The sequence below is a fragment of the Toxorhynchites rutilus genome, chromosome 2 (assembly GCF_029784135.1).
Source record: "Toxorhynchites rutilus septentrionalis strain SRP chromosome 2, ASM2978413v1, whole genome shotgun sequence".
NCBI classification, from domain to species: Eukaryota; Metazoa; Arthropoda; class Insecta; order Diptera; family Culicidae; genus Toxorhynchites; species Toxorhynchites rutilus.
The window spans coordinates 131,476,074-131,756,539 of NC_073745.1; the positions used below are offsets into that span (position 1 = coordinate 131,476,074).

The following is a 280,466-nucleotide window of genomic DNA, read 5'->3' on the forward strand; positions in this document are numbered from 1 at the left end:
TCTATATACTATAGCTCTGTTGCTCTTTTTTTGGCTTTTCGGTAGAAGAAGCCGTTTGGGGGCGACCTGTAGGGAGTGGAAGAGGAGAAAGAATAGTTATTTGACGAGAAATTATTGAAGGAAACTCTTTTTCCGTCAGTTCCGGAACCTTCTTTCGGTTCTGATGAGTTTTATCCTTAGCTTGCTTCCGGATGCGTTTGAAATCCGTACGTTTTGTATAGCTACGGCTGGTGGCTTGGTAATTTTCGCCACAGTTACCGCACTTGCGAGATTCTTCCTCTGAAAAGCTACAAGCGCTTGTTGGATGGTCAGCAGCACACTTACCACAACAAGTTTTCATGTGGCAATTTTTTGTTCCGTGACCGAAACCAAGACAATTCGTACATTGAGTGACATCCCGATTTTGGGGTTTGTATCGGTCCCATTGTACCGGATGTTAAAAATGGTCTTGATTTCCCTCAGACGTGTGATGTTGGTCGATCCTTTTTCAATGTGGATCAGATACAAAACATTGGAAAAGCCATTGTCTTGGGATTTGTGTCTTGTCATCCGATGTACAGCCAGCGGTTGTAGACTATGGGATTGCCCGAGTTCCTTTTTGATGTCTTCCGTTTCAATGGCAAGAATACCTCGTAGTTCAACCTTAAATGGTTTTTCAGAAGGTATATCATGAGTGTAAAACTCATGATTGTTCTTTTCTAGGTATGTTCCAATGACCTTGTATTGTTCCAAACTGGGACAGGTAATCTTACCATAATGCATAGGCGTCTGAGTGCGATCGTCCTCATCTCACATCGCCGCATCTACTGAATGGATTTCCAGAGCGTATGCGAGTTTATATACGGTTTCAATAACCTGTTTTCTAAGCAATATTAAAGCTATTGAAACAAGTTTTCGGGTCAACATTTAACAATCATATAACTCGTGGTCATTTTGTCTTTCGAATGAAATGATAATCATACCACTCCGTTCAGCCGGAAAATAGATATTAACGTTCAAAACCTTGCAGTCCAGCGTCACTCTCTCGTTTTCGAAACATCTCACTTACACCTCGGTACAGAAATTAACAACGTAGTCCTACGTCAAAAAAGTAAGTTATAAACCATACATAGGTGTCCGTCTTTCCTGACTTTCCCTTAAATGTTTGAATTGGTTTGTTCGTGAGTTGCACACATTTTGGAATAAAAATTATGTACCATCTAATCAAATCTCATTTCATACCGAGAGAGAAAAACAACTCTTATCTTCCCACCTGCGGAACAAAAGGTAGAAACTAGTTTCCACATCCGCCGAAGTCGAACACAAAGTGTGGCAGAAACGTGTTATTACTCAAACGCTCGCGAAATTCAAATGATCGACCGACTTTTTTTTCTCATACTCGTTAGAGAACCTCTCGCGTGTAGCTCAGTCTCTCGCAACATTCGTCGACCAATGACAGGCGGATAGCGCGCAGCTTCCAACGCGCCGCGTCGATTCGGTTTGCCGTGCGAACATTATCTAATCAAATTCGTTAGTTTTTTTTTTGTATGTGGCCTCTCATCAATCAAATCAAACGTGCTTCTCTCTGTATTTCTCTCTTTTTTAACATTTCAGCTGGGCCACAAACTCGCGAGTATTTCGTTTTTCTGCTATTATTCTTGTCTACTTTTCATTTCGCTACATTCCAAGACGGGTGCGTTTCGAAGAAATTGGTATCAGAGTGTAATCAATCAACCGAAGAGGACCGGTGAATCGCGAGAACCGTAGAAATTGTGCCAGAAACCTAATTGGCTACCCAATTCCGACAAAACGACCCACGGACATGTCACGAGGATGACCTTTGCGGCCCCCAAAACAACTCAGGCGAATGCTGAGAACTTTCGCGTCCAAAATGTTTACTGAATGAACGGGTCGCGAAGGTCAGTGTTTTGTTTCTTCAGTGTGTTGTGATATGCGCAGCTTCTCCGCGAGTGTGTGATGTAGGTATATAAGCACAAATGGATTATCGTCACCGCCGTGTTGCTGTTGCAGCAATGTGATAATGAGGCATAGGACTGGACAACCGCCAAAGTTTGTTCGCTGCTGGGTACACTTCAGCACACTTTAATGCGGAAATTCGCACGATTTGAATATTGATAAACAGGAATATGAACAGCACACAGAAGTTAGCATTTCTCTTGGTTACAATCTCGGAATCTCATAGAGTGTAGCGTATAGTAACTGCAATCCCATCCCGGTCAACGACAAGATTAATTAGGCCAACGTTGTTCTGCACCGCAATGGTTGCCCTTTGAGGTGGGGCGCAACAACAGAACTGCAATAATCGTAAAATGCCGTGCTCTTGCTGTTCCTACGGTGGCAGTCGTACGACAAGTGGCGAGAGTAGTTCCCGCTATCCGTATGACCAAGACGACGGAAATGTAACAGGTTGGTAATTAGAAATGTTCTCTAAACCGCGTTATGGCTCATTTTGTCACAAGCGTGTTTATTGCTTCGAGTGCATATCTTACGCTATACACCGATACATTGATGTACAATAATAGGGTAAGGGGGGGGGGTTATTTTGACCTGCTAATCCTAAAATTTCCAAGCCAATGATTTGATTTTGTCATGTATTTGTTTCATAAAAAAACAGGAAGTGGGTTATATCTGTGGCATAACCGCAAGGGTGACGTAGGACTATCGTTGATTTAGTGATCATTTGTATTTAAAAACTTCGACTTCGAAAACGAGTGCGTTACGTTGAAGGCACAATATTCAGCAAAAGAAGTAATCACACAAAAGTTGTAAAATACATAATACCATTCCATTTCTAATAGACAAAATATGGGTTGTTCCATCAAATCAGTCTACATTATGTTTGCGTTCGCTCATCCTTTCTCACAATACCTATACAATACCTATACCTAATACCTGAGAAATTGTTAAGTAAACATCGTTTCCAGTGCGCGTAGAGCGGGAATTCCTTCTTAAAATTCATTGCACCTCTACTAAATTGCCGAAAGACGTGGTATTACGTTTATCGCACTTGATTGAAAAATCACAAAACCAAATGTATTTGGTCGCAGTATTATATTTATGATTCACTCGATCCCTCGCCGTCCAGCTCGTCCAGCAACGATGTTGTCCAGTCGGTGTCCTCACGAAAAATGAATGCGTTTCACCACCAGAATATCGCTTAAGTATGCTTTTTATCCGTGATTGATTCGAGAGAAGGTGTGGTTTACGATGGCAATTTGGAAATCAAACTAGAGGCGAATGAACTCTCTGAGTTTGAAACTTTCAGCGACTGAGCAATAATCGATCGAAAATTATATGATTTTCGCGATGCGAAACATTTTCCGTTGGGCGCGCATCCCGTATTGGATACGAAAATATCCTACTGATGAGGAAGAATATCTCGAATTCGTTCAGTTGTTTAGGAGCTATTAACGCTCAAAATCTCGGTCTCCGGCGCAACGCTTTCGTTTTCGAAACATCAAAAAAGTGCGACACACGGGTCGCGTGCAGTTGTAAAATATAGGTTCTAGCTGGCTCAAATGAAATACGCTTGAGGAATTATTTACACTCAAATTTAGTAGTAAACTCTGAATATAAATGATTCAACGACAAACAGCCCCGTGAATCTCATATGCTACTGAACCAAATATACAGCTTTCAGCCTACGTTCAGGGGATAGAAGAGAATTGCTAGATTCTCTTCGAAATATTCTCATGACTTTTTAACGTTATGAGTACAAGTTCTTCAGCACAAATGCATGGCGACTTGCTTTTATTCCTCGCGTGGTATCATCAGCGCGAACAGCAGAGTCTTGGTACGTTAGCGTGAGAGCTTCAGAGCAACTGAACTGTTTTACGGTTGGTTCATCCAAGTTTGAATGAATGGTGAAAGCACTGATAACAACTTTGTCGAAGACAGTTTTTGTGTAGACTCTAGAGAATAACTGTCGAGCTCTATATGCTAATTTCCACTTAAATACACTTCCTGGACCATGTGCGCTGATACTACACTGCGTTTCACAACTATAGAAACACTCATTTTTCATGAGTTTCCTGAGATATGTAAGAAATCAGTTGAATCGAAGTATATACTGTAGTATATAATAACTAGCTTCATTTAAAAGACTGACCATTTGAACATTATTGTTGTATTCAGGCGCGAAACAATAAAAAAACTGAAATTCCAGTATTTCATAACTATATAACCAGATGGAAAAATCTCACTCCTTTACTAAATTAACGTCAATTTCACATGAATTACAATAAGCTTCTAAATAATTCTTAGGTCATCTTTAGTTCTCAATCAGTTCAAATAACCCATTCGGTGTGGTGCGCCATATTGTAGTGTGTATCTCGATCTACGCAGAGGATACTGACCGTTCAAGTTCTTCAAATCATTCATACTGCTTGTAAGCTGCTCTTACTATTCGTACGACACTCCTGAACAAGGTGAACAAGCTGACCAGTCCAGAATCTGAAGCCCTTATTCATCAAACCATGCCATAACTTTCCGGATTTTATGAATTGATGCCAAATTACCCAATTATCACATTGTTTTTGATGTAAAAACGGCAGTAAATAATTCTGAAGTACTTTGTTGCACTTCTGACTGTTCTTTTGTGTTGATGGTAAAGGGTGTGTCACATCAAATTGCATCACGGAAAAAACTCTGTAGAAATTTAATTTTTAGGAATTATATCTTCAGCTGTCGCTTATAATCAGATAAGAGTGTATAGATCACGTTGGCCATGCTTCACTGTCAATTTTTCATAAATTTGGAAAAATGTCGTCGAACGAAAAAGAGCGTCGTTAACTAATCCTGTGCACTCATTTCGAGAATCCGGAGTTGTCACATCGGGACATCGGTAAGATGCTGGGAATCGTCCAATCCACGGTCAGCAGAGTACTAAAACAATACTTCGAGAACCTAATCATCGACCGGAAGGTGAAGAACGGCAAAAATGGATGCTCCGTCAGTGAAAAAGATCACAAGCGCGTAGTTAAGCAGTTTAGACGTGATCCGAGAAGTTCGGTCCGGGATGTCGTCAATAAGCTGAATTTGTCAAGTTCATTCGTCCAGCGGACCAAGCAGCGGGAGGGCCTGCGTACATACAAGGTTCAGAAGGTTCCTAACCGCGACGAAAGGCAAAACATGGTGGGGAAGACGCGAGCCCGGAAGCTGTACACCGAAATGCTGACGAAGCCGCATTGCCTGGTAATGGACGACGAAACCTACGTCAAAGCGGACTTTCGTCAGCTGCCGGGCCTGTTGTTCTTCTCCACAGAGGACAAATTCAGCGTTCCGGAGGAGATTCGCAAGCAGAAACTATCCAAGTTTGCCAAAAAGTACATGGTGTGGCAAGCGATCTGCTCTTGCGGAAAGCGGAGCGCCCCCTTCGTGATGACCGGCACGGTAAGCGGGCAGGTTTACCTTAAGGAGTGCCTACAGTAGCGCTTACTACCACTATTGAAGCAGCACGAGGGCCCGACCATCTTCTGGCCGGATCTCGCTTCGTACCACTATTCAAAGGACGTGTTGGAGTGGTACGAAGCCAACGGGGTCACCTTCGTGCCAAAGGAAATGAACTCGCCCAACGCGCCGGAGCTTCGCCCAATAGATAAATATTGGGCGATTATGAAGCAGGCCCTCCGGAAGAACCCAAAAGTTGTCAAATCGGAGGCGGACTTCAAGAGAAAATGGATTTCTGTTCAAAAAAAACTACAACCTTCAACGTTGTACAGAACCTTATGGACGGGGTAAAGAGGAAGGTGCGAGCATACGGGCTTAGACTCGAAGTATGAATAAAAAGAAAATGCCAAAAGTTGTTTAATAGTTTTTATTTTACTGTCTAAAATTTTCAAAAGGATCGGTCTACTGGGCGAATTTCTACAGCGTTTTTTCCGTGATGCAATTTGATGTGACACACCCTTTAGGCTACCTAAACCAGGCCTTTTTGAGGAAATTCTCCTCAAACCATAAAAATGCCATCTCCAAAGATGTGAGTCCTAAATCTAATGTGGAAGCTAATCCCATTGGGTTCTCTATTTCAGGAGAGCTTCTCTGATAAAAAGAAATTGAACTTGAATAGAATTCCTTCATACTGTATAGACTCTCAAATGAACGGCTCTTGATTGAACCACGGTTCATTTGAGACCCACGGTTCTTTTATGAGCTGTGGCTCTTTTTTGAACCGCGGTTCATTTAAGAACCGTTCATTTGAGAACCTTTGTTCAAAAAAGAACTGCGGTTCGTGAAATAACCATGTTTCTTTTAATAGCCGGTTTATTGGTAAAGAACCGTGGATCTATGCTCGTTCTGACGAACTGTAGCCTGTGGCGATGCGGAAGAAACATATGTTTCCCATGCTGCTTTTTAAGCGGTTTTATTTAGCTGTTTGTGTGATTGTAAATTTTGGCGGCTGATATATTTTCTCGAAACCCCATGAATATGGGTATCTAATGAAAGGGCTTGACTAGTAGAACACAGTTATTTATGAAAAATGCAAATCCGAAATGGCGAAAACTGCTATACTTTCCCGACTGATAATTCGACATGATCAACATTATATGGATCAAGAGAAATCAGTTCTAGTAATGATAAAAAAAACTCTGTAATGAATTGATATTGGAGCTGGTAAAGTGATTGTAACCGTTGGTTCCAAGCATTAATTTGGGCTCTACCCAAATTCCAACATATATTTATTCATAGCGGATATGTTTTAATAAAAAAATCACCATAAATACCCACCGCCTGTTGCTTGTGGACAGTTGGCCCATTAGTGAACGGTGTGAGCCCTGGGTAAAGATGCCCACCGCGAAATACGCTTCATGGGACCATCTGTCATTCAACAGAGCTGCCAACTAGGCAGAACATAAATGAACTTACACAAAAGAAAAAAGAAAGGAAAAGCTCGGTAAAGAGTAGTGCCGGCTAACGACTTTCCACTATCAAGGAAGTAGGAAGTGCGCGCCGGAACAAGTAAATTTTAATAATCATAGAGTGCATCGAAAGCAAATAGAGAAGATAGAAAAAGATTGTTATACGAAATAAAAGGTTAGTGGGAAATTGAAAAGGAAAGAATTATTAGTAATTTAATATTTAATTTATAGAAATTATAAGAGAAAAGATAAGAGAGCTAAAAAGAAGAAGAGAACCGGAAGAGGAAAAAAGGTAAAGTAGTGTATTGGCGAGAATCAAGACTAAGAAACAATGCACTGGACAGGTCCTTTCGGCGGGCCTTTTTTTTATATTTCATCTTTTTCTCCGCCGAGACTTGTGGTACCCGCCATTGAGAAACGGGACGTTCGACTGCGATTTCCACCATTGATAGTCGACGTCGAGTGAGGATACCGGAACCAGAAGAGCCATATCCACGCTTGGAGGTTACAGCGGGTATTTTATCCCGTTAAACGACGGAGAAAGAAGAGAAAGAATACACGAAAAGTACTGCAAATATAAAAGCATAAAATTTTGTGACGTCACAATTAGGACAGAGGAAAAAGTGACAGGGAAAATAGGATAGGGTCAGAAGTAAATTAAAGAGTAGATTTAAAAGGAAGAAATAAAAGAAGAAAATTGTAAGAACATTACATTTGTCTCCTCTATTGCGGTTTTGGAAATTCCCGTTTTTCAGACTCCAAAGAAGTCGCCAGCCCTCGTCCTCGATTGGTCGGCGAAGTTGGCTGGGCAATGCTCAACCTTTGACAGTTGATTGTGGGAGTAGTTGGTGGCTTTAGAGGAATGCGTAGGTCTTGTGGAGAAGGATAAAACCTACACTGCTCCTTTTTGCTGGAGGAACAGCTGTTTACGAGTGACCGGTAGCAGGTTAAACGACCCAGAGGAAAGGAAATCCTAATTAGAGAGTTTCATGATTTACAAATCTTTAGTCAGACGAATTAGTAGCCTAACCAATACTGCTAGATCCTCGCTTCAATCAGAAAGGTTTTAGGCGTGTATCGTCATAACATTTATTGTCATAATAAACTATTTCGTTTTCATCAAGTTAACTTTTTTTTCGCCGGAGATTTTTTATATGGATAATTCTATTGGTCAAAGATATTGTGTGAAACGTTGTGTTGCAAAAAAATTCTTGTGCCGAACCGTTGTTTCAGAATACAGTTGGTGACTCAACTATGTCGAAAACAGGTGTATGAATTGTATAAGGCAGTCAAAAACGGCCGAGAAGAATTGAACGATTTGTCACGTCAAGGACAATCATCCATCTCTTCAACTGATGAAAACTTCGACAAAATAAAAGGTATGGTGCTCGGAAGTTGTCATTTAAGCTTAAGTTTGCTTTTGTTCAAAAATTACACCGCCCCCGTGTGACTTTTTCCTACTTTCAAAACTCAAATAACGGCTTCGTGGGACATGTTTTGACAGCATTGAAGACATAATCCTGATTACCTTGATTATTTCCTTTACACATAAAAACGCAAACCGCTATGTATCGAACAGTTCAACGCTTGATTTAAAAATAACTAATGACCCACTTTTTCCAACATCAATTAGGGATAATTGATCGCGAAATGAGCAATGTTCGTTCATGCTGGTTCAATTTCCGCCGCTTTTCTATCCGTCGAGATATTCTTCTGTAGCATCCAGGCTGAAATATACATGCACGAGATAATGTAATGCGAATCTGATTGATAGGAAGACGAACCTTTCGATTTACAAAATTGAACTCGCTTATGTACATACACCCCACCGGTCCCCTCCCTCCTTCCCCTGCCAGTTCATCACTTTCTTGTCTCTACATCAGCATAATCACGTGGGACGGAACGTTATGTCCCGGGCAAGAGCGGAATCAGCATCATTTTATTACAGCACAATCTGCTTCACTACTATCCAGCAACCTTTCGTTGCTTCTAAGTCTAACTATGGCCACCCCTTAGCTTACGTAGTGATGTACCGTGTGGCTCGGGTTCTTTCTTCGTCATCAACTTGACTCGTTGCTGAGTTGGCGACTTCCGGGTTTCGATATTCCGTCGGTCACTTGGGGGAAAACTTCTTGAATTATATTCAGCTGAGACGAATATGTGTTTCTAGAGCAATTTTATGAATACTTTAATATTCAAACAAAAAATAGCAAATTCACAGGATCATTAAATATCAGTGCATATTATGAGTATGTGACGAACAGAATTGAACGAACTATCTATACGTTCTTATGTACACAATTTCTATGATATTATTTCTCTGATCCGATGGAGTGTAATCGGAGCAGATTATTAGTTTTGGTGTGTATGGGATGCCCTGTCATGGAATTAATGTACAGTTGTCACAAGATTAAACAGGCACGTGAAACTAATGCGTAAAAAGATTAGTCTGTTTGCAAGAGAAAATAAAATTATGAAGATACATTTTTCGCTACAACCCTGTGATGGGTGGAAATGCAGAGAAGTGTCAAGGAAACAAGCGGCCTTGCTGGGCTCCTTCCGATGACTTCTCCTCACACCGTTGTGTTTACATATGTGCCTCTCATTTATTTTCCACTCAACGAGAGATTACAGCATCTGCACGAACCAACGTAATAAAATAGATCAATTGATTAGCATAAAGTTGTGCGCTAAGGCGAATCAAATATCAGAGTCTATTAAAATGGAATGTTAGGAACTGGAGAGATTTAACGAGCACTGCTGCATGCATAGAGTTACTAACGAGGAATGAGTAACAGCATCATTTTTCTCAACGGCAATTTTCATTGGTTTATCATATGTGAAACATTAAACACGTATCGATTTTCAATCAACTTATTGTTTTGTGACAAATGTATTTGGTATATAATATGATTTTTATCACATACGAGGTGTGTTAAAAAAATAAGGTGGTCTTTTAATTTTGTTTCGTCTAGTTAGTAGATGTGTACCGAGCATATGTTCACTATTTTACCAAAATATTAGGTTGGGGAAAAAGTGATCCATTATTTTTGTTTATTTGTTTATTTGTTTATTTGTTCACATAATATAAGATTTTACAACTTTTAAATTGCTACAAAGTATAGGGAGTGCATGGTACTACTAGTCATTTACGTACTATTTAACTTCAAAAATGTTCATTATATAAATTAATTCATTAAATTAAAGTACTCTTTGCATTGCTTCTTAAATGTTAAAAATGATTTTGATTTCTTAAATTGCTTGGTAAAGAATTCCAGAGACAAACACCTCTCACAAATATAGTTTTGGCATAAAAGGCTGTAGAATGCACCGGTAAAACATATTTCTCTAGTCTATTACTTCTAAAAGGTATCAGCTCTTCATGTAGATATGCGGGGCATTTCGTTGTAATTATTTTATGAAGTATTAAGCAAGAGCGAGCTTTTATAAAGTTATGGAAAGAGTAACCTAAAAGTTTACTCTGTAAATGCGAAACACTGTCCAGACGACCAAGATTGAATACAAACCGAACACACGCATTAAGTGCGATTCTTAACCTACCTAAAGTCTGTATGCTCACTGAAAGCAGTAGAAAGTCACACGTCACGAAGTATGGTAGAATGAAGCTTTTGAATATCTTCAGCTTAGTTTCCTGGTTCAAGAAAGATCCTTTCAATTGGAAACATCGTAGAGTTCCGTATATATTGCCACATTGGCCCAATATGAATTTATCCCACTGGAAGTTATGCTGGATAATGAAACCAAGACTAGTAGCACTTTCTACAAACTGAATTGTGTCATTTCCGATAGTCAAATTCAAATGGTTAACATTATTACCCCGTGTAATAAGAAGAGCTTTTGTGCATTGAGCTTCAAACTATTTGCCTCTGCCCATGTTTTTATAGAATTTAAATCATCGTCTACAAATAGTCAAAGCGTTCACATTATTGTAGTTTGCGTAAAGCTGCACATCATCCGCAAAAATATGCACAGAACAATGTTTTACAATTCCTGGTAGATCGTTGATGTAAAGAGTGAACAAAATTGAGCCTAGTACCGATCCTTGGGGCACTCCCGATGTGACTGGAAGAAAATCTGAAAGCACGTCATTTATATAAACTGCTTGTTTACGATCACTTAAATAAGAATCGATGAGGTTTACCGCAGAAGCACTAAAATTAAACTTCGAGTTCAGTTTTCCACATAGCTGAGCATGGGAAATAGTATCGAATGCTTTCGAGAAATCCATCAAGATTACTTTGTCACCACTATCGATAGCATATCCGACATCATCATACACTTTCATCATTGCTGTTTTGGTACTTTGACCTGCACGATAACCAGACTGGAATGCTGTTACCAAATGATTTTCTTGTAAAAAAGAGCACATTTGATCTTTAAGTATTCGTTCGAAGCTTTTAGATAGAGCGCATGGGTCGTAAATTATCCAAAGTGTCTAGATTGTTCTTCTTTCTGAGTGGTATTACCTTAGAACATTTCCAAGCAAGAGGATATTTACCAGATACAATAATGCAATTGAACATGTAGGTAATTGGATCGAATAGAATTGCTAAAATGAGTTTTAAAAATTTCATGGGAAGTTCGTCAAGACCCACAGCATTAGATGTGACCATATGAATGGAATTGAATACATCGTAATCTTGAATACATCGAAAACGGAAATGGTGCTCTGAATCGGAATTAGATATATGATGAATGTGATGAGAAGTTCCAGAGGAAATTTTTTTATGAAAGCTACTATTTATTTCATTAGCATCGAAATTAATCTCGTTCTGCGCAGGTCGCTTTGAAAACCCTAACTCTCGAAATTTTGTCTAAAACTCATTGGGAGACGTACTAGAAGATAAGTGAGTATTGTAATAATCTCTTTTCGCTTGGTTTACTAAACGATTAGTCAAATTTCTCAACTGTTTGAAAAGTCATTTGAATCATGTGTACTTTTCCATCTTTTGTACGCAAGATCACGTTCAATCATAGCTTTCTGAATTTGTTCATTAAACCACGGGTTGTGCCGATTCTTATTTCTAAATTTCCTAATAGGGACACAACTATCATACAAAGTTTTGACAAAATAATTGAATAAGTCAACTAATGTATCAGGATCATCAGATGAGAAGAAAACGTTCCAGTCGAGTCTGTTGAATTGTGATAAAATCATATCAGAATCTCCATGTTTGTAGTCACGGTAATAGACTTCCTTTTTGCCCAAATCTTAAGATGTTGCTTGGCTCGTTGGTTATGATCAAATCAAGCTGCGAGGATCCATAGGAATGGAAAAAAGTCGGTTCTTTGCCAACTATGCTCAATGACAGTGAACTAAGAACATCAATGAAACGCTCAGATTTAGAATTCGTACGAAAAACATTTGTATTGAAATCACCAAGAAGCAAAACATTATTATACCACGTTCCATGCTCCGTAACTTTCTCGAAAATAAGCTCTGAACAATCAAGCGATGGGTGATTATAGATTAGTCCAACTAATATCTTTTCAGAATTTACCATAATTTCAACGAAGATAAACTCAATTGGGTGATTGTATTGTACGATGTGTTGTACAGCATCCAGCATCCATTCAGCATTTATACGAGATATTGGGCCTGATCACGAACATCACTGTCACAAACGCTTTCACTTCACTTACTCTACACTTAGGGCCTGATTCTCGAATACACTACGAATACACTTCACGGTGGAAACGGAATGAAATGTATTCGCGATGACAACGGTACGGTGTCGACATCTGGATACGAGATTAGTTTCCCACTAAACTTATCATTATAATATCAAATTATCTTCATATGAAATTTTTGTATGATATTATTATATCACATGAAGAAAACAAACTAACATTGAATACAGTTTGATAGTTAGTTAAGTTAAGAAGTTTCTGCCTGAAAACTCAATATTATCTTCGACACTACACTAACTCGTAAAACGTAGTTCAATAGCGTGCCGTTTATTTCGTTTCCACCGTGAAGTGTATTCGAGAATCAGGCCCATAATCTTTTTGTGTCTATCATCATTGTTACATTCCATCAAACGTTTCATCTGAGGCCGAGCAGTCTCTTATAGAAAACATGTTTGCCACTGGCTTCCAACAAATCTGCAATTTCGTGAACACAAATAGTAGGCTGCTAGATTTAGTGTTTGTTAACCGACCAGATGAATTAGATCTCTTAGCACCATCCACTCCATTTTTACCTGTGGACAATCACCATCACCCTTTTATTATATTGCTCGAAGAAAACGTGAACGACTCAGGCACACCTGAAGACTGCAATGAAAATGTGTCGTAAAATTTTCAAGCCTGTGATTTCGATCGATGGAACGACACACACCAACATTGACTGGGACGGTATAATGAGCGACGGAACTGCGGATGAATTACTTTCGACTTTCTACGACAAGTTGAATCAAGTATTAACTGAACACGTACCTCGGAAAAGACGAGCCTCCGTTATTGGCATACCATGCTGGACTCCTGAGCTGCGACATCTACGCAACACCCTCAGGAAAGCACGCAGAAGATTCTTCCGAACAAAATCTGAGAGAGCGCAACAATCTTCGAGAAGTGGAAACAAGTTATAGAGAACTTCTTCTGTTATCATACGAAAACTATATTTCTATGGTCAATCTAATATGAAACTTAATCCTTAACTCTTCTGGGACTTTGTGAGAACACGGAGATCATCTACCCGCGTTCCATTCAATGTGAAATACGGGGAATCTGATGCAAGCTCGAATGTAGAAGCAGCGGAACTTTTCGCTACATTTTTTGAGAGTGTGTTCAGCAAAGTGTCGCCCGTTTGTCGTCGCAATTGCTTTGCTCACATACCATCATATGACATCACATTTCCAGTTCTTCAGTTCTCCTCTGAAGATGTGAAAAAAGAATTTAAGGAAGTTGACACCAAGAAAGCATCGAGTGCAGATGGAATAACTCCCTTGCTTCTCAAGAACTGCTCTTCCACCTTGGCGGGGCCCATCGCTCTCATATTCAACAGCTCTCTGCGCGACCGATCATTCCCGGCTGCATGGAAACGTGGAATATCAATACTGAGTGGTTTGAGCAAGGTCTTCGAAAAGTTAGTACACAAGGTGTTGTGCAACGTGTCATCTTTGATCATCTCCGATAGCCAGCGATAGGCTTCATGAAACATCGGAGTACCACGACTAACCTCATGTGTTACGTCACCGCTCTATCTCGTGAAATAGAGCTCTGGCGACAAGTAGATTTGGTGTACATGGATTTCTCGAAGGCATTCGACACTGTTCCGCATATTACTGTTATCAACAAAATGAAGCACATGGGCTTTCCCGATTGGTTTATGGAGTGGTTATGGTCGTACTTGACGGATCGTTCCGCGTACGTAATGGTTAATTATACGAAATCTAGACCATTCAGTATCACGTCTGGCGTACCTCAGGGTAGCGTTCTTGGCCCTCTGACCTCTTTGTCAATGACCTGTCTTCACTGCTCTCTTCTTCTAAGCTTTCTTTTGCCGACGATCTGAAATTTTATCGGTGCATCACCTCGCCCCTGGATCATGTCGCCTTGCAAGAAGATATAAACACAGTGCTGACATGGTGTGGCGATAACGGCATGTAGGTCAATAGTAAGAAGTGCAAGATCATATTCTTCGATCGCCGTTATAACGTTGCTTATCACGAATATTTTATGCACGCGAACTCACTTGACCGGGTCAAATCTATCTGTGATTTAGGAGTGACCATTGACGCCCAACTCAGGTTCAACGAACACGTAGGAATCAAGACCGCTAAAGCTTTTGCTACTCTTGGATTTATCCGCCGGCACGCCTCCGATTTCACCGATATACACGCTTTGAAGTCGATCTACTGTTCTTTGGTGCGCAGTATACTGGAGTATGCTGCTATTGTCTGGTGCCCATACTACACATCGCACATAATCAGTATTGAACGCATACAGAGGAAGTTCATACGATTTGCACTACGTCAACTTCCATGGAATGATCCTATCGATCTTCCTCCATATTCCGACCGTTGCCAACTGATCGACTTGGAGACCTTATCCAGCAGGAGGGTCAATACGCAGCGCTTATTCGTCTTCGACTTGCTACGAGACAATATTGACTGTTCTGAACTTCTGGAACAAATCTCGTTCTATGTTCCACCTCGACGTTTCCGGAGTTCGTCTCTGTTGGCACTTCCCCGTCATAGAACCAACTACGGCTACAACAATCCGTTCGGCTCGTGTCTTCGTGCGTTTTAAAAAATCAGTGACGAATTTGATCTGAATATTTCCAAAAACACATTGAAAATTAAGATAAAGAATATTGTATAGATTACTAACCATTATTCAGTCTGTACGTCTAGGACGAAGACGGTGATAAATAAATAAATAAATAAATAAATAAATAAATAAAGATTGTCACGGACAGTTGCGTGTAAAAATGAACTCCGTGAAGTGAAAGTGTTCATTCCCGTTTATAAGAGACATGATGGTTGCATAATGTCGGGTGTTTGAACGTTGTGTCGGTTGCATAATTTTGGACGTTTGGACGTTATGTAGGTAAAATTAATACAGCATTTGAGATAATATTCCATTTAATATACGATTATATTTTAGAACGACAAATTTGCGATTATATCTCGATGATTAGTTTGCTGAATCAAATGCTGGCTCAAAGATGAGGAGGAATACTTGGTTGCTCGGGAATAATGTAGTTGTTGAACATATGGGAATGTAATTTTACGCTAGAGATAAAACATGACTATTATGTATTATGTTATTGTACTCAGCTCTGTCTTACTCGTTTGAATAGTGAGAAATTCTTAGAATCATTTTTTATGAATGATTTTTTATGAATTTTTTATGAATAACACCGAGCTCATCAAAGTTGTCACGACGGATGAACTCTTCTAGATTCTACACACACAGTGACAGCCGTAATAAGGTTGTATACAATTCACTTCGTTTTCACCGTGAAGTGACGTGACGTTCGTGATCAGGCCCATTGATCACTAAAGCCAGCTACCGAGAAAATAACGGATTATTTTTTCCACAACCTAATATGATACTAGAGGCTGGTTATATCTGTGATTTAACCGCAAGGTGGACGTAGGACTTCATTCATGGGACCTCAAGTCCCATCTGAATCAATTCACAATGATTGAATGGATATTTCCAAAATTTGCTGAGTGCTCTTCTAGTAAGTGTGTGAGTGGATGAGTATAAGTGTAGAATTACAATTAATATATGGAAGAACATCAAATTCTACTCTTTTGGACAACCATCGAGGCTAGAACCAACTGAATATGGTCGATACATAATTATTTCTTGTTCTCGTGAAATAATGCACGAGATGTGCGATTCAGTACACAAACTCTCTGCACCTAATGGTACAAAAACCAACGATCTATGAAACCTATGTAAGCTTCCGCACCAATCTACTCAAAGTTTTCGTGAATATTAAACATTGGCATTGTTGATTTTATCAAACAATGCGGTCTCTTTGGTATTCCATTCCATTTTTTGTTTTAAAGAGGCTTTAAACTTTTCAGTTCATTTGGCTCTAACTCTTTGGTATTGTGGAATATTCTCTCTATTAAACATTTCGTATTCTCCGCTATCGATTCCATAGCCATGGCATCATTCGTATGCAATTTATATCGATTTTTCATCGATAGTTCGTTTTTTACTAGAGACTCCGATCCGATCGGCAGTAGAAGAGAAACGAGAAATAGTGCTTTGGTTAGCGAGCGGGAACATTCTAAGAGAGCTTCACAAGTTTAATCAAATGGATTTCCAGTTTTTTTACAGGCGCTCATTCGTCCCTGAAATAGATTTCTGAGCGAGCACCCGCTCATATACAAATTTGTGTGTTTTCAATAGTTTGTTTCTAAAACTATTTTCATGCTATTGATACAAGTTTATCGGAGCAATAAGTTTTTATCTTGCGAATAAAAAGATTATCGTAATGCTTTTGAATTCTGGCGGCTTTTGAATTCGCACACTTTTTCATTATATTCAATATCATACCAAAACCATAACATCTTTTGCATGGTGAATTAATATGATTGATAGTTTCTATTGTATCAATTTGGTGCAATACCAAGCAAAGTATCCAACTGCTGACCAAAAAATTTCCAAAATCAAAACAAATATTTGTATTTCACAAACCCATGTCCGGAGTAAACATCATATTCAAAAGGTGATTATAAATCCGGACGAATGAATAGTTAACGATAATTTGTTTTATTGAAGGAGTTTCATAAGAGTATGTTACAAACCCTACAAAGTATGAAGCATAGATTTTCGATTTGGAAAACCACGAAAATCTTCGTTATACTAAAAAGTACACTGGAAAATCAGATAAAGGAACGCTACTCATTCAAAAGATGCAGCAGTACTCTTTTCAACGAAGAAGAAAAAATTATCGTGGAATGGAAAAGTTGGGAAAAGACGTCGAAAATCTCAGAAAGTTGAATACCCTCAAAACCCATCGTCTCAGCTGAATGGATCAGTCAATTTATGAAAAGACACCTAAAGGGTGTGTCACATCAAATTGCATCACGGAAAAAACGCTGTAGAAATTCGCCCAGTAGACCGATCCTTTTGAAAATTTTAGACAGTAAAATAAAAGCTATTGAACAACTTTTGGCATTTTCTTTTTATTCATACTTCGAGCCCAAGCCCGTATGCTCGCACCTTCCTCTTTACCCCGTCCATAAGGTTCTGTACAACGTCAGGTTGTAGTTTTTTTTTGAACAGAAATCCATTTTCTCGCCTCCGATTTGACAACTTTTGGGTTCTTCCGGAAGGCCTGCTTCATAATCTCCCAATATTTCTCTATTGGGCGAAGCTCCGGCGCGTTGGGCGGGTTCATTTCCTGTGGCACGAAGGTGACCCCGTTGGCTTCGTACCACTCCAACACGTCCTTTGAATAGTGGCACGAAGCGAGATCCAGCCAGAAGATGGTCGGGCCCTCGTGCTGCTTCAATAGTGGTAGTAAGCGCTTCTGTAAGCACTCCTTACGGTAAACCTGCCCATTTACCGTGCCGGTCATCACGAAGGGGGCGCTCCGCTTTCCGCAAGAGCAGATCGTTTGCCACACCATGTACTTTTTGGCAAACTTGGATAGTTTCTGCCTTCGAATCTCCTCCGGAACGCTGAATTTGTCCTATGCGGAGAGGAACAACAGGCCCGGCAGCTGACGAAAGTCCGCTTTGACGTAGGTTTCGTCGTCCATTACCAGGCAATGCGGCTTCGTCAGCATTTCGGTGCTCACGTCTTCCCCACCATGTTTTGCCTTTCGTCGCGGTTAGGAGCCTTCTGAACCTTGTATGTACGCAGGTCCTCCTACTGCTTGGTCCGCTGGACGAATGAACTTGACAAATTCAGCTTATTGACGACATCCCGGACCGAACTTCTCGGATCATGTCTAAACTGCTTAACTACGCGCTTGTGATCTTTTTCACTGACGGAGCATCCATTTTTGCCGTTCTTCACCTTCCGGTCGATGGTTAGGTTCTCGAAGTATCGTTTTAGTACTCTGCTGACCGTGGATTGGACGATTCCCAGCATCTTACCGATGTCCCGATGTGACAACTCCGAATTCTCGACTCAGCACAGGATTAATTCACGACGCTCTTTTTCGTTCGACGACATTTTTCCAAATTTACGAAAAATTGACAGTGAAGCATGGCCAACGTGATCTATACACTCTTATCTGATTTTGAGCGAAAGCTGAAGATATAATTCCTAAAAATTAAATTTCTACAGCGTTTTTTCCGTGATGCAATTTGATGTGACACACCCTTTAGAACTTTCCAAGAGCGTTGCTAATAACATGGTCTAGCGGCTAGTTGTATAAGAAGACGATAGTCACCCATGGTTTTCTCGACTATTTATAAATCATTAAAACAATTTCATAACTGTTGTTCATTAATGAGGTCCAGTTTAAGATTATAAGAGAATAACAATGGAATAATAAGCTCTACAAAAATCAATAACTAATTTCTCTTAAAGAAATGGAGCTGACAAAATGTGACTGGAATTGTTAGAAGAAGTGTCCGGAATTCAAATCATGAATAAAAAAGTAGGCCTAGGGACACGGACGGGAGCTTGACGTAGGACTGTGATTGTTTGTAGTAATTGCATTTGAATTGAGTTTTATCCATTGTTGGAAAATCTGGACACGAGAAACTCGACACTATTTGATTTTTTTTATACCGATGTTCAAAAATGTGCACGAAATGCCATTAAAGCCAATTACCATCCGTTTTCTCTGTTTATTTAATTACGAAGAAGAGAACAAGGAGTCATCATTTATCAATGCATTTTTTTACACAAGTCTAAATAGGTTAAATCTACATAGACATAAATCTAGATATAATAAATCTATGATTACAGAAATAGAGCATGGATAAAAATAGCATTTTCTCCTACGTTGCCACGTTGTCCTGAATATTGTAGAGGGTAGAGGGTTGTAATAACTTTATAGCATTATGTATATTAAGTGAGACTCGATGTTGTACGTGAAGGGTTCAGCAAAACAAATGCTGGATAAATTTCCTGTCTCTTTAGACGAGTTTTTCAATAAGAGCGCTACAAAAGTTTTTTTTTTAAATAAAACAAAAAATATCAATGAAATTCTTTATTAATGTCGATTTCTTTTGCAATGCTTGCAGAAGTCCAGACGCTGAAACCAATTTTCGACGGATTTGAAACAAAAATCGCCCAATACCGAATTTCACGCTCGATATTCGTAAGAAGTCCATCAATCGTCGCTGGCTTGTTGGCATAGACCATAGACTTGACATAGCCACATGGGAAATAGTCTAACGGCGTCAAATCACACGACCAAGGCGGCCAATTGACTAGGCCATTTCGTGAGATAACACGCTCACTAAACTTGGTTTTCAATAAATCGATTGTAAAAAAAAATTAATTTAAAATTTTGCTGCCTGGCCAATAACGCATATTTTGCTTATTGACGAAGCCATTGAGCCAGAAATGATCCCCATCGCTGAAGATGATTTTTTGATGAAAATCCGGATAATTTTTAAGTTGTTGCTCAGCCCAATTCACGAACATACGACGTTTCTGGTGGTCAAGTGGCTTCAGTTCTCGCGTCAATTTGATCTTGTAAGGATGTAGACCAATATCTTTTCGCAAAACTCGCCACAACGACGTCTCAGAGATGCCCAACGTTTGAGAACGACTTGTGTGAGACTGATTTGGGTCTTCCTCAATTGATGCACTAACGGCAGCAATATTCTCGACACTACGGGCACTTCTTTGTCTCACTGGCACCGGAACATTTTGTACTGTGCCTGTGGATTCAAATCCACTAGACTGTGCCTGTGGAATTTCCACTAGACGCTCAATTGTTGATCTGACAGGACGATTATGACGACCATAAATTGGACGTAGCGCTCTTAAAGTTGAGGCCATTGACTCCAAATTTTGGTAGTAAATTTTAATAATCTCGACTCGTTGTTGGATCGTATATCTTTCCATTATGAAATGGTAAACCTTACTGAAGAGAAATGTCAAGAGAGCGAGGAATAAATATGGCGTCGTTTGCTGTCCCTATCGGTCTACTTTTGTAGCGTCCCTATTGAAACAACCGTTACATAACATATATCGTAATAACCATTTGCGTAATACACGTTTAAAATCCCTTTATGATTCGATACATTTTTTAATATCGTAGAGTGACCCTCCTATATAGAAATCAAAGACGTAGTCCTACGTCGGAAAGTGTCCAGATTTAAAATCACGACACAATGAAGAAATTAACAAATATAACATAATTTTGTGGAATTCCAAGAATGCCAAGAATGCCTTCCAATTCTATAGGAACGGTAATTTTTCATGCTATGATATGTCAATATTTTTTAGTGGTTGAAGTTATCATCGTAAGCGCGTAAATGTCCGGATTCGGATTTCGATGCATTACGATATCATACCACTTCGTTGAGATGGGAAATAATTATGACCGCTCAAAGTAGGAATCGATTCCGAAATTTTGTTCAATCAAATTACTTTTTGTAGTTTTTTTTTCATCGCCATCCGAAAATATTCCATTTTTTAATGCATACGATAACACTAAAATTGATAAAAAATGGATTGGAATTTTCGAGAAAATTGTAGAATTTTAATCTTGCTTGCTAGGCTTAAATGCTCAGTCTGAGCGAGTGATTTCCAGGCGTAAACGAAATCTAAACCACCAAAAAATCACAACCGAGTGACGATACTTAGAAAGAAATAATATAAATCAGGTTTCATTGCAAGGACACATGTTAAGAGTTTCATGAATAAATGAGACTTGCTAAACTATGGTTTATTTCCACATAACATATCTATATATATATATATATATATATATATATATATATATATATATATATATATATATATATATATATATATATATATATATATATATATATATATATATATATAAATCTCGTGTCACGGTGTTTGTTACCGAACTCCTCCGAAACGGCTCGACCGATTTTGATGAAATTATACTCAAAATACTTGGTAGGTATGAGAATAGGTTGTAAACTATATATGATACCGGCAAGATACCGATAACCATACATTTAATACCCAATTGGGTGGCTCTATGCAGAAAAAAAGATCTGGATATTTTTTTTCAAAAATTTGACTTCATACCATACATATAACCTTAAATTTTGACCCCAATTCCCTATTTTTAATTGCAATTTTATTATTTTTGTGTCAAAAATATTCTAATAATTTAACCGTTGTTCGTTTTTTCAACAGAACGGATTTATTTAAGTTGTTCAATGACTGATGGCGTAACGCCCGCTTCATTGAACATCCATCTACAAATACACAAGTAACATCAATTCATCTAAAGCAGGGAGCATCTCTGACGAGCTGGAAGCCTTTTTGAATGAGCACAATGATTTATCGAAATTCTTCAAATCACATTTGCTCGGATTACAAAATGACAATCACGCTATTGCCATCAACCCTGATAAAACATCAGCTGGAGAGCACGTGTGTAGATCCAAAGCACAAGCGCTGCTGGAATCATGATAGCACGGTGACACGATAAATTTAATGCGAAGAAAAAACAATAATCTGGAATTCATCGTTGACACACACCGTTCATACGACCCTCGCTACGTTCTTCTTCAATGGCACCAACGTTCCCAAGGTTTGCCTTCTCAACGTAGTACTACTTGCGTCATTTTTATTAGTAAATAGTTGACATTTGTATGACGAACAATACGCCTTGAATGTATTCTGGAGTGGCAAGCTCTAGAATACGCGTGACTACAGTGCAAGTCAGAAGGGTTTCCTTTACGAAAAATCTCTTGCATATACATTAGACCAACGAGACCCCGTCACAGATACTTAATTCATTATGAACATCATTTCTCATTTTGATTTAATATTTATGAACATGCGACGAAACAAACAGAGGGCGCGCTCGGAGGATTTTTATGTTTATCATATGGTGATTTGACATGGTCAAGAAACGCCAATTCAAGATATCGTAAGCTGTGCCAACAATTTATGGTCGACATATACGTGAAGGTAGAGATTGAACGACTGCAATTCTTACTACACAATCAACAAAAGTGGTGCGAGGAATAATACATTTACTTGCGAGACACTATCATGAGCAACGCCGACACACAAAATGAAGTTCGATCGTATTCGTCCCCACATATTGTTGGTTGTATTCTGTTGAATGGAAAAAGCGCAATTTTGCATTCTGTTCAAGCTCAAGTCCAATCGAGTTGAGCAAATGTGACAACCTTGCCACGCAATTCCACGTAAACAACATTGGTCTCCATGTTCCATTTCTATGAAACAAAAATAGTAATGGGTTTTCGGGTGGAATAAACACGCAAAATTTAGCATTCAAACACATTCAAAACAAATTTAGCATCCAAACGAAGTCGAATAATAGTTTTCATTCAAATTTCAACAATTTAGAATTATTTCCGGAATTATGCCGATCAGATAGAGAGTAAATTGTACCACAAATACGGATGACTTATTTTGACCATTGTTTCACGACAAGGCGAACGAATTTAAGAGTGTAAAAGTCGATTTCGATCGAATTGTAAAATCCGATCACTTATATGCATATATGAATATTGAGTTCTGCAAATCGGTGAAAAGTAATAAAAACATCCATGAATAAAGGAAGCAATATGGCTGTGTTTCAAACTTAGATTACCGATGTGAATACTCCTCGATTGAATGACAACGATAAAATAACGCGATTCCAAACAGGCCGATTAATCAGCTCCATTGAAGTTAGCTGGCGTATCGCTGTTTTCCAATTCATGAACGAGACCAAGCTGTTATAAACTAAGCCATGTTGAAAATCACATGCACGTATTTTCTAACAAGGAGACAGCAATAAATATTGATTTTCTATATTTCATTTTTTCTACTTTACGACAAACTTATATTACTTGTTTCAGTTGACGTTTAACTTTTAAGAGATCAAACATGTCAGTTACATTAATGAAAAACACCAAGAAACATCATATAACCTTTCGTTCAAATAATTTAATTCGTTTTTTTATCGGTCACATTCGATTTATTTTAAAGATCGTTAAAATATTCAAACACACTTACAATACATTAGTGTGTTTTATTCAACACCCAAAATATTCACTAGAAATAATTAATTTGGCAGAACAACGTTTGCCTGATCAGCTAATATATATATATATATATATATATATATATAACGTTTTGTTTTTTGTGTCCCGCGTTAGACCTCCGTTTCAACGTTTCAACCATTGTCACAAAATGTCGAAAGAAGTCCACTCGATTAAGCTTCCGAAACGCCAAACCGGATTTTGAATGATCATCGCGATCGACGGTCAGCAAACGCGGCACTCATCGCGCGGATAGCTTTTTTATGGTGGAGGCGATCTGGCGTAGTGGTAACATCCATACCTCTCACTCAGAGATCACGAGTTCAATCCTCACTCCCGACATTCTTCCAAAAATGGAAGTAAAAGTGACGAACCAGCCGAAATGTGTTGAAAGTCACTATAATAAAGAAAAAAAAATAGCCTTTTTATGTCCAAAATGTCGCGCAAAATGTATCCAACTCGTTCTTTTGAAATGCTTACGGCCTAGACTAACTCGCGTAACTTCACTTTGCGTTCGTTCAAAACGAGTCGATGCACTTGTTTTACGTTTTCTGGTTTCGCAGCCTCTATTAGCCTTTCAGAGCGAGGTGCATCTGCGGTGCTTGTGTAAATTCACTAAACCACCGATACACTGTTGTTCTCGAAGGTTCAGAAGTGGAATAACATTTCGTCAACCACTGCATTGACTGTTCAGGAGTTTTTCTCAACGAAAAACAATGTCAAATGAATCTCCGCCATCTTTTGAAAAATCCCGGGACTTTTCAGCCCATGGGTTTTCCATTTCGGGCTTCCGAAAGTATACAGCCCTGCGCTGACAACCGTTTGACATAGCTGTCAACCAAAGCGTCATATCGTTAGTTGAATGTCTGCCATTTTACAATATGGATCGTTTTAGCATCGCACAACGTGTTAATTTTGTTAAATTATACTATAACAATGATGAAAAACCGGCAAATGTTTTTCGAGCATTACGGACGGATTTTGGTCGTCATGGACGGCCTACAGCACACACAATCGCTAATGTAGTGCGTAAATTCGAACAAACTGGATCCGTAGCGGATATTGTGAAACCTGTGCATCATCGTAATGTGCGTTCGGCCGAAAATATTGCTGCTGTTGCTGCCAGTGTGGAGGATGACCCGAATGTTTCGATTCCACGGCGTGCTCAGCAATTGGGCTTGTCAAACACATCATTGTGGCGAATTTTGCATTTGGACTTGCAGCTACATCCATATAAAGTCCAACTGGTACAAAAATTAGAGCGTGGTGACCATGGAATGCGTCGGGCATACGTCGTTTGGGTGAACGAACAACAGCAGCAAAATGCTGAATTTTCGCATCAAATTTTCTTCAGCGATGAGGCACATTTCGAGCTCGGTGGCTATATGAACACCCAAAATTTCCGTATATGGGGCTCAGAAAATCCACACGAGATTGTTGAGAGGCCATTGCATCCGCCAAAAGTCACTGCTTGGTACGCATTATGGTCTGGTGGAGTCATCGGGCCGTATTTCTTTGAAAATGAGGACGGCGAGACGGTAACTATGAATGGTGAGCGCTATGGTCGCATGTTAAACGATTTTTTTTTGCCACAAATTGAAGATATGGATACGGATGACATGTGGTTTCAGCAGGACGGCGCTACGTGCCACACAACACGACCGAACATGGCCATATTGCGAACAAAATTTGAGGGACGCATAATTTCGCGTTTTGGTGATGCCAATTGGCCGTCCAGATCATGCGATTTGAACCCGCTAAACTTTTTTTTGTGAGGTTATGCGAAAGACCGTGTCTATGCCAACTCTCCGCAAACTCTTGAACATTTGAAAGACAACATTCGTGAAGTTATGACCGAGATACCGCCCCATATGTGCCGAAAAGTCATCGAAAATTACCTGTTCCGGATCAAGGTGTGCGAGGAAGCCCTAGGTGGACATTTGAATGATGTTGTATTTCACACATAATGGCATAAACCAAACTTTAATTTGAAATAAAAGTTTCATCGAAATTCGAATTCTAAGTGTGTTTTATTTCAATTTACTTTCGGAATTTAAAGTTGGAAAACCCTGTATAATCTGTATAAAATTATTATCGTCTCAATTGTTTCTTCTTCTATGTTTTAAACCGTATGTACATAACGTAAAAAACCCTGGTAAAAATTGACAGGTGGAGGGAAACGGAGGCATAAATATAGCATGCTTACTCATCCGTTCAATCTCAAAACTCGCTCAGCCGTAAGAGATTGGTTTGGCGGATTCATGAAACGCCTAAGATGTCACATTCAACAAACATTGTCACCGAATATCTAGGGTAGGCCTAATGTTGGATTTCGGAGCAATTTTAGAGCTATTGAAACAAATTTCCGGGTCAACAATTAACAATCATTTAACTCTTGGACTTTCTGTCTTTCGAATGAAGTGATTATCATACCCCTCCATTCAGCCGGCAAAGAAGTATTGTCGTTCAAAACCTTGCACTCGAGGTGTAACTCTCTCGTTTTCGATACTTTGAATTCACACCCGGTGAAGAAATGAAAGACGTAGTAGACGTACGTCAATATTTAGTTTAATTTGATTAATGTACATTTATCTTATTTACCCTTATTATTATTTTACAGAGAAACATTACGGCTGCTACAAGTTGGGCATTCTATTCTCCTTTATTATAATCCTGCTGCTCTTGATAGGCTGCCTGTCGGTTTTCTTCCTTACCCATGACAACAATCTGATGCTCTTGATTCTACTTATAATACTGATACTGATCGGTGTTATAACGTACGCCTACATCCAGTGGCAGCATCGTCGAGCCATGCAGATGCGGCGAAACTACCAGGAACAGAAAATGAATCTCACACGGAGTGTTCAACGGCCGATGCCAGTGGTACCAAAAGAGGTCAGTAGAACATTCAATTCCAGGGCTTTCGAGGAGATTCTTCGTATTTCTGAAACAGTACTTCAAATGTGAAAACAGTAATCAAAATCACTTTGGTTTTTCATAGAACCTAAAATTTAATCTAGTTTTTCCCGAAAGGAGAAACAATGACAACTTCACATTCATATCGAAACGAACAATTTGTAACAATCTATATATCAATCAACAAAACGAAAGCCGAACACAAATCGCAAACCGAGATTAATAATCAAATTAATTACCGAATTTCTCTGTCCACGGTGCAGGTACGAGGTGGCATGCCAAAAACCGGAACGAACAACGAAAAGAGCATACCAGCAAATCAACCACGATACTCGTTCATTTAGTCCGGTCGGACGGCTGGTGGAGAGTGGAGCATCGTTCTGCGGTTTACAATAAATAATACCTCCGCTCGCCCGTACCTACATAGTATCTCGTATCCATAAAGCACCGGAAGAACCCCGGACACAATAATTCAAAACAATGCTCTACTGGTGCTACGTATCGCTGCCGATCGCAACCGTGGCATCAGAACTTTGGACAAACAGAGAGACGACAGCAAACATTGCTTGCACAGGCCGAAACATTCACGATTCTAGGTCTCCTTCGGAAACCCACATTTTAATTGGGGATTTATCGCTCTGTAATCACGGTGCGTAGCCGGCGGAAGTCGCCGGAAGAAGAATGAATGGACGCTGCGCGACTAACAGATGATCAAAAACATGCATTGATTGTTGGTGTGACTGTAGCGGATATCGTATATATACCAAAAGACTTCAATCAGTTGAATATAACTGTATGTGAAAAAACCAGATCTAAGTGCAATTCAAACAACCAGTACGATTTACTCGGAGTGTAAATTAAGAATTCCGCACATGTTCAATAATTGTCTAGCAAAATTGGATTAATAAAATTATAGATAGCTTCCGGCATCAAAATAGTTATTCTTAAGCGATAGCAGAATTGCGGAACACTGTTTTTATAAGCTCTTATTTTAAAAAATAAAATAATTGTGTAACAAATCAAATTGCGGGTGAATTATTATATACGACGCAGTCTTTGTGCCTTTTTCTCTTAACCCATTACTGCCAGGTGTACAAGAACTTGATCCAAATGACATGAAACTTTCTAGTCCATCTAGGTTTGTCCTGAAACGGGGGGAAACGCAATATTTTGGTTTGGAGTTCTTTGGAAGTTGGGATGCCGATACAGTATCAAAAATGGAAATCATTTGAATATCGAACAAAACGGTTTTATTTCATGAAATTCAACTTCAACAACCATTTTCATGATTTTATTAGCACTTTCGTGTACTGCAGTTCTACGCATAATTGTCCCACTGTTCATAGGTATTGCATAGAACATAGTACAGTATGCGTAGAACGGCAGTGTATCGGATTTAGTATCACTGAGTATGGTACCGGAAAAAGCACTCCGAAGGGTGCAAACCCACATCACACTTCAAGCAAATAAACGTCGTACATCGGTTGCAATACGCACACCTTCGTTGGGTACCAGTTGGATTCGTATTATGGAATGATTTATTCAGTCAAACCTAAATTCCGATGACTTGGAGTGTTTAGGCTTGATCTGCATGAACTCGATCCTTGCTGGATTTATGTCACTCATCCGAATTTAAGGTCATTTTTCCCAATGTCTGGCTCTCCGATTCTTGCTGCTGCCCGAGGAGCATTCTTGTGATTGGCCTCGTTTAATGTTGCTCTCGACATTCACTTGTTTGCCAAAACCGGAAGGGCCGTCCTCCGAGTCACTATCTCCAGCATCCACATCGCTGTCTCCACCGCTTGGGGGCACGATGACAAAGTCAATATCATTTGTTGACACTAGATTTTCGAAAGCGTCTTCATCCAAATCAATCAGATAATTGTACAGCTCCTCCGGATTATCGGGAAGCTGATATATCCTATTGAGAAAAAATGAAATGTTATTCGTTATGATAGATGCGTAGATATATTTCCTATCAATTGATGCAAAAACCTTTGCGATCTATTGAGAAATGCTCGAGTTATAAGCGTTCCAAATCTTGCATTTTTTCCTACTTGTTCAGTGCCTAGATTTCCATTTCACCCCCTATATCTTCCGGTTAGACGTAGTCCTACGTCAAAAATATACCGTAGTTGCACAGCGTACGAAATTTCATACACTCAAAAGTAAACATAGATTTTTTGCGGTTTCATAATTTTCATCGGATTTTTTGCTAGATATGATTTTTTACACTCGTCTAGTAGTGTTGTGTCACAGATTTGAGCAATTTAGAATCCTGAGGTAAAAGTTTGATAAATTTATGTTTACTTTTGCGACCCCATTAAACTCGAACTTTGCAAGCTTCAATACACAAAAAAATAACAAAAATGATACTGACACAAAAAAACACTCTTAAATTGTCATGTGGTATCATTTAAAATGCACTTAACACTTTAGTTTCAGCGAAAACAGTTTTTCAAAAACGGGCATTTTTGCGTATTAATTTCATACGCTGGGCACTAATGGGTTAAACTGCCTTCCTTCCTAAACTGTGGTTCTTTCCCCCTGTTAGTGTGAAACATTGCGTCCATTGTTTTGAACTATTGTGGTACTGTGCTGCATCATATTTCGGACACTTAGTTCTAACATCTAGAAATGCTTAATGCACTGAAGATAAAATTAAAAAACTATAAAACTATAAACTATAAAATTAACTATAAAATTAATATCACAATTGCTTCTTTAAAGTTATCCCTTGTTTTCACTATCACTTCATTTGAGAATTACATTTGATTTATCACATAGTAGGAAAGAATCCATACAGAATCCAAAATCCACTCATTATTGTTTGTGTGACGTTTGCTTAGTGTGAGCACGTTAAATTTACCCCTTCATCAATATTTAAATTTCTCTCGTGTTTCATCAGTTCTCATCATCGTTATCAGGTTACTGTAATTGCTTGGTAAGTGTTTCGCAGTTGACTATGAAATGAGGGGCTCTGAATGCAAGGGGTGTAAGTGACTTGATCGATTTCTCTTCATCAACTTTTTATTTAGTTAATAACTCAACTGCAAAAACTTTCCAATTTAAGTTTGCTATAGAATCCGATAGTCGAGGTTCCGACCTATTTTCCACATTGGTAAATACAGCTGGGAATGTATTTGCAGCTAAGCTATGACCCAAAGAGAGAGTCGATGTAGAGAAATCGATCAAATCACTTACACCCCTTTCATTCTAAGCCCCTCAAATATAATCAAGTGTAATGTAATTTTCGTTCAAAAAATCACAAAATCAAGTGTCCGGAATTTGATTTTTTATAAATGGTTTCCGAAGTTTAATTCTTATTCGCTTCATTTGAAAAGCATTTTATTCGATGATTTTTTTTTATGTTTTCAATCTAATAGGTACCAAAGTAGAAAGCTTGAAAGCATATTGAACTAATTTATTAGAAATATCAACCAAATAATTCCTGTGCATAAAGTTGAGATCTGTTCTCTGCATCATATGCCTTAAGCGTCCGAAATATGATTCAGAACGGTATGTTATTGCACTTCAAGCTCACGTAGTGCTCATTGAGGAGGAGTAGACTGAACGATTGTGCGCTCGCTAGGTTCATTTGAGAGAGTCGGAATCCCATCATTTTACTTTTTTGAAACTAGCGGTAACCGCAGTGTTGGTACCGATTGTCCCAGGTTGCGAAACTTCGTGGATTTCGGGGGTTCACCACGAGGAATTTTAGTTTAACGAGAAACCCTAATGACGTCTTTTTGAAATTTGTGTGGAGCTACAAGTGTGGCGCCACTAATCTCAGAAAACTTCAGATCACCAGAATTTTTGGGGTTTTGAGATACTTTTCCTTTGGAATGTTTTTGAGTTGAGATTTGGCGTTGCGTTGCATTTGTTTTCCTTAGCATAGTTTCGTCAAATCGGAAATTATTAACGAAGTTCCTGCAAGCGAGTTGGGACATGTTACGGACCCAATTTAGATAGCAAGGCCGGCCAATAAACAAAATAATGTTATTGAAGCGCAAACGAGCGCATAGAAAATTTATAGCCCAATGAATCACCAGATACGGCCATGTGATTCATCCCTTTTTTATTCTTTTCCTTTTGTATAGCTTCAGACAAGCGGTGCATGACGCACCAGAAAGTAGGGACAAATAAATAAACAAATTTGTGACCCGCACGATCCTCTGAATAGATCGTATTACTCATAGTGTAGCGCAGGCATACAAGATAGGAAATCACGTGTTCATTTGGGACCGTGAGCAGGCAGCATAGACAGATAAGGCGCCTGGAATACACAAAGACAACAAGGCACCAGGCGAAAGATGATTATTGCTGGTAATAAGCCTGGCCTCGCCCATTATCCAATATACGAAGGGCTATAAACAAAAATAACATTTTAGGCCGACGATGAGTAATAAACTTTCTAAATTGTACCCCTCTAGCGAGAGCGACAGAGGTCCGCAGAGATAAGCGGGTAGAAATTACATGTAGGGAAATAGCAGGCAGACAATCGATATGGGCTCGGTTGTCTGAGAAGGAAAGAGAGATCTTTTCTCTCGTTTATAGTTTTAACGCCTAGGAATGAATTCTTGGGTATATATATACTCGGGATTCTGGCCTAGGAAGTCAGTTCAATTCCCGTTCAAGTTCAAGTTCAGTGCAGTTTAGATCAAGTCAAGATTCAATTTAAGTTCAGTTCAAAGTTCAAGCATCAGTTCAAATAAAAACGGAAAGTTCAATCAAGTAAAATAGTTCAAGTTAAAAATATCCGAATCCGAAAACCCACTAAGCGTTGACAACCAGGCGTCACGCATCAGAATCCGGATACCCCCAAATTGGCAACCAGGCGCCACGCACCAGGCCAGAGCTCCTAACAAGGAAGGAGCTCGAGTAAAGGTATAACACACACATACACACACACCCAAAATTTCCCCCACCGAAAAGTAGTTGCGAGTTTCACTCGGACGGACCAATCTGGAGCCGTCTGATACTGAAACGTATTCGCGATTACGGGAATTTTGGAAGGGGCATAGCCCGTAAGAGACCAAAACAAGTCCAGGAAAATAGGCTCCCTGGCTTCGTTGCCTTTAATTAAATCCGTGATTCTTAGGCCTCAATTGCCGACATCTAGGGAAATAAGTTCCCTAGATTAATCACGAAGCGCTCGAGAGAGGACGAGCGAAAAGTCTTGCTTTAATTGCAAGCATCTAGGGAGTTCACATTCCCTAGATTTACAGGACATGGTCGACGACGTTAGCGCTCAGTCCGCGTGAATATAATTTGGATTGGATCGCTTGAGAATTCGCCATTTATCTGTGGATAGGTTCTCGTTTTGACTTTCTATGCGTCTTCATCTTTCAATGACGCTTTGTGACAAAAAAAGGCATAAAGAACTTCTGAATGAGGTATATTTTTTTGTGTCTAGAGCATTTCATCGCCTCTGCCTCTGGGAACCAATTTCTTCATTTGTTTCGAAGATTGCTGGAACCAGGTAACCTGACTTGTACGAGCAGTTGAAGAATTTTTGTTTGATCAGCTCGCTTCGTTGTTGCTCTACTGCAACTGTTTTGAATTTCACCCCAAAATAATGGATTACTTTTTCCCCAACCTGATACTATACTTTTTATTAATTTATAGTACGGGCATATTAATTGACATTGGCATGTATTATCGTTGTCAATTCGTCTTCAAATAAAAAAAAATACTGCTAGATCAACTCCGCCTGCGAATAACGAGTATCTATAGTAGCATGTCCGATAAAGAACCTGAAACTGTTGAGAACCAGAGCAGAGGGTCCAAAGCCCCTGAAGAGGATGGTTGTAATTGCTGTTATCCAAGGTTATCATGCAAAGAAAACAATGGATAAACTCTTAATCACATCACCCACCGCAGTGAATACTGATTCTTACCTCCCAACTATCCCTTCCTGGATAAACGCTAGGAAACCACGCTATAGAGGCGACCCTTCTGGCCTTCGAGCGCCGAATACCATACTAATATTCCTTCCCTTCCTCTGGTGACTGTAAGAGCGTGGCCGGCATCGCTATTTAAAGTTCGATTCACCGAAACTTGCAAAATGAGAATGATTTGCTACTCCCAAACGTCATCAGTGTGTCCTTCGTGCAATTTCGCTGGTTCAGGTCAATCACGGAGAGCAACTACGAAGTGTAAAGTCTACCCAAGCTCAAACTCAATTAAAAACACTGCTAGGTTATGTTCGATCTTCATTTAACATATTGAACCCCAAATTATTCTTGCTGCGCTTTCCATTCAGGTCTCGTCAAGAGCGTTTACAGAATATCAGTGTCAATCCCAGCTCCTAAAGATACTTACTTGGATGGCACTTACGTTCCCAGTGAAACTTTTGCCTTTTCAACGTAGGTATTTCTATCGGGTTTTTCAATAAGAGCGCTACGTTTTTTTTCTTAAATAAAACAAAAACGGTTTTGGATATCAATGAAATTATTTATTCATGTGAAAGTAAATTTGATGCCTTCGCGTATACAACTCGATTTCTTGTGCATGGCCATCACGGGTTCGTTTGCAGAAGTCCAGACGCTTAACCTAATTTTCGACTGTTCAAGCATAAATCGGCCGATACTGCTGCAATTTCACGTTCGATATTCGTACGAAGTTTATCAATCGTCGCTGGCTGTTGGCATAGACCATAGACTTGACGTAGCCCCACAGGAAATAGTCTAACGGCGTCAAATCGCACGACCGAGACGGCCAATTGCCTGGGTCATTTCGTGAGATAACACGCTCACCAAACTTGGTTCTCAATAAATCGATTATTAAATTCGCTGTGTGGCTTGAGGCGCCGTCCTGTTGAAACCACATATTGCCCAAATCCATATCACGACGTGTGAGAGACTGATTTGGATCTTCCTCAATTGATGCGCTAGCGGCAGCAATATTCTCGACACTACGGGCACTTTTTTGTCTCACTGGCACAGGAACATTTTGTACTGTGCCTGTGGATTCAAATTTTTTCACTAGACGCTCAACTGTTGATCTGACAGGACGATTCTGACGATCATAAATTGGACGTAGCGCTCTTAAAGTTGATGCCATTGACTCCGAATTCGGTAGAAAATTTTCATAATCTCGACTCGTTGTTGGATCGTATATCTTTCCATTATGAAATGGCAAACCTCACTGAAGAGAAATGTCAAGAGAGCGGGGAAAAAATATGGCGTAGTTTGCTGTCCCTATCGGTCTAATTTTGAAGCATCCCTATTGAAATCAGGTACACTGGGGCAAGTTGAAACGATTTTTAATTAATTTTGAAGTCCGTGTTAGGGAAACACAGCTCAGTGGGGAAAAATACCCCTGACTTGCATGTATATTTGCAGAGCGGATTTCCACAGGTACATCGATTTTGAAGTCTGTGTTGGGGAATCGGTAAATCGGACCAATCAAAACTTGGCAGTTAGGGCGTTTAGATAACGCTTGACATGTTACATTCGATTGGTATGCAATTCATTAGAATTCGTTCACAGTGAAAATAGTTATTAACGTTAACTTTATTTCATAAAATGGGTGGGTTAAATCTATGATATAACCGCAAGGTTGACGTGGGACTTTAGCTTAGCAATTATTTGTTTGTATTGATTGAATTCTTGTTTGAATAAAACAATTTCCGAATTCAATTGAATTCAATATATTTGCTTTGTGAGTAAAAACGATTGAACAAATGCCACGTAAGGGCAATTCATCTATCACAGATTATGATCTTCGTTACAAGTAAATTTAATGATATTTCTTTTACGTTTGGTATGATGCCTAGGACAAAATTTGTGAACGGAAGGATTGTCGAACGATTATTGACGTAGGTAGGCGCGGATTGCGTAAAGCATTCCAATATTCTGGTAATAGCTGTCATAAGGCGGGTTGAAAGATAATGTTTACTATATGTATTCTTATCACGTCAAGTTGGGCAAGTTGGGCCCCGCAAGAAACTCAGAAGCATCGCGTTGGATGACGAACGTGTTAAACAGTATCCCATTACTCAAAATGGTACTTTTTCGCGAAATTAATGTGGTTTTTGGACATAAGAGTCTTTTATTTCATTTGTCCGCCATAAAATTTTATACAAATACATATTCATGGTGAAAAACTAAAAATATGTTTGATTAAATTTGTCTCAAATTCCGAGCAGCAAAAATGCAATTTAAAAAAAGCATAACTTTTGAGCTACTAGACCGATTCAGATGATCGATATGTCAAATTAAAGCCAGTTAGTTATCTTTTTTAGAAAAATACTATACCCTCAAAAATCTGGTTTTCTTGATTCAAATTCCGAAATTGCTAACGCAAACATTTTATCGCTGGTTTGATAGTCAATTTTTTGCAAATGTTTAGTATTATAAGTTATATGCAGTATCGATATCTGTAGATGTTGTGAGAATGAAGCCTACACCACAAATAATGCCAGGATCTTTAATATTCAATTATTTATAATATTAAAGTTCAGTAAATTTACATTTAAAAATGAAGTATTCGGAATTTGAGATTGTTTGGATTTTGAGATAGAACGGTATAATATTTTATCGTCTCCTATATTCTCAACTATTTTTCCCTGTGGGTGAAAACAGATGTTTTTCGTCTGAAATCGGTGAGCATTTCGATCTCTGGTTTAGAGCGATGAAAAATTTGTATCGAGCAAAATTCTTATCGTCTCGATTTCTATAATTGAGCTCAGTGTGATATACAGAAATATTTTTTTTCTAGGCTGTGATATTATTCATTCTTGCATCGCTCTTTGTTCTTCTTCGTGGTATGTTACACGTATGGGCGAATTTTAATATATGCGTCATTTTTTTTATAATATTCAATTAGATGCGACCCCGAAGCTTCCAGAATAAGGCGAAAGCCCGATCGGAAAACATTACCGACCTTCCCTTGAGTCTAGATAGGTATTCTCACCGAATGAACGTCAGCACATAAAACAATATCAAATATCTTTTGGGAAAACACTAAATCCTTGATGTACTCGTTCCTCCTGAATGCAACACCAAGAGTAGATGTTGCCTTGAGTGAAGTCCATTGAGTTGCCCTCTCAGCCCTTTTAACAACAATTAAATAAGTGACACTTTCTTTCACCAATAAATTTGCACCGTTTTGCTTCGAATGATACAAAACATCAATAGCTAAACCAATTCATTTGCTTCCAATTTCCATACATCTAGGTTAATCTAGCATACTAGAAAAGGTCTATTCTAACTAACCATACTCGCAAAAATAAGAAAACAATATGTTCCTCGTCCACGAGGGAAAAAAAGTCTAATCGTCCCTTCTCCGAACAACAAAAATAAATTTTCATTAGCAATCTTACATACTAACGGTACTAAAATCAAAACTTGTTCTATTTTGTTCCTTTCAAACTTCTGCCTCGCTCACATTCACGAAGGTACAACGGATATACGTATATCAAGATTTTCACTAGACGACTCGTGTGGGTTTCACTCCAAATGAAAAAGTTCCTTTAGTGCAGCTAGCTTTTGCTGCTGGGCGGCGCGATACCGGTTACACTGGGAAGATTCTTATAGAACTGCAGCAACTGTTCCGGACTTAGTGCCTGGAGGTACAGACTAGGATTGGCATAGATCGCCGATAGATAGAGCGGATCGAAGGGAAATCCGCTGGCGAGTGATGCTGTGGCCGAGGAGGAGGAGGAGGAGGAGGACGTTTGATTCGGTGTCACTGGTGCCCGAGTGTTAGCTGTGATTGCGGGGGAAGATTGAGCAGCGACAGCAGCAGCAGCCGCAGCTGCCGCCGATTGCGCTTTTTGCTGTGCCTGCAACTGCGCGAGCATCTGCGCCTGTTTTTGCTTCTGCTCTTGGATGCGCTTTTGCTCCTGGGCAGCCTTCTGTTGCTGCTCGAGAACTGCTTTCTGCTGCTGTTCGATCAGAAGTTTCTGCTGCTGCTGCATTTGGACCTGCTGAAGGAGCTTGATCTGCTGGCTGAGCGAATGGGGCGAGGGAGAATCCGACGGGGGTGGATGCTGCGGGGATGGGGATGATTTTTGTGGGGGTTGGAACATTGGCATTTGAAGTTGAGGTTGAGGGATCTGCTGCTGGTGCTGCTGATGCATGGGAGATGGTTGACGATTGTGTTGAGGTGCGGCTTGAAACTGAGAGTTTGATCTCCGTCGCGGAGCTTTCTTAGGCGGGGTGGGAGATTGTTCCGTCAATGTGCCCAATAGCTGAGTTAACCCAGGGATGGATGCTTTCGACAGACCCGAAGAAGATAGTATACTAGCAACCAGTAGTGGATTTGCTTTTTGGAGGTTTGCAAGCAAAAGACCCGTTTCGAGAAGAGAATTGGGATTCGATCCCGTCCCATTGGAACTCGATGCGGATGAGCTGGATGACGATGGTCCGAGAGAAATCTTCGGACTTGGTTCTTTTGGGTTCGCAAGAGGTGAGGTACGTGCACCGGTTGGTGCTGGCACAATTTCGAATGGTTTATTCTTCGCGCTCGAGTGGCTTTGTTGCTGCTGCTGGGTGACAGGCAGGCTTGGTTGAGACATCTGCGTTGGAGCTTGGTTGGGGGCTTGCACCAACGTTATTTGTAAACTTGGTGCCGTTCGTGGTGCTCGTTTGGGGGTTTGATTGGACGATGCTCGTTGACGCGATGTTGATGCTGTGAAGTCCAGTCCGGCTGGAGGCTTATTGGAGAGGTTTTCCACACCCGATGACGTTCGGCAACTCGTGAGGTCGAGTAAATCTGTTGCTCCTGGGACAGGATTTGGTCTCGTTGGAATGGTGGGAATCGTAGGTACATCCTTTGGATTGCCGAAAATTTGCCCCGTCTTCGCGTACATGCCAACGGTCTGACAATCGATGGGCGTGGGAATGCACTTTCTTTCACGTGGACGGGAATCATCAATCGCTCTACTGCTCACTTCCGCAATTATATTGATACGCATTGGGTTGGAGACCGCTTTTGGGCTGTTTTGTGTAATGGCAGAGAAAATACTTGCTCCGTTGGAAATCGGTGTGACCTCGAGTCCTCCTTCGCGGAGGATATCCAACTTGCGCTTCTTCATCGGTGGCAGAAGTGATGGAATGGGACGAATCGAATGTTCCGCCTGTTTGACAGTGTTGTTGAAGCTCTTCGTGGGAGTTGGAGAGTCACTATCGTTATCGCTGTCCAACAAATCAATGACTTCCGTAGGTGATGGCAGATCCGGTTTGGATGTGCCGGTTTCACTGGAAGTACTCATCCCAGCGGGATTCCCACTAAACCCAGACGCTAATCCAGCGATAGCTGTTGCTCCTGCAACGCTGCTAAGCAAATTCGTTGCAATGGGGGTAATTGTGGTGAGATTTTGTCCGCTGAAAAGACTGCTACCTCCACTGACCAGAGAAATATTTTCCTTTTCGAACGACTTCCCGACTGTTGCAGCAGCAGCAACAGGAGAGTTCGGTGCATTTCCTGGTGGTTTACGGTCAGCCTTCATTCGCACGTGTCGCAGTGATGAAGTCTTCGACTGCGTATTGGATCCTACCGGAGGATTAGTTGTAGAGGTGCTGATAGAAACGGTGCCACTTGTGGGACACACCGACACCTCTTTGATTGTTAGATCGGGGTCTGTGTTCATGGGGCGGTTCAACGGGAACAGCGTTGCGCTAATGTTATTCTCATAATTAGCTCCCTTCGCATTATCCGCAGTTGGTGATTCGATGTTGATTTCCTGACCAGATTTGTCCTGCTTGAAGCTATACTTAAATTGTGGACTATCTTTCGAACCCCCGTTAGCGCTGTTGTCGCTGGATTGCACAGTTATTTGTTGGATCTGGATCTGATTTGTGATTTGAATTTGATTCGTTATATGCTGCGGACTTTGTCCACTTATCTGTTGACTATTTGGCTGTTGACCGCCCTGGGGATGGATTGTCGTCTGATGAACCGTGATTGTTGTGTGAGGTTGGTTTATTTGGATCTGTGACGATTGTTGATCTTTTTCATCGATGTTCGGACGCACGATAACGGTCAACGGAACCGAAACGGGGGACATTCCCAGATGAACTCCATTGGGACTCCCCGTAACTGTGCTGCTGTTGCTGTTAGTGTTTTCCAACAAAGGCGACATTGCCTTCGCTCTAAGTTTACTTTGTACTTCGCTCGGTTCATCCTTTACCAATTCTGGTGCGCACTTTTCCTCTGGATCCTTCTTCACTGGAACCTCTTCTATTGCCTGTAGAACTATTTCCTGATTCTCTTTGTTTTCTTTGGATTCAGATTTTATGCTAATATCATTCTCTGCGACGATTTCTTGTTTCTCCACTTTCAGCTCCACGAAGCCTTCCTTGCTATCATGGTCGTAAGGTGTCGGTGAGATTTGACTTTCGTGAGAAGCTTCATTCTGCTCGTCGATTTCTTTTTTCACAGCCTCGGCGATTTCTCGCTGATATTTCTCGTAAGGTAGCAAAATCTTCTCATATTTACGTCTGGTCATAACACCGTTCTCTCCACCTGTCCCCTCCAGGATCTGGTTCCATATTTCTTTACTGGTAATCTCATTGTAACCGCCTATCTTAAGCACGCGGGTGTAGATCAGGTAGAGTTTGACTGAAAAATATGAAAGAAAAAATACAATTATTGTTTACCTCTGAAGTATTTTTTTAACTGAACAAGAAATTAAATTGTAGAAAATAGCAAGTCATGTCATGAAAAATGTTACTGTCCCCAAAAACATCCAAATCGGTTATATAATAAATCAAACGTTCGAGATGAACGGACGTGAAAAAGTTTTATCCGGAAAAGAAGGGAATTTTCACAACTTAGGTTTGGACGAAAATCAGGTCATAACTCAATCAACGAACGATTGTAAAATTAACAATCTGAATTAAAAAGTTGATGGTATTGTTGCATGAAAGAATATCTGGATTTACAGAACATGCGAAAAAAATGTATTCGGAATTTTACGCAGAGGTAAACGGAACGGGATTTATACAATGTGAGGATGAATGGACCAAACGGCGCATACTAACGGGTGTTAAATAAAAAGTGAGATTTTTTTCAATACCTTTCAGTAACTCAAATAAAGAGCGTAAAATTTTCTTTCTTCAAGAAAATTGCTCTTTGGGCTCCCTAGAAACAGTAGGCGTGTTTGGTTTTGCTAGTTTGAATTTAGCCAAAGCAAAGATGGCGTCGAAACAGCACGTGCTCCGCGAACGCATTGTACGGTTCTAAGAAACGCATTTCCAGCAAGGAAAAAAGTTCACGGTGGCACATTTTAAGGAAGAAAATGTACCTGTCAGTACAGTATATCGTATCCTGGGTTTCCTGAACGTAGAGCGGAAGGTCGGAAGTGGTCGTCCGGTGACGATAATGACGAAGCAGAGCAAGACATCGTTAAAGAAGCTGTTTGACAATAAGGACGCAACCAGCCTGCGTGACGCCGGTCGGAAATATGGCTGCTCCCACGTATTGATCCATCGGACCCTCAAGATAGAAGGAATCGTCTGCAGGAAGAAGACGAGGTCGCCGGAGTACACGAAGGAGCAGATTGAGACGGTTAAATCACAGTGTCGGTGGATGGCCAAAAATACCGCGGGACGTCTTCCGTTCTGGACGACGAAAGCTATTTTCCGCTGTCCAAAACGCATATTCCAGGAAATGATAATGACTACTCCAGCGACAAGTCATCCACACCGCCTGAAGTGAAATACAAGTACAAGTTTGAAAAAAATGTTATGTTGTACATCGCCATTTCCGACCGGGGCATTTCAAAGTCTTGGTTTAAGCCGAGCGGTCTGGCAATCAACCAACAAATCTATCGGGAAGAGTGCCTTGATAAAATCCTGCTGCCGTTCCTGAACGAGCATCACGCGGATGGGAAGTAAGTCTTCTGGCCGGACAAGGCGTCTTCCCATTACGCCAAGAAGACGCTGGCGTATCTTGAGGAGAAAAAGATACCGTTCGTGCCGAAAGATCGTAACCCAACAAGCTTGCCCCAGTGCCGCCCAATAGTGGATTTCTTTGGCTCACTCAGTGCCCTAGTGTATAAAAACAATTGGAGGGCCAAGGACACGAAGCAACTGACTACAAGAATCCGGAATTGTATCGGGAAAATGGACGTAAGTGCCGTACAACGTTCTTGTGAGAGCATCGCGACAGAGTTGCGTCGAACAGCAGACCACGGCCCTTACTCAAACATTCATTGACATTTTTTTGAAGAAAATACATTATGTTATTAATAAAAAATACTGAAATCGATTTAAAAAACAATGTTTTTATATGTGATTGAAAAAATTATCATTTTTTATTTAACACCCGTTATCTAGGGTAAAGAGAGGCACTTTCTTTCATTCGAGTCGAGATTTACGGTTATCTCAATTTTTTTTATGCAGAACTACGTCTTCCATTAAGGGTGTCAAATCAGAGAACTAGTTACGATTTTATGAAATAAAGTTAAATCCCCTGGTGTGTAAACGGTTTGAATTGATGAAAACTAGAAACATTTCTAGATTTTCCCATACATTTGTTCTGCTCATTTGTGAGCTTCCCTACCCATGCCGTCAATAACGAACAATCTAACAGCGAGTAACGAATGATATAAAGTCTCCGTTAACAAAGAAAAGCAGAAAAAGTAAACGAAGGGGATTATTTGCCTTGGATCTCGCTAAGGCAAACCGTTCTAGATACGAAGCAATGAACATCGCTAACCTAAACGCGCATCTCTATCGCATTGGGCTCGCAGCAAACAATCTTTGTGATTGTGGCGATGGCTACAACGACATCGAGCATATTGTCTGGTCGTGTATCCGGTTCCATGCTGCTCGCTCTCAGCTCTCTAGAGCACTGAGAGCAAAAGGCAGACAATCGGATATCCCCGTCCGGGATATCTTAGGTAGCCGTGATCCTGATCTTCTGCTTCATCTATACCTGTTCCTCAGAAACGCCGATGTCAACGTTTAATGATGTTTCCTTCGTTGTGTCCCCGTTTCATATCCCTCCTATCCGATCGATAAACTTTTACTTAGTCGCGGCAATACATACACACACTCTTTACAGATGCACGGGCCGAAGGTTGTGCAGTCCACTGATGATTCAACAAAAGCCAAAGGTTGTACCGCTCATGACAACTCACACGAGCTGATGATTGCGCCGGCTAGTGACCATTCTATCCTGGATTCCTCGAGAAGACGCACCACGCTAGATATGGGGTACAGACTAGGGGGGCGTTGCTGATTAATAGTCAGCTGCATCCCAATAGGAAGTATCCCGTGTCGGGCACAGGTACAGATCATTGAAGACAGCAACATCACAATTACGAAAACACTTGTAATACTAACCTCGAGCCAACCGCGAGTAATCGGTTACATATTACTAACATAGTTATAAGGCAAACATTGTCGAAATATTGAACTCCCGGCCCCGTCAGGTTGACGCCATATGAGCCTTAATAAAAATATATATTTTGGATAAAACAAAAAATCGCTTGTTCTTCCTTGTTTTGCGTCATCATACGCCCCGTCATCTTCGTTTCGGATTGAGCTGTGGACGTGACCAAATTACATACTCGCTGATGTCTCTGGCATTGCAATCATTACATCAAACTAGGCTATCATCGGCTCACCAAGTAAATCATTGTTCAGGAATTTTTTGTGTAATTTGGTTTCGCATGACAGTAGCAGAACTATCTCCATCAAGGATGACAGCTAGGCTAATCGAGATTGGAAATATTATAGCGAATTCGTTTTTGTTCAGTTCAAGACTGTACAATTCGTGGTTGCTCTCCGTGATTGACCTGGACCGATCAAATTGTACAAAGAACACACAGAATGACGCTTGGGACTAGCAAATCATTCTCGTTGTGCAATTTTCGGTGATTCGAGCTTTAAATGGTCAATAACGTCGCCGGCCACTTCCTTACAGTCACCAGGGGAAGGGAAGGAGTGTTAGTATGATAATCGTCGCCCGAAGGCCAGAATGGTCCCCTCTATAGCGTGGTTCCCTCACGATTATCATGGAAAGAATAATTGTTAGTAGGAGAGGGTAAGTATAAGGATTCACTGTGGTAAGTGATGTAATTTTTTAAACGCGGATTCCAGCGGGAAGGAAAGTTTTTCGAATTCTAAGTGTGTTTTATTTTATTTTATTTTATTTTTTTTTCTTATCAATAGCACTTTATTTAAGATAGATTACAACAAATTATACGCTTCCAGTGAGAACAAATCTCTTTAAAGGAAGCACACTATCCTATTTTATAGTTAATTAAAAAACTAATTCATAACACAAATTGTGTTTGGTGTTGCCAACAATTTCATTTTAACTTATTTGAATCTACAGGCATCCTAAGAAGGATATCGGGAAAACACTTTATGATATAATGTATCGTCGCTGAATTGCGTGGGTTATCATGTCGCGAACTACTTCATTCTCAACATATTTGAACACCCGGCGGCGGAGGATATGCGTAGGCATCCTGAGAAGGATACCGGAAATATAAATGCTCATCGATATACTTTGGGGTTTATCGAGAACTATTTCATATTTGACCCCGGTGGTTATTTATAGGCATCCTGAGAAGGATACAGGAAAAAATTCTTAAAGCAGTATTCTAGTCTAGAAATTCGAAAAAAAAATCAAAAAAGTTTCCTTCATATTTCTGTAGTTTAGATATTCAAGAATATACCTTAGATAGGACTAATCGAGAATTCTATTATTTACAGAGATAGAGCTATTTTAGTGATGCGGTATCTAACCTGGTACGACCATAACAATGAACTCCAAACGCGTTTTTCTCGAAACTAGTTTTTTTCAAACTGGCGTACACGATATCTCAAGTTCTACTGAACCGGTTCAAGTCGAATTTATATGGACATAATCTGCAAGCATCTCTCTATCGCATGAACCTCTAAAGAATGATATTTTCTGAAATTTACTATTTTTTTAAAAATGGGAAAACGTAAGAAAAAAGTTTTAAACGGCATTTTGTTTTTCAAACGTTCGTCATTTTGTCAACAAACATGTTTTTGACTTGGCCGAGGTTCTTGCTATAGCGGCATCTTTACTGATTCAGAATCTGTTCGATTTTTTCGTCAACTGATTTTACAATAAAAAAAACCATTTTCAGGGCGACCAAACCAGCTCGTACAAATATCAGCCGCTTTAAACTAGATACATCGTAGACCACTACAATGGCCTCTAGCGAGAATAATCGAAGTACATTCTGGCGCTGACGGTGTAATTCGACTAGAATTATGTTATAAATTGTGTTGAAACTAGTTTCAAGGGGGGCGGTTATATTTGCCCCTGAAGTATTTAAAAAAAATGAAATAGTAGAAATTAGCAAACCGTGAAAAATGTTACTGTCCCGAAAATCATCAAAGTAGGCTATATAATAAATCGAACCTTCGAGACGAACGGACTTGAAAAAATGTCTCCGGAACAAAAGGAAATTTCCACAACGTAGATTTGAAAGAAAATAAAGTCAAAACACAATCAACGAACCAACCCCCAAAAAACCAACAATTTTGCTTAATTTCGTATTTGATGGCGCCTTACCATTTCTTAAGGTCGTTGCTTGATTATCAGCGTAAGCCAAAGCTTTGGCATCCAGATACTGTTGCAGTCGTTGCAGAAAGTCTTTTTCATCCGGTATCATCCCGTCATGAATTCGGAACAAATTATTTTCCTTCTCTTCCTCCTCTTCGTCCACTTCAGCGTCTCCCAAATGTGTAGCTTCCGCAGCTTGAACCTCGTCTTTCATGGAGCTATCGATCTCCTCAAGCTCCTCTTCTGCCTCGCTCTGGTCGGTCTTTGTGATAATCTTGCAGGACTTCGGTTTGCGGCCTGCCTTTGATTTGCGATTTTTCGATTTTGGCGGTTTTGATTTGCTTCGCGGTTGTGATTTAATCGGTGGACTTGGTACGGGTGCGGCTGGAACAGCAATGGGATCCGTCACCTTACCTTGTGATGCCCGCGTTGGTCTAGGGTTATACCGGGGCGTTGAATGAAGAGCAACTTTCTTCGACGGAGACACCTAGAAAAAAAAAGAATCAACGGTTGGGACCATCCCTTTGCAATGATCGTCACACAGAGCTTACCTTGCTATACGAATAATCGGACACATCGGAATCATTCGATTCACTTTCCTCTGAGATTCCCTCTTTCTTGACCAGCTGCGACGAAGAGTCGGAAACCGTCTTCTTCCGCTTGCCACGGGGCCTGCCCTTGAGTTTGGGCGCCAAATGATTGCACAGCAGCTCGTGCGTTTCGAGCTCGGGATAGTCAAAAGTATCCTTGCAGAACATGATTCGCATGTTTGGCGTTGTCGCTACAAAACCGCTGAGTGTCTCAATCAGGGTGTTCCGCAGCCATTTGTCACTGACGCCCTCCAAACGTTTGAGTACTGACCGGTAGCGGCAATACCGCGAAAAACTCAACACCGCCACTTTGGAAGCAATGTTTTCGACTGTAAACCATAGAAGAATGTTCAAGTATAATATTATTAATGATGTAGGGTTAAAAAAACAAAACAAATTTGACCATTAAAAATTGTGTTCTGTGTCTGACATGCATAAATCATTCTACTCGCCGTTGTGATACGATTTGTGCTGATGTCTCTAAGTTTTTTTTTCTTGGATCTAACGTTTCTATCTGTTGTTGTGACAAATGAACCGGGTACAGTGACACCCAGCTTAGAACGGTACGAGCGAAACGATCTGAAAAGTAATTATCGTAGAGAACTGCTAGCGCACATACAGCAGTGCATATCGAAGTCGTTCTGTAAGCGCCATAAAGCTCATGTGTAGAGAATAGCTATTCGTCCATTCGAAGTTCTTCCTCCACCCGCGTAAGCCGCAATTATGTTGCTGCCCGACCGATTGATCGTTTGCCTATGCGTTAGCTGTATTCTAGTGACCACAACTCGAGCTTCAATCTTCGATTCAAGTCGTACAGTTTCAAAATCGCGTTATCGATCGTATTACGATTCTGTTGGGGAGTACGGATTAGCGCACGATCGATATGAGGTGGATGTAATAGTGCAGGAAGATATTCTCATGAAGAAGCAATGTGAGTGCATTCCTCGGTATCGTTGCCGACCGCCACGGAATATAATTCTCCTGAAAACGTGAGTATATCCAAAATCACGGCGTCGCGTTGTTATTTTTAGTGATGATCAAAATTTCTAACCCAAAAAAAACCTTTTTCTCTCATTTCCTACAGCAAAGACTGCCACCATCGTGAGAAAGTATGCTGCGAAACATGATATGGAAGCGACATTAACCCAATTAAGACAGCAGCACGCGATCAGAATCGATTCGCGATGAAGAGACGCCTCCACATGTTATTAACATTTCAAGTGATGGAAATAATAATTATTGAAACGTACTAATGTTCTATCTGTGTGTGCTGTATGTGTACTGCTAAACGAAATGAAGAACTAACCAGAATGCTTCTCTTTGTCCACATCGGCAAAGTCCAGCGACAAGTTTTTGCTGAGGAAACGAGTCACCGTCATCGAGTCTTTCGCGCTGTGTTCGTTGAATGTGGTTCGTAGCCCCCAGTTCCACTCCACATCACTAGTTATCCAGTTGAGCAAATCGTCCGCCCGCAAGATCACCTTGTCCGAGATAGCCAGCACTTCGTCCTGGAAAACAAATTAAAGGTTGGAGGAAGAGATATTAACACAATAGTGACAGTAGGGAGAAACGTCTCATTTTTATGCTAGACATCGGTGTTTCACCATAAAATGAACCTCATAACAGCGGAAACACAACTTGTGTTAATTCTTCGGATGATACATTTCCGCCGTATAAAGTGTGCATAAAGGGATACTGCTAATGTTTTGTGGCTCAGCTTGGAGAATTTTATGTGTTTCTAGCTGACTCGGCAAAATTCGTCCCGCCCAAAATTTGTTTTTTGTTATCAATACCTTCAAACATTCACGTTTTCTTGCTATGAGCAAGTTCATCGGTCCAATCGCAGAACTGTTCATTGATTGATCCTTTAATCGACCCCATTGAATTTACCCTTTACTATAAAATTCCTAGTATTTCTAACAAAACTCATCATCATAAACAGATTATTTTCAGACACAATTCTCGTTCAAGATTTTTCAACCACTTGCAAATAACATGTTTCTCCGTCACGTGGAACAAATGTTTTTGACAGAAAATATAATATAATAAAGACAGTCCTAAATCGGACAATTCCTTCCTCGAGTTCTACTCTTATCAACACATCCGGCGATCCTTTTTTTGGTATCGATAGAAGAAGGTATAGGAGTGCGTTTCATCACATTAAAATCCATTTCCAGTTTCGAACAAAGATCAATTTTGCTCACGCAAACATCAAATGGACTAACAGCACTTGTCACTATGTAATTGTAGAACATATGGGAATTTATGGGGGGAGGTGTGTATTCACCATAGAAACGTTTTGTGCCCCGTAAAACCTTCACATGCCAAATGTGGCTTCATTTACTTGATTAGTTTTCGAGTTATGCAGACACCAGATAATTATATCAAGATTTTTCTGTGTTGTGGCGGATCTCATCGCAGATTCAGGTTGACACGTTTATACCCCAGGTTGAATGTAGGGCCTGAAGTATCGGCTGGAATTAGGCTTAGGTTTGCTCAGCTGTCTGGTCTCGAAAACGATTAACAGACCGTTGTCGGGTATCCAGTGAAGCGGGAATTCGTTTGTAAATGTTAGGCTAATGCTGACATAGGTATTGGGTTCAATTTCTGATCGGTCAAGGATTTTTTCGGGTTGGAAATTTTCTTGACATGCCTTGGGATATGTGAAGTGATGGGCCTGAAGTGTCGGCTAGAATAAGGCTTGGGTTTGCTCAGCTACTAGAACTCGGAAACGATCGCAATTGCAGGCCGTGGCCGGGGATCTGATAAAGCGGGATTTCCCTTGAAAATTCATGGCTAATACTGACATAGGCATTGGGTTCAATTCCCGATCGGTCTAGGGTCTTCCCGGGTTGGAAATTCTCTCGACATGCCATGGAATGAATACTTTAGACAAAGGCTTAAATTGTTCTATCGATTAGTAATCTATGTCTGCGGGATAACCAGTCCGTTTTCTTTTCAATTTAATGTGCTTACTGGTTAGTATGATGTAATAAACTCAGTAACTCAATTATTATCAATAAGATAACTCGTCCCGCTCAAGCCTTTGTAGGGGAAAGAGGTGGGACCATCATCATCATTTAAAAAAAAAAAAGACACGTAATCAAGCACAATTTGGGAAAGGAAAAAGTGAAAATTCGGAAAATAAATTCCCATATGTTATACAACTACATAGTGACAAGTGCTGTTAGTCCATTTGATGTTTGCGCTAGCGAAATTGATCTTTATCCGAAACTGGAAATAGATTTCAATGTGATGGAACGCACTGATATACGTTCTTCTATCTATAACAAAAAAAAGGATCGCTGGATGTGTTGATAAGAGTAGAACTCGAGAAAGGAATTGTTCGATTTAGGACTGTCTTTATTATATCATATTTTCTGTATCAAACATTTATTTCATGTAACGAAGAAACATGTCATTTGCAAGTGGTTGAAAAATCTTGAACGAGAATTGTGTCTCAAAATAATCTGATATTATAATGATGAAATACTAGGAATTTTATTGTAAAAGGTAAATTCAACGGGGACGATTAAAAGATCAATCAATGAACAGTTCTGCGATTGGACCCATGAACTTGCTCATAGTAAGAAAACGTGAATGTTTGAAGGAATTTATAAAAAAATAATTTTGGGCGGGACGAAGTTTGCCGGGTCAGCTAGTAAATTATATTTTTGACGTAGAACTACGTCTTTCAGGAAGGGTGCCAAATCAGAAAACAGGTCACGTTTTTGTGAAATAAAGTTAATGTTAATAACTATTTTCACAGCGAACAAATTCTGATGATTTGCACACCAATGGAATCGGAAATTCTCTAAGATTAATTTGATATACTATACAGTACAATCCACTAATGACTAAATAGTTTAAATTAATGAAAACTGGAAGCATTCTCATTTTCCCATACATCTGTTCTGCCGATTTGTGTGCATTCCCGAACAGAGCTGTCAATAACGAGCAACTGATACATTAGTTTCTGTCCGTTTTCAACATATTTGGTTTAAATAAGCCATTCGTGATTTGAAGCCATCATTTTTTGTGTGGACACCGACTGGATAACATCGTTGCTGGTCGAGCTGAACAACGAGGGATCGAGTGCCTTTCTCATCATCATCATTTGAAGTCACACCACTTCTCGTGTGGTGATCATCGAAGCAACATGGTAGTCGCAGAGCGTCGAGCGGGGGAGGATTGTTTTCTTGACAGGTGAAGGAGGAGTATGGAATAGAGTTTCTTTCCACAAGAACCCTTCTCAGGGCTAGAGGCGGAAACCAAAAATAGAATAGAATGAAAACACAGATGCGAGTGAGCTAGCATAACGCAACGAGCGGATATCATTCATGCCTAATGCTGATTTCACACACATACATACACAGCTCGATACAAGGAGAGGAAGCCCACTGTATCGAGGTGTGCTACGACAAAGAAGAACAGCATACGAGAATTTTTTGTGATAGTGCGAATATGGGAGAGTATCCAGAATTTTGGAATATAGACATACACTGCATTTATTTAGATAAACGTATATTTCATGAAAGTATGCTTTCAAATTCCAGCATTGTAACCTCACTGTTGCATGTTGTGGGGCTCGATCACATCTCAAGCGAAATATAGGAGCAAAAGGGTTCATAGTTTGTGATTGATATCTAAGTGGGAAGGAGAAAGTCTGATGCGAGTTGAACCAAATAAACGAGAAGTGCTGATAGTTTTTCTACTCTACTCGACTCTTTCGAGTCTACTGAAGTAATAAAAAATTAAATAGCCAAAGAGGTATTTCAAAAAGTTCGATGCATTCTAAAATAATATCCAAAGTGATAAACAAGTGAATTGAATAATATAATTCCGTCCTAGATACAACCCATTACAATTTTTTTACGAAATATTGTTCTGTAGTTTTAGCTTACTAAACTTAAGTTAATAATTATGTAGTTATAATATATTTGAATAGTGTTTGAATAGTTGAATATATTTGAAAAATGTACTGCTAGATGATGGCTCTTCATCCACTTGAGCCTAATTAAGTAAATAAAGGAAAAAAATCATCATCATCATCATCAATAAGTCCGGTTCCAACCAGAACGTGGAATTTGGAGCATTCAGATAATTCTTGACATTTTAAAATTATGCAATAGTTCGTGTTCCGTCTGCTAGGAACTGTGGGGTTGACTGTATAGTTTGAATGTTGTTCCACTCATGGAGACAACGGGTGCGTGGAAGAACCCCTCGTGTTTCTCACGCTTTATTCGACGGGTGGGAGCCCTTGTGACTCCGCTCCGTGCTGTGAAAGGCCTAACCTTTTGGGATGTGCTTCGGAAAGGGTTTGAGCAGTGCAGAATGAACACATGGTGTTTGAGTACTATTTACACCTTATTAATTTTAATCATAATCACTGAATGCTAATATATACACATTATTTACACTTATGCGATTAATACGCATGCGAATGCGCCGTTATTCTCTTGCTGGTAGAATTGCACTCCTGTAGAAAATCTGCTGCTGCTACTTTTGAAATAAGTTGCTACTATTGCTATTTGCTCTGGATTTGCACTTTGCACTTGCTACTTGCTCGACGGTTGAATAACGACTCGTGATCGGTCGGGGGCTATATTCGTATGAAGTGTTGCACCCGAACAGGAAAAAGGGTGGGGACCTTCGATTCAAGTTCTTCCTCTCTCTCTCTTTCTCTCTTCAGTGCGATGGCAAAAAATTAACCCGGTGTTCATTCTAGAAGGCGACAAAGTAAACACGGAGGTCTACATCAGGATTTTAAGTAAGTATGTTCTTCTGTGGATCAAAGAGAAGTACGGCCTGAAGCCAAATGTTGTATTTAAATAAGATGAGGCTCCGTGCAACACCACGAACCGCACTCAGAATTGGTTGCTGGAATATCTGCTGTTATGAATAAAGGATACGTGGGTGCCATCCAGCCTCGATCTTAATCCGCAGAATTACTCAGTATGGCGCGTCATGAACGCCAAAGTCTGTTCTGAACGCCACCCGAGTACACCGAGCCACAGACAAACGTCGACAAACATGGAGAGGAATGGATCCAAGCTACATTATTAGGACTTGCCAATCGTTCCGGAAGCATGTGGAAGCCATAATTGCAGCAAGTGGAAACTCGATCGATGATTAAAATAGTATAAGACTCTCAGAAACATCCCTCTTCGAAAAAATTAAAAAAAAACGAAACCGATTTGAGATTTTTTTTTCAATTTTTACATTAATTGTGATTTTAAGTAGCTGCCACCATATGTACAATGTTTGAAAAAATCGAAGAGTGTCGCGTCAAAATCGGCTTTTTTTCCGGCTGATTTGGCGTGGAGTTTCTCATAGGGCAAACATGAGGGTGCAGAGAATTAATTTTGCACGAATATATTGGCTGAGTAATTTGTCTACAAGTTGTATTACGACGTTGAGTGCAAAGCAAACGACAAACTTTACTGTTGCTGTAACCGATCACACGCATTGGCCGCTGAACAATCATGAATTAAAAAAGTTAGTTTCATTCATAATTTTTATTTTAAAAATGTGTTGATTCCTTCTGAAAATCTATTATCATTTACGCTCCACAAATCGAACATCCGTAGCTCAATGTCGTCAACGCGAATTGAAACAGCTAGATGTTATGAAGACAACAGCGACATCAGGTGGTAAAGGACTCCACTCACAAAATTATCCATGACACGAACCACTCACGGTTCTGATTACACAGCACCAGAAAGATTGACTCTCGATAGATTTTTCGATATTTACAGCGAAACTCGTCCAAAAGCGTCTCGTTCATATCAACAAGCCTAGCAGCACAAAAGTGAACCACTCCCGGCAGGTTTCACTGTTAATCGCAACAGAAAATCATGCCCATCACCGCTCATAATTCGTAGATCAACAATGTCTACATAATCCAACTATATTTCCGAGGCCATCGAACACACTTATGGAAGCGCTGTTATTTCTGTCGCTTATTAGTGTGATGGGATGCGGAAATTCGAACATGGTGCGATACATTTTTTGCTGCTGTTCTGTTTTATTTGAGAAACAAAACACTTGCTATCGCGTTTCGATATGGATATTCCGATATCTGCATGGAATAATAATATTCTACTATGCAGTCGGTCAAGCTATAGAGCAAGAGTAATTTATTATTTTACCTAATAAATTCATAACAGATGGTGAATTCTCTTATCAGTCTATCATTACGAGCGTGAATTTCTCGAACGTGTTTTCGCCGATATGCAAGAAAATCGACTTTTCTCATACTGAGCAAGGGACAAATACAGTTGTCGCGTCGAGGATACAAGTGCACAAGTTCAGATTGAGGTGTATTATAAGCGCCCAGCGAGTAATATTCTGTTTTGGAATTGTACGTGTTTTATGGCGACCATATGTCAGAAGCAGCAGCTAGCCTCACTTGTGGTGGTTCAGACCTTGGGATTAACATTGTAATTGCTTTCGATTTGCGTTTTTTTTTTCTCTGCGGTAGTGTTACAATGAATCTGTTTCTTGATGAATATATAATCGTTGCTTTTTTCTATCGAATCTCTTGTTACACGATAGTTTGAAGTACACAATTTATGTTGATATTTTGTCAAAAAAATTAATAAATGGTATTGAGTTATATTTTTATAACATATTCTTATGAACATATCACCAAAACTATCATGTTAGAAGCATTGAAGGTTTTTCGTTTGAAACATATGACTTCCCATTAAATATGAGCGACTGATATTGTAGTCCGAATGCTCATCCTTCGGACTACAACATAACAGAGAAAGACGAGAGACAAATGAATATACAGGTCTGACTTGATCACATTCTGGCTAATAATTGGTGTGCAAAAATAGATTCATTATTTTTGCGTAAAATTCAAAACTTAATTGAGGATGCTTCGGATTGTCTGGTTTGGGTCAAATGCGCACCATTTTGTTGAATAATTTGTTGTCATTTTAAAGGAAGCTTCCCAAGGCCTCTCTCATAGAAGTCTTGGTTCTTATTGACTTACTCAACACTTTGACGGCCATTTTGTTTTGGCCAAAAAGTTCGTAAAAACCTGGAGGGCCCAATGGTCGATTCTTATACTAGATGGTGCCAGGAACCCATCTGGCATAAAATTTCATCCCCATCTGCCATATAAGGGTAAAAACTACCTGTGTGCAGTACTGCACAAGCGGCCCCAACTCAAAGTAAACGAGTAAAATATCGATAAAAATCATTATAAACCAATCTATTTTTTCGAAATTACATTTTCAAAGCATTATTTCAAACTCGTAAAATGTCTTCTATTAAAACAATCCAGACATAAAAACTTTTCGGAGCATTTCGGGAAGTGATAAATTGTAATTGGTAGAATAGGGTAAATGATCTTGGTTTGTCCAATTTGGGGTGTTTTTACTAGTAAATGCAAATCGATTTTTCTTCATGAAAATCACACATAATCGATACGAGTTTGGGTTTGTTGAGAAGCCCCAAGTCTCTAGTTGCTAATACTACCATAAGGTGTTGAAATTATTCAAATTTTTATGTTTTTTAACGATTTTCCTTAAAGAAGAATTATTATCATGGTTTGACCACCTCTGATCATGGTTTGCCCAAAAAAATGATCATGGTTTGTCCGGTTTTAGAAATCTCCATTTTTGAATGAAAACATTCGAATTCACAATTAGATGTTGCATTTATCATTGCTTGAGTTTACTGTCATCATATTGATTCATTCATAATTTAGGCTTTCTTCAGAATATTGCCTTTTCTTGGACATTTTAGAAGTGTTCACCTCAACACAATCAACACAGAAAAACCATACTTCTGCTATGCGCGAAGCACACCATAAACAAACATAAACAAACTGCAGCGCGCCAAGCGGTTGCCATAGAAATCATGTGGACAAAACAACATTATTGAATTGGACAACTCATGATCAGAATTGAGTTCATCAAAATGCGTTAATTTAATGGTTTAGCTATGTAAATCCGATACAAATGGTGAGCAAGCATGATGTTTACAATATTTATAAGTGTTGTAATCCAGAAAAGGTCTGAATACGTGCCAAATAATCATCTGGTGATCGATTAAAAGTTAGCTCGAATGAGGGGCGCATTGACACAAATAGAAGGTGTATTTTATAATCCTTTAAAACATGTGATTTCGTAAAAATATACTATCAAACTACTATAAATCATGTAAAAGGCAATTTCATTTATATGTTTCGAAACATCCGAAGGCCTTATTTGACACAAGAGCGCTGAATTAGAGCATTCAAAAAAGTGGGCAAACCATGATCATATTTTCGACTGGACAAACCAAGATCATTTACCCTAATACAAGCAGTGATGCCAAGCTACGAGATCGGAGTGTCCTACTATGTATTGAGGTCAGTAGAAAAAGAAAAACATATTAGTTTTAAAGTAAAACGTGTGCTGTAGCGCACACATTTAAAACTTTGTTCCCAGCGGAATAATGTTTGAATCCAGTACGGCAATCGATTTTCACAATCTTCGCTTGATCCCAATTTGTTATCACTCAGGAAGTTTTGCAATGCGAGAGAAAGATGTTAATCGGTTCAGTTCTCGATGCGAATTCGTTGTTATGTCTCCAATGCTGTCAAAACGGGTCGCACGAAGTGGTCAAGTCAGGAGAGTACGGTGCTTGTTCAATAACGTTCGTGCCATTTTTGGACAGAAAATCGTTCACTATGATCGATGATGAGCTAGTGTATTATCGTGATGCAGAATTCAAGTGTTATCCTTCCACAAATCTGGCCGTTTGCGACGAATTTTCTCTCTCGAACACCTCATAACGGAATGAATTCCAAATGGACAACACCATAAATATCGAAGAAAACAGTCACATGCACTTTGCTTTTGCTCGATTTCGACGTGGTTTTTTCAGTTTCGACTCGTTTGCAGATGTACTGATGATTATTCACTCGAACGGTCTCGTGAGAGATATGCAATTCGCGGGATAGTTCTCTCACAATTGAATTACAATTTTCGAGCACCATTTCTTTTATTTTGTCGGTGTTTTCATCAGACTCACTCTCATCAGTTTTATCAGAATAGTCGTCCTTGACGTGGCAAATCGTTCAACCCTTCTCGGCCGTCGTTTCACAAATTTCTCATAATATCTTTGAGCAAAAAAAAACAAACTAAACAAACGCGCTCAAAATTGACATTATAACCACTAACCGTAGCACCAACTTAAAAAAATTTGAAAAATGTTCAGCGGGATGAAATAAAATTACAAATTTCCGGTATCTATTTAATAGAATGTATATTGGACAGCACCTTTTATTTTGTAACAAATATAATCGGTGGAAAGATAAATAAATACAGTCAGATACTTGCACACTTCAACACTTCAAATCAGTCACTATGTATTATTGTTTCCTGTATAGAATGGAAAATTCCACTAAGGTTGCCAATTGTGTAAGCTGGCGACCCTAAGCGCATTGTATGAACCGTATAACGTGGGTTTGAAGTGCGAATGAAACGGACATACAACTCTAACCAGTTCAAATCTCGTTTTACCCGGGGCCGTGTGATAAGCGAAAAACAGAACTTCTCATGTCGTAAAGAACAACGGAAAAATATTTAGATAACATGATGTGCTCTTCCCGTGGCTGTTGACCGGATTTTTGACGTAGGACTACGTCTGTACTCGGGTGTAAGCTCAAAGTTTCGAAAGCAAGAGCATTACGTTGGATGTGCTAGGTTTAGAGCATTAATATATTTTTGCCGACTAAACTAAGTGGTATGATAATCACTTTATTCGAAAGATAAAATGTGTATGAGCTATATGTGTGTTACTATTGTTTCAATAGCCCAAAGTTGCTTCAAAAACAGGTTATCACACAAATCTGTAGATAAACGAGTGCTCGCTCGGATAACCACTTATGATTGTGAAGTGACTGGAGAACGTTCTCGCTCGCTCGCCAAAGCACAATGCTTTCCCTCTCTCAATCATTGCTTGATGGAAGCAGGAGTACGAATGTTCACGAACGCCACAATCGATCGTTGATTCCAATTAGCGTTGAATTCGGAAATACGAATTGTTTGATAAGGGGGAGACAACATTATCACCATAAGCAGTAGTGCTAATATCGAATGTTCACGAATGCCGAAATCGATCGATGATTCCAATTGGTAGAGAGCAATGTGTTATTTGCGCTGGGTATTTCCGAGGAGGAAACGGTTCTTCCTATGAGCATCAATACTTCTTTTTCGGCTCAACGAAGTGGGGGGGGGGGGGTAATATTTTTTCGAATGATAAAACGTCAAAGAGTTATATGCTCGTTACATATTGACCCGAGAACTTGTTTCAATGGCTTAAAACTGCTCTGAAAATAGGCTATGGAAATCACACAAATCTGTATATAAAGGGGTGCCTTCTTGGTAATCGACTCTCAGGGACGAATTACATTCGGGTTAAAGTCCCTTAAAAAGAACAAAACAAAAAAGAGGACATTTGGGTACATTCGGGTGAAAGTCTCTTAAAAAGAACAGAACAAAAAAGAGACAGAAGTTATGATTGTGCAGTGGTTGGAGTACTTCATGAGCTGAAAAGTCCCGGGATTTTTCAACAGATGGCGCCACTAAAAATGAACAAGATTCATTTCGAAAGATTCATCTGTCATTAGCTTATGTGTGAAGTTTCATGACATTTCGTTTATTTATTCACAAATTACAGTTGTTTAAGTGGTTTAAGGTGTCACTACCTGAGCAATCGTATAGAAATTGGAAAAAAAAGGAATACCGTTCTTTGATCAAACATTGTTTTTTGATGGGAAAAAACTCCTGAACAATCAATTTCCCCATACATTTATTCTGTCCATTTGTGTGCTTTCCCGTACAGAGCTGTCAATAACGGACAACTTATGCAGCCGCTAGAATAGAAACAATGAAGGAGGATAACGGAAAGAGAATATTTGCGAAGTAAACTCCACCCTTGCATAGTAAGTAAGCTGTCGCTAGCGTAAAAGTATTGCATCTCCTCTGAGGAAAATGCTCAGAATCTTTCTGTGCCCGAAACAACAAAGGTCGCTTATTCTGCTCGTTTCGTGTTTTATGTTTTCCCTCGAGTTGTGAACGTTAGCGAATATTTCACTTGAATGCATCTGGTATTGCAATTAACACAACCATCCGAGCCACGACAAATCAGGTGAATAGTTTCAATAATTTTAGTTGCCATTTGTATTTGCTCTCGTGTGCATCGGCTCTTTTCTGATGTAACAAGCTCCTAACTTTGTAGACGGTTTTAACCGAGAGCCGTTAAACGATTTTTAACGATTTTTCGGATCATCCGCTCGCGGGAAATCGGGGTTCTACTGTATTTGTTGCTTTACAGCTACGTTCGCTAACGCTCGGACCTAACTAAAGGATCTTCTCCTGCGTTTCAATCTTACCGGGTAATCGCTGGAACACAGGTTTGCTTGGGAGACGTCGCCGCTTCCGACGACGGATCGGCGGTCGACTCGTATTAAGTCATCTCGGTAGCTTAGATTTACATTTCATTAAATTTGATCTCAGAATAATTTTCATGGCGAAAAATATATTCATAATAAAAACTGCACTACGGTGACATTAATACGTAAGCACCATTTTGTTTCGTATCAATTTTTCTCATATTTTCATGGCATTCATGCTTTATATTTTTGTCTTAAATTTACCTGCTTCATCTGCGAAAAAAAATATTCCAAAGCTCGTATTCATTTCCAAATAATCTTTAAAAGACTAATTGTACCTACACTAATTTCTAAAAATTAATCAACGAAGTCTCCCGCATCATTTTGAAATTCACTCATTATGATTTTTCATTTTACTGCGTATTTTAGTTGCTCTCTCATGGTGTGTTGATTTAATCTTATTTATTATCGAGAGATTCGACAAAACTCATAAACTGATTTCTCGGATTTTTTTCTTCCTTCATTCGAGTATTTGTTACACAACCTAATGTGTATCAATTTAAAACAGAAAGTTCTAAATTAGAATAATATTTCACACAATTTAAAATTCTCATTTCTGTTAGCTAGTAACGCTATCCCTCTTATATGTTCGAAAACCAGTTGATGAAAATAAGTAAATTGTTTGTTTTTTTATGTTTTAGAAGACAGCAACAGGCGATTCTGTTGTTTTGTACGAAACCTCTTGTGCACATAGGAAACTCCGAAACCTAATGTTATTCCTCCGCAAATATTTATAAATGGTGCGAAAAAAAATGGTTCAGTTCACAAACCAATAATTTCGATCCGTCATCAAAATGCAATTCTTCCTTATTTATATCGTCGTAAAATCCTTCACCCAATTCCTACGACAATCAGCAGAATGACGGAAATCGATGGAAAATGGCAAAAAAAGCTGTATCACACACGTAAGTGAACTATTTATAGAAATTGTTCGTGGATGCGGTCGTATCTCGGCCTTCCTTCTTGTCTAACACAGAGTGTCGTTATGGGAGCGAGTGCTAGTGGTAACTGAAACTGCTTAACTTTTAATGTATGGCTTTGCTTTGCTTGTTGTTATGTAGCTTTCCATTTGTTGCCTCTATTTTGCACCTAACCCACGTGGGATGAACCGAAAGAAATGGTGGAAGTTAAAGTACCTCAAAACTGGCCAGATTCGCCCCAGCACAATTATGTGGATAAATAATGATGCCATAACATTGTTTTCAGGGAAACAAAGCTTCAACCACACAAAGATGAAGTCAGAGTCTGGTTTACAAGGTTTTACCCACATGCGCTACTGCACGAAAGTAAGAGTTGGTATTCTCACGATGCACCTGGGCTCATCACCGCGTTCGGTATTTAACATAAAAATAACCAGAGTCCAGCACGTGACCATTGAAGGCCACTTGTGTAAAAAGCAGGCGGTAGGCTAATAATCGTAAATTCGAATTATAAATACTGCTGCTCGTGTTCTGTGCTTCGGCGTAAACATAAAAACAACAGGCGCGCATTCAGCTGCAAAACACCATTCTAATAGTTGGAGTTCTCGGATTTGCTAACAATAATACTAATCTCACTCTTTACCATCGCTTCATTTGTTGGAAAAGGAGGTTAGAAAATTAATTCGAAAGTAATTTCCAAAACAAGTCACGCTACACAACTATACGAACCTAATATCTTCTCAAAGCGCAATAAAATGGTTTCCCGCTGCTCTACACATGCCCTCCAAATCCGCTTCTTTCCTCTCCTCTCCCCCGAATAATCTACAACAATATAGGTATGTGTGTGCGCACACGAGGCCAAGTAGAGTAGAGTTGAGTTTGCCATATATTTACTATGCCTTTGCTTTGTGGTACGAAGTGACATAAACAAAAAAATAAAAACATCAACATTTGTGCGAATAACGTGCTGCACGTTACTTTATCGTATTTGCGCTTCTGCAGCTCGAGCCCAACAATTTGTGTCGAAAATTACATTGACATTGACCGACGCGTAGAGTGTGAATAAAGGATTACGGATAGACTACGGATATAGTCTGAACGCGAGGCATGGCTGGTTGAAGCACCAAGGATGAATTAAGTGCGCTACACATACAAGATCCCGTCACCGTAAAGTCAACTTAAACGAATGAAATATTATATTTCCCATGGAAATCATATGGTCGCGTTCAACCAGCAACGGCAACTTTGGCGTCGGCTAAATGAATCCAAGAGAATAGTTGATGGAACGGTGACGGAAAGTTGTATGTGTAGCGCACTTTAGTGATTTAACATTGTGGCTTGTATGAATAATAAAAGTTACTATGTTTACCATATTCAAGTCGAGCCCGCAGCTCGTGGAGTAACGAAAATAGTATAGTGTGGGTGGCAATAAACATCGAGAGTCTCACCAGGTTTATGCACATGAAACCGGCATTTTCTCATAAAAAAAATACACGTGTAATGTTCCTGAACGGCTTAAAAATGATTTTTTGGTCAAACCAGCCATTGAGACATTTTTGTGAGAATAGTAGTACTGCTCAGAATGTTTCCATAAGAATGTATTTTGCTATATACCATAAGGAAAGTTCTTCAATGTATAGGTTATCTTCACTGACAAAAAAAAAGTTTCATTTTGATGGTCCTGATGGTTTCAACGGGTACTGGCGTGATTTACGGAAGGAGGAAAAGTATTTTTAAACCAGGAATTTTGGTGGAGGCTCGTGCTTGGTTTTGGCGGGATTCTGTGCAACCGGAAAGTTCAAGATAGCTTTAACACCATTCAAGGATTACATACATGTTCTCTCTCCTACCGTTTTTGCGTGGATATCGTCACGAAAAATTCACATCATAGCAAAATAATGCTACTATTCATATCAGCAAGGAAACTTAGCAATGGATTAAGGACCAAAAACTCAATGTTTTGGACTGGCCGGCTCGCTCTCCAGACTTGAATCCTGTTGAAAATCTTAGGGGTCCTTGTATGCAGAATCTACACTTAGGGAAAACGGTACACCACGATTGAAGACCTCAAGGTCGCAATTTCGGAAACATGGAAAAGTATCGAAAAATCCGTTCAGCAAAATTGCAAGGTTGCCAATTATGAACATGTAAATCACCCTATCGTTTTGAATTTTTCATTGATAATACTTATGAATTTTGAAATGGTCTTATAGGAACTGGACAGCTGAAATTATCATATTTAAGCACAATAAATAGGAAAACAACTCTTTTGAACGAAATGGACGTTAAATATACTTTATTCTAGGCATTCTACAATTTATGAATGTATCTTGTTGAAATTCTAACTGTTTGTGTTGCAACTAAAATAGAATCAGGGTGGTCTTATAGAAGTTGGACAGAGTATATTATGCTTGTATATACTTTTGCAAAACTTACGGTGCGTTTAGACTAGTGATGTATTCATGTGAAAAATATGATAAAATTTATAAGAATTGCATCAACCGTTCACAAAAGCGCGAATGTATATAATTAATATATTCATGAATTTCTTCTTGCAATTTGAAGTTTTGATAAATGTACGACCAGTATACATATAAAGGGCTCAGAAGAAAAGAGGTGTAAGTGACTTGATCGATTATCGCTTCATCAACTTTTTCTTATGTTAATAACTCTACTGCCGATTTAAGTTTACTATAGAAACCGATGAATGAGGTTCTTACCTATCATTCGAATTGTCAAATATAGCAAGTAGTGTGTTCGCAGCTAAGTTATGACTAAAAAAAGAGTCGATGAAAATAAAATCAAACAGGTCACTTACACCCCTTTCCTTTCGAGCCCCTCATATACACATACAGTGGAATCCGTTTATAATGACATCGAAGAGAGGTCATAATAAGCGGAAGTCATACAAAGCGTTTTGTGAAATAAACTCGTTTTTTATGTAAATATGTACTTATGCATGTGAAGAAGTAATTATATCCGATTTTTTTTCGGATATAATTACTTCTTGAAATATGAAATATTTATATGAAAACCAAACTTTGTTGTGTAATTGCTTAATAATAGGCGGTTGGTTAATATAAGCGGAGTCATAACAAAAGGATTCTACTGTATTTATATTGAATTGTGAATCATTGTGCCACTTGACTAAACAGTAAATTGATTTCCACTCTCAGCAATTATTTCTGCTCACTCTTATAGGTCATGGTAACAAATTGACCATTGATGTCAGAAGCAAATTAATAGAAACATTTTGTATTTAAAAATGATCGATATTTACAGCTGTTGACAGCAAACACCTTCAAATGCCTATGAGTATGAATGAGTGCTTCACTCTTTTTTGGTGGATTTATTCACCAAAAGTAGAACTGTGGCAAAATTTTGTGATTTCTCACCAATGAGAAATTTACCAGCGTTTACATATGCTGAATTTATTGTATTCATAGTAGTTATATATACCTCGAATAAGTATATTGATATATAAGGGTGTCGACTCAAAACCCCAAAAAAATTCCCTGATTCTCCAGCAATTTAAAAAAAATTCCAGATGTAGATAAGTAATCAAATTTTTACCCAGTTCTGTAGTTGTAGTTATTAAAACATTTGATTAGGTAAAACAATGACATCTATGAACGTTTGTCAATATCGTTAAACAATTATTAAGAAGTACTTTAAAAAGAGACTGGATTTATTGATACAATTAAAGGTTAGCTTGGAGGATCCTTAAACAGTAACACAAAACGAGTCATTTGCATTCTGATTTGGATCAATTTTACGGAACTGTTACAATTGTCCAGCTTCCTCCTGTGCATTTTCCAAAAACAAGTCGTTTCATCTCGAGAAATTTTGTTTCTGTTATTCGTAGTTGTTTCATTCACTTTGATTCATTTGACGCAAAACCTTCTTTCTTCCGGCTTCCTTGGATGAGTATCAAATAGTTTTCCAAAAAAAATTGAAATCAATGACGGATCAAGAGAGGTTAGGGCCTTCGTCTCAGGATACATAAAAGCTTCCGAGGCTTTAAAACCAGTGCTATTAACATTATTTCGCGCCCAACACGAAATTGCATAATTTGTTCGTCGTGAAATGTTGGCCAGTTTTTTGAACACATCCATTACTAGATGCACCGTGAAATTTTTTGCAGCTCGCGTGAAATAGCCAATTCTCGTCAGTGCCGTCTTCCGATAAGAGAAGAAGTTCTTTGAAAGCTGAAGGTTGGTCTGATACTTGAAAAGTCCTAAGAACATTGACTTCATGTAACCAGTTATCACCTCCTTCTCTTTTTCATCCCACAATCTGACAATCAGATTTATCTCCAGCCTCTTCGTAGTCTTGTTCAAAGACTCGTCGAAACCAACGACAACGCATAACTATCAAAGAAGTCGAAGAAGGAAAAAGGAAGTGAATTGGTTGAAGTGGTTGAAATTGAACTGCAGGTACTGATTGCATAAGTAAGTTATCAACATAACCTGGAGGTGGCCGGTTCAAGCTCTTGTTGTAAATACGGAACAGTACGCGTATCCGGGTAGAGTCGATTTGCTTCAACCACGATTAAAACTCCGGATATTGCAGCCAAATACCATGGAGAGTGGTTCTGCCTGCCATTTCATACTAAGTACTGGGTACTTTCGTATTAGCGTCACCGGAGCCGAAATACAATAGATAGCAATTACTTAACCGGGTAAACGCAAACGTCTCCTATGTTTCAAACTAACCGGGCAATCGATGGAACACAGATTCGTTTGCGAAAGGCCGCCGCTTCCGACGGCGGGTCGGCGGCCGACTCGGAGATACTGCATATATCTCACATATATAAGAACGCACAGGCGCAAATTAACGAAATACCCTCAGTTTCTATATGTTTGCATGACTCCACCCATAAATACAAATAGAATAATCATTTTTCTTCAACTTAGTGTATGAACTAATTTAAATAGTACGCATTTATTTCAATAAAAAATAAATTTGTTATCTCTCAACTTCCGGGGCAAAAGGAGCCATTATTACCGGGGTAAAAATGCCATAGTTGTAACCACGAATTCGATCTGTCAAACGCAAATAGTGTAATCGTGGTTGTGTTTGTTGTGGTCATGGTTTGTAAATATGAACGGATTTCGTTCCGAAACCAGTGGCAGATGGATACTATAGTTTTTACCGTACATTCTGTAAATCATGGAGACGAGCTGCGGAGGAATATAGTTAGTAGAACATTGGTCAAATATGTGTAGAAGTTAGGCCGTTTTAAAACTGTGTTTTCTAAACAGGAAGAGTAACTCGTGAGTTACATCCTTAATATGCAGAAGTTATTTTATGGGCTGACACCACACGACATCCCGAATCTAGGGTATAAAATCGCAGAGTGAAATGATTTAGATCACTCTTTCGACAAAACAACCAAATTAGCCGGATAAGATTGGCTTGCCGGTTTTCGTGAACACCACCAGAACTTGAGTTTGAGCTTTTTTAAGGATTTTTTTTAGCTTTTTTCATCAAAAATTATATTTTTATAAGATCGGCACTCTTGCCCCGTACTGGAAAAATGGAAAAAAGCCAAAAACATCATTTTTGTAAATTAAACATTTTCATAGTGAACATAACTTTTGAACAATTTGATACATAGCTACACCTAAAAAGGAGTATAAATGAACAAACCAGCAAAACAATTGGAAAAAAATATAACAAAAGAGCATTCAAAAACGCGTATTAGCTTAGGGTGGCACTCTTGCCCCGGCTTCCCCTATCTACCAAATACCAGCAAAAACAGCGCGATTATGAAGACGCCGTCCACTTGGCGCTGCGGACTAACCCCACCTACATGCAAAAGCAAACAACATACTGAAAAACCTACAGAGAGTCAAGCTAGTAAAGTGCTATTTTTTTGTATCATTGAATTTCTAATCACTGCAATAATTGAAATTCTAAACGACGGAATTGAGTTTTTCCAGATTGGTGGTAAATTCACTGATATTCCCTGATTTTCCCTGACATTGTTTGAAATCCCTGATATTCCCTGATTTTCATGGTTTTTTACAGGTAGTCGACACCCTGTATATTCTCACCTGTCAACATCTATTTTCACATCCCTAATGTAAACGTCTCATTAGACTGGATTAGTCGAACCACACTCGTGGCGATTAGACTGTGCCAGAACGTACAACATCGAACCTCACTCGTCGTCTATCTATGTGAAATGGATACATGCTTCAGGCTCATCACACGCCTGCTACGATCGTAAGTAATCATTCATAGATCATTCAGCAGAGTATCGAAACGACTCACTGTGCTCGTGTTTGGGCTTTGTTGTTGGAAATTAAATCGTACGGGTTGAATGTTTCGAGCTGTCCAAGCTGTTTCATGGAATATTTAGATCGCAAGATTGCATTCATCGCGATGCGATTTTGTTTACAACTTCAAATTCAATGTGGAATTCGACGAATCATATATCATGCGTCGGTTTTAATGCCGCCTGATGGAGAACACTTGTGCATCACAAGCCAACATTGTTGTTTGTTTTTATGCATTGCCAAATGTAGATTCAAATGGTTAGTATCAAAAGCGGTAATAACCATTTGCGGACGCGCGTCGGCATAAAGCCGCTCAATTCTCGCGCTTCTTTTATCCTAAACGACAAGATATGCATGGGTATACTAAGAAATCAAGGATAATGATTCAACTATCCTCAGCTGCTCCTGAAAAAAACACGCAAACAAATCAGTCTTTCCACTAAAGAGCTATTTGTAAAATTTCAATGCATTCTAGAATAATATCCAAAGAAATAAAAAGCGAATTGATTTTTATAATATTTTTTTCGGGAGAGAGCTTGAGTGAATTTAGGAGCGAGCTCGGACTTATTGGTGACTTTTGTCACCTGTAAAAAAGCAGAACTTAATACCGTTTGAGATTAAGTTACGTCCAAAGCTTTTTACGGGTCTTTTCAGGGCCATCATTTGGAACAATCTATAGATTCAAAATCAAAAACATATGTTCCAATAATTACAGTCCTACGTAAAGCTTCAGCACAGGCCCTCCTACTCTTTCCTTCCCTCCTGCTCTCTACTATAAAAACGTGTCCAACATTAAGAACATTTTTTTTGAAAAGCAAATAACTGAAAAAACGTGTTTGATCCGCAAAATTGTTAAAACATTAATGAGCTACATAAAAAACGAAGCTTATTACAGTGTGCAATTGCAATTAGGGGGAATGGGGGTAAGACAGAAATGTTAAGAAGAACATCAATTGTATCTTTAGAAACTCATGTTTACCAAAACATGAATGCCGTTTCTTAAATTTCAATATGCTGTTTTTCGAAATAATCGGTCAAATATTTTGCAAAAAAGTTGTTTTCAATTGAAAATTAAATCAATGTTTCGAAATAGAAAGCGTTACGCTAGAGACCGAGATTTTGAGCGTAAATAGCTCCCAAACAACTGAACGAAATGGTATGATAAACACTTCATTCGAAAGATAAAATGTCTACGCGTTATAAACTTGTTACTTTTCGATCCTAAAAAAATGTTTCAATAGTCTTAAAATTGCTTTCAAAACAGGATATTAAAATCACCAATCGGTATATAAGCGAGCGCCGCTCGGAAATCCACTCAGTTATAATTGAACAGCGATTGGAGCATGTTGTCGCTGTTGTGGTGAAGCTAACTTCGTTCATCATGAAAGCGCTGATGAATAGTGTCACCAATAACCTGTTTGTGCACCTTAGGCCAGAAGGGAATCCATCAGGATGAGAGTGATGCCACTGAAAAGGCGACCAAGAAAGTACCAGCATCGAATATTGGTTCCACTTGAGGCATCGGAGCAGCCGCCACACACACATATACACGCGCGCAACTCTTTTCGTTTGGTGGTTATCGAGCATCGAGAAGAATCCGGAAAAATGTCATCGTTGCTGAAAATAATCTGCCAGTTCCCCTTGGAATTGAAAAATACATTCAAGCGAATGAGAGCATTTGGTTTTGTGATTTTACAATCAAGTGCAATTAACAGGTGGTTATCGAGTTAGCATTAACCACTGGTGGACTTCGAGAAGAATCGAGAAGAATCCGGAAAGATGTCATCGTTGCTGAAAAATAATCTGCCAATTCCACTTGAAATTGAAAATTACATTCAAGCGAAACAGTTTATTTTAATGTTTTCTATTCATATAATACTGCGATCAAATGCATTTCGTTTGTGATTTTTCAATCATGTGCAATTAACAGGAAAACTTCTGAAGATTATTATTCCCCATCAGTAGAATATTTTCGTATCCAATATTGGATGCATAAAACCTTGTGCCTCCAACGTAACATTCTCGTTTTCGAAGTCCCCCAAATATTCATTTATTCATCCATTCAGAATGGATTCAGATTCAATTTCAAACAAATGATCACTAAATCAACGATAGTCCTACGTCAACTTTGCGGTTATACCACAGATATAACCCACTTCATGTTTTTTGTTTTTCAATTTTCTAGTCATTGTAGTATTTACCGTGCTGGAAAACAAACCTATAAAAAAAACAAAATTAGACTCAATTTCTTCAAAACAGCTGTATCCATTGTTAATTTTCAGTAGGTTACGCTTCAGCAGGAGTCGGTTTTTTTTCGCTCAATGAACACCGCCTCGAGACGGGTTATGGTTTTTACCGAAAAACTGTAATTTTTTGTTACTAAAACAACAAAACTTGATGTCGAACGTAAAATACTAATCAAAATAAACCGAACAATTTTTCCACCAATGAAATGTTCAAAAAGAGTGTTTGTTTTTCGTGCGCGACCGAAATCGAAATTTTGTTTTTCCTCTTTTATGTGTTTGAATGATAGATGCAAGTTTGTTGTAGGCGAGCTAATGTGGGTGAACATTGAAAATACTGTCTGAATATTTAAAAAAAATCCGTGAAGCCCGTCTAAAGGCGGGGTTAGGTTGTAGAGGGTTAAGCTTATATTTTGCTTTGGGTATATAATCTTGCAAACCAACATTACGCAGCAAGTTCCGAATGGAAATCGGAGAAACTATTTTTATTGGCATCCATAAGTTTTGCCTCCATTCCGAATAAAACCTAGAGTGCCAATTTTTGACAACAAAATTCGAGATGACAGTAGATCTCAACGTTTCAGGCAATTTTAAGACATTTGGCATCAACTTTTTTTTTTAAATTTCCGATTTCCTTTACTCCTCTATATCACTATCACTATCTATCTATTTTTTTCGATTTTCAAAAAACTCAAGCTTTGACCGCTTTGCGCCACCTTCCCTTAAGTCCGATTAAGTGGAATTTTGCATAGGGTCTTTTTTCGATGTGGTGAACATTTTGTATGGGATAACTTTTTGAAATTTCGATTTCTTCCTATTGGCACCCTACTGTACAAACACTGAAGGAATTAATATATTCTACAACCAGTCTTTTTCATTCCTTCTTTGAATGAATTGTGCACAACATGCGAACTGCCGCTACCTACATTCGTGAGCTCGTAGTTTTGGCTGCCTAGGATTTTACTTTCCAATTATCATGGGGTCTGTCCATGATGAGTTGACCCGCTTTCTTCAATAAATTTGGTTCAAAACATTTCTTCAATCCGTCGATCAAGTCCTGTGCTAGCGTTGAGCTAAGAAAAGCTGAGCCAATGTACCTGGATTCCACCGTGCCCTTTGTTTCATTCCAGTAACGGACGCTAACATCCATCTGTTGCTTTTGAGAAAACTTATTTAACGTTTCGTCGAATCCGATAACAATATCCTTGCAATTTTCGAATAAACGATGGGTGCCAATCAAAAAGTATGGCGCAATATCGTATGTGATCAGATAGCTCATTTCAGTTCTGCTGAGTTGCATCTTTGGTGCTATTTCACTGTCCGGAAACATATGCGGAAAGAGCTTAGCACTAGAGCTTCCGATATGGGTAGAAGTGTGTGATGACACAGTTTCCAGTACCCATATTAGCTATGCCTATGAAAAAACAAACATGCGTCGACTAGAGACTCCGACTCTAGCGGAACTCAAGCGTTGACGATAGATCAGTTGATTCTCTGATTGATGATCAATGTTTATAAAACATAGAGGTGCATTACATTTAAATAATAATTAAAAGTATCAAGTCATCTGATTGTTCCTGGTTTTGAATGAAAATTCCAGGTTATTTCCTGGTGAAAAAAAGTGAAAAAAAAATCCTGGCTATTTCCTGGTTTTCCTCGTTGAGTTGCCACCCTGGAATCAACTTTATTGAGAGAAAACAAATGTAGCTCTGTGTACAGTGTGTCTTTTTTTATTGAGATCGTGTTGGTTTGAAAATATTAGGTGATTTGCTTGGGGTCCAAATTGCCTCCACTTACCCTATATGCCATTATTAAGTAAATTAGGCCGGGGCGTATCAGTTGTGGTATAGATTAAACTATCGTTTCATCGTCCAATGCACGTTTGCTCCGCGTCGACCATCGATTTCCACTCGATGGGAAAAAATTGCACTCGATTTCATTCATTAGAGGAACAACAGTGCACTTAAATTACATGCACAAAGTGCACGTTCCCTTTTCTCTCGATAAATCTGTTTATATAAATTATTCTATTCAACTATATGATTGGGATAACCATCGTATTCTTGTGAGCTGTTCATTTGTACTATCAGTGTCAATTAAGCATTCCTCTGCTTCTTTCTTGGCGTTGTTTTCCTTCCTTACCGTTGCTTGCCTGCCATATATTTGTTGAACACGTCATTAATACAGCATAGCTCTCTGTTGATCATTCACTTGATTATGCTGCTTAGGGGCGAGCGGCGGACACAAGCGAGAAGCAAGTAAGCAAAGCGAATGGTGTACAAAAAAAACCATCGACTTGTCACACAGTCACCGTCTGGATTTTAGCCTGTATGTATGTGTGCCTGGAGCAACCGAAGGCAGCACTTTACGGCGTTCTCTGGCGGTGGAATCAGCGTGAACACAGCGAGAAACAGAAATAAACATACTCTATGGTTATTTACTATGCTACAAAGCTTCCATGGAAATGAACCAACGGCTGTGGGAGTAGTACCCTACACCAACACGAGCGCACAGCGCTGGAAACTTGTCTCGGTATTTCTATCTCGAGCTCGAGGATGATAACTGGAGAGTCAAAACATTATGGAATATGATTATATCGATGCCATCAACAACACGTACGTAAATATCGTGCAGTGAAATTGCACCGGCTGGATCGTGGTTTGTAATGAATCGACTGAGTATGTGTTTTTGCTTTCATTTCATAGCGCGATCATCAATCATGACAGCGGAAATACGAATGCAGTTCTTTTTGCATACGTTGATTAGAGAAAACATAATAAATATTTTAATAAAATAAATCTAAGATTTTTTACATGAGGTATCAAAATCTCGGGAACCGTTATTTACAGGGACAATATAATTTTCAGAATCAGCATGAAACTCTCACAAACGAAGAATAAGAGTGTTCCAGAGATGCTGATATTCTATGTAGAAAAATCTCTTTCTAAAAAAAAAAATATAGAAAAAGTAGGATCTCTTGGTTCTTGGAACCACAAAAAATGTAATTTCAAACAATCGTCATTTGCTTTCCTGCACATGCCATGAAATATTCTTTTCTGCAAATTCCATTGAACATTCTAAACCTTTTGTCTGCACATAAAAGAAATCGTACTAGATGAATTTTAAAAGCGTGAATCTACTAAAGTTGCAATGGTGCAAAAGTTACAAATCCCCAAAATGGGCTTGCTTGCAAAACAGGCAACTTTTCAGAGCACCCTAATTGAGAATGACGCGTCATTGAGAATACAAAAATGAACAAAATCGAAGGAAATTGAATTGCGAAACTACGAATATTGAAAATGCCCAAATATTTTTACGTAAGTACAATAATGAGAAATTCAAAATGTATCTCTTAAAAAAAGTGCATTTTACATGTTGTGAAATTAAACTGCCATATACGGAAGTAAATCATAGCTCAGAAACGGTTGGTCCGATTTATTTGGTGTCTTCCGCAATGTTTTAGGTTATTATTGGGTTTATATGTGATCATCCGGGGAAAAAGGGGGCTTAGGGTAAAAACCAAGTCTCCGAGAAAAACGCGCTAAAAGTTTACACTACGAAAACATTTGTTTTCAATGCTTCGTTTTGGATGAAATCTCTTCTGTGGTATGTTGTCACACTATTGAACTAATTTGAGCTCAAAATACGTTTCAATCTTGCTTGTTTTTGTTACTTTGGGTGAATGTATCGACATTTCCATGGTATATTATTCGGTTGTTCGAAAACGAAACATTTCTTATCACTTTGCGGTTTTCGTGTTACTCGTGTTTTTGATTTTGACATCGCAAATACGTCGTAATTTTGTTCCAAATAATTGTTAACGATGTGCAAAGTGATGGATTCCTATGCGTCATTGAAAGAATTGCAAAGTAAATTCGACGAGTATGAAGCAATGTATTTTGCTTCGTATGAGAAAAAACTTGACGATTATATTTCTCCACCCGGTGATAATTGTTTACTTTTGCAGGAGGACTTCGATAACTATCTATCAAACCAACGTTATGTTTTGTTACTTTTTTTAAGGTGAAGGTGGAAGCTAGCCACAAATGGCTGCCACAATGGCGCTCATTTCTTTCATCTCCCTTCAATACCCCTCACCCGAAAATCAATAATTTTACGAAAGAAATCAATAATTTTGTGTGAAGAAAATGATCGTTTGCACACACTTCCTACCAAGTAATGTTAACCAAAATCTGGTCGATTACTCACCAAATATTTAGTTTTCATCTGCCGTCGCAATGTATAGTGGTAAACGTCGTAAATCTCGAGCTAGTGCTCTGAAAGTAAACTTTTCATTTTTAAATTTTCCGCAATGGTTTTGTTTGTATTGGTGGAAACATCTTTATTTTTTCGACACTTATGCCAGACAACATCATTGAAACAGATATAAAAACCACTCAATAAAATGTTATTCCTGAGTCATGGCGTTTCATGTCATGAAAATCAATAAAATGAAATTGTGTTGATATTAATACAATTATTATTTTTACGTTTATTGTGATTAAAATTAAAAATTAAAATTCATTTTTCTCAAAAACGTATTTTTTTTGAATTCCTAAATATATATGTATATATGAATAACCCTTACAATTTCCAACAAGTCGTCCATACATCGGAAGATGGGCACTTTTACAGGGAAAAAGTTTCTCGAACAACAACTTTTTCATGTTTTCTTTCAAAAAAAAAAGTACAACTTATTCTAATTTTGTTTAAAGTCAAGATAGCGATATAGTGTATTCGACAAAGTTTTAAAATATAAACTTTTGACATCAACAAGACAAGACAATAAGACATCAACTTTCTATCTTTTATAGTTTTTGGAATATAAATCATTTTTGTATGAAGACTCCTGAAAAAAAAATGTTTTGCTCATATTATTTTTGTGTGTAAATTCTCACGTTTGACATGTTCTTGACATGTTTCTAAATAAAGAAAAAGTTGTTGTTCGAAAAACTATTTCCATGTAAATGTACCCATCGTCCGATGTATGAAAATATTGGAAATTTTAAGGGCTATTTATAACTATTTCTTTCAGAATTATGAAAGCATATGTTTTCGAGAAAAATGAATTTTGATTTTCAAAATATTTTTTTTCAATGAATTTTGTTGATAATTTTTAATGAAACCAAAATGAATTCCTACATTCTATTCTTTGACTAAAATTTTGTAGGTCTGATTTTTTTTTAAATTTAGAGTTTTTTCAACTTTTTTTTCGAAAAATCTTAAATTAAAAACTACAGGTAAACTTCGATATAACGTACATTTCACTTTCAAAATTGTACGTTGTATCGAATTGTACGTTATATCGAAGCATAATAAAGTACTCACAAACGTAGTCTATATTACATTATTGTGTTGCTGTTTTAGTAAAGTTAATAAATAACTTCAATCAGAAGACAAAGCCAGCCTTTCTCATGAAGTTTCCCTTCGTACTGTTGATTAAAGCTAGATTCATTTAGAATCCGGAATCACAAAACCAGCTGTATTTCGGAATTGATTGAAGGTACAAAACTTGTTTTAGCATCACAATAAAGATAATTCATTGTTCTATCAGAAAAAAATATTGAAAAAAAATTTCCTTTCCACTTTGGAAATGTGTAAGTTATATCGAGGTAAAATGTACGTTATATCGAGTGATTTTATATCGAGGGTACGTTATAACGAGGGTACGTTATATCGAAGTTTCCCTGTATAACATCTACAAAAAGATGGTCGGAGAATGAAATGTAGAAAATTACTTAGGTTTTCATTAAACATTATCAACGAATTTTTTGGAAAAAAATTTCATTGAAAAAAATATTTGAAAATTAAAACTCATTTTTCTCGAAAACATATGCTTTTAAAATTCTGAAAAAATAGATAAAAAAAAGCCCTTAGAATTTCCAACAAGTTTTCCATACATCGGACGATGATGCCATTTATATGAAAAAAAATTTTCGAACAAGTTTTTAATTTTTTTCTTTGAAAAAATACTATTAATGTTTAATCCGTAACATTTTTATGTATAAATTATCGCAATTTACATGCTCTGCTAACTTTTCTCTATTTGTAAACATGTCAAGAACATGTCAAACGTGAGAATTTACACACAAAAATGATACGAGCAAAACATTATTTTTTTCAGGAGTCTTAATACAAAAATGATATATATTCCAAGATATAAAGTTGACGTCTTTGACAAAAGTTCACATTTTAATTTTAATAATTTTTTAAAACTTTGTCGAATACACTATATGGCTATCTTGACAAAATTAGGATTAGTTGTATTTTTTCCAAGAAAATATAAAAAAAGTTTTTGTAAAAAAGCTTTTGCCCTGTAAAAGTGTCCATCTTCCGATGTATGGACGACTTGTTAGAAATTGTAGCGGCTATCCAAATATATATTTTTGGGAATTTCAAAAAAATACGTTTTTGAGAAAAATGAATTTTAATTTTCAAAATAACTTTTCCGTCAGCGAAATTTTTTTGGTAATTTTTTGTGAAAATTTAAAAAATTCCTACATTTCATCCTTCGACAAGAATTTTGTAGGTATCATAGTTTTTAAGGTATATTTTTTTTGTTAAAAAATTAAGAAAAAAATGGGTTTGTTCCAAAAAGTAGTCTAATTGTTTTTCGAATATTTAAAGTATGCAAAGTTGCTTAAATGACCCATGTCTTTACACCCACAACGTTTCAGTAGTATCTGAGATGGTGCTGCCAACGGTCAGTCGAATTGGCATGAAATTCGTCATTTGTATCTCATATTTCGTATACATGTGTTTAACCACCAGACGAAAGTAGGCGACAAATGAGCAAACTGAATGACTGAAAAATCAGTCTGAATAAGCTGGCAGTATACGACTTCAAAATGAGGGGTGACGCCTTTACAAAAACTGGCTCATCAAACCAATTAAGGTGAAAGAATGTGTGCACTTAGCGATACCTAGCATTCTTCGCAAAGCAGAAATGTCTGATGGTTGTCTGCCTTGCAATATAGCTTGAGAGCGTAATGCAGCGGATTTTATCCTCCATGTCCGAAAAGAGCGTGACACTCACAAGAACTGGTTTGAAACTGGAAAATAACTGCGCGATGGTCGAACATATCTTCGAGTAACAAATAAAACTAACAGAGAATCGATATCCGACCACACAGAGACTAATAAAGCATACACAACAGTCGAGCAAAATTGACAGGAATAGAAGAATGGAAATGGGAGTAAATCGTTATTTATCATTTCGTGTTTAGATTGCTCTATGTAATATGTTTGAAACATTCTAATTATATGATATTGGCCTCGCTGATATTTTCGTTCAATTCAGCAGACAGTTCATTCTCATTAGACAGACATTTTAACGGCATCAACATGGATGGCGCCATGGAAATTTTTAACTAATAATTGACGAAAAAAGGGAACAGAATGAGTTAAAGTGAGCACATTATGATTGCATTTCCGAAGATAGCCCCTTCTCCTTTCCGTCACATATACTACATAACCCAACATATTCAGAATTGGTTATTCACAAAGCTCTCCCTATATATTTTCTTCTTGAATGCGTCTTCTTGCCCTGCGCATTGCTTTCGTGTTATTTTCGCTATTCCTGCTAACCCGATATGCATCGGATGGTAACGAGGGGCGGTGATGATAGGTTGGAAGGGAAACGGGAGCATGAACATAAGATAGAATGAAAGTTAAAGCTGCACAAAGGCCAGAGGAAGCAACGGTGACGGAGAGATCTGTCATGGCCAAACAGAAAAGCTAGAGGAATGGTTGTATCGAAAGCAGTAATTCAATGTGGGTACTCAATAATTTTTACTTTGTATAGTGTCGAGTTACACTTAACACGCGTACAACTCGCTGATTCTTCATTCGTTTCAAACTTTCTAAACGATAAAAAAATGATGAACGGCGTATTTAATTATATCATGCACTAATCATTGTGCTGTATTATTGAACGCTTAATATCAAATCCATGATGCAAACAAAGTAATGGTACCAATTTTGATGATCGAAAGTTTTGATTTAGAGAGTTGGAGAAAATAAATAAAAACCAGGTTACATCCAACACTCCAGAATAACCTAATATTCCTGAACCGTACATGTTTGAACAAAAATGTACGACTAGAGGTGTGACCTGAGATTTTGCGATTCAGAATCAGGTGGATATAAAAGTTTCACATAAAAAGTCCATTAAATATAGAACAAACATCCGACAGCCCTATAGAAGTTTGTACTTACCTCGCCATGACAATTTCGTCCCAACGGGGTGTTCTCAGGCAGGAAGTATAATCGCAGTGCGATCAACAGACACTGCTCGTTGCGGTCTTTCCAAACCATTCGCAGTTCAGCGAGGCACGCAATTGGTGAGTCGGACCAGGGCCGCACCGGGAAGCAGTCTCCTAAGGCCAGCACCATCGGCCGGAGGTTCCTGTAAATGGATTAATAGGAATCAGTTTTTCTTTCAAAACCCAAGTTCTTGGAAGCTAAACTAAGCTTATGATAGTTTTAGAATTTTAGCAGAATTTTACTCAGGGTTTCGGCCGTATCATATTATCTATTTTCAGAAGACTTGTGGATTTAGTGAAGCAACTCATTGTAACATGAAATAATGTGATAGATATTCAATTATAATAGAATTCCTCTCCAGTACTTTGTAATTCTTTCGGTAGGCTGATGCAGGAATGCAGGAATCGGTTTTTAAAAAACTCAAATCCTCGGAATCCGTTGGATCGGATGGAATTCTAGCATTGATTCTTGGAAAGTGATATGAGATTGTTGTCTTCAAAACGATATTCATTAGGATTTTCCTTGTCGAGGGTACCTTTTCCTCATTTTGGAAGAGAGTAAATATTTCCCTGGTTCACAAAACAAGACGACAAAAGAAACGTTAATTGCTATCAAGGATTCTCTGTCCTGAACGCTGTTTCCAAACTTTTTCAAACTCGTGCTTGTAGGATCGATATTCTCCCACTGCAAGCATTACATTTCAATCGATCAACAGGGATTATTCCAAAAGGTACTACCAAAACGAATCTTCACTCTTTTAGGACGTCAAATTGTTACGCCGATTTAGATGATTGATTTATCATTTTGAAGCTAATGAGTTGGTCTGCTTTGAATAAATATCACACTTGCGTAAAATTTGGACTCTAAAGGGTGTGTCACATCAAATTGCATCACGGAAAAAACGCTGTAGAAATTTAATTTTTAGGAATTATATCTTCAGCTTTCGCTTATAATCAGATAAGAGTGTATAGATCACGTTGGCCATGCTTCACTGTCAATTTTTCGTAAATTTGGAAAAATGTCGAACGAAAAAGAGCGTCGTGAATTAATCCTGTGCACTCATTTCGAAAATCCGGAGTTGTCACATCGGGACATCGGTAAATGCTGGGAATCGTCCAATCCACGGTCAGCAGAGTACTAAAACGATACTTCGAGAACCTAACCATCGACCGGAAGGTGAAGAACGGCAAAAATGGATGCTCCGTCAGTGAAAAAGATCACAAGCGCGTAGTTAAGCAGTTTAGACGTGATCCGAGAAGTTCGGTCCGGGATGTCGCCAATAAGCTGAATTTGTCAAGTTCATTCGTCCAGCGGATCAAGCAGCGGGAGGGCCTGCGTACATACAAGGTTCAGAAGGCTCCTAACCGCGACGAAAGGCAAAACATGGTGGGGAAGACGCGAGCCCGGAAGCTGTACACCGAAATGCTGACGAAGCCGCATTGCCTGGTAATGGACGACGAAACCTACGTCAAAGCGGATTTTCGTCAGCTGCCGAGCCTGTTGTTCTTCTCCGCAGAGGACAAATTCAGCGTTCCGGAGGAAATTCTCAAGCAGAAACTATCCAAGTTTGCCAAAAAGTACATGATGTGGCAAGCGATCTGCTCTTGCGGAAAGCGAAGCGCCCCCTTCGTGATGACCGGCACGGTAAGCGGGCAGGTTTACCTTAAGGAGTGCCTACAGTAGCGCTTACTACCACTATTGAAGCAGCACGAGGGCCCGACCATCTTCTGGCCGGATCTCGCTTCGTACCACTATTCAAAGGACGTGTTGGAGTGGTACGAAGCCAACGGGGTCACCTTCGTGCCAAAGGAAATGAACCCGCCCAACGCGCTGGAGCTTCGCTCAATAGAGAAATATTGGGCGATTATGAAGCAGGCCCTCCGGAAGAACCCAAAAGTTGTCAAATCGGAGGCGGACTTCAAGAGAAAATGGATTTCTGTTAAAAAAAAACTACAACCTGACGTTATACAGAACCTTATGGACGGGGTAAAGAGGAAGGTGCGAGCATACGGGCTTGGGCTCGAAGTATGAATAAAAAGAAAATGCCAAAAGTTGTTTAATAGTTTTTATTTTACTGTCTTTTTTGAAAAGGATCGGTCTACTGGGCGAATTTCTACAGCGTTTTTTCCGTGATGCAATTTGATGTGACACACCCTTTAGATGTCTTAAGGCAAACCTCACAAACTTTCGCTGAACGGCCTCCACACGTAAAATGCCATTCTGATAGTACGGTGTTCAAACAACAGATGCATATTCGAGAATCGAGCGGACTAGAGCACAATATATAGCTTTCAAGCAATATATATCCATAAAGCATTTTGTTGAATGTTGTTGACGTTATTGAAGCGTAATCGAGTGGACTTTTTTCGACGAATTGTGACAATGGATGAAACGTGAATCCATTACCACACTCCTGAGTCCAATAGGTAGTCTGCAGAGTGACTGACAAGAATCTTTCGAAGACTTAGATGACTACAGAAAAGGACTCGAAATGTTAGAAACTCGCTATACCAATATATTGCCCTCGAAGGAAACTATGTTGAGGAATAAATACAGTTTTGTCCAAAAAACGACTGTTTTCATTAAAAATCTCGGGTTTTTCAGTCCATGTAGTGAAGCCGAGTGACGAGCCAGCCAATAAAACTGAAAGTCATTATAATAAAGATTGTAAAATTCTGGGCGATTATGAAGGGCAAGCTCCGGAAAACAGGGTAGGTCTTCAAAAAGGACCAGGACTTGAGGAAAGAGAGGATGAAAGTGTGTAAGAAAGGTGGCGCAAGTGTTGCACAGGATTTGATGAGTAGGAGAGGAAGTTGAATAAACCAACTTTGCTAAAACATCGCTAATATGTGCTTATTTAATCCCTGGAAGTTTCAAAAATATGAATTTTTGGTGATCATTTTTGTCAGTCGTATTTTTTTCCGAGTCAGTTTTTATATACACTCGACAAAAAAAAAGAGGAACAGAGTGCGAAGTCGGAAATTTTTAATGATTTATGAGATTTTGTAACTAAAATCAACGCATATCGAAGGGATGTACATCATTTTGAAGCTATGTAGGTTAGGGAGCCAATGAATGTATTGGAGAAAATCCACCCTAGAATTTCAAAAAGTTACCCTATACAAAATGTTCACCACCTCGAAAAAACACCCTATGCCGAATTTCAGCTCAATCGGACTTAAGGGAGAGTGGTGCAAAGCGGTCAAAGTTTGAAAAATCACCCAAGGGGGGAGTAAAGGAAATCGGGGTTTTCGAAAAAAAATTTGATGCCAAATGAGATCTAGTGCCATCTCGAAAATTTTCTTTTGTCAAAAATCGGCACTTTGGGACTGGGTGTTTTTTTTCGGAGTACGAAACGAAAAGTATGGGTTTGTGTGCCAATAAAAATAGTTATCTTGATTTTTAATTCGGAACTTGCTACGAAATGATTTCATTTACTGGTGTCGCAGACGTTAAAATTTGAGTTTTTTGAAAACCGAAAAATCACCGGAAATCGGGGTTCCCAGAGTCCCAGAGTGCCGAATTTTGTAAATGAAAAATCGATTTTTCTCTTTTTTTTTTAAAAGATTTTTTGGACTAACACAATTTTTTGCTAAATTTAAAAATCACACGAAACAGAGTAGCGGTTATGCAGTAACGTCGAGTAGAGATTTTGCATCTGGTGACGCACCCTCCATCTTCGGAATTTTCTTTACGTTGTGGTTGACAAAAAACCTCAAAGGTTAGTAAAGCTCAATTTAATTCAAAACATTACAAAGTTATCAAAAATGTTATGTACAATTAAAAATTTAAATTATATTAAAGCGGACCTTACACGGTCAGTATTATTGTCAATATGATGACGTATGAGACAGCCCCGTTCTAGGCGGCCATGTTTTTGGTGCCAACATCTCGAGAACAAAACAGCTGAGATTTATGCGGGTTTGAACCCGTTTTGTATTCTGCTGACAGCTCTGTCAGCTCAAGTACACACACTTCTAATGTTTTGAAACCTGAGATGTTGGCACCATCCGAGTACATAGGGAAATATAGGCGGTAGCAGGACCCTTAATTGAGAGCATAATAACAGCTGAACACTCGTACCTACAAACGCATGAAAACGAAAGCTACGAATCGTTCGTTCTGAGAATCGCGTAGAATTTTGTACTTCTGGTATGAAATGCTCCTCTAATTTACTCCAAACTTTGAAAAATCGGCTGAACGTATCGATATGAAACGTTCCTAGATGTTTAGGGAATACACTATCCTAAAAGTTTGCCTGCAAACATCAGAACTTACCGCGATATTTGCAGGATTACAGTGGATGTGGTAAAGCATTATAAAAATCCTGTTTTTGGCACTTTTTCGAAATCGATGCAACAAAATTATTTTTTTTGTCAAAGTAACAAATTATCCTTGTGCAGAATTTATTGGAGTATTCAAAACTGCCTTTCGATTTGCGGTGCGATGGTTTTTTACTGAATAATTCATCATCAAATACGAAGGGTTAATTTTTCATTCAAACTAAAATCTCTGAATGGAAAGGTCCTACAGGAACTTTCTAGGAACCAAAAAAAAGCTGGTTGATAAGGTTAATTGGATTTGCTGTTGAGTTGGTTAGCAAAAAATTGTGTTTTGTCCAGAAAATCTTTGAAAAAACAGAGAAAAATCGATTTCACATTTCTTCCCGATATTGTTGCCCACTACACCTTCACACACCAAGATGAAAATGTGTACGTAAAATATTCTAATACCTGAGAGTTGTAGCTTCAAAATGATATACATCCCATCGATATGCGTTTTTTTTTATTCATTCGTTTATTTTTACAGGCTCAGTAACTTAAGTTTAAAGGAGCCGAATTCTTAAATTTAATTTTAAAACTATATATATAAACAATTTTCTTACATCTATGGTTAGTAAGGTGGAAAACCGATTACTCGCGGTGTACTCGAGTTCAGAAGGGTGACATATTTTTAGGGGAAGGATGGGGTATAAGGAAACTGTAACAATGTTGATGAACACTCAATTCTTAAATCTGTTCGTATATCTATAGTGTTTTTACATTTCAACTTATTCTACTATTTATAGCAAGGGGACGAATTACCCGCAAAGGAAGGAAAGGAGGGTATAAGGACATAGGGACAATCACACACGAAGATCGATAGCTTTAAGGAAAACATATATATGGGACATGTAATCAAGGTCTAACCGAGCCAACACATCTCTCACCGGTACATTGGGCTGTCTTCCTCGGGCCCGAAGGGAGTTTTCTAAATTCGATCTGGCGACCAGATACACCTCGCACGACCAAACAACGTGCTCGATGTCGCGATAACCTTGGCCACAAACACAGAGATTGCTGCTGGCAAGATTGAAACGGAAGAGTAGTGCATCTAAAGAACAGTGATTGGACATGAGTCGGGAGAAGGTGCGAATAAAGTCCCGACTCAATTCCAGACTTTTGAACCACGGATTGAGGCTAACCTTAGGGATAATCGAGTGAAACCAACGGCCCAATTCATCTTCATTCCACTTGCGTTGCCAGCTAGCGATGGTATTTTTGCGGACTAAAGAATAAAATTCATTGAAGGCGATTTGACGCTGATAAATATCGCCTTCAATTGCACCTACCTTTGCTAATGAGTCAGCCCTCTCATTACCCGGAATTGAGCAATGAGAAGGGACCCAGACAAAGGTAATGACATAACAGCGTCTGGATAAAGCACTCAAATTTTTTCGTATTCTCTCAAGGAAGTACGGCGAGTGCTTTTCCGGCCTCACTGAACGGATAGCTTCGACAGAGCTAAGACTATCCGTTACAATGTAATAGTGTTCAACAGGTCGTGAGGCGACGCTATCCAGCGCCCAATGAATTGCTGCCAATTCAGCAATATACACTGAGCAAGGATTCTGAAGACTGTGTGAGGTGCTAAAAAATTCGTTGAACACTCCAAATCCTGTGGACTCATTTATAGTGGACCCATCAGTAAAGTACATATTATCACAATTGATACCCCTATATTTTTCATCGAAGATCGTTGGAGCGATCCTCGATCGTTGGTAATCTGAATATCCATGGATATCTTGCTTCATGGACAGATCAAAATGCACAGAGGAATTGATGTAGTCAGGGAAACAAACACGGTTGGGAATATACGAAGAAGGATCAACCTGCATGGAGATGAATTCATGATATGAACTCATGAATCCGGAGTGAAAATTTAGCTCGATCAGCTGCTCAAAATTTCCGATCACCAATGAGTTCATAACCTTACACCGGATGAAGAACCGAAGAGATAATAAATTGAAGCGATCTTTTAGTGGGAGTAGGCCTGCCAAAACCTGAGTCTCGAGGTTTGCGAGGTTTGCGTATGCGTTGAGGGCATACATCCCAACGCAATACGGAGACAAAGATACTGAATTCGCTCGAGTTTAATGAGGTGTGTTTTGGCAGCTGATTGAAAACAGAAACTGCCATACTCCATCACTGAGAAAATAGTTGTTCGACACAACATTATAAGATCTTCGGGATGGGCTCCCCACCAGGTGCCGGTAATTGTACGGAGAAAGTTTATTCTTTGTTGGCATTTTTTACTCAGATACCTAATATGGGCCCCCCAAGTACATTTGGAGTCGAACCAGACCCCAAGATACTTGAATGACATAGCATGAGTGATCGGTTTACCCAAAAGTTGAAGCTTTGGTTTTGCTGGTCTATGCTTCCTAGAAAAAATCACCATCTCTGTTTTCTCCGTGGAGAATTCGATCCCTAGCCCAATGGCCCAGGTTGAAAAATTGTTCAAAGTATCTTGTAAGGGTCCTTGCAGGTCGGATTCGTTAGATCCTAAGACAGACACCACTCCATCATCTGCAAGTTGTCTTAGGCTGCAATTTTGTGTAAGGCAATAGTCGATGTCGCTTACATAGAAGTTGTACAAAAGGGGGCTTAAACATGAGCCCTGGGGGAGGCCCATGTAAGAGAACCGACTTACTGCCGAATCTCCGTGAGAAAAGTTCAAATGTTTCTCACAAAGCAAGTTATATAACATATTATTCAATAGAGGCGGCAGACCCCGAGAGTGTAATTTGTCTGACAAAACCTCTATTGAAACAGAATCAAAGGCCCCCTTTATGTCCAAGAATACTGAAGCCATTTGTTTTTTTCCGGCGTAAGCCATTTGAATTTCTGAAGAAAGCAACGCAAGACAATCATTCGTCCCCTTGCCTCTGCGGAACCCATATTGTGTATCTGAGAGTAGGCCATTCGTTTCAACCCATCGATCAAGGCGAAACAAGATCATTTTCTCCAACAATTTCCGTATACAAGACAGCATTGCTATTGGGCGGTACGAATTGAAGTCAGACGCGGGTTTTCCGGGTTTTCGAATAGCTATAACTCGTACTTGTCTCCAATCATCTGGAACAATATTATGCTCCAGAAACTGATTGAATAAATTCAACAAACGATGTTTCGCCACATCAGGGAGGTTTTTCAGCAAGTTGAACTTAATTCTATCCGATCCCGGAGCAGAATTGTTACATGAAAGGAGAGCAAGAGAGAATTCTACCATCGAAAACTCGGAGTCAAGATCGCACCTATCTTGTGGTATACCTCGATTACTCCTGAAATGGAAACAGGCTATCGAAACGAAAAAAATAGTATTGGCTGTATTTATTGACTTGAAGAGGGCTTTTGAAACAGTAGATCGAATGAAATTACTTGATTTGCTTTCCAATTATAATGTAACTGGACCTGTATTGAACTGGTTTGAAAGTTACCTGAACGGGCGAACACAAATCACTATTTACAGGGACAGTGAATCATCGGCGGGACCAGTGAATCTGGGTGTACCTCAAGGAAGTGTTCTGGGGCCGCTGCTTTTCTTGCTTTATATTAATGACATTAAACAGGTGTTAAATGACAGTGACGTAAACTTGTTTGCTGACGACACAGTGATATTCATTGTTGTTGAGACATTGCAAGATTGCTTCGTCAAGATGAACCGTGAACTGCAAAACTTAGACGAATGGTTGAGATGGAAAAAACTTAAGTTAAACATTAGCAAAACAAAGTATATGGTAGTATCGACACGCAATCTTGACAGTGATAGTCTTAGTATAACTATCGATGGGCAAACTGTGGAAAGAACAACTTCAATCAAATATCTTGGCGTTATTCTTGACGAAACGCTGCGCTTCGACGAACATATAAACTATACTATAAAGAAGGCAGCTCAAAAATATGGAGTGCTTTGTAGAATTAATCGATTCTTGACCTTTGAAAGTAAAATTACCATCTACAAAGCATTGATCGCTCCACATTTCGATTATTGTGCATCTGTGCTATTTCTCGCAAATAAGAGGCAAATGAATAGAATGCAAATTGTTCAAAACAAGGCCATGCGCTTGATATTGAGATGCGATCGACTTACTCCACGAAGATTTATGCTTGAATGCCTACAATGGATGTCAGTGGGACAGCGTATCAAATATTGCACTCTTACGTTCATATATAAGATGGTTAGCGGCATGACACCGAACTATTTACAAAACACGATAACGTATGGAAGAGATATGCACCGATATAACACAAGGCAAGCAAGTGACCTCAGAACCATGAACTTTCGAATGTCATGTACCCAAAACTCACTTTTTTATAAAGGATATCGCCTGTATAACACATTACCAAATGAAGCAAAGACAGCAACAAGCCTTCGAATATTCCGTAGTATTTGTAAAGAGTTTTTGAAGCATGATTTAGATTTTTGACCCTGCATATAATTAATGTTAGTGTGTAAGATGACGAAGTTTAACGGATATTTGTATTTTCTTATCTTTAGACTATAATGATGATGGTTAACTTAAACAATATTTGTGAAATCTTCAATAGCTTGAGCCCGCGCGCGTTAGCACACATAGACAACTTGAGATAGAACATATGCAAAAACAATTCTTTTTAATGAAAGCATTCAAATGGGTTTAATGTGGAAACCAGAGGTAAGCTAGGGATAGCTCAATCGGAATACTTGTAAATTCATCTTCTCAATAGATAATTATAACAAGATTTTTCTGTGTTGTGGCAGATCTTATTGCAGATTCAGGTTGACACGTTTATACCCCAGATTGAATGTAGGGCCTGAAGTATCGGCTGGAATTAGGCTTAGGTTTGCTCAGCTGTCTGGTTTCGAAAACGATTAACAGACCGTTGTCGGGTATCCAGTGAAGCGGGAATTCCTTTGTAAATGTTAGGCTAATGCTGACATAGGTATTGGGTTCAATTTCTGATCGGTCAAGGATTTTTTCGCGTTGGAAATTTTCTTGACATGCCTTGGGATATGTAAAGTAATGGGCCTGAAGTATTGGCTAGAATTAGGCTTGGGTTTGCTCAGCTACCAGAACTCGGAAACGATCGCAAATGCAGGCCGTGACCGGGGATCTGATAAAGTGGGATTTCCCTTGTAAGTTCATGGCTAATATTGACATAGGCATGGGGTTCAATTCCCGATCGGTCCAGGGTCTTCCCGGGTTGGAAATTCTCTCGACATGCCATGGGTTAAATACGTTAAGTTGATAACATAAATTGTTCTTCAATTAGGAATCTATGTTTGTAATATAACCAGTCCGTTTGTTTTGTTTTTTACTTCAATGTGCTTACTGGTTATTTTAATAATTGTTACATAAAGATCAACAAGAGAACTCGTACAGCTCAAACTTTTTGAGGTGATCATCATCATTATTTCATTATTTCATAAAACGAGGAAATTATTGTCTTTTGAGTGTATGTGTGTCCGTGTATTTTTCTTGTCAAGACTATGGTGATGATGGTATTTTTTTTTTGCTTTTATATATATCTTAGTTATTCAATTAAATTTAAAAAATAATTGTGAAGTCTGCAATAGTTTGAGCCCGCGCGCGTTGGCAAACATAGAGAAACGTGAGATTGAACAAAAGCAAAAGAATTTTTGATCGAATAAAACAAAGTCATTCCAAGGGGTTTAATGTGGAAACCTGAGGTAAGCTAGGGATAGCTCAATCGGAATACTTGTAAATTCATCTTCTCAACAGATAATCATATCAAGATTTTTCTGTGTTGTGGCGGATCTCATTGCAGATTCAGGTTGACACGTTTATACCCCAGGTTGAATGTAGGGCCTGAAGTATCGGCTGGAATTAGGCTTAGGTTTGCTCAGCTGTCTGGTCTCGAAAACGATTAACAGACCGTTGTCGGGTATCCAGTGAAGCGGGAATTCCTTTGTAAATTCTAGGCTAATGCTGACATAGGTATTGGGTTCAATTCCTGATCGGTCAAGAATTTTTTCGGGTTGGAAATTTTCTTGACATGCCTTGGGATATGTGAAGTGATGGGCCTGAAGTGTCGGCTAGAATAAGGCTTGGGTTTTCTCAGCTACTAGAACTCGGAAACGATCGCAATTGCAGGCCGTGGCCGGGGATCTGATAAAGCGGGATTTCCCTTGAAAATTCATGGCTAATACTGACATAGGCATTGGGTTCAATTCCCGATCGGTCTAGGGTCTTCCCGGGTTGGAAATTCTCTCGACATGCCATGGAATGAATACTTTAGACAAAGGCTTAAATTGTTCTATCGATTAGTAATCTATGTCTGCGGGATAACCAGTCCGTTTTCTTTTCAATTTAATGTGCTCACTGGTTAGTATGATGTAATAAACTCAGTAACTCAATTATTATCAATAAGATAACTCGTCCCGCTCAAGCCTTTGTAGGGGAAAGAGGTGGGACCATCATCATCATTTCTATCAACTTTTTGCACAGGTGCGGAATCAGGACAAACCTTCCGTGCAAAATTAAAAATCCATCGATGTGAATATTCCTCGCTTTCATTCGATGGAGAGCGATTTCTCATGTTTCGAGCCACTTTCCATAATTTTTTCATTGACGTTTCTCGTGATAAACCTCCCACGAAATTTCGCCAATAAGCACGTTTTTTCCCTTTGATCAAATTTTTGAACTGATTCTCAAGGGCTAAATACGTTTGAAAATTTTCAGGGGTTCCACGTTTCCGAAAAGCTTTAAATGTATTCGATTTATCCTGATAAAGCTTGGAACATTGGCTATCCCACCATGGATTGGGAGGCCTTCGACGAATAGTGGAGCCTGGGATGGGTTTCGTTTGAGCGCGAACCGCGATCGATATGCGTTGATTCTTCACAAAATAATACAAATTGGAAATAAATCGATAATTCTAGAAGAAATGTAATTTCGAAAATCGCGTTTCAAATGATTCTTCTGCTATTTTTTTTTTCATACCGATTAAAAATATTTAAAAAAAAATCACTTTTAATCATTGTAACTATAGCATCCTACAACAAAAAGGGGGCATCGTCTGGATCTAAGCAACAGCATAATCAAAGCTCGTGGCCTAACGTTCTCCAAAGAACATATTATGAGCAGTTAATACAGGTCGGGCTCGATTATATACTGACTCTGTTCTATAGGATTCGAACATATATAATATTGGACTCGGTTATATACAGTTTGAAAAACAATTTTTTTAATTTAAAATATCGAAATATAATGTAATAATTCAACGTTGAGATTACATTTGATTAGCTATAAGTGAAGTAAAAACCGTGATTTTTGAAAATTTGGATTGATCTTTCACTAGGAATAGATTATAACGATATTGCAGCGAAATTAAAAAGCATATAAGTTGGGTGTTAAAGAACAAATTGTAGAGCGGCTAGAGAGCTTTAATTTGGTTGATAGTAACAATCAAGTTTATTACGATTTTTTGGGATAAAATTAATGATAACACTTACAAAACCACTATCTTTTGAGTTATTCTTTCCCGAAATGTTATTTGAATCCTGTACTAAATTTTCTCATCTTTCAACCGGAAGCAACTGAATCATCTTACATAGCGTACTTTTTAATGTACAGAGCCCGAAACAACAAAAAAATGAAACACAAATTTCTGAATTACTGGAACATTAATCAACCAAACGAAATAAAATTTGGCATGTGAAGGTTTTAGGGTGCAATAAATGATTCTATGGTGGTTACATACTCCTCCCCCTCTCTTAGAGGTGGCTGCCATACAAGTGAAAAACAAATTTCTGCATTACTCGAGAATTAATCAAGCAAACAAAACCAAATTTGGAATGTGGAGGTTTTAAGGCGCAATAAATGATTCTATGGTGGTTAGATACTCATGCTCTCTATCTTAGGGGGAGCTGCCATACAAATGAAAGACAAATTTCTGCATAACTCGAAAACTAATCAAGAAAATGCCAAATTTGGCATGTGAAGGTTTCAGGGGACACAAACGTTTCTATGGTGAATAGACACCTCGCCCGTCTCTCTGAGGGGGGAGGGGGCTGCCATACAAATGAAACACAAATTTCTGCATAACTCGAGAACTAATCAAGCATGTGGAGGTTTTCGGATGCAATAAATGTTTGTATGGTGGTTCGACACTCCTCCCCCCTCTCTTAGAGTGGGCTGTCATACAAACGAAAAACAAATTTCTGCATAACTCGAAAACTAATCGAGCAAATGGAGCCAAACGTGGCATGTGAAAATTTTAGGGAACAAGAAACGTTTCTGTGGTGAATAGACTCTCCTCCCCCCTCTCTAAGGGGAGAAGAGGAGGAGGGGTCTGTCTTCATTCTATCATATTTCGAGTCGATTAAAAGATCAATCAATGAACAGTTCTGCTATTGGACTCATGAACTTGCGCTTTGTAAGAAAACGTGAATGTTTGAAGGTATTGATAACAAAAACAAACAATTTTGGGCGGGACGAAGTTTGCCGGGTCAGCTAGATAAAAATAAATCTCGACTCGATTATATACAGTTAGAGAAAATTGGAGACAGTATATAATCGAGTCCACCCTGTATTAGAATTTATTAACAGGTGGTGCAATAAACAAACTTAATATGAAATATTTGAGGAAGGATGTTATAAATTTCTTCATTGATGAGAAAAAATTGAAAATTTGAAATTATCGCTTAAACTGCCAATACTTTCATATAACTTTTTCATGTGAAACTTCAATCACAAATGGGCGTAGGTTATGTAAAAAAAAACATTCGAATTAATTAAATCAAACATTATAGAGATTACTTCCCTACGTGAACTTTGTGTGGAATTTATATGGCGCGGATTAAATTTGTAAACATCTCCGGCTTGAACAACAGTCAAAACATTCCGTAGATATGGGAAACGATCCAAACCTATCAAACGATTCAACCACATCGTCCCCTCAACCCTCTCTGTCCCACTGTGAGAAGTATGCTTGTTGTATATTCACCCATATTATATATACGTACTCTTTTTCTGCTGCCGTAGCATTACATAAATTATTCACGCCGGTGCTGTTATTTTCACTGACACATTTTCGTGGCGTCTGTTTTGGCTTCGTGTTGGCGGTGCTGGCTTGCGCTTTGTTGGTGGAAATAATGCCACTGCTCGCGCTGGCGGAGTTCTGTTTTTGGCCGACCGATCCCACCACCGATTGAACGGTTCCCGTCGCGGATGACGACGGTGCTGCTGCTGCTGCCGGCAACGACGACGATAACGAGGATGTCGATGAACAGGACACGCCTGTCACGGCCGTCGAATTCGATTCCGTGCTGCAGAATGAGATTTTAACGCCCTTGTAGAATGTGTACGGTCCATGATAGCCACATGCTCCACCGACGATCTGTGGTTAAATAGAAAGATAACTAGGTTTATTGGTTGCAATACACAAAAAAGAGGAACAGAAACGAATGTCAACATAAATTCAATTTGCGTAAATCAGTGAAAATGGAAAACCTGAAGCACAAATGAAAAATATTGTTTGGCAAATTAATCAATTATAATCAAATCAATTAAAAACAATGATACATTTGGCCAATTTCAGTGATGGGAAAGAGTTAGAGTCTCGAACCATTTCACTTCAACTCATTTCGAACAGGATGAAAAAAAACCGCTGCTGCGAGAACTATTCCTTCATCACGAATGAATGAAACTCTGCTTCCCTATTCAAACGAACAAGCGGAATAGTTACTGGTGAGGATAAAATTTATATTCCGTTTCGGTAGCATTTCCAAGAAGGCAATACCGATGCTTTTAGGGTTGATCTGCGAAACATAAACCAAACGCAACATCGTGCAACCCTAACACGATATCGTCCACCAGAAACGAACGAGTAAACGGAGCGCGGTCCCCCCATTAGCCATATCCCAGGTTTAGTAATGTTTGCAGGATCCCCCTGGATCCAAGACTTCGTTTTTGCTGTTAGCGCTGGATGGTCGTTGGAAGTGAAGGAAAATAACGCAAATGTGAGTTTCCTGATGGTCTAGTCCCAGATGTACCAGAAACATAGGCGAACGTTCTCTCCTCTTATCGTGTCTTCTCACCCACTCGGAAATTTGCCATGAATGATAGGGAGTGCCTCATTTAATAATGATGTAAACAATAAATTCGTTATTTTTAATAGTCGCAACATACATCACACAAAGTATGAACAGAACTAACTCAATGTTTTCGAATTAAAAAATACTGCGATGATATTTTTAGCAAATGAGGAACCCTGAAAAAAAAGTTTCCATCGGAATTAGCCGATAGGTGAAGTGAGCGACACGGTGGAACGACAGGGCGGGAGGGGGTGAAATATGAAATACACGATTTTGACTCTCGATTTTCTCGTTTTCCGCTTCTTCTCTGCTCCACGCAACGAGCAGATTGAGCATTGAATGTAAATGTATGAGTCGATGCCAAGCGAATTTTCCACGAGAACATTACTTTCGCTTTGTCGCTGAGAAGAAATTGCTGCACGCGTAAGAAGAAGTTTCAAAACCAAATTTTACGTCGGAAAAATTAGGTTCAAATAGCGATTCATTTATCAGTAGTCAGTCATTTATGTCATTCAGGAAACGTGTTGAATAAAATGAAGAACGAACAGTTGATTGTAATTGGAATTAAAAAATGTGTTCCGAATATCGGTTCATGAAACAAAAATGATATTATATTTGTAAAGATAATGCTGTTATGTAATACTGTCAAATGACTTGCTGGCATTGTCTGTAACAATTCATTATCAACAATTCATTTTAAGGCGGGATTCTATCGAGACAGAGTTTTTTTCCCGTAATTTTATTTTACGAAACTACGCGTTTTTTACGCGATTTGATCGAAACTATGCGATATTTTTTTGCGCGCACGCATCAGTCGCGTAAAAAAAGAATTCAGTGTATTTTGTCGAATAGTAAACTTTCAAAAAAATGTGTGAATGAAAATTTCAGAATCCTGGACAATTACGATAAGATTTGTTTCAAAGCTAATTTATACGGTGCTTTTCATAATGATACGATCATTATGTAATCATTATGAAAAGCACTGTATAATTTAAGCTTCGAAACAAATAACACAAAAAAATTATAAAATATTGATGTATAAACGCGAAAAAATACTCTGAGAAAAAATAGTAATTTTGTATTTTATTTAAAAAAAAACCCTTTAATTTGCAATATCTAAAATATGTAATTTTATTTTTTTTTTCATTTTTTTCATATAAAATAGAAATCATGCAGAAAATTTAAAAAAAACTGTTCATGATGATAAAGCTGGTTTTGACAACTTTTGTGGAACATCGAATTTTTATGGATATTTGAAACTCCGAATTTTTGTATGTAAACAATCATTTTTAGTCACAAATTATGAATCCTGATGTGATTTAATTTCCGTTTTCGAATCCATAAAAATCAGACAGACAGACAGAAATCCATCTATATTCTGTCTGTCTGTCTGTTTGATTCTCATGGACTCGGAAACTACTGAACCGATCGACATAAAAATTGGTATGTAGGGGTTTTTGGGGTCGGGGAAGGTTCTTTTGATAGTTCTAGACCCCTCTCCCCTCTCTAAGGGGAGGCTGCCATACAAATGAAACACAAATTTCGGTATAATTCGAGAACTAATCAAGCAAACGAAACCAAATTTGGCATCTGTAGGTTTTAGGGTACAATAAATGTTTCTATGGTTGTTAGACACTCCTCCCCCCTCTCTAAGGTGGGCCTACCATCCAAATGAAACATAAATTTCTGCATAACTCGAAAACTAATCAAGCAAATGGAGCCAAATTTGGCATATAAACGTTTTGGGGGCAATAAACTATTCTAAGGTGGTTTGATATTCCTCTTCCTCTCAACAGGGGAGGAGGGTCTGAGTAACTCGAGAACTAATCATGCAAATGGAATGAATGGATCAACGTTTCTATGGTGGTTCGTCACTCCTCCCCCATTTTCTAAGGGGAGGCTGCCTTACAAATGAAGCATGAAATTTTGCATTATTGAAAAACTAATCAAGCAAACAAAAACAAATTAGACATATGTTTTGTTTGTTTTAGGGCGCAATAAATGTTTCTATGATGGTATGACACCCCTCCCTCCTTTGGAATGGAGAGGGGGTTCCATAAAAATAATACACATATTTCAACCAAACATGAGAATTAAAAAAACGCTCTCCTATATCATCTTCTATTTATATGAATCAAAATGGATCGCCGAATGTGTTGATAAGAACAAAACTCGAGAAAGAAATTGTCCGATTTAGAGCTGTCTTTTTTCTATCATATTTTCTGTATCAATTATTTATTCCATGTAACGGATAAACATGTTATTTGCAAGTAGATGAAAAATCTTGAAAGAGAATCGAGTCGGAAAATAATCTGATATTATAGGGACGAGTTTTGGTAGAAGTACTAGGAATTTTATAGTAAAAGATTTGAAGGGTTTGATTAGAAGATCGATCAATGAACAGTTCTGCGATTGGACCTATGGATGTGGTAACGAAAAATAAATTTTGAGCGGGACGAAGTTTGCCGGGTCAGCTATTTAAAATAAAAAGGGAAAATTCAAACAAAAGGAATACGAAGAGGTATGATCAATTTTACAGATCTGAACGATAGCATACAAGCTTTCGTGAAATATATTCGTTATTTTCACCAACCAAAATATTCTCTAGAAATATATATTATATGGCTGAACAACGTTTACCGGGTCAGCTAGTTTTTATATGTATAGATAGTTCCTTTTAATATGTTTGTCGCGTTATACCGTCATTTCTTATTTCACTCTATAAGAAAGATTGTTTTATCGAAGAACGATGTTTGAATTTGAGTAACTTTATATACATATACAGATGTACCTGAAAGATACTTAACTTCAGGTTCAATCTAGGCATAACGTAAACAACGTAATTATTTTTGTACCCATAACGTCCGGTTGAATCAATGAGGTGTATTTGTGTTGTTGGGATTTCAATTCTACTTTAAAAACTGCTCATATTTTTATTGTGCAACACGAATAATATGTTAAAAGTACGTATTGAGATGAAAAAAAAATCTAATATCGCTACGTTTTGTATTAACCCACATGTCTTCAAATGTTTCTCAACGTAACTCCTCAACATATATTTTTACCATAATGATGTATTTGGAAAAGTTGTTGGAAATTATAAGAAAATTGAAAAAAAATCATAAACATGACAAACATATTAAAAGGGCCTATTAACTATGAAAAAGACAATAAATTAGAAATATTTTTTTTAAATATATCAAGAATGGCTGTATCTAGAAAGGGATTGATAATTAGCTTTTTTTGTTTTAAATCACATCAGGATTCATAATGTGTGGCTAAAATGATTGTTAACCCTTACACGTACAACATCGAGTCTCACTCGATGTGAAATGATTGTGCCACAAGTATAACATCGAGTCTCTCTCGTGGTGCGCTTGCATATCACAAGGCACAGAGACGCTCAGCAGAGAAGTGAAATTACTCGATGCGTGATCCATCAAAGCGTTTGCATTTGGTTCACACTTTTGAAAATCAAATCGTACGGGAAGGGGTTAACATACAAAAATTCTATGTTTCGAAAATTCATAAAAGATCGATGTTCCACAAAGTTCGTCAAAAATTGACTGATTTTTTAAATTTTCTACATGACTTCTATTTTATATGAAAAAATATAAAAAAATAAAAAATACATATTTTAGATATTGCAAAAAAGTTTTTTTTTGTAAATAAAAAAAAATGTTTTTTTTCTCAGTGGATATCTTTCCACGTTTGAACATCAATACTCTATAACTCTGTCTAAGACCCTATTTCGGTACGACTCATATTTTTTGAGATATAAATCATCAAAAATATCTCTTACCAAAATATATACGCCCTATTCAAAAATTACCCTTGAGTCAAAAAATTTCCGATTGCTATGGAAAACTCATATACAGTGATACAAACTCGTAATCGTACTCCACCGTGCAAATCTCTTTTCCCTTCTTTTGAAAGTCGAAAACAAAATTTCGGAACATTCTATTTAGATGAAGTCATAGTGCCACATGATAGTTAAAAGGTTAACTATCTGTTTTCAGAATAATAGTTTTTATTTCTGTAAGAATTGCGAAGTATGTGCGAATGTATGAAAATTGACTCAAACTCATAATCGTACTCTGGTTGAAATTTCAACTCGATTCATAAAGCGTTAATCAATTTCAGAATTCCATCGTTAGTATGGTATCCCTTGTTCATTGCAACTATCTTTAGCTGTCTTTAGTCGTTATCTTCGAGTTTTTTGGTGCATTCGGAAGGAATATTCATTCATTTTTTGATCAAGTGATTTTAAAAATCGTTATTTTTAGAAATTTGATTATTTTAAATTTCCTACACAGATGACTTTCATATTTTTTAACTGGGATTGATGCTGGGAGATTGGGAACAAGTATCAATAACTTTTGAGCAATTATAATGTAACCATGTGCGAACTATATGTGACATGTGCTTAGGGTCATCGTCTTGGTAAAACTTGAATCCTCGATTCAATCTCATTTTGTTCACACTTTGCTGCATGTTTTTCTTTGGTGTGTACAATTAAACATTCTGACCCAATACACCAGATAGATAGTTGCTATAACAAGTTGCAATGAACAAGGGATACCATACTAATGATGGAATCCTGAAATTGATTAACGCTTTATGAATCGAGTTGAAATTTCAACCAGAGTACGATTATGAGTTTGAGTCAATTTTCATTCATTCGCACATACTTCTCAATTCTTAGAAAAATAAAAACCATTACTCTGAAAACAGATAGCAAACCTTTTAACTCTCACATGACACTATGACTTCATCTAAATAAAATGTTCCGAAACCTTGTTTTCGACTTTCAAAAGAAGGGAAAAGAGATTTGCACGGTGGAGTACGATTACGAGTTTGTATCACTGTACCTCGGTCCAAAACTTTTGCGAACTCGACAGAATTTTAGAAAATGTTCGGATTTATCAATCACTCATTCGTGTTTCTGAGTTGAAAATGGCGTCAAAATGCAGTAAACTCCAGCGGTGAGAGCTGTGTTCTTCGGTGTAAAACTAAGGACAAAAAATAATTCCGCAGCGGTTGCTGTCGTCGCCACCGCCGCCGCCACTAAACCGATTTGTTTTTTTGTATTTCAGTCATTTTCATAGAAAGCTCGATTGAAGTTGTTCATTTCTTGTCAACAGCGTTTGGTTAAGTAATTCACTAGGTTCATTGAATATATTACACTTTTTCGTGTAAAGCAAACTGCCCGAGTAGTGGAAATGAATTTTTGTTTAATGTTATTAGTTACCCGTTTCACGATATGTTATTTGGGAATAAAAATGAACTTGATATTTATTGCTTAGGATTCTCCAAATAAATCCAATTTTTAATTTTCACAATTTGACGAAGAAATGACTGCTCTTTCTTTCCTTGCAGAGCAGGGTTTCGCATATGGTTTTAGAGTTTTTACTGTCTTTTGTACATGTCGATTCTATTTTATATCGTATAGTTTTTATAGTTTATATTTTTCTTAGATAGTCAAGTCGTGGAAACCCAGCCGAACTCTACAATTTTCCCAAAAGTCCTGACAGGAAAATGGAAACTGTGAGCTGTGTTTGACACCCCACCAGGAGTAGAATGATGGTCACATACAACAAGCGCAGTGATACTATTGGTTTGATAATAACACACTAAGATTTCGGCCTTTTTAGGATAATAAATAGTATATAGATAGGCTTTTGTGAAATAATAAAACAGCGCACTATTATCTGATTATATAATCTGTTGAAAAAGTTCTGCTAATTTGGTAATAAAACGCAAAATATTTATCAATCATTCAAATTGTATGTATTCAAATTTTTCTTGTACGCCTTAAGTCCAGTTTAGAACTTTGAAAATTAAAACGATTTCTTTTCATATTTCTGAAGTTGAGGCATTGAAAAATATACCCTTTGTAATTCTCATTATCTACCGAATTGTGGGAATTTTATGGTACGGTATGCTATGGTAATTTGGTACAATCTTGACTCAAAACTTCAAACGTATTTTCCTTGGACCTGCTTTTTCCAAGCTTTTTCAATTTGGCATGAGCACTCTTTATACGCCTCCCTATAATTTGACTGATTTAAAAAAAAATTGAAATAATCCAAAAACGTGGTAAAAAATTCGTTATGTTGTCTAAATTTGTGGTTTTTTTTTGCATGTCTGACGTTTAGCGGCATCTTTACTAATTAAGAATGGATTTTTTGTTTTGTTTCGGACAACCAGAAGGGCAGGAATCATGTACATAAATGCACAATGATCCAGGAAATGCATTTAAGTGGAAATTAGCATTTAGAGCTCGACATTTATTCTCTAGACAAAAATTGTCTTCGACAAAGTTGTTAGATATGATAGAGCGCTCATTTTTGTGTTATAAAAAATAGGGTGACCGAAACTGTCGATGAAATAAAGAATATAATTTTCTTACCTTTATAGATAGAGGTAAACATTGTTCGACAATGTTGTAGCCCCAGTTATTAAGGACCGTATCGTTATTTATGGGTACGCCTTAGAGTCTCCGTCTGAAAAAGACTATAGCTTGTTTTGACAGCTGTTTATTTTTCTCCTGTTGTTGACACAGTTAGCGTTCAGTTAGCATTGTTAAAAGATCGTTTTTTCCTAAAAGTGCAATCATGAGAGGGCTAACAGAAGAAAAACGAAAATCCATTGTGACCAGATACTGCTCCGAAAATATCAATGGGAAAATTGGCGAAGGCGGAAGGAGTAAGCGTCCATGCGGTCCAAAACGCTATCAAGCGATTTGGTATGTATAATACATTGAAGGATCTACCCGGTCGCGGCAGAAAACCTGGGCCATCCAAGCCAAACTTGGATAAAAAGATTTGCAGGCAATTTGAAAGAAAAAAGGAATTATCGATACGGGATTGCGCAAAAAAGTGTGGAACATCAATCGGTATGGTTCAACGTGCCAAAGAACGTAACTCACTGAAGGCATATAGAAAGCAAAAATGTCCCAAACGCAGCCAAATTCAGGCAAGTTCCGTGAAAACCCGTGCCCGTAAGCTTTAAGATGGGATTTTAAGCAAACGCGAACTGTGCATCGTCATGGATGATGAAACCTACGTCAAACTGGACTACAAAACTCTTCCTGGGGCACAGTTTTACACTGTAAAGCAAGGAACAGATGTCCCGAACGCGGAGAAGTCAATTTTTTGCGAAAAATTCGGTAAGAAAGTGCTGGTTTGGCAAGCTGTTTGTCAATGTGGCATGAAATCATCTCCTTTCTTCACTCTCGGGAATATGAATGGTGAAATTTACCGGAAAGAATGTCTCCAAAAGCGTGTGTTACCGCTCATCCGAAAGCACACTGGTCCGACACTATTTTGGCCTGATTTGGCATCATGCCACTATGCACGTTTGACCTTGGATTGGTATCGCGAGAATAATGTCGATTTTGTGGAAAAGGAGATGAATCCTCCAAATTGTCCGCAAATAAGACCTATTGAAAAATTTTGGGCTTTGATGAAGGGACGACTGCGGAAGAAGGACAAGGCAGCCGATGACCTTGAGCAGTTCAAAAAGGATTGGATAAATGTGAGCAAACAAGTCGATGAGACGGTTGTCCAGAACCTAATGAGGGACATCAAGAAGCAGGTGCGATCATTGGCGCGAAAATCAGAATCTTGATTATTTTTTACTGTTACTCCTTTCTTTCATTCATAAGATACAATATTTTGATATCAGAACTGAAAAATAAATGCAATATTTGAAATAAAGCTGTGTTTTGAGCGTACCCATAATTAACGATACGGTCCTTACAGACACCTTTGTGGAACAAAGTTTTTTTCTATCTCTTGATATAACCGATATAACGCCTTTCTTCTAGGTTGCGTTAGGGTCACCATGAAAAAAACTGTTTTCTTGTTCTAACTTTTATATTTCAAATTCTACATGCAAATCTTATAGAGTATACTAATTCAAACATTTTGCGATGCCGTCAATATTATCAATATCTCAACCACACTCAAAGTCATTGATATGTCTTCCCAAAAAATACACTCTTCATTTGTTTGTCATTCTTTCTCGGGCAAACATAAACCAAGTTTATTGGAAGCATTTGAAAGAGCATATTTCGCTCCATATAATGTGTGATTTTGAAAACTATGTTATGTTTTGTGTTTGAGTTAATCAAAATTGAAATCATGAGTTTTTGGATGGAAAATCATCAATAACTTTGAGTAGGATTAAGATATTGACAAGTGCTGCATCGCAAAATGTTGATCTCGATAAGCTCTAAAAGTCGTACCAAGACAGTTTTGATGTAGAATTTGAAATACAAAACTTAAATCAGAAAAACCCGTTTTTTCACGGTCACCCTAACGCAACTTAGAAAAAAAAGCGCTAAATCGATTATATTGAAAGATAGAAAATAGTTTTATTCTACAAAGTTGATTTAAATAACAGGATCTACAACATTGTCCAACTATATTTATCTCTATCTATGAAGATAAGAAAGTTAGATTTTCGATTTCATCTAAAATTTTGGTTACTTTGTTATTTTGGATAACATAAACATGAGCGTTCTATCATATGTAACAACTTTGTCAAAAACAGTTTTTGTCTAGAAAATAAATTTCTCCAACAAAGTTGTTTTTAGCGCTTTCAATCTAAACTGCATTAGGGTAACCATGAAAAAACGGGGTTTTTTTACTATAACTTTTATATTTAAAATATTACATCAAAACTGTCTTCGTACAACTTTTAGAACATATCAAGACCAACATTGTGCGATGCAAAACTTGTCAATATCTTAATCCGGCTCAAAGTTATTGATGGGTTCTCACCCATAACATAAATAACATAGTTTTCAAAATAACATATTATATAGAGTGAAACTTTTTCTTCCAAATTTCGCTAACAAACTTTTTTATATGTTTGCCCCAGAAAGAATAACAAACAAATGAACAGAGTGTATTGTTTTGGTAAGAAATATCTATAACTTGGAGTTCCGCATCGCAAAATATTTGTATTAGAAAGCTCTAAAAGTTTTTCTAAGACAGTTTGCATGTAGAATTTGAAATAGAAAAGTTAGAGCCATAAACCTAGAAAAAAGGCGTTATATCGGTAATTTTAAGAGATAGAAAAAACTTTGTTCTACAAAGATGTCTCTAATAACTGGGGCTACAACATTGTCGAACTATGTTTACCTCTATCTATAAAGATAAGAAAGTTATATTTCCTATGTCATAAAAAATTTTGGTCACCCTATTTTGGTAACATAAAAATGAGCGCTCTATCATATGTAACAACTTTGTCGAAGACAGTTTTGTCTAGGGAATAACTGTCGAGCTCTAAATGCTAACTTCCACTTAAATGCACCTCCTGAACCATTGTGCAATGCACTCATGAGTAATTTGAAATTTCATAAATTTTCTAAAAAGATTATATCGTTTTTTCGTGAGTTCCGCGGCACTATTTGTGGTCAATTAAAACAGAATTCTAATGAAATCCTATTTGAAAAATCTATGATGTTAAATGTTTCAAGAAATAAAAGTTATTATTGTGAAATTAAATTTTTGAGCAAGTTTTTGCACAGTGTATTGAATATATTATTTATATATATATTATTTGAAATTTTTCAATTTTGTTCAGTAGTCATCTTATAGACAAGTTTCAAAGAAGTTGAGGAAGGTCACAACAGCGGCCGGCTAACTGGACGTGGAATGTCTCAATATGATTCTTATCAGCCATGTAAACATTTTTATTATTGTCAATGACAAACCCAACTCAGGACAGCCGCAAAAAAAATTGAAGACGTTGTATTGACAGCATTGGGGTATGGAAACACAGTTTGAACGTTAACTGAATTTGGATACGAGCAAAAAGTTACTGAAACAGATTTTCGAGTATACGTTATTGGTTCAAGATGATGGAAAATAAGCACTATATGAATTGCTTCGGAGACAACCTTTTAGATATCACGGATTACTAGCCTATCGGCGAAAAAAAAGATTTTTATATCGAATGAAAGTGTCTTATTTCGAATGAAAATTTCGTTGGAGTTCGAACCGTATCACTGAAGCTAATTAAAATGACGACATGAAAGAATTTGCATATACTAGCAGGCGTCATTAGTTGTCGGTTTATGGTTCTAAGACTTTTATGCCATAAAATGCCTCTTTCAATTCCACTTCAATATGAATTTAATATGTTCGAATCATCAAGTATTGTTGTATTCTTAGTACTAAATCGAAAGAAACGTCGATAGACTAAATGGAACGATGAGCTGTTGAGAAAAAGATCGGCGATTGAAAGATGCAGACGCAAAGTTATTCTCCATCACGATAACACTCGGCCACACACTGAAAAAACCGTCATGAAAAGAATGACGCGGTGCGATTGGAAAAACTCTTTCTCATCCAGCGATTTCATCAAAAATAACGTGTTCTGATTACTTTTTATCTAGACTGATAACGCACAGGCTTAATAGTAGTGAAACGAAGGAAAAGAACATGTTAAGAAGAACTTAACTCGTTGGAAAATTGAGGTTTCCAAAACTTTAATGCAATTCGTTGCTGTTCAATATGCTTTTTTTCCAAACAGATTGGTTATATAGTTCACCAACAAAATGTGTTCAAAGTTTTTACTGGAAAAGGAACGACCAAGAAAATGAACTTTTTTTTTTTATTATTAATCCGTTTATTTTTACAGGCTCAGTTACATAAGTTTAATGGAGCCAAACTCTTAACTATATTTCAACTAGCATATATCAACATGTTGTTTCCTTAATTCTATGGTTAATGAAATAGGAAACCGATTACTCGCGGTCGACTCGAGTTTAGAAGGGTGACACATTTTCATTAGGAAAAGGATGGGATGTAAGGAGATGTGTGTTTACACTCGCACTCACATTCACATTCACATTCTCATTCACACTGACACTTCACACTCAATTCTTAAAACTATCCTTACATCTAATATGTATTTACAATTTAACTTATTCTAATGTTAGTAGGAAGGGAACCGATAGCTCGCGAAGGACGAAAAGGAGGGGAAAAGGATGTATAAACAATCACACTCGAAGATCGATAGCTTTAAGGAAAACATATATTTGGGACATGTAATCAAGGTCTAACCGAGCCAACACATCTCTCACCGGCACATTGGACTGCTTTCCTCCAGCCCGAAGGGAGTTTTCTAAATTCGATCTGGCGACAAGATACAACTCGCACGACCAAACAACGTGTTCGATATCGTGGTAACCATGGCCACAACCGCAGAGATTGCTGTCGGCAAGATTAAAACGAAAAAGCAGCGCGTCTAACGAACAGTGATTGGACATGAGTCGGGAGAAGGTGCGAATAAAGTCCCGACTCAATTCCAGACTTTTGAACCACGGATTGAGGCTAACCTTAGGGATAATTGAGTGGAGCCACCGGCCCAACTTTTTTTGTAGTATGGACGAAATGAAATACGCGAGATGTAGAAACTCATCGCTCGCGAGAAATGATTTCTTTTTCTCTCTCTCTCATCGTGTGTTCTTGCAGTCATCCCCATTGTAATCAGAGAGAGAGCGGAAGGAAGCATGAATAGGATGCTTTTTTCATCGCATTTCACTGTGCGTCTTGCTCCTTCTAATAGCTGTCCGTTTCACCCCGTCTGGAATCTGGTTCAATAAGTCACAAATTTCACTCACAAATTAAACTACCTGCTCCCAACGCCGCTTCGACATCAACTCACTTACTAAAATACACACACCAATGGATAAAATTCGAGAGTAAAACTACTCTAAACCCATGATTTCGGAAACGCAATAATTTCAGAAATTATGAAATAAATCAGTTATTTAAATCATCCGCTGACCTCTGGTCCACGCTGTTCGTCCTACTCACAGGTTTTCTACACACTTCTAAATGTTGAGAATGGGCTCCGAATCCGATATCATTTTCTCGAGATGGTATCGCCTAGTTACCAATAAATCGAATAAGTTACATAAAGCGATGGAAAATATATTCATTTGAACAATTTGTAGATTTTTTTAAACCATTCATTCATCTATCTTCGGGCGGAAATTATGTGAAGATCCTAGTAACAACGTGTTGGATAATTATTATGGTTATGATTAATTCATCTCATGCGCATAATAGCATCATCATCATCACCATCAATGTTTTCACTTCACACTAGAACAGATTTTTCACGAATTATTAATTGATGACGGAATATGTTTTCGTTCAAATTCACAACGCGTTGAGTTCTTAGATAAGCTGAAGTGAACGTAAAAAAATGACAAATATCATCGATAGCATAATTCCTTCCTCAGGATACGCTCGTAGCACTCCTATTGTAGAGAATCGATATTCACCGCTATCACCGTTCACAGATTCGATCGGGCAGAGAGAGATAGGAGGAAGCGAACGAAGGAAAGGAAGGAAAACAGCATGAAATACGTTGCATGGCGAGTGTGATGGGTAGGAGAGAAGGAACGTGATGCTCCGGAGGATGACGTGCGGCAAGAGGCGGTAGAGAGCACCAGAGGTATTCCCCACTCGTCGTTTATAACAGCTTTGTTTCACAACACATCCAACGGAGGCCAGAACTGAAGCGAATTGATAATCGCACAAATGACTCAAGAGCGTTTGTTTATCTGCTCGAGTACTGATTTCGGTTTAGCTTCCGGATGTGTCATTTGAAGCTGAACCGTTTTGATTTGTTTTAAAAGGGGAACGTTCACTGTGAAATATTTATCTAAATATTCAATGGTATTTTAGAATGAATTGTGATATATGATTAACATTTCGTCAGTTTGTCAGCTGAATACTTTGAACAGTACTTCCGCTTGAAACGTGTTTCGCTAATTCATACACTTGAGTTAGAAGAGCTTGCTGAAGCCAGAAAAAGCAGAGAAGACCCAAGCTACCGAACCGACCGACCAGGAGATTATTTTCTTTTTCGAGAGTGGGAAAACTTGTTACTTTTTTTTTTATACTTTCCCTCCCGTTCGTTTTTTTTTTCCTGTATTGCGTGAATTCAAAGGCAACAAGGAGCATCGACGGGCAACGAGGAGGGGCGGGACGCGTTGTATATATTCATTTTTCAAAACCGTTGCATTGAATGTCGTAAACAGATGTTATGCGATTGCTAGCGGTACCATTCGCTGATAATTAAGTATATCTACATGAAAAGTGAATATTGTGTACATATATATATGCATTGCATTTCAGTCGCTGATAAGATGAGCTACGCGCTACATTCCGCACAATAGGAAATTACACTGCTGATAGCGCTAAGACTTGTTTTGAATCCATTCAAAACGCGGAAGTGAGTTCACAAAACGGTTGTTTTCAAAACAATTTATGAGGATTAGCTGTTCATCCTCACAAATTTTTTGGACTGTGTTCCGGTATCTTTATTATATGTTGATATGTCTAGTTATGGGTTCTCGTAGGAGTTTTTCTACTGGTTTTATTTTATTGCAACTCGACTCGGTCGACAAATGCTCACGCGATTATTTTAGCGGCTACCTCAATTTGTGGATTGTTTTTTTCATTCCGTCATATGCGAATCATGCGACCGCTTTCTAGTGTTGTATGTAGGTTTTGACTGTTATGGAGAGATAGTCTTCAATACTTATGGGGTCGAAAAACATATTGACATATTGATAAATATGTTCATTCCGATCACGATGATTCTTCGGCAACTAGATTCAATATTTATGGCCCTAACAGTTCGGCTGAAAAGTTCATAAGGATGACGTCTAGATGGCACCTCTTGCACCATCTTTCAATGGAAAAGTGTCAAAATATGACAGCAATCGGTCGATTGGTTCGTGAGTTACAGCATTGAGAGTGAACCACCTTTTGTTATTGTTTTTAAATTGTATTGCCCCATGCGACTATTTTCTGTTCGCAGACTTAAGAGAATGCTCGCTGGCAACAAATTTAAGACCGATGATGAGGTGATCACCGAAACTGAGGCCTATTTTGGAAAAACCGAAAGAGTACTATAAAAATGATATCGAAAAGTTGCAAGATCGCTATAATCGCTATAATTATGTTGAATCATAAAATTGAATTTAGCAAAAAAAATTGTTTTACTGTGTTACCTTAAATTTTTTTTCAGCCGAACTGTTATGTGAACTGAAGTATTGTGTATCTGACGATTTTATTCAAAAGTTTTCTCTCGTTGAAAAAATGGAGATGACCCAATTGAATCGTTTGTTTGAGAAACCCCTTAAATTGAGGCGGCAAATATTCGTTTGTATGAGAAACCCCATAAGTCCACGTTTCGAATTATCACCATGGGCAACGGTGCGACAGGTATACAATTCTATGCCATCAGAACAGATCAAAAATCACATCCCCTCACACTCAAAATACGTCACATCATAAGGAAAATGGCGCTTGCGCCACATCACAGTGAAAATGGCGCTTACGCCTTTCTGCTTTCAAGCTTTTACGGGGTTATTTATTTTTTGTAAGACTTCGCATTCGTTTGAACGAATTTGATATTCTTTATCGATCTATAACATAAAAACTAAAATGTCAATTTTTCCGCTTGCGTCACTTTGCGTAGTACTTACTCAGTACTTTTCATATAACGTATTTCTAACGTATTTCATATAATATATTTCTTTAAATTCTTTTACAAATAATAATTGAATCGGAAGATGGCCACTTCTACAGGGAGAAGATTTTCTCTCTTACAACTAATGCTAATTTTATTTATAATCGAGATAGCAATATATTATATTTAACGGACTTTTGTCAGATACGTTAACTTTCTATCTCTTATAGCTTCTGAAATATGACATTTTTCCATGGAGATTCCCAGAAAAATTAATATTTTACTCGTATCATTTATGAGTGTAAATTCTCCCTATTGACAAGTTTCTATTTAGAAAAACTCAGAAGTTTGCAGAACATGTTAATCACAAGAATTTACACGCGGAAATGTTAAACATTAATTATAATTTTTCAAAGGAAGAACGTTTTTGTTAGAAACTAATTTTTTCCTGTACAAGTGCCTTCTAATTTATTTTTTCAGAATTAAAAAAAACGTTTATGAGAAACATAAACCATAATTTAAAAAAAAAAATTTTTGAGCGTAAATTTAAAAAATTTTTGATTAGAAGAAAATTAAAAAACTCCCTACATTTAATTCTTTGACTATAGTCTTATAGGTCTAAATTTTATTTTGAGAAAGATTTTTTTATAATTTTGTCATTTTTTCTTACTTTTTACAAAAACTAGAAAACCGTTTGGTTTGGACTAGAGACCGTTTGGTCTAAAAATTAAATGTACAAAAAATTTTAAATTAAAAATATCAAAATGAATTTCAAAAAACTTACACTGGAAAATAATTTTCAAAATTTTAATAATTTCCTCTCATGATTTTTTTTTCTTATTCTTCGATAGACATGTTCGGCAAACTTTTCCCGAACATAAGAAAAATGTCAAGAACATGTCAATCGCGAGATTACACACACCAAATTGCTGTGAATAAAACATTAATTTTTCAGGAATTTTCGAAAATGCCATATAATTCAAAAGCTATGAGAGATAGTAAGATTACGTGTATTAATTTTGTTAATTGTTTGATATTCTTAATTGAACATTCAAACAACCTTATATTACATTCTTTGACTAAACTTTTATTGAATTCATAGTTTGATAGTTTGAGTTAGTAATTAAGAAAAAAATAGAAAAAAACACAAATCAGGATCCAATTCCAGGGCCATCAAAACTTTCAACTGAAACAACTTAAAAGACATAATTCTGTAGTTCTACGTCAACAATCAGGACGTTTTCCGTTCACAACCCCTATATATACATTTTTAAAAAGTTTCGCGACTCTCCTTTTTTAGTGTAATTTATGTATAGGAAAACAAAAAAATCGTTCAAAACTTCACCAGTAGCTTTAGAAAACCGTTTTCGGTACACAATTTGAAAGAAAACTTTTTTTTTATTTTTTTTTTCTTTATTTTAGTGATTTTCAACACAATTCGGCTGATTCGTCACTTTTACTTCCATTTTTGGAAGAATGTCGGGAGTGAGAATTGAACTCGTGATCTCTGCGTGAGAGGTATGGATGTTACCGCTCCGCCAGATCACCTCCACAAAGTTGAAAGAAAACTGTTTTTGTGCGGTACATAAGGATCGCATAAAAAAAGTTTTCCCAAGAAAATAACTCAAATCCACGCCATTCACCGTTCGATTTCTTTTTGTTTTCCAGCTCTGCGATGGGACAGTTTGCCTTTTCGGTTGCGCATGGCTGTTTTGTGCTTCACTTGCATGTCGAAACTCGTTGCTATTAGAAATCATGTCCTTGCATAACTTGAAGCATTTGATGGAAGAATGGGAATGATTTGGGAAGTGGATAATATAGACGCAAATATACTTTTTCACATTGAAATGCATATAAAACATCGAAAAAAAAACTAAATGGACGATAACTTTGTCAAATATGCTTCTTTTCATATACTGCACAAAAAAAATCGCACAAAAAAAACCGTACAAGAAAAAATCATGCAAAAAAATTCACAAAAAAAAGGTTTGCATGTATATATATACAGTAGGGTGCCAATGAAAATGGTTATCTCGAATTTCAAAAAGTTATCCCATAGAAAATTTCTATTAATGTGGCTCAGCGCTACAGAAAAACATGTTACAAACATACGAACAGATTACAGGGCAAACTAAATAAAACCGTTTAAAAATGTTCACCACCACGAAAAAACACCCTATGCAAAATATCAGCTCAATCGGACTTATGCGAGAGCGGCGCAAAGCGGTTAAAGATTGAGTTTTTTGAAAATCGAAAAATCACCCAAGGGGAGAGTAAAGGAAATTGGGATTTTCGAAAAAAAAATGATGCCAAATGTCTCAAAACTGCAAGAAACGTCGAGATCTAGTGTCATCTGGAAAATTTGTTTTGTCAAAAATCGACACTCTGGTTGATTTGCACGATAATATACTTTGACCGGTTTACGCCACTCTACCTTAAGTCCAATTGAGCTGATATTTTGCAAAGGGCGTTTTTTCAAGGTGGTGAACATTTTCTATTACTTTTAACTTTTAACTTTTTGAAATTTTAGGGTCGATTTTTTCTCATACATTCATTGGCACCCTAATACACAGCCATGTCAAACCGATATAGTGGTTCTCAGATTTCCGTAAAAGTGCCTTTTTGTGCCTTTTCATAAAATACTAGACCCGTATTTTTTTTATTTTTTTCATTAGGATGCCCATTCCCATTTTAGGAATTTTTTTAAACTACTGAACCGATTCAGACGATCGACGCATAAAATTAAAGTCAATTATGTAATCTTAGAAAAATGTTACGCATAAAAATTGGATTTTGTTTTCGTAATTTTTCACTGTGCGACATTGTACTAGAGGGCTATTGTTACGAACGCCCCTTGTCAGCGAGCACACCTCTAGAACATCACCGTGATTGAAATTGACAGATGATGGAATGTTGAATACAAGAGATATTGTTTTACAGATTTTATTCACCTTTGTTCCAAAATTTCCTAAGAATAGAACTCACGTTCTCGATACCTAAATTTATTAGTTTATACAGTTTGTTAAATTCATTATATAGCAAATCAATCCACTGATACTTGCTTAACCGATATTTGTTGCAGTGAGTCGAATATAAATAGCTAGAACTTGCATTGGTTGTATAATAAATTTATTATTCTAACAGGTAGCAGTTAGGTTAAGTACATTGTACCAACGCCGTCACATTGTGAATTATTACTCTTTATTCACGGGTTTTTCGAAAATTAACGTTTCGATAAATGGGATCATTCACTCCGGGCTAAACGACGAAAGAATTATAAAACGTAAGTCGAACATAAAATTATTAAACCAAATTCTAAATTGTAAAATTTATTATAGGAAATTTTAACACAAAGTATAAATAAACTTGGTTGAAAAATTTCGGAAACGACTCTCTCTTCGTTGCATAAGCAACAGCTATATTTTATATATTTTTTCCTGAAAGCTGGGATTTTTTTACACAACATATCCAAAAATCAGAGATGTGATTCTTGTCGTTTTTAGAGCTATGATTTTTCAAAGTTAACCGATGCTCCTAATAATCATTTTTCCCATTTTTTACAAAAGAGACTTTTTCCGAAAATTCATAACTTTCTAACTACTGAACTGAAGTAGATAATCGACTTATCAAATTGAAGCCAGTAAGCTAGTACTTATCACACTTACGAAAAATTCTAGTCGCATAGGAATATTGAACGAAGACTGGAAACAAGTTAACTTTGACTCAAAACCAAAAAAAAATACATCTCTGATTTTTGGATATGTTATGTGAAAAATTCAGATATCAAAAAAAAACTATAAAAAAAATAGCGCTTTCTGACTTTAACCATGTAAACTATGACAAACAAATAAATGAATAATTACGAAAACGAAATCCAATTTTTCGGCGAAAGGGATATTTTTTCGAAGAAGACTAGCTCAATGACTACAATTTTATATTTCAATCATCTGAATCCATCCAGTAGTTCAAAAAATATGAATTAAAAAAAGGAATTTTTGAAAAACAAGAGGAAAAAATTGATTTTTCGAACCATCGGTCAATTTTGAAAAATTATAAGTTAAAAACGACAAAAAAACAAATCTCTGATTTTTTGGATATATTTTGTTCAAAAACTCCCATCTTTCATGAAAAAATATAAAAAAATATATAGCGCTCTCTAGTACAACACCACGTAAACAATAAAAAAAACAAAAAACAATCAAAAATTACGAAAACTAAATCCAAATTTTTTGCAAAATATGATATTTTTCCAAAATATTACAAAATTTCCAAAACTACATACAGCAAGCAAGTTGTATCTGATCTAATTTGACAAAATATTAGACGCGAAAAATAAAAAAAAACTATCGAAAAATTGAGTTGATGAAGCAGCGAAAGATATAAAAATCTTGAGGATAACTTTTCGAATCGAAACAAAATTGATTTATAAAATCAATTTCGTTTTTTTTTCCGAAATGTGGTTATATGAGTTATCTTACAAACGTATTTAGAGTGACAAATAGAAACGATAGAAAGACCAGATAGATAAACGACAGAGTACCAAAAAGTAATTTTTTTAGAGATACAGGTAAACTTCGATGTAACGAACATTTCACTTTCAAAATTGTACGTTGTATCGAATTGTACGTTATATCGAAGCATAATAAAGTACTCACAAACGTATTCTATAATACATTATTGTGTTGCTGTTTTAGTAAAGTTAATGAATAACTTCAATCAGAAGACGAAGCCAGCCTTTCTCATGATGTTTCCCTTCGTACTGTTGATTAAAAATTGATTCATTTAGAATCCGGAATTACAAAACCAGCTGTATTTCGGGATTGATTGAAGGTACAAAGCTTGTTTTAGCATCACAATACAGATAATTCATTGTTCTATCAGGAAAGAAATATTGGATTTTTTTTCCTTTACACTTTGGAAATGTGTACGTTATAACGAGGGTACGTTATATCGAAGTTTCCCTGTAACAATAAATCTCGATACTTCATGCAATTTTAAGACAATTGGCATATTGGAACCCCGATTTCATGTACTTCCCCCTTGGGCGATTTTTCGGTTTGAAAAAAACCCTCATATTTTGACGTCTGCGATACTAGTAAATGAAGTCCGATTGAGCTAATATTGAAATAGTGTATTTTATCGTGCAAATCAACATTTCGCAGGAAGTTCCGTATGAAAAATCGAGATAACGATTTTCATTGGCACCCTAAACCATACATTTTTCCTCAGTCCCAGAATGTCGATTTTGACGAAAAAATCGGGTATACATAATTAAGGGTAATACGAGGGTCACTATTTATATTTCGGGAATATGAACAAAAACAAATAGTTAAGCTGCGAATATATTTTTATTGTTTTTCAAAGTACTCGCCACGATGATCGATACACTTTTGCAAGCGCTTAAACCAATTTTCAAAGCATTTATTCCAATCGACACGAGCCTTTTTTTTGAGCGATTGTCAAATTATGTGGGATCCAACGTGAACATAATTTTCGCACAACTAAGTGTTCATGTAAAATCGCATATATGCTGGTGGAACTAATGCTTAGGGATGCCTCAATCTCACAATAGGTTACATGACGATCTTGCTTAATCATTTCGTGCACAGCATCGATGTTTTCTGGTACTACAGTCGATTTTGGACGACCTTCACGAAACTCGTCGGACAGCGAACTACGACCACGATTGAATTCACTATACCAGCGATACACAGTGGTTTTTGATGGAGCTTCATCGCCAAAAGTCAAATTAAGTTGATTGACGCACTCTTGTTGTGATAATCCACGTCGAAAGTCGTAAAAAATCATCGCACGAAAATGTTCACGATTCAGTTCCATTTTTTTGCCGAGACCAAACTTTCAACTAAATATAAAATAAACAAATAGCGTCCGTATGACAAAATGTTCTGAGTACGTATATCGTCAAAAATGTCAAACTTTACGATGGAACCGTCAGATGCACTCACATGACATCAGTGTTGCCAATTCCCGAAATATAAATAGTGACCCTTGACAATACACAAAAATTATTTATTATGATTGTCCAATAGTTGATTGTTGTCGTTGTCTTCCCCCGCCTTCCCCTATCAAATGGAAATAGTAATTGTTTGACATAAATGATGGTCGTACACGTGGCTCCCGTGGTCGAGGTGTTAGCAACACATCATACACATCGTGATGGAATAGATGAGGTTGATTACCATTATATATGAGCAATTTTTTAGCCAAACAATGTTTTTCAGAATTTAATCACGCACTCAAATATCCCCAAAAAGATAATAATGATTTGCTGTTATACGACATCAAAATCTCAACCAAGTACTAATAGAAAAGACGCAAGCTATATTAGGCAGATGAAGCTAAATTACTTTGGGAACGTGAGCGCCATTCGCGAAAAATAAGAATGACGGTCAACAAAAATGATAAGCATTTCCAATCACCACTGACGCCAATCGCTTGGTCACAGTAGTCAGTTTCTCTGCTAAACATTGTGAGAGAAGATACACATTCATTTTTCTCCTATATTCGTGCATTAGATGAATAAATTCGTGTGTAAATTGAGCAACCAATAAACCCAGGGTTCTCCATTTCGGGCTTCCGAAAGTATACAGCCCTGCGCTGACAACCGTTTGACATAGCTGTCAACCAAAGCGTCATATCGTTAGTTGAATGTCTGCCATTTTACAATATGGATCGTTTTAGCATCGCACAACGTGTTAATTTTGTTAAATTATACTATAAAAATGATGAAAAACCGGCAAATGTTTTTCGAGCATTACGGACGGATTTTGGTCGTCATGGACGACCTACAGAGCACACAATCGCTAATGTAGTGCGTAAATTCGAACAAACTGGATCCGTAGCGGATATTGTGAAACCTGTGCATCATCGTAATGTGCGTTCGGCCGAAAATATTGCTGCTGTTGCTGCCAGTGTGGAGGATGACTCGAATGTTTCGATTCCACGGCGTGCTCAGCAATTGGGCTTGTCAAACACATCATTGTGGCGAATTTTGCATTTGGACTTGCACCTACATCCATATAAAGTCCAACTGGTACAAAAATTAGAGCGTGGTGACCATGGAATGCGTCGGGCATACGTCGATTGGGTGAACGAACAACATCAGCAAAATGCTGAACTTTCGTATCAAATTTTCTTCAGCGATGAGGCACATTTCGAGCTCGGTGGCTATGTGAACACCCCAAATTTCCGTATATGGGTCTCAGAAAATCCACACGTGATTGTTGAGAGGCCATTGCATCCGCCAAAAGTCACTGTTTGGTGCGCATTATGGTCTGGTGGAGTCATCGGACCGTATTTCTTTGAAAATGAGGACGGCGAGACGGTAACTGTGAATGGTGAGCGCTATGGCCGCATGTTAACCGATTTTTTTTGCCACAAATTGAAGATATGGATACGGATGACATGTGGTTTCAGCAGGACGGCGCCACGTGCCACACAACACGACCGAACATGGCCATATTGCGAACGAATTTTGAGGGACGCATAATTTCGCGTTTTGGTGATGCCAATTGATCGTCCAGATCATGCGATTTGAACCCGCTAGACTTTTTTTTGTGGGGCTATGCGAAAGACCGTATCCATGCCAACTCTCCGCAAACTCTTGAACATTTGAAAGGCAACATTCGTGAAGTTATGATCGAGATACCGCCCCATATGTGCCGAAAAGTCGTCGAAAATTACCTGTTCCGGATCAAGGTGTGCGAGGAAGCGCTAGGTGGACATTTGAATGATGTTGTATTTTACACATAATGGCATAAACCAAACTTTAATTTGAAATAGAAGTTTCATCGAAATTCGAATTCTAAGTGTGTTTTATTTCAATTTTCTTTCGGAATTTAAAGTTGGAAAACCCTGTATATTAGAAACGATAGAAAACATTTCATAACTATAATTTATTATTTGTGTCCAACTAAAGAGACTCCGGATCACAGACTAGAACCATCGATTTCCCGAACAAAAACATATGTTGGCGTGGTTCAGGGTTGTGTATCGGAACCGACTGATGATAACGGCGAGCCAAAACTCGTTTGCCGTTATATACTATCCGCGAACGGGTCATAACGATCATTGCATTCACATATCGGTATTAGAAGCGACTTCGAATTTCTTCTTGATTTATGAAGCAATGCAAAATTTTTTGGTTGAACATTTATGCGACGCTCTCCATACAGGAGTCGACCAAAACCCAGTCACAAATTCGCCAGATTTCATAGCAACCATTTTATCCTAGCAATGGATAGAGAACCGTCGGCTTGTTGGTGTAAGTGATAACACACCATGAGAAACCCCATTTGCCGTCGATTACGAGGTTGGTGTTTTTCGGAGTGGAACGTTGCCCATTCGAAAGAGAGAATACGCTGCTGCGGCAGAGCAGAACACGTCGTCGCAAACTAAATGCGATGAATAGAAAGTAGGAAAAAAATAAAGGAAAACCTTCAAAAGTGCGCGGTGTTTGGGGTCGCGCATCTACTCGACATCATGGATGAAATTACTAATATTTGTCACTCGGTACTTGAATCGCAGGCTGGGAACAGACAGTAAACAAGTTATGTAGTTATCTGCCCTGTTGTTCAGAACTAATTTTTTTTGAGCCGCTCACCGATCAGACTTGAATGCTTTCCACTGCTCAAGTAATTATCAGCGAGACACGGCTTCGATCCATCCGTGGTAGCCCTCAAAAATGAAAAAAAGAGCCATCCGTCATCCGTTGCTGTTTGTGGCTTGTGTGCCTTCGCTTTGAACACCGTCTTTCGCAATGAAACGTTGAATGATAATTATAGTCATAATAAAAATCGTTTCATATCCGCATCGACAACAGCATATGCAAAGCAAGTGTGAATATTCTGCTGATCGAACACGCCGTCAGCTCAAGCCAAGGTTTATGTTTTTTCACATTTGTTGTTGAATCAACGGAATGTTTTGTTATAAAATTGAACAGACACAATTGCTGTTCTAAATGTTATTTAGAAATTCACAAAATGATGTACCCAAATAAGCGTCGTCGAAGTAGTTTTATAAAATCGCTACTATGTAAGCTTCGTTGCAATAATTATCGATTTTCGACGACAAAGGAATAGGATAAATTTGGAAGAAAATATGCTGGTTATCCAATTACAGAACTAACATCACAAAATTTTGCATGTATTATTCCTAAGTTTGAAGATACAGTTCCTAACAATTTTATTTGGAACACTCATCAACATCGACCTTTTTTGTTGAATTTAAATCAAAACACAGAAAAACATTCAGTCTCTCGGTTGTACTCATGTTTCCAGGGCTCATGTTAAGCAGAATGCCTACATCATTTTGGGGTTTCCATTTCCTGTTTTCTCCCACCCATAGAACACATCCAGCCACTTTTGTGTGGCACACAGTTCGTGCCGGAAAGTATGTTTGCTTCTCCCAGCGACAGCTAGAAGGAAAAATCAATAATTCACCCTAAAAGACCAAGAATTTATATTCGCTCCAACATGCATGCACCTATTTTTCCGGGTAGCAATGGTTTCCAACCGACTATAAATAGCGTGAAACACACGTTTTATAGGACGAAACGACAGCGACTGTTCAATTCGAGTTGATTTCCAAACCATGCCGTATAACATTAGAAAATTTGCATTTCAGGTTCTTAATCCCAAAATAATAATGCACGAGAGTTCGGTGAACTTGGCGATTTGCTTAAAACCTATCGAATAACCCTTATTTTTGTTGTTTCGGCTAATGATGTGCAATCGTGCAGCAGAAGAGTCCACTACTGAAAGTGGCAACGTGGCAGCGTCAGTCAGGCAACAAATATATATACACACCATTTTATCATCTCCGCACTTTGCCTCGCGCTTTGCTTCGGTCGCTGTAAATACTCTCAACGCGGCGTAGATTCGATGTTTGCCCCGTGCAGCACCAACCCTCGTCCTGCACCCCCCGCACACCCTTTCGTTCGTGGAATCATTCTTAACGCTACTACTGTCTCGTTGTTGTGTTTTTCTAGAGCTGACCTTTATCAACCAACATTGCTTGAGAGAAAAAAAAACTGCGATGCAATGCAAAAGTAAAACCACATTTTTCACCGCACCGATTTCCATTTTTACATGTTTTTTTTTCCATTTGGAAGGAAATGGAAAAAAAAGCACACAAATCTGACCAACTCGCAGTAGCTGCGTTTCTCATTAAAACGCAGTCTCTTTCGATGGATGGATGATTGTGTGCTTTTTGTTTGTTATAAATAAGTGATCGGTATCACGTGGCTCGCGGCTAATGCAACGCGAAATGGGGTTCTAATTCGTTTTGCCTTTTGTTGATTAGCGAGAGAGGTTCTCTCGCTGCGATAAGAAACGTGGCCCAGTCGGAGTGTGAAATTAGTTAACGAATAATGGCGTATATCGTTAGCAGCAGCAGCAGCGGTGGAAACACTTCAAATGAAATTGAATGATTACGCACTCCATAAAAGCGAATTACTTCTTATGTGTTCTGAACCGCATACAAAAATGGTTTTACAATAAGTGTGCATTAATGACGCCTTAAGTTTGTATCACGAAGCGCTCGTTCTTTCCCAGCATATTTCTAAAAATGTCTTGGTTCTTAGATCCGTATCCTCTATATGTTCCTCCTTTTTCAATGATTCTAACGTCCTTGAGGAACTTTGCCGCATCAACATACTCGCGTCAATGTTATTAGTACTATGTTAAAATTTATATGCCGAATAACACGCTCTGATTGTATTTTATGTGGCTAGGTCAAGAATACGCGTACACAAATGACGAATTTCATGCCAACTCGTCTTAGGAGTTGGCAGCACCATCTCAGATAGTAGTGAAACATTGTGGGTGTTAAGACATGGGTCATTTAAGCAACTTTGCATACTTGAAATATTCGAAAAAGAATTGGACTACTTTTTGGAAAAAGGCAATTTTTTCTCTTATTTTTTTACAAAAAATCATAATTTAAAAACTATGATACCTACAAAATTCTTGTCAAGGGACGAAATGTAGGAAAATGTTTAAATTTTCACAAAAAATATCAACAACTGACAAAAAAGTTATTTTAAATTTTTTTTCTCAAAAACGTTTTTTTTTTTATTCTTAAAGATATATACATGAATAGCCCTTACAATTTCCAACAAGTCTTCCATACCTCGGAAGATGGACACTTTTACGGGGAAAAAGTTTTTCGAACAACAACTTTTTCATGCTTTCTTTGAAAAAAATACAACTTATCCTAAGTTTGTTTAAAGTCAAGATAACGATATAGTGTATTCGACAAAGTTTTAAACCTTGTTAAAATATAAACTTTTGTCGAAGACATCAACTTTCAATCTTTTATAGTTTTTGTAATATAAATCATTATTGTTTGAAGACTTCTGAAAAAAAAATAATGTTTTGCTCGTAACATTTTTGTGTGTAAATTCTCACGTTTGACATGTTTCTAAATAGAGAAAAGTTAGCAGAGCATATAAATTTCGATAATTTATACATAAAAATGTCACGAATTAAACATTAATAGTATTTTTTCAAAGAAAAATATTAAATAGTTGTTGTACGAAGAACTTTTTCCATGTAAATGTGCCCATCGTCCGATGTATGGAAAACTTGTTGGAAATTTTAAGGGCTATTTATATCTATTTTTTCAGAATTTTAAAAGCATGTTTTCGAGAAAAATGAATTTTAATTTTCAAAATATTTTTTTTCAATGAATTTTTTTTCCAAAAAATTCATTGATAATTTCTAATGAAAACCAAAATAATATCCTACATTCTATTCTTTGACCAAAATTTTTAGGTCTGATAGATTTTTTTTAAGGTTTTTTTTTACATTTTGAGTTTTTTCAACTTTTTTTTCGAAAAATCTTAATTTAAAAACTATAAGATCTACAAAAAGTTGATCATAGAATGAAATGTAGGAAATTACTTAGGCTTTCATTAAAAATTATCAAAGAATTTTTTGAAAAAAAATTTCATTAAAAAAAATATATTTTGAAAATTAAAATTCATTTTTTCTTGAAAACATATGCTTTTAAAATTCTGAAAAAAAATAAATATAAATAACCCTTAAAATTTCCAACAAGTTTTCCATACATCGGACGATGGGCACATTCACATGGAAAAAGTTTTTCGAACAACAACTTTTCTTTTCGTGACATTTTTATGTATAAATTATCGCAATTTATATGCTCTGCTAACTTTTCTCTATTTAGAAACATGTCAAGAACATGTCAAACGTGAGAGTTTACACACAAAAATGTTACGAGCAAAACATTATTTTTTTCAGAAGTCTTCATACAAAAATGATTTACATTCCAAAAACTATAAAAGATCGAAAAATGATGTCTTCGACAAAGGTTTATATTTTAACAAGGTCTAAAACTTTGTCGAATCATTACTTTAAACAAAATTAGGATAAGTTGTATTTTTTTCAAAAAAAAACATGAAAAAGTTGTTGTTCGAAAAACTTTTTTCCCTGTAAAAGAGCCCATCTTCTAATGTATGAACGCCTTGTTGGAAATTGTAAGGGCTATTCATATATATATTTTTGGGAATTTTAAAAAAATACGTTTTTGAGAAAAATGAATTTTAATGTTTGAAATAACTTTTTTGTCGGCGAATTTTTTTTCAAAAAATTGTTGGTATTTTATTGTGAAAATTTAAACAATTTCTTACATTTCATCCTTAGACAGAATATTTGTAGGTATCATAGTTTTTAAATTATAAATTCTTGTAACAAATTAAGAAAAAAATGGCTTCTTCCAAAAAGTAGTCGAATTATTTTTCGAATATTCCAAGTATGCAAAGTTGCCTAAATGACCCATGTCTTTACACAACGTTTCAATACTATCTGAGATGGTGCTGCCAACGGCCAGTCGAGTTGGCATGAAATTCGTCAAATGCAAGTCGAAAAAAAATTCTTCGTCGAAAAATCGCCTTATCTATCGGTAATCGAACCCGAAAATACTTACATGATATATGTAACGTTAACCATTCGTCCTCGGAAGCAACATCTAACAGATACGTTGTTTTGGAATATCTGATACCCAACAAACGATTTTAGAATTGGATCAAGCAAATTGTACAAAATTAATTGAGACGTCACGGAACTGAAGAAACATATTCACTCGAACCGTCATAGAACCATGTCTGTCATCTTTGTAGCCAAATTGTAAAATAAAAACAAAAGCACAATATAATTTCATAAAAATTAATGATCATAAAAAACAAAAAAAGAAGAAAAAACCAAATCTATGTTAAAGAAATGTCTGCTTATTTACAACCATTTTCAATTAACTTAAGTGGACAAATGTATATCACAGAGAAGGAAGATTTTATAACGATGCAATCAAAAGACATTACAGCCATTTTAGTAATGCGGTGTCTAATTTAGTACGACCTTGTCACAAAACATAAAGAAAAAATAGTTTTTTTAAGCTGGCGTACACGATATCTCAAGTTCTACTGAACCGATTATTTGATGTGAATAAATCATTTATACAACCGATTTTAATTCAATTATGCATAAAACGTATTTTAGGCATGAGAATAGATCGTAAACTATTTATATATCGCTAGGATACCGTGTACCGTATATTTAACACCGATTAGGGTGACACTACGCGAAAAAAAAACTTTTTTCTGAATAAATTGAATATTTTGTGTGTAAATTTTTAATGTTTGGTTTCAGGAAAAAAAATAAGAATCCTAATTTTCATCCTTTTAACCCCGTACCATTTTTTAAAATTTTTGGCGATTTTAGTATTTTTGTAAACACAATATCAAAAAAAAAATAATAACCGTCGCTCAATTTCTCAACAGGACGAGTTTATTTACGTTGTTGAATGACAAATGGCGCTAACAGTTCGGCTGAAAGGTTCATAAGGTCGACGTCTAGATGGCGCCTCTTGCAAAAATCTACTTGATTATCACAAAGCACCATCTTTCAATGGATATGTGTCAAAATTTGACAGCAATCGGTAGATTGGTTCGTGAGTTACAGCATTGAGAGTGAAGCAACTTTTGTTATTGTGAAAAAAATGAAAAAAACCACCGTGATCTCCAGATTTGACCCCCAGCGACTATTTTCTGTTCGCAGACCTGAAGAGAATGCTCGCTGGCAAGAAATTGAGGACCGATGATGAAGTGATTACCGAAAATGAGGCCTATTTTGATGAAAAACCGAAAGAGTAATATAAAAATGGTATCGAAAAGTTGCAATATCGCTATAATCGCTGTATCGCCCTCGAAGGCAATTATGTTGAATAATAAAATTGAATTTTGCAAACAAAAAAATTGTTTTACTGTGTTAACTTATAAACTTTTCAGCCGAACTGTTATGTACGCTTCATCGAATTTTCACCCACACATGCGGAAGTAACCTCAATTCGTTTAAAGCTAAGAGCATGGGCGAGGTACTGTAAACCTTACCGAATAAGCACAATGTATTATTGAAATCCTTCAGATCACACATGCTCGAATAGCAAAATGTTCATCACGCTATTGTCGCATGCAATCCAGACAAATTCTCAGCTGAAGAACACGTGTATTGATTCAAGGATTCGAATTAATATTGATGAAGATGTAGTTAGGGGCTGTCCACATACCACGTGGACAGAAAAAGCACGGTTTTAGACTCTCCCCTCCCCCTCCGTGGACAAGCGTGGACATTTTCATACCCCTACCCCCTTTGTCCACGTGGACATTTTTCCTTTTATAATCAAAATAATTAAAGAAAGAACTGATTTGCACCTGAATTCCATTTTTTTCCTGTCTGGAAGGTCGGAAAATAATTAATTTTGTTGGATTTTTTTCGAATGTTACGAATAAAGTGAAGAGCTCGGGTATTTTAGTTATTGTTTAAGGTATATTTGTAGATGTATTTTTCATTTTTTAAGTGCACGAATAATGATTATTACCCTGTTGACAGCTGGATGCGTAGATGCTGTCTGAAAATTGGTACCTTGCTGGTGGTATCGGTTCCGAAGCAACGGGGTGCCGTAGAACAAATTTCAATGAATATGCTGAAACATTAGGACAATACCTAAAGCTTTACATAGGGGGTTTTAAAAATTCGAAAAATTGCCGAAATGGCGACCATTTTTGTTAAAAATGAGTTATTTTTTATAAAAAATCGCTGTTTAGAAGCTCATAAACAATCGACAAAATGAGATCAAAAAATCAAAAAACGGCTATGTAACGCTTTAGATAACCCATTTTTAAATGCTGATAAAAAAAAATTCAGCCAAATCGGTCGAATAGATGCTAAGATATCGATACCACCAGTTGAAAAAACACGGTATCGAGAAAAACGCGTTTCAAAATTCGTACAGTAACAATATATCCCTTGAGGTGAGGTCATACATTTGTCTGTAACTTTCCAACGAAATCAAATATCTAAAAGGGGCATAAGTTTCCCAAAAATGCAAAAAAAAACAAAAATTCGATTTTTTCGATTTTCCAGACCGGGGTCCCCCCTTAGGTTGTTTTTATTTCAAAGTTCACTAGTTGTACCCTGTACCAGTTGTGGCCCATTGTTTTTGTATAGTAGAGAAATGGGTAGAATAACAAAGCACATGCTTCATATGAGGTTAATTTTGAAATACTTGTGAGTATATGATATTTTTTGTTTTTCCATTATAAGCGATTATATAAAGAGGCTATCTGGTTTTGCTGACACGGAAACACGCAATTTACAGTTGACCAGGTGAGGAACAATTCGCATCTGAATATAAACTACACAACTTCAAAGATTGATCTTCAGCTTTACTAATTGTAATTGCCAATCGCCAATCGAATAAAAATAAATGGATAAATGGAAACGATTTTCTAAACACTTGCAAAAAAAATACGTTTATATCACATAGACGCCAGTAATAATCCAATCAACTTGATTAATTTGCTTCCATTTGATTCATATGTAATTCCAGTAGAACATTTTACTACAGAGATGCATTGTTTTGCATTGTTTTATGGCAGAGTTACAGTGTTACTCAAAAATTTTTATGAAAAAAATATTTGCCCACTCCGGAATATGATCGATCACTGCTAATCTCTGGATTTCCGATTCACCTTTACTCGGTAGCGCAATCCAAAATCTTTTCCGCCATAGTTCGGAAAATTTTCAGAGGGTATTAAAAGCGTATTAAGATATTTTATTATTTTTCAAATCCTTATAGACCATTCTGCATTGAGTGTCTAGATGGCTTCCAAAGTGCTCGCGGGGAAGCATTACATCAGAAAACTCACGATTCATTGATTCCCAACTATGAAATCGAGCTCAAATCTCAACTATGAAAGTTGAACATTTCTTGAGACCAGTTTTTGCATGAAATTGATCCCAATTCAAAAGTACGCTACATAGAACAATTTAATTGAATTCATTTGAAAGATGAGCAAATTTTCCATAATATTCTGTTGTAGAACATTTTAAATAGTGAAAGATAACAATAGGAATAACATTGTGGTGTCGAGGAAGGAATTGTAGAAGGATTGGAGAGCTTTAATGTTGATAGAAACAATCAAGTTTATCATCAAAAAATAATAAAACCCTTAAAAACGAAAAATCCTAAGTATTTTTCCACATCTAAAAGGCACTTCAATCAATCAATTCAAATGTTTTACAACTGAAATCTATGCGAAATTTTCTGAAAAAAATAGAATACTGGGTCAATTGATTCAAGTTTAACGACTAGTGGTGCATGGATCGTTTCAAGCAAATGAAATATTAATTCCTAGAAATTGACGGGATTCCAATACAGGTCGGACTCGATTATATACACACTCGATTATATGTGATTCGATTACATACAATTTTGGACTCGATTATATACAGTTTGGAAAAAAATATTTTTTTTTATATTTCAAATATGACTTATTTCAAGAATAAATGTAACCTTTCAACGTTAAAATGCAATTTAAGTGGCTATTACATGTACAGTGGGGTAAAAATCGTGAATTTTGAAGATTTTGCTTGAATTTTCACCAAGAATAGTTTATATCGATATTGCAGTCAAATTAAGAAAGATAGAAGTTGGGTGTCAAAGAAAAAATTGTAGGGTGGTTAAAGAGCTTCAATTTAATTGATAGAAACAATCTAGTTCAATATAAATTTTTACGACGAAATTAATAATAAAATATTAAAAATTATTAACTTTTAAGTTTTTTACTCCCAAAATGTTATTGAAATGAACTAACTTAGATGTTCCACTACTATATCCATAAATTTTCCCGTCTCTCAAATGAAAGCAACAGAATTGTATTCCGTAGCGTACTTTGTAATGTAGAGCCAGTTTGAGGCAACAAAGTCCGAAACAAAAAAAAGGTCCAATAACTCTGTCATTGTTGAAATTCAAACATATGCGTAGAAGGATTTTTTTTCATCAAATTTGATCGTCTATCACTTCCTGAGAGAATTTTGATAAATTTATTTTTTTTCATGTGAGAAAGGTGTTTTCTGACTTTAAGGAGATGAATCAAAAACCAAATTCAATAAAAATATTCAAAAAACGAATAAAAAAATTTTTTTGACTCGATTATATACAGAAATCGATTATATACAGTGAAAAGAAATCAAAAACTGTATATAATCGAGTTCGCGCTGTACTTTGAAAAATTCTAATTTTTCGAGAAAAATGATTTTACACGAAATTCTGCATGACAGACTATACAGACATTATTATCCTAAGACTAATTGTTCTCGAGAGCTCTATACATGCTCTATAGAAAATTGTATTTGATAAAAAAAAACCATATGTGTAATATCATGGAAACTTAACCATTATGGAATCGCTTATTTTTTGTAGGTTTGAGCTAGGAACGTCTATGTATAGCCCGCAACTATAATAGTTATAGGATCATACAAAATATCTCAGCCGCTCACAGTTTACGTGAGTTATTTTTAGACTATGGATTTCAGCGAAGGAGTTCAATGACATTACAGAATTTCAATGATATATGAAGCACTCTCAGGTAGCTCAATATAAATAAATACGGAATTAAGTTAGGCGGAAAGTTTTAAAATTCTTAAATATGGAACAGTTTTTATTGATTTTGGAATGTATCGGTGATTATATTAGAAAAAATATTCATTTTTCGTGTCCACGTGGACATAGCCTATACCCCCTGCCCCCTCTCCATGGACAAGCGTGGACATTTTCATACCCCCTACCCCCCCTAAAGTTATCCACGTGGTATGTGGACAGCCCCTTACGAGAGACGAAACAAACAAGAGAGCTCGATGAATTTTTTTTTATCGAACGATGATTCAACGCAGCTAGGGCAACGTCAATTTACGATGTCGTGAGCTGTGCCAACAATTCATGATCGGCATGTACGCGAAGGTAGGGGCGAACGACTGCGATTCCTACGAAACAATCGACAGAAGCAGCATGAGGATAAATAAATTCAGCTGCGAGAAACTATCGAAAGCAACGCCGACACATCCTTTGCTATTGCCAAGCTAAAATACAATGCCTCGAAAATTCCAGATCCGTCCACTGATCAACTACTCACCCATATTCTGAAATACGATCGAATCAGAATTATTCGAACGGATTGCATTTTCCATTCTGTAATCCGTTCGACTCAAGTCCAGTCGAGTTGTGATTCAATCGCAATTCGACAGAGACGACATTGAGCTTCGTGTCCCATTTCTGTAAAAATTGTAACGGATTTTTGGGTGGAATAAGAACGCTTTTAAAAAGAAAAAACATAAATGGAAATAAGCTGGAGTGTTTCAAATATGTATTCTATGTGACACAGTAACACATTTGGACAAAGTGACTAAAAATCATGAACGTAAATTGTGTTTGATAATGGTTTTATATTAATGATAAAATTTTGGCGTGAATGCAAGTAGAAAAAATATAGAAAAAGAGTTAAGTCAGGGTCAGGAATGAGTCTTCTAAGTAGAACATAGTAACTGAGTAACTTAGAGTAATAATTTTCATTCAAATGTTGATACATATTTGTGGTCTGCTGATTTGATAGATTACTCCACAGTTACGGGAGAATTATTATTTTCCATCAAGGCAAGGTTGCCACAGTTGCATAGAACGATTCAATTTGAGTCGAGCTGAGAATATGGATTACTGTTCGATATTGTTCCCACAAACATAGTTCACGGCCCATGCGGTGATCTGAAGCTTTTACCGTCATACATGGGAGATGGAAAACACGATCACAAGCGTAGGCGTAAAAACGAAGAAATACCGATAATGGCGGACATTAAATAGTATCAACAACGCAGACGTTGACTGAGCAAAACATTCCATGCTCATATTAATGTTGAGTTCACACAGTTCGCAATTTACATCAAATGTGTCAGTTACGTAAAAGAAATACATTCAAATAAGATGGTTGAATGGTTTGAATTTTTTATATTCGCGGCGGTCATCGTTTATAGCGCTCAATTCCGCTGTATGGCATAGATCACATCGCCACATATCAGTTTGATCTTAATCAAAGGAAGGTTCAAAACCATAATACCATAGAAACACACTTACCATTCATTAGTATTTTTTTAGTTAATAATCAAACTATTCACTAGAAATAATTTGTATGGCAGAACAAGGTTTGCCGGATCAGCTAGATATTATAATAATATTAAATTTCACCATTTTTTTATTGGCCGAGGTTCATACCATAGCAGCATCTTTACTGATTCAGAATCTGTTCGATTATTTTATTTCAGATAACCAGAAAGAATGTAATCGGGTACGCCATGGCAGATTTTTTTTTTCATCAGTTTTTTTTGTTTTCATTTAATTATGCTCAGTCATTCCATAGCATTTAGTAGTATTTTTTTAAAGAGGATTAGCCATTGATTTCAATTTAATATGTTGTTCGTCAAAATCGGCTCTCTAGTTGAAAAGTTCTGAATTTTTGAAAAAAAAAGTCATTTTAGGAAAAAAGGGGAAAAATTCGGATCACCCCAAAATATAAATCGGCACCCTCATGAAAAAAAAACAGGTCTAATATTTTGCGATGAAGAACAAAATTACCACTTTCCACGGAAATCTGAGAACCGCATGGATTGTCTCTGCTTTTACAATTGTGGATGTTTATAATAATTAATTTAGTCTGCAACCATACACAACGGTTTTGCCCAAAGCAATCTCTGAGAGCAATGTCGATTCGAAGAGCCTGTAGATTATAAATGAAAAATGTTACACGTTATGAAAAATGCTACACATTAGAATGAGATTTACATTTCTATTCTTGAATGCGAGGAAGAGGCTCGATGAAAAGATATATCTCGTCGGTTTTCATACCGTCAGGGTTAGTGTGTGAGTGTATTATTGAATCACACATAAACATTGTTGTTTTATGCATTGTGGAAGGTAAATTGTACAGTGGCGACTCGTCCACCTGTTCAAACTGTTCATAGGACAGGTGAGGAATTATCAAAGATAATTTATTTGACATTCCCATATTATCCCGAATATTCTTATTTTTTTTCTGTTTGGATGAATCTTCTTCACCGTGAATAATGTAATCTGATGGCTACACTTGACTACACCACACAACCCGCACGCAACACAACACAACAGTACGGACTAAGCAGTAATAACTGCCGGGTTCTAACCTTTCATTTGAACTCGCCGTCATTCAAACACTTTTCTGCATCTTCAGGCGCGACAGGACAAACGCAGGCAGCTGTGTATGAAGCTATCACTACTACTAATGTACCGTCTTACGTAAAAATGACATTTAAGATTCTGAACCAAGCCTAACGAAGCCGATGAGAACGATAAACATACACACACACCATTGTTGATTGAATACTTCGCTATTTTGACTTGAAACAAAATTAGGATTAGTTACATTTTCCGAGATTTTTTTTATATATTTTGTATCTCAAGAACGGATCATGAATGATAGCGATTTCGCATTGTATTGAAATTTAATAAATTTTTAAAAATTCATATCTAGACACGCTCTCATAAAACAAAAATTATAGGAGGTTGTATCTAGTGTTGTCACACGTACAGATTTATCTGGAAAGGTACAGATTCTGTACAGTACAGATTACAGATTTTCATCAAAAAGTACAGATTGGGACAAATCTTTTCCACGTGTGAAATTTCTCTCAAAAATTTTATTGAATGAGAGTACGCAATCTAAATTTAGAAATACTATGTATAAGCATCAACGCGAGTGATTCGAGGCTAGCAAATTATAATGTACATTGTAGTAAGTAAATCTAGATATTTTCTAGTAAACAAATGAGTTTATATATATATGAAATATTTTTTTATATTTCATGACTTTTCTCTACAATGAATAATTCCAATGGTACAGATTTTTCGAAGAAAAAGTACAAATGAGAAAGATTGTTTCCCTTCTGGTACAGATTAAAATGTGACGACACTGATTGTATCATAGACATGACCGCATTGTTGACGTAGAACTACGCTGTTATTTTATCCAAGTCGCTTGTTTATAACTTCGGATATTATTTTAGAATGCTGCGAAATCAAAAACTTCATAAACATTGGATCCATTTCAAGGTTGTTGAATCAGTGGTCGTAAATTTAGAAGGAACAGTTTTGTAAGTTTGGTCATTACAAAACAAGTGATAACAAGTTATATTTACACCATCACATTCACTTTGCTGACAGTTAAAATTCTAACGAAATTTCCCTGGTGAGCCGACGATAGCCTGGCTTAATGATTCCCCACACAATTGTGTAACTCAGAATTTTAACGCAATGGCGTCAGTTTGATGCATTGATTGCAATGCCAGAGACATCAGCGAGTGAGTAATTTGCTCGCGTCCACAGCTCAATCAGAAACAAAGACGTGTGATGACGTAAAACAAGGAAGAACGAGCGATGTTTATTGCTATGAATACAGAACGAGACAGAAAGTTTGCCTCAGCGAGATCAAATATTTATACTCTAGGCAAACATTCCCCTTCGATGCTCATCGATAAGTTACTCATTATTGACGGCACGGGTGGGAAAACTCACAAGTGAGCAGAAAAAATGTATGGGAAAATAGAAACGCTTATAGTTCTCATGAATTTTAACCATCTACATACCAGGGGCTGTAATGTATAGCATATCAAAAAATCTTAGGGAATTTTTTTTTTACCAAACGAATGTAAATCGCCAAAAACCCGTTCGCGGCAAAATAGTTATTAACGTTCACTTTATTTCATAAAAACGTGACCTATTTATGACCTTAATGAAAGACGTAGTTCTATGTAAAAAAAAATCAGTAGTAATTAAAATTGGTCATCTGATAATAAAAATTGAGATCATAAGTGGTTGCCACCATATGTACGAAGTTTCAAAAAAATCGCAAAGGATCAAGACAGCTGCTGGCTGGTTTGGCGTGGAATTGCTCTAAAGAAATTCGAAAGATCGTTCGAATGAAGTCAAATCCATGGCAACAAGTGTTACTTGCAAAATTTTCGATCGAAGTTTCTTCTTCCTGTTTTCACGTTCACGTTCACGTTCATCGTGTGAATCAATAGGAAAAAAACTTGATTTAATCAAAATAATGATTTAAAGTTGTACAGAATTTATACAAGTTTCCGAAGCAACCTATCGACTTGCTGTGCGATCAATATTTCTTGCAATGCAGATGCCTTGTTGATGAATTTCAAATTCAAATTGCTCAGCAATGTAAAGTATCAGTGCACCGTGATCAGGAATAGAGAAAACCTCTGTACAACGCTTATGTTCTACCTCGAAAATGCATTAAAACTCTATATTTTTTTCGAAAGAAGTGTCAAAATGAATAATGATAATGAAATACAATTCATAATAAAATGATGGATCGAAGCTTCATCATCTTATAATGATTAATCTCTTTGGAACGATGCTACTAAATACGAAGATTGTTAGTATATGGTCATACCTTTTTCGGGTGGTTCGAAAGCTTACGAACGATGGCCTATAATACCTCAGGGTGATAGTTGTTGTGTCTTGTCTTGGTGATAATTAAGGTAGATTATGGTGAATGAGCCAGGCTGTTTTGCGTTTATAATAGAGATCAATCAATCAGAGGGATTCTTCGCCGATTGCCCGAAGTAACCAGACGAAGGAAAGTCGCGTCCAAGTTCCGTTATCGGTTACCGCGTGATTGTTGTTTTTTTTGCCGCTGAAGAGTTCATTTCACTATCTGGATAGTGAGTGAAGTGCCCTGCCTGCAAGTGGATAAAGGCTTTCATCCTCGGAAAGCCAAGCATTGGTTTTTGTTTTGTCGCTGCTTCGCCGACATTGGAGATTTCGCCGAGTCATCGTGCCAACAGTGACAGTGCGGGTAAGCTTTCACCGACGACTGTGTGTAGTGGTGTCGTAGGCACATTCCCACCACCAACGAGCTTTCAGCACGCTCCCGTTCATCTGCACTGGAGTGCGTTCATAGGTGAATAAGATTGAATATACTGAGAGAAAATATTTAATAATTATAAGTTTTTTTTTTGTTTTTGTGAATTATTTTATTGTGAAATATTGTTTAAAAAAATACTTAGAATATAAGTGAAAATTTAAAATGGCAGAGAGTGGGGGACCTTCGGATATGGAGGTCTCTGACTCTAGTTCCCTCCTAACGGATAAAAAAAAGTCACTCAAACGTGTTCCAAATACGGAAGATACTTCTTCTGGGGACGAGTCAGCTAACCCTACCAAGCCTCCCTCCAAAAAACTAGCAAATCTCCCATCTGCCCTTAACGATCCCACTCTACCTTCAACCTCGTCTTCTCCCTCTGTTCTTCCCGCTCCTTCTCAACCTTCGCCTTCCCACTCTCAATCCCCGTCCTCGCCTTCCCCCCCCCCTGTTATTCCCACTCCCCGTGTAAAGGTCTATCCAGAAGATGCGCCCGGAACTGGTCCCTGGGTTGTTTTCTTCAGGCCTAAGCCAAATGGAAAGGCGTTGAGAGTCATGCAGATCGCGAAAGATCTGGCAAGGTATACCTCCGTTTCGGAAATTTCGAAGGTTAGACCAAACAAATTGCGAGTTGTCGTGAATGATCGAAAAGATGCAAACAAGATTGTTGTCGATCAGCATTTTACAATTGAGTATCGGGTCTACATACCCTCTCACATAGTCGAAATTGAGGGTGTGATAACCGAAACGGGCTTGACGTGCGAATACATTACGAGTGAAGGTACCGGCCGTTTTAAAAAACTGCCCTCGACGACTGTTAAGATCTTGGGTTGCCGCCAGCTCGGAACAGTCTCCCATGAAGGAGAAGAAAAGAAATTTACGCCGTCCAACTCGTTTCGAGTCACCTTCGCTGGTTCAGCTCTCCCTGACTACGTGATGGTAGATAAATTGAGGTTAGCCGTGCGACTTTTTATTCCAAAGCCAATGACTTGTCTAAAGTGCAAGTCAGTTGGTCACACGGCTGCTTATTGTGCCAATAAAGAACGATGTGCCACTTGCGGAGAACAACATGAGGGGAAATCCTGCAGTGCGACTGAGCATAAGTGTCCATATTGCGGGGGATCCCCACACGTGCTCTCAGCTTGTGAAACATACAAGGCTCGCTGGGAGAAACAGAAGCGCTCTTTGAGGGAATGCTCTAAACGCACTTTCGCAGAAATTTTGAAGGGCGCTTCTCCACTGGCTCAAGAACAACAACCAATCAATACACACAATGTCTTCGCTACGTTGCCAGTTGACGAAATGGAAGCGGATACAGCTAACGGGGGCACGCCGTTTATTTCTCAAGGGAATCCCCGGCGCAAAAATGTGACCACTCCCAAAGTTCAAGGACAAGTCCCTCCGGTGATACCCCCTGTTAGCTTGCCCAAAAAATCGAGTGCAGCGGATAAGCAAAATCAGGTCCCTCCTGGCCTCCGTGGTAATAGTTCACCTTCGAACGACCCAGCACTCGAGGGGACATCAAAAACCCCAACTGTCCCTGTTTTTCCGTCAAGTTCAACTTCCCAATCGGGATTTATAAAGTTGTCTGACCTTGTGGATCAAATCTTCACGTGTTTTAATGTTTCCGACTCCATCAGAACCATTGTCACCGCAATGCTTCCAGTACTAAAGACAATTTTGCAGCAATTGATGCAAACATGGCCCCTCCTTGCAATGATTATCTCTCTTGATGTCTAATTTAAATAGAGAGGTCGGAGATATCACTGTTTTACAGTGGAATTGTCGTAGTCTTATCCCTAAATTGGATACATTCAAATTTCTAATTCATAAACTCAATTGTGATGTTTTTGCTCTATCCGAAACCTGGCTCTCTTCTCAAAATGATCTCTTTTTCCACGATTTTAATATAATACGCTTGGACCGTGATGACAGATACGGAGGGGTACTATTGGGGATCAATAAGTGTCACTCATTTTTTAGAATTGACCTTCCACCTACTGGAGGGATCGAAGCTGTTGCTTGTCATGCAAACATCAGAGGCAAAGACCTCTGTATAGTCAGCTTGTATTGGCCTTCGAGAGCTGCGGTTAGCCGCAAGCAACTTGTTGACATGTGCTCACTCCTTCCTGAGCCACGATTAATCTTGGGAGACTTCAACTCTCACGGAACTGCCTGGGGGGAACAGTACGACGACAATCGTTCATCGTTGATATATGACCTTTGTAACAGCTTCAATATGACCGTTTTGAACACTGGGGAAACAACACGTGTACCTAAACCTCCTGCTAACCCAAGTGCTCTTGACCTCTCGCTTTGCTCGAATTCACTATCGTTAGATTGCAAGTGGAATGTAATCCAGGATCCCAACGGTAGTGACCACTTGCCAATCAAAATTTCTATCACCAATGGGTTGAATTCTTCTGAATCAATAAACATGGCATACGACCTCACAAGACACATTGACTGGAAAAAATATGCGGACGCGATTGCTCTAGCCATCAATTCCAGAGATGGTTTGCCTCCATTGGAGGAGTATAACTTCATTTCTCGTTTGATATATGACAGCGCGGTTCGCGCTCAAACGAAACCCATCCCAGGTTCCACTATTCGTCGAAGGCCTCCCAATCCATGGTGGGATGGCCAGTGTTCCAAGCTTTATGGAGATAAATCGAATGCATTTAAAGCTTTTCGGAAACGTGGAACCCCTGAAAATTTTCAGAAGTATTTGGACCTTGAAAATCAATTTAAAAACTTGATCAAAGGGAAAAAACGTGCTTATTGGCGAAATTTCGTGGGAGGTTTGTCACGAGAAACGTCAATGAAAAAATTATGGAAAGTGGCTCGAAACATGAGAAATCGCTCTTCATCCAATGAAAGCGAGGAATATTCACATCGATGGATTTTTAATTTTGCACGAAACGTTTGTCCCGATTCCGCTCCAGTGCAAAGAATTATTCGAGATATACCACAAGATAGGTGCGATCTTGATTCCGAGTTTTCGATGGTAGAATTCTCTCTTGCTCTCCTTTCATGTAACAATTCTGCTCCGGGATCGGATAGAATTAAGTTCAACTTGCTGAAAAATCTCCCTGATGTGGCGAAACATCGCTTGTTGAACTTATTCAATCGGTTTCTGGAGCATAATATTGTTCCAGATGATTGGAGACAAGTACGAGTTATAGCTATTCAAAAACCAGGAAAACCCGCGTCCGACTTCAATTCGTACCGCCCAATAGCAATGCTGTCTTGTATACGGAAATTGTTGGAGAAAATTATCTTGTTTCGCCTTGATCGATGGGTTGAAACGAATGGCCTACTCTCAGATACACAATATGGGTTCCGCAGGGGCAAGGGGACGAATGATTGTCTTGCGTTGCTTTCTTCAGAAATTCAACTGGCTTACGCCGAAAAAAAACAAATGGCTTCAGTATTCTTGGACATAAAGGGGGCCTTTGATTCTGTTTCAATAGAGGTTTTGTCAGACAAATTACAATCTCGGGGTCTGCCGCCTCTATTGAATAATATGTTATATAACTTGCTTTGTGAGAAACATTTGAACTTTTCTCACGGAGATTCGGCAGTAAGTCGGGTCTCTTACATGGGACTCCCCCAGGGCTCATGTTTAAGCCCCCTTTTGTACAACTTCTACGTAAGCGACATTGACAATTGCCTTACACAAAATTGCAGCCTAAGACAACTTGCAGATGATGGAGTGGTGTCTGTCGTAGGATCAAACGAATCCGACCTGCAAGAATCCTTACAAGATACTTTGAACAATTTTTCAACCTGGGCCATTGGGCTAGGGATCGAATTCTCCACGGAGAAAACAGAGATGGTGGTTTTTTCTAGGAAGCATAAACCAGCAAAACCAAAGCTTCAACTTTTGGGTAAACCGATCACTCATGCTATGTCATTCAAGTATCTTGGGGTCTGGTTCGACTCTAAATGTACTTGGGGGGCCCATATTAGGTATCTGAGTAAAAAATGTCAACAAAGAATAAACTTTCTCCGTACAATTACCGGCACCTGGTGGGGAGCCCATCCCGAAGATCTTATAATGTTGTATCGAACAACTATTCTCTCAGTGATGGAGTATGGCAGTTTCTGTTTTCAATCAGCTGCCAAAACACACCTCATTAAACTCGAGCGAATTCAGTATCTTTGTCTCCGTATCGCGTTGGGATGTATGCCCTCAACGCATACCATGAGTCTCGAGGTTTTGGCAGGCCTACTCCCACTAAAAGATCGCTTCAAATTATTATCTCTTCGGTTCCTCATCCGGTGTAAGGTTATGAACCCATTGGTGATCGGAAATTTTGAGCAGCTGATCGAGCTAAATTTTCATTCTGGATTCATGAGCTCATATCATGAATTCGTCTCCATGCAGGTTGATCCTTCTTCGTATATTCCCAACCGTGTTTGTTTTCCTGACTACATCAATTCCTCTGTGCATTTTGATCTGTCCATGAAGCAGGATATCCATGGAACATCAGATTATCTTCGATCGAGGATCGTTCCAACGATCTTCGATGCAAAGTATGGGGATATCAATTGTGATAATATGTACTTTACTGATGGGTCCTCTATGAATGAGTCCACAGGATTTGGAGTGTTCAACGAATTTTTTAGCACCTCACACAGTCTTCAGAATCCTTGCTCAGTGTATATTGCTGAATTGGCAGCGATACACTGGGCGCTGGACAGCGTCGCCTCACGACCTGTTGAACACTATTACATTGTAACGGATAGTCTTAGCTCTGTCGAAGCTATCCGTTCAGAGAGGCCGGAAAAGCACTCGCCGTACTTCCTTGAGAGAATACGAGAAATTTTGTGTGCTTTATCCAGACGCTGTTATGTCATTACCTTTGTCTGGGTCCCTTCACATTGCTCAATTCTGGGTAATGAGAGGGCTGACTCATTAGCAAAGGTAGGTGCAATTGAAGGCGATATTTATCAGCGTCAAATCGCCTTCAATGAATTTTATTCTTTAGTCCGCAAAAATACCATAGTTAACTGGCAACGCAAATGGAACGAAGATGAATTGGGCCGGTGGCTCCACTCGATTATCCCTAAGGTTAGCCTCAAACCATGGTTCAAAAGTCTGGACTTGAGCCGGGACTTTATTCGCACCTTCTCCCGACTCATGTCCAATCACTGTTCGTTAGATGCGCTACTCTTTCGTATTAATCTTGCCGACAACAATCTTTGTGTTTGTGGCCAAGGTTACCACGACATCGAGCACGTTGTTTGGTCGTGCGAGCTGTATCTTGTCGCCAGATCGAATTTAGTAGTCACCCTTCGGGCCCGAGGAAGGCAGCCCAATGTGCCGGTGAGAGACGTGTTGGCTCGGTTAGACCTTGATTACATGTCCCAAATATATGTATTCCTTAAAGCTATCGATCTTCGTGTGTGATTGTCCTTATACCCTTAGTTTTTCCTTTTCCTTTTCCTTTGTGAGAGATCGGATCCCTTCTTAAGAATAAGATGAAATGTAAATACATATTAGATATAAGATAGGTTTAAGAATTGAGTGTGATGAGTGTGATTGAGAGTGTGAGTGTGATCAATGTCAACATATCCTCATATCCCCTCCTTTTCCTGAAGAAAATATGTCACCCTTCTAAACTCGAGTTGACCGCGAGTAATCGGTTTCCTATATTATTAACATTAGAATTAAGGAAAAATGTATATATACTAGTAACAATACAGTAAGGAGTTCGGCTCCTTTAAACCTATGTAACTGAGCCTGTAAAAATAAACGATTTAAATTAAAAAAAAAAAAAAAAAATCAATCAGAGACAATCTGGACCATATTCAAATCTTGGATTACAAGATCATAACAAAAAAATGAATCTAGAAAATACATTCGTATTACACCACATATTGAAACATAACGAGGCAAATCACGAACGTGAATCTTTTACAACTTGAATTTAAATTATTTCTGCGATAGGCACCAGTGTATTGGTAGTTACATCGAATCAAAAACCAATCGAGTTTAAAGCTATTAATTACATCGGATCGCTGCGAGTCTTACAGTTCCGTACCATTCCCTCCCCAATCGTCCAGTTTCCATTCCATGCTCGGTACCAATTCATCAGCCGTACGAAGGCGAGAGTGATGCTCCGGCGAGAAGGTGTAACAGAAGAAGACACGGAAAAATAAAGCAGAAATATTTTCTTTCCAATTTCGCTTTTTTTCTCTTTCATCGAGAAAAAAATATTAAGTTTGATATTGCGCCTAATGCCCCTGCTCGTGTGCTGGTGTGTTGTGTATGGAAAGAAGAAAAAACAGACCATAAACAAGAGGAGAAAAAACAACACGATCGAAAATCGTCTCCTTCGAGCGAACCATGCGAGATTTTCATCACATAAAACAAGTTGAATGACGACTGGATTTGTAAAGAAAAGAAAAAGGCAAACAAGCAAAAGAGCGTCATCTCGGCGAGTATATAAAGTTAAAGCCAGTCAAGCGCGGGCAAGTTTTCGGAACAAACGATGTCGCAGCAGCAGGTACGCAGTAACTGACATTTCGAAATGGGTTTTCAATTGTGGTAATGAATTAATTTATTTCGCAATTACCACAATTATATTTTCATGCGATTTAGTATTTAAAAAAATAAATGTTTTCAAAGTTTTAGTTCCTCGAAATCCGGTCTAGACCCGAAAACAAAATGGCAAAGATCCGAAGAGATGTCCCTAACAAGTTCAGGTTCAGTTTCGCTGGCAAATTTATTAGAAAATTACTTTTTTTTAAATTCATATATGAAATTTTTGGTAACTACTACTTTATGTGCAACATTCATTTGAAAAACGGAGAGAATTAATTAATTTGACGGATTGCTTTATATCGATTTGATACAATAGAAACTGAGAATTTTAAAGTAGCTACTATTAGTTTTAAACGATAAAATGTTCTCAGTTCCATAATCATTCTCCTCGATCGAGTCGATCTTAAACATATTCGACTTTATCGATTTACAAACCACCCACCCTCATTCTGCCGGAATATACCCCATGTTTTGAGGTCATTCAATCATTGCCGCTCATTGTTGTTATCGGAAAAGTTTTAATGAACGAAGTTGACTTTACTCCTCAAGCACACAAATCGCCTACCCTAGCATGGTGTAGGAGTAAAAATTTTCTGCTAAGAGGGCTGGTCTATTACTCGTAATTCTTAAACTTTGCGAGTTGTCGAGCGATACAAAGCTCAGTAGCAAATTATTGTAGGGTAGGTTTTCCCAAGTAATGCACTAAATGCACTGAGATAAATGTCAAACATCCAACTCGAACTATGTATTTTCCCTATGTATTTTCTGGAATATGGATTTTGTCGAATATTTTGTGAACAATACAGAAAGTGTTGTAACTGCTTATTTGAAGAGTAAAAAAGAATAATCCCTTTGTTACAAATTAACTTCATCTGCTGTTATCCATCTGAAGTAATACAAGAAATCTGGATGCCATGCACATTCGTCATCGACATTTGGTTTATCAAATGTAAATCAATTTGTTCGGTTGTACCTGTGAATTTTGTGCGTTTTCAAGGACTTCATTTTTCTGTCATGACTTCTCTGATATGGACATCACATCACACTACAGCGGTAGAAATCGTATAAATAAATTGAATATAGTTGAACAAACTATGAATGGGTTATATCTATGATATAACCGCAAGGTTGGCGTAGGACTGTGTTTATGTGTGTTTTTTTCGATTAACAATAATCGCACCTCGGATGTTCCTCATTGTAAACGATACCGTCGCTGCGCAAAGCTATCTCTTGTGTGTGTTGATTAAATTATTGGTTAAACTAGTGAATGAATGAAACAATTTACGAATTCAATTGCAAACAAATCCCAATTTAGGTCAATTCATGTATTATGGAAGTAGTTATCGCAGCAAATAGTAATCAATATTTTGCCTAATCATCAAACAGTATGCGTAGAAGTTCAGTGAGCTGGCGACATGGAGGAATATCTTCCAATGCTGTCTTGAATAACCGAGCTAAAGCGTTGCAGTTGTACCCGTTTATGTAGACCATGTTAGCAAAACGATCTCCGGAGTGTAAAAATGCATGGGGATATAAAAGTACTGCCGACTTGCATGCATTTGCAATATCGATTTTCCAACTTTTTGGTTTCGGAATCTGTGTTGGGAAAAAACATTCCGGTTTGCTAAAATGCAAGCGAGTACAAAAATACCCGCAGCTTGCATCTAATTTGTAATGCCAATTTCTTCCACGCTCCATGATTTTGAAGTCTGTATTAGGGAAACATCCATTCATTCCAGCGATCGTATCTCAATCGTTGCGCAATCATAACTGAGTGGATTTCCTAGCGGCATTCGCTCATTTTATCTTTCGAATGATGTATTTATCATACCATTTCGTTCAGTTATTTAACAGCAATTAACGCTCAAAATCTGGTTGCTCCGGCGTAACGCTTTCTTTGAATCTTTGAACTATAATCTTTAAACTTACACTCCAGTATAGAAATGAAAGACGTAGTCCTACGTCAAAAATACTGCCGTATACAAAAAAGTGTAAGTCTCGCGTAACTTTTGAAAAGGTCCAATGTAACATTTTCGTCAACTCGAGAAAAACGAAGTTGAAGACTCGAACATTAATCCGCGAATTGTCTTGAAAGATATCGATCTCTATCACTACTTTCACCACTAGCAGTTAAGAATAACTCTGTAAAACCAATCGTAACTGTTGTTCCGTGATTTGAGCTTAAATTTGAAGCCTAGGAACAAAAAATGTTACATTAGACGTTTTGACTGCCGCGTTTGCACATTGGACATATTATGTTGCACGGTGAGAATCTGAAACTAACTACTAAACAGCAATCCAAATATCAGTATTTCGTTCTAAACACAGATTATTGTTGTTATCACTCGTTGAATTGCACTGAAATCGCTAACAACGCCTGTAAGAAACAAAAACTCAAAACGACCGAATACGACTTCGTGTTGTTTTGACTGCTTTGTTACTTCGGACGTTCCGAGCGATAGAGGAAAGTGGCATCCGAAGTAACAGCCGAGTGCTTAAAATCCGAATCTGCACATTGGATATTTTTGTATCGGCGATAAAAAGATGAAGAAGATAGATACATGAACGATTGTTTTTGTAATGCATTCAATGATCGCAAACTAATAACGTGCATCCATTAACTCGATTTGTTTACTTTTGTTACATAGGACCTTTTCAAAAGTTAAGCGAGAAGTGTCTGAGTCTCGAGCCACGGACGGAAACTTGACGTAGGACTTTGAAGACAATTGCTTTTGAATTGATATACATATGCAGGTTCAAAGTTATTCATGTCCTGATATTGTCATTTTATAAAGATATTTTCTAATTTGCACGATTTTTTATAATTACTGTGGAAAGAAAATGGTATTCTTCTTTGAAAGTCGCAAATCTTTTTAATATATAAAAACCTCGTGGCGTTTGTGTCCGAGCTTCTACAAAACGGTTCAATCGATTATAATTGTTTTTTTTGTGTATAGTTGGTACATATGAAAATTGATTGTAAATTTTTTCTTTTGTTTTTTTTATCATCAAAAATGGCAATGATAACATCTTGAATTTTTTGTCAAAAAATTTCTTCTGACTTGCACTGTGCTCACGCGTATTCTAGAGCTTGCCACTCCAGAATACATTTAAAGCGTGTTATCCCGCATTGAAATCTCAACTAAGAACTAAGAACATAAAAATGACGCAAGTAATAACTACGCTGAGAAGGCAAAAGTTCCACTGGCAATGTAAGTGCCATTCATGAAAGGGTAATATTATTTGATAACTTGAACATGTTAACGATTTGCAAAGTATTCAAATTTAATAAATTTTTCAAAAGTCATACCGTTATTTTAGTGAGTCTACTTTACGTCAAACTTTGATAAATTAAAATAGGTTTTCTGAAAAATAGTCCCAAAAATACTGAAGAGGACATCTTTTGAGCTATATGTAAACATTTTTAATAAGAAATTATATTTTTGAGTTAGATTTTTCAACGGTGCATTGAAAATGTTAAAATGTCAAAAACTGGAATGAACGGGAAAGTTCGAAATATTTTAATTCAAAGTTGTATTAAAAAAAATATGTTTCTAGCCCGACAATGCTGTCTGTAAGAATTTGGTTCTATTCCTAATTCAAAACTCAAAATTGTACATTTATTAAAAAAAGCCACTTGTTACATGCATTTCTCTCGTGAATGACAATACTGCTATCTTTTTTTTTATTTTCTCCAAGCGCACTCATTGTATTCATCCGTTCCGTCAAGCGCTATCTTCTTTTCACGTGGATTCAGTTCAGCTGCATTTCACTCGTTCCCAAACAGTTCATATGACGAATGACTCGTTCCTTTACCCTTTTTAGCGAACTAATTCTTTCGTAACGTTTACGAACGGTTTGCCCATCTCTGCCATGGAGGTTAACGCCCGAATCATATGCGAACATGCTGTTTGTTGTTTTTCTCTACAGCGCAATCAGCCAGTAAAATCTTAACGTTAACTTGTTTTACTATCTTCACTTTTTGTGTTATAACCAAAAAATGCTGATTAAATTTCCTATCTAATGGTATATAGTATGAAAGGGAGAGGAAGAGGAAAAGGAAGAGAAAGAGGAAGAGGAAGAGGAAGAGGAAGAGGAAGAGGAAGAGGAAGAGGAAGAGGAAGAGGAAGAGGAAGAGGAAGAGGAAGAGGAAGAGGAAGAGGAAGAGGAAGAGCAAAATATATCACCCGTTCGTTTTTTCATAGGGTATTGAAATGTATATGAATAAAAATTAATTCCATATGTGTTACTAAGCGCTGAACTCGAAATTGGATCGTCCAATTTGAGCTGTCTCAATTTTTTTTGTGTTCGTTTTCGCTCATAAAAATTCCAATTTTTCTAATTGTTCAAGCTACTTTCAGGCTTGCTAATCTGATTGCATTGGCGAGTCGAACCGCTGTTGTGATATCAGCATTCAAGGCAAAATGTTGTCTGCCCAGTAGCTGGGATGAGACTGTGATTTGCAATCACGAACTTCTAACTTATACCCAATAAGTTGAAAACGGGTGGAGCTTAAATCGTAGTATTGCAGTCCGTAAAACGATCGATGCAAGGAGTCTTGAACGGTTTTTTTTCTGTTGAGGATTTTAGAAATTCACAGAACGAATGTATAAGAAAATGGGAATGCATTTCGTTAATTTGAACCATAATTTATCAAATGGATTATAGAACTGTAAGTTAGAGCATATCAAACAAATCTAAGAAATCATCCGATTCGATTGGAGTTTGATAAATTTCCCATGGATAGTTATTATATTTAGCTTAATTTTTTTTTGTCAAGTATTGTTTATTTATTTCTAGTATTTACATCACAAATTCATTATAATTTAAAAAGAATTCAAGTTCACTGATATCTATTGCATTGTTATGATTTTTGATATAGTTTGAATAGATTATGAATGAATTAATATGGAAACATTTCTCATAGAAACCAGACCTGTTTTATGATTTAGCACGCTTACTGAAAGACGTAGTATCAAAACTGTACGAAATGCCAATAAAATTATAGCTGGTTTATCCATTTTACAGGTACATACAATTATTTTGTATGTCGTAAGATATTTAGGATGTTGAGAATGGCGTTCAACTCCCGTTCAATGTGTTGAATGATAGCATTTCATATTCAACTCTAGTTTTAGAAAATCTGTAATCATTGCAGAGAGTCAGATCAGGTGTATACTGAAGTAGAACTTTATTTTTGGTTGGAAAAACTGTGTTAATTGTTGTGATTATTGGATGTGTAGTTTATGGTCATCATTTTATGATGTGAGGGGTTCAAAATGAAAGGGGTGTAAGTGACATCATCGATTTCTCTACATCGACTTTCTCTTTTGGTCATAACTTAGCTACAAACACATTCCCAGCTGTATTCGACAATGTGGAATATAGGGCAAAACCTCATCTATCGGATTCTGTAGCAAACTCAAATTGAAACGCTTTTGCAGTTGAGTTATTAAGTAAAGAAAAGGTGGATGAAGAGAAATCGATCAAGTCACTTACACCCAGTATTTGCCAATTGATCCATTCACTGAAAAAATCGCTTTCGTTCGTTCAAATATGATCATACAGAAATCATTTCAATCAATCTTTCTTTTGTTGTTTCGTGCTACAAATCACGACACAAAAAAGAACGAGACAACTCTGCATCGGTTCGCACTTCATGATACACCAGCACGCAAGCAAAACCATCATGTACGCTTTCGGTGCAGAAGGTTTATTTTCTTCTTTGTCCTGACATATACATATCGAACCTCTCCATGCATCATGAAACAGCAGGATCATACGGCCTATGCAAAGCGAATGATTCATATTCAACTAATATAGCAGATCCTGATTGTTAAGTCTCAGAGAGTACAAACTATATGATTATTTAGCTCGATAGAGGCTAAGGGAAGGGTAGTAAGATTATATTTTCCGGTTTTAGCGCTACTATTCCTTCAAATATATATATTCATATATACCGCATAGTTTTACTAAGAACACTGCTCCAGTGAGACACAAAAACTCTCTCGTTTTAGCTCTTTTCCCATTCGTTGCTCTCCGCAAATGGTGACCGAATGATGACGTAATTTTTCTTGTATCATTTATTACTTTGCACTTGTCTGTGCAGTAGTTTCGAACGGGACGATATATACGATTCAAACTTGTATGTAGGCTTAGAAAATGGTTTACGATGTTTGGTACAACTCGAATATGCGAACAACAGTCTTCGTTCCTCTTTTAGTTTAATCATTTAGTGTAACACAAGTGATTACTGTCATTCATACAAGTATCTGAATAATCCACTCATATTTGGTTATATGTTCGTGAGGGATTAGGTAAGGGATGGGGGATGTGTCAACATTCTGTATCTTTCGATATTGATCAAAATCCAAACACTGCTTACACCCCTTTCCTTCTGAGCCCCTCATGTGTAATAAACTCAAACAGTTGTGTTTACGATGAACTGTTCATATTGTTACTGTCTTCGACAGTTCAACGTTTGATTTCAAATAGGATATATTACTTCTTACACCTTATTAAAATGATCCGCCACGACTAGTGCCACTGCATCTTGAGGAATTTTAGAATTATAGACAGCTGGCAAACTCAATGAAAAGCATTCTAGTGTAATTTTCACGGGTTATCGAAAGGTAAAAGATAAAAGCTCAATTCAGGCATATGTTAAAAATAAATCAAGATAATAAGGTATTTAGTTTTCCAGTTCACTGTACGTTATAACTCCGAATGTGGAGTGTGTCAAATACGTTTATTACAGTTCTCATCAGTGAAGGACAGTGAATGGTTTACATCACATCTTCGAGCTTTGTACTCGAAAGATCGACTGTTTTGAACTGCTTCTGCGTTAGGTTGGCGCACCGGAAATCAAAAGCCGCGCACCTTACAATTATTTGACCTGCAAATTGTGGTCATTATTGTACGATAAACTGCTGTAACGATGAAACTGGCATTTACGAAGGTCACCCTTCACTTCAGATTACACACAGAAATGTCTGCATGGGATAAATCATTCTGCACAACAACGACGTGTGAGATTTTATCTTCGTCCGAATGAATAGACTATTTCGCAATCAAGCATTATGTAATTATCCTACTTATTTAAATAATCCATTATATTCTGAGACATGCTGCGGTTTTACACGCACACCATTCAAACAGCATGAGAATTCGCTTCTTGTCTTTGCCCATATTCAAATGCCAACTTTATTTCGTTAATTTCTTTACACACAAGCAGCATCGATATACATCAGCATAATTATGTAACCTTGCCGTGTTCCGCTCAAGCGAACGCTCATGATCACGGGACAACTTAAAGCAGATAACTTCTGCTGATGAGAGAAAGAGAATGCACTCGATCTGTTTTCTCGTAAGAATCTCCCATCAATGTTAATCCCATTAGTAGCGTCTGTAAATGGAGACACGACGACACATATCAGGTAATGAGAAGTGATATTCTTATGCGTAAGCTTGGTTTGGAAGAGACATGGAGTATATTCACCCATACACGTAGTACACAAATACAAACATGCCGTTTAAGGAAGAATATAAACCTTCGTTCCATCGATAGATCGATCGATCACACAGAAATAACAATCAAGTTTAGCTACGGTTCTCATCTGCAATGGTTCCGTAAGTTTTTAACAGTAAATATATGTAAAAAAATAACTCGCTAACACAAGAATATTTTATATAATTTGGTTGTAAATTGTGCAGCCACTGAATATATTTTTCGACTCCTGGGTATCGCGTGGAGACAAAAAAAAACAGTGAAAAAAGAATGCCAAACTTCATTACGTTTGTCAGGATGCAAAAAAAAAAAGAATCTATTGGATAAAATTTTACCTTCTCCAAAAACATTTTAGCTTTGTTCAGTCGCGGTGGTTTTCCCCTCCGATAAAAAAAACATAGAAAAAAGGCATCAAACCAAAAGCATAGAAGAGAAGAAGAGAAGCAACGATTTACATCAGAACGAATACAGACGTTTGGGGGGGACCGATGAGTGCCAGTGAGGCTAAATCAATTTCACCCTTGCAATTCTTCTGCCTTTTTTCTCGTTTTTGGGCTTTTCCCTTCTGAACGCAGGACGTGCAAATGACGGGACTTTGCGATAAAGGCAAACGACAGCAGCTAGAAGAAGGGGGGTCAAGACGAGAAGTAGCTACTGCCGAAAAGGATCGTTTCATACTCCCTTGGCAAGGGAGCAACATTTTCCGGATGGATTTTCACCAGTGTGTTAATCGTACACTATTTCCGTTTTGAATATTTCAAACCCCGATCCGTTATAACGACGAGAATCTTGATGAAACGTTCACGTTATCGACTCCATATCGATCGAATCTTACAAAACAACGATTATTGATTGAGCGAGTATTGATTGTCTCAATTACCAAACGTCAAACTGCTTTGACGTAAAATCTACCGGTGCAAAGCTTAAACATTCTGAACTCGTTACATTACAATATTAGAATTATAAGCAATTCTAATTCACTTAATATAAGCAACAAATGTAGTAAAGGGTGTGTCACATCAAATTGCATCACGGAAAAAACGCTGTAGAAATTTAATTTTTAGGAATTATATCTTCAGCTTTCGCTTATAATCAGATAAGAGTGTATAGATCACGTTGGCCATGCTTCACTGTCAATTTTTCGTAAATTTGGAAAAATGTCGTCGAACGAAAAAGAGCGTCGTGAATTAATCCTGTGCACTCATTTCGAGAATCCGGAGTTGTCACATCGGGACATCGGTAAGATGCTGGGAATCGTCCAATCCACGGTCAGCAGAGTACTAAAACGATACTTCGAGAACCTAACCATCGACCGGAAGGTGAAGACGGCAAAAATGGATGCTCCGTCAGTGAAAAAGATCACAAGCGCGTAGTTAAGCAGTTTAGACGTGATCCGAGAAGTTCGGTCCGGGATGTCGCCAATAAGCTGAATTTGTCAAGTTCATTCGTCCAGCGGACCAAGCAGCGGGAGGGCCTGCGTACATACAAGGTTCAGAAGGCTCCTAACCGCGACGAAAGGCAAAACATGATGGGGAAGACGCGAACCCGGAAGCTGTACACCGGAATGCTGACGAAGCCGCATTGCCTGGTAATGGACGACGAAACCTACGTCAAAGCGGACTTTCGTCAGCTGCCGGGCCTGATGTTCTTCTCCGCAGAGGACAAATTCAGCGTTCCGGAGGAGATTCGCAAGCAGAAACTATCCAAGTTTGCCAGAAAGTACATGGTGTGGCAAGCGATCTGCTCTTGCGGAAAGCGGAGCGCCCCCTTCGTGATGACCGGCACGGTAAACGGGCAGGTTTACCTTAAGGAGTGCCTAGAGAAGCGCTTACTACCACTATTGAAGCAGCACGAGGGCCCGACCATCTTCTGGCCGGATCTCGCTTCGTGCCACTATTCAAAGGACGTGTTGGAGTGGTACGAAGCCAACGGGGTCACCTTCGTGCCAAAGGAAATGAACCCGCCCAACGCGCCGGAGCTTCGCCCAATAGAGAAATATTGGGCGATTATGAAGCAGGCCCTCCGGAAGAACCCAAAAGTTGTCAAATCGGAGGCGGACTTCAAGAGAAAATGGATTTCTGTTCAAAAAAAAAATTACAACCTGACGTTGTACAGAACCTTATGGACGGGGTAGAGAGGAAGGTGCGAGCATACGGGCTTGGGCTCGAAGTATGAATAAAAAGAAAATGCCAAAAGTTGTTTAATAGTTTTTATTTTACTGTCTAAAATTTTCAAAAGGATCGGTCTACTGGGCGAATTTCTACAGCATTTTTTCCGTGATGCAATTTGATGTGACACACCCTTTACTAGCTCGATCGAAAAAAATCTTAAACGAAATCTAAGCTCAAATTGTACGAGGACTTTTCTACTGTTCTAGCATGATAAACGGTTAGCAGCTTCATTATTAGAAATTTTATTTAGAGACACGATAAATCTAACTAAATTAGAACTTTACTTGAATTTGAATCTCTAACAATCCAGAATTTGATTTTTTCAATAAAATGTGGGTACCATTTATAAAATTTATTTCAAATAGAAAATGTTTCTTAAACACAAAAAAGTGGTATTTATAAAATTTATCAACATTAACTTATTTGTACGGTCATTCCATGTCAAACTGATATATCAGCTCTCGTATATTCGTGATTTTATTCCTTATCGCAAAATATTAGACCCGTATTTTTTTTATTTTTCCATTAAGGTGATCCAATCGAATTTTCGAAAATTCGATTCATTTCTACTCGATCTTTAAAATTCTGCCGTGTCATGTTTAGATACAAGTTAATAAGTGGAGTGTTCTATGTCTCATTGCCATATGGTCGGTGTTCAGTCAGACCAGACTAAGTAACAAACTAAGAAAAAATTGTAAAGGGTTGTATCTAGAACACGACCGCATATTTTCGACTTAGAACTACGCAATTACATTATGCAATCCACTTGTTTACCCCTTCGAATATTATTTTAGAATGCATCGAAATTTTTATAATAGATTATGTTCTTTGTTACAAATAAATTCGATGAACGTCCTTTTACGTTTGATATGATGCCTAGGACTACCAAAATATGTGAACGGAAGAATTGTCAAACGATCATTGTATTTTACATTTCCCCTTGAAATTATTGCACATCTCATGTTTACGTAGTACTCGAACCCCGAAGGTTCATTCACCTCTAGTATCTGAAATGACGATTTTCCCAGGCGTCTCAGTTTAGAAGTACGTTTTAGGGAAACATATTCCGGTCTGCACAACGACAAGCGAGTACAAAAGTACTCAACATCAAAAAATACCCCCGACTTGAATGTATTTGCAAAGCGGATTCCCCCAGGCACATTGATTTTGAAGTCCGTGTTAGGAAAACACAGCTCGGTGGGAACAAAAATACCCCCGACTTGCAAGCGGATGTCCACAGGTACGTCGATTTCGAAGTCTGTGTTGGGGAAACCGTAGATCGGGCCAATCAAAACTTGGCAGTGAGGGCGTTTAGGAGTTTGACATTTTACAGTTATTCAATTGTTCATCTCATGAAAAATCTCTTAACATCTTAACATTTCATAACATCTTTCCGATCTGTTAAGGAATCTTCGAGTTATAAACATTTGAAATACGGGTAGGGTTAGCACACAAATCGATAGGACAAATGCATGGGAAAAGAGCAAGTTCTTCCAGTTTTCATTAATTCGAACCTGTACGATAAAGACGATTTGGTCCGGTCTCAGTGTAAGATAAGAAACTGTTTTATTGGCTTTCTTCGATACAATAAATTGTATTGGAGTAAATACTTCTAGAATAGCTATTTAATTGCAACTGAGAGTGATCTGGCTTCTGTATATTGTATATATAGGATGTCCACGATCTAGTTACTGATCAAAATGCTATCGACGGTCATTCATGTGATCGTTCGGTTAACTGATAATTTATGATAATTTATTTAGCTATTCTAGTACCACAATAGAGTGGGTCAACTTCATTTGGTTACATAATTAATTTCTTAACAGAACCGTTTAGATATTAGCGAATTGTAATGTATAGCATATCAAACAAATCATAGAGAATTTCCGATTCGATTGGTATGCAAATTATGAGAATTCGTTCAAAGTGAAAATGGGAGGAAATTCAAATGAAATGTTGGATTTCTCCGCATCTGAAGATTCTTTCCTTTGTCCTTCAATGAACACGGAAAAGTAACTCATATTGAAACACAATGTATATGTTTTTCAGACAATTCATTGTTACTGAAAAGTTGATCAAACATATTATTATATCTTGTTCAAACAGAGTGGACCAAGTGCCAGAGAGTAAAAAATTTTAATCACTAAACTTTTCATGGTCGATTTCAAATTCAACTTGGTCTTTCATCATCTACAGGTACTCTTTTTCAAAATCATCCTAACCCGTTTGTCGTAGAAACATTTTTTTTTCATTTGTATACCGGGTGTAAAATCAAAGTTTCGAAAACGAAAGCGTTACGTCGGAGACCGAGATTTTGAGCGTTAATAGCTCCTAAGCAACCGAACGAAATAGTATGATAAACACTTCATTCGAAAGATGAAATGTCTACGCGTTATATACTTGTACCTTTTTCATCCAAAAAGTTGTTTCAATAGCTTTCAAAACAGGCTATTGAAATCACCAATCGGTACATAAGCAAGCGCCGCTCATAAACCCACTCAGTTATAATTGAACAGCGATTGGAGCATGTTGTCGCTGTTTTAGTGAAGCTCTTCGTTTATCATGAAAGCGCGAATGAACGGTGTCACCAAGAGCCTGTTTGTGCACCTTAGGCCAGAAGAGAATCCATCAGGAGGAGAGTGATGCCACAAACAGTTCAGTTTGCGACATCGGAGCAGCCACGATGCACACACTTTCACGCGCGGAACTATTTTCGTTTGGTTGCCATCCAGCATCGAGAAGATTCCGGAAGATGTAATCGTTGCTGGAAAATAATCTGCCAGTTCCCCTGGGAATTGAAAAAAACATTCAAGCGAAAAAGTTTATTTTAATATTTTCTATCCATATAACACTGCGACCAAATACATTTGGTTTCTTGATTTTTCAATCAAGTGCAATGAACAGGTGGTTATCGAGTTAACATTAACCACTGGTGGGCTTCGAGTATCGAGGAGAATCTGGAAAGATGTTATCGTTGCTGAAAAATAATCTACCAGTTCCCTTGGAATTGAAAATTACATTCAAGCAAAAGAGTTTATTATGTTTTCTATCCATATAACACTGCGACCAAATACATTTTACATTTTAAATACATTTTTACAAATACATTTTGGTTTTGTGATTTTTCAATCAAGTGCGATCAACGTAAGACCACCTCTTTCGACAATTTATTAGAGGTGCAATGAAACTTAAGAAGGAATTCCCGCGAACGCAAGAAGGATGAGCGAACGCAAAATTTATGTAGACTTATGGTATACAAATCTTATCACAATACAAGCCTTCCTTCCTTCCTTGAATGTCGTCAACGTTCCCTGTGGAACTTTTGCCGTCTCAACGTATGCCTTAACTAGTGTCATTCATTAATGCTTAGTTGACATTTGACATGGCAAACTCTAGAATACGCGTGACCCCACAGTGCAAGTCGAAGGAAATTTCTCTGACGAAAAATCCCCCCGGCCAGAACAGGAATCGAACCCGAACACCCGGCATGATAATGTGAGACGCTAACCACTCGGCCACGGGTGCACCAATACAAGCAATGTTATATGTATTATACAACTTTCGTATGATTACTTGTTTTGCTGAATATTGTGCCTTCAACGTAACGTTCTCGTTTTCGTAGTCCCCCAAATATTCATTTATTCATTCATTCAGAATTGATTCAGATGCAACAATAAACAAATGATCACTAAATCAACGATAGTCCTATGTAACCCTTGCGGTTATACCACAGATATAACCCCCTCCCTGTTTTTATAAAATCAAAGCAGAGTCCATGCCGGTGAAGATACCAATAACTTTTTTGCAGCATATGACAATTGTTTCATTTGTTTCACACCATCCTACGAGAATATTCTAAGGTGGTGGAGTCTTGGAATCGACCCATCTGGTCATAGGAACCATTTGATATTCAAGAAATTTACGAAAATGGTCAAATCGCATGGCAACTATTTTTTGTGCTTCTAATTCAAATGAAAAAATTGTCATATGCTGCAAAAAAAGTTATTGGTATTCTGGTATTGGTATCTTCACCGACATGAATAAAATAGGTGAGATGTGAAAAAAATATTATTAACTCAAGCCATTTTTAAAACGTTAATTTAAAAAATCAGTAAATCATGTATAAAACACAAAAAATTGTAATCTGTATCTACAGATTCTTGGTTTGAAAAAGTCTAAAAAAACCTGTTCGAGATGCATCTATCGGTGATTGCTTACTGGCTGCCGTTAAATTCATTAAAACACGTACTTTATCATCTTGGCTCAGTAAACACACCTTATTCGGTTCCAGAATCGAAGCTAGCTGCTCAAGGATATCGGGGCCCGTGAATTTTTTTAGGAATAAAAATGGAATTTTGTTACGTAACGTTCACGATCAAACGACACCCTCTCCCTCCCCCTATGAGCTTGAGCTTGAGCTTGAGCTTGGGTAGACTGTACAATTCGTAGTTGCTCTCCGTGATTGACCTGAACCAACCAAATTGCACAAAGAACACACAGAATGACGCTTGGGACTAGCAAATCATTCTCGTTGTGCAATTTTCGGTGATTCGAGCTTTCAATGATCAATAACGACGCCGGCCACGTCCTTACAGTCACCAGGGGAAGGGTAGGAATGTTAGTATGATATTCGCCGCCCGAAGGCCAGAAGGGTCGCCTCTATAGCGTGGTTCCCTAGCGTTTATCATGGAAGGGATAGTTTGTTAGTGGGAAGGGGTAATAATCAGGATTCACTGTGGTAAGTGATGTGATTATGCTAACGCAAACTAGAGATCACTTGACGAAACGAAAACTTGAAAACTAAATGCATTTCGTAGCCGTGAAGATATTAAAGGGTGACCTGAAAAGGTCTCTGCAAAAGGATCATAACTCTGGTAAGTGAATTAATTTTGTAAGCGTGGACCCAATTACTCGTTGAAACGAAAACTCGAACATCAAATGCATTTCGTAGCGGTAACCTGAAAAGTCTCCTCTGTTCAACGGAGCAAAAACTCGAAAATCAAATGCATTTGAAGATCGAATATATTGAAGGGTCACCTGATAAGGTCTTATCAGACTCGGATCGGACTTAATACTTGTGCCTAGTCGCACGTCATGCTCTTCCATTGTAATACACGGAAATCACGGAAGTTTTCCGAATTGGGACTCTAGCATCTTGAACCTAGTCTTGCAATTTATATTTGAACCTCGAAAAGGAAAACTTGATACCTGCGATTTGGATTTGTAATAAAAACTAACAATTTCTCAAGTAATCAGTCGAGCAATTATTAACGAAATCATTGTTCTTGTAGTAAGGGTTAGAATGACATAATTGAAGGAAAAGCAACGTCAATCCTCTATTCAAAAAAAACCGAAAAGGAGATACATACAAGAAGAACTCACTGACATTCAAGGTGAACTACTAATCCCAAGAAAAAACATGGGTGAGCAAAAGAGAAACGCACACTACATTGAATATTCTTGCATGGAAATCTTATGGCCGCTTGTACATACACATCAAAGTCAACGTCTAGCTAGATTTAAAAGAAAAGGACACCCTCTCCCTCCCCCTATGTCGCATTAAGTAACGCCACCTCGACCCCCGTCCTCCCTACTCGCGTTACGTAATTTGTGCACGACGCCTTATGAGATTTATTTTAAATGAGAAGGTTTGTTTTGTTAGTTGATAGCGTTAAAAGTTAGTGATGAAAAGAGCATCCAACTCACGCTCTCTTTCTTTCTCTCGGTTTGTTTACATTTGAATGTTGCTGAACAAACTTATCGTTTGGTTGTCTGGCATCGAGAGAGAAATAATAAAATAATTCCTCTCACGAGCGATAAACTTGTATACTTCGCGCATCACATTATCTGTCCGTCTTCCCCCCATAACATGTCCGTTTCACCCGCACCACAAATAGTGTTCAGCTTATCGGTCTGTGTTTATTCCAGTATAAAATATTGGAAAATATTTTTGGGGAAATTTTTTGACCGATTGATTCGGAAAAGGTATATCGACCTGGAAAAAACAGCAATTTCAATCATTTCCAATCTATGACAATTTAATACAATTACTTTTCCAAAATTACTCTTAACACTAGAACTGTTAACACATCGTATGTGTCAACTTTTTTTTAATCAACAACTTTTTTATCCAGAAGCGAAACCTAATATCCATTATTGAGAAGATAACAGTTTGCTACATAGCAATCAACGATTTGCATCCGACAATTTAGCATCGCGCGGGTGAATAAAAAATCAATGATTTGTAGTTTAATTTACCTACATTCCGTGTGTGATGTCAGTGGAGAACTTAATTATATTCTGCTGTGTCTTGTACCTCCGTCGATTACCACCGCTCAGCTTACATCAGCCCTGCGGTTCGGTTGGTGGTACAGAAAGAAACCACACGATTCGGCGGATATATCCCCCTATCAGTTATGCACGGGAGTCCCGAATTTGTCCGCCGTAAAACTATCGATCGAACCATTTCCATTTCTCTCGGGTGCTCTTCCAGGCCCGGAAGTAATAACAACAGTACGAGTTTGAAACTTTCTGCCACTCGAAACCATATCCACCGGTACTCCCAAGGAGACACAAAACACCGGCGCAGTGTATGGTTAGAGAAGGGGGCCTCTTTCAGTGGAAGGTTATACGCGAAACCGATTTATTAGATTTCTTTTTTTTCCACTCTCCAGTTTCGTTTCTGCTGTCCGTTTTCAGCGAGTAGTGCCCTCCGATTTTCGCTTGTTCGGTAAACTCGCATCCACACAGACTTTCCCTCCCCGTTTTCCTCCACTTCTTATCAACGCGATGGTTCTTCTGTTGGGTATGGTGAATGTGCATGTTGGTTGGGCGTTTGTATGTGTGCGCGTGTGTGTGTATGTGCATTAAACTATTGCGCTCTCTTTCCCACACTCATTTGCTCCAAATTGGCCTCCGCTAGTCAGGTCTGAGCTGTGCATCGTCAGGGTGTAACCAACGTTCTTTGGAGGGAAATTAATTTGACGATTATAATTAATTATCTGCATCAAAACAAAATAATCAAAAGTTTAGGCTGAAAACTATTTTAAATTTTGTTGGGATGAGAAAATTATCTACATTGTTACCAATTGTTCATGACCGCTTATTATGCTTCATGTAGAAATCATTTTGAGTTATGTGACGTAGAGCCACCCTATCGAAAAACTTGCTCGCACATGCTCACCCGTCACACATTATACGGCGATGAACGTGTTTCTCATCTCTTTGTCGAAGAGTTGAGTTTCTGTACTCCTGTGTTTCTCTACCCTCTCTTCCCCTCACCAGCCTATGCTGCTTAACGCTCCTAACCTAACCCCGTGCAAGACTTTGTCCCACCAATCTATATGCATGAACCGAGTGCGGTGTGATTTTATTTATTTTTTCGTTCTTCTCCAACTCCGTTGTACCGTTTTGCAGCTCAAATCTGACTTCGACATATTTTATATTTACTTACAAACATCCTTATCCAGTTTCTCGAGGCGCACGCGATTAAGGTTTGATGGGGTACTAATTACTTTCGATGTTTGAACGTCCCCAGAGGGGAAAACGCAGGCAACATTGGACGAGGTGCAGCCGAAAGATTTCTCCAGAAGCACACAAAGCCTTGAACTTGAACAGGTTTTCCCTCCCCACTCGAGCGGCCTCACGTTGCCGATTTGAATGATTGGTCGTTATTCACAGGCGTTAGAATACATGTCTTCGTGTAATGTATGCAAAGATATGCTAAAATTCCACGAGATACAATGATCCGAGCGCGGGTGGAAATCGATTGCGGCAAGCTTAATTGCTGGGATTTCAATCAGCATCACCATTTATTCCTATCAAATTATTGCATGCAAATTGTTGTTTGGAATACCAACAAATATTTTATTTGAATGATCATGAATGGAACAGTCTAGTGCGGAGAAAATTCACACGTTTACTTTCAGAATCAATTTTTCATTGTGAAGCTAGCTGACCCGGCAAACTTCGTCCCGCTCAAAATTTATTTATTTTTGTTATCAAAACCTTCAAATATTCAGGTTTTCTTACTAAGCGCAAGTTCATGAGTTCAATCGCATAACTGTTCATTGATTGATCTTCTAATCAACCCCGTTGAATTTACCTTTTACTAAAAAAATCCTAATACTACTACCAAAACTCATCATAATAACATCAGATTATTTTCAGACACAATCCTCGTTCAAGATTTTTCAACCACTTGCAAATAACATGTTTCTCCGTTACATGGAATAAATGTTTGATACAGAAAATATGATAGAATAAAGACAGACCCAGACAGAGGAGTATCTAACCACAGTTAAAACATTTATTGCACCTTAAAATCTTCACATGCCAACTTTGGTTTCGTTTGCTTGATTAATTCTCGAATAATGCAGAAATTTGTGTTTCATTTGAATTTCTTTTTTAATATCCTATACAATATTTTCCACACAGCTGGTGATTTGGTTTGGGGAACTTTTTAATCTCTTACCCGGCCAGGCCCTTTCGGACACTTTTCGTCAGCAGGATTTCTTCAAAAGAAATTAGTTATTGATTTTTGTAAAGCTTACTATTTCATAGTTATTTTATCATGATCTTAAAGCAAACATAATACATCGAAAATCCTCGCTCCATTCTTTTTAGGGCTTGTAACATACTCTTATGAAATTCCGGCAATAAGAAATTTCATCATGGACTTTTAATACGTCCGGATTTAAAATCATCTTTGAAGTGCGTTTTATATTCAGAACTATTCGAATGTTTTGTTTATTTATTTAGTTTTTTGACATTTTTTATCAACAGCTAGGTAATATGTCTGACACTACATTAAATTGCCTCGATAGTACCTATCAGTTGCATCTGTTGAACATTCCAATAATGTTTTGGTTTTGTGATGACGTTGAATACCGTAATTATTTTTAATCCGAACGGTTTTTATTTATCCGGGCATTTATTGACTATACATATTCAATAAGACCATTACATCTTTGGCGTGTTGAATTAATGTGACAGATAGTTACTATTGTATCAATTTAGTGTAGGGTCATACAGTGTACCTAAGTATTGCAAAAATATCAAAAATCAAAACAAATATTATTAAAAAAACGGATTAAAATCACGGAACAATGAAGGAATTCACTCTTCTTGAACGAATACAAAGCAGATTGGATTATATACAGTATCCGATTTCTTTTCACTGAATATAAGCGAGACATGAATCCATTGGTGATTGAATCTACTCCAAATGAATCCTCAGTCAAGTTTTATGTCTTTATACCATGAGTACCTTATCCACGACGTGCACCCTTCACCAGGCATCTCCAACCAAGTTTGCTTCCCATACTTTTGCAATTCTTCTGTCTTTTTTTATCTGTCCATGCGACAAAAAATCCATGGAATCCCAGATCACCTACGCTCCGATTCTATTCCGCCGATATTTTCGGCAGAATATGGGAAAGTTAGATCTGATAAAATGTTCTTTACTGACGGTTCATATATAAACGGGTCCACTGGCTTCGGCATCTTCAATGAAAATTCCAGTGCCTCTTTCAAACTCAAAGATCCTTATTCCGTGTATGTCGCTGAACTGGGTGCGATATACTACGCACTACGGATCATTGAAACATTGCCCATCGACCATTATTTAATTTTTTCAGACAGTCTCAGCTCAAAAGAGGCAATCCGCTCAATGAAAGTTGATAAACGCTCATCTTATTTCCTTATTTCATATATTCTTGATAAGACATCTATTGAGTGTTTTGGTCGAAAAATTATTCAAGATTACCTTAGCATGGGTTCCATCTCATTGCTCGATTCCGGGGAATGAGAAAGCGGACTCGCTAGCTAAGGTGGGCGCTTCAGAAGGCATACTTTTTGAAAGGCAAATTGCTTATAATGAATATTTCCACATTCCTCGTCAGCACACGCTCGTAAGTTGGCAGCGCATGTGGAGTGAAGATGAGTTCGGTCGTTGGTTACACACGATTATCCCTAAGGTCTCGACGAGTGCATGGTTCAAGCGATTGAATGTAGGTCGTGATTTCATTCGCGTGATATCTCGACTTATGTCCAATCACTATAACCTAAACGCGCATCTTTATCGCATTGGGCTCGCAGCAAGCAATCTATGTGCTAGCTCCTGTTCAACGATGTAAAATAGACGAAACTGAATCAGTTCGTACACGAGGAGCTCACGACTCCTTTTGGGATTGTGTCAATTCCTCACTGTGAACGATTGTAAACTTGGCTTTACATGTCAACAACTGTATTCGATAGTGTTCTTTGTCAGCTGTTACAGTCACTAGGGTTGCCATAACAAAATCTGTATTTGAGTCTAAAACATCTTTTCATCCTTTTCTTCAGAAAATCTGTATTTATATCCATATCAAATTTAGAAGACTTATACTCAAGTATATACTTTGCGAAATCAGTAATGTTGATAGTACTCGCATTGCGCTAGGGAGCAAATACAATGTATTAAAATACTCTGCTTCATTCGAGTGTAATGAAACTTAACAGACGAATAAAATATATGGGCAATGGAGAAATCACACATGAAAAGTCATAACGAAAAAAATATTTATGCATCGATTCTCACTAATATTGAAAAATTTATTTTGAAAAACAGATCGTATTTTTCCTTCTACAATAATCGTTATCGATTGTTCAATTATTATTGAATCGATATTTTTTTACTAAATGTCAAAATAAAACGTATGTCCAAGGCAGCAAATATGTTCCTGAGCCAAAAAAAAGAACTGTCAAACATGGTCCGATCTGACTTAACAAAGACCCCATAATAAATTTGTTATGTGCAATGTCCACTTGTGTAAACGATTAACGATTAAAAACGTCTTACATTAAGGGTGCCAATCAGGAAACAGGTCACGTTTTTATGAAATAAAGTTTACGGTAATAACTATTTTTGCTGCGAACGGATTTTAATGATTAGCATACCAATCGAATCGGAAATTTTCTAAGATTTGGGATTCGATTATCTAGAATTTTAGACTCGATTATCCGGAGTATTTTATTTTCGGATTTGCGGAAGTTTTGAATAATTTGTATAATAATTTTATATTGAATAGCTAATATGGGTATCGAAAGAAAGGGCTTGACTAGTAGAATGTAGTTATTTATGAAAAATACAAATCCAAGATGGCGGCCACTACAAAATGGCGGATTTCAAATTTTCTCAGAACCCCATCAATATAGGTATCAAATGAAAGGGCTTAACTAGTAGAACACAGTTATTTATGAGAAATGCAAATCCAAGATGGCGGCCTCTACAAAATGGTGGATTTCATATGTTCTCAGAACCCCATCAATATGGGTATCAAATGAAAAGGCTTGACTAGTAGTTATTTATGAAAAATGCTCAAAAATGTATCAAAAGAAAGTTCTCGAACATAGCAGATAATGAAAAATCCAATTTCAAGATGGCCGCAGTCCCCAAACAACTAATTACTTTTTAATGATTTCATTCAGCTTGACCTGATGCTATGTATGTTTGAATGTTTGTTGGGTTGTCCCACATTAAAAGAAAATGGATCCCGTTCCTGTTGAATAATAGATCTGAAATTTGGAACATACGTTTAATTCTACTATCATTATAAAACTGCGTATTCCATGATCTTGAAAAATTCAATTTGGCCGCCGCAAAAAATCGATGAACGGCTTGATTTGGAGAATACACTACACTATCAACACTATGAATAAATTCGGAAAGGTCGGCGCCACAAAATGGTCGACTATGTATTTTTTGCAATCCCCTCAATATTGGTATCAAATGAAATGATTTGACTAATAGAATACAGTACAGGTCGGACTCTATCACATACAGACTCGATTATATACAATTTTGGACTCGATTATATTCAGTTTGGAAAAAATATTTTTTTTATATTTCAAATATGACTTATTTCGAGAAGAAATGTAACCTTTCAACGTTAAGGTGAAGTTTAAGTGGCTATTACATGTACAGTGGGGTAAAAATCGTGATTTTTGATGATATTGCTTGAATTTTCACCAGGAATTGTTTATATCGATATTGCAGCCAAATTAAGAAAGATAGAAGTTGTGAAGAAGCTTCATTTTAATTGATAGAAACAATCTAGTTTAATATAAATTTTTAGGATAAAATTAATAATAACACATCACAAATTATTAACTTTCACTTCCAAAATGTTATTAAAATTCACTAATTTAATTGTTCCACTACTATATCCTGTACTAAATTTTCTCATCTTTCAAATGAAAGCATCAGAATCGTTTTTCGTAGCGTTCTTTTTAACACTCCTATACTCGCGCATTGGTCTGTCAGACCGAGAAATCAATAATTCGTTCATTTCTCAAAAAATATCAACAATACGACTTTGCGATTCTCTCTAGCTTCGATATTCGTCGTTCGTCATCGTTTAGCGTATCGCCTGTGTTGGTACAAAGGGGACATGTGCCACTTTTTTAACATTTTCGGTCTGACACACCGACGCGAGTATAGGAGTAATTTTTTGGACAAGTGCCTTTCTTCATATTCTAGAATATTGTTGAATGAAATGTATAAATTAATGTTAGTGGCGTGGAATATGTATAGAATATAATGCATAAGATCATTACCGGACAATTCTTATTTGATTTCAGTCCCTTTTATAACTGGATTGAGCGGATCCATATATTAATTATTCGTCGATATATTCGTCGTTAGATTCATACGTTCAAAAGCAAAATATAAATGTTTGACTTTCGTATAGTTATTCGCTAAATATAATGGTCATACATATACACACTTGTGAAAGAATTTCGCTTGTGGAAGAATTGTAAACAGTAAACTATAAACTAATCGGTGGCTTATGGTAATTTTTAACAATTACAGTTTCGGGGATATTGAACAATATCGACAAGAAAACAAGAAAAAGAAAAGGAAGTTACTAGAAATCCTTTTATATCATTTTTAAAGGTATTAATTCTTATTTTACCAAAAATACAGAGACAAAGAATATTAGAAATATGCAATCTTTATATTTCAGAACCTTTATCATCGGGTAATTATCTAGAAGGTCGCTATACATTCTTCTCTTCGATAAAAGACCCGAAAATACGCAACAACTGCATGAAATGTAAAAAATATGTTTGTTTCGAGTATGCAGTTATGCTATGTTCTGATTCTTACTCCAATGAAACCACAATCGATTAATACGTTTTTATGTTATTTTATAGCTCTTTATACTTCCATGAATAATATTCAGTTGCATACTTTTAATTAATAACAGTGAAAAATTCGAATTTCGATATTTGTGTTGGAGTATCAAAAATTACTCTGTTTTGAGGAGGCTGAATTAGATGACTATTAAAACTGAATAAAGACGAAGAAAACATATTTTTTGGAGTTTTTTCATTCAATCATACCCTCTTCTTCAAATAAATGCCAATAAAGCCTGAAAGATACACAATGGCAACATTACAGAGAAGTTCAGTTTTCGGTCTGTGACACCGTGCGCGAGTATACGTGTTATGATTTTGCACGCGAGTACAGGAGGGTTAATGTAGAGCCAGTATGAAGCAACAGAGTCCGCAACAAAGAAAAGTTCTGTAACTGTCATTGTTGAAATTCGAACATATGCGCAGGAGGATTTTTTTCAAATGTGATTTTTTTTCGTTTGAGGTGTTTTTTGATTTCAAGTTCCTCTTTTATTTTCAAAAAACGAAAAATACATGCAAAAAAACAAATAAAGAAAAAAATTGTTTCGACTCGATTATCCGGAGGATTCGATTATCCGGAGTGAAAAAAAAAATCAATACTCCGGATAATCGAGTCCGACCTGTATTTGTTCTGTCCGTTTGCGTGCTTTCCCGAACAGAGCTTTCAATAGCGGGCAATTTATGCAGCTGCTAGAATAGAAACAACGAAGAGGATAGTGGAAAGAGAATATTTGCGAAGTAAACTCCACCTTTGCATAGTAAGTAAGCTATCGCTAACGTATAGATATTGCATCTCCTCTGAGGAAAATTCTCAGAATCTTTCTGTGCCCGAAACAACAAATATTTCACATAAAGCGTGTTTCGATTTTTATTGCTGCAACTGTGTGCATCTGTTAGATGCGTGTTTGATGCTTGTTGAATGGCGAGGCACGGAAGATGCCTCTCGTTAAATACTCAATGCAATGCGTGCATTGATATAAAGAAACAAATTGTGACATATGACTAATTAGTGTATTGTTCTTGCAGAGGCAAGAAAGAATCGTTGCTTCTCGAAATGATTCTACAAAACCACGCAAGCTATTAAACCATTTCAAGATCCCCGAAACTTTTTACTGAAGAGTTATTTATGAAATTTCGACGTATTCGTAAATAATATCCGAAATGATAAACCAACAATTTAAAAAAAATGCGTGGTCCTACGTCCTAAGCGGTTGTGTCTCGGATACAACCCCTCGAATTTTTTTTTTTCTTAGAATACCATAACTATTTATTTTACTTTTCTGATGATTTGTATTATGTTTTTTGTATTACAAAGCATTAAGTAAAATTCCGATATAATTAAAGTGACCAGATGGTCAGAGGTCTAACGAGGGACACAAAAAACAAAACGTTATGTATATACGTTATGTGAACATAAACCATAGTTTAGCGAGTCTAAACTGATCAGTATTATTCCTTTCTGAGTATCGACACTCAGTTTTGATTTTTCGATGGTTTAGATTTTGTTTACGCCCGAAAATCACTCGCTCAATCAGAGCATTTACGCCTGGCAAGCACGATTCAATTTTCTTCAAATTACCGAATGGAATGCTCGAAAATTCCAATTAATTTTTCATCGATTTTAATTTTAACATATGCATTCAATAAAATGGACTAATTTCGGATGGCGATGAAGGATAATTTATAGGAACAAATTTTCTTTAAATCTTACGTTTATTAAGTCTACAACAAAAATGATTCAAGGATGTTGATTCGTAGCAGCAGCACTGTCAAGCAACTTGATGATTTTCCATACTGCAAGCTCCACCCCACCCAGCGAAGGCGTTGGGCATCCTGAGACACTTTGTATCTGCCAGATATAGCCGATCTGGTATTTACAATATCATCTCTTTGCCGCTCCTTAAGCCGGGAGATCGAAGCAACCAGCCAAATGGTGAAGGAGAATCTGGCCAAAATGGACATTTTTATGCGGAAGCGTCAGACGAGACCTGAACAGCAGGCAATCACCCAGAAGGAGTAGCTTGAGGTGTTGCTGAAAAACTTCTTTCCGGCGAAAGAAGTGAAAAACTTCTTTTCGTACTCATAATGAAAGACGAGACGTACTTGATGCTAGAATTCAACGAATGGCAGGGGACCGGGTACTTTACGTTCCCCAGGTAAGCGATGACGTCAAATATATCATTCACATCAAGTTCTCGAAGAAGGTCCTTCTCTGACAGACGTGAAGGGAATGTCCAAGCCGCTCTTCTTTCGATTCTTATGGTGAACGGGGAGATATATAGTATGAAGTGCTTGCCGGAGTTGGAAAGGTGATGTGGTCTTTATGCCGAACCTGGGATCAGCCCATTATGCCAAAAGATCACTGGAGGATGGATCGGCTGGAGTTAAACCTTGTCACGAAGACCACCAACCTTCCCCACATTCCCCAGCTACGCCCGATAGAAAATTTTTGGGCGAATGCCCAAAATAGAGAGAAAGACGACCACCAAAGCCACGAAAAGGTAAAATAACACGCCGATATACATCTTTTCATCGGCCATGGTTCAGGTTCCGGCCAACTTCCGTAAGACCGCCCAGCGCTTCATTTACGATACTTCATCAAACAACTCTGCCTCTTCTTGTCGAGTATACACTAGTTCTTCCGGCATATTTAAAACGTTAGGCCCTGACCGAGCTAGGGGACCAAAAATGAGCTTTTCGTCTGACTCACGTTGGTCCCTGAGGATCAATAGGGGACTTTTATAAAAATAATTTTCCAATTTTGTTGACACTCTCTAAACAAAAATCCCAATGTCGGTGCGATGAAACCAGCTCATCGTATTAATCTTTGGATGCATTAGAAGCGCTCTTGAACAGTCTGCCAAATAAAAGTTTTTTTTAGGTTCACCCATTTAAGAAAATCAACATGATCAAATTGTGATATTGAAATATATTGATATCGCGGGACATTTTCGTTTCCTTTGCCAAATACGGGACGTTTCGCGGGACGGAATCTTACGCGGGACATTTTGTTGAAATGCGGGACTGTAACGCGGGACGTCTGGTCAGTTTAGATATAATAAACCTAACTCTTCATTTATTTATTTTTATGGTCCATAGAAAAAAATATTTCCCATGAAATTTTAGGAAACATATGCTATATTTTTTGGGGATATTCTCTTATTTTACACCCACAATAGCTAAAATATTGTGTTGTATTGGCATATTTCTTTTTGGACATCTTATGGTCCAGAAAGGGTTAAAGAACAAATTGTAGCGCGGTTAGAGAGCTTTTATTTTGATGGACCCGGAACAAAAAAAGTTCAGTAACTCTTTCAATGTTGAAATTCGGCCACACATGTAGAAGAATTTCTCGATCAAATAAGATACTCCATCACCTTCTGAATGATTCCGGATACATGTATTTTTTTCATGTGATAAAGGTGTTTTCTGACTTGAAGCGAATGAACCAAAATTTAATTCGTCTTTTATATTCAAAAAAACGATAAAAAATCAGTGGGAAATTTTATTTTTTCGACATTTCAAGTTTGATTAAGTTTGATTGAGTCATAGTCTCAAAAACAGTTTAGACAAACATATAGATTAATCTGTAATTTCTACAACCCTTCCGGAGAAACCATGATATAAACAAATTCAGAAATTTAAAAAATGACAAAAAAATACTTTTTCAAAAACCGAATAGGTGATTTGACGCGATAAAAACCAGTTAAATCAAGAAAATGTAGATGAGAGCTTATTACGTCATTTTCTTCCATTGTTCAATGTAAATTTTTTTATAGCCGTTATTCTTCTTTTTCTTTGACCCCCATAACTAATACGTCAAACCAATGTGCTTATTTTTCTTCGGTTCACCCTTTCTGTCATCTTTGTTTACAACCTGAGGTTACATGTACCAGCATGTTTGATGCAATTAACATTAATTAATCTATGAATTGAATGTTTTTCGAATTGTCAAATAAATTTCCCAGTTTACACAAGAAAAATCCATCTCCACTGCTATCGCTAAAAATTGTATTAAACAACTTACCCTAATATCCATAATTGTAGCGTGTTATGTTATTTTAATCCTTCTGAATCGGCTACGACGGGAGGTAGTAGCAAATAATCCGAAATCTGTTGTCACAGCGCAATGGGGGATACACAAGACGGACGAAAGAGTAGAGTATTCCAACTCTTTGTCCTCTTATCGGCTCCTATCTTCTCGATTCGACCACTTCTTCTTTCCGTTTAATTCAGCTGCCGCTGGTAATTTATTCCGTCTTTTTTGTTGTTTTTCATTTCACCATACATCGGAAATCATGCACTATACTTAGCAAGACTCTTTCTACCTAATCAATTTTAAAGAGACCGGACGAAAAACACACATACAAGATTCCATGCGGACACGAACACTAGAGCCTGCCATATGCAATTGAAATACACCCACTTCTCCTCGATAAAAACTTGAGATCTATTCGGGAAGCGTAAATGCATTCGTCGATCGCCTCCCCGATCACAAGGAAAAGAGACAAAAAAAACGACCGACAGCTTAAATCATATGCGTGCACTTTTACCGCATCTGTCACTGCCGCTGCTGCCTTCGCACTTCAGCTTTGCACTTTGATTAATTGCTATCAAAATACAACATAAACCCGTGTGTGTCGCGCAATCGGTATGTTTAGCTACGCACACCAATTCAGGCCCATTTCCATAGCGCCCGACCGCCCATATGTGTGCACCACAATAACAACACTCAACTACTCCAAGTCGAAGATCGGTTTCTGCTTGCTCTATCGCAGAAGCTCATTCATTTCTTCATTTCATCCGCACCCCATTCCGTACAAAAGACGCAGCTTTTAGTGGAGCTCCACGCGGCTCTTATTTTCTTCCTTGCGAGAAATCACCTTCACTGCTGGTTAGTGATGGATCAACCAGGTTTCCACCACCCCTCCCTCGCTGCGACGAGTTTATTTATTTCCACCACTAATAACCGCCACCCTCTGGCACACAACGGCACAAACACAAAAAAAAGGAAAAAGCAACAATGCAACTATTTTTTTTCTTTGTTTTCAATTTCACCGCACGTTCTAATGAAGCTACAAACCGATACGCAACCATCAGCAAAGAACCTGACTTCTCGACGATCTCTCGTAGACTGAGCGCCGTAGCGCTGTATCGCAACTTTCGGAGAGAGAAAAAAGCTCCTACAGAAAAACAAGCAATCGCTTACACACACACAGTCGAATCATTGCGAAGAAGTGGCGAGCAAGATAGCAAAGCAGGTATCGCAATTGAACTCTACTCAGTTGTGTTAAAGAGTGGTAAAAGCTTTTCTCACAGTTGTATTATAGATTGATTATGGCAAAAAAAAATATTTCAGTGAGCGACTGAATCAAAACGGCTGTCAAAAAAAATCCAACGATCAGGAGTGTTATTTTTCTTATGATAATGCACACTATAAAAAAGGTATTGAACCTGACATAATCAACAATTACGAATAACGCTTAGTTCACTCCAAGATTTAAATGTGGGAGCAAAATTTGACATTGGCGAATTTCGATACGTACATACCGTTCTGAATCATATTTCGAACAACATCATATTTCGGACACTTTGTTCTAATATCTTGAAATGCTTGTGAAAAAAGCAAATATGCAAATGTGAAATGTTTTGGGGACGTTTTTTTTCTAACGTCGGTGAAAACAGCTTTGCTAGTGAAGCTAACCGAATGAAATCCGCGTAATTATGATCCGCTAGTGCTGGTGATGAATATAACGGTAAAGCAATCTACACTTCGTGTTGATGATGAACGTTATCCTCTGAGTCAACTACCGGCTTAACTGTGGAGAAGGCATTACGGTTTCTCACGAAGTTTCTTTTCCAGTTGAAATGTAACGATGTATTTCTATCAAAATAATCCTGAAAAGGGTATACGATAAAAGCTTACGCGAACATTTTCACTCGTATTCGGGTAGCCTTTCACTGAGTAACGCATTTTTAATGTCCACTTTTCCTGATGTAGGGGTAGTGGGAGCAAATTGGTCACCTGCTTGTTTGGTAGTATAACTATTGACTATAGATGCCGTATTGATGGTCACCTTATGTTTGAAGAATTTAATTACTTTTGAGTCACCCTGCAAGTGACGTTCATGACGTTTCGAGTGACGTTCATGATCAGACCCATTTTGTTTAATCTCAGTGATTAATTAACATAGAAATTATTTTGATGTTTGGGGGCAAAGTGGTCATAGGTGAATAACAACTTAAAATGTTATGTTTACTAAAGCTGATATACCTTATCACATTCAGCTTTTGAAGAAGATCCTTTTGTGGCTTTGACCCTGGATGAATATGCCACTCCAACTAAACCAAAACTCATTATGCGGAACGTTATGTGTTTCTTACTACGTTTTTGTATGCAAGAGAAAATTTGAATTGAGACTTTAGGTGAATACGCCAAGCTTATTTCATACATGTAGCTACTATATCAAATATGATTTGAACGAATTTGGACGAAAAAAACGCATAAATCTATCCCATTTAGCTGGATATGTGCGGGTTACCACTTTACCCCCATTAGGTGATCACTTTACCTCCAAGCAAAAAAAAAGTACGATTTTTCATCTTTTTTTCTAATGATGAAAAGTGTACTATTTTGAATTTTTATAAGTAAAAGCCGTTTGCTATCTTGAAGAACAAAAAGTTGAACTATATTATTCTTCGAGAAACGGGAATTGAAGCGATGTGTGGGCGCTGGAAATAGGCATATTCCTTAGGGTGACCACTTTGCCCTCACTTCCCCTGATATTTTTCCGAACGAAATAAAAACAAACGATGTCACAGTCACGTAAATGTTTACTTCTGCGATTTGAAAATATTCGATAAAAAGTGAAACGAAGAGTTGCCAGTTGATTTTTAAAAAAGTCTGTAAAAATATGTGAAAGTCTGTTAAAAATGTGGAATGTACGTAAAAATGTGCAGATCTGTAGAAATGTCTTTTAATGTTAATTTTCACAGATTCATTAATACTTTGTTCATCGCGATGCACGTAAGATTGTCTTTTGTATATTATTGCATATTTTGTATATGTACATTTTGTATATATACAGCCATTCCATGCCAAACCGATATAGTGGTTCTCAGATTTCGATGAAGAGTGGTAGTTTTGTTCTTTATCGCCAAACATTAGACCCGTATTTTTGACGTAGGACTACGTCTAACCGTAAGATATAGGGGGTGAAATGGAAATCTAGGCACTGAACAAGTAGGAAAAAATGCAAGATTTGGAACGCTTATAACTCGAGCATTTCTCAATAGATCGCAAAGGTTTTCGCATCAATTGATAGGAAATATATCTACGCATCTATCATAACGAATAACATTTCATTTTTCTTTAGATAAATAATTGAATAATTGTGAAATATAAAGCATTGTCAAAATGCACTATGTGCCCATTTTTGATTGGTTCATTTTGTGCTCCTCAAATCGTACCGACCAAAACGGGCAACCAGAGCAGCAGCGAAATAGAATGAAGCACGATTGGAAAGGAAAAAGAAAAAAAATGAACGAAACATTGGTCGCAGTCTCACACATGCGTAATTCTCGAGCCAGCCAGTCAGCTTAAAAATCCCCGCTCCGCTGCCGTAACGATCATTCTCATTCAAACCGTACACCACATCGGTTCGCATCACAACACATCAACAAACCAACCCAAGCAGCCATGTCTGGACATGGTAAAGGAGGAAAAGTGAAGGGAAAGGCAAAATCCCGCTCGAACCGTGTTGATCTGGAGTTCCCCGCAAGGGTAGCTAGGGCGGGCGCGTTAGTACCAGTGCACCAGTCCACCTAGCCGGCGTTATATAGTTTTGCCGCCGAAGTGATCGAGTTGGCTGGTAAAGCTGCTCGCGACGATAAGAAAAACCGCATTCAGAACAAAACACATTCAGTTCGGTGGACATCAAGACAACAACAGACAGTTGCAGCGAGTGGCGAATGGCAAACGCAATCCCAAAGCGGCAGCAGGTAGCAGAAGAACAAAGTTTGTTCTTTATACAAACTGCTTTGGTGGCAAATCCAGAACAAGGCGGCATCGAGGGCGTTCGAAATGTTTTTTTTCAAAACCACGAGTACAAAGTTTTCTAAATTGGAACCATTCCATAAAACAAGGCGCTTTTCAGGGCCATTAAACCTTCCAAAAAAGAGTTTAGGAAATACAGTTCAATGCTTTCTAAAACATTATCTAAAATAATAATAAAACACAAATTGATTTTTTCATAATTTGTTTGCCAGGATCTGATGAGTATGTGAATTTGACAGTTGTTCTGAGCTTATTGATAGTTGGGGACTTTCCTGATTATTCAATTTTCACCAATTCTTAAATTGTTTCCAGATTGAAAGTACAGTAATTTACAATTAGTTCGACATTTAGCTAATTGGACGGACATGTAATGCGACTTATTTAGTTGGACATTTTTGTAAACATAGAGATCCAAAATATGACCCCACATTGAAAGTCGACACTGTACCACTGTCATCGCAAATGTTCAATTACAGGTTAAAATCGCCTCCAATGCGACACTGAGTGGTGCTTCGGCACGTCGCATTGAATGTAATTTACTGTACAACATGTCACAAAGCTGGATGGGATGAAATTTTCCAACTGTGAAAGCTGTGGCGAGTGGCAACAAATCGCTAAACAGGAAGGTTTAGCCGAACAAGATGGGGATATCGACTGATAACAAAACAATAAACCCTCTAGATTGAAGATAATTTTGTGATCCTGAAAAGGACCCTTTTTAGCCTGCATGTGAATCCAACGAGCGAACAAATCGTAATGAATGTATTTTGGTATATAGAGACTTTTATAGAGACTTTAAACTTTTTCAGTTCATTCGTCTCTAGCCTTGAGAAAGGCCCTTTGAAAACACTACTCTATTTTACTCCAGCGCTACCACCTCTGCCCTCTTGCCTTGAGAAAGGCACTCGATCCCTCGCCGTCCAGCCCGTCCAGCAACGATGTTGTCCAGTCGGTGTCCACACAAAGAATGATGAATGTATTTTTTTGCCATCGCTCCCTTTTAACGCTCATTCGTTCGTCTCGTTGGACTCGCCCCTCTGGCTGAGTCTACCGATTTGTCTCTATCCTGTGAGTGTGTACCGCTAGAGTATAAAACACGCGGACCCCAAAAAAATATCTGATTTTTCTTATTTTCTTTCAAACCGTAAACCCGTGTGGTTGTACGGCATCGGCATCGTGGACGTAACAAAGGAGGACAAGTTAAGGGAAAGGCAAAGTCTCACTCGAACCGTGCCTGTCTCCAGTTCCCTGTTGGTCGCATTTACTGATTGCTCCGCAAGGGTAACTAGGCCGAACGGATTGGTGCCGGAGCACCAGTATACCTAACAGGGATTATAGAGTTTCGGCCGTCGGAGTGCTCGAGTTGGCTTGCAAAGCTGCTCATGACAATCAGAAAACCCGCATCAAGAACAGAGTAGCTTCGGTTCGGCGCTCATCAAGGCAACAATTAGTTTCAGTGAGTGGCAAAGTGCTTCTCCGGCACGTCGCATTAAATGTAATTTACTGAACAATATGTCACAAGCTGGATGGGAAGAAATTTTCCAACTGTGAAAGCTGTGGCGAATTGGCAAACGCAATAGCTAAACAGGAAGGTTTAACCGAACAAGATGGGCATATCGAGTGATAACAAAAACACAACACCAAAGGTTCTTTTCAGAACCATCAACATATTCATAAAGAGTAAACAGTAAACTAATCCATTTTTCAGGTAGATAGGTAGGTATTCACGTAGGAGAAGAAAATAAAACAATATATTTAAAATATATATTTAACAAAAGCTGTCCCCTTTGTATAGTCCTACGTCACTCCGGTTATGTCCCCGACATTACCCACCCGTCTTTTTATTTTTTCGTTAGGGTAACCATTTTCATTTTAGGGTGGACCAAAAAATAATTTCTCCCAATTTTTTTTCCAAAACTGATTTTTTTCAAAAATTCATAACTTTAGAACCACTGAACCGATTTAGATTGTCGACCTATCTAATTGAAGCCAATGAGTTAGCTTTTCATTGAAAAATATCGAACGTGCAAAAAAAGACGGATTTTATTTACGTAATCATCGATTGTAGTTGTTTTTATTGTTCTCATGGCTTTGGACTAGAGAGCGCTTTTTAATATTTTTCTTGAAAGCTGAGGATGTTTTACATGACATATCTCGATTTCAGAGATGCTATTTTTTCGTTTTTGAGATATGATTTTTCAAAGATAACCGGTGGTCCGACAAATCATTTTTCCCCTTGAGAACCACTTTATCGGGTTGCATAAAGTGGTTCTCAAGTGGTTCTTCCATTTCCATTTTATGGTGGTTCAAAAAATCAATTATTTCCCCTTTTTCCCAAAATTTTTTTTTTTAAATTCATAACTATAATAACTTTTTTGAATTTTGTTTTCGTAATTATTGATTGTAGTCGTTTTTTGTTGTTTTCATGGCTTTGGACTAGAGCGCGCTATATTTTTTCTTGGAAGCTGAGGATTTTTTTAATAACATATCTGGATTTCAGACATGCTATTTTTTTCGTTTTTAAGATATGATTTTGGCGTCCTGCACAAATTACGTAACGCTAAAAATCCGGATTTTGGATCCCCTCCCCCCTACGTAACACAATTTCTTATCTTTAATACACAGAAAGTAACGCAACCTCGACCCCACCCACTTTTTGGCGTTACGTAATACAATGATCCTTAGTTAACCCCTTGCCGTATGATTTAATTTCCAACAACAGGGCCCAAACACGAGCACATTGAATCGTCCCGATACTCTGTTGAGTGTGTGCATCTTACTTACGATCGTACGATTCTGTATATAATGGGGTCACGAACATCTCAAGCGAGTGTCTTCCGGGCTGCGGCAACATGGGTAATTGTACAGCGAAAATGATATCAATACTAGGAGGGTGGCATCGATTCTCATTCAAGGACTTCTTGAGACCGGTATTACATCGCATCACAACAATGAAATGAAATGGAATATTAATAATCTTTATGACTCATATTCATAATTCTCAATGACTGAATTCCTTCTATGATAGATTGAGCAGTAGAATCAATACAACTTGAACTCGAATTATCCGAAAAACGTGAATACTGATCTAACAAACGAACGGAATTCGCAAGAAAAAAGTGGCGTTTGGTAGGCAGATGAAAAAGCTCATTTATACGAAAACTAGAATAGGCGTTTCGTTTGAATTGTTTAATTTTCGAAAGTTCGAATGGATAGTTTTGATTCGAACGAATTTCATGAGTATTTTACCTCAAAATATAACGAAATCGTTTCATGTGTATTTTTTACCTCAAATATAACGAAATCGTAGGTATTTTCAAACTGTTTTTTGTTTCTTCCCCATAAAATTCATATTCGATGTAATCAATGACGATATTTTTTTTTTGTTTGCTGATCCACATATACTTCATTTACCATTCCACCCTGTTATGTGTCTAAGTTAAACTAACAGATCTCTGAACAATGAGAAGAATTACATTTAAAAAAACAACCGTTCTGAACAATCACAGTCCTACGTCAAACTACCGTCCGCGTCCATAGGGTCAGACCCTACTTTTTTACTTTTTTACACAAAGTACGATGATAAGGATTATTATCCTACATTAGTAGTAGCACCATCTATTCATCAATTCGAAAAAAGTTAAAACGCGATGCATTGAAATGAGAAACCTTTAAATCAAAGTAGAACGGGAATGGATGACTTCAGTTTTCGCAATCGAACCTTTAGCTCTTGCGCTCGAAATCATGCTTTTATATCAAAAACTACAAAAGCTTTACAGTATAATTTCAGTGTGCTTTTTCGGATGAAAACTCAAAAGCTCAGATAAAATGATACAATACTGTTCGATACAAATGCAGAAAAGATACTCTTTCTGTATATGCTTTCAACTTCATACTACTGTTACACATGGGTTTTTGATGAAGTATCGGATTTAAAATGAACTCTTAGTTTGATTTTTACAGTGGATTTCAATGCAAACCTGATTTCAGTGGAGCCCCGATTATCTACGAGCGGATGATTCGCGGTGCAGATTATGCGCGACAGCGAACTCCATAGTAAATCCATAGGGCTTCCCGGGGTTCGTCAGTGAGGGATAAGTTCATACACTTTTGTTCTGGTCATGGCTTTCACATTATCTGACCAATGGTGTACATGACCTTTTAGATGGATAGTTTAATGATTTCTGTATTTATAAAATATAGTTTTCATGCTGAAATATCTTTTTTTTTGCGCTTGGAACTCATTTTTAGTTCTTTTTTGCGTTATCCGTGATTTTCGTTATTCGCGGTAAGCTAGCCAGACTATTCTGCGGATAATCGGGGTTCTACTGTACTTATATTGTTTGGAAAAAAATACTAGTAAAGACCAATATGTGTCAGTCAATTAAGTATTGGAACTAAAGGTGAAAGTAAATTTACAAATAAGTCATCTCAATATTTGTTGAATCCCGTATTCAAAGTAGTTTCCTCTAGCTTCATCCCACTTTTCACATCGATTTTAAACTGGTTCAAATGCGTGCTCTAGCTCATTTTATGAAAAGGTGTTGAATGCTGTGGTTGAAGCCGTGTGAACAGCCCTAATGCCCTTTTTATATTTCGTTACTTTTTGGGAAAACAAAGAAGTCACATGGTACCAGATCAGGAGAATACGGCGAATTTAATAGTACGATCAGCTACTAGCGGCTCAGCATATAATCGTGCAGATCAAATTTCGGCGCACTCTGGGTGAAACTCGAAATTCTGAGATATATGATCTGATCTGGAACAAATACTTTCAGATAATAGTTTGATTCCCTAACTCAAAAATAAATTTTCTTTATATAGGTTAAGAAAAAATGCTGTTTTATTTTATTTGACTTCACTGGCAGTTATCTTTATTTAAACACACCGGAGAATTGGGACAGATTAGGATCGTACACAGAAGTATCGAATCCAAGAGTTCTAACAATATTGTCAATCCATGGCTTGAACGTTATAACACTGGCATATACGCCCGGAATCCGCTCATGACATCCAATACCCCAGGCCACGGTTCCCACCTGAATGTAGCGGTTGTCACCATCATTGCCAACTGGACAAACCAATGGGGCACCTCCATCTCCCTCGCAAGTGTCAACTCCTTGCTCTCCGCCTGCACAAATGAAGCTCTGGTGCAGTCTGAAGCGCCTAGTGAGCCGAGTGCTCTGCAACTGACGCTCACAGGTTGACGAATCCACCAACGGCAGAGGAACCTTCTTCATGATAACACTGTATCGGCCAGCTTTTCCGAATTGATTCTTGCCCCAACCGCTGGCGAAACAACTGGTGCGCCTTGAATCGTAACCAGTCGGCGGCAGACACGCCACGCTGATGTGATCGGAGAGTGCAACGGGTGATTCGAGCTCTAAAATCGCAACATCAAATGCCAACGAACGTGGATTAAAATCAGGGTGGCTATTTATTCGGCTCACAAGCCGCTCCTGAAACGGTAGCCGTTCCTTGGTAGTCTGCGTGTCCCATTCACCAGCGCGAATCATCAGGTCCCCCCTGCGATAACCCTGTACACAGTGAGCACCTGTGAGCACCAAATTCGGATGAATCAGGGATCCTCCACAATGGCTCGAGCCATCGGCCGTCTTAAGAATAGCAACAGTCCAGGGAAATTCACCGAATCCAGCCTCATTATTCTATGTGAGTAAAATGGGGAAAAATATAGAAGACATATCTAAATATAATTCTTGAGGTGCATCGTTCATTACTTACGAAATTTCCTGTCAAGGTAAAGTCGATTCCTCCAATGTTTCTCAAACCACACCCTCTCGGTCTTCCGGGAGGCACTGTGCCAGGTGTATTGTTCATTGGTACAACAAGCGAATCTTCGGGACGACAACAGACATCCAAGACGTCCTGACATGTTTCTGGATTGTAGCTGCAATAAGTAGCTTGTATATTTAAGCGTTCAATAAAAAAATACTAACATAAAATGTATGAAACATTTGACAAAATAATCTTAAATCATAATAAATTGATAGCAATTGTGATTGCAACTTTTAATAAATCTTGCTAACCAATCGGCTTCGCTAAAGTCATTGATGTTACCAACATAATATTTGGAACAATGGGACAAAAGATCGGCCTTTCACATCAATTATGGTGTAAACTGGGACTTCATTGGACGGGGCATGATAAGCACGGGACTCCCCGCGAAATAAAGAGTGGCAGCCATAAACCAAATTTCTTTGGAGATGAATGCACAACAGAGTAAAATAAAACATTGGGGTTGTGTCCAGGACACGCCTGCATTGTTAACGTGGGACTACGAAATAATTTTTTCAATTATTTATTGTACACAATCCTAGAGATGGATACACTCTGTCCAACTTCTAGAGGACCAGGTGATGATCTTGCTGCTTTGTGTCATTGTAAATATACAATGCTTCAGTTCATATTCTAGTGTGTAGGTATTGATGACTACCATACGTTGCATGATTTTCATATGTGTGTGTGTGCAAGCGCTGAGCGTAAACGAATGTTTTTGAATTTTTCAAGTGTCAAGTTTCTATAAGACCAGTAAAAGTGCCCACGGAGAGAGAAGAAAGACAAGTCAATGCATTTCACCAAGAAAATGTTGGTATCAGAGAAAATTCTCGTCGGATTGGACGATCCCATCAAGTAGTGCTCAATTATTTTGCGAATCCCCAAAGATACAGTAGGAAGGAGAGAGCTCCACGTAAATCGAAGCTCTCTGACCGGGATAAGCGGGAAATAGCTAGAACAGCTTCGAATACCTCAAAATCGCTTTTGCAAATAAGGCAATATTTCAATTTAAATGTTACTCGCGTGACAATTCGGGTTTAAAAGGTTAAAGCTTCTCATCTTACACCATCTCACATCGGAAGACGTCTGAGTTTTGGCAAAGCTCACATGAATCGGCAGTGGGACATAGCACGTGTGACAAAGAATGTTTCCAAAAGAATACATTTTGCTATACACCTTATCGAAAAGTTCTTCAATGTATAGGTTCTTTTCACTGATGAAAAAAAATTCAATTTGGATGGCCCTGATGGTTTCAACGGATACTGGCGTAATTTACGGAAGAAGGAACAGTATTTTTCAACCAGGAATTTTGATCGAGGCTCGTGCATGGTTTAGGCGCGATTCTGTGCAACCGAAAAGCTCGAGATGGCTTTCACGTCATTCAAGGATTACACACACATTCTGAAACTCTCTCTCCTACCGTTTTTGCATGGATATCGCCACAAAAAATTCACATTCCAGCAAAACAATGATACTATTCATACCAGCAAGGAAACTAAGCAATGGATTAAGGACCAAAAACTTAATTTTCCAGGTTATTAGCCGAAATAGCTTGTTGGCCAATTCAGAAATATTTTCCTTCGAACCGGGAAACACCTTACTCTCCAGAAATCGTTTACAGAATGAATCTTCAACTCAATTCAATCTACCATCTAGCATAGAGAATTCTAATTTCTCCCGCTCATTACTTTTTCAAGTTTATTGAAGTGTTGCCAAATTTACGGCAAGTAGAAACACTTCAGAATTTGACCGCGTATTGCTGATGCTTGCATTGAATGGCAAATCATCAGTTTTATTGCATTTTCCGATACTGATATGCGAAGTGTACGAAGAATGTAGTGCAAATTTGACAAATTAATAAATAACATATTTTGTATATATTTTCTTTATATCCCACAGTGACGATGGCGGTGATAGCAACCACAGTGGAACAAATTTTCATCTCCATTTTCACAAACAGACTAAATACTGCTCAACCGCAGTTAATTTTTTTTCACCTCCAGCTTTAAATGCACTGTACTTTTCTTTTAACCCGGAAACAATGCACAGATTAACAAAAATATAATGATCGATACATTCATACAAGCTTCCTCCCGATAAAAAGTACTTTACAGGGTGTCCAATAAGTTCGATTACAACTTTTCATCGTTGTGTAAGTGCGCACCATGTGTATTCTGTGTATTGGTATTGATGTCAGCACTAGCCTCATATATAGGCTAACCGACGCGCACTTGCTGTAATTTGTCGAAAAATGAACCGCTCGACCGAGCAGCTGACCTGGATGTGTCGATCGGGACTGCCTACACCATCATGACGAAGGATCTTGGATACAAGCCGTACAAGAAACGCAAGGTTCACGGGGTAACGAAAGCTACAACGAAGAAGAGGCTTATGTCCAATCACTACAACCTAAACGCGCATCTCTATCGCATTGGGCTCGCAGCAAACAATCTTTGTGATTGTGGCGATGGCTACCACGACATCGAGCATGTTGTCTGGTCGTGTATCCAGTTCCATGCTGCTCGCTCTCAGCTCTCTAGAGCACTGAGAGCACAAGGCAGACAATCGGATATCCCCGTCCGGGATATCTTAGGTAGCCGGGATCCTGATCTTCTGCTTCATCTATATCTGTTCCACAAAAACGCCGATGTCAACGTTTAATGATGTTTCCTTCGTTGTGTCCCCGTTTCATATCCCTTCTATCCGATCGATAAACTTTTACTTAGTCGCGGCAATACATACACACACTCTTTACAGATGCACGGGCCGAAGGTTGTGCAGTCCACTGATCATTCAACAAGAGCCAAAGGTTGTACCGCTCATGACAACTCTACACGAGCTGATGATTGCGCCGGCTAGTGACTATTCTATCCTGGATTCCTCGAGTCGAGAAAGACGCACCACGCTAGATATGGGGTACAGACTAGGGGGGCGTTGCTGATTAATGGTCAGTTGCATCCCAATAGGAAGTATCCCGTGTCGGGCACACGTACAGAGCATCGAAGACTGCAACATACCAATTATGAGAACACTTGTAATACTAACCTCGAGCCAACCGCGAGTAATCGGTTACATATTACTAACATAGTTGTAAGACAAAAATTGTCAAAATATTGGACTCCCGGCCCCGTCAGGCTAACGCCACATTTGCTTTAATAAAATATATATTTTGGGGGAAAAAAACGAAGAAGAGGATGGACAGAGCCAAACGTATACTTTCGCGGCACGCTGGTCAGAAGTTCGTGTTTTCTGTTGAGAAACTCTTTGTCTTGCAACAGCCGCATAATGTCCAAAATGATCGGCTGTAGGCGCCGACGTTTACCGGCATCCACACATCCCACATAATCATCCCGCGGTTCCAGAGCGGCGCGTCGGTGGTGGTTTGGTGGACCGTATTCAGTATCAACGGCGTAGTATCGCGTAGTATCAACGCCGCGTACTATAAGACTGATGTTCTGGAGAAGGTGTTCTCAATAAACATTGCCTCAATGAAAATTGACGCGAAAGGAATAAAGGGTGTGTCACATCAAATTGCATCACGGAAAAAACGCTGTAGAAATTCGCCCAGTAGACCGATCCTTTTGAAAATTTTAGGCAGTAAAATAAAAACTATTAAACAACTTTTGGCATTTTCTTTTTATTCATACTTCGAGCCCAAGCCCGTACGCTCGCACCTTCCTCTTTACCCCGTCCATAAGGTTCTGTACAACGTCAGGTTGTAGTTTTTTTTGAACAGAAATCCATTTTCTCTTGAAGTCCGCCTCCGATTTGACAACTTTTGGGTTCTTCCGGAGAGCCTGCTTCATAATCGCCCAATATTTCTCTATTGGGCGAAGCTCCGGCGCGTTGGGCGGGTTCATTTTCTTTGGCACGAAGGTGACCCCGTTGGCTTCTTACCACTCCAACACGTCCTTTGAATAGTGACACGAAGCGAGATCCGGCCAGAAGATGGTCGGGCCCTCGTGCTGCTTCAATAGTGGTAGTAAGCGCTTCTGTAGGCACTTCTTAAGGTAACCTGCCCGTTTCCCGTGACGGTCATCACGAAGGGGGCGCTCCGCTTTCCGCAAGAGCAGATCGCTTGCCACACCATGTACTTTTTGGCAAACTTGGATAGTTTCTGCTTTCGAATCTCCTCCGGAACGCTGAATTTGTCCTCTGCGGAGAAGAACAACAGGCCCGGCAGCTGACGAAAGTCCGCTTTGACGTAGGTTTCGTCGTCCATTACCAGGCAATGCGGCTTCGTCAGCATTTCGGTGTACAGCTTCCGGGCTCGCGTCTTCCCCACCATGTTTTGCCTTTCGTCGCGGTTAGGAGCCTTCTGAACCTTGTATGTACGCAGGCCCTCCCGCGGTTTGGTCCGCTGGACGAATGAACTTGACAAATTCAGCTTATTGGCGACATCCCGGACCGAACAACTCGGATCACGTCTAAACTGCTTAACTACGCGCTTGTGATCTTTTTCACTGACGGAGCATCCATTTTTGCCGTTCTTCACCTTCCGGTCGATGGTTAGGTTCTCGAAGTATCGTTTTAGTACTCTGCTGACCGTGGATTGGACGATTCCCAGCATCTTACCGATGTCCCGATGTGACAACTCCGGATTCTCGAAATGAGTGCACAGGATTAATTCACGACGCTCTTTTTCGTTCGACGACATTTTTCCAAATTTACGAAAAAATGACAGTGAAGCATGGCCAACGTGATCTATACACTCTTATCTGATTATAAGCGAAAGCTGAAGATATAATTCCTAAAAATTAAATTTCTACAGCGTTTTTTCCGTGATGCAATTTGATGTGGCACACCCTTCATGTTGTATTTTCATTTTTTGACACATTTTTCAAATGTATTCGGGCTTATTGAACACCCTGTAGTACTTTAAGTATCTTACTTACGGATATGACTTTAGTATGCACTTTTTGAAATAACTTTTTAGTGGGAATATTTGGTGGGGCTGAAAGGGGGCGCTAGTTTGCATGGTTTTAGGGAAATAGATATTTTTTTTCTGTATTCAACAAGTGATTTTCAAGACGGACGGTTGAAGACGGTTGATTCATGATTCATCCTCGTTCTTGCGAGAACAACAAAAAAGCTCATCATATGTGGAAATTTGTGTCCTTATTACTAATGCACTTGATGTATTTCGTCTTCTTGACCCACATACACTGCTGCCACAGGCGATTCTATATTTGTACTGTGGTGGTGATACATTGACAACGCATAATATTTAAAATGCTTGAATGTGATTCAAACATACATAAATATCGATAAACCTTTTTATCTAGTCTCAGGCTTGGATTTGAGAACGAAAACTGTTAAAATGATAAGAATTGGAATGCAATTTCACTTCTTTCATTCTCTAATGCATTCATTTCTTTCCATTTTCAATTATTTCAAATCACAGTTTCCAGCCTGCTAGCATCAGACAACATTCATTCCTATTGCTGATATCACACACATACATACACACAGCTCGATAAAAGAAAAGGATATTCTAAGGTGAAGGTGGAAGGAAGCCACAAGGCGCTCATTTCTTTCATCTCTTTACCTCACCGCTTGTCCGAGAATCAATAATTTTGCGAAACAGTGTGAAGAAAATGATCGTTTTCGCACACATCCCATCAAGTAATATCATCCAAAATCTAATCGATTATTCACGAGATATTAATTTTTCATCTGCCGTCGCAATGTATAGTGAAAACGTCGGAAAACTCGAGCTAGTGCTCTGAAATATAAATTTTTATTTTTCAATTTTCCGCAATGACTTTGTTTGGATTGGTCAAAGCATGATTATTTTTTCGACACTGATGCCAGACAAAATCATCGAAACAGCTATAAAAACCACTCAATAAAATGTTGTTCCTGAGTCATAGGAATAGTCATGACATGTCAATAGTCGTGTCATGAAAATCAATAAAATAAAATTGTGTTGATATCAATACAATTATTATTTTTACGTTTAATGCGTCTATAATGTAAGTTTTAGCAACTTTAACATTGGTTAAGAAAAGTGTATTGCAGAGCTCGGAACACTGCCACGGTTGCCTCTGCTGTCAAAAATAGTAAATGGAAAAGTATTACATTCAATCAAAATGCCTCGGCCAACGAAGAGAAGGATTAAGGCTCTCCAATGTGAATATGTGAAAAAATACGATCAACAAAGAAAAACCTTAAGGAATTATCAACATCGAGTTACTGTGCGGAAGAACTTGTGAATACCAAAAGAGCCCCAATTCGCATGCGTTATAAATTTGCTCATGTTACGCTCGTGTATAATCAAAATTTTACTTCATATGCAAATACACCTTCTATATATATTTATATTTGCAATTGTTCAGCGGAACACATCGTTCATACATTTTAATTTAGTTTTGAATTGTTATTTTTTTTTCAAATGTATTCTAATACTCGTGTTAGTGAAGCGCCACACAGTCTGATAAGTGAATTGATCTATTTACGTACAAAAATCAAACTGTGTACTTTGCTCTTCTCTCACAAACACTACTACTACAATGGCTTCGTTCCACCTTCACCTTGAAACAGCAGTGCTATTTTATTCGGTGGAAGCATGTCCATGTGATGGCCAATTCCATTTTCAAATCCATTTCCTGTTTAAAGCCTGCACCCAGAATAGATTTTTAGCTCATGTTTTGTCATCTCAATTTATGACATTAAATGAGACATAACATAACAGAAAATGTCATGACTCACAAATACTGGTAAGTATTTGTATAATATACATAGTACAGCAATATAAGATTAATACGAGCGAGCGAAACAAAAGACAAATAAGCTTTCCGCATGCTTCGCCGTCATGCGCTCCTTTTCTACTCTTAGAAAACACTTCCCAACTTCATTTTATAATCAAGTGCAATATTATCACGTATTTGCTGAACAACTTCTGAAGCATCATTAGCCATGTGGATAGCGTGGTCGTGTAAAATAGCTTTGCGTTCCAGCTGGCCTAGGTTCGATCCCCATTGACGTCGAATGGATTTTTTTGCACAATCCCAAATGAAATGAGAAAAGAAAACAGAAAGAAATGTCTGCACGCACACATACAAATCATTTTTAAGCATTCAAAACAGCTCATTATTTGCGCATTTGACTATCCAGCACACTAAATGGCATAATTTCTGCCAAAGATGACATGTTTTCTGCCAACGCTAGTTTGTGTGTGGAATCTTATTTTCAGTGATTAAAAAATTGCTTTGAATATAATTTTCTGTATTTTTTCGAACGAAAACTGTATAACCCCTGGATAAAATTCGATTAACGCCAGAAGAATACAGAAAACCCAGAACTTGTCCTTTTGATCGGCGACTGACAAGTACTCATATGTTATTATGAGCAGTGCGGTGTAAATTCAAACTCACTCGAAAGAAATCGACGGAAATGACAAAGAATATAATTCGTCATCAAAGAAAGCATTGCTTGTTCGATTGAAATAGGTTAACCGCGTCAATTGAGATCCGAAACGGTTCATTGTCAAACGAGAGCTTTTCCATCTTATTTGAATGTGATGGATGTATTTAGTGGAACGAAAATAAATAATCAATTTTCACATCGTCGGCTTCCTGCATTGAAGCATGATTTCGGTTTATTCACTGTCATATAGGCAAGGCATACACAAAGCAGGCGATGGAAGAGCATTTTCTGCGGATTTATTCAAAAGCAAGGAACATGAGCTTGGTCTGTAAATATTTCCGCCAGTGGCGAAAAACTACTTGCCAAAATTTATTTTTTCATGCGAAAGCGTCAGTCCTTCGAGGGTCCTTCTATGACTGACAATCAGTAAGAAGGGAACGTCCAAGACGCTGTTTTTTCCTTCAAGTCATGGGATACGCCTGAGTAACGATTCGATGCAAAAAAATCCTTTTGAGCCGTTCAAGCAACATTTCGGACTTGCAAAATCGCCGTTCGACATCTCTTGCTTTCAATTCGTACCGATCATGATTTCCTTGCTTTTGGATGTATCCTGCTGCTTTGATTCGTTTAGTAATAGCTAATCTAGTTACTTCCAATGAATCTGCAAGTTCTATTTGCGTTTAACACGAATCTTGATCGCGTAATATCTCTCATTTTTCATCTTCAATTTTTTTTCGGTTGACTCGGACGCTTTTTGCCTTTAAAGCTCAAACAACACTTCTGAATGGTCCAAAACATTCCCTACTAAATTTATCCGATAGTGCAGAATCACTATAAACTTCCACAAACCATCGATGCATTTCAGTTGCACTTCCAATGGAAACAGAAAATAAAAACTTCGCTCAAATGGTGTTTATTTACAACGAAACTAGACATTTTCAACACAATTGAAATTGAACTTGTTGTGCAGAAGACTCAAAGACTTGTGAACAATATTTGGTTGACAGTAATGTCCCTTTCGATACTTCACGATTCAGCTGTCGAGTCGACTATTTATAGCACCTTGTGCCATCTTGTGGAAACGGAACGAATGAGGTTGCACACCCAATAAATAATTTCGTGGTCGAAACGGAGCAACGGAGCAGCAATTTCCATCGATTTCCATCGGCCAAGACTAAGGGAACATTTTTATAGACGGCTTAATAATAAATTATATTTTGCAATTTTTTCTCATCGCCAAAAACGAAAAGTGATTCTACAGCATGACAATGCTCGGCTTCGTGCTATCGAAATCGTTCGAACCTACTTGAGAGCACTCACATCGGGAGTTCTATCTTACGTGTTCTCCAGACATCTCGGTGTATGATTATTACTTGTTCAATTCTTCAATTCTTTTTAGATATAAAATTTTTGCCCACCTATCCTGCACATGCTCGTTTTCTGAAACTGTGATTTTCTAACGGAGTAATTTTACCTTTAGGGTATCGACTTAATTCTCCAGATGTTGTATATTCCCAACGTTGAACCCTGGAAACGCCTCTAACACAACGAATTTTGTCCTTATGAAACTGATCAATTATAGTTAATTGTAAATGCTTTTATGATCAACAGCACCAAGCGATACTGCTGCGTAAAAGTCGTCATGTACCTTAATGTTGCTTTGTTGAAATGAAAGAAATTTCACAAGCTGAAAAAATCTGTACCAATCTGTACTTTTGACTTTGATTTTGATTTTGAGTTAAATCTGTACGTGTGTCAACACTGGTGAAAACACTTAATATTTTTATACAGTTTGAAAACAACGCTTTTACTGAACACAACTAGATGAAAAAGAACAGAACGATGAACTGGGTGAAAATAACCTATTAGGGCAAATAAAACATGAACCGAAGAAATGAGAATATGCATTATCTATCGAATCAGGTCACTGTAATGCCAATTCAAATTATTTTGATAACCTTTTTCACGTTTCCACAAAGCAACAAATCTGGGTAATGAATAATGACGAATGCCTGCTGCAGCCCGTTAGGCGAAATTATTAGCTCGAGATTAGGTAACCGAAATTAGTGAATGGGAACGAGCAAAACCTCTTGAAAGGTTTTCTTGTTGTTCACGTAATCAGAAAGATACGTTTGCGCGTATAACGCGTCTAGACAGTAGTCATGGCCCAAAACATATTTTCATAAATGTTTCATGATTGATAACATTCCATCCTGAAAATCAATACATTTTTTCCATACTTACTTCACATCAATCTCATTGAATTTATTTTGGTCCGCGAATTCGGGCTCCGGTCTGCACATGAAATATGGAACACAGGTACAAGTACCCCCCTGAGCGGTGATAAGCGTCATCGGAGAGAGTGTTGGTGTATTCGGCTGAATAGGGCGAAAAATGTGTTTTTAAAATAACGACTTCCTTGTTCGAGATTGAGCGCGTATAAATAATCACTTACCCCTAGAGGATCGGGTGTCACTATCTCGTCTATGCTTGCCCTATTGGCGAATTCTAGAATGGAGGTTTCATTTTCGGGAAAGTAAATCTTATCGATCGATTGAGCATTCGCAACCGCAACAGCGATCGCGATTGCCACTAGTGCCAACTGCATTTGGTAGGCTGAAACGTGAAGGCAAAAATTACTACACAAATCCTTGAACAATGCAATGAACATAAACGCCCAATTCGCAGCGGCACTTATATAACGAATTTGTTCAAAAGTGAAAATCAAGCGGGGCTTCACAGTTAACAGATCGATCGGGGTCTAGCTTATGAAATTCAGTAATGACCTTCGAAGACGAACAATTATACAACTGAATGAGCTTACTTAGAAAGACACAGTTGATATACTTGATATATACAATCATAATCGGAATCTTGATTGAGAATGTGAAACCTCAAAATATCCAGAAATATTGGAATAACCGACAGCAAAATCCCCGAAACGGCAAAATAAACAGATAGAAGATCGTACAACAGGTTTTTCCCTCCTCGAGAGTTACACATTGTACAACAAACAGAACACAGAAACTCACTCGAAGGTTCGTCTCGATCCAATGGGCACACTCTGAAACACTTTTTTCAACCGCACTTCTTCGGAGCCGACGGTATACTGAGGCACCGGAACAGCAGGCAAACAAATCAAGCGATCAATGCCGATCACCTATGGAAGGGATCGTCCAGAACTGGAGTCATAGAAAAAGTGTATCGCGATCACAATTTTCCGTTTCATTTGTCCAGAAATGGTCTTAGTTTTCCCACTTGAATGATCTTTGTTCGTGGGACATCATAAGCATGGTCCCTTGAGTGGGATGCTTTCATTAAACATATGAAAATATAACGAAAACAAATACGCGTTGGAACTGGTTTGCGAGTATAAATGGGAATCCCTGAGGATTTACCGCGACATGTTATACCATACAGCGTCATTAAGTTATCGTGAACTTGATCGCTAAAAGATGATCTATTTTCCAATTCCCTGCTATGCCACAAGGAAAGTAGCAATGGGTTAAGGTTACGCTATTTCTAACCGAAGTTTCTGATCGTATAGCGAAATGATAATCAGCGGAGGGTAGGCGTTAGGTGTTTCTATTATTTTTAATTTCGTTTTCATTTTCTTTTGCCTTAGTTTTATCATGATTGGTCCGTAGCAGGGAATCAAAAATCACGAACCTTTGTACAATAACGACATTGTCCTTAGTTCGCAGTGTTGCAATAAAAATAAATGTATCTTTGGCATTGTTGCATGTTCAAAACGAGAGTGACAAATTGCGTTTCAGTTCAATGCGAACAAATTTGTATCACCACATCCGTTTGTTGTGATACGAAAGTAAGGCTAAGGTTACTATGGATAGGAGTACGCACGAAAATTTGATCGTACGAATAGAAACAAACAATTTTGTTCGATAGAAGCTGACGATTTCGAACGAAGCAAGGGAGAAGCAATGTAACCACACCTATACAACTCAATGTGGTTGTTTACTTTCACTATTGCATACAATTCGTACGACCAATTTTCTGCATCCAGTGTCACCGCCGCCTAACACACAATTGTACCTATTTGCAAATATCATGATATGCGATATGTCCCAATGAATGAGTTCTCGCAACAAGAGGTTTGTCGCACAACATTCCTACCAAAGAGAGGAAGATATCTTTCCCTCTCTTATGTGATACATTGTTTGACAGACTACTCTTTTCTGACAAATTGTGTAAAGGCTTACGACATCGCCGGTTCGGTAGAAGTTTTTTTATATTTCATGCGAAATACGTGCAAATTTGTGCAAATAGAGAAAATCAGCCACATATTTAAAAAAAAAAACAAATTATAAGCAAGCACCGAAAGTGTCCGGTTAAAATTGTGCTGTTCGAAGAAAATCGCTAGCAACGTAAGTTTAGTTAGAATGGATAAAAAGTGTATAAAAAGTGATGTTCGGTCGGTTGCTTCGTGGCACAAGGAATAAAAAATATTGAGAAAAATTATTGAGTGCGATTGTCGGAGGTTTGGCAAACTAAGCTAGATCAATTTGAATTTAAATATCAAGCCAAGCAATTAGTGCGAGAGGTCCAAAAGTGAAAAATTTACCATTTCTGAGTGTTTTGCGCTGATGGTGTGTCGTGTGATGTTTATTTTCTTGTTGTTTATTTTCGATGATGTTCAATTTCGCTGCTGCTACTACCGTTGCTTTCATAGTGTTTGCGTGTGTGGTTAGTGTGAACAGCACACCGACAGGACTGTTTTTCTGCTTGATTCGCAAGTGTGGTAGCGAAATATATTAAATCTTCGTATGATTGGATCATTGACGATTGTGTTTCGAGGAATTAAGTTTCCGGGTGCTTGAGATTCTTGGACATACAAGTAAACTTCGATATAACGTACCCTCGATATTGCGTCACTCGATATAACGAACATTTTTCCTCGATATAGCGTACACTTTTTTAATATGATCAAACTTTTTCCCCCATTGATGCACCTTTTTTTTATTTTAAATAAATAAAAAATATATATTTTTATTAAGGCTCATATGGCGTCAACCTGACGGGGCCGGGAGTTCAATATTTCGACAATGTTTGCCTTATAACTATGTTAGCAATATGTAACCGATTACTCGCGGTTGGCTCGAGGTTAGTATTACAAGTGTTTTCGTAATTGTGATGTTGCTGTCTCCAATGCTTTGTACCTGTGCCCGACACGGGATACTTCCTATTGGGATGCAGCTGACCATTAATCAGCAACCCCCCCCTAGTCTGTACCCCATATCTAGCGTGGTGCGTCTTTCTCGACTCGAGGAATCCAGGATAGAATGGTCACTAGATGGCGCAAACATCAGCTCGTGTAGAGTTGTCATGAGCGGTACAACCTTTGGCTCTTGTTGAATGATCAGTAGACTGCACAACCTTTGGCCCGTGTATCTGTAAAGAGTGTGTGTATGTATTGCCGCGACTAAGTAAAAGTTTATAGATCGGATAGGAGGGATATGAGACAGGGACACAACGAAGGAAACATCATTAAACGTTGACATCAGCGTTTTTGAGGAACAGGTATAGATGAAGCAGAAGATCAGGATCGCATGTACCTTGCTTCAAATGCTTCAGAATATGATAACGAATATTTCCACTGTGTGCAAATTGTGGAAGAGTATAAAGAATCACTCAATGACCTGAAAATTGAGTGCATTCGCTGTGGTTCTCATATTATAAATCTTGTGGTAAACGATGTAACTCTTGCATCCGAGCGGCAAGATGAGCAACTAAAGCACATTGTAAAAATTGTGAAATATTATCGTAAAGCTGAATATAAGCAAGCCTTTAAAATACACCAGACACAACTCCCACCGACCCCGAACAAAACTCGCTGGAATAATTATCACGCGATGGCATGCGTTCTTTTGAAATATCGAGAGTTTTTTATAACGCTGAGTAACCAATACAAAGAACTTGGTGAGTATTTTTAGGGTAACTCTCAAAAAGTGCATTTATACCGTAATCAGGGGTAAATCGTGACAACTGAAATACATTCCATGTAAACATTACTAAGCGTGAAGATTCTGAAAATCATTCACCCCAGTTGTCCCGATTTGCCCTAGATTGCGGTAATCGTCTAGCGATTGGAACTTTGAAGAGATCACATTTCCCATCATTGGTAGACTTGTCGACGTACTGGCCTTTTCTGAAGGAATACAAAGATGCTTTCCAGCCGCTGTATGAAGCGTCCTTGAAATCTCAGCAAACAGAATGTCCACTTAGCGAATTTCATTTGGAGTGGCTAAAAGCGCATGGGAAAATTAAAGCGTTATCATCGAATCGTTTCCGAGATAAAATTTTGCATTCGATGGAAAAAAGACAAAAAATCCTTATGAACAATTGCATTTACAAAGCCGCTTTATATAATATATAGACCCACGATTTCAGTACAATGGCTCCGAGCTTTTCAAACGCGAAGAAAAAGCAGAGATAGTGGTAAGTTACATTTTCAATGATGATATGTCACCATTAATCTTTTATACGTTCCAATTCATCCCATTTCCATTCTTCTATTCATCCAATTTTCTGATTTTTCCCTTTTTTTAGTTTTATTAATATCCATTTTTTCAATTTTTCTGTTTTCAATTTTTCAATTTTTCGATTTCCTAATTATCAAATTTTTCATAATTGTCCATTTTCTCAATTTTCTATTCTTTCATTTTAAAATTTTCTCTAAATTTTCCGAATTTTCAATCATCGAATTTTCCAACTATCCAATATTTACCGTATTTACTCGCGTATAAGCTGCACCCGATTTTCAGGAGTGTTGAGAAAAGAAAAAAAATACTCCAGCTCTACAGTAAATCACATATAAGCACATCAGCCGCATCCCGTTTTTGAAGCTTTCAAAAGCCTGAATAAAGTGCGGCTTATACGTGAGTAAATACGGTAATTTTTACAATTCTAATTTTCCAGTTCTTCATTTTAACTTTATCCATTCTTTCAATTTTCCAATTCTTCAAATTTCTAATGATCTAATTTTCAAATAATTCAGTTTGACAATTTTTCATTTTTACAATTCCCAAATTTTACAAATTTTCCGAATCTAAAATTATCGAGTTTTTCAATTTTTGAATATTTAAATTTCACAATTCTATTTTTCCAATTTTTCAGTTTCACTGATATTCATTCTTTCAAATTTTAATTTTAAAATTTTCTTAGTTTCTAATTTTTCGATTTACTAAATTTTAAATTATATTTATCTATTTTTCTTTTTCATAATTCACCAATTTTCCATTTTTTTAAATTTACCTAACATTCAATTTTTGTATCTTTTTATCAAGTTATTCAATTTTCCGATTTTCTGATCATGAAATTTTCCAATTTCCAAATTTTTTGGCTGTTCTTCCTTTTTCTAGTTCCCCTATTTTTATATCTTCCAAACCTTAATTTTTTTATTTATTTTTTAATTATTTTGTTTTTTAATGTCAATTCTCCATTCTGTAAGTTTATCAAATTTAAAATTATCCAATTTTTCAATTTTTTTAATAATACAATATTCCAGTTAATGAATTTTATAATTACATAATTTTCAGTTTTTCAATTTCCGATTTTCTGTTAATCGGATTTTAAAATTTTTCAATTCCAGTTTTTTTGTTTTTCGATTTTCTAAACATTATTTATTCCAAATTCCTAATTCTTCAATGCTACGTATATAATTTTTCAATTTTCCAATTCACCAGTTTTCCATTTTAACATTTTTTTTATTCACCGAAGTTCCAATTTTTCAATCTTCTATTCATTTTATTTTTCAATTAATAGATTTTCCAATTTTTCAATAATTCAGTTTTCCAATTATATATATTCAACTTCACAATCTTTCAATTCTTCAATTTTCCGGTTTTCTAGTCATTGATTTTTTAAATTTTCCAATATATTAATTTAAAATTTTTCCCAATTCTCATTGTTCCAATATAATTTTCCAATTTTCTGAATATAAAATCTTCCTTTGTTCCAATTCTTCAATCCAACCTATATAATTTTTCAATTCCCAATTCACAAATTTCTCAATTCTCATTTCTCCGATTATCCGATTACCGATTTTTTAAATTTTTCAGTTTCACAATTCTCCATTCTCCAACTTCCGATTCTTCAAATTTACAATTTTCTTCGATTTTCTAATTATCCATTCTTCCAGTTTTTCAATTTTCCATGCTTCAATTTTTCAGAACCCTTAATTTTCCAATTCCCTAATAATCTGATTTTTCACTTTTCCAATTTTATTATTCATTTTGAAAATTGCTGAATAGACCCGTCTAATGATATATAATATAAAATTCATCGCAATATCTTGTTTGCGTGCCTTGCGTTTTAAATCACTCAGTTACACGCTTTCGTGGAGTTACACCCCCTGTATTAGAAATAAAGACGTAGTTCTACGCCAAAATTATTAAGAGAATTATGATTGGAGGTACGTTATATCGTTAACCTTTATGAGTACGTTAACTTTTTGATTGCTCTCACATTGCTTATAAATACGTTACGTTTTCAAGTATTTAACTGATCTTATTTTTCATGAACAACTATTTTTTTCAGAAATATCTGGTAAAACTGTGGAATAAAATCGATATCAATGGTTCGAAAGTTAATACTACAACTGAAAATATCGACTGTAACGTATCGTCACCGAACAACTCTTTCGATATTGATCATTATTTCACTCAACTTTTTGGAGAAGGCACATCCTCGCGTCCATCTGAGTCATCCTTGGAAGATAAAATATCGCAAATCCAGTATCAAGATCGGGTCAGTCCGGCGGAGGATTTCAATGTTGTTCACTACTGGTACGCGCAAAGAATACGAGATAAACGGTACTGGAAGATAGCACGAGTTGTCCTCGCTGCAGCATCTTCTCAGTCAGACGTGGAGCGAGATTTTTCATTACACAACAGGGTTTTTACAAACGAGAGAAATCGTTTGGGGGGCGAAAACGTTGAAAATGTTATAAAGATCAAATTGAACAAATATCTTGTTGAACCCGCTCTTCACATCGCATTGAAACCACAACTTTCAAATTGATTTCTGCCGAATTATATTATCCTTGGATATATTATCCTTGGATTTTTCGTATTCTACTAGTCAAGACCTTTCATTTGATACCCATATTGTGTGGGTTGGAAATAAGATAGTTGTCATCCGTCATTTTGTGATGGCGGCCATCTTGGATTTGTGTTTTCTTGTTCTACTAGGCAAGACATTTCGTTTGATGCGTATATCGTGCTGATTGGAAAATAGATTGTTGTTTTCCGACATTTTATGATGGTGGTCATTTTGAATTTATGTTTTTCGTATTCCGCTAGTCAGGCCCTTTCATTTGATACTCATATTGTGGGGTGGAAAGAAATTCTTTAAAATCTCTATTTTAAAGAGATGACCAGTTTGGATTTACAAGAATTTTTCGCTAATTTAAATATGAATATTCTTAATCCGAAATTTATGGTTTTGACTATTCTATGTCGAAATTATTCAATGTTTGGAATACTCTTATTTCTTAATATTTTCAAGAACAAAACAAGTGCATTGTACACAAACAATAATTCAATATTTCATCACAATTTAATTATATGAAAATTATTTAACATTCATCATGATAAGTGTAGCACAAAACACTCAACCATTGGAGAGGCTGAATAATACCCATAACCCATTTTGTCGTTCAGGTATTTGTTGCATTCGGATAATTGATCATTCGAGTATTTGTTACATTCGAGTAAACTTTTTTCAGGTAAGTCTTACATTTGGGTTAACGTTTCTCGGGCATGTAGAATTCGGGTATTTGTTATAGAATCGACACAATAATCATCGCTTCCAACTGCTGATTCAGTACATAACCCATGTTTTCGATTTGGAAAATGGCAAAAGTACCTTTTTCCAAATCGGGAAAAAATATTGAATTTTGCAATTTATTGTGTGTTTTCGATGTTTTCTTGTCATTCAAATTTCTTATGCGTGAGTTATTTACATTTAATTGTTAATTGTATTTAAAAATAGGCAATATGCTAAGCGGCATAACTATAGAACCACTTGATTTATTTTCAGTTTTTGCAAACGCAATGGTGAAACGTTTGGTCAGGCGCGAAACTAAAAAAAACAAACTGCCGGTGTTTCGTAACCATAGAATCAGTTGTAAATGTATTACTCCTTTACGAATTTCATTATTGTTTATAACAAGTTTATCTATCCGGTCAGCTTCTAAGCAAATTGCGGTTTGTTGGAATTTGTATTTTGTTCCGCGCAGACTTTAAACTCTAATTTTTATTTGAATGCTTTATATCTGACCAAAACAAGGTACGCGTTATCGCAGTCGATTACGAACATCGGAATCGCGTCCTCGTAGTCAGCTATCGGTAATCATTTCAAGTGTAAATCGAAGCTAAATTTAAATAGTCCAGTGTTTGCCAGGGTGAACGCAATTTCTTCGCTCGTGCGATTTTGTATTTACGGGACAATAGCGCCCTCGATATCTCCATGCTGATCCGCTCCGATTCATGCTCCAACCGTGTTACATTAGACGTCCAAGTTAGGCATAAGGTGTCACTTTCACCATCTTGGTCCAGCTACTCACTTCCCCAGCAAGGTAACAGACGACCCAGCGACCAAGAACACAAAGATGTTCAGGGACCGGGTCTTGCCAAACAGCGTCATCGGTACCACACGGAACGGTGACATTTTGACTGTTTGCTGTCCACGTACAGTAACCTCCATCAAAGCTGCTACAAAGTTCCCCATTGACAGGGTCTTTCAGATTAAACGCTCACGCAACAAATTGTAATAACTTACATAAAAGTGAACCTATTTTTTTTAAAAAAAAAGGAAAATAAAGCTAATTTTAGGACATTTTCGATGTGGCCAGCCCTTTTTTCGATAACGCATTTTTAACGGTGAACAAAATTCTTCATGCACAACTCTAACATTACGACTTCGATGCTATTGAAAATCCGAGTTATTTCTCTTTTAAGTTCCTCCAAATTTTGTGGCTTATTAACATAGAAACGGTCCTTCACGTACCCCCAGAGGAAGTAATCGACGACGAGAAATGTTGAAATTCTCACCATAAGAGGACAAAGTTTCATTATGGCTTCGGTATCTCGAGTAATACGATTTCACTAAAACTACACGTTCTTGTAAATTGTACTCATTGACACTGAACGGGTAGCCGAATATTATCGTCCCGAAGTGGAGAATGCAGTGTTACCATCGACAGAGCGAAACAAATTTTTCGCTATTCTTTTTTTTTGCGTGAGCGTTTAATCGGAATGACACTGCAAACGTCTGTAAATCGAACTGCTGGAACTGGCGCTCGTAAAAGGACTATTCTTACTTGTAATTGGCAGGTAACTTTTCATCCAAATCGAATAAAAGAGGAGGGTTGTTGAGGTGTTTTTCGTGGTTGAAAAGTATCAAAAAAAGTATCAGCTTTTCGGATTTCGGTGCCGCTCCTTCTTGCACCTTTCGAAGCAGTGTGTGTATTAGTAACCACAAAGAGTACGCAGTCTATTTGTCACGAGTGGAACGGATGCACATTGGTACGAAACAGAAAAAAGTCAGAAAAACGTTCTTTTCTAAATGAAGTGGTACTATTCAGCTTTCAATAGAAACTTATTTTATGGTACCTTTTCATCATAAAAATACATCGTGAGCAATGTTGCCACATTTTCATCTGTACCAGAAGGGGAAAAAATCATTCTTATCTGTACTTTTTCTTCAAAAATCTGTACTAAAATTCTGTACCATCGGAAATATTCATTGTAGACAAAAATCATGAAGCATGGAAAAATACTGATTCATTCACTACAAAATATTGTATTTACTTACTAACTTCATGTCTACATTTACTTACTACAAATACTTACATATTAACGTCTCCGGGGCGCAATTTTTCTTATGAATTTATTTTTCCGTAATGAAATTTATTCTCAGGTGAATGTACTGAGTGATTTCAATTAACCAGTATTACCAAAGGAGAGAGAAATTTCACACGCGGAAAAATCTGTACCAATCTGTATTTTTTGACAAAAATCTGTAATCTGTACTAAAAATAATATTTTATTTATCTGTACCTTTCCAGATAACCACACAGAACGTGTGGCAACACTGATCGTGAGTTAAAATACCGAATATTTTCGTACTAAATTCGTTTTTCAAAAAATAAACTTAAAATACTCCATAAAAGTTGCATTTTTATCAACGTTTTTCCAATCATGTTTCTTGATTACACATTCAGGGATAGCAACATCGAGATAGTGAGAGGTAAAATGCATCATAATGAATTAGTTGACATTCTATTTTTAATGGAAGATTAAAATACTATCCGCGCCGATTCTCGGGCGCAAACAACATTCAAGATGTTCTTTAGTATTTACAGTGTCGGACAAAATAATAAGACCACCACTTAAGCAAAAAAAAAAGAAAGTGCCAGAACATTGAGAAAAAATAATCCAATCCAGTGCTTCAATCCATCGATAATAATTTATTTGCATTTTTCGTGAAAAATTATAATATCTGTAGTTAAAACAATAGTCATTCATTAAAAAATGCAACAAAAACTTAACTTACCAATTTTGATTGTTTCTCGGTGGTATTCTTTCAATTTAATTCAATTCAATTTATATTTCTTTTGAAATACGATTCGAGGAGCACTGAGTTGGACCTTTGGATTAGTTGTTTATTATAAGAAGAAAAAAAATACAAAAAAACCTCTGATTGTTGCGAAATAGTTAGGGGATAGTATGAGGAAGAATAAAATTTGTTATCCTAATTTCACAGTTTTATGGCGACAAGCGCTCCATTAATGGGTTTGCTGACGTGGTGCATCCAGTCCAGAATTTGGGGAGTATTCGTTGAAATCACTCGTAGATTTCTTCCACATCTGCAATCATGTGGACGTCCTTGGTTGGATGAAATGAGTCCAAAATTCAACGTTATTTTTTGAAGACGCGGCTGAAATTCGTGAAAAACCACTTCGATTGGATTGGTCCGGAGAAGGAAACGCAGTGGCGAAATATTCTGTGGTCGGATGAGATGAAGGTAAACCTCATTGGCTTGGACGGAAAAACTTGGGTTAATCGCCCAATAGGCTGCGCTTACATGCCACAGTATATCACGAAGATATTCAAGCATGGAGGAGGGAGCATTATGGTGTGGTGGTGCTTCTCCTGGTACGTGGTTGGCTCCCTGTACTGGGTGGATCAGTATTTCTACGCCAAAATCCTAAAGGATGTCGATTGAGAAAAAATGAATCAAATTTCGCGCTCCAGGCTGGTCACTACGTCTCATCATCGTGGGTGGGAAATCTTTAACTTTCGGAAAAAACTTGTAGTGAAAACTTGCCTACAGAAATGATCCTGTGAAGCACAGTCTTAATCCTAAGGGATGTTATGCTGCCACACGCCGAGTGGGAGATGCCCCTGAAAACGCAGTTCATGCAGGATAACGATCCGAAGCACACCGACAAGACCGTCAAAAAGTGGTTCCAGGATAACAAAGTCGACGTCATGGAGTAACCGGCGTAGTCAGCGGATCTGAACCCTATAGAGAACCTATGAGACATCGTGAAAAGGTCGGTGTACACGGAGAATTCGAAGAATAAGCAGCAACTATAGGATACGATCCTAGCTTGTTGGTACGCCATTCCGGTCACCACGTGCCAGAAGCTGGTGGAATCCATGCCGACACGACCAAGTACTAACACTAGAAGCTTTTCACGGTATGGATTTTTTCCTTTTTTTATCATAGATTTGAAACCGGTCTTACAGGGTGTTCAATTAATTCGAATATAACTTTTCATCGTTGTGAATGTAACTGTTGGTATAAGTGCATTGGTAAGATGCACAAAACTAGCGTGTCTTTTTCCGTATTTGATTTATGTGATAAAATGGGAAATACCTGAGTCTCAGGGTGGCAGCGAAAATGGTCATGTGATATTTCAAAAACCAACCATGTATATTTTGTTTATTGGCCCAAAAAAGTATCTGTGCAAAGTTTCAGCTCAATCGGAAGTGATTTTCGGGTGCCTCAATGCGCTCAAAGTTTTGATTTCTTGACCCCCGAAAATCTCCCAATAGTGGAGTACAGGCAATCCTTTCTTGTGCCGTCTTTTTTGCGCGATTTTTTTTTGTTCGATTTTTTTGTGCTTCAAAATGCGTAAAACCTTGAGATCTGCTGTTATCTCTAAAAGCCTGAGTGGCCAAAAATCCAAACTTTTCTTGCATGAACGTGTTCTTTTACCGCTTTATGCCATGCTAGCAAGGACGAGATATGGTAACGTGATATAGAAATTCAGAGGATGATATCAATACGAAAACCATTACTATCAGCTTCCACTGCTGCTATTCTTGAATCCATTTTTATTTCAGTGAAATAACTCATATTGAATAATAAAATCCATTTCCTGAATGTACATATGAGGAAACTTGTTTTATTTCGCCAGGCAACACTCGAAGATATTCATATTTTGTCTGATATTGTCTCATGATGGATCTCAAGCAACTGAAAAGTCACGAAACAATTCAAAACGGGGTGTGCAAACAGATATCAGCGTGGTAAGTTGTGTTTGAACTGAGAGTGACCTTAAACTCTCGGCGTACATTTGTGCAAGAAAGTCAGATTTGCGTTGATCGATGAACCAAAGATGGGCGGCACAGCTTTCGGATTGTGATGGTATTACGTAATTTTTATTTCTGTCAGGTATAATAATATGCTGCAATTTGAACAGTCCTCACAGCGAATAACAATTTGATGAAGTTGGCTATAGATGACGAAACGATCGCCTGCAGCTATTTGTCAGTTTTATTTTCTTTTTCGTCACACAATGGGTAGGTACCATCGCGTCGGGTCAAGGGCGGCTGGCTTCTGGACGAAACTGGGCGATAGTTGTTCTTTGATCCACGGTTGGTACGAGCTGATCTTCAGCATGCTTTCCGGTATGGCGTTATAATCACATAGATCGTTGTTTGCCATAGCTAATCCAGCTAGTTTCCAAAGTCGTTCGATTTGATTCCTGCATAGCAATGGTGATCCACGAAGATTACCACAATTTGCAGCAGACTCATTCTTCATCGTGCACAAAAAATCTAGCGGACAATTTGCATAACTAACGCTGGTCAAATGATGTTTTCTTGGTAGGGTTGGATAATTTGTTACGTCCGAGCCCAGATCCCAGCTGTTCCAACCAACTAGATAGCAATCACGATAGTTTAATTTCTCGCTGAACTCGAGTAGGCATGCAGCTGGGTGACCCTTGCCAATTTTCTCTGCCAGGAAGAGTAGGGCGATGTTAGCGTAATTGTGGCCTATGACGTAATTTGGATGAATTATGGTTTTTGTGATTCGATGTTCCTGTAAACAAATTGGAGAAGATAGGTTAGATTCATTCACGATTGAGATGTTTGCATTTGTAATTATTAATACTTCTGCTAAAAATATTCCAAAGAATAACTATGAGCATATACTCATTCAGAATAATGTAATTTTGTATTCTAGTAGAAATGTATTTTGTTTTTTATATAGTTTGTGGGGTTCCCGGAATAAATCGCCACAGAAAACGACTGCAACAGAAACCACCGCTTATAAAATGTGTAGTAGGCTATAAATATTGTGGCGCGGTATTGTATTTCAAAACAAGAATTAACCGGGCAAACGTATCGCCCCAGGCAAACGTAACGCCCCGGGCAGACGTATACCGTCCGACGCTCGCTAGAGCTCGGTCGGACATTGCTAAAGGATCGTATCCTATGTTTCAAACTAACCGGGCAATCAGTGGATCCCAGGTTTGCGTGCGAGACACCGCCGCTTCCGACGGCGGGTCGGCGGTGGACTCGGATTGCGTCATCTTGGCGGCATGGGCCGCCTCGATTCCTTATCCTCGCCAAATGGGGACTTCGTCCCCATTACATTGTCCTCAGAATAAATTTCGAAAAACGAGAACAAGAGAATAAATTTATAATAGAAATGTGAGGCACATGATGTTTTTCCCGCGCCAAATATTTCTAGCCTACTACACTTTTTCTAAGCGGTTGTTTCTGTTGCAGTTGTTTACTGTGGCGATTTATTCCGGTCACCAGTTTGTGGATAATTTATCGCGTGGCACGTGGCCGAGTGGTTAGCGTCTCACACTATCATGCCGGGTGTTCGTGTTCGATTCCCGTTGTGGCCGGGGGATTTTTCGTCAAAGAAATTTCCTTCGACAGGGAACGTTAACGCCATTCAAGAAGATAATTTATCGGCAGAATAGTATTGATAAAATCTAAATAAAATCAATATTATTCTGCTTAGGGGAGGTGGTCCTAATCCAACCGGTGGTTCCGAACAGAGACCTCCATTCATCCCGAGAATGGCACCACCTACCGAACTTCTAGTAGTGTTGAATGAAAGGAGTCACAACACTGACAAAACAAACAATATGGTTGGATGGTGATCTTTTTCCTGCTCCCTCAGTTCTAGCGTTCTAGTTCTAGGAAAAGATATATTTATGACCTGTAAGGAAAATGTGTTAAATGTTCTTTCAGATGGCGATTAAAGTGCGATTAACATACAACATCCACGTCACGTTCAGGTTCCGTCCCGTCACGTTGCGTCAATTATTCTTCCAAGCAGTTCTTATGCAAACATTCACATACACCAGCAACGGCAACTTCGACTTGCCGTTGCTGGTGTGTGTAAATGCTTCAATAGGATTTGCATGGAAGAATAATTGACGCAACGTTACGTGACGGAACGTGAACGTGACGTGGATGTTGTATGTGAATCGTGCTTAATGAGAGCTCATCGCGTGCTATGACATACTGATCGCTTTAGATCGCGCGTTTTTGATGTTTCATTCCACTCCATTCTACATGTAAACAACCTAGCACAAGGATGCCAGATATGATAACATGTCTTCATTTTGTAAACAGTTGAGTTGTGAGATCGTTTCTATCTGTGAATATGGGAGATGGAAACCCCTTAAAGTAATGTATTTATTATTTGCATTATGTAAATTAGAATAAAGTTATATGATTTATTGAACAAAACAAAAATAATGATTTGACAACTCAATTTTTGTTTTCGTTCGATGAGTTTGATTGTGGAGATATTTGTGAAAATCGTCTGACCACCATCACTTGCGTTCACTCGCGGCCCAACACACCACAAACAGTTTCGCCGCAATGAAATCCGCATCGCATCGCGTTTACTATGTCAGGTTCGGGCATTTTGCATTTGATTTCCACATTCGTAAACGAAAGAGATTTCCCGCACCCGTGTCCGCATCGCATCGCGTTCACAATGTCCTCGGCCTTAAAGCCTTTTGTATAAGTGGCACGGCGTCTGTACGTTTGTGTATATATGTAAGGGTATCTGTGTGTGGACGTTTGTGTTTGCGTGTTAACTGTTGAGCGTTGACCGTTCAACATCCACCGTTGCGCTTTGAGCATTGAGCGCTGAGAGTTGTAACAGGCGTTGCATTTGTTTCTATTTCTGTTTCCGTTTCTGTTTGTACATGTGTTCTTTTACAACAGTCAATTCGCGCTTACACATTCTTTGTATAACTCCACTCCACGTTTCAAATAAACCGAGAGTAGATAACCTCGATTCCACAATGGTATCGCAATATGATTTCCGCGGTTAAAGTCCTTTCTCCCAAGGCCCATATCGTAGGGGTTCCGCCATTGCTGGTCATTCGAAGCCACTATCGGCGAACCGGAAGTCAACACAAGATTATATTCAATTACTAGCTGACCCGGCAAACGTTGTTCTGCCATAAAAGTTATGTGTAGTGAATATGTTGGTTGTTAAATAAAAAATAACTAATGTATTTTAAGTGTGTTTAAATGTTTTAAGGGTCTACACATACGTGACTCTTGTGTTTGACACAAGTTAAAAATAACCACGATTTCGGGAAATTTTGAGGTAAAATACAAATGAAATCATGAAGTTGCTTCATTTTTAATGGATAGCTATGGTATTGTGATTTCTTTCCATTGTATTATTCTTATTATTAGGCATCGGGAGCAGTAGCTTTTAGGTGAAATAATTTTCTTTTGTAGACTATCACAATCAAGTAGTGTTGGTTCTACTGCTAATCTATCATAGAAGGAATTGATTCATTGAGAGTTATGAATATGAGTCATGAAGAATATTAATATATCATTTCGTTTCATTTTTGTGATGCGATGTAATGCCGATCTCAATAAGGCTCCGCATGATAATCGCTGCCTCCTCCCAAATAATGAACGATCACTGTATGTTGCTAATTTATTAGATAAAACGAATTATCGCGCGCAATTTTGTGTTACATACAACATTCATGGGAACGAAGTTGGAAGAAAGAATGCATAATACATGATTTACCTCCGCATCCGCTTGCAAAACATACCTCTTTTATTTGTTAAATTGCTCACTTGTTTTATAATTTCCACTGTTGATGGCTCAAACGAAAAAAAAAAAGTTGGATAAATTTGCCGTCTAATGGTATATATTAGAATATATATATATATATATATATATATATATATATATATATATATATATATATATATATATATATATATATATATATATATATATATATATATATATATATATATATATATATATATATATATATATATATATATATATATATATATATATATATATATATATATATATATACGAACGATTCTGCGTAATATGCATTTGAAAACTCTTAATAAACGTTACATTTTTCGTAGAGTGACACCCCTATATAGAAATCAAAGACGTAGTCCTACGTCAAAAACACAAACCATTCCTTTTGTTTATTCGATGTTTTTCGATAACGAATCTGATATGTTTGTTCTATTGAACACATAATAGACCCAAATTTCATTTATAACTTTAGTTTTAAAAGCGAGTTTATTTCACTTGAAAATTCATAACAATTCACGCTTCACCGAAATGGAACACGAAGCTCAATGACGTTTTTATCGCACTGCGTTTCAAGATTTGGACAATCGGTCGAAGTCGAAGGGATGACAGAATGCGATATTAGAATCAATTCGGGGAATTTTGACTCGATCGGATTTCAGAATACGGGTGAATAGTTGATCAATAGAAACATCTGAAATTTTTGAGGAAATAACACTATCGATTTCCTCAGAGCGTATTTTGTCAGCCAACCAAATTAAAAATGTGTATATGAGGTAATTCTCGCTTTTGGCATTCAACCAAGTACATCCAGCTTGGTATGGGACCGAATACGTATAATTTTTTTTCCAAAATATATGTTTTTATCAAGGCTCATATGGCGTGAGCCTGACGGGGCCGGGAGTTCAATATTTTTGTAGTTTTTCTTATTATCTATGTTAGTAATATGTAACCGATTACTCGCGGTCGGCTCGATGTTAGTATTACAAGTGTTCTCGTAATTGGGATGTTGCTGTTTCCAATGCTCTGTACGTGTGCCCGACACGGGATACTTCCTATTGGGATGCAGCTGACCATTAATCAGCAACGCCCCCTAGTCTGTACCCCATATCTAGCGTGGTGCGTCTTCTCGACTCGAGGAATCCAGGATATAATGGTCACTAGCCGGCGCAATCATCAGCTCGTGTAGAGTTGTTGCGGTACAACCTTTGGCTCTTGTCGAATGATCAGTGGACTGCACAATCTTCGGCCCGTGTATCTGTAAAGTGTGTGTGTGTGTATGTATAGCCGCGACTAAGTAAAAGTTTATAGATCGGATAGGAGGGATATGAAACAGGGACACAACGAAGGAAACATCATTAAACGTTGACATCGGCGTTTCTGAGGAACAGGTATAGATGAAGCAGAAGATCAGGATCACGGCTACCTAAGATATCCCGGACGGGGATATCCGATGTCTGCCTTGTTCTCTCAGTGCTCTAGAGAACTGAGAGCGAGCAGCATGGAACCGGATACACGACCAGACAATATGCTCGATGTCGTGGTAGCCATCGCCACAACCACAAAGATTGTTTGCTGCGAGCCCAATGTGATAGAGATGCGCGTTTAGGTTGTAGTGATTGGACATAAGCCGAGATATCACGCGAATGAAATCACGACCTATATAACCCCTTGAACCATGCACTCGTCGAGACCTTAGGGATATTCGTGTGTAATCAACGACTGAACTCATCTTCACTCCACATGCGCTGCCAACTTACGAGTGTGTGCTGACGAGGAATGTGAAAAAATTTGTTATAAGCAATTTGCATTTCAAATAGTGTGCTTTCTGAAGCGCCCACCTTAGCTAGCGAGTCCGCTTTCTCATTCCCCGGAATCGAGCAATGAGAGGAAACCCATGCTAAGGTAATCTTGAATAATTGAATAATACGTGTAATGCTGTAATGAAGCTCATTCTTCTTTTCATTAATTTTTTTTTGTTTGAATATACGTAATGTAATGCATGCATTATCATGATGCTTTTAGGTCTGACAATAGCAACGGCTGTGTCGGCGTTGCTCATGATAGCGTCTTGCAAGTGAGTGTATTTTTACTCACACTGCTTCTGATTGTCTAGAATCACAGTCGTTCGCTCTCTACCACTCTATCGTTCGCAAATAATTCTTCGTTGAGATGGTGAACGTTAGGAACCCCAGGAACGTTAGTACCATTGAAGAAGAAAATGGGATGCATCGTTTGAACGGTGTGTGTCAACGATGAACTCCAGATTATTGTTTCTTCTTCGAATCACAATTTCTGGCACCGCTGTTCAGTCGCCCACCATGAATCCAACAATGTTTTCAACAATATACTCATTGAATGTATACACGAGTTCTCCAATCGGTGTTTTATTAGGATTGATGACAATCACGTGATTGTCACCTCGCAATCCGAGCATGTATGATATGAAGAATTTCAATAATTTATTATCTGGGGGTCTCCGTAGCCACATTGGTTGCGCGTTTGCTTGGTAAGCGATCGATCGTGAGTTCAAAACTCAGGGCCCTCATTGACCATATTTGTGTTATTAGAGAATAACTACGTCCACGTAACAATCATCAGCGATGGAGATCGATCCACGGTCGAAATAAGATCGATTCATCCATACAAGTGCTCTGCTCTGCAAGACACATCGGGCTGCTGTTCTATAAATAACTCAACAATGATCTGTTTCCGCTGTCTAACTTGGAAGAACAGAAGGAAAACTATTACGCCTAAATGGCTACTGTAATGTAATGTGCTAATTATAGATGTGATAAACATGTTACATGTAAACGATTAAAATTCGGCTCTGTTACTGCTAAAATGCTAATAAGCCTAAAATAAACAAAAGGGATAAACAAAACGTGCTCCCGTGGCCGAGTGGTTAGCGTCATAACTAACATGCCGGGTGTTCGGGTTCGATTCCCGTTCTGGTCGGGGAAATTTCCTCCGACTTGCACTGTGATCACGCGTATTCTAGAGCTTGTCACTCAGAATGCATTCAAGGCGTGTTACTTGGCATAGAAATCTCAACTAAGTACTAATAAAAATGACGCAAGTAATACTACGTTGAGACGGTGAAGTTACTCTAGGAACGTGACATGACATTGAAGAAGAAGAAGAAGGATAAACAAAATAAAAAAAAATATTCATTATGTTTATTCAAAAAGTCTTCCAGCTCGCCGTCAACACGCATGACTTTAGCCGAATTGAGGTTATTGGCGCATGTGTGGATAAAAGTTCTATGAAGCGAACTTTGCGCCTGTCATTTAACAACGTAAATAAATTCGTTCTCTTTGAAAAACAAGAGATGGATCGATTTTTTGTATAATATTTATACCAAAATACTGAAACCGCGATCAAAAATAGGAGAAAAGGGTGAACCTTTGGATATTATGTACTTCCATGCCATATTTAAAGAAAAAATAAGAATAAAAATTATTTAGATTTTTTTTCTGCGTAGGGCCACCCTAATCGGTATAAAACATACAGTAATCGGTACCCTAGTGGTATCATATATGGTTTACGTCCTATTCTCATGCCTACCAAGTTTATTCTGCATAATTTCATGAAAATCGGTCGAGCCGTTTCAGAGGAGTTCGACTACGAACATCGTGACAAAAGATTTTCATCCATAACTAATATAGCTGGGAATATACGTCATTTCCAGATAATTGGAAATAGCTGCAAAAGATAGAGGCTCAGTTTAGGACCACCATTCTTGAAAATATCTAACAAAAATACAGTGAAAACCCTGTTTGAATTGTTTTGATGTCAAATATCTTCATTATAAAATCATAGGAACGATCGAAAGATCGACCATGAAATAGTTTTAGCCCATTAGTGCTCAGCGTATAAAATTTCATACGCAAAACTGCCCGTTTTTGAAAAACTGTTTTTGATGGAACTAAAGTGTTAAGCACATTTTATTTGATACCACATGAAAATTTAAGAGTGTTTTTTGTGTCTGTGTTAGTGTCATTTTATCTGTAATTTTTGTTATTTTGTTGTGTATTGAAGCTTGCAAAGTTCGAGTTTAATGGAATCGCAGAAGTAAACATAAATTTAAATAGTTTTATCTCTTAAAGGATTCTAAATTACTCAAATCTGCGACACAACACTATCAGATGAGTGTAAAAAATATAGTAGGTTGTGCTCAAGACACGACCGCATTGTTGACGTAGAACTACGCTGTAGTTTAATTCAAGTCGCTTGTTTATAACTGCGGATATTGTTTTATAATGCAACGAAAATTTTGAAATAACCATTCTACCAGTTTGGTCGCTCTGAAATGTTTTTTTCATTGTAGAATCATTTGATGATAATTGTTTGATGAATCATTCTTGTGCTCGCAGAACAATACTTTGCTCGAGATAAGCGCAGCTGTCATCCTAAGTGGAGAAATTTTTGCTACTGGTAAGCGAAACCAAATCACATACCAAATTCCAGAGCGACATTTACTTTCTTGGTGACTAAATAAACGAAATAAACTCTATCTGTTAATCTCAACAACCTTCCAAAGAGTAGCACTGATTCATTATGATCAAGATTAGCGCAAATGCAATCCTAGTTGAAAGCAGTTTTGCGACTGGCACGCGAGCTCAAATAAATTAATAACTTAATATAACTTATTGAATAATTTGGTATTTCCCAAATATTTTTTTGGTGCACAACCTTAACACCTGCTTCACCATAGCGTAAGTTCAATGCATTGATGATAGAAAACATACATTTAAATGTTTGGAAAAAGGCTCAATATTTGCCTCAACAGAGATTCATTACCAATACCCTAGCGTAAATATTTGCTTCCTGCTATCTCCTCTCCTTGTTTATATTTATCATTACGACTGCATAATTTGCAACACCAAACAGTAGTCAATCATAGCGATTGTTGCATCGTTACAGGGCCAATTCACACGGGAGCAGATACAGATGAGGTTTCAGCGTAGCGAAGATGCACTATTTTTACGTACGGGTTATGAAGCATCGATGGCTTGAAGCAAATAAAAATACACACACTTATCTCCGTTTTGCGCTCTTCTCAACCGAAGCCCTTTCTGTTAATATTGCCAGTCTAGATTAGCTTAGCTGTTATCCTTTGTGAAGAGTTTTCCTACCGTCATGCGAAACCAAATCACTGACAAAATTCCAGAACATTTATTTTCTTGGTAAGCTGACGATAGCCTAGTTTTATGATTCCCTACACAATTGTGCAGCTCAGAACCTTAATGCAATGTCGTCAGTTTGATGCAATGATTGCAATGTCAGAGGCATCAGCGAGTAAATAATTTGGCCGTATCCACAGCTCAATCCGAAACGAAGACATGTGATGACGCAAAACAAGGAAGAACAAGCGATATTCATTGCTTTGAATACAGAACGAGAATGAAAGTTTGCCTTCCTTCCTTGTTTGTTGAATTAAAGAGACTTTAAACTTCTTCACTTCATTCGTCTCTATCCTTCAAAAAGGCCCTTGAAAAACTTTTCTTTATCCATCATATTACTTCTCCACCCCCATTGTCTTAAGAAATGCATTCGATCCCTCGCCGTTCAGCTCGCCCAGCAACGATGTTGTTCAGTCGATTTCCTCACAAAGAATGAAAGTTTGCCTCAGCGAGATCTACTGTTTATGCTCTAGGCAAATATTCCTCTTCGTTCTTCTTCTTTCCCTTTGTTCACGGAGACATTACATTTTACGATTTCCCCTTCGTTGCTAGTCGATAAGTTGCTCGTTATTGACAGCTCTGTTCGGAAAAGCACACAGATGGACAGATCAAATGCATGAGGAAATGAGAATGCTTCCAATTTTCATCAATTTAAACCATATACAGACTATGGGATTGTAATGTATAGCATATCAAACAAATCTTAGGGAATTTTCGATTCGTTTATTATATAAATCGCCAAAATCCGTTCACGGCAAAAATAGTTATTAACGTTAACTTTATTTCATAAAAACGTGTTTTCTGATTTGGCACCCTTAATAAAATACGTAGTTCTACGTCAAAATGATATCTATCAAAAAATCCTAAGAAAATTATGAAACCGCAAAAAAACTATGTTTACTTTTGAGCGTATGAAATTTTATACGCTGTGCAACTACGGTATATTTTTTCTCAATAGGATATACCAGCTTCCCGATAATCCGGAGGAGCTGTACAATTATATGATTGATTTGGACGAAGACGCTTTCGAAAATCTAGTGTGAACAAATGTTACTGACTTTGTCATCGTGCCCCGAAGCGGTGGAGACAGCGATGTGGATGCTGGAGATAGTGACTCGGAGGACGGCCCTTCCGGTTTTGGCAAACAGGTGAATGTCGAGAGCAACTTTGAACGAGGCCAATCATAAGAATGCTTCTCGTGCAGCAGCAAGAAGCGGAGAGCCAGACACTGGGAAAAAATGACCTTAAATTCGGATGCAGATGCAGCCGTTGTTCTTGAAGGACATTCACCTGATCTTAGTGATCTCTACTCGAAACATAAATGGTCTGCCGTTCAAATGTTCCATTACCTATTTGACGCAGCTTTCGTCAGACTAATCACCACAGAGAAAAATAACGCACTGCTAAAAGGAGATACAAGATTCCGCGTAACCGTACCGGAAATGTACAAATTTCTAGGAATTGTGCTCGTTTCCGGATACGTAAAAGTACCAAGTAAGCGGTTCTACTGGGAAGCAAAGGAAGATACGTACAATATGCGTACAAAGTGCTAATAAACCATGAAAATGGTTGTTGAAATTGAATTTTATGAAATAAAACAGTTTTGTTCGATATTCAAATGATTTCCATTTTTGATACTGTATCGGCTCAGCGTATGAAATTTCATACGTCAGATATCTCAACTTCCAAAGAACTCTAAACCAAAATATAGCGTTTCCCCCCCGTTTCGGGACAAACCTAGATGGACTAGAAAGTTTCATGCCATTTGGATCAAGTTCTTGTATACCTGGGCAGTAATGGGTTCAACCATAGGCGTAAAGCTGGATTCAAAAGAAGCTCGATGTTTGGGTGCCACACCAGTTAACACAAAAAAACACAATGGATCTAATTTCCAGCTGCGAAGCCTCGACCAAACGGAATTAAATCAACCCATTTTTTGATCGGATAGTGACTTGGGATGATAAATGGACATATTGGGTTGCGGAAAAAGAAATGTCGTATATTATCAATATATGGCAATACTTAAACATATCTTGTGTTGTACTTATCGCATCGAGACATACTATACGGCTATATAAAGACGACAATCTGTGCTACAAGTGACAGTGTTGTGATTGTCCTTTTCAGTCTCAAGTTATAGCGCGTCAAAGATGGAGTCCACCAAGCAAGAAATTCGCCATACTTTACGTTTTTACTACCTGCGAGGTAAAACTGTAACGAATGCGGCCGAAAAAAATCGTGTAGTTTATGGACCCGATACTGTAACGATTCGCACAGCACAGCGTTGGTTTGATCGATTTCGTTCTGGTGTAGTGGCTGTCGAAGATACACCCCGTACTGGTAGGCCAATCGTCGTGGAAACCGATAAAATCGTTGATATTATCCAAGTAGACCGGCATGTGAGCACTCGCTCGATTGGCCAGGAACTGGGTATAGACCATAAAACCGTTTGTAACAATTTTCAGAAGCTTGGATTCCAAAAAAAAGCTGGATGTATGGGTGCCACACGAGTTGACGCAAAAAAATATTTTAGACCGAATCAACGCCTGCGATGCACTGCTAAAACGGAACGAACTCGACCCATTTTTGAAGAAGATGGTGACTGGTGATGAAAAGTGGATCACGTACGACAACCTAAAGCGAAAAAAGTCGTGGTCTAAGCGCGGTGAGCCGGCCCAAACCATCGCCAAGCCCGGATTGACGACCAGGAAGGTTTTGCTATATGTTTGGTGGGATTGGAAGGGAATCATCCACTATGAGCTGCTCAACTATGGCCAGACCCTCAAGTCGGTTCTCTACTGTGAGCAGCTTCACCGTTTGAAGCAGGCGATTGAACAGAAGCGGCCAGAAATGATCAATAGGAATGGTGTTGTTTTCCACCAGGACAACGCTCGGCCTCACACATCTTTGATGACCCGCCAGAAGCTACGGGAGCTCGGATAGGATGTCCTATTGCACCCACCGTATAGTTCGGACCTGGCTCCAAGTGATTATCATCTCTTTCGGTCCATGTAAAACGCTCTTGGTGATACTAGATTGGCCTCAAAAGAGGCTTGCGAAAACTGGCTGTCTGAGTTTTTTGCAAATAAGGAGGAAGGGTTTTATAAGAGAGGGATAATGAAGTTGCCTTCTAAATGGCAACAAGTTTGCGAACAAAACGGCGCATATTTGACATAAATTGGATAATTTTAAGTATGTTAAATAAGGCGTCAAATTTCGATCAGAAATAAGACATTTCTTTTCCCCCAACCCTATATGATGCTATTGTGTGAAAACGTTCTTGGTCAAAACGTGGTGGAGCAGCTCAATCGGTAACCAAACGGCCAAGAAGATCCTACTGAGTGTTTGGTGGGATTTGAAAGGAGTCACTAAAAATATGGCCAAACACCAAATTAAGATCTCTACTCTTAATAACTGGTTTGAGGCTAGCGATTGACTGGAAACGGCCAGAATTGACCAGAATTGCGGATCAAGAGATGATTGTAAAATTGATTACTTGGGTTTTCCGCCAATAAGGACCAAGACTTTCTAAGAGAGAGATAATATGAAGCTACCGTTAAAATTGCAACCAATTATAAAACAAAACGAGGCATATTTGACCCAAATCGGACAATCCGACACATCTTAAATAAAGTTTTGAATTCCAGACAAAAATAACGGATTCCTTTTTTCCTCTACCTAATATTATAGAATATCAGAACAGAGGGGTAAGTGATGATTTAAATCTCTATTCCTTGTTTTCGTCAGAGAAGCTGAACTATTTCGCATGCATGGATCTGCTGATTAATCATAACAATATTGGGTATTTTGTGGCTAGGATTACTCCGGTTATTAATGTAACATTGAATATAGTTTTAAATTTTTAAGAGGACTCAAAAATATACAGGCTGCTGTCGCTGTGGTTACACGGTAGCTGTGAATGATAACAATCGCTCAAGGTGTTATCACAAACCAGTTTCACGTGGTTGTTAACACGAGTTGTTCTACTCCCATTGCCGCAGTTCCCATTGATTGGAATAGTTTCAGAATAATGAATAAAAAATGGTTAAATTTCATCCATGATTGTATTGGTTGTCAATATATTATAATTAACGATCAATAGTTTTTAATGGGTTTTTTAATCAAGTGTGAAGATAACATGCGTTTCAAACGCATCAACCATTTCTTCTGGCATTGAAAATTGTTAAGCATGCAAATTGTTGCTTGCAAACGGAAACAGAAAAATACATAAGGTGACGAATCACTGCCGCACGGTGAGGAGTGATTTGATTAATATGTCGGATCAAATATTATTTGTTCGTGTCGATAAGCTCTGTGTATGTTTTCGAGTTTATCAAACTACTACCAAATTAGGTAATGTTCAATAACAAGTTTTTCGCGAATGAAACGTTTATGTTATTTTGGCCAATTTTTCTAGGAGGATCAATTTCAAGGTATAAATGATCCCTAATAAAAATTCAAAAATCAGTTCCTACACAGTAACTTGCTTGTATGACAGAACGTTATTAACACATATACCGACAAAGCCTGCAATATCAACGATGAATATATCAAATGGAAGTTTTTTTTTGCTATATTAAAGGGTGTGTCACATCAAATTGCATCACGGAAAAAACGCTGTAGAAATTTAATTTTTAGGAATTATATCTTCAGCTTTCGCTTATAATCAGATAAGTGTGTATAGATCACGTTGGCCATGCTTCACTGTCAATTTTTCGTAAATTTGGAAAAATGTCGTCGAACGAAAAAGAGCATCGTGAATTAATCCTGCGCACTCATTTCGAGAATCCGGAGTTGTCACATCGGGACATCGGTAAGATGCTGAGAATCGTCCAATCCACGGTCAGCAGAGTACTAAAATGATACTTCGAGAACCTAACCATCGACCGGAAGGTGAAGAAATGGATGCTCCGTCAGTGAAAAAGATCACAAGCGCGTAGTTCAGTTCAGTTCAGTTCAGACGTGATCCGAGAAGTTCGGTCCGGGATGTCGCCAATAAGCTGAATTTGTCAAGTTCATTCGTCCAGCGGACCAAGCAGCGGGAGGTCCTGCGTACATACAAGGTTCAGAAGGCTCCTAACCGCGACGAAAGGCCAAACATGGTGGGGAAGACGCGAGCCCGGAAGCTGTACACCGAAATGCTGACGAAGCCGCATTGCCTGGTAATGGACGGCGAAACCTACGTCAAAGTGGATTTTCGTCAGTTTCCGGGCCTGTTGTTCCTCTCCGCATAGGACAAATTCAGCGTTCCGGAGGAGATTCGCAAGCAGAAACTATCCAAGTTTGCCAAAAAGTACATGGTGTGGCAAGCGATCTGCTCTTGCGCAAAGCGGAGCGCCCCCTTCGTGATGACCGGCACGGTAAACGGGCAGGTTTACCTTAAGGAGTGCCTACAGAAGCGCTTACACTATTGAAGCAGCACGAGGGCCCGACCATCTTCTGGCCGGATCCCGCTTCGTGCCACTATTCAAAGGACGTGTTGGAGTGGTACGAAGCCAACGGGGTCACCTTCGTGCCAAAGGAAATGAACCCGCCCAACACGCCGGAGCTTAGCCCAATAGAGAAATATTGGGCGATTATGAAGCAGGCCCTCCGGAAGAACCCAAAAGTTGTCAAATCGGAGGCGGACTTCAAGAGAAAATGGATTTTTTTCCTTATGGACGGGGTAAAGAGGAAGGTGCGAGCATACGGGCTTGGGCTCGAAGTATGAATAAAAAGAAAATACCAAAAGTTGTTTAATAGTTTTTATTTTACTGTCTAAAATTTTCAAAAGGATCGGTCTACTGGGCGAATTTCTACAGCGTTTTTTCCGTGATGCAATTTGATGTGACACACCCTTTATAGTGACTTTCAGAATTTGGCTGGTTCGTCACTTGAACCAACGGATTTATTCCGTTGGAAGAATGTTGGGAGTGAGAATTGAACTCGTGACCTTTAGCGTGATAGATATGTATGTAAACCACTACGCCAGATCGCCTCCCGCAAATTGAAGTTAGTTTTCCACGTCAAATATATTTCCCAAATCATATTCCCAAGATGGTCCATCTGTGGCTGACGAACAGCGAGAAGGGAATGTCCAAGCTGCTGTTCTTTCCTTTGGGGCTTGCAATTAACGGATATACAGTGCGAAGTGTCTGTTGAAAGTTATCGCCTTCATCGAGAAGTATCACATGTAGTGATCCCCGATAATCGTTCGAATAATCGATTAATGGAATACTTCCTACAGAAATCGATTATTAATCGAACGAATACTGCGCAACCGAGCGAACGAAGCAAACGAGTAATTTACGTCGATTGATCGATAAAAATTCAGAGAAAAAAACGTACGGCCGCTTCAGTTTTATCCTGAAAACCAATCTTTATCTATGACGCTCCCCTAAACTCGTAAACGAAGCTCAATCCCGTCGACGCGAAGGATGGGTTTTGTTTTCGGCAGGACCTGGCCTCGGCCCATTATATTATTATGATGAGACCAAAGAGTTATCTGAATATTTCTTTTCATCTCCGATTCTCCACTGGTTTTATGTCAAAACATGATTCCTTTCGCATCGTTAATTCTTATCCTTATGAAAGGTTGGCTGGTGCTGGTTCTCAGATTTTCGTCAAAATTTTAGACTCGTATACTCTTTAACATGTTAAGCCCCGATTTTCTCTTGCTTCTCTTGAGCGTTTGCACAATATCAGTGTCGGTCCCAGTTCCCAAAGATTCTTATTGTATAGATAGAAAATAGTCATTTTCTGGAAGTTTTGAATTTCAGTTTGATTAAATATCAATTATCTTTTTATCTCAATATTTCAAACCATTTTTGTTGATAAACTCAAAGTTCCGATGTAGGTTCTCAAAAACATCTTCTGGCCGGATCCCGCTTCGTGCCACTATTCAAAGGACGTGTTGGAGTGGTACGAAGCCAACGGGGTCACCTTCGTGCCAAAGGAAATGAACCCGCCCAACACGCCGGAGCTTAGCCCAATAGAGAAATATTGGGCGATTATGAAGCAGGCCCTCCGGAAGAACCCAAAAGTTGTCAAATCGGAGGCGGACTTCAAGAGAAAATGGATTTTTTTCCTTATGGACGGGGTAAAGAGGAAGGTGCGAGCATACGGGCTTGGGCTCGAAGTATGAATAAAAAGAAAATACCAAAAGTTGTTTAATAGTTTTTATTTTACTGTCTAAAATTTTCAAAAGGATCGGTCTACTGGGCGAATTTCTACAGCGTTTTTTCCGTGATGCAATTTGATGTGACACACCCTTTATAGTGACTTTCAGAATTTGGCTGGTTCGTCACTTGAACCAACGGATTTATTCCGTTGGAAGAATGTTGGGAGTGAGAATTGAACTCGTGACCTTTAGCGTGATAGATATGTATGTAAACCACTACGCCAGATCGCCTCCCGCAAATTGAAGTTAGTTTTCCACGTCAAATATATTTCCCAAATCATATTCCCAAGATGGTCCATCTGTGGCTGACGAACAGCGAGAAGGGAATGTCCAAGCTGCTGTTCTTTCCTTTGGGGCTTGCAATTAACGGATATACAGTGCGAAGTGTCTGTTGAAAGTTATCGCCTTCATCGAGAAGTATCACATGTAGTGATCCCCGATAATCGTTCGAATAATCGATTAATGGAATACTTCCTACAGAAATCGATTATTAATCGAACGAATACTGCGCAACCGAGCGAACGAAGCAAACGAGTAATTTACGTCGATTGATCGATAAAAATTCAGAGAAAAAAACGTACGGCCGCTTCAGTTTTATCCTGAAAACCAATCTTTATCTATGACGCTCCCCTAAACTCGTAAACGAAGCTCAATCCCGTCGACGCGAAGGATGGGTTTTGTTTTCGGCAGGACCTGGCCTCGGCCCATTATATTATTATGATGAGACCAAAGAGTTATCTGAATATTTCTTTTCATCTCCGATTCTCCACTGGTTTTATGTCAAAACATGATTCCTTTCGCATCGTTAATTCTTATCCTTATGAAAGGTTGGCTGGTGCTGGTTCTCAGATTTTCGTCAAAATTTTAGACTCGTATACTCTTTAACATGTTAAGCCCCGATTTTCTCTTGCTTCTCTTGAGCGTTTGCACAATATCAGTGTCGGTCCCAGTTCCCAAAGATTCTTATTGTATAGATAGAAAATAGTCATTTTCTGGAAGTTTTGAATTTCAGTTTGATTAAATATCAATTATCTTTTTATCTCAATATTTCAAACCATTTTTGTTGATAAACTCAAAGTTCCGATGTAGGTTCTCAAAAACGTCACAAAACTAAATCGGTTTGTCTTTTGAAACATTCTACCAACCTTTCAAATTATTTTTTTTTAATTTTATTACAAAAATTGATACCTCAATAACCATTATACCAAAATTGCAAAATTCTAGTCAAAGAATGAAATGTAGGAAACTGTTTATTGAATAATTTTTTTATAATAAACATCAGAAAAAAATTCTTCAATTTTTTTATTTTTTCAAAGAAAGCACGAAAAGATGTCGTTAGAAAGACTTTTTCCCTGTAGAAGTGTCCATCTTCCGATGTATAGGTGGCTTGTTGCAAATTATTAGGAGTATTCATACAATTTTTTGAGAATTTAAAAAAATATTAAAAAATAGAATGGAATTTTTTAAAATATTTTTTTTTTTAGTGTAATTTTCGAACATTTTTAAAATTTTTTTAAGAAAATTCAAATAATTTCCGACAATTTATTTTTTTGGTATCTTTTTGTAGGTATCATAGTTTGTGAGTTATAATTTTTTGTAAAAAATTAGGAAAAAAATTTGGTCCCTTCCCCTACGAAATCTATTTTTTTAAGATTTCGGGTAAAAAGTTTCTGAAATGACCTGTCTTTACCCCTCCAATGTTTTACTGCAATCTGAGATGTTGCTGCCAATGGCCCGTCGAGTTGGCATGAAATTCGTCTATAGAAAATCAATCAATCAATTAAAAAGTGATTATATGGTGATTGTTCCTAGTTGACCCAAATCTAACAAAACTGTTAATCATAAAACTATCACTGTCAGTGGAAAATTAGTATGTTTTATTATAAGGCGCAATTCTACAGTACACTTCCACATCAATCGTGTCGTTACTTACATGTCTATTATGCGACGAGTTCAATTCATAATCTCCACTTCTAACGTACAACTGGGATGACGAACTATCCGCAACACAATCAGCCGGAACGAGAACTGCATCAGCTCCAATTTGTGACCCCACGCATCGGTACTCATTTTGTTTGCTCCAAACCGTCACTAGCCAGGGTATTTCTTCTCTCGAAACATAAGGACTATCACGATTGATTTTCAGCGAGCATTTACTATCCTGAATGCCACTGCCATGATCGATCATATTATTGATATCGGTAATCCACTGTGTCCACATGACTTCTGCGGGAGACATCTTGGGAGGAGTCATGCAGCAGATCAGGTTACCTGAACATCCATCGTCTGTTTTCTCGAAACGGAGATCGACATCACTAGATGAGTCACGGCAATGTTGAGCTGGTATGCAAACTCCACTACATGTTTTTGGTTTCGATAACACTTCCGGAAGAGCAACTGGTGTTTGGCAGCAGATTTGATCCGATGGACAAGCATTGGCTGAGAGTCGCAAATCAATAGCATTAACATCGGAGCATTGGTTGTAAGGAACACATGTTCCGTTGCAAACTCGGTTATTGGACGGAGTCCCTAGTTTATCTACTGATAACATTACTTCAGTTTCGGTGAATGTTCTTCGACAGCAGATTTGGTCCAAAAGACAAGGATTTGCGGAAATTCGTAAATCGATAGCATTGTCAGAACATTGATTGTAAGGAACACATGTACCATTGCAAGCTTGATTATTGGACGGAATTTCTGGTTTATCTAACGGTATCAATACTTCAGTTTCAGTAAATGTTCTTCTGCAGCAAATTTGGTTCGAAGGACAAGCATTGATTGAGAGTCGCAGATCTATAGCATTAACATCGGAGCATTGGTTGTATGGCACACATGATCCGCTGCAGACACGATCATTGAATGGAGCCTCAGGTTCAGCTGTAGTTACCAACACTTCGGGTTGAGTAGATGGTCTTTGGCAACAGATATGCCCCTGTGAACAATAATTGGCTGAGAGTCGCAAATCTATAGCATCAACATCGGAGCATTGGTTGTAAGGAACACAGGTTCCGTTGCAATCTTGACTATCGGATGGAATCTCAGGTTCATCTAATACTTCAGTTTCAGTAAGTGTTCCACGGCAGCAGATTAGGTTCGGAGGACAAGCATTGGCCGAAAGTCGCAAGTCTATAGCATTAACATCAGAGCATTGATTGTAAGGAATACATGTTCCGTTGCAATCTTGATTATTGAATAAGGCATCAGGTGTATCTATCGTTACCCATTCTTCGGGTTGAGTAGATGGTCTTTGGCAACAGATTTGCCCCTGAGAACATGCATTGGCCGAGAGTCGCAGATCTACAGCATTAACATCGGAGCATTGGTTGTATAGTACGCATGTTCCGTTGCAGACTAGATTGTCGAGTGGGGTTCCTGGTTTATCTGGAGTTCGTTCAACATTTTGACAGCAAATTAGATCTGCTCCACAAGCATCAGTGGTTCTTAAATCAATAGAATCGCTTTGCACACTATCGACACATGAGGCAACAGGGACGCAAGATCCGTCACAAACTCCATTGGCGGGAGGTTCAAGTTCCATTGATGGGATCTCTATAATTGGTTCACTGCAACATATGAAGTTGTCGATACAACCTTGGGTTCCTCGCAAATCAAATAGATGCTCACCAGTATTTTTACAATGTTGTACAGGAACACATTGACCGCTGCAATAAATTTCGGTTCTATTTGAGGATATAGGAGTTTTGCAGCACATCTGGCCCGGGAGACACTCTTGGCCACTATCACCTAGTCTCAAGTCAACTAAACTTGCATCCGCCGTTGATTTTGTAGGATCTGAGCACTGCCCAACAGGAATGCACTGGCAATCACTCTGAGATTCGATAATTGGTGGCTGTGTACAGCAAACTAATCCATTGCCACAGGCCTTCGATTCTTCACTAGATATAGTAAGTTCACACTGTTCGTAAGGAATACATGTTCCTTGGCATACATTGGGAATCTGAACATCTATGCTGGAAACGTGTTCACAACAAACTGTTTCATTTGGACAATCATCGGAGAGCCGCAGGTCAATTTTTTCCGTTGAGTTCTCATATGCGCTATCCATAATACATTGGGAGAAGGGAACACATGTCCCTTTGCAGTTGTTTTTGGATGCGCTGTCAGGCTCGCTTGGTCTTATGTTCAGACAACAGATTTCATTGGCGGGACAATTTTTATCAGAGAACCGTAAATCTATCATTTCGGCAGTACCAGTGTGGATTGTATCATCCAAACATTGATGAAGGGGGACGCAATGGCACACATCGCTGGTACTTAGCAATTGAATGAACTCAGAATCATCACAACAGATAAGGTCGTCTGGGCATGCAACGTTTGATGTACTCGAATTTCTACTACCATTAGGGCACTCCGAAATTGAAACACACCTTCCACCACAGATCGTAGAAGTTTGTTCACCTTCTTCTTCGAACTGACAGCAGATTGAACCCTCTTCACATCCATCAGAGTTGTATCTCAGATCAATCAAATCCTTCCCTGTGGTATTAATTATTCCATTCGAGCAGGACTGAGTCGGAACACATATTCCCTGACAAACTGGTGATTCAATTATGTCAGATTGTTTCGGTTCTTTACAGCAAACCATATCCACAGGACACTCAACGCTACCGGAACGTAAATCGATCAACCCTTCGCCGTTAACGTTAATGGCCCCGTTGAGGCACAAAAAATTGGGCACACAAACGCCCCCCGTGCACTGAAGCTCATCATCGCGTACGAGTAGTGACAGAGATTGTAGCGTGTCAAGTACCAACGTTAGTATAAAAACCCGCGTTACACGGCTTAGTGCACTGTTCGTGTACATCTCAACGCGCGATTTGATCCTAACTAACATGACACTACTTTAGCAGGGCTGAGCATCTCCTTGGACATGTTGTCCCCACTCGATCAGTCGTTCAAAAGGTCGCGCGCAGTTTTTTTTTCTCGTAGTAGGATAGTAGTTAGCCTGCAGTTTACTACCTCTGCTGAACCATGTGCACATAATTTCTCTTCGCTCTTCCTCTCTTAGTTATAGGTGCCGGCAAACTCGCTGCAGCTGCAATGGTTGTTTTATGCGGCCTCGCGTGTGGATAGAAGAAGGTGGGTGGAACGTTAGAGCATAGAATTGCTATCAACCAAGAAATTCGAATGGCAGGCGTACAGTGCACGATCAAACAAATTGGATATGATGCAATTATTACACACTTCAAGTTGAAAGGTATTGATGGTGGATCTTTGAATGACGATCTTCGAATTATTTGAGCGCATGATGTTTGTCCCTCCTACGGTAAACGGTATACATATTAGGAAGTGTTTAATACGCTCCATTAAGATACAATGGGTATATATTTTTTAAACGGTAAGTCAAGTATATTTTTGGATGTAGTTCTTCGAAGTGAAGGTAACAACTACGCGTGCACAAAGATGAGTTACCCATAAGTCAACTGTAATTATTCTGTACTTTAGATAATATAAAAGAAAGTGATAGGAACAGTTTTTTTTCAAAACACTCAAATTATAGATTTCCCTATCATATGTATAGCACGACTGGTAAGAAAACAGCTCATTTACATGAAGAAATAAACAAATTTTCAAAACAAAAGTTATGAATCAAAATTACATTTTCCATTAGACTTAATTTTTTAAGGAAAAAAAATGAGTGGGTTATATCTATGATATAACCGCAAGGTTCACGTGGAACTACCTTAGCTTAGCAATCATTCGTTTGTATTGATTAAATTCTTGATTGAATGAAACAGTTTCCAAATTCAATTGAGTTCAATATATTTGCTCTGTGAGTGAAAAGAAATTAACAAATGCCGTGTAAAGTCAATTCATTTATTGTGATTGATTGTTCTTCGTTACAAGTAAATTTAATGACGGACCTTTTACGTTTGGTATGATGACTAGAAAAAAAAAAGTACGGAAGAATTATCAAACGTTTGATGAACCAGCCTAAGGCTGAAAATCTTTCCAATAAAGACAAAAAAAAAATTATCAAACGATTATTTTATTTTACATTTCCCTCTGAAGTTTACATCCCAAAAGTGTACATACTTCTCGAATCTCGAATTAGCTTGAAACTGGGAAGTTCATTCGCTTCTAGTGTCTGCATGATTTTCCCAGGTTCCTAAGTTTAGAAGATCATGTTAGGACAGACATATTCCACTCTGCACAAAGGCAAGCGAGGACAAAAGTACTCGCAGTTTGCATTTATTTGCAGAGCCGATTTCCCCAGAAACCTCGGTTTTGAAGTCTGTGTTAGGGAAACACATTTCAATCGGAACAAAAATACCCCCGACTTGCATGAATTTGAAATACCGATTTCTCCAGGCACCTTGGTTTAGAAATCTCTATTAGGGAACACATTTCGGTGGGAACAAAAGCTCCCCCTAATTTCGTGTGTTCTTTTTCTTCTTTTTGGCTTTAAGAGGGTTTAAACTTTTCAGTTCACTCGCCTCTAGGCTCTTTCGTGTGTTTGCAATGCCGATTTCGCTGCTTGGTTTTAAAGTCTGTGTTAGGGAACATTTTTCGATGAGAACAAAAGTCCCCCTACTTTCATGTATTTGCAATGCCGATTTCCCCAAGGCTGCTTGGTTTTGATGGCTGTGTTAGGGAAACCGTAAATCGGGCCGATAAAAACGATGCAGTTAGGGCGTTTTTCAGTTCTATAGTAATTCTTTCCGAAATTTGTCAGTGAGTGGTATGTTCATGATCTTTTGTTTTGGTCATGGCTTTTACATTGTCTGTCCTCTGCTATACACGACCATGCAGATGGATAGTTTAATGATTTCTGTATTGATAAAACATACTGAAATATATTTTTTCGCGTTGGCACTTTATTTTAAGCCTTCTATTGCGTTATCCGCGATTTTCGTTATCCGAGGTGACGTTGCCAGACTATTCCGCGGATAATTGGGGTTCTACTGTATTCGAATAATATCGAGTAATAATTTTCATTCTAATATTTACGATTTAAATTTGCTTTTCAGGTCGGATGATCAGATAGAGGCATATCCTTGGTTTCCCAATTCATGAACGATACCTAGCGGTTATAAAGTTAGCTGTCTATTCTGAAAACGACAAGTACGCCACTAATTAGCTAGTTAAACTAATTTGTTGATTTTCTTAACTTTATTTTTCTACTTTACAAGAAAAGTAGATTTACCTCCGTGAAAATGGTTTACTCTATAGGTAAATTTACGTACATACTCTATCTAATAGAGTAACACGTTTTCTGCAAATGATAAAAAATTCATGGAAATATGAAGTTATTATCAGAAACTGTTTTCGTTTAAGATTTCATCATCACTGACATACAAGAAATGCTTTTGACGTGGGACTACGTCTAACCGGAATATATGGAGGGTAAAATGAAAACCTAAACACAGAACATGCAGGAAAAAATGAAAGATTTCGAATGCTTATAGCTCGAACATTTCGTACTGGATAGGAGAGATGTTTGCATCACTTGATAGGGAATATTTCTACGCATCTATCGCAACTAACAAAATGTTGTTTTTCATTCTATAGTAAGAGTATAGAATATACTCTTACTATAGTTCTATAGCACCGCGGATCATCCCCTCGCGGATAATCGGGGTTTTACTTCACTTAGAAGGTATAGTCTGACCTTAACCTAACTTTTTTTTTCAATTTCCTTGCATTTCCGACAAAACCTGTATCCATATTATAAAATAATTATCAGGCACGATTTCCTTTCAAGATTTTTTACCACTTGCAGAGAATATGTCATTCTGTTAAATAGCATGCATATTTGCTACGGTAGGGCTAGGTTTCGGTTATAATTTTCGATTTTAAAGCGTGTATATTCCACCCAAAAATCCTTTACCATTTTCGCTTCCTAAAAATGAAACACGAAGCTCAATCTCGTCATTGTCAAACTGCATGACTATATTGCTTCGAAACTGTATTGAACTTGAGTCAAACGGATTACAGGATGCAAAATTGCGATCCGTTTGACCATTGCATCGGATTTCAGAATATGAATATCAGTATACCCAGTATTTTTTTTACGCGAGGGATACGTACCTCGTTAAAAAACGCGATAAAAAAATCCACGTTAATTCGAAAATCTGCGTTGATTGGAAAATCCGCAAAACAAATCTATTGAACACTTGCTGGTGCGGCACTAATTTCCGTCATAAGCACTAATTACTAGAGATGAAACGGATATTCGGTAACTATCCGGTGTCCGGTATATCCGGCCAATATTTGCTATCCAGATAGGTATTAGAAAATATAAATAATTTCTCATTAACACAAGATAAACCATAACAAAATAGCCCATTAACATCATTCATACATAATTAAAAATAATGTTTAATTATTGAAATGTTAGATTGTTTTAAAAATTAAATTAATATTAATTCCAGAAAATCTTGTTAATAACTCTTTAGAATGACCACCAAATGTAAGGATCGTGATTGCGATCGATTCGAGGTGTTTTCACATAACGGTCAATTTCGTTATTTTTCCTGAACCCTTCGCTAACTATATGTGCAATCTTATCTTTGTCCAAATGCTTTTCATGCAGTAAAATGATGAATTACCTCGAATATACAGGAGAGGTTAGATCTTATAATTCTTGTTATTTCATCAAACGATATCAGAAGCCAAACGTATAGCTCCATAATGCCATAAAGCATGTTTTGTAGTGAAGTCTCTCAGATTATTATCCCCGAAGAAACACCCCACAAGCATTTCATCATTGTGATAGAAAATCCTTATTATTATATTAATGCAAAAATATGTTGATCCTTCTCCCTAAAATGTAATCCTATTTTTGGTTCATGCCCATACGTTCATGCCTATACGTTTGGCTTCTGATATCGTTTGATGAAATAACAAGAATTATAAGATCTAACCTCTCCTGTATATTCGAGGTAATTCATCATTTTACTGCATGAAAAGCATTTGAACAAAGATGAGATTGCACATATAGTTAGCGAAGGGTTCAGGAAAAATAACGAAATTGACCGTTATGTGAAAACACCTCGAATCGATCGCAATCACGATCCTCACATTTGGTGGTCATTCTAAAGAGTTATTAACAAGATTTTCTGGAATTAATATTAATTTAATAATACAGTTTCTTCCAGTTTCATATTCGCAAATAAAAAGCCGAATATCATGCTATCCGGTACCCGGCCAAGCTGCTATCCGTTTCATCACTACTAATTACTGTCATATGCTCTAAGCGAGCATGAGGGAAAAATGTAAGCTGAGGGAGAGATGTGATATTGCCTCGGGTTTTTAACACCAGTCCCGCGTTAAAGAACCCGCGTTGATTGGAAAATCCGCGTAGAAAACGCGTTAGTTAGAAAATCCGCGGAAAAAACGCGTTTCTTTTACTCCCCCTTGGGTGATTTTCCGGTTTTCAAAAAACTCAAACTTTAGCGGCTGTGCGACACTGGTAAATGAAGTCCTATTGAGCTGAAATTTTGCATAGGGTAGTTTTTCGTGGGAATCAACATTTTTAATCATGTTCGCTTCGAAAATTCGAAGGTCACTTTTTTCCCATACAATCATTGGCACTCTAGTGTATACAGATATGGGATTTTCGAGGAATTTACACTAACATTTTCCACAGGGCGTATTTTGTTGAATAACCAAGCTACATGTATATGTATCCATACAACCTAATTCGTACAATTTCGCTCATTTAAGGCTTCATTTCTTGTTTGTACACACGTGCTTTAATGCCATGACGATGCATTGCGTTTTGGCATGGCAATTTAAAAGGCTGTGTCGACGTTGCGCATGATAGCGACTCGCAAGTGAATGTATTCATCCTTACGATGCTTCTGTTGATGGTGTCCTATGAATCGGATGGCGTTAGCCTGACCACTTCGAATCATCATATGATACTCATAGAAATCCATTGAGCGCACTCTCTTGTTTGGTTCATCTCCTCCAACCATATGTTCATTAGTAATAATTAAAAAGAAGTAATGATGTTCATAATGAATGAATCTGTGACTGGATCTCGTTGTCTAATATTTATGCAATATCCGTCTTATCTCTTTATCTCTTTAAAACGGCCTGAGGATTTTTCGCCAAAGAAATTTCTTCTGAGTTACACTGTGGTCACAAATATTCTAGAACTTGTCACTCTGAATACATCCAAGGTGTGTTACTTGGCATGGAAATCTCAACGAAGTACTGATAAAGATGACGCAAGTTATACTGCGATGAGGAGACGAACGATAAAACTTCAGTTCCATCAAAGTATAATATGGAGAGAGTCGTATGAACGATCTGTGTCAACGACGATGAACTCCAGATTATTGTTTCTTCTTCGAATCACAATTTCTCGCGTTGCTGTGCAGTTACCTATCACGATTCCAGCAACGTTTTCAACAACATGCGCATTGGATTTACAAACGTGCTCTCCAACTGGTGTTTATCAGGATTGATGACAATAGCGTGATTGTCGTTTTGCAATCCGTGTATGTGTGATTTGATAAATATCAAATTTCATCATGCTCATTCAATAAAGCTTCTAGCTCTTCCTACATCCTACTAGACCCTACATCGTGCAAGACCCTACAAACAAAATCTTTTTATTATTATTTTTACATTTATTAAAAAGTTAACATGTTTCCAATCTTCGCTCAATATTGCTGTGCGACTAGACTACCATACACCTACAATTATTTATAGCGACTGACTGTAACGTGGTTAAATTATCAGTAATCAAGACTATCCATTTTATCAAACGGACACTTTGTTTCGGTGATACCTTTATTATTTTTCAATCAATTTGTACACTTTTTTTTTACAAGATGAGATTTATTACTCTACAAAAAATACAAAATGAAAAACCTAATCAAGGTCATCTAATTATAAAACTGATGAACTTAGCCCCGTACTCCTTTCATAAAACTCTTCATAGTTTCCAGGTTAACTTTTCGGCTTGAAGACCATATTTTCTTGAACTCATCGATTGATTGTGCTTCTCTATCATCTCTATCATGTATCTGAAGATACATCTTTATAAATGCCCAGTATTGTTCAACCGGGCGTAGTTCTGGACAATTTGATGGATTATTAGTTTTTTCGACGAATTTGATCTCGTATTTCTTCAGCAGTTTGAGGGAGGCTGCAGCGTATTGAGTGAATGCAAGGTCTGGCCAGAACATCAATAAAATTCTGTGTGAATTCTTGTGAAATACGACTAACTTTTTTCTCACGAGAAAAAATAGCTTGCCATACGAGCACTCTCTTGCCAAACTTGTTCATCCTAATCGAGCATTTGGCATCCTGTACTTTCTTGCCAATAGGATTAAAAAATTGTGGGCCCGGAAGTGTTGTTGTGTTTGCAATAAGTTCCATCATCGATCGAAATGCAACAGTTTCTTCGCTTTTTTAGAATCGTATCCAATCTCCGGCATCTCTCCTTTGCTCGTTCATGCTGTTCCGCGGTCCGTTTCGATGTCTTCTGTTTCTTGTTGGTTCTGATGTTGTTGGTCTGTTTGGTATTTTAAACGGTTCCGACGCTAACAATAAGTTTTTTAGCAATTTTCCGTACAGATTCAGATTTATCGGACAGCAAAAGCTTCACACATTTCTTCTCGATTTGTGGATTGGAAGCATCTCTTCTGGTTCTAGCTATTGGAAAATCTTCAAGAGTATTGTGCTCTTCAAGCTTCCTGATAGTTTGGTACACAGCAGACTTCGACTTGTTCACAAGTTTCGCAATTTTTCTACACTATCCTATCTACTATCCTACACACAGTACTTTTGAATAATCAAAAAACGAGTATACAGGTCGGACTCGATTATCCGAGATTCGATTATCCGGAATTTTAGACTCGATTTTCCGGAGTGTTTTATTTTTGATTTTCGGAAATTTTGAACAATTGTATAATAATTCTATATTGAATAGCTAATATGGGTATCAAATGAAAGGGCAGATAAGTAGAATGCAGTTAATTATGAAAACTGCAAATCCAAAATGGCGGCCACTACAAAATGGCAGATTTCATATTTTCTCAGACCTCGATCAATATAGGTATCAAATGAATGGGCTTGATTAGTAGAATACAGTTATTTATGAAAAATGCAAATTCCAGATGGCGGCCAGTACAAAATGGCGGATTACATATTTTCTCAGAACCCCATGAATATGGATATCAAATGAAAGGGCTTGACTAGTAGAATACAGTTATTTATGAAAAATGTAAATCCAATATGGCGGCCACTACAAAATGGAGGATTTCATATTTTCTCAGAAACCCATCAATATGGGTATCAAATGAAAGGGCTTGAATAGTAGAACACAGTTATTTATGAAAAATGCAAATCCAAAATGGCGGCCACTACAAAATGTATGCTGTCTGCGTGTGGTCTCCGTTTCACAGCACCCAAATCACACGAATGGAGAGAGTACAGCGTAGTTTCATTAGATATGCTCTCCGACAACTGCCTTGGATAGATCCAGACCGTTTTCCCGACTACTTGAGCCGCTGCAGACTGATCGCGTTGGAATCGTTAGCTTCTAGGCGTGCCAACCTTCAAAAAATATTTGTGTTTGATCTGTTAAATGGAAATTTTGATTGCGAGAGCGAGATCTATTGTTTATCAATCGCCATAGGACTTCCTACGGATTCCATAACCCCTTAGAGAATTGTTTCCGTGAATTCAATAGTGCTTGTGCTGTGTTCGATTTTAACGTGTCCAAAACTGTCTTTAAAAATATGATTAAGAATTTAATATAAGGATTCAGTCTGAGGAATTATAAACAATTCGAGACGGTGATAAATAAATAAATAAATAAATAAAATGGCGGATTACATATTTTCACAGATCAATATGGGTATCAAAAGAAAGTTCTCGACTAGTAGAACATAGCAGATCATGAAAAATCTAACTCCAAGACGGCCGCAGTCCTCAAACAACTAATTACTTTTTAAATGGTTTCATTCAGCATGAACTGTTTGTATGTATAATTGAATGTTTGTAAGATTGGCTCACATTAATAGAAAATTGACCCCGTTCCTGTTGACTGATTGATCTGAAATTTGGATCATACCTTTAATTATGCTGTCATTATAAAACTGCGTATTCCAGGGTCTTGAAAAATTCAATTTGGCCACCGCCAAAAAATGGCTGAATGGCTTGACATGGAGAATACACTACACTATGAACAACATAAGTTCGAAAAAGTTACCGCCACAAAATGGTCGACTATGTATTTTTTGCAAACCCCTCAATATTGGTATCAAATGAAATGATTTGACTAATAGAACACAGTACATCATCAAAATATTCCAAATAAAGTAAGGTAAGAAATAAAAATATAAAAAAAAAATTTTTTTTGAATGATTTTAATGTAGAGAAGTATACTGATGATACAGATAATTTACTAAAAATTAGAGAATAAAATAATAAAAAAAAACTTTTTAAATTAAACGGTTTAATGTACTGAAAGCTAGAAAATAACTAGACAAGTTGCAATTAGTAGTTATCACATCCGTTCCTTCATTAATTTTGGGCAATGATGAGACTAAAATAAAATCGTTTTTGCTATTTGTTAGCGACGGCCTAATTGAATTTTTGAAGATCATGGAATACGTAGTTTTATAATGATAGTAGAATTACAGGTATCTTCCAAATTTCAGATCAATCAGTCAACAGGAACGAGTTCAAATGTCTATTAATGTGGGCCAATCCTATAAACATTCAAACATACATACAAGCAGTTCAAGCTGAATGAAACCATTTAAAAAGTAATTAGTTGTTTGGGGACTGCGGCCATCTTGGAGTTGGATTTTTCATGATCTGCTATGTTCTACTAGTCGAGAACTTTGTTTTCATATCCATATTGATGAGATTTTTAAAAATATATATGGCGCCATTCTGTGGTGGCGGCCATTTTGGATTTACATTTTTCATAAATTACTGTATTACCTGTATTACTGATACCCATATTGATGGGGTTCTGAGAAAATATGTAATGAACCATTTTGTAGCGGTCGCCATCTTTGATTTACATTTTCCATAAATAATTGTGTTTTACTGGCCAAGCCCTTTCATTCGATACTCATATTGATGGAATTTTGAGAAAATATATACATTATTTAGCCATTTTGTAGCGGCCGCCATCTTGGATTTACATTTTTCACAAATAACTGTGTTCTACTAGTCAAGCCCTTTCATTTGATAACCACATTAAAGTGGTTCTGATAAAATATGTAATCTGCCATTTTGTAGCAGCCGCCATCTTGGATTTTCAAGATCATGGAATATTCAGTCAATTATAATTTCTAATCATTAGCTATTTTTTTGTTATGGTTATTTGTTATAGTGTTTTTCAACACTTTGACTGGTTTGTGACTCTACTTTCATTTCGGAAGAATGTCAGGAGTGAGAATTGAACACGTGACCTTTAGCGTGAGAGGTACGGATTTTACCACTACGCCAGAACACCTCCTCTAACCCTAGACTATCATTTAATACATAGAGATTTGAATCAATTTTGATGATTGTTTTTTTAATCATAAATTATTTAGATTGAAATGAGGTAATCAATCTTTCGCGGAATATAAGGAACTCCATACCGTTATCCATATTGAAATTAATTGTTTAGAAGGTTGTCTTTTGGTTTTTTTTTATTTGTCGGACCATCTTAGAATGGAATAAAAAAATAAATAAAAAACCAATTTTTCACGAAAATCTGAGAACCACTATATCGGTTTGGCATGGAAAGGCCGAATAAGCAATATTGCCTTATTTGATTGTCAAATGTATGCCCAAAGTATATATTTAGCAAATGTTCTCAAAGTTATTGATGTTTCTTCTCCAAAAATACGTCATTTTCATTTGTTATTCACTCTTTCTGGGGAAAACATAGTTTTTTTTTATTGGCGGCATTTGAAAAGGAATATTTGACTCTACATAATGTGACATTTTAAAACCTATGTTTTTTCTTTGTTTTTGGGTAAACCTAATTTGGAATTTGAAGTTTTTGGTTGAAAACACATCAATAACTTTGAGTAGGATTAAGTTATTGATATGTTCTGCATTGCAAAATATTTATTTCGATCAGTTCTAAAAGTCATCCGAAGACATTTTTGATGTAGAATTTTCAATATAAAAGACCCCCCGTTGTATCACCCTTCAGCAACTCAGAAATAAAAAAATGTAAATCAGTTATATCAAGAGATAGAAAAAAAAATTCTACAAAGTTGATTAAAATAATTGGATCTACAACATTATCGAACTACGTTTACATTTATCTATAGAGATAAATAATTTTTTTTTCATTTCGTCTATAATTTTGATCACCCTATTTTTAATAGCATTAAAATTAGCGCTCCATCATATGTAACAAGTTTTTATCTAGAGATTAACGGTCTTCGACAAAGTTGTTTTTAGCGCTATCTATCTAAGTTTCATTAGAATGATCATGAAAAAAACGGTTTTTGGCTCCAACTTATATTCTACAACAAAGTTGTCCTCGGACGACTTTTAGAAGTTGTCAATATCTTAATCATACTCAAAGTTATTGATGTTATTATCCAAAAACTCATGATTTCAAATTTAGTTTACTCAAAACGAAAACATAACATTGTTTTGAAGATTTCACATAATGTAGAGTCAAATATGCCCTTTCAAATGTCGTCAACATGTTTTTTAAATTTTGGCCCCTGAAAAAATCGCCGGAGTAGATGAAAAGGGCGTAATTTTGGGGAAGAAATATCAATTATTTTAAGTAGGGTTGAGATGTTGACATGTTCTAAAGGGTGTGTCACATCAAATCACGGAAAAAACGCTGTAGAAATTTAATTTTTAGGAATTATATCTTCAGTTTTCGCTTATAATCAGATAAGAGTGTATAGATCACGTTGGCCATGCTTCACTGTCATTTTTTCGTAAATTTGGAAAAATGTCGTCGAACGAAAAAGAGCTTCGTGAATTAATCCTGTGCACTCATTTCGAGAATCCGGAGTTGTCACATCGGGACATCGGTAAGATGCTGAGAATCGTCCAATCCACGGTCAGCAGAGTACTAAAACGATACTTCGAGAACCTAACCATCGACCGGAAGGTGAAGAACGGCAAAAATGGATGCTCCGTCAGTGAAAAAGATCAAAAGCGCGTAGTTAAGCAGTTTAGCCGTGATCCGAGAAGTTCGGTCCGGGATGTCGCCAATAAGCTGAATTTGTCAAGTTCATTCGTCCAGCGGACCAAGCAGCGGGAGGGCCTGCGTACATACATGGTTCAGAAGGCCTAACCGCGACGAAAGGCCAAACATGGTGGGGAAGACGCGAGCCCGGAAGCTGTACACCGAAATGCTAACGAAGCCGCATTGCCTGGTAATGGACGAAGAAACCTACGTCAAAGCGGACTTTCGTCAGCTGCCGGGCCTGTTGTTCTTCTCCGCAGAGGACAAATTCAGCGTTCCGGAGGAGATTCGCAAGCAGAAACTATCCAAGTTTGCCAAAAAGTACATGGTGTGGCAAGCGATCTGCTCTTGCGGAAAGCGGAGCGCCCCCTTCGTGATGACCGGCACGGTAAACCGGCAGGTTTACCTTAAGGAGTGCCTACAGAAGCGCTTACTACCACTATTGAAGCAGCACGAGGGCCCGACCATCTTCAGGCCGGATCTCGCTTCGTGCCACTATTCAAAGGACGTGTTGGAGTGGTACGAAGCCAACGGGGTCACCTTCGTGCCAAAGGAAATGAACCCGCCCAACGCGCCGGAGCTTCGCCCAATAGAGAAATATTGGGCGATTATGAAGCAGGCCCTCCGGAAGAACCCAAAAGTTGTCAAATCGGAGGCGGACTTCAAGAGAAAATGGATTTCTGTTCAAAAAAAACTACAACCTGACGTTGTACAGAATCTTATGGACGGGGTAAAGAGGAAGGTGCGAGCATACGGGCTTGGGCTCGAAGTATGAATAAAAAGAAAATGCCAAAAGTTGTTTAATAGTTTTTATTTTACTGTCTAAAATTATCAAAAGGATGGGTCTACTGGGCGAATTTCTACAGCGTTTTTTCCGTGATGCAATTTGATGTGACACACCCTTTATATCGCAAAATATTTGTCTTGGTAAGCTCTAAAAATCTTTTGAAGACAGTTTGCATCTAGAATTTGAAAAATAAAAGTTAGAGCAAGAGTGGCGGACAAAAAGGGCATCTGTTCCGCCTGAGGGTTTGGTCATCAGGAATAACATCATGATCCCTTTGCGTTCCGAACTCGACTGTCCTCCTGTTTATTCAATTCACAAAGTTTTATAAATTCTTACATTTTTGTTTCCTTATTCTAAGTTAGTAAGAGAATTGAACATAAACATAAACATGGAAGTTTGGTTTGTTTGGCGCGCGCTTGTTATGTTTCATCGAGTATACGCGCACGGTCGTAAAGTAGGTCAGTTTATTACGCTCGCTTATGGTCGTAAAGTATGTGCTGCGCGCTGCAATTATGCGTCAGCTTTACTATGATGATTGAAAAATAATCAACATGACTCACAGTCATTGTTCCGCTATAATCAGTATGTATGACTGAAACAGAATAATGTTAGTAAGCACATGTCTAGGAAATGAACTGATTTCGTTGTATAGTGTTTAAGATTCGTTCCAAAATTATATGGGTGTAAAAGTCCAACAAAGTCATAAAGTCATAGATAGTCGGATGATTCATGCGTATGCTACACAAGAAACCCATTTTTTCATGGTGGCCCTAATGTAACTTAGAGCAAAAGCGATAAATCGGTTGTATTCATAAATGAAAAAAAATTGTTCTGCAAAGTTGCTTGAAGCAACAGGTGCAACAACATTGTCAAACTATATTTACATCTATCTATAAAGATTAGAAAGTTGTATTTTTTATTTCTCCTAAAATTTCGATCACCTTATTTTTGACAACATTAAAATGAGTGCTCCATCATATATAACAACATTGCCGAAGACCATTTTTGTCTAAAGAATAACTGTCGAGCTCCAAATGCAAATTTTCACTTAAATACGTTCTCTTGACCATTGTTCAGTAGTTTCGTGGATAGCGTGGTTGTATGGAATAGCTTTACAACTAAGTCGGTCTTGGGTCGATTCCTGCTTGCCGTCGTTTGGGACATTTGGGGTATAATCCAAGCTGACATTCAGGCTTATAAAATGAGAGGTATGTTCCATGCATACTGCTTATATTTGTGCATTTGACGCTTTAACACAAGAAAAGGCATCTTTACCGCCAAGAGTTATATATTTTCTGCCAAGGGTAGTTTGAGTGTACTGTTTGGTTTGATAGGTGGTCCGGAGAAATCAGTCCATACTACTTTACAGACGAAAATGACAACATTACGTTTTTGTCAATTATGATCTCTATGGTTTCTATCTTTTTCTACCCTAAATACACGAACTAAATTTGGTTGACATGTGGTTTTAACAAGCCGGTGCCACATGCCACACAGCACACGAAACTATTACGCAGAGTTCAATTCATTTCTTGTTTTGGACCATTGAATTGACTCCCTAGATTGTGCGATTCGACTCCGTTGGGCTATTTTTGAGGGTATGCCAAAAATCTCACCGACAAAACCGCATCGATTCAAGCACTACAATATAACATCACACTTGTTGTTGAAAAAGTTAATCAAAATAAGACTTTACAATGTACGACCTAAAACTTTGTCGTGGCCAACCTTCACATGAAGTAATCTTTAGAAAATTATTCTTAACTCCCAATGAATTTTATTTTTTTTACAATTTTACAGTTTTTATCCTGTGGATCAAAAATTAAACGCTTGGAAATCATCCTTTACAATAAAAAGTTAGTATTAGCCCTTTGCGGTCGTATAGGGTTGGGGAAAAAGAAATGTCGTATTCCTGATCGAAATTTGAGGCTTTATTTAACATACTTAAAATTATCCAATTTAAGTCAAATATGCACCGTTTTGTTCGCAAACTTGTTGCCATTTAGAATCCCAATCCCACCAAACACACAGCAAAACCTTCCTGGCCGTCAATCCGGGCTTAGTGATGATTGGGGCCGGCTCACCGCGCTTCGACCACGACTTTTTTCGCTTGAGGTTGTCGTACGTGATCCACTTTTCATCACCAGTCACCATCTTCTTCAAAAATGGGTCGAGTTCGTTCCGTTTCAGCAGTGCATCGCATGCGTTGATTCGGTTTAAAAGAATTTTTTGCGTCAACTCTTGTGGAACCCATACATCCAGCATTTTTGGAATCCAATCTTCTGCAAATGATTCCAAACGGTTTTATGGTCTATACCCAGTCTCTGGCCAATCGAGCGAGTGCTCACATGCCGGTCTACTTGGATGATTTCAATGATTTTATCGGTTTCCACGACGATTGGCCTACCAGTACAGGGTGTATCTTCGACAGCCACTACACCAGAACGAAATCGATCAAACGAACGCTGTGCTGTGCGAATCGTTACAGTATCGGGTCCATAAACTACACGAATTTTTTCGGTCGCCTTCGTTGCAGCTTTACCTCGCAGGTAGTAAAAACGGAAAATATGGCGAATTTCTTGCTTGGTGGACTCCATCTTTGACGCGCTACAACTTGAGACTGAAAAGGACAATCACAACACAATCACAAAACGACACTTGTAGCACAGATTGTCGTCTTTAAATAGCCGTATAGTATGACCCGATGCGATAAGTACAACACAAGATATGTTTAAATGTGTGCCATATATTGACAATATACGACATTTCTTTTTTCCTAACCCAATATTAAATTTGGGCATGGGTGTCGTACTGGTCGGAATTATTTTTCCTCTAAAAAGCAATGATAAATTCAAGATCATGGAAAATAAACATTGTTTTTATTTTTTGCTAAACTTTGTATATGTGTTAACTTAACAATGTGTTTTGATGTGGTGTTTTTATATAAAAATTATATTTTATGATTCGTTTTCTTGTGAAATCTTCCGTAACCCTATCCAAGAATAAATCATATGAAGTATAATAAATACATAATTTTAGTTTCATTATCCGTTGTATATGAGAAACTTTTGCAATTGATGTAATAAATGTGTAATTAATGCCAGCAATGTGTATCCGAAAAGATCAATACTTTTCTCTTTTAGCAAACAAAGGTTTTTTACATGAGATTATTCAGATCATATAATACACTTAGGCAAATCATTATTTTGCTCTTTAAAAACAACTACTTCAACATAATTTGAGCCAGTAGTTACTCAAATAATGATTTCTGTGGTCCGAGATTATCAGAACTTTTCGTTTTAGAAGAACAAATATTTTGTCGCTTGAGACACTTATGCGATTATTCAAATAACATGAGACACTTATGCAAACAGTAGTCCAGATACTTATGAACAATCTTTTCCATCACAACGAAGTGTTACAATGGCTAAATTCTGCTGTTATGATTTTTGTCCCACATTTTTTTTGCTATCAACACACTGTGCGTTGTCTTGTGTGGGTGACTACTTTGTTTGATACTGACTACCGTTATCTATTACTCATAGGAGCAACGTATTGATCCGTGAACAGGTTCACTAGACATCAAACTTCGTTAAGGAAAAGCATAAACTGATACTTGTTTGAGTAAAATATGAGATTAGCATGGTTTCTTGCTGTGGTGGCTGAGAGCAGACAAACGACCACAAAGAGTTAATGAAGACAAAGCCATATCCGTTCTTATGATATCCCTAACAAGCACTATTCGTCAACTTGACAATAGTATTGCAAGAAGTTGGCTTATTTTTCGGAAACCTGAAACATAACGGTTGAATCAACTTGCAATCGTTTATGTTGAAGAAATTGAAATAATCCGATATTTCGAAAATTTCCGATATTGGTAAAAAAAATTACTTCAAATATGATATTCTATTAAAACTAGTATAAATAATGACATACGTAATTAATTGATTGTATTTGGTTTTCATAAAGTACGTTTTGGATTATGGAATATATGTATTTCCGCCTTCTACTATTTCGAATACATTGCCGGTTTCGGATCTACACCTAGTGCGGTCATCTTGGTCAGAATCCAATCTACAAATTTGGTCACATCGGTATAAGCCCCGGGTATATCCTTTTTGCCACACCCTATGCCCCAAGCCACAATTCCTGACTGATAGTAGCGGCCACTGCCATCGGAGATCGCACAAGCGAGTGGAGCTCCACCGTCGCCCGTACAAACGTCAACGTCTTCTTCGCCACCGGCGCACATGTAGCTTTTATCCAGCGTGAAATATGCCCCTAGACGAGTAGTCCTGAAAGCATCCTGACACTTGCTATGGGGAATGACCGGCACTTCCACTCTGCGGAGAATATTTTGCAGCTTTCCTTCGTTGAACTTCTCTTTTCCCCATGCACCGGTGAAACAATCATATCCATCAAAATTAGCATTTGCGGGAGGTAAACAGATCGTCTGTACGTTTTTGTCCGCATCAAATGGTGTTTCCAGCTTCAGCAACGCAATGTTGTTGTGGTGTAGCTGATTATAGTTCTCGTGAATGATTACATCTACTACGTTGCGAGTCTAAAATAAATCTAGCTAGTTATGAAGAAAATCGAAAAAAAGCAAAGATGCCTCACCTGGGTAGGGAACAATTCCTTTGCAGTATTGGTATCCCATTCGCCCGCACGAACATGATAAGCTTCACTTTTATGTTTAATCACACAATGAGCTGCCGTCAGCGCTAAGTTCGGAGCTATTAAAGATGCTGCACACACATAAGCATCCTTCGGAATATCGAGTACCATTTCCGTTTTTAGCACCATCAATGTCCAAGGAAACTCGCCTGAAAAAAATAAAAAATAAAAGTGAAACCATCAATTGAACTATTGATTTTGTTGTCCATTACCATATTCAGATACACCGACTTTGTTCCCCACCAATCTGTATCCAATACCATTGAGATTTCGCTCGCCGCATCGGTCGAATGAGACTTCAGCTTTGGGAACGCTGGGGATTACATCTTTTTCGTTACAGCATGTTTCCAGCCGATCGCATCCGTCTCCAAATCTATAATAACTTGATTTGTTTAATTCTAGTACATTGTTGTGACCACCATTTCTCACCTCAAATCAACGTATCCTTCTGTTCCCGGAAGAGCAGGCACATCGGGAACCACAATGACATCGGTGCTACCGGGTACTTTGCACTCATCTTTTTTAACACATCTTCCCGCACATTCCTACGCGAAACAACGTGAAGTGTTACTAATACAGTAAATTTATTTGCCTTTCGCTTAACAGTATTAATGTATCAATTAGTATAACTTAGCAGCAACATGGAGCTATCGAAAAGCGCGTCTCATAACGGTTCGCTGGTAGTTAATACCTTCTGTTTATTTACTAACACCTCCTATTACTGCTTTTGATGCACCGACAGTGATTGACGGATGAATCATAAAAAACGACAGAGAGTTGCACATACACCAATTTATACACACCTGTGCACTTATTAGCCGGTTCTCGGACAGTAGCACTAATGCCAGTGCTAACACTAGACTGTTCATCTCTGGTGCTCCGACGCGTGTTGAACTTGAGAATGAACGATTATATGTCCGGTGGTGGAAACTTATCCGCTGCGATTGACGCTAGTCGCGGCACGCTGAATATGTCCCCTTCTGAACAGTAAACAGGTTTCACATGAATACGACGAATACTAGCTTTCGGCTCGACTTCAACGCTAATTGAGAGAAAACATAAAACGTGAAAAAACCACGAATTTGGGAATGTCCATCGTTTGGCGGGCAGTCGAAACAGATCAGTATGCAACATGCGTTTGATCGTTTTATTGATTTCTCTTGTTTTCTCGTTGGTTTCGCGAAAGAAGTGTTGGAGATCAAACAATTGTTGAATTGAAGAGGAATGGAATTTACAGCTCTCGATAGCTCTTATAAATTTTCCCGTAATTCAGATCGCCTGTTACATTTTCGTATAAAATACGTAATATCCCCTCAAACCGTGTTATAACTATCAAAGACCTTGGTATCGTCCTAGATTCTGAGCTAACATTCCGCGATCATATCTCGTACATCATCACCAAGACATCTAGGATCTTAGGCTTCATTTTTCGCGTCACCAAGCAGTTCAAAGACCCACATTGTATCAAATAGAGAGCTATTGTGCTCTAGTCCGCTCTACTCTTGGATAGTATACGCGTGCATAGTATGGTCTCCCTACTATCAAAATGGAGTTCAGCGGATTGAGGCTATTCAGCGAAAATTCGTCCGTTTCGACCTACGCAACTTACCCTGGAGGGATCCTCCGAATCTACCAAGCTATGAAGATCGTTGTAAATTGATCGGACTCGATTTGCTGAGCTTACGTAGGGATGTACATTCATATTAGATCTGATTTCTTCGAAAATCGACTGTGCTGATCTTCTTCAGTTGATCAATTTTAACCTACGCCTTCGTAATCTGCGTTCTCATACTTTTCTCCGCTTTCCTCACTCTCGTACAAATTACGGTTACAACGAACCTGTATCGAGTTTGTCTCGTGTTTTTAACCATTGCTACTTGTTTTATGACTTTCACTTATCTCGTGCAAGCTTGAAAAAGGCATACTTGACCGCTCTTTCCAGTTAGGTATAGTTTTAAGTAGATATTAGGTATTGTAGTATTAGTATCATTAGGGAACTTATGTTCAGGCCTGTTGATAGTGATGAATGAATAAATAAATATTTTCTCGAAAAGGTATAATTTTTCAAAGTATTGGAATTCCGTCAATTTCTAGGAATTAATATTGGGTTGGGGAAAAAGAAATGTCGTATATTGTCAATATATGGCACACACTTAAACATATCTTGTGTTGTACTTATCGCATCGGGTCATACTATACGGCTATTTAAAGACGACAATCTGTGCGTTTTGACAGTGTTGTGATTGTCCTTTTCAGTCTCAAGTTATAGCGCGTCAAAGATGGAGTTCACCAAGCAAGAAATTCGCCATATTTTACGTTTTTACTATCTGCGAGGTAAAACTGCAACGAAGGCGGCCGAAAAAATTCGTGCAGTTTATGGACCCGATACTGTAACGATTCGCACAGCACAGCGTTGGTTTGATCGATTTCATTCTGGTGTAGTGGCTGTCGAAGATACACCCTGTACTGGTAGGCCAATCGTCGTGGAAACCGAGAACATCGTTGAAATCATCCAAGTAGACCGGCATGTGAGCACTCGCTCGATTGGCCAGGAACTGGGTATAGACCATAGAACCTTTTGGAACCATTTGCAGAAGATTGGATTCCAAATAAACTGGATGTATGGGTGCCACACGAGTTGACGCAAAAAATCTTTTAGACCGAATCAACGCCTGCGATGCACTGCTGAAACGGAACGAACTCGACCCATTTTTGAAGAAGATGGTGACTGGTGATGAAAAGTGGATCACGTACGACAACCTAAAGCGAAAAAAGTCGTGGTCTAAGCGCGGTGAGCCGGCCCAAACCATCGCCAAGCCCGGATTGACGGCCAGGAAGGTTTTGCTGAGTGTTTGAAGGGATTGGAAGGGAATCATCCACTATGAGCTGCTCAACTATGGCCAGACTCTCAACTCGGTTCTCTACTGTGAGCAGCTTGACCGTTTGAAGCAGGCGATCGACCAGAAGCGGCCAGAAATGATCAATAGGAATGGTGTTGTTTCCCACCAGGGCAACGCTCGGCCTCACACATTTTTGATGACCCGCCAGAAGCTACGGGAGCTCGTATGGGATGTCCTTTTGCACCCACCGTATAGTTCGGACCTGGCTCCAAGTGATTATCACCTCTTCCGGTCCATGCAAAACGCTCTTGGTGATACTAAGTTGGCCTCAAAAGACGCTTGCGAAAACTGGCTGTCTGAGTTTTTTGCAAATAAGGAGGGGGGTTTTATAAGAGAGGGATAATGAAGTTGCCTTCTAAATGGCAACAAGTTTGCGAACAAAACGGCGCATATTTGACTTAAATTGGATAATTTTGAGTATACGACATTTCTTTTTCCCCAACCCTATATTTATATTTGCGTGAAATGATCTATGCACCAATAGTCGTCAAACTTGAATCAGTTGACCCAGTATTCTATTTTTTTCAGATAAATTCGCATATAATGCAGTTGTAAAACATTTGAATTGATGGATTCAGGTACCTTTTAGAAGTCAAAAAATACTTAAAATTTGTCCTTTTTCAAGGGTTTTTATAATTTTTTATAAATAATATAAAAATAAACTTGATTGCAAACAAAATTACAAACAAAATTAAAGTTCTCCAACCCTCCTACAATTCCTTCCTCGACACCACAATGTTATTCCTATTGTTATCTTTCACTATTTAAAATGTTCCACAACAGAAAGTTTTCTCATCTTTCAAATGAATTCAATTAAATTTTTCTAAGTAGCGTAATTTTGAATTGGGGTCAATTTAGAGCAAAAAATGAGTGTCAAGAAAAATTCAACTTTCATAGTTAAGAATTGAGCTTGATTCCATAGTTGGGAATCCATGTATCGTGAGTTGCCTGATGTCATTTTTCCCCGCAAGCACTTTGAAGTCCATCTAGACACTCAATGCAGAATGGCTCATAAGGATTTGAAAAATAATAATATATTTTAGAACGCCTTTAATACCCTCTGAAAATTCTCCGAACTATGGCGGAAAATGTTTTGACTTGCGCTACCGACTAAAGGTGAATCTGAAATCCAGAGTGCAGATCATATTCTGGAGTGGGCAAAAATTTGTTTCATCTAAAATTTTGAGTAACACTGTAACACTGTAACTCTGTTATAAAACAATGCATTTGTCAAAGCAATAACTGGATCTTGTTCTATACAATATATAGAATATATATAGAACATTTTCAAGTTTCCACAATTGCCCTTCGATTTGCTGTGCGATCGTTATGTCATTAAATATTCATAATCCAAAATGAAAGGATAACTTTTCATTCGATTGAGAATATCTCTGTAGTAGAAGGTTCTGCTGGAATTCCATATGAATCACATGAAAGCGAAATAATCAAGTTGATTGGATTATTACTGGCGTCTATCTGATATCAACACATTTTTTTGCAAGTGTTTAGAAAATCGTGAACTAAAAATGTATTTGAAAATGATTTTAAATCCATTTATTTCTATTCGATTGGCGCTTGCTATCTCAATTAGCAAAGCTAAAGATCAATCTTTCAAGTTGTGTAGTTTATATTCAGATGCGGATTGTTCCTCGCCTGATTAACTGTACATTGCGGGTTTCCGTGTTAGCAAACCAGATAGCCTTTATATCTTCGCTGATAATGGAAAAACAAAAAAAAATATAGTATACTCACAAGTATTTCAAAAATAAACTCACAAGAAGCATGTGCTTTGTTATGCCACTCATTTCTCTACCATACAAGAACAATGGGACACAACAAAGCAGGTACAGGGTACAGCAAGTAAAATTTGAAATAAAAACAACTTAAATGGAATTAAAATGGAATTTAGGCGCAAATCAGTTATTTCCTTAATTATTCTAATTTAAAAAGGAAAAATGTCCACGCGGACAAAGGGGGGTAGGGGTATGAAAATGTCCACGGATGTCCACGGAGGGGGAGGGGGGAGTCTAAAACCGTGCTTTTTCTGTCCACGTGGTATGTGAACAGCCCCTAACGCTATTATGGACGAATTTCACGCCAACTCGTCTCAGGAATTGGCAGCACTATTTCAGATTGTAGTCGAACGTTTTTGCATACTTGAAATATTCCAAAACCAATTAGGCTACTTTTTGAAAAGGGTAGAAAAAAAGTTCAATTTTCGATTTTCAAAATTTTCTATCTCAAAAACTATAAAACTTATAAAATTTTAGTCAAAGAAAGAAGTGTAGGAAATGCTCTGCTAATTAAGAAACAAGTCAAGAACGTGTCAAATGCGAAAATTTACACACAAATATGTTACGAGTAAATCATAATTTTTTCAGGAGTCTTGATGCAAAAATGTCTTATATTCCAGAAACTATAAAAGATAGAACGTTGTCGTCTTCGACGAAAGTTAATATTTAAATAAGAACTAAAATTTCGTCGAATGCACTATATCGTTATCTGCATTTTTAACAAAATTAGGATTAGTTGCATTTTTATAAAAAAAAAAGTAAAAAAGTTATTGCTAGAAAAACTTCTTTCCTGTAAGAGTGCCCATCTTACGATGTATGGACGACTTGTTGATAATTGTATGAGCTATTCACATAATTTTTTGAGAATTTAAAAAAATACATTTTTCTGAAAATTGAATTTTAATTTTTGAAAAAAAAAATTTTAGTGTAAATTTAAAAATAAATAATTCTTTAAATACTTTTTTTAGGAATATTTAAACCTTTTCCTACATTTCTTTCTTTGACAATAATTTTGTAAGTAAGAAGCGTCAAATAGGCAAATAATGTCATATGTCCCCCAACGCTTTATAATGTTTGTATGGATGGAAGCAGACATCTCCTTCTTTTTTCTTTTTTCATCTTTTTTGGGATTGCACCAAAAAAAGTCCAAACGACGCCAACGGGAATCCAACCAAGGCCGGCTGGAATGCAAGACTGTTTTACACGATCACGCTATCCACATAGCTAATGATGCTGTTGGGGGGAGCGTGATAATATTACATCTCATTACAAATTGAAGTTGGAAAGAGTTTTCTAATTTTACTCCTAGAAACCACTTTCCAGCATAAAAGAGATCTATATCCATCTCGGCCTGGGCCGTGGTCACGAATGGCGTGCTTATTTGAAACGTGTCTCTTGTTTCGTTCGCTCGTCTCAATCTTATATTGCCGTACCATATATATTATACAAATGCTTACCAGTATTTGTGAGTTATGGCATTTCCTGTCATTTTTACGCTCATTTAAATTGAAGGTGGAAGGAAGCCATTGTAGTAGCATAGGTAAAACCACGTGTGGAAATGGGGTAATAGAGTTTGTGAGAGAAGAGCAAAGCACGCGTAAATAGATAAATTCACCTATCAGACTGTGTGGCGCTTCATTGACACGAGTATTGACAGTGTATTCGAAGACATTTGAAAAAATAATAATTCAATACTAAAGTAAAATGTATGAACGATATGTTCCGATGAACAATTGCAAATATAAATATTTATAGAAGGTTGTAGCATGGTACACAAATGCAGATATGCCGACCCCCTGATTTTGCAAAGCTTCAGAATAGCTTCTTTCGGGCAACTTTCTACAAGAGGCATTTGTAGGGTTCCAATGAGTGCTTAGACGTCGATAGAACTGAAACAAAAATCATTTCATTCTAGCGACGCGGCACGCAGTATTTTCTTCTTTGTTTTGAAACATGTCTTTTGTGGGAACGTTGAGCTGCATCCTCACTCAAAGGGGGAGTGAAAGAGCTGTTCCTGTTTCGGGTTTGAAACTCTGCAAAAGAGCAGGTGCTTTGTGCCCAAATATGGGTTGGACGGAGGGTCCGACAAGATCAGGAACTTGGGATTAAAGGTGGATGGCCTTAATGATTGAGGCAATTGTTGCCCGCGATAATCGACTCTTAGAAATGTTATGTACTTGCGCACTTTTGTGGCAATTATATAGCGGAGACAAAACTTATTTCGCGCCTGGGTGATCTGAGGATTTTTGAAATTCTTCTCGGTCACTTTATCCTGGATCGTGGAAGAGGCTGGACCCGGCGGACATCGCCAAGAGCCTCGGTGTAAAAGTTTAGGTTAGTTAAACGTGGTTTTTTTTGTTACAAACCAGTTTTAGGATTTCTTTTCCCGGGTAGATAGTTTTTTTATATAGTGGCTCAAAAGCTAGAGATAGGAAGGAAATATCGTGCTTGGCGTGGTCAAATCGAAAGGTAAAACGTGCTTGATTGATTGCGTGATTAAACATGTCCTAATATTCCACGTGGGTGGAAATATATGCATTAATCCAACAGCAACAAATTCCCGAAACACCGTTTTGAAGTTAGAGCCGCTCCAGACCCCACGGTGCAGCGAGAAGGAGCCAGCCAACCACAAGCTGAAGAGCGCGAAGCGCTGGCAGGGATTGAGCAACGACGACGACCGGTTTAAGCGCTGGTCCCAGCAGCCTTAATATCAACGACCGACTCAAGCGGAGGAAGTCCCGCTGAACCAAGCATCAGGAGCCTCGAAGATTGGCTTAAACGAGGGAAGACCCGCTAATCCAAGCGATCAAATAACCATCGACAAGCGGGAGGTGGCCCCGCTGATCTAAGCAACATAAGCAGCATCGCAATCAAAATTAGGACATAGCACTCAAAAGGTCGTGAGTAACACAAAAACTATTATTCCATGCGCATGACGATATTTCAGCCGGTACGGTCGTGAAAGCATACAAGTAGCGATCGTAGCCGAGCGAGTTGGTCGACCGGTCCACCATGTTAAGTGTGCCCGGTTCGAATCCCAAGTTAACAACATATATGATCATATTCGAACAAACCAGTTAAATTTCCACGTACGTAATGAATTTCATGAATCGTAACAAATATACAAAAATCCTAGGTCCCCAGCGACGCTAATTTTTCCGCTGGTTGCGATTATTTGATTTGAATGACTAAATTGAGTTGAGCGAATAAGCACACCCCCACCGCGCTCCCTATGGAGGAACACATGGAGAAGAGTGACACGATGAATAAAAATTACTGTTGCCGAAAATAGGGATGGAAAGAGAGGGGAGAGTATGAATGATCACGGAACAAGCACGGTTATTTGAATGAAAAACACCCGAGAAATTATGTGATTGTGGGGATAAAGATGTGATGATGAGAAAAGTGAAGTTTTTAGTAGGAAAGTTTAACGAGCCAACTGAAGAATAGGGTAGTGGAGTTTAGGTAGAAAGAGAGAATAAATAAAATTGAGGGAAATGTTAGAGTGATAGGGGAAATAGATTCATTAAAACGTGTAAATAAAATGTAACGAAATTTATGGAACTGTAATGAAAATTGGAAATCAATAGAGACCTTTTCTTTGGAGTATTTGCAAATTTAGTTTATTTGTTTTGATGAGAATTCTAAAACTGGTTTTGTGAAGGGAACTCGAGTAGCGAGCCTTGCTTTCCCCGTTGGTTTTTTTAGGTTGATGATTTTGCTGGTTCCGGTTACCCAAGCGAGAAGGGAATACGGAGACCGTTGGTATTATTACCTGTGATGATAACGCAGGCAAAAGTGGGATCTATTTTGTCGATCTGAGGTCGATTGTTGTTAGCAACAATTGCCACAGCAATCAGTTCGTTTCCCAAAGTGCTTGGGACGGTCGAACCTGAAACCTTTCTGTGTTTGGGGGTTCAAAGGAAAAAACCTGCCCTTTGGCAGAGTCTCAGCTGGGCACCGAAACAGTGGTGAACGGCCTCCTTCGGGAGTGGCGCTTAAGCCATTCACTAGCAACTCCCCCATTCATTCATACCCGACCGTCTCGGGTTACAAGGGGCATTTGCATATGAAGTAAAATACTGATGCCACATGCGCATTGGGGCTTTTTTGGTATTAACAAGTTCTTCCGCATAGTAACTCGACGTTGATAATTCCTAAATATTTTCCTTTGTTGATCGTTTTGTTTTCACATATTCACGTTGGAAAGCCTTAACCCTTCTCTTCGTTAACCGAGTCATTTTGATTGAATGTTATACTTTACCGTTTACTATTTTTGAAAGCATAGGCAGCCGTGGCAGTGTTCCGAGCTCTGCAATACAATTTGCTTAAACAATGTTAAAGATGCTAGAACTTACATTATAGACCCATTAAACGTAAAAATAATAACTGTATTGATATCAACACAATTTTATTCTATTGGTTTTCATGACATGAAACACTATGACTCAGTCGAAAAAATAACGATGCTTTCTCCAATCCAAACAAAACCATTACCGAAAATTGAAAAATAAAAATTAAACTTTCAAACCACTAGCTCGAGGTACTGAGCCATGATCTTATCCTCCCAGTACAGGGGCCAACCCCGTACCAGGAGAAGCACCCCCACACCATCACTTCTATATGCTTCAACATCGTCCTGGTATATTGTGACATGTACGCGCAGCCTGTTGGGCGATGGATCCAAGCTTTTTCCGTCCGAACCGATGAGTTTTACCTTCGTCTCATCCGACCACAGTATATTTCGTCACTTTTCCTTTTCCGGACCGATCCAATCGAAGTGGTCTTTCGCGAACTTCAGTTGCGCCTTCAGATGCTTCGGCGTCAGCATCGAGACCTTCCGGAGGCTTTTATCGCCTAGCTCTTGTTCCACCAGCCGCCCTGGAACTGTCCGGAAGCTCACTGACAAGCTCAGTTCGTCCCAGATCTTTTTCGAGGCCTTGAAGGGATCTTTCTTGGTGGTTCGCTTTATGGCAGAGTCTTTCTTCGCGGTTATTTTCCTTCGGCGTCCAGTCGTTCCGGATTTTTCGCGGTTGTGGAGGGCACTAACACTAAAACTGAATGAAGTACAAAAAAGATATTTTCTAAAGTTTTTTTCACTCAATTATATCTTTTTCTTTGAATAAATACCAATAACGCCTAAAAATACACAATAGCCATATTACAGAGACGCGTACATCCCAGAGTACACAAATTACGATTTTTTTGCGCGAGTATAGCAGTGTTAATGACTTTTATCCATTGATCAAGGTAATTCTATTAGTTTGAGGAAAAAGTAATCCACTTATTTACAATCCTCTCTTGATCCTAACTTCTTATCACTCAGAAAATTTTACAATGCGAGGAAAAGGTGGTAATCGCTTGGGGTTAGATTCGAACTATACTAAAACATCAGAATCAAGCTCCCGGAGTTGTGTAGTCTTGCGTTGTCTTGATGGAAAACAACACCTCCCCTGTTGGCCGATTCTGGGCGTTTGTGGTCAATCGCTTCAAACGATCCATTTGTCGACTGTAGAGATCTAAATTCAGTGTATTGCACTAAAAAAATATTTTTTCCTGAATTCAAAAAAAAAGTAGAATCCGATTATTGGCCTATCGCCAATTATTTCATAATTATACAATGAAGTTGGGGTTTCACATAAAATACTTTGTAAAAAGTCTAATATAATGACTTTTTTACATACATAAGTACATATTTATATGAAAAACGCTTTGTATGACTTCCGCTTATTATGTCATTATAAACACTTCGTTTACTAATTTAGAGGAACGTCAAAAAATGATTATTCATATTTAGTCATATTTAATTTTTAAATTATTAAAAGTAATATTTATTGAATAATTATTAAAAATTCAAATTTTCAGGGGGAATGAACACCTTTTTTAAATTAAAATTATGAATGAAAATTAACTTTTCCTTACCAAATTAGTATTCTATTTAAATGAGAAACATTTTCGTTTGTATGTGGTGTTTTTAAGACCACTTTATGTTTGTAACTAGCTGACCCGGCAAACTTCGTCCCGCCCAAAATGGATTTTTTTGTGTCCAATACCTTCAAACATTCACGTTTTCTTACTAAGCGAACGACCATGGGTCCAATCGCAGAACTGTTCATTGATTGATTATCTAATCTACCCTTTGAATTTACCTTTTACTATAAAATTCCTAGTGTTCCTACCAAAACTCGTCATTATAATATCAGATTATTTTCAGACACAATTCTCGTTCAAGATTTTTCAACCACTTGCAAATAACATGTTTCTCCGTTACATGCAATAAATGTTTGATACAGAAAATATGATAGATTAAAGACAGTCTAAATCGGACAATTCCTTTCTCGAGTTTAGCTCTTATCAACACATTCAGTTATCCATTTTCATTTATATAGATAGAAGAAGATATAGGAGTACATTTTATCACATTAAAAAAAAATTCAATTGTCATGTTTGGTTGAAATATGTTAGGTTGAAATATATGTATTATTTTTACAGGACCCCCTCTCCATTTCAGAGGAGGGGGGGTGTCACCAAATCATAGAAACATTTCTCATATTCAAAAACCTTCACATGCCAAATTTGGCTGCATTTGATTGATTAGTTTTCGAGTTATGCATACATTTATGTTTCATTTCTATGGTAGGCCTCCCTTAGAGAGGTGGGAGGAGTGTTGAACCAAAATGTTTCTTACTCCCTAAAACCTCCTCATGCCAAATTTGGTTCCGTTTGCTTGCTTAGTTCTTGAGTTATGCAGAAATGTATGCTTCATTTGTATGGCAGCCCCCCACCCCTTCAAAGAGAGGGGAGGGGCGTCTATCTACCATATAAACGTTTCATGCCCCCTAGAACCTTCACATGCCACATTCGGTTCCATTTGCTTGATTAGTATTCGAGTTATGCTGAAATTTGTGTTTCATTTGTATGGAAGCACCGCCCCTTCCTCCTTAGAGAGGGGGGGGGGGGGGGTTGGAGTGTCTAACCACCATAGAAACATTTATTGCATCCTATAACCTCCATATGCTTTATTTGGTTTCATTTGCTTGATTGATTCTCGAGTAATGCAGAAATTTGTGTTTCTTTTGTATGGGAGCCCAAAAATAACCACCATAGAAACATTTATTGCATCCTATAACCTCCACATGCTAAATTTTATTTCGTTTCTTTGTTTAATTCTCGAGTAATGCAGAAATTTCTGTTTCATTGGTAACTCGAGAAAGGGGAGAGGGGTCTCGAACTGTCATAAGAACCCTCCCCGACCCCAAAAACCCCTACATACCAATTATCATGTCGATCAGTACAGTAGTTTCCGATTCCATAGGAATCAGAAAGAAAGACAGACAGACATCACTCCATTTTTGTATATAGATGAAATCTTTCAGTAACAATATTGGAAATGTATAGACAAATGGTTAATTGAAAGTCAGAAATACGTGTTTCAAGTAATTAAATAACATGATGTGAAAATTTTCATTCAAATTTTAACATTTTAAAACAGACTTCGTGTCTTCTAATCTGATAGAGATTTCACTAAAGAGTTTGGGACCCAAATTATGGCCCCTAATTGGAAGATATACATTTATTCAATTTTAAATGCACAGTTCTGTTCCACAATCATTCACCAGCTTCCCAGAACATCTTTGCTTTCTCAAAATTTGTGAATTTTCATGATATAAAACCGTATTCTGTATTTTATTTTCCATAAAATTGAGCTAGGAAACAAAGTTGAACTAATTTTTTCCTAATTCCTCTAATTGCACTCTATCTATAAATACTAACGCGAAGACCTTTATAGCATATTTGATAACCGTCTAAGTTCGTTGCTTTAATACCATTCTTATTTATTGAAATCGTGTTGACGCTATCGAGCTTCGTGTTCTATCATTGTGAGGCTAAAATTTTGATTCATCAGGATCAATAAACGCATTTTTCAAAGAAAAAAATGTGAATGAAAGTTTACTTTTCAGAATCGAACATGTATACACACATTATACAAGTAAGGACCACAGAACTTTTTTATGTAGGCTATAATGACAGCTCTCATTTCCAACCAGGAAAACTTTGGCAGGGATCCCAGTATAATTATTAGGGAATATTTTTTATTTCGATGAAGTAAAAAATTCAAACATCAGGAAAATCACGATTATTTTATTAAAATCAGGCAAAATTGAGTGTTTATCAGGATATCAGGGCACGTGCCAAGAAGTTTGGGACATCCTTAAAAATCAGGAAAGTCATTTCTGGTTATATGTTTGTTGCGTCAAAATGACTCGTGTTCGTAGTGATAAATATATAAGAAACGTCCGTAAAGCTAGCGTTAAAAACGAAGGTTTTGGGTCATCCCAAGTACTCTGCGATTTCGTGTTGGTTGCTGGCTGCCTTGGATATTTTGCGGATGACCATTCGCTGTGTTTCCGTGCAATTATGCGCGCGACCCATTTTTCTTTGGCTGCAACTAGAATTCGATAATTAAAACGCTACGTACTTCTTGTTAACATGATGAATATTTACCAGGAAAACCATAGAAAAATAATCAATTTTCTTCAAAAATCGGTCGAAAACACTCGTAACAGCCGAAACGAGGAACTGGTCCTAAATTTTTTCGCGTTGTTTTAGTTGTTAAGATTGCTTAAAACAAATATTTTAATGCATGATTATAGTTTTTACTACAAATGTTATAAATTTCTTCGAACAATGCAAATACATTATGTTAAATGGATTGAATCACTGGATTGGAATGTTTTTTTTCTCAAAGTTTTGTAATTTTTTTTTTTGCTTGAGCAGTGGTCTTAATGTTTGTCCGACACTGTACATATGAATTACAAGCGTCGCGAAGGAACTCAAGCAGAGACGGAATTTGACCGCAGAAAAAAATGTTGCAGAGGATGATGGACCGTGTTCGAGGAAAAATCCAATTCCGTTCCGATTCGAGCGCTATTTGTGTTGTTTACAGTGATTTGATAATATGCAACACACATAATTTACGGTGCTCTTGGAGCAAATTGAAGCACAAATCACGTAAATGAGAGGTCCCAACCTAACCATTGTAATCACATTAATTTAACCTGTATAAAGGGTGTTATGATCAAATTTTGGTCGACTTCAACTTGTCGCATTTTTGAAAAAAAAACTGCGCACTCCTCATTTTGAAGATGTGTGCGCGCAGAATGATGCTTCTATTTTGATTTTGACATTTGTTCTTCAGTTACCAAAATGGTATTCAAAATAGAGAAACTTAGAAATTTTGCTCGTGCATCGCTAGAATCCGCATACTACTCGCATTTCGAGTTAGCGAAATCGTTAATGCGTCTAAATAAACTGCCGCTAGCGTGATAAAAGTGTTTGGAAAACATTTTTCGACAGCCAGTAAACCTAAACCGGGGGGAAATCAAAAGCAGGAAGCCGCAGTGACTATTGGCGATCTAACGCAAAACGTAAATGATCGGTGAGACATCTAGATTTTGTTTTTGAACTAAGAAAATGATGATAAGGTAACCTAAAACTCAAAAACAAATCACGTATATTTAACTTCCAGACTTTCCAATGTAGTTCTCACATGCAGGAACCATGCATTTTTCAACTTGTTTTTGATTGTGCTCTCGAATTTCCTTTTTTTGATTCAACCATTGTCTACATTTATACAATTTTCACTACTGAAAGAGGTGAGAAGATAACATGTTATATATAAAATTGCGCAGAATTAAATTTCTTCCAAACTCATTGCAATCAAGTTATCTTATATGGCTATAACATTGTGATTTATGGAAAGAACTTCAAAACTTCCATAAACTCACATTGCAAAATTTAAAACCATCATCACTTTCACCGCAGCGCCGCCTAGGTGTAGATTTGTACGTTAGGTCGTCAACACATAGTGCTTTCAACCAGAATCTCAACTTCTTGATCTGAGATGTCGCAGATAGTGTTGCCACATTTTCATCTGTACCAGAAGGGTTGATTTTTTTTTCATCTGCACTTTTTCTTCAAAAAATCTATCAAATCTGTACTATCAAAAATATTTATTGTAGAGAAAAATATGTTTTGTTAGCATCAGAAAAAATATTATTTGTTACAAAATATTATGTTTACTTACTAACTTTACATCTACATTTACTTACTACAAAATTTTACAAAAACTACCGTACAGAATCTGTACCAAAATTAACTAAAACGTCTGTACTTTTCCAGATAAATCCGTGTAGGTCGCACACACTTTAAATCGATGACACATAGCATGGCTAGGTAACACTGTCATTGAAGATGCCAAAAATGGATAGACGAGTCGCCTTTTGAAGATGGAATTCAAGTGCTGCAAGGGGAAGAATCAAAGTGTCTAGAGATCAATAAAATTTGCAGAGGCATGTATTTTCTGTAATTATTTTACATTTTTTACCAAAACTTCGAGATATTGATACTATTCAAATAGAAGCTCTACCGAATTTATTTCAATTTATACATTAACATTTACCTAAATGAGCAATGAAGAAAGTTTATACACGATAGTCTTCAAGTAGTATTCAATGTTACTATACGTAAAAGTAATCGTACATTCAAAGCGCTGGTAGATATAACCGCGATGGTTTCGATACGGCTGGTATCTGCTGGAAGCTCGGTAAAATTTGCTCGTTAATCCACATTCTAAAGAATGCTATCGAAGCTGCTAACGAGCTGTTGTTTGTCGCGATCCCGACTTGCTCCCAGTGTCGATCACCACCGGTAAAGCATAGTATAGGCGATCCTTGCCGATCTCCCCCGCGTTCATCTGGTAAACTCGCGCAAATAGATCCTTCGCTACAGGCGCCATTTTCAGCGAGTTCCAAAGGGTGTTTCTTTGGAATAGCATTGTCGATCGAATCATTCATGAGATCGTGTTTACTCCACCCAATGAGGAAACATCCCTCTTTGCGGTAGTCTTTTGGTTCCTGTGCCAAGCAAACTTTAGCCTTCACTGTGCTATTTTTGCTCATCTTCAGTACTGCAATATTAGCGTAGCCTGAGGTGCTGTTGTAGTCTGGGTGAACGGTTATTGTATTCACCATATATTCCTGTGAAATGGAAAGATGATTAGTACTTATGGATATGGGGGGAAGAATTCTTATTGATTACCCTCCGTTTGGACAGGGTGTTGAGAGGTTTCAGATTGAAATCACCAACTCGAATAAAGGTTTGTTTTGGTTCCAAATCCGAAACGCAATCGGCAGAAGTGAGCACCAAATCGTTCGACAATAACGTTCCAACACATTCGAACTGATTTCTCGTCATATCCAGATATGTTCTGTGGCTCCAGATGGTGACTAACCATGGGACATCAGGCTTCCGAATGGATGCTGAGCTGGGTGCTTTGGTGAAAGCGCATTGCGATTGGATTGAGTCTGAATCTGTTGTGGGAATATGAAGAGGCTTGGGAATGCTCAAGTGATTGACGTTGAGCGCTTCAGATTTCATTTGTTTTCCGGTTTTACAACAAACCAAATCAGATGGACATGGCTGATCTATGTTACGCATCATTATTTCAAAAATACTTTCGCCACATCGCTCGTAGGGAACACAGTCCCCTTTACATTTTTTGCCTATCGTTTTGCAGCAGGTTTCATTCAGCGAGCAACCGTCCTCAATCCACGTTCTTAAATTCAAAATATCAGCTTCCGAGGTATTTCCCGGGCATTGATGAAGCGGAACACACTTTCCTTCGCATTTTGTTTTTTCTATCTTTAATTTTTTGCAGCAGATTTGATTGGACGGACAGATCTCATCCAACGATCGCAGGTTGATTATCTGAGTTTCAGAGGGTTTATCCACGCAATTGTCATATTCAGTACAAATTCCTTCACAGCGCGTGGATGGCATTACTCTCGTGCAACAAACTTCGTTGAGAGAACAACCACCAATAGGTAATTGCCTTAAATTGATCACACTATCGTCTATCTCATTGTCTAAGCATTGAAAATCGGGGACACAGCTTCCATTGCAAACTGAGTCTTGTGTATCCTCTGGGACCGATGATTTCAATTTTTTGCAACAAACTAAGTTATTTGAACATGTATTTTCAAATGTTCTCAGATTGATTCCGTCCTCAGGATGTGTATACTCGGCACATTCATCGTTCGCAACACACTTCCCTTCACAAATACTGGAAGGTATTAAATCCACGCAACACACTTTTTCATTTGGGCACAGATCTTTTCCTTGCGATGGTCTTAGACACAGTTCCTCATTCACACACGTTGCATTGCAGAATAATGATTGGTTATCCTCGCTGTCCAATATAGACGATGTTTCCTGTGTTGATTTCGGATTTTTGCAACACATTTCATTCAGGGGACATATTTCTTCACCGAATCGCAAATCAACTTCAAGAGCCGAATCATTGCACTTTTCACGTGGAACACAGGAATAACCGCATGATGGCATCTTTCGATTTTTGCAACATATTTGCTCGATGGGACAGTTGTGCTCAGATATTCTCAAATCCACCGTTTCCCCAATAGAATGGGTGACATCTAAGCATTGCTGTATGGGAACACATTCGCAAGAGTCGTTGATAATCAGTTTCGATACAACTTTGATACTTTTGCAGCACATATTGCCCTCTGGACAGACTTCGTCGTTGAATCTCAAATCAATTTGGCTGGAATCTGTTCTGATATCATTACATTGGTTGGCTGGAACACATGTTCCATCACATGAATCAGTTTTATTTATCATAGGTTTTTGACAACATACATGGTTCCCGGGACATTCATTACTTTGAACCCGTAGATCTATTCCGCTATCTTGCTTGTAACCGATGCACTGTCGCGAAGGAACACATTCCCCATCGCAAAGTTTCTCTCGAATCCTAGGAACATCTGTGGGATCAGGTTGGCTGATCGACGTTTTATTACAACAAATTTTGTTCGCAGAACAATTACTGTCAGATAGTCTCAAATTGATCAATTGATCATTTCCTGTGTTATACCCGGCGCATTCCTCTGGGTAAAGCCAAAGCCCGCTACAAAACTCGTTTTGTTGGGGTTTCAAGACCTTGCAACAAATCCTTCGAGGAGGACATACTCCATCTAAAGCGTTCGTTTCTGCATCAACAGCAGCTTCGGCGCATTGTTCGGGTGGGGTGCAAGTTCCATCACACGTTGCCCGCACATTCTTACAGCAGATTGTATTCGCAGGGCAACTACTACTGATACCACGATCATCGGATTCAACGCATCGTGATCGTAGAACACACGTCCCATCACAGTTTCTGCCCACTTCCACAGACTCAGTGCTCACTAATTGATGCTCAGTCTTTGATTCTTCTCTGCAACAAACGAGTTTCCCGGGGCAATCAATTCCATAACTATACGACTCAATTTTTATATTTTTAGAGCACATATCCACTGGTACACAAATGCCTTCCGAACATTGTATCGCATCTTCCAAGGCGCTAACTGTGGCAAACAGAGCAAAAATAACGATAATTTGTGATGCCGAGCGAAAAAAAACTCTCCCTGCCACTCGAATCATCTTAGCTTGCGTACTGACATGTTCGGAAACTGTTACCTCTTCGAGCTGTAGATCAGAATGGTGGCAGCTTATTCCTAAACCAGTTTCGTGCTACGGGTGTTTCTTCCGGAATTTTAGAACTCTCTTCTGTTACGTGACATTACGATGTACTCTCCGGGGCAAATTGCATTTTTGATGCCCAAACAAGCTTAGCATAGTTGGGTCGTAAAACCACCATGAGCTGTTCGGTTCGTTTGGTTTCAAATCACGATATTCTCAGTAAAACCCCAAATTGACAATTCATTTGTGTGGCGGAAATAAAACTGCGTAGTGATGAACTGGTTAGTCACTTTTTTTTCTTTGTTTTTTTTCTTTCGTTGTATGATCTTTTCAGTGAGCTGTGTAAGCTTGCATTACAGATTACGCATAACTGCATTTTATTATTAATTAAAATGAGATAAGAAACACGTTAAGTATCATCATCATGACGAGTGACAGACAAAATTCAGCTTAACGACATGACGGAACTTGAAGATAGCAAAACTTTGTCTAGTTTATCAGATGTGTGTTAAAGAATGTTCAAACTTGTTAAACGTTTCTCTTCCGTGAATTCGAATGATCATATCCCGATTATCATTTCCCGATTACCTCAATATACACACGACAAAATTGAGGAATAGAAGTCGTAGTTTTAAAGTGATTTTTGGCATGCTGTATATATATATATATATATATATATATATATATATATATATATATATATATATATATATATATATAAATGTTCTGTTCGTTTGTGTATGTTTCAAAAACTCGAAAAGATTGAGCTCGAAGTTCAAAATCTATGTGAGTGTTTGAAAGAATCGAGAACTTAAATTGTGTTTCAGAATGATTTAAAAGAGCAATTCCAAATGAAATAGACAAATGACAAAATATGTGTATTTTTGATTCGAATGAAAGTTTGTATTCCGTTTGTGTTGGAGGAAATATGAATTTTTCACAGCATTTGGGATTTTTTTCACTCAAGTGTAACTTTTGAATAGGGTGTATAGATTTTAGTAAGAAAAATCTTTGATAATTTATATCTCAAAAACTATGAGTCCTTCCGAAATAGTGTCTTAGAAAGAGTTACAGAGTATTGATGTCCAAACGTGAAAAACTCTACACTGAGAAAAATAATGAGTACTTTCTTTATTTACAAAAAAACTTTAATACGTTTTGTATTAACCTACATGTCTTCTAATGTTATTCAACGTAACTCTTAAACACATATTTTTACCATAATGATGTATTTGGAAAAGATGTTGAAAATTATAAGCACGTTCATAAAATTTCATGAACATGGCGGTATATCACGACAAACATAGTGAAAGAGCCTATTTACTATAAAAAAGACAATAAATTAGAAATGTATTTTCAAATATCTCGAGCTTCATTTAGAAGGCGATTGATCTTCTTCTTCTTCTTGGATGGCACTAATGTTCCAGTGGCATTTTTGCCTTCTCAACGTAGCACTACTTGCGTCATTTTTATAAGTAGTACTTGGTTGAGATTTCTATGCCGAAAAACACGCCTTGGATGTACTCTGGAGTGGCAAGCTCTAGAATACGCGTGACCACAGTGTGCAAGCCGGAAGATTTTTCTTTGATGAACAATCTCCCGACCAGAACGGGAATCGAACCCGAACTCCCGGCATGATAGTGTGAGATGCTAACCACTCGGCCACGGGAGCACTTGATAATGAGCTAATTTATTTTGAATTACATCAGGATTCATAATTTGTGGCTAAAAATGATTGTTAACATACAAAAATTCGAAGTTTCGAAAATTCATAAAAATTCCACAAAGTTTGTCAAAAAAAGTTTTACCATCTTGGACTCATTTTTTTGAATTTTCTACATGACTTCTGTTTTAGATATTGCAAATTAAAGTATTTTTTTTTGTAAATGAATAAAGAGTGTTTTTTCTCGGTGTATATTTTTTTAACATTTAAACATCAATATTCTGTAACTCTTTCTGCGAGACTATTTCGGTACGACTCATAGTTTTTGAGATATAAATTATAAAAGATTTTTCTTAGTAAAATCAATGGCTTTTTTCGAAAGTTACACTTGAGACAACAAAATCGCAATTGTTGTGGAAAACTCGTATTTCCTCCAACCCAAACGAAATACTTTCATTCGAATCAAAAATACATGTTTTTAAAATCTGCATTTTTAGGACGATTTCACTTGGAATCGTTCTAATTGTCTATGGCAAGATCACACTAGAACGTTCTAAACATCAAATGAAAGCTAGTTGATAAGGTTAATTTAATTTGTTATTGAATGAGCATAAAATTATGTTAGTTCACAAATTTAAAAAAAAAATAGAAAATTTTTTTTATTGACGTAGGACTACGTCTAACCGGAAGATATAGGAAGCAAAATGAAAATCTAGGCACTGAACAATGAAAGATTTCGAACGCTCATTGTTCTTGAGATAGATTATTGAATAATTGTGAAATGCTTGATTCAAAATTCCTATGTGCCACGTTTGGTTTGAACCGATTTATGCTCCTTAAATGGTTCCGACCAAAAGGAGCAACTAGAGTAACAGTGGAATATAATTTGAATACAAGCAAAAAATTATATTGTAAGCGACTTGTAATGATTAAAAATATATATTTAACAAAGGCTGTTCCCTTATGTTATGTCCCCGACATTACCGATCCGTCTTCTTCTTTCCGATATTGTTGTACACTATAACTACGGACAGCAAGATAAAAATGTGTACGTAAAATGTTCTTAAATTTGAAAGTTGGATCTTTAAAATGATGTTTATTCAATCTTCATGCGTCGATTTTTCACGAAATTACAGCATGCCAAAAATCACTTTAAAACTACGACTTCTGTTCCTCAATTTTGTCGTGTGTATATTGAGGTAATCGGGAAATGATAATCGGGATATGATCATTCGAATTCACGGAAGAGAAACGTTTAACAAGTTTGAACATTCTTTAACACACATCTGATAAACTAGACAAAGTTTTGCTATCTTCAAGTTCCGTCATGTCGTTAAGCTGAATTTTGTCTGTCACTCGTCATGATGATGATACTTAACGTGTTTCTTATCTCATTTTAATTAATAATAAAATGCAGTTATGCGTAATCTGTAATGCAAGCTTACACAGCTCACTGAAAAGATCATACAACGAAAGAAAAAAAACAAAGAAAAAAAAGTGACTAACCAGTTCATCACTACGCAGTTTTATTTCCGCCACACAAATGAATTGTCAATTTGGGGTTTTACTGAGAATATCGTGATTTGAAACCAAACGAACCGAACAGCTCATGGTGGTTTTACGACCCAACTATGCTAAGCTTGTTTGGGCATCAAAAATGCAATTTGCCCCGGAGAGTACATCGTAATGTCACGTAACAGAAGAGAGTTCTAAAATTCCGGAAGAAACACCCGTAGCACGAAACTGGTTTAGGAATAAGCTGCCACCATTCTGATCTACAGCTCGAAGAGGTAACAGTTTCCGAACATGTCAGTACGCAAGCTAAGATGATTCGAGTGGCAGGGAGAGTTTTTTTTCGCTCGGCATCACAAATTATCGTTATTTTTGCTCTGTTTGCCACAGTTAGCGCCTTGGAAGATGCGATACAATGTTCGGAAGGCATTTGTGTACCAGTGGATATGTGCTCTAAAAATATAAAAATTGAGTCGTATAGTTATGGAATTGATTGCCCCGGGAAACTCGTTTGTTGCAGAGAAGAATGAAAGACTGAGCATCAATTAGTGAGCACTGAGTCTGTGGAAGTGGGCAGAAACTGTGATGGGACGTGTGTTCTACGATCACGATGCGTTGAATCCGATGATCGTGGTATCAGTAGTAGTTGCCCTGCAAATACAATCTGCTGTAAGAATGTGCGGGCAACGTGTGATGGAACTTGCACCCCACCCGAACAATGCGCCGAAGCTGCTGTTGATGCAGAAACGAACGCTTTAGATGGAGTATGTCCTCCTCGAAGGATTTGTTGCAAGGTCTTGAAACCCCGACAAAACGAGTTTTGTAGCGGGCTTTGGCTTTACCCAGAGGAATGCGCCGGGTATAACACAGGAAATGATCAATTGATCAATTTGAGACTATCTGACAGTAATTGTTCTGCGAACAAAATTTGTTGTAATAAAACGTCGATCAGCCAACCTGATCCCACAGATGTTCCTAGGATTCGAGAGAAACTTTGCGATGGGGAATGTGTTCCTTCGCGACAGTGCATCGGTTACAAGCAAGATAGCGGAATAGATCTACGGGTTCAAAGTAATGAATGTCCCGGGAACCATGTATGTTGTCAAAAACCTATGATAAATAAAACTGATTCATGTGATGGAACATGTGTTCCAGCCAACCAATGTAATGATATCAGAACAGATTCCAGCCAAATTGATTTGAGATTCAACGACGAAGTCTGTCCAGAGGGCAATATGTGCTGCAAAAGTATCAAAGTTGTATCGAAACTGATTATCAACGACTCTTGCGAATGTGTTCCCATACAGCAATGCTTAGATGTCACCCATTCTATTGGGGAAACGGTGGATTTGAGAATATCTGAGCACAACTGTCCCATCGAGCAAATATGTTGCAAAAATCGAAAGATGCCATCATGCGGTTATTCCTGTGTTCCACGTGAAAAGTGCAATGATTCGGCTCTTGAAGTTGATTTGCGATTCGGTGAAGAAATATGTCCCCTGAATGAAATGTGTTGCAAAAATCCGAAATCAACACAGGAAACATCGTCTATATTGGACAGCGAGGATAACCAATCATTATTCTGCAATGCAACGTGTGTGAATGAGGAACTGTGTCTAAGACCATCGCAAGGAAAAGATCTGTATATATATATATATATATATATATATATATATATATATATATATATATATATATATATATATATATATATATATATATATATATATATATATATATATATATATATATATATATATATATATATATATATATATATATATATATATATATAATATATATATATATATATATATATATATATTATATATATATATATATATATATATATATATATATATATATATATATATATATATATATATATATATATATATATATATATATATATATATATATATATATATATTGTAATCTATTTACAGCCTTTCCATGCCAAACCGATATAGTGGTTCTCAGATTTTCGTCAAAAGTGGTAGTTTTGTTCTTTATCGCAAATTGCTAGACCCGTATTTTTTTTGTTTTTGTTAGGGTGACCATTTCCATTTTCCGAAAAATCAATTTTTTCGCATTTTTGCCAGAAATTACTTTTTTTTTAAATTCATAACTTTCCAATCACTGGACCAATTCAGATGTTCGACATATTAAATTAACGCCAATTAGTTGGACTTTTTCGGAAAAATACTACGGTTGCATTTGAATTATGTTTTCGTTATTATTGATTATATTTGTTTTTTATAGCTTTCATGGTCTCGGGACCAAAGGCGCTACATTTTTTATATTTTTTATGGAAAGTATGGAAAGGACTTTTCACATAACATATCTCGAAACCAGGGAGGCGTTTTTTTCGTTTTTGAGTTTTGATTTTCATTTTTGATTAAATCTGTTTTTATAGCTTACATCGTTTCGGGACCAAGGGCGCCATATTTTTTATATTTTTTCTCGAAAGCTGAGGTTTTTTCACAAAATATATCCGAATACTAGAGAGGTGTTATTTTTCCTTTTTAAATTATGATTTTTCAAAATTAACATGTTTTTAGTTTTCGTTCAATATTTCTATGCGACTAGACTGGATGTATGTTACTATAATCCAATTAATTGGCAAGTGTGTTATTTTTTTCAAAAAAAGCTAGCCTTTAATTAAGTAGGCTTGAATTTGATATATTGATCACCTGAATCGGTTCAGTAGTTCCAAAGTAATATTTTTTTGTAAAAAGTCATTTTTGGGCAATAGGGAAAATTAAATTTGTGGACCATCGGGTAACTTTGAAAAATGATAACTTAAAAACGAAAAAAAAACGCCTTCCTGGTTTCGAGATAAGTGATATGAAAAATCTTCAGCTTTCCATAAAAAATCCATGAAACCTATAACCATGAAAACTATAAAAACAAATACAATCAATAATGACAAAACCAAAACTTAAAATTTTTGCAAGCGTAGCATTTCTAGCTTATTAGCTTCAATTTGATTTGTCGACCGTCTAAATCGGTTCAGTAGTTCACAAGTTATGATTTTTTGAAAAATGTCATTTTTGGACAAAAGGGGAAAAAGTCAATATTTCGGATCATTCTAAAATGAAAATGGACACCCTAACAAAAAAACAAAAAAATACGGGTCTAATAGTTTGCGATAAAGAACGAAACTACTACTTTTTACGAAAAAAAACTACTATATCGGTTTGACATGGAATGGCTGTATATAGATAGGCTCTCTGAATATGTTTGCCATGTTATACCGTCATATTCATTAAATTTTATCCATTTGCTTATGATGTTCAACAACTTTTCCAAATACATCATTATGGTAAAAATATATGTTCAGGAGTTGCGTTGAAAAACATTTGAAGACATGTGGTCCGAAAAATCAACTTTTTCCGGTTTTTTTTCCAAAAAAGTCTTTGAGTGGCTCTTCGTGATTGACCTGAACCAGCGAAATTGCACAAGGAACACACTAAATGACGCTTGGGGGTAGCAAACCATTCTCATTGTGCAAGTTTCGGTGATTCTAACTCAAAATAGTCAAAAACTATGCAGGTCACGTCCTTACAGTCACCAGGAGAAGGGAAGGAATGTTAGTATGATATTCACCGCCCGAAGGCCAGGAGGGTCGCCTCTATAACGTGATTCCTTGGCGATTACCATGGAAGGGATATGTGTTAGCAGGGAGAGGTAACAATCAGGATTCACTGTGGTAAGTGATGTGATTATGTGAACGCAAAATATCGACCACTCGACGTAATGCAATTACGAAAGTCACAACACCCGGCAGAGATTATCTTTCAGGTAGCCTAAAGAAAAAAAAACCTGGACCACTATTTGTGGTACGTTTATCGAAATCCAAACACGACGGAGGAGAGTTATATTTGGGAAACCTGAGAAGGTAACCAAGATAGTTCTACTAAAAATATTAGGACCAGCGATATGTTCCTTTATTTATCGCGCGTATTCTTCATTGAGCTCCAATCAGGACTTCGGAGAGTTATTTTTGGGAAACCTCATAAGGTAACCGAGATAACCTGTATAAAACTAATCGGTCCAGCGATATCACCCGTATTCTTTCTTAAAATTCAACAAAGAATGTTTCCAGAAGAATATTTTTTTCTATATACCATAACTGAAAACTCTTCAATGTAAGACGGCATTTTTTTTTACTTTTTACTTTGCTAGGTTATCTTCATTGACGAAAAAAAGTTCAATATGGGTGGTCCTGATGGTTTCAACGGCGTGATTTACGGGAGGAGGAACAGTAAATTTCAACCAAAAATTTTGGTGGAGGCTCGTGCATGGTTTGGGCGGGATTCGGAAAACTCAAGATAGCTTTTTTTATGTGCTCCCTTGGCCGAGTGGTTAGCGTCATAACTAACATGCCGGGTGTTCGGGTTCGATTCCCGTTCTGGTCGGGGGAATTTTTCGTCAAAGAAATTTCCTCCGACTTGCACTGTGATCACGCGTATTCTAGAGCTTGCCACTCAGAATGCATTCAAGGCGTGTTATTTGGCATAGAAATCTCAACTAAGTACTAATAAAAATGACGCAAGTAATACGTAATACTACGTTGAGACGGCGAAGTTCCTCTAGGAATGTTAGTGCCATTGAAGAAGAAAAGAAGAAGAAGAAGATAGCTTTTACATCCTTCAATTTGAATAGCAAGGATTACTACTTTTTCTGGAATCCTCTCTTCTATCGTTTTTGGAAACTAACTGGAACAGGTTTTTCCTATACTTACCGTTTGTTTGTCGCAAAAAAATAAACAAATTCCAACAAGACAATGCCGCTATCCATACCAGTAAGGAAACTAAGCAATGGATCAAGGACCAAAAACTTGGCTTATTGGACTGGTCGGTTCGCTCTCCAGACTTGAATCCTGTTGAGCATAATCTACGCTGAGGGAAAGCACTACATCACGGTAGATGAACTCAAGGCCCCAATTTCTGAGAAAATATCGAGGAATCTGTTCTGCAAAATTTGGTAAATAGTATGCCAACACGAATCTTCCAGGTTATTAGCCACAATGGCAACATTGCCAATTATTGACATGTAAATCAGCCGATCGTTTTGAATTTTTCATTGATAATACTTATGATTTTTGAAATGATGGAATAGAAACTGGAAGCTGAAATTATCATATTTAAGCCCAATAAATAAACAAACGACCCCTTTGAACGAAATTGACATTAAATATTTTTTTATTCTAAGCCTTCAACAATATATGAAAATATCTTGTTGAAATTCTAACTGTTTGTGTTATGACGAAATAACGATGACCCGAAAAATCTTTTCTTTCCAAAAATGAATTTTTTCCAAAATTTATAACTTATTAAATTCTGGACCGATTCAGATAATCGACATATCCAATGCCAATGAGCTATTTCTTTTTGAAAAAAAATATTACACTGGCGAAAAAATGATCCCAGTGTGATATTGTTTCAAAGAAGACTAGCTAATTGACTTTAATTTGAGGGGTCTATATTGGTGAAGTAGCTTGAAAGTAATGATTTTTTTTAAAATCATTTTCGGAAAAAGAAGAAAAAAATGGTTTTTTAACCATCGATTAACTTTGAAAAAACATAACTTAAAAACGATAAAAATCACATCTCTGATATTTGAATATGTTATGTCAAAACCCTCAGCTTTCTGAAAAACACATTAAAAAATATAGCGCCCTCTAGTCCAAAGCCATGAAAACAACAAAAAACAAATGCGAAATTCAAAGTTTTTGCAAGTGAAATATTTTTTCAAATACTAATAGCTAATTGGCCTTGATTGGTATGTCGATCATCCGAATCAGTCCAGTAGTTAAGAAGCTATGATTTTTTGAAAAAAGTGGTTTTTGGAAAAAAGTGGAAAAAATGATTTTACGGAAAACCTAAAATGAAAATGAGCACCCTAATGAAAAAAATTAAAAATACGTGGCAAATATTTTGCGAAAGGTGACAAAACTATCACTTTTCACGGAAATCTGTGAACGACTATATCGGTTTGGCATGGAATGGCTGTATAAATAATATTGGAAGGCCAAATGTGTTGGTAAGCGCAAAACCCGAGGAAGGGATGGTCCGATTTGAGCCGTCTTTATTTTGTTGTATTCGTCTCTGCCCGTAGATCAATGTTATGTTGACTGAAAATTTTGAAATTGTAGATAAGCTTTGAGAGAATGTTCGGGGAAAAAATAAATCCCATATGTTCTACGATGACATCTTTGTTAGTCCAATTGGATTCCGAGTTCGCGGAATTAAACTTCGTGTTCCGTTGGTGTGAAGTGAAAATGGGCTCAGATTCTCAGGTGGAATAACGCGCTTTGAAAATAAATATTTTGAATGACAATTTACTTTTCTGTATCAAATATGTATTCCGTGTAACGGAGAAACATGTTGTTTGCAAATAAATCAAGTATCTTGAGCGAAAATTGCGTAAAAACACATTGTGTTTCACAAATTCCCGTTATATATTTGACACAAAATACAACAAGCAAATACTGAGTTTTTGTTTGCTTACATTTTTTTTATTTGTTCGTCGAATCCAGGGTACCAGGGTTACCATATTTACAGAATAATATGTATTTATACAGATTTTTCACACTTTTTGAAACCAAGAATCTGTAGTTACAGATTAAAGATTTTTTTGGTTTTTATACAGATTTTTCAAAATAAGGATCCAAAATTAGTTATAGCCTGATAAATAACAGTTAAAATTAAATATTAAGTAAACCAAGTATATGATATTTTCTTCGAGATATTACAACACCGAGTGTTTTGTACAGATGAATGGTGAGACATTTGACTGCGTTAGAAAGATAAAGTATCTTGGTGTTACTATAGATGACAAACTGCTCTCACATAGATATGTTATCAAGAAAATTGCAAAAAATACGGTATCGTATGCCGTATAAGAAATAAGTTGACTATATCGAGTAAAAGTCAATGGTATAAATCGATTATATCGCCACACATGGACTTCTGATCATTCATTCTTTTCCTTACTAATGAAACACAAATATTGAGGTTACAACGTTTACAAAATAAAGTGATGCGTTTGGTTTTGCATTGTAATTGATTCACTCCCTCAGCTCTCATGCTAAACACAATTCAATGGCTATCTGTGAAACAAAGGATTGTGTATTTAATAGAGATGTAACGGATATCCGGTATCCGGCCTATCCGACCAATGTTTGCTATCCGGCCGGATACCGGATATTCGAAAAATCAATAATTTCTCATTAACACAAGATAAATCGTAACAAAACAGCTCATTACCATAATTCATACGTAATTAAAAATTAGGTTTGATTACTGAAATACTCCTAAATGCTCTGAAAATCCCACCAGATTCTAACAAGATTTTATGCCGGGCTGTTTCCATTTCAAGAACTTCTAAATTGTCTGACTTGAGACTAGAGCCCATAAAGATTGAAATTTGGTAATTTGAATCTTCTCATAAGTAATTGAAATGATTTCACAATCCAGCGTTTGAATATGCTCTCATGCGAGGCATGTGCGGTGTTTTATTTGCTGTCTCAACCTTATCCGATTACTTTTTTAAGTAGCAACATGCATTACCTCGGATAAACACGAGAGGCCAGAACATCAAATACCTAAAGAAACCTAACGCACTGCCCCATAAAACACCACTGTTGTGTTATCAAATGAGTGAGTGTGTGTGCCCTCTTTCAAATTATCATCACTGAAGACAGTTTTTTATTCTTGTATGAAAATAATTGATTGATGTTCTTTGCTTATTTAAATTCGTAGTACTTATTCTTATTCTTACCAGTATTAAAATTATTTCAATATATAAAAATCTCATCACTGCAATAGGAAATCTTTATCAGAAAAATATCTGTTCAAAATTCCTTGCAGGAAATTTGATATTCTTTTGAAGGATATTCATTCTAAACGGAAAGTTCAATCGACGTTCATTATTTTTATGTAAAAATGAGTTTATTTGTCTCTAAAATGTAATCCTTTCATTGCTTCATGCACACATCCAGTTTGTACCAGTTTAGTTTTCTCAAATATAGAGCCGAATATCCGGATATCCGGCTATCCGGCCTCGAAGCTTGACGGATATCCGGTTTCCGGTATCCGGCCAAATTACCGGCCAGCCTTCATATGTCGAAAATTCAATTTGAACGTTGAGATTGTAATCGACAAATTTGTTGTCAACTAATTTGCAAAAAAATCTGCCATCTTCGTCTCAATGATAATGAAGGTTTTTTTAAATGTTCATAGAAGCTGAGTGAAAGTCCTATATCACAAAGAGAAGATTTCATATCTGTAGATTAAATCAGTTCGTTTTTTTGTCAGTCTGGTTATGTTTTTCAAATAAATTATCAATTATATAACCGACCAGCTCAAACCTATGTAGGAGAATGAGGCAGGACCTTCATTGTTATGATAATAGGTTTTTTATTCTCACTAATTTTTGACCTCCGGTTAAACAGTGTACTTTATGTAATGTAAGTGTAATGAAGAAGAAAGGTAGTGAAGCTGAACTTCTTGCTGTTGATGCTTGAAACTGTTATTTTATCGCTCAGGTTTTAACTAATGAATTGATAAACCGGTTTGATGATATAATATGTAGCTTCCGCGAACCTGTTTCATCTTGAAGAAGTCGTCAACCATTATCTTCGAATACTGGTTTTCCTTAGGGAATACCGAATACTGGAAAACATTTCTTATTGTCATATAAAGTATTATGCATTCGAAGGCAGTTACCACTTGTTCGTGAGTCGCGCTACTTGAGCTTTCGTGCTACAACGGTTCCATCGGTATATTGTGTGCAGTTTTAATAGTCGTTTCATATATTAGGTTTTTTGGATAGAATTTTGGCTTTTTTGTGACCACGCGATATCTAGAACTTGGTGTAATTTCAACATCAAAAATTTCCGCACATAAAGTTTGTAAAGCTGTTTCCTGATGTTCTTCCCTCGAAATACTTCCAGTTGATAGAAACCTAGTAAAAATAACAGGAACAGTGTTGACTAAGGTACTAAATGTTTAGGGTTGTTCAAAAACTACACACAAACTTCTGAAAAGGCCATATATATTGCACGTGCCGAGTTTTAAAAATATTCGTGAAAAATTTACCATATTATCGGAATCTATAAGGACGATTATTCGACGATTTCCTTATGTACTTTCGGGGCATTTGTGTGTAAAGAGACGAGCGAAAAGATGGTATTTTATATGATATGAGAATCATTCAATATCACAACGTGTGGCGCTTTTACCTCGTCGAAAATGGTCCGTCTTCCCTCCAGAGCACCTTTTGCGTTATTTTGCACTTTACACGCATTTTATAACATATTTATATTTATAATATACCTTATCACGCAGGCAAAACCGGAACAATCTACTGAAGGACTTGGATACAGGCAACTAACGTAATATACAGTTTTTGCTGGAGAAATCCTTATTTTGGTTACCGTGAAAATTGGATCGCTTGCAACTGCAATGGACGAAAACTTTGTTTTGTTTACAATCATGATATTGCGTGTGCTCAAGTGTTGCAAGGTGTTTCGAAATGACAAAAATATGCTATTAATGTTTCTTGTGTAGCATATTTGCTAAAATACTGAAGATTTCTTATAAAACTAGAAGCGGTTCGTTTTACCCCGCCGGGCGGTCTTACCCCGTCTTTCCTTTTTTCTTTTTTATGCGAGAAAGTGGAGTAGCCACTCCTGAAGAATAGAGTTCAGCTTGAAGAAAATTCAAATCTCCTAGTAAATCACAATCAATTTACCGCTCAGCCGCATTATGCATTGACTCTCAAGAATGCCAAGACTCGGTTACCAAAAAAGAATTGCAGGTTGATGTATAGTTAACACCAACTTTCCGAAAAATGTTCACATTCATTTGAAAATTAGATAGACTGAATTTGGCAATCGCAAAACTATCCAAAGTCGATATCACACTTTTTTTTTCGCGAAAGCCAATTCCGCATTCTGAATCAACTAATTTTTGTATTTTCCCAACAAAAAACGGATTGCAATTAGCTAGTATAATGCTATCTGGACTACCGTTTGCTGTAATCGTGGCAATGATTCTGGTTGCCTGTCATTCCGCGAAAATCGGAGAAATAGAGAACAAGACTCCTGTAAAAGAAGAGCCTGTGAGTATTTCTATCTCCAATATCTTTTAGTTAATCATCTCCTAATATTTACCACATTTCATTGCAGAAATGTGCCGAAGAGTGTGTAGCACACTACGTTTGTAAGAACCCAATAGGGGACTATGATACATTCCTATGCCCAAATTTGCTCGACAGTTGTTGCAGGAAGGCGGATATAAAAGAAGATGCAGGGTCGTTAATCGACATTCACTAACAAGAGTCCTATATTTTATGTAATTTACCAAAGTACTAACTCGAGGAATATTTCACGAATATTGAAAAGTATTGTTTTTATTGATCCCGTTAAAATGGTGTTTTTGTACTTGAATATTTTTTTTCATAGTTGATTGAATGTCCATTATGTTTTAATAAATCTCGTTCTTGGTAATGTTTCCGTTATGATCAACACGTTGATCACCGTATCGATCTTTGGAGACTGACTGAATTTTCGTGGTTCGCGTCGGTGTTGTGATAACGATAGTAGCAAAGTTCGAAAATGGTTTTCATAAAAGAGCACTATTGTTCCCCAGGCAAAAAGTTCATTGTCAGTCCCCTAACTCAATTGGGGATCACCGTGTTAACGATCATTCGATACTAAACGATTGTGACTTTTGATCAACTATTCGTTATAACAATTGTAATCGTTATAACATTTAGCATATCTCAAACTTAACCATAAGTAGTTGTTCCGATACATCCATGCCTGACTACGTTCTGACAGTGTTGAATGTAGTTTCCATGAAGAATAATGTAAATCTCAAAAGGGACCAGATTGAGAAACTGAAATAAAGCTGTAGATAGTTCAACTTGAATGCTCCTAAAGGACTGCTCACGTGTCACGTGGACAATTTGAAGGCCCAAAAATGATTGCATGAATTATATTCAATATATGTTTATAAAAAACTATCAAATAATTTTAAAATGTCAAGTATTATTTAAACGAAAATTTGAGTTTTTTTTCTTATTTAAAAAAATATAACTTAAAAACTGTAATACCTACAAACTTAGGGTCAAAGGATAAAATGTAAAATTGTTTGAATTTCTATAAAAAAAACCGAACAAAATTTTCAAAAATTACACAACAATGTTTGTCATATTTTGTCATGTTTTTTAACCTTTCAACGTTAAGGTGAATTCTAAGTGGCTTTTACATGTACAGGGGGGTAAATATCGTGATTTTTGAAGATTTTTCTTGAATTTTCACCATGAATTGTTTATATCGATATTGCAGCCAAATTAAGAAAGATAGAAGTTGTGCGTCAAAGAACAAATTGTAGAGCGGTTAAAGAAGTTCAATTTTATTCATAGAAACAATCTAGTTTAATAATTTTTTTTAGGATAAACTTAATAATAACACATTAAAAATTATTAACTTTTAAGTGTTTCGCTTCCAAAATGTTATTAAAATCCTGCACTAAATTTTTCTCATCTTTCAAATGAAAGCATCATAATCGACTTCCGTAGCGTACTTTTTAATGTAGAGCCAGTTTGAGGCAACAAAGTCCGAAACAAACAAAAAAAGTTCTACAACTCTGTCATTGTTGGAATTCGAACATATGCGTAGGAGGATTTTTTTCATCAAATATGATCGGCTATCACCTCCTGAGAGAATCTTGATAAATTTATTTTTTTCATGTGAGAAATGTGTTTTCTGACCTTAAGGGGATGAATAAAAAATCAATCAATCAAATCAAATCAAATCAATCTTTTAGTTTGAAAAAAAACTAAAAATACATGCAAAAAAAAACAAATGAAGAAAAAAAAATTTGACTCGATTATATACAGGATTCGATTATATATAGTGAAAAGAAATCAAAAACTGTATATAATCGAGTCCACGCTGTATATCCTTCTTTCGGGTAAGTGTCGCATTCGGGTAGATGTTACATTCGGATAATTGTTACATTCGGATAATTGTTACATTCGGGTAACTGTCGCATTCGGGTGAATGTTACATTCGAGCAACCGTAAAATTCGGATAGTTGTTGCATTCGGGTAAATGTCGCATTCGAGTAAATGTCAGTTCGGGTAGATGTTACTTTGGGGTAGCTGTCGCATTCGGGTGAGTGGAATTCGGGTGAATGTCTTTCGGGTAACATTCAGCCCGCATCAAGAGCGTTTGCACAATATCAGTGTCGGTCCCAGTTCCCAAAAATACTAAATAGAAAATAGTCAGCAATTCGACTAGAAAGTAGTCACATTTTGTAAAACATCCGAAAACAAAGAGTATATATTTTTATTTTATTATTTTGTAACTGTCAGTCCCAGTCAGTCAGCAAAAAAGCTCAACGTCGGCCCCTAGAGACCAACGCTGGGCTCAACGTGTTAATGTTTTGTCCGACACTGTATAATCGAATCATATATACCCGAGTCTGTATATAATCGAGTCCGACCTGTACTATATTCATTCGTATTAACGAATTAAGAGTAAAATTTGGTGCTGTGTTTCTCATGAGTAAAATGTGTTTATCAGATCACTTATCATACAAGATGTTCAGGAGTTACCATATTGGCTTATTTGATCTCCCATGGACAACGTATTATAAAAATTCGAATCGCACGTAGTAAAAACCTGAGAGAGAGGAGCCAGCTCGCGTTTGTTGTGATAACCCTTATGTCAGCGCGAACCAGTCACGGTGAACCAAGGGGAAGTATTGAAATATGGTAATTTTTCCAACGGACACAACAAAAACTTTTCTCAAAACGCACCTGGGAGAAATCAATGTTGATTTTTTTTAATGGGGGGATTAGCACTTATTTTATGTATTCCACATACGCTGGATATTCACATTCCATCGGAGAATATCCAATCATCGCCCACATTGCAAAAATCGATTCACTGAGCTTGCAGCTATAAATCAACCTGGAACTAGTGAAATATATAGGGTGAGATTTTTTGCTCTCGCCACATAAACTCACTTGGCATCTCATCTTTGTTGTACCGAATCATAAAATTACACCGGATCGCAAAAGGCAAACATTAATCGAAACTAACTAATGAAAACACGAAAAGATGGGTAATGCCGGGAACATAAACGGAGGGACGTAGGACTACGCCAAAGGTTGTCAAAAATATAAATAAAGGGTGTTCGGATCAAAAAGTGGTCAAACTAAATTGCGTGTAAATCGATTATTTGTTTATTAAAAAAAAATTAAGTATCTTTCTTTTTGAAGTTCAATATGTATAAAAGACGGAAAAAATACTCAGTTAAGATTCCGGTCGACCTAGTCCAAATTGGCGAGCCTTTCGTTTGACGCCTGCCATCACATTTTGTACAGTCACCTTATCCACTTTCTTCGCCGCAGAACGCCAGTTTGCTTTGAACTGCTTCTCGCTGCTAACAGTTTTTTGGGTCTTCTTAAGGTTCTGCTTAACTATCGCCCAATATTTTTCGATTGGGCGATGTTCTGATGTGTTGGGAGGGTTCCTATCCTTGGGCACAACCTGCATCTTGTTAGTGGCATACCACTCCATGGCCTTTTTTTTCCATAATGGAAGGATGCCAAATCCGACCAAAACAGCACACACAAGTCATGTTTCTTCAGGAAAGGCAGCAAACGCTTTTGAAGACACTCTTACACGTAAATTTCCTGGTTGATGGTCCCGGTTGCAACGAAAATGTCGCTTTTCAAGCCATAGGTACAGATAGCTTACCAAACGAGATATTTCTGGGCAAACTTTGATAGTTTAATATGCTTGAAAATGACTGCCACCTTTCCCCTTCCGGTTGCTGTATAATACTCTTGTCCAGGTAGCTGTCTGAAGTCTGCCTTGACGTAGGTTTCGTCATCCATTACCACGCAATCAAACTTTGTCAACAATGTCGTATACAGCTTCGAGATCTTGTTTTTGCCGTAAGGTTTTGCTTATCGTTGCGATTTGGAGTCACTTGACTTGAGGTTGAGGTTGCGTTTGAAAGCGCTAGCCACTCTTCTGTTCGTCACTGCGGCTCCCGGCTTTCGATTTCCCCCAGATCCAGGCTTTCTAGTTATCGACAAACGTTCCCTGAACACTTTTATTACTTTGGTGACGGTTGATTTAGCCACATTCAACGATTTTGCTATTTCTGCGTGCGTGTAGTTTGGATTTTCACGACGCATGTACAAAATTTTGATTCGTCGCTCCTCTTGCTTTGACGCCATTTTGATAACTAAAGATCTAATGTCAAAATCCAAATAGAGGCACCATTCTACACACCCACACACACCTACAAAATGAGGGGTGATCAGGTTTTTTATATGAATGATTAGAAAAAATACGGCGAATTTAAGTTGACCACTTTTTGATCCGAACACCCTTTATTGTTTTATTTTCATTTGTTCGAATTTAGGTAAAGTTATTCCACTATCGAAAAACAAGCTCTAAATACGTAATCCATTGTTTGGCTTTTTATTCATATTTATATACAGCGCAAATGTAATGTAGATAAACTAAATGCGCAAACCATTATCAAAGCAGTGGAATAATAAAACTTCCGAATTAACTTTCGGCCTCAACATTAGCATGTTGATTGTTTGGTGCCTAGAGCAACCCTGAAACACTGAACTCATTGAATATCAATTTAATTTTTCAGTATGATTACAGCAAAATTTAATCTCAAATGCTCTCAAATGCATCATTCCCAAGTAAATAATCCACAAATTTGCCTATACACCACCTTTCGTGGAACGGCAACAGTTATCCGACCTGAACCGTTCGGTTTTGGCAGCGTAGTGATAGCAACCGCAGCGAAACGAATGTTCACCTTTTGATTTCAATCGAAGAAAAAAGCTCTCGCCGCTGCAAAATGCTTTCTTCGCGTCCAGCTTGACTTCTAACTCGGAAACAATGGAATGATTCGCGATAACTGAATGAACGATCGGGAAAAGTCACAAATGAGCCCAAAACACGCATAAATCCACACAAGATCTCCACCGTCTGGAAGCCATGATGTGGGCAGACCTGGTACATCTTGAACGATCTCTAATCATTCGCCGTTCCAAACGGGCAATCACTACTCCAGATTCAAAGATGTAGTCATCATCTACATTGTGAGAATTTTCGGACAAAAATAGGCAATTTCGAATGCAATCCATTTAAACTGTGCATTCTGAAATAATTTATATTTATTATTAACATGTAGTCAGTTCAAGTATTTGGTATGCTATTACTAATGACAAGAATATACATCTTCTGCAGCCGTTATAACGCGGTACAACATTAAATTGAAAGTTTACAATAGTTGACCCTAACTGATACGAGAAACTCAATTCAGCATACCGTTTCCTTTCTCCAAAAACACAAATCAGACTTTCAAAAATTACGAAAAGCTACTTAAGTAGTTAAAAACCGTATATGTTTAATCAACTTCTTCCATGTGTGAGGCATCCTCGGTGTCATCCACTAGTGGAGGAGCATCTTCATCAGTAGTTGCGGATGGAGTATCATCTGTGCTTATCCATTTCAAGACCCAGCTTGACCATAAGGTAGATGCGAGATGCGTACTCACCGGGCTCATCCAGTGAGAATCCAAACGATAACAGCGCAGTTTCGGACAATGGAATTACAAGATCCTTGACAGCTCTATCATTTTTATCGGCTCATTGACTGTGAATAAAATTTAGCTTTATAATATATCTTACCTTGCCTTACCGATAATAAATATATCTTACCTTGATGAATTTTATGTGAGGCGACAATAAAATTAATGTTCACTGTAATGTTATAAAGAATAGTCAACCTTCCGATAAACTTTTAGCAATAATTACGCTAAAATCAGCACCGGACACTAAGTCAAAAAACGAATGCGGAATCAAAACACGGATACGAAATCAAAACAATTGAAATAACATACACTCAAATTAATGCAAAGGGACTATGCAAAAACAGATTTGAAAATATATTTTTATTTGTTTTCTTATCCCAGTGATATTATTTAGAGGAAATAAAAGGAAAACATTTATAAAGATGAACGAAATTATTTCCTGTACATATTTGTAACAAGGAATGAAAATTTTTAAAATAAAAGAAATATATATATTCACGAAACATATTGAATACATAGAGCCTTTGCAAAAATCACAAGCTTTGACATATATTTCAATGAACACTGCACCATTTGTAATTCATTGAGTATTTTACTCCAAAATGAACCTCTCACTTCAGAGCATACGGTGACCTGGGTCATGTGACTTTGAGGAGTTCATTGTTGTCACATTCCATTCGCGCTGGAGAATCAGGCCCAATATCTTTCTTGGCAACGATTTCGTTTTTTCGTTTATTATATAATTTTAATATCAGTGTAGGCACTTATGCGTCATAAACTTCGTTAAGCGTAAGTATAGTGCTTCGCTTCTACATGACGCTGTGTGAGTTGTAGATCAATCCAATCCCTGAACATAGGAACATTAACATAAACTCCAGGAACATCTCTTTCACCGCAACCAATACCCCACGACAGAATGCCAGCTTGGTAGTAGTGTGTTTTGACACCAGGAATAGGACAAACCAGCGGAGATCCTCCATCACCACGACAGGTGTCTCGGCCAGCAATCCCACCAGCACACGTAAAACTGAGATCAAGGAGGAAATACTCACTGGTCATGTGGGACCACCGGCAGCTGAACCTTCTTCAAGATAATCTTTTACCCCAACCGGAGGCGAAACAATTCTCTCCGTCAAATTTGGTGTTCTTTGGCGGCAGACACACAGGTTGGAAATTTTCTGCCAGATCAAAACGTTGTCCTAGAATTAGCAAAGCAATATTATTAGCCAGTGATTTATTGTCTTACTTGTCGTGTACAATGATCTCACGTACTCGGCGGTCTTGGTGAGGGTACTGTTCATTCTCTGTTTGAGTATCCCATTCTCCTGCTCGTATTTATCTTTTGTGTTGTAACGCAATGGGCAGTAGTGAACGCAACATTCGGCGATATCAGAGAACCACCGCATGGATACTGGGCTTCGTTCCTAACCTTTTCTTCGCGGAGCACTGCCAACATCCATGGAAATTCACCATATTCAGATGCGCCGTCTTTATTGCCGATTATTTTGAAGCCCAATCCATCAGCATTACGCAGTCCACAGGTGTAAACAGTAGGTACAGGTGGGGCAGGAGTTAGTGGTGGTTCGGGTATAACATTCTCCGTTTCGCAACATATATCCATATAGTTGGGGCACTCGTTATCAACAGTGGTATCCTCGCCCACTCGAGTGTCAGTTACACCAGTACCATCTGTAATAATCTGGTTACCGTCGCAGAGGTAATACGGTACATACTCCTCGGTGCATGTCTACAATAAAAAATGAAATAGAAAATGATGGAAGTCATAGAAAAGATGTTTCGGTAGGACCTGGATGTGTGCTTTATGTGATATGATTAACCCTTTGCGGTCGTATTGAATTCTCATATGGGCGTCGTACTGGTCGGAATTGATTTCCCTTGAAAGAGCATGTTTCCCTGTATGTATCATGCAAGTTCATGAAGATCTGTTTATTTCTTGTAAAATTTAGATATGTATTTACTGAACAATGTGTTTTGATGTGTTTTTATAGAAACAATATATTTTATAATTCACCTTCGTGTATATGACACGTAAAACACCTATAAGTCGTTCCACATATCTTCGTACTAAATTTCGTACTCCTCCTACATTCATATAGTAATCTTTTATTCATACTGAATACCGTTATCTATTATTCATAGAAGCTCCATATTATCCAAAGAACAGGTTCACTAGATATTAAGATTCGTTTAGAAAAAGTGTAAACTGATGCATCGTTGCATAAAGTATAAGATAGGCATGATTCCTTGCTGTGGTGGCTGAGAGCAGACATGCGACCGCTAAGAGTTAAATGATCCCGTTCTTCAATAACTGATGGAATCACTCACATACACAGGCGGTTGAACGTTGGTAGCATCTTCATTGCCATCATCATTGAAGAATGACTCGAACAGTGAGTCTAAGTCATCCTGTGCGGAAGTGCAAACAACCAGGAACAACGCCACAGTGGCTGCGATTAACAGTCGCAATAGCATTATATTTATCGATTACAATGTATTCCCAGAAATTCTGTAGGAGAAATGGAACAACCAGTGATTAAAGTGAGCTGTCACTAGTAGGCGAATAAATTGTTGTGTGAACGATCCAATCATAATTAAGAGATGTTAAAGGAAGGTAAGAATGAGCAATAGGATGCACATACACACATATTTTGGATAATGAACAACGAACAATCCTCCTTGGAACAATCAACCAATTTGCAGATCTGGCTGACATAACAAATATCTAACTGATAATTCAATAAAAAAAAACAATAATATCATTCGAAGGATAAGGAAACAATTTACTTTGATAAATCTATACACTTAAAGCCTCTGTCTTGCAACTTGCATTCACCACGCAATAAACAAGAACTAATTACTCACGTGAATAATTAATCCATTGAAATATTCACACTACACTTCCGTAATTGTATCAACACGAATAACAGATCACCTACGATTGACGATGTCGGGAGGTTGATCGAAATTATTCAAGTCGATGTTTACCGGTACTTCCCAATCCGAGAAGACAAAGGTACAGTGTTGACGTCTGGTGGCGGCATTCGAGTGTAAGACCCAAATTATTCTCGGAAAATTGAATTTTCATTTACAATTTTTATTTAAAAATGTGTGCACCCGAAATCTCATTATTATAATTTAATTGTCCTTATTGTCGCTTCACAAATTCGAATTACGAAGCCCAATGTCGTCAACGCAAATTATGATCCGGATTCGAAGCTGTTGAACAACCCCGCGTTCAGCAAAAGTTCAAAGGTGATCTTGATAATGAAATAAGTTCGCTCCGGTTACGGGCTGTGTTGATATCCGTATGAAGATGAAACCGGTCTATAAAAGCTTTACGGAAGAGAGGGATACCACAAATCGGAAATAATTGGCGCTTTCACCCTTATCACATGATGATATTTATGGGGTCACTAAAGATGCAACATGACTTATTGTTCGGAATCAATAGATTCATTTGTAAAATACTGATACGGTGTTAAATCAACGGTTTTGTAGACTCTTGATGGGCTCGCACATTCGATCGATCTGAAAAAGCATTAACATTGACATGTTTATTACTGTCTCAGTTCTGACGTAACAGTTTGTGATACCTTATGACTCTTGGATTACATTTGCATTTACCAGAAATAGAGGAGTCGATCTGGCGTAGTGGTAACATCCATGCCTCTCACGCTGAAGGTCACGAGTTCAATTCTCACTCCCGACATTCTTCCAAAAATGGAAGTAAAAGTGACGAACCAGCCAAATGAGTTGAAAATCACTATAATACAGATATAAAAAAAAAAAAAATTTACCAGAAATGAACAAGGCGAACATCGTCCCGCCCAAAATCTGAGTGAACTGAGTGAACGTTCGTGTGTCCAACTGCAGAACTCTTCATTGATCTTCAAATTGACCCTTTACAATTTCGTTGTACTATAAATTTCCTAGTACTTCTACCGAAACTCGTCATTGCAATATACAATTTTTTCCAGACACAATTTTCGTTCAAGAATCCTCAATCACTTGCAAATAATATGTATATCCGTTACATGGGATACTTGTTTGATGCAGAATGTATAATAAAATAAAGATACCTCAAATCGATTCCATCCTCGAGTTTTCGCTTACCAACATATTTGGCGATCCATTTTTATTGGTTTTATTGCATTTATTATTGGATTACTTGAAAACCCATTTACACATTCGAACAAAGATCAATTTCGTTAGCGCAAACATCAAATGGACTAACAATGCTGATCACGATTTAATTGAAAAATATATGGCAATTCAATTTTCCGAACTTTCCCCTTTTACTTTAAATTTTTTCTAAAATTTTCAATTATGTTATTTGGTTGAAATATGTATTTAATTTGTGTGTGAATTCTAAACCCCCCCGTCCATCCCTCTTCCAGAGGAAGGAGGTATGTCAAACCACCATAAATATATTTCTCGTACCCAAAAACCCTTGCATCCCAAATTTGGCTGCATTTGCTTGATTAGTTTTCGAGTTATGTTGAAATTTGTGCTTTATTTGTATGGAAGCCCTCCCTTCCACCATCATAACTTGAACTTGACGTAGGACTGTGATTGTTTGTAGTAATTACATTTGAATTGAGTTTTTCCATTGTTCAGAAATTTGTAATTTTTACTCGTTCGATACATCAAATGGAGGTCCTGGAAAAATAGTTTTTTATATTAACTTACATCATTATTAAACGGGTAGAATGAGGTAGTATCCGGAACCACATTCTAACTTGAACACGAGTGACTCGACACTGTTTAATTTTTTATATCAATGTTCAAAAATGTGCACAAAATACATTAAATTCATTACCACACTTTTTTTCTATTTATTTAATTATGCAGAAGATGTATTTAATTATGATGGAATGATGACTCCTTCATTTATCAGTGCATTTTTGAACACAAGTCTAAATAGCTTAGATCTACATAGATATAAACCTATGTTTTATGAATCTATAACTACAGAAATATATAATGGATAAATATAGCATTTTCTACTACGTTGCCACGTTATCCGGAACATTGTTTGTAGAGGTTTGCAATAACAAAGTATACCCTTTCCAACCTCTAAATCAGCAGCCAGTTAAATTCTTCAATTACATTTTCTACATGCTCAAACAACATGCTCCATATCACAATTACATAAACTGTTAGTAGCAAGACCTATACAATAAAAATTTGAATTGAGCACGGGTTCATTGGAAAATAATTAGAACATTAATCTATTAAAATCTCTATCAACGTTTAACCTTTGAGCCAGGTTCTCGTCAAATCTTTGGGGAGAATAGAGTAAAACTAACCAAGAGCATCTCCAACATATTTCCAAGATCATCCCTCCAATAATTCTGCCCAATTGATAAATGCCTATTATCAACAAATGGAAAACAATTCACAATACGCATCCACTCACAATGTGAGCTAACGCCCGTATGTAGGCAACAAAATTGTTCATTGCGTTGTGGGGGAAAACGAATGACTAGTAAAATCGAAATAAAATACCCAAATTGTTCACTTTTTTATTCTATTCACTGATCATGTTCTAAGCGATAAAATTGCTGGATGAATTTCCCGTCCAATGGTTATAACATAACATATATCACAATAACGATTTTGCGTAGTATGCGTTTTAAATTCATTAATGAACATGTCTCATTTTCAATTTCGTCGAGTGACCCCCTATATAGAAAACAAGATGTAGTCCTACGTCAAAATTTTCACGCCGATCGTTTCAGCAATTTCCACGACTAAAAGAATTATACAGACAGACAGAAATCTATTTTTACAACATGGACTGAAAAGTCCCTGGATTTTTAATGAAAACAATCGTCTTTTGGACAAAGCTTTATTTATTCCTCAACATAGTTTCCTTCGAGGGCAAAACACTTGGTATATCGAGTTACCAATATTTCGTTTCCCTTTCTGTAGTACGAAACGTCTAAGTCTTCGAAATATGCCTTAGTACCATTCTGCAGACTACCTATTGGACCCAGGAGTGTGGTAATGGAGCCACTTTTCATCCATGTCACAAAATGTTCAAAGAAGTCCACTCGACTACGTTTCAACAACGCCAAACCGGCTGTTTGATCATCAACGCGCCGCTCTTTTTGGTCGACGGTCAGCAAACACGGCACCCATCGCGCGGATAGTTTTCTCATGCCCAAAATGTCGTGCAAAATGTATCCCACTCGTTTTTTTGAAATGCCTCAGCTAACTCACGTAACTTCACTTTACGATCGTTCAAAACAAGTCGATGCACTTGTTTTACGATTTCTGGATTCGTTGCCTCTTTTGACCTTCCAGAGCGAGGTGTATCTGCGGTGCTGGTGTAATTTAACTGAACCACCGATAAACTGTTGTTCCCGAGGGAGCAGAAGTGGAATAACATTTCGTCAACCAAAGGAGTTTAATAATGTTTGATCAAAATACGATATTCTTCTTTTTCCATTTTATATACGAATGTTCAGGTAGTGACACTTAAACAACAGTTGTTTGTGAACAAATCAACGAAATGTCATGAAACTTCACACGTAACCTAGTGACGGATGAACCTCTCAAAATGAATTTTGTTAAATTTTTAGTGGCGCCATCTGTTGAAAAATCGCGAGACTATTCAACCCATGTATTTTTTAGCGTCAATTTCGTTCAAAAGAGTCGGCCAGTCCAAAAAAATAAGCTTTTGGTCTTTAATCCATTGCTTAGATTCTTTGCTGGTATGAATAGTAGCATTGTTTTGCCGAAATCTACGCACGGTAGGAGGGAGTATTTCAGAAAATGTATGTAATCCTTGATATTCATTGTGAATTATGTGAAAGCTAACTTGAACTTTCCGGTGACACAAAATCCCGCCCAAACCATGCCGAGCCTGCACCAAAATTTAAGGTTGAAAAATACTGTTCCTCCTTCCGTAAATCACGCCAGTAACCGTTGAAACCATAAGGACTATTGAAGCGAAGAAGTTTTTGGAAATAATTTTAACGTATTCCGGCACGACCGCAACTCATCGTTATCTCAGAAGAAGTCTGGAGGAGGGGTCCTCATTGCCATTAATGGAAATTTCACTTCTGAGGAACTTATAACCGAAAAACATAAAGAATTAGAGCATTTATGGGCAAAATTATCCATAGCTGGCGAAGTACACATATTTGCTTCTATGTATTTCCCACCCGAACATGCAAATAAAAAGTCGTATGAATTATTTTTCAGACGACAAATCGAATTGCAGAAACACTAGAACCAGAAGTGAAATTGCATATCTATGGCGACTTCAATCAAAAAGTCTACTTTCTTCATTCCCGATAATGATAATGAATGCATTCTACTTCCAGTCGTCGGGGAAAATGAAACCCTACAATATATATTTGACGAAATTGCACATCTCGGTCTTAACCATTATTATTTATCATGTAGAAAATTTCCAAAAATATTATCTAGACCTATTATTCACTAACATCACCGACGACTTTTGTGTGAATGAGTCCATGACTCCTCTTTGGAGAAATGAAAAATTTCACACAGCAATTGAATACTCAATCTTTATACATGATAGACAATTGCTAGGGAGTATGAAGAAGTACCGGAATATAACAAGACGAACTTTGAAACAATCAAATGTAGCCTACAAGCCATAGAATGGCAAACTTTATTAAACAGCGAACGAGATGTCAACTTAACTGTACATATTCTTCACGAAATTCTGAATAACATAATAACAGAATTTGTGCCGAAGAAAAGAAGACGAAGAAATTCAACCAGCAAATATCCTATTTGGTTCAACGTTCAAATAAGCAATCTAAAGAATAAAAAACAAAAAGCACATTAAAAATACAAAATAGACAAAAGTCATCAAAATTTGCTGGAATATCAAAATATTTCCCAAGAATTATATTTTGCAATTAAAAGTGCACACGAAGAGTACAATAGAAAGGTCGAAACTGAAGTCACATCATGCCCGAAGAAATTCTTTAATTACGTAAAGTCTAAGCTCAAACGCAATAACTTCCCATCGCGGATGCATCTCGATGAGGATGTGAGGAATTCTTCGAACGAAATTTGTAATTTCTTTGCAAATTTCTTTCAGGAAGTATATACCACATTTTCCGAAGAAAATCGCGATCGGAACTACTTTTCATTTTTACCGGAATATCCAAATGACATATCGGTGAACTATCTTTCACAACAGGAAATATGCCATGCACTTAAAAAAATTAGACGGAACAAAAGGACCAGTACCTGACGGAATAGCACCTATATTCCTAAAGAACCTGGTGAGTTCCTCAACCCTTCCGTTACATTGCATTTTCAATATGTCACTACAAACTGGAATATTCCCAGAAAAATGGAAACAATCTTTTTTGGTACCTATCTTTAAATCAGGCGCTAAATCTGACGTACATAATTATCGTGGAATTGCCATTATCTCTTGCATTTCTAAACTATTCGCAGCAATAGTCAACGAAAAAGTCTTCCAACAAGTAAAGAATAGAATTACGTGTATGCTTCTTCAAAGGCCGTTCAACTGCAACTAATCTGTTGGCTTTTGTGACTTTTATTTTGAATACAATGGAAAATGGCAAACACGTAGAAGCTCTTTACACTGACTTCAGTAAAGCATTTGAACGCATCGACATTCCATTACTACTATTCAAATTGCAGAAAATTGGAATGGAACAAAGACTCTTAAACTGGCTCAATTCTTATCTAACAAACCGTGAACAAATTGTTCATTTTCAAAAATCTCTTTCAAATCCAGTAAAAGTCACTTCGGAAGTCCCACAAGGCTCTCATCTTGGTCCTCTTCTTTTCATTCTGTACGTTAATGACATCTCCTTCGTTCTCAAGCGTATCAATGTACTTGTGTATGCCGACGACATGAAGCTTTTCGTGGAAATTGGAAATGAAAACGACATCGAAGCATTTCGAAACGAAATACATCTATTCCATACTTGGTGTGATAAAAATCTACTAAAACTGAATGTGAAAAAATGCAACTCTATAACATTTAGCAGAATAAAAACATGTACCAAATATTGTAATATGTCTTGGAAATCAAAATGTAGAAAAATGTGAAATAGTTAGAGATCTAGGCGTCGTCCTGGACTGTAAACTCACATTCATAGAACACTACAACTCTGTAATAAATAAGGCGAATAGTGTGTTAAGTTTTGTCAAACGCTTCTCACATAACTTCCAGGACCCATACACAATAAAGCTTTTATATATTACATATGTAAGGCCTATTCTGGAATACTGTAACATCGTTTGGAACCCGTATATGGTCGTACATGAAGAACGCATTGAGTCAGTCCAGAAACAGATTCTTCTATTTGCTTCGTAAACTCAACTGGACCTCATTTCCACTTCCTTCATATGAAGCACGCTGCATGTTCATAAACATCCAAACACTAAAAGAACGCCGTGAATTTGCAATGCTTTCTTTTGTTAATGACCTAATTTCGCAACGAGTACAGTCAGCTGAATTACTAGAAAAACTAAATTTCTATGTACCTGGGCGTCAACTAAGAACACGAAATTTGTTTCTAACCAAAGCATCCAGAACAAATTATGCAAATAACGTCCCTATCAATCGCATGATGCGTATATACAATCAGTACTGCAAAATAATTGACACAACAATGCATAAAAAGCAGCTAAAAAGAAACATGTATCGCAAAAATAATATTTAACCTAAGAAAACATTGTAACATTAGTGTATAAGTGTGTAGTCTACATTTGTTTGACGAAATGAATAAATAAATAAATGCATCGAATTGTCCTTTTTGTCTACCGGTGAGTATTTAATAATGAAACTAACTAAAAACAACGGAAAACGTAACTGGTCTTATTGAAACTTGACACTTGAAAAATACAAAAACATTCGTTTACGCTCAACACTTGCACGCACACATATGAAAATCATGCAGTATATGATAGTAACCAATACAAATACACTAGAATATAAATTGAAGTGTTGTTTGTTTACAAGGACAGAGACGAATGAACTCTCAGAGTTTAAAGTCTCTCTAATTCAATACCTTCCTTCCTTCCTTACAAGGACACAAAGCAGCAACATCATCACCTGTTTTCTAGAGTGTACTCTAGAAACGTTAAAGCCACCAAAGAACAAGAACGTAGATTCGTCAATTGATTTTAATTAATGCATTGATATACCGGTTTGAAAGCACCTTCGCTTGAAGTAAGATGTCGCCTCCGCGGACCTGTTTCATTCTACGGAAGACATAAAACATTGGCATAAAACCATCTAGTATTCAATAGTCGGGGAATACCGAATATTTAATAACATTTCTCATTGATATAAAAAGCCATGACATGACAGCCGGAGGCAGTAATCACTTGTTCATGAGCTGCGCTACGTGAAGTTTCGTGATACTTCGTTCCATAGGTAGAAGGCGTGCAGTGTTAATAATCGTTCCATATATTGGGTTGATTGGTTAGAAATTTGTTTTGTTTTTTTTTGTGGAAATGAACATCTATTTCTATAGCAATTACACGAGTTCTAGAATGTGTAACAATTCAATATTAAATTTTTCACACCGTATGTTTTTAATACGGAATTATGTCTCGAAATTTTATTATTTCATATTATACTCCATCGAAAATTGTGATCGTTTATCATTCGTATGGCTCAACCAGTTGAATCTGGCGAGTGTCTGAACTTATGATTAGATAGTTGCAAACAAATGTGAAAGAGCTAAGTAACCACTCCTAGATAATACAAATTAATTCGTAGAAAATTCAAATAATTTGGAAATAATTTAAAAACCGCAAAATTTGGAACTAAACTGACAACCGCAAAACAGCCTCAAGTCGATATAACATGTATTTATTTATTTTCACGAAAGCCAATTCCGTATTCAATGCGATTCACCTACTAGAGTTTGTGTTTTTTTTTTTCAACAGAAAACTTGCAATCCAATTAGCAAGTATAATGCTGTCTGGACTATCGTTTGCTGTAATTGTGGCACTATTCCTAGTTGCCTGTCAATCCGCGCAAGTCGGAGAAGTCGAGAAGGTGAGTATTTCTATCTTCAATGTAAATCAATTTGTGTAATTTTCCAATCCTCATTAATGATGGTCAACATTAATTATTTATTTCATCGCAGAAATGTACCGAAGAATGTGTACCATATTACCTTTGTGCCGCTGTAACAACAGGTGTTAATGTTAGCGATGACGAATGCTCCAATTATCTCGACGTTTGTTGCAGGAAGGCGGATATAATAGAAGATACAGGATCGTTAATCGACTCTCAGTGAAAGTCCTATATGTCATTTCATTTGCCAATGCACTAAATCGATAAATATATCACGAAAAATTAAAAAAAAGTTTTAAATGAACCCTTCAAAATGTTGTTTTCGTACTTGAACTTTTATTTTGTACAGGTGCTTCCATGTGTATCATACTTTAAAGAATTTCGTTCTTGGCAATGTTTCCGTCATAATTGACAATTATGTGATACTAAAGGATTCCGGATACTAAAATGATATTCACAGAGAATGTTACGGAAAAGAACGTCCACGTATCATTAACGTCGGCGCCAACTCATACTTGCAGACTGTGCATACAGCAGCAACGTCACGTCAAATGTCAATGAAAGAATTATTCGATGTGATTCGCCTCATTAAAGAGACAGTGCCTACAATAGTTTTTTTTATAAATTCGTTTATTTTTACGGGTTCAGTTACATAAGTTTAAAGGAGGCAAACTCCTATCTGTATTAACAAAAGTATATATAAACATTTTTCATTAATTCTAACGTTAATGAAGTAGAGAACCGATTACTCGCGGTTTGCACGAGTTTAGAAGGGTGACATATTTTCTTCAGGAAAAGGAAGGGATGTAAGGATATGTTGACAATGTTCACACTCACATTTACACTAACATCCATCACACTCAATTCTTAAGCCTTTCTTATATCTAATATGTATTAACATTTCAGCTTATTATATTGTTAGTATGAAAGGATTTGATTTCTCGCGAAGAAAAAGAAAAAGGAGATTATAAGGATATAAGGATATAAGAACAATCACACACGAATATCGATAACTTTTAGGAAGACATATATTTGGGACATGTAATCAAGGTCTAACCGAGCCAACACATCTCTCTCCGGCACATTGGGCTGCCTTCCTCTAGCCCGAAGAGAGTTCTCTAAATTCGATCTGGCAACAAGATACACCTCGCACGACCAAACAACGTGTTCGATATCAAGGTAACCTTGGCCACAAGCACAGATATTGCCACCGGCAAGATTAAAACGAAAGAGTAGCGCGTCTAACGAACAGTGATAGGACATGAGTCGACAGAAGGTGCGAATAAAGTCCCGACTCAAGTGCAGACTTTTGAACCATGGTTTAAGGCTAACATTAGGGATAATTGAGTGAAACCACCGGCCCAATTCATCTTCATTCCACTTGCGTTGCCAGTTAGCGATGGTATTTTTGCGAACTAAAGAATAAAATTCATTGAAGGCGATTTGACGCTGATATATATCGCCTTCAATTGCACCTACCTTTGCTAATGAGTCAGCCCTCTCATTACCCGGAATTGAGCAATGTGAAGGGACCCAGACAAAGGTAATGACATAACAGCGTCTGGTTAAAGCACTCAAAATTTCTCGTATTCTCTCAAGGAAGTACGGCGAGTGCTTTTCCGGCCTCACTGAACGGATAGCTTCGACAGAGCTAAGACTATCTGTTACAATGTAATAGTGTTCAACAGGTCTTGAGGCGACACTGTCCAGCGCCCAGTGTATTGCTGCCAATTCAGCAATATATACTGAGCAAGGATACTGAAGACTGTGTGAGGTGCTAAAAAATACGTTGAACATTCCAAATCCTATGGACTCATTCATAGAGGACCCATCAGTAAAATACATATTATCACAATTGATACGCCCATATTTTGCATTGAAGATCGTAGGAACGATCCCCGATAGAAGGTAATCTGGAATATCATGGATTTTCTCCTTCATGAACAGATCAAAATGTACAGAGGAATTGATGTAGTCAGGGAAACAAACACGGTTGGGAATATACGAAGAAGGATCAACCTGCATGGAGATGAATTCATGATATGAGCACATAAATCCAGAATGAAAATTTAGCTCGCTCAGTTGCTCAAAATTTCCGATCACCAATGGGTTCATAACCTTACACCGGATGAGGAACCGAAGAGATAATAAATTGAAGCGATCTTTTAGTGAGAGTATGCCTGCCAAAACCTCGATGCTCATGGTATGCGTTGAGGGCATACATCCCAACGCAATACGGAGACAAAGATACTGAATTCGCTCGAGTTTAATGAGGTGTGTTTTGGCAGCTGATTGAAAACAGAAACTGCCATACTCCATCACTGAGAGAATAGTTGTTCGATACAACATTATAAGATCTTCGGGATGGGCTCCCCACCAGGTGCCGGTAATTGTACGGAGAAAGTTTATTCTTTGTTGACAATTTTTACTCAG

The 280,466-nt window shown here is 37.7% G+C and overlaps 7 protein-coding genes, 1 non-coding gene and 1 pseudogene across 10 annotated transcripts; 1 reads left to right on the forward strand and 8 right to left on the reverse strand.

Moving 5' to 3' along the window:
* The first annotated feature begins 1,419 nt into the window (after nucleotides 1-1,419).
* On the forward strand, nucleotides 1,420-27,467 carry LOC129770519 (uncharacterized). Of its 2 annotated transcripts, none has more exons than XM_055773412.1 (4): nucleotides 1,420-1,958; nucleotides 2,123-2,406; nucleotides 26,148-26,422; nucleotides 26,707-27,467. In XM_055773412.1, exons 2-4 carry the CDS (start codon nucleotides 2,310-2,312, stop codon nucleotides 26,785-26,787), a joined length of 453 nt encoding a protein of 150 aa, XP_055629387.1. In that variant the 5' UTR covers nucleotides 1,420-1,958; nucleotides 2,123-2,309; the 3' UTR covers nucleotides 26,788-27,467. The 2 variants fall into 2 exon arrangements, with proteins under 2 accessions (XP_055629387.1, XP_055629386.1); XM_055773411.1 differs by having other exon boundaries at nucleotides 1,509-1,524; nucleotides 1,594-2,406.
* An 8,463-nt stretch (nucleotides 27,468-35,930) lies between these two features.
* Nucleotides 35,931-36,968, reverse strand: LOC129766125 (PAX-interacting protein 1-like). Its single transcript, XM_055766591.1, has one exon. It carries the CDS (start codon nucleotides 36,966-36,968, stop codon nucleotides 35,931-35,933), a length of 1,038 nt encoding a protein of 345 aa, XP_055622566.1.
* Nucleotides 36,862-161,450, reverse strand: LOC129765246 (uncharacterized). Its single transcript, XM_055765341.1, is given in 8 exon segments — nucleotides 36,862-37,261; nucleotides 37,263-39,013; nucleotides 43,958-44,435; nucleotides 44,500-44,867; nucleotides 45,845-46,046; nucleotides 74,660-74,849; nucleotides 87,998-88,371; nucleotides 160,355-161,450. Coding segments are annotated over 8 exon segments (3,633 nt in total). The 5' UTR covers nucleotides 160,367-161,450; the 3' UTR covers nucleotides 36,862-37,003.
* On the reverse strand, nucleotides 134,522-134,695 carry LOC129772390 (U4 spliceosomal RNA; annotated as a pseudogene).
* A 7,774-nt stretch (nucleotides 161,451-169,224) lies between the features above and the next one.
* LOC129769176 (phenoloxidase-activating factor 2-like) lies at nucleotides 169,225-180,739 on the reverse strand. The gene is made up of 5 exons (XM_055771264.1): nucleotides 180,580-180,739; nucleotides 180,003-180,163; nucleotides 179,792-179,925; nucleotides 170,126-170,291; nucleotides 169,225-170,049 (listed from the first exon to the last, which is right to left on the reverse strand). Exons 2-5 carry the CDS (start codon nucleotides 180,153-180,155, stop codon nucleotides 169,258-169,260), a joined length of 1,245 nt encoding a protein of 414 aa, XP_055627239.1. The 5' UTR covers nucleotides 180,156-180,163; nucleotides 180,580-180,739; the 3' UTR covers nucleotides 169,225-169,257.
* A 10,092-nt stretch (nucleotides 180,740-190,831) lies between these two features.
* Nucleotides 190,832-190,928, reverse strand: LOC129772027 (small nucleolar RNA U3). The gene has a single exon (XR_008742543.1). It is a non-coding gene; the product is annotated as a small nucleolar RNA U3 (small nucleolar RNA).
* Nucleotides 190,929-191,899: 971 nt separating this feature from the next.
* On the reverse strand, nucleotides 191,900-213,101 carry LOC129766126 (uncharacterized). Its single transcript, XM_055766592.1, has 2 exons — nucleotides 210,210-213,101; nucleotides 191,900-192,904 (listed from the first exon to the last, which is right to left on the reverse strand). The coding sequence occupies exons 1-2, from the start codon at nucleotides 213,099-213,101 to the stop codon at nucleotides 192,371-192,373; spliced, it is 3,426 nt and encodes a 1,141-aa protein (XP_055622567.1). The 3' UTR covers nucleotides 191,900-192,370.
* Nucleotides 213,102-229,141: 16,040 nt separating this feature from the next.
* LOC129769465 (phenoloxidase-activating factor 2-like) lies at nucleotides 229,142-230,854 on the reverse strand. The gene is made up of 5 exons (XM_055771759.1): nucleotides 230,697-230,854; nucleotides 230,323-230,438; nucleotides 230,106-230,266; nucleotides 229,837-230,042; nucleotides 229,142-229,780 (listed from the first exon to the last, which is right to left on the reverse strand). Exons 1-5 carry the CDS (start codon nucleotides 230,760-230,762, stop codon nucleotides 229,226-229,228), a joined length of 1,104 nt encoding a protein of 367 aa, XP_055627734.1. The 5' UTR covers nucleotides 230,763-230,854; the 3' UTR covers nucleotides 229,142-229,225.
* A 13,730-nt stretch (nucleotides 230,855-244,584) lies between these two features.
* LOC129769460 (uncharacterized) lies at nucleotides 244,585-248,361 on the reverse strand. Of its 2 annotated transcripts, none has more exons than XR_008741883.1 (3): nucleotides 245,687-248,360; nucleotides 245,049-245,625; nucleotides 244,585-244,889 (listed from the first exon to the last, which is right to left on the reverse strand). XR_008741883.1 is itself a non-coding variant. In XM_055771751.1 (3 exons), the coding sequence occupies exons 1-2, from the start codon at nucleotides 248,081-248,083 to the stop codon at nucleotides 245,131-245,133; spliced, it is 2,892 nt and encodes a 963-aa protein (XP_055627726.1). In that variant the 5' UTR covers nucleotides 248,084-248,361; the 3' UTR covers nucleotides 244,585-244,889; nucleotides 245,129-245,130. The 2 variants fall into 2 exon arrangements, 1 of the variants encoding a protein (XP_055627726.1); XM_055771751.1 differs by having other exon boundaries at nucleotides 245,129-245,625; nucleotides 245,687-248,361.
* Between the last annotated feature and the right edge of the window lie 32,105 nt (nucleotides 248,362-280,466).

Bases quoted from the DNA above. Each gene is read 5' to 3' on its own strand.
- LOC129769176 (XM_055771264.1), bottom strand. From the start codon at position 180,155: ATGCAGTTGGCACTAGTGGCAATCGCGATCGCTGTTGCGGTTGCGAAT. The intron at 170,292-179,791 runs GTAAGTATGGAA...TACTTATTGCAG, and splicing joins TTCAATGAGATTGATGTGAA to CTACAATCCAGAAACATGTC. The intron at 170,050-170,125 runs GTAAGTAATGAA...TTACTCACATAG, and splicing joins TTACCTTGACAGGAAATTTC to AATAATGAGGCTGGATTCGG.
- LOC129769460 (XM_055771751.1), bottom strand. From the start codon at position 248,083: ATGATTCGAGTGGCAGGGAGAGTTTTTTTTCGCTCGGCATCACAAATT. The intron at 245,626-245,686 runs GTAATCAATAAG...TCCATTTCACAG, and splicing joins ACACCCTGTCCAAACGGAGG to GAATATATGGTGAATACAAT.
- LOC129770519 (XM_055773412.1), top strand. From the start codon at position 2,310: ATGCCGTGCTCTTGCTGTTCCTACGGTGGCAGTCGTACGACAAGTGGC. The intron at 2,407-26,147 runs GTTGGTAATTAG...ATTATTTTACAG, and splicing joins AGACGACGGAAATGTAACAG to AGAAACATTACGGCTGCTAC. The intron at 26,423-26,706 runs GTCAGTAGAACA...TCCACGGTGCAG, and splicing joins TGCCAGTGGTACCAAAAGAG to GTACGAGGTGGCATGCCAAA.
- LOC129766126 (XM_055766592.1), bottom strand. From the start codon at position 213,101: ATGTACACGAACAGTGCACTAAGCCGTGTAACGCGGGTTTTTATACTA. The intron at 192,905-210,209 runs GTAAGTAACGAC...ATTTGTTTACAG, and splicing joins ACTCGTCGCATAATAGACAT to GAACATCGAATCACAAAAAC.
- LOC129769465 (XM_055771759.1), bottom strand. From the start codon at position 230,762: ATGAACAGTCTAGTGTTAGCACTGGCATTAGTGCTACTGTCCGAGAAC. The intron at 230,043-230,105 runs GTAATGGACAAC...TATTTTTTTCAG, and splicing joins AGTCGGTGTATCTGAATATG to GCGAGTTTCCTTGGACATTG. The intron at 229,781-229,836 runs GTGAGGCATCTT...GATTTATTTTAG, and splicing joins AGGAATTGTTCCCTACCCAG to ACTCGCAACGTAGTAGATGT.
- LOC129766125 (XM_055766591.1), bottom strand. From the start codon at position 36,968: ATGTCTCAACCAAGCCTGCCTGTCACCCAGCAGCAGCAACAAAGCCAC.